Genomic DNA, 288,358 nt, shown 5'->3' with positions numbered 1-288,358 from the left:
CTGTTTTTGTTCCAATACCATGCTGCTTTGATTACTGTAGCTTAGTAGTGTAATCTTAAATCTGAAAGGGTTATGCCTCCAGCTTTGTACTTTGTTCTCAGGATTGCTTTGGAAATTCTGGTTCCTTTGTGGTTCTATATAAACTCTAGGATTATTTGTTTTACTTCTGTGAAAAATGTCATTGGTATTTTGATAGCAATTGGATCAAATCTGTAGATTGCTTTGGGTTTTATGTACATTTTAACAATATCAATACTTCCAGTCCAAGAGTACCAAATATTTTTCCAATTACCTTTATAAATGTTTTATAGTTTTCAGTATATAGGTCTTTCATCTCCTTGGTTAAGTTTATTCCTAGGTATTTTATTTTTTAATGTAATTTTAAAGGGATTTTTAAAAATGACATTTAATTGTTATTGTAAACAAATGCAACACATTTCTGTATATTAATCTTATATCTTGCTATCTTGCTAAATTCATTTATTGGTTCTAATAGTTTTTATGTGGGGAATTTAGAGTTCTATATATCAAGAATTATGTTATCTGCAAATAGTGATAGTTTTACCTCTCCCCTTACAATTTGGATACATTTTATTTCTTTTCCTTCTCTGATTGCTGTGACTAGGACTTCTAATATTATATTGAATAGAAGTGATAAGAGTGGACATCCTTGTCTTATTCCTGAATTTAGAAGGAAGGTTTTCAACTTTTCACTGGTGAGAATTTTGTTATTTGATCTCTATTTTGTTTATTTCCTCCTTGATCTTCTTTATTTCCTTCCTTTTGTTGACTTTTGGTTCTGCTTGTTCTTCTTGTAATTCTTTTAGGTGATTGGCTAGGTTGCTTATTTGAGATTTTTCTTGTTTCTTGAGGAAGGCCTATATTACTATAAAATTCCCTCTTAGAACTAATTTTACTGCTGTTTTGATTTTTTGTTTGTTTTTTGTTTTTGTTTTTACAGAGAGAGGTAATTATATTTACTTATTTCTTTATTTTTGATGGAGGTACTGGGGATCGAACCCAGGACCTCATGCATGCTAGGTATACACTCTACCACTAAGCTATACCATCCCCACTTACTGCTGTTTTTATACTGTTTTCAGTAATATATTTTTAACCTCTATGTGTTTATTCTTTTCAAGTTTCTCTCTCTGTAGTTGATTTCTAGTTTCATACCATTGTAGTCATATGAGATGCTTGAAATAATTTCTATCCCCTTAAATTGGTTGAGGCTTGTATTATGACCTAGTATGTGGTTTATATTAATGAATGTAACATGCACACTTGAAAATAATGTGAGTTCTGTTTTTTTGTTTTTTAGTTTTTTTGGATGTGGTGAAATGTACATATCCATTAAGTCCACCTGGTCTGTTGTGTCATTTAGGACCTCTGTTGCTTTATTGATTTTGTATCTTCATATTCTGTCCACTGATGTCAGTGGGGTTTTAAAGTATCCTACTATTATTGTGTCATTTTCCATTTCTCTCTTTATGTCTGTAATATTACCTTTATATATTTAGGTAGTGCTCTATTAGACATATATATGCTAATGAGTATAAGAGTCTTTTCTTGTAATGACTGCTTTATCATTTTATAATGCTTTTCTTTGTCTTTATTTATAACCTTTGTCTGAAAGTTCATTTTGTCTGATGTAAGTATTGCTACCACTAATTTCTTGTCACTTTCATTTGCATAAAATATATTTTTCATTCTCTCACTGTTAGTTTGTGCATGCCTTTTATCCTGAAGTGAGTCTCTTTTAGGAAGCTTACTGTAGATTCTTGTTTTTGTCTTAATCCAATCTGCCACTGTATGACTTTTGATCAGAGTATTTAGTCTATTGACAGTTAAAGTAATTATTGATAGGTATACATGTACTTATTTCCATGTTAAACCTTGTTTTCCAGTTGTTTTTGTTTTTCTACTTTGCTCATTTTTCCTTTTAGTTTTTTCCTTTTTTCGGTTTGATGATTTTTTGTTGTATGCTTCAGTTATTTTCTTTCTTATTTTTGTGTATTTATTGTTTGTTTTTGATTTGTGGTTAGCATGGAATTCAAATATGTTGACCCATAATTATATCTACTTACTTTATTTAAAAAATTTTTTCTCCAATTTCATTATGTAGAATTATTAAAGTTTGACTGCACATACAAACTCTATTGCTTGTAAATACATATATACTGTATACTGCACATCTTTTTAGTTTTCATATGTGTACTAATTATTGTTTCTAAAAGCAGAATAGATATTTAGCTTTTTAAACTTACATGGTTATCAAAGGAATAAAGCCAACTACAAAATAAAAAACAACAGAATGTGGTAATCTGATCATAAAGGACAGTCAAATATGCTTACATATATTCAAGAAATCAAAATAATAATTGGTTCATTTGTGTCCATATTATTATTGTTATTATTTTTTAGATTCCTCATATAAATGATGTCATGTGGCATTTTTCTTTATATTTCCATCCCATTTCACTTTGAATGACAGTCTTCAGATCCAACAATATTTCTGCAAGTGGCATTAGTTTATTCTTTTTTATGTCTGAGTAGTGTTCCAATGTATATATGTACCACATCTTCTTTATCCAGTCATCTGTTGAGGGACATTTGGGTTGTTTCCATGTCATGGCGATTGTAAATAGTGCTTCTATGAATATTGAGGTGCATGTGTCTTTTTGAATTTTATTTTTTTTCTGAATGTATACCCAGGAATGGGATTGCTGGATCATATAGTAAGTCTATTTTCAGTTTTTTAAGGAATCTCCACACTGTCCTCCATAGTGGCTGCACCAATCTACATTCCCACCAACAGTGAAGGAGAGTTCCCTTTTCTCCACACCTTCTCCAGCATCTATCATTTGTAGACTTTTCAATGATGGCCATTCTGGTTGGTGTGAAGAGATATCTCATTTTATTTTTGATCTGCATTTCTCTGACTATTAGCGATGCTGAGCACTTTTTTCATGTGCCTATTAATCCTTTAGATGTCTTAATTGGAGAATTGCTTGTTTAGATCTTCTGCCCATTTTTGGATTGGGTTGCTGGTTTCTTTGACATTAAGGTGTATGAGCTGTTTGTATATTTTGGAAATTAGTCCCTTGTCAGTCACATCATTAGCAAATATTTTCTCGCATTCAGTAAGTTGTCTTTTCATTTTGTTGATAGCATCATTAGCTGTGCAGAAGCCTTCTTTTTTCACTTTTTTTATTGAGTTATTGTCATTTTACAATGTTGTGTCAAATTCCAGTGTAGAGCACAATTTTTCAGTTGTATATGAACATACATATATTCATTGTCATATTTATTTTAGCTGTGAGGTTTTAAGTTTAATTAGATCCCATTTGTTTATTTTTGCTTTTAATTCCAATATTCCAGGAACTGGTTCAAAAATATATTGCTGTAATATATGTCTGTGAGTGTTCTGTCTATGTTTCCCTCTAGGAGTTTTATATTATCTGGTCTTACATTAAGGTCTTTAATATATTTTGAGTTTATTTTTGTTTATTTTTGCACATGGTGTTAGAGAATATTCTAATTTCAGTCTTTTACAGGTAGCTGTCTGGTTTTCCCAGCACCACTTATTGAAGAGACTGTCTTTTCTCCATTGCATATTCTTGCCTCCTTTGTCATAGATTGACTATAAATGCGTGGGTTTATTTCTGGACTTTCTATCCAGTTCCATTGATGTATGTGTCTCTTTTTGTAACAGTACCATACTGTTTTGATTACTGTAGTTTTGTAGTATAGTCTGAAGTCAGGAAGCATGAATCCCGCAGCTCCATTCTTCTTTTTCAAGATTGTTTTGGCTATTCAAGGTCTTTTGTGTTTCCATACAAATTTTGAAATATTTTGTTCCAGCTCTGTGAAGAATGTTGCCGGTAACTTGATAGAGATTGCACTGAATCTATAAATTGCCTTTAGCAGTATGGCCATTTTAACAATATTGATTCTTCCAATCCAAGAACACAGTATACCTTTCCATTTGTTTATGTGGTCTTAAATTTCTTTCATCAGTGTCATAGTTTTTGGCATACAGAACTTTTGCCTCCTTGGGTAGGTTTATTCCAGGGTATTTTATTCTTTTTGGCATAATGGTAAATGGTATCATTTCCTTAATTTCCCTTTCTGCTATTTCATTGTTAATGTATAGAAATGCAACCGTTTTCTGAATATAAATTCTGTATCCTGCAAATTAACCATATTCATTTATGAGTTCTAGTAGTTTTCTGGTTGCTTCTTTAGGGTTTTCTATGTATAGTATCATGTCATCTGCAAACAGTGACAGTTTGACTTCTTCATTTCCAATTTGGATTCCTTTTATTTCTCTTTCTTCTCTGATTGCTATGGCTAAGACTTCCAAAACTATATGGAATAGAAGTGGTGAGAGTAGCATCCTTGTCTTGTTCCTTATCTTAGAGGGAATGCTCTCAGGTTTTCCCTTTAAGTATGATGTTAGCTCATGGTTTGTCATATATGGCCTTTATTATGTTGAGATATGTTCCATCTATGCCCACTTTCTGGAGAGTTTTGATCATAAATGGAAGTTGAATTTTATCACAAGCTTTTTCTATGTCTATTTAGAGTATCATATGGTTTTTATTCTTCAGTTTATTAAAGTGGTATATCACGTTGATTGATTTGCATACATTGAAAAATCTCTGTATCCCTGGGATAAATCCAACTTGAGCATGGTGTATGATCCTTTTAATGCATTGTTGGAGTCAATTTGCTGGTATTTTGTTGAGGATTTTTGCATGTATATTCATAAGTGATATTGACCTATAATTTTCTTTTTTTGTGATATCCTTGCCTGGTTTTGGTATGAGGGTGATTATGGCCTCATAGAATGAGTTTGGGAGTGTTCCTTCTTCTGCAAGTTTTTGGGATAGTTTTAGAAGGATAGGTGTTAACTCTTCTGTAAATATTTGGTCCTGGACTTTTGTTTGTTGGGAAGTTTTTATTTACTGATTCAATTTCAGTACTGGTAATTGGTCTATTCATATTGTCTATTTCTTCCTGGTTTAGTCTTGGCAGATTGTACCTTTATAAGAAATTGTCCATTTCTTCTATGTTGTCATTTTTTTTGGTGTATAGTTGCTCATAATAATTCTTATGATCCACTGTATTTCTGTGGTGTCAGCTGTACCTTCTCCTTTTTCATTTCTGATTTTGTTAATTTGTGCCCTCTTCCTATTTTTCTTGATGAATCTGACTAAAGGCTTATCAATTTTGTTTATCTTTTCAAAGAACCAGTGATATTTTCTATTTTTTTAATCTCTATTTCATTTATTTCTGCTCTAATCTTTATGATTTATTTTCTTCTAGTAACTTTGGGGTGTCTTTGTTCTTCTTTCTCCAGGTACTTAAAGGTGTAAGGTTAGGTTGTTTACTTGTGATTTTTCTTGCTTCCTGAGGTATGCTTATGTTGCTATAAACTTCTCTCTGAGAACTGCTTTTGCTGCATCCCAGAGGTTTTGGATTGTTGTGTTTGTTTTCATTTGTCTCAAAGTATTTTTTGATTTCCTCTTTGGTTTCTTCCATGATCCACTTGTTTAATGGATAGTAGCATATTGTTTAGTCTCCATGTGTTTGCAGTTTTTTCCTTGTTGTTGATTTTAACCTAATAGCATCGTGGTCTGAAATGGTGCTTGGTATGATTTCAATTTTCTTAAATTTGCTGAGGCTAGCTTTGTTGGCCAGCATGTTGTCGATTCTGGAGTATGTTCTATGTACACCTTAGAAGAATGTTTATTTTGTTGGTTTTGGGTGGAATTCTCTATAGATATCAATTAGGTCCATCTGGTCTAATGTGTTTTTTAGGGCTTATATTCCCTTATTAATTTTCTGTCTGGATGATTTGACCATTGGTGTAAGTGGGGTGTTAAGGTCTTTCACTATTATTGTGTTATTGTCAATTTCTCCCTTTATGTCTGTTAAATGTTGCCATATATATTGAGGTTCTCCTACCTTGGGTGCATATATATTTACAGTTGTATCCTCTTCTTGGAATGATTCCTTAAGCATTATGTAGTGCCCTTCTTTGTCTCTTGTAACAGTCCTTATTTTAAAATCTATTTTGTCTAATATAATTATTGCTACTCCAGCTTTCTTCTGGTTTCCATTTGCATGGAATATCTTTTTCCATCCCCTTACTTTCAACTTGCCTGTGTCTCTAGCTCTGAAGTGGGTCTCTTTTAGGTGGCATATATATGGATCTTGTTTTGTATCCATTCAGCCAGTCTATGTCTTTTGGTTGGAGATTTATGAATTTAATCCATTTACATTTAAGTTAATTATTGATAGGTGTGTTCTTACTGCTATTTTGTTAATTGTTTTGAGGTTTTTTTGTAAGTCTTTTTTTCTTTCTCTCTTTTTTCTTTTTGTTCTCTTTTCTTGTGTTTTGATGACTAGAGAAAGTCCTTTAATATTTCTTGTAAAGCTGGTTGGGAGGTGCTGAGTTATTTTAGGTTTTGTTTATATGTGAAACTTTTTATTTCTCCATCAAGTCTGAATGACAGCCTTGGTGGATAAAGTATTCATGGCTGTAGGTTTTCCCCTTTTAGCACTTTACATATGTTGTGTCACTCCATTCTGGCCTGAAAGGTTTCTGCTGAAAAACCAGCTGATATCTTTATGTGAGTTCCCTTGTAAGTTATTTGTTGCTTTTGTCTTGCTGATTTTAATATTCTGTCTTTATCCTTAAGGTTTCTGAAAATGATCAATATGCACCTTTGGGTTGATCCTGTGTGGGACTGCCTGAGCTTCCTGGACTTGGGTGACTGTTTTCTTTCCCAAGTTAGGGAAGTTTTCAGTTAGTAAGTCTTCAAAAATTTTCTCAGGTCCTTTCTTCCTTTCTTCATTTTCTGGGACCCCTATAATGCAAATATTGGTGCACTTCATATTGTCCCAGAGTTCTCTTAAATTATCCTCATTTGTTTTCATTCTTTTTTTTTTCTGTTCCACAAGTGTGATTTCCACTATTCTGTCTTCTAGCTCACTAATCCATTCTTCTGCCTCATTTAGCCTATACTTGTTTGCTTCTAATGTGTTATTCATTTCAATAATTTTGTTCAACTATGTTTGTGTATTCTTCATATTTTCCAGCTCTTTGCAAAAAACTTCACTCTGTGCATCTATAATTCTCTTGAGTTCTCTGAACATCTTCACCATCATCATTCTAATCTCTTTCTCAAATAAATTGCTTATTTCTTATCACTTATTTCTTCTTCTGTGATTTTATCTCTGTCTTGTCCTGAAGCATAGTATTCTACTGCTTCATTTTGTCTGTCTTTCTCTTTGTGTTTTTAGATGGGCTAGTTACGATTCTCGACCTTGGAGAAGTGGCCCTCTGTGGGAGATGTCCTATGAGCCCCAGCAGTACACTCCTCTCTTGTCACTTAAGTGTCAGGGTCAAGCTGGTCCAAGTGTAGAGTCTGGCCTTTGTTGGTGGATTCCTTCCACAGGCTTGGGGCTGTTGTTTTCTTGTTTCTGGTATCTGCCCCTGGTGGATGAGGCTGGGCTACAGGTTTTTGTAAGTTTCCTGGCAGGAGAGGGTGGTGTCTGCCCACTGATGGGTGAAACTTCCACCTCTGGTTGATAGGGCCCTGCCTAGAGGCATTTGTGGCTCAAAAAGTGTGCTGATTGGTGAGGCTGTATTTTTACCCAGTATGTTTTTTGGCCTGAGGGTTACCAGCTCTTAAGGCTACAGGGTGTTGCATGGGACTGTGTCTTGGTGTCATTAATCCAATCAACATGTCAGCTTCCAGAGAAGCTCATGTAGAGGAACACTCCCAGAATGTCAATCACCAGGTTATTTTTCCCCTGGGTGAGCAGCAGCAGCCCCTTAACTCCCCAGGAGAACTTCAAAAACCAGTAGGCTGGTCTGGCCTATGTTCCTATGCAATCACTCTCCCTGCCCCTGGACCTGGTAAACTCAAGATCTCATGTGCACCTCTCAAGAGAGTTAAGTCTCTGTCTCTCCCAGTCCTGTGAGGCTCCTGAAGTTAAGTCAGCCTTCAAAACCAGGTGTCCTGGGTTCTCCTCCCACTGACAGAACCCTTGTCTGGGGAACTTGACATGGGGCTCAGAACTCTCTCCTGTGGGAGTGTCTCTGTGACTTAATTGTTCTTCAGCTTGTGGGTTGCCCACCCAGAGGGTATGGGGCCCGACTATATCTTGAGTGCACCCCTTCTACCTTCTTGTTGTGGTTCTTTCTCAATGTTTCCAGTTGAAGCAGATCTTTTTGCTAGACTCCAGTCTTTTTTATTGATGGCTGTTCAGATGTCAGTTGTGGTTTTGTTGTAGTTACAAGGAGGGCCCAGATAGACAGCTTGGACACAGAGATGTAGAAGGGCACAGTCATCTTGCAGCCACAAGGTCACAAACATGAGAGCTTCAGAGAATCAAGATGGTGGTCTATATCTACTTACTTTAAACTGATAGTCACTCAAGTCCAGATATATTCTAAAAGGTTTACATTTTTGTACTCCCCTCCCCAACAATTTGTGGCTTTGATGTCCTATTTTACATCTTGATCCTTATCTTTTTACTTTTTATTATAGTTAATTGCTTTCACAATGTTTCATTGTTTTTAAATCTGCTTACTGGCCTATTTAAGTGATCTTCAATTCTTATTACATATTTACCTTTCTTATGATTTTTCTTTCCTATAGATTCTTCCATTTTTTCTATTCAGAGAAGACCTTTAAATATTTATTTTAGGGTACGTTTAACATTGCTGAATTCTTTTAAGTTTTGCCTGTCTAAGGAATTCATTTTCTCTCCTTCAATTCTAAATGATAATCTTGCTGGGTAGAGTATTCTAGGTTGCAGGTTCTTAATTTCAGGAACTTGAATATATCATGGCACTCCCTTCTGACCTACAAAATTCTGCAGAGAAATCAGCTTCTGGTGTTTCCCTTGTAAATGACTCTTTTTCTTTTGATGACTTTAAAATCTTCTTTTTATCTTTAACTTTTGCCATTTTAATTATGATATGTGTGGGTCTCTTTAGGCTTATCTTGCTTGGGACCCTCTGTGCTTCCTATACCTGGTATCTATTTTCTTTTTTAAGTTTGAGAATGTTTTAACCATAATTTCTTCAAATATATTATCTATTCCTTTTTCTCTCTCTTTTCTTTCTCGAGCTCTTATTTTGCATAGATTGGCATGTTTTATATTTACCCACAAATCTCCTATGGTGCTTTCATTTTTTTAAATTTGTTTTTCTGTCCACTATTCAGATTGGGAGATTTCCTTATTCTATCTTTCAGATCACTTATTTGCTCTTCTGTGTCATTTAGTCTGCTATTCATTGCTTTCAGATTGGTTTTTATCTTAGCAAGCAATTGTGTAAATTTGGTTGGTTCATCTTTATAGTTTCTAGTTCCCTGCAACACTGAGCTGCATTTCTATTGACAATCTTTATTAATTCCTTTAGCATTTTCATTACCTCCTTTTTGAACTTGAAATCTGGGAGACTGGTGAAATATCTTTATTATTTGTTCTTTCAAGAGATTTATCTTGTTCTTTTAATTAGGAATAATTTCTCTGTTTTTTAACATTTTACTTAATTTTCTCTGTCTTTGAATTTAAGTGAAACAGTTATCTACTGTGCTCGTGAAGGGGTGTTTTCATGTTCAAATCTCCCTCTGTAGACTGTGTGTGTCCAATATTTTTGATGCAGGGGTTTCAGTATGGACGCTAGCCACATCTTTCTTCAGAGAGTGTTGGTTGTTATTCCCTTGATAAGGGGTGTGACTGGTGCTAAGGGATATAAGGTCTGTGCAGGATGTTAGGAAACACTTTCCCTCCGCTCAGTGGCTGTCATTACCCTGTCAAAAGTGAGGTCTGCTCCATATTTATTGGAGCAGATATAGAAGCCCTGAGTGTCAGGTTCAATCAGGCTCTGTTGCCCTTGGGTGTATGCCCCACCCCAAAGGAGGAAATTGTTGAATCCAATGAAGCCCATACAGTCAGAGCAAAGTTATGCACCACCTGTGTAGGCATCTGAGGTTATGTTCAGAAGCAGATCAAGGTTGCATACCTATCTCTGTTGTGTTTGTCCCAAATCTAGTGCAAGGCTATTGTGTGGAATAGGCTGAGGCTGGAGGTCAGGATGTTGTGGCTGCAGGAATTGAGGTGGCTGTAATTTTGCCTGAGATCTAGCCTATCGCTGAAGCAGACGTCTCCAAGGACCTGTCTGCCCCAGATCTGTTGCTAATCTGTGGTGTGGAGTGGGTAGATCTGGGGTGCTCTTTCTGGGAAAGGAATCACTGCCAACTCCTGCCCAGGGCCTGTTTGCCCAATATTTAGCACTTAACTACTGCATGTTCTTGTAGTGTCACCCAGTGTGTTTGTTGACCATGACTGCTATGGCTGGACCCACCACTGCCATGTATATGCCCACAATGGGCTCTGTGGCTAGAGCCGCCCCATTACCATGCACATGCTGACAGTGGGGTTTGTGGCACCACCACCCACACCCCCAAATCACACCCCAGGCCCTCTGGACTATTTCTACATAGTAGATTAAGTCCTTTCTCAGGGCCTATCTGCCTAAGATTCAGTGCTTAGTTGCTCCATATCCTTGCAGCACCACCCAGTGCAAGCACTGGCAATGTCTGCCTGGTCCCACCCAGTGCTCCTTGTGCATGTACTGCCAATAGTCTTCTTGGTTCCATCTGGATCACACCCCAAGTACACCAGTCAGTCTTTACATAGCTAGACTGAATATTTCTTCTCGTCTCACACCAGGCTGGGATGTGAAGTGAGAAGGCCAGGGCATTTGCCCCTTTGTATTGTGAAGTGTGGCAAGGCAGCAACCATTAATGCAATTCTCACTCATCTATGATTGTTATCAAACCAGCAAGTACTCACTCCTCACAAGTAGAGTCTAGGCTTCTTCAGCCCTTCTGTCTAAAGGTTTCCCAGTGGGCAAGTAGGCTGCTCAGGGCAAATGTCTATCTGAGTGGACCTCCTCTGCCTTACAGATCCCTCCCAGGAATGCTGAGCCTATGTTGACACCTTTTTCCTTTTTATGTCCTACCTGGTTTCATGGAGATCTTTCTTGAGGATTTGGTTGTCTAGATCTTCTGCCAGTTTACAGTTAGTTTTCTGTGTGAATTGTCCCTCTTGCAGATATATTTTTGATGTGTTTGTCAGGAGGAGGTGAGTTCCATATCCTCCTACTCCATCATCTTGCCTTTTCTCTGCTTGTTAACTTGCTATCTGGATAATCTATCCACTGATATAAGTGGGGTGTTAAATTAACCTAATAAAACATTGTTGCTAATTTCTCCCTTTAATTTTATGTTGATATGTTAATAATTGCTTTGTGTATTTTGGTGCTCCTATGTTAGGTGCATATAAATAACTGTTATATCTTCTTGACGAGTTGTCTCCTTTCTCATTATATAATGTCCATCTTTGCCTCTTTTCCTTTTTTTGGATTGAAGTCTGTTTTGTCTGATATGAGTATTCCTACACCTGCTTTATTTGGCTGCCATTTGCTTGGATTATCATCTTTTATCCTGTCATTTTGAGAATGTTTGTCTTTATTGCTGAAGTGAATCTCCTAGTGGCAGAATATAGTTGGGTCTTGTGTCTTTTGATTGGTGAATTCAATTCATTTACATTTAGGGTGATAATTGATAAATTAGGACTTAGTATTGCTGTTTTATATTTTGTTTTCTGATTGCTCTATATCTCCATTGTTTCTTTTTCCTTGTGTTTCTGTCTGACATTTTAGTTTGGTAAATTTCTATGGTGTTTTTCTCAGTTTCCTTTTTTTTTTTTTAATGTTTTGTTTCTTTCCTCTAGATTTATGTTTTGTTGTTGGTATAAGACATCTCATATATAAAATTTTTCATTTTCTGCTGATATCATCTCACCTTCATTTGCCTATGTGATTTCCATCCTTTCCTCTTCCCCTTTTATGGTTTTCTTATCTTAGGTAATCCTTATTTATATTGTGAGTTTGTTACCAAATGAAGTAGCTATAGTGATATTTCCTGCTTTATTCCCTTTGACCTTTATGCTATCATAAAGTGTTTAAAAATCTATTCTTATACAGAGTCGTAATTGTCTGAGTCTGTCTGTCTGCCACCCTATTCAGTGTTTTGTTTCTGTTAAAAGAGCTAATTTCAATATTTCTTGTAAGGAAAATCTAGTGTTGAACTCTTTCATCTTTTGTTTGAGAAAGCTTTTATTTCTCCTAATCTGAAGAATAGCTTTGCTGACTAGAGTAACTTTAGCTAACAGTTTTTAGCTTTTATTACTTTGAGTATGTCATTCCACTCTCTCTTGGCCTGTAGAGTTCTGCTGAGAAATCTACCGATAACCTAACGGGGGTTCCCTTGAAGGTTGCCATCATTTATTCCTTGGCTGCCTTTAAAACTAATTTTTTTGTCATTGACTTTTGTCACTTTTAATATAGTATGTCAAGGAGAAAGTCTTTTTGCATTGAGGTATTTAGGTGTTCTTTTAGCTTACTGGATTTGTATATCCAATTCATTCCCCAAGCTGAAGTTTTCAGCTATTATTTATTTTTAAAAAATTCTTTCATTTTTTCACCTTCTCTTCTTCTTCTAAGATACCCATTATCCTAATGTTGCCCTTCCTAATACAGTTTGATAATTCTCATATAATTTCTTCATTGTTTCTAGATCTTAATTCTCTCTCACCTGTATAATTGCTAGATTTTTATATTTGAGCTTGATAATTCTCTCTTCTGTACAGTCTTCTCTATTTCCAATGATTTCTAATGCATTCTTTATCTCACTTATTGATTTCTTCAGCTACAGAATAGCTGTTTTGCTCTTTTTTTAGAGTTTCAATCTTTTTGGTAAAGTATTCCTTCTGTTCATTAATTTTATTCCTAAGTTCATTGAATTCCCCTTCTGAGTTTTCCTCTTGCTAATTGAGTTTCTTCATGATAGATATTTTGAATTCCCTATCAGTTACATAACAATATTCCATAACTTTAAGTTTGGTGTCTAGAGAACTGTCATTTTCTTTTTGTGATACAGTGTTGATGTAGTTCTTTATGGAACCTGGGAGTTGTTCTTCTGTCAGTAGATTTGAAACAGCAAACACTTTTCTTTAACAGAATTTTTTTTTTCTTTACATGATTATTATTCAATAGGTTCAAAATTAGAAGCCTTTCATTTGTTTTCCAGTAGGTGGCATGATAGCACAATTTTTTGGTTTATTTAACCTGCAGCATAGTCTGGTTATAGTTGAGAATCACGCTTTCCACCCTCTACCACCCCATTCAGAGGTGTTGTCCTGTGCCATGGCTGTCATTGCTTGTGGCTCGGGACTTTAGTACCTTGTTGCTTCCAGTGTCACTGGTGTCACTACATGGGATTCTGGGATGGTGGGTGCTTCTGCCACTTCTGGGATCTCCTGCCAATAAAGGAGGTGGAATGTTGGTGGGAAACAGGGTCATAGGTGCCACTGCCATGTCCAGGGTTGCCAGGCTTGCAAGCACCTTCTCTGGAAGTGGGGAATGGGGAATCATGAATGCCTCCTCAACTGGAAGGATGGGGTTACAGGAGGCCCTGCTCCAACTGATGCCCAGATTCCTGTGGCCATGAGTGCTGCTGCAGCTAGGAGGCTGAAATCATATGTGCTATTTCCCTTGATACTATCAGATTCTCTAGGGCTGCAGGCTCAGCCACTATAGCTGGAGGTCAGGGATCACAGTCACCATTTTTGCCATTCCCCCAGTTCTGCCTCCTCTACATATTCTGGTCCACTCACCTTTAGATGTGCAGATGTGTGGACTTCTCTGGCATACTGGTGTATTGGACAGAGGCACTTTTGTTGTTATGGGTATTTTACTGGTTAAAGATTAAAGAGGAGAGACAGAGTTTCTCACTCTGCCAAGATGCTGACATCACTCTGAGCAATAAAGTATCTTTTAATTAAGGTATGTACATTGTTTTCTTAGACATAATATTATTGCACACTTAATATGCTATAGTGTAATGTAAACACAACTTTTATATGCACCAAGAAGCCAAAAAAAATTTATATGACTTGCTTTATTGAAATATTTGCTGTATTGTGGCAGTCTGGAATTAAACCCACAATATCTCTGAGGTATGCCTGTACTAATGATTGTTCCTCTATTAACTTTTCACATCCCTGCATAGTCTGTTTCTTTGAATGGTTTTTTCTGTGTATTTGTTTTACCCTCTGTCTTCCATTATAGGATGTCCTTAAATGTCTTATAATCTTTGGTTGTGTGCTTATTTTAGGAATGGGGGACTAAAAAGCTCACTGGAAGTTCTAAGCTATGGGCTGCTCTTTTTAACTTTGAACTTCACTTAGGATGATCTGTGAGATTTTTTTTGGTGGGACCCCTCCTTATGTCAGTATTAAGGTATTTCCTTTGAGGTTTGTAGATTTCCCTGAAAGAGTATTCCAATTGACTGCCTTCAGGTAAATATCTGGTTAACAGTATTGTAAGAATCCACAGGGAGAAGAAAATGGATGTCCCTTCATTTAGCATTCAGTTTCACATTTGGTCCCTTAATCCTTGTTTTCAGTATAGTATCTTTGGCCTTGAATAGCCTTATGCCTCCAAGCCCAAACAATCTGTTTTATCATTTCCAGAAAACAGGACTCAGACTTTTGTTGCAGTAGGGAAGGGTCAATGTGGAGTAGGGTAGAGGACCTTGGGGCCTAAATTCTTAAATATCTTTTACCTAGTCCTTCTTAGTTTACACAGTTCCACCCCCAGGTATTGAGGTAACTGGTGCTATCAGTTTCCATGCCTTTTCATGACCCTATGGCATAAATCAGATTGGTTTTAGCTCTCCCCACTGCTGTCTTGGGATTTAATTTTCTCAGTTCTATCAACCTTCAGGACTACTTTCTAGCTTCCAAAGTTTTGTGACTTTTTTTTCCATCTCTTATTTCAGTGGAATTAGGGAATGAGAAAGTTGAATATCCATGTCAGCTCATTATTGCAAACCCTGTAACTCAAATCTAATATTACAAATAAAAGCCAAATTGCTGCATTTTTCTAATCAAAAGTGGAGGTAGGTGGGTTTAATTAAAATAAAATTTGAATAAAAATAAGGTTATGTTAATAAAATGTCTATAAAATTACATTCTTCCTTGTTTCTGTTAGATCTTCTTTGTTAGAAATAGAAAAAAAATGAATTATTCTTATAGTAATGTGTACTGTACTGTACTACATCCCAAAAAAGTTTAACTGATTTTGTCTGAATGGCATCTCTGTCTTCAAGGCCTTACCTTAAATAATTCAATTTTGTAAATTTCTATTTTTTATCTCACTTAGTGCATAGTACTAATATATGCACACTCTGTGTCATTGATCTACAAGTTCAGCAGTGTAAGGAAGAGTAAAAATTTATATAATTTTCATTGTTCTTCTCTACCAGCTACTTTCCCCATGCTGAAATCTTTAAACACTTTCCATTTTCATCAAAAGAAAAAAAATTGTGTAACTATGTATGGAAATGGATGACTAGTCTTGTTGTGATTATTTTGCAATATATACAAATATTGAATCATTATATTGAATACAGGAAACTACTATAATGTAATATGTCAATTATATCTTAATTTTAAAATACTCACTCTTAAAAATTCTATCCTCAGAAAAAGCAACTTTTTAGCCAGCTTCCCTCAAACCATCAATGTATCAACAAATCCAATAACCTATATTATTTTCCTAGAAAATTTCATCCATTTTCATGGTGTTCTCCTATCACATATGTATAGTATTCAACATTACCTTCCACTTTTGCTTGTAATGCTTTATTCTCTTCATCTCAATGGAATGTTGCCCTCCTGTTTTTTTTTCTTCAACATCTCCTTTTCATTACCCTTAGTGCTAATTTATTTCACTGCTCATATTGAGAATGTTTAGACCTACAGAGGACTCTGTTACTGCTCCTCTTTTTTTTTCTCATTCAGTTCTTTCCAGATGGGTAACCTTATTCAACACTGTGGAAGTATAATACAGATGTTGAGATAATATCTAGGCTTTGAGATTTATGCTTTTGATAATAATATACATATAGAGGCTAGATTTAATCACCATTGTTTAAAATGACCGAAAAGTCAAACACTATGTAAAACAATAATTTTTAAGACATTAGACATGAGGCAAAGGACAGTGATACTAAGAGACAGGTAACAAAGAAGAGACCTACTATTGTTCCCACTTATTATCTTATGAGTTTCCATGACAAATTAGTGGAAAGGAGAAATTAAAGTGGAGTCAGGCAGATTGATTCCCTGTGCTGAGAATATAGAACTCAGAATCTGAGAAACAAAGGGAGCTAGAGTTTGAAGAACAGAGTAATGGAAAGGAGAGCATTACACAGAGAGAGAATCACTGAGATCTGCAGAGATTCTTCTTTAAGTTTTCAGTAGAGTCCTGATCAGCTCATGTGTTTCAGATAAACTGCCTAAAGCTGCAGAAAGAACCACCAAAAAAGGATTAGAGGAAATAGAACTTACACTAATAGCCAGAAATAGTAACAATATATCTCCTGTAGCCAGAGTAACAAGAATTATTAATTAAAAGACACTGGGGAGAGTACTCAGGGAGGACTTACCTCAGCAGTGGAAAATAATTATTCTTGGGAATGGTTTCAGATTGGCCTAAAAGTGATTTTTTAAAAACATTTGAAAGTATAAAACTATCTCCAAGTTAACTGAATGCTAGAATAAAGGTAAAAAATATTGTTAGAAATACAAAATATACAGCACCAAAAAATTAAAATTGATAGTGCCTGTCTACAGATTCAACACAGTCCCTATCAAAATACCAATGGCATTTTTCACAGAACTAGAACACATAATTTTAAAATTTGCATGGAAAACAAAAGATCCTGAATAGCCAAAACAATCTGGAGAAAGAGATGAGCTGGAGGAATCACTCTCCTTGACTTTAGACTAAACTACAAAACCTGAGAAATTAAAACAGTATAATACTGGCATAAAAAACAGACACAGATGAATGCAACAGAATAGAGAGGCCAGAAATAAACCCACACACTTTTGGTTAATTAATTTCCAACAAAGCAGGCAGGAATATACAATGGGGAGAAGATAGTCTCTTCAGTGAGTAGTACTAGGAAAATTGGACAACTACATACATAAGAATGAAATTAGAACGTTTTCTCACACTATCCACAAAAATAAACTCAAAATGGATTAAAAATCTAAATTTAAGACTGAAAATCTTAAAACTCCTAGAAGAAAACATAGTCAGAGGAAGGAAGGTATAGCTCAGTGGTAGAGTACATGCCTAGCATGCACAAGGTCCTGGGTTCAATCTCCAGTACTTCTATTATAAATAAATAAATAAATAAATAAATAAATAAATAAACCTAATTACCTTCCCCCCAAAAGAAGAAAAATAAAAAAAATCACAAACAGAACACCCTTTGACATAAATCACAACAATAATCTTGAGTACACATCTCCTAAGGCAAAGGAAACAAAAGCAAAAATAAACAAACATGAGCTAATTAAACTTAAAAGATTTTGCATAGCAAAGGAAACCATTGAAAAAAGAGACAACCTACTGAATGAGAGAAAATATTTGCAAATGATATGACAGATAAGGGGCTAATATCGATAATATATAAACAACTCATACAAAGCAATATAAAAGAAAGACTTGATTAAATAAATGAGCAGAAGATCTGAATAAGCATTTTTTCAAAGATGACATACTGATGGCCAAGAGGAAAATGAAATATCACCTCACACCTGTCATAATGACTATTATCAACACACTGCAAATAACAAATGTTGGCCAGTATATGGAGAAAATGGAACTCTTGTACACTGTTGGTAGGAATGTAAATTAGTGTAGCCATTATCAAAATCAATATGGTGGTTCCTCATAAAAATAAGATTACAACCATATAATCCATAAATTCCACTCTGGGTATATATCTGAAGAAAAATAAAACATTAATGTGAAAAAATACATATACTCTAATATACATAGCAGCATTATTTACAATACCCAAGATATGAATGGAACCTAAGTATTCATCAACAGACAAGTGGATAAAGAAGATGTGGTATGCATAGATAGATAGATAGATAGATAGATAGATAGATAGACAGATACAAATCATATATAATGGAGTACTACTAAGTCATTTACAAAAATGAAATTTTGACATTTACAAAATGGATAGAACTAGAGGGTATTATGTTTAGTGAAACAAGTCTGACAGAGAAAGACAAATACTGTATGTTATCACTTATATGTGAACTATAAAAATAAAACAAACAGGGGAGGTAGGGTATAGCTCTAATGGTAGAGTGCACACCTAACATGCAGGAGGTCCTGGATTCAATCCCCAATATCTTCATTAAATAAATAAATTAATTAAATAAACCTAATTACCACCCTCCCAAAAAGAATTTTAAAATTTTTAACTAAAAAATAACTAAATAAACCAAATTAATTAATATAACAAAACAGACACAAACATGTAGAAAATAAACTAGTGGTAACCAATGGGGAGAAGGAAGTGAGTAGAAGCAAGTTAGATGTAGAGATTAAGAGGTACAAATTACTGTGTATAAAATAAATAAGCTATAAGTATATATTGCACACCAGATAATATAGCCAGTATTTTATAAATGGAGTATAACCTTTAAAAATTGTGAATGACTATGTTGTACACCTGAAGCTTATATAATTTTGTAAAACAACTATACCTCCATAAAATAATTTTTAAACGTACCTAGAAGAATTTAGCAAATCCACAATTATAGTCAGACGGATGAAGAGAGAAATAGAGATGACAAAATGTCAATATCAGAAAAAGGAGAAATGACATCATTTCAGAGATTAAAAGGATAATAAGGGTGTATTATGAATAAATTTAACAATTGAGGTAAAACTGAATTTTTTTTGAAAAAACAAATAATGAAAGCTCATTCAAGATAAAAGTACATAAGGGGGACCAAGATGGCAGAGTACAAGGACACTAGAAGCTCACCCTCTTTCACAAATACACCAAAATTCACATCCATGGACCTACTCAGCCAACCAGAGCACCTGCAGAACTCTGACAGAACATCACCCACTTCAAAAGACAAACACACCAAAAATCTGGTAGAAGAAAAGGAATAAAGAAAGAAGAAAAGGCAAAACAGTGCAGGACCCATCCCACGGGGAGGGAGCTGCCAAGGAGGAATAGCGCTCGTTTGCTGGGTCTCCCCGACTCCAACAGAGAGGTCAGCAGGATGGAGGGGGAGCCTCCGAGGCTCAGTTCTGTATGGAGCACCCCTTAACCAACAGAACTAAGTTAAACAGACACAGAGGGTCCCTGTGACACCCAGCCCGAGACGCAAGCAGGCAGCTGGGGGATGGGACTGTCCCGAGCCAAGTGGAGGACTGGGGCAGCTACACTGAGGCAGCCCTGGGGGAATACAGGGGGCTGCATGCCATGGATAAGTGGGTGCACAGGGCAAAACAACCTTGGTCCCCCATAAAACAACATGACTAATGTACCCTGGAGGGAAGGGTTACATACGCCATCTCCAAAAACCCGCAACGTTTTTGGGAGAAGAGAGGCAGGGCTCAGCCACAGCCGCCACATTCTCCAGTGCTCAGCACCCAGACTGGGGAGGAGTTGAAACCTGAATACTTACCTAAGGGCTTAGACTCCTCAAAGACAAGACATAGACTTGTTTACAACCCAAGGCAGATAGGATCTTTCTTCCCTGGTACTTCAGAGAACTCGCATGGCCAAGACAAACAAGGAGATGAGTTTTGGCATGGAGCATGAGTGGGGCTGGTCCGCAGTCTTCCCCAAGCCCCACTACAGAGCATCTACCCGAGGCGGATCGGGCAGCTGCACAGAGCAGGGGAGCGACTGGCGCTGGGAGAGGGCAGGTGGCCACCAGCCTTCCTGGCAGGAATGCAGCACCTGACTAAGTTTCTGGGATGGAGCACGATCTGCCCACTTAACTAGGCAGACTGGAACATCTGACTGCGGCACTGAGAGGGGAAGTAACCTGCCCACCCAACATGAGGGAGAGCAGCACCTGACCATAGTGTTGGAAGGGGATTTGATCTGCTTGCTGACAGGCACTGGGAGCAGCACAGAGGAGGGCGCCAACTGAAGGCCTCTGGAAACAGCAAGCTGAGTTCGTGAAACATGGCAAAGAAAGAAAGATTTCTCAGTAAGAGCCCACAGTCTCCAGGATAACACCTCCCCTTTACTTTTTTATTTTGATCTTTTTTTATCTGTTCTATTTTCTATTATCTTTTTAATTTTTACTTTTAAAACAATTATATATGCTTCCAGTTTTAATTCCTTTTAAATTTTTCTTCTAAAATATATTTATTATTATCATTTTTAAAAATCCATGTCATTTCATTTTATTTATCTTGGTTTTGATCTCCTGTAATTGATTATACACAGATTTCAAATTTTTTTCTTCTTTTCTCCTTTTTCAAAGGATTTTAAAAGACGTCTAAACCTGGTTGCTATTCTGCTTCAATTTGCTCTTCTATTACTGACTGTACAGTTTTCAAAGCTTTTTTTCCTCCTTTCTTTTAAAATTCTCTCTTTATTTTATCTTTTTTGATCTGTTTTATTTTCTATTACCTTTTTAACTTTTACTTTCTAAACAATTGTATATGCTTCTAGATTCAATCCCTTTAAAATTTTTCTTTTAAAATATTTTTATTATTATTATTTTTGAAAATCCACCTGATTTCATTTTCATTTCTTTTGGTCTTGATCTCCTGGTATTGATTATACATGGGTTACAAATACTGTTATTTGATCTTTTATCCTTTTTTAAAGTGTTCTTAAAAATATGTCCCAACTCAATTGCTAGGGTGATACAAATTAGTCTTCTATTATTGATTATACACTGTTCTCAAATCGTTTTCCTCCCTTCTTTTAAAATTCTCTTTCTCTCCCTTTTTTTTAAGTATTATTCCTGCATAGTCATTAGATAGATAAATAAATAAACTCCTTAAGGACCACAATAGATAACTGATATTCCATAAGCCACAATGCCAGAGAGATATGAGCAAGATGAAAAAGCAGAGGAACCATTCCCAATGAAAAGATCAAGAGAAATCCCCTGAAAGAACAATCAATGAAATAGACATTGATGGCCTACTAGATCAAGATTTCAAAAAAGGACTGATCAAAGTACTAAAGGAACTAAAGAGATAGTGTTTAGAGATATAAAATATGTCAAAAACAAAATGGAAGCTACAAAGAAAAATCAAGTAGAATTGGTAAACACATTTGTTGAGATGGGAACTGATCTAAAGGCTGCACAAAGCAGACTAGATGATGCAGAGGAACAAATAAGTGACCTAAAAAACAGGACAACAGAAAGCATCCAATCAGAACAGCTGAGAGAAAAACAAATAAAAACAATGAAAACAATATAAGGGACAAATGCGATAATATAAATCATGCCAATCTACACATAATAGGGGTTCCAGAAGGGGAAGAAAGATCAAAGGGGATTGAAAAGTATTTGAAGAAATCATGACTGAGAATTTCCCAAACTTAAAGAAAGAATCAGATATCCAAGTACAGGAAGTTCAGAGGGTCCCAAACAGGAAGAACCCAAATAGATTCACATCAAGACATATTATAATCAAGATGGCCAGAGGCAAGGATAAAGAAATGATCCTAAAGGCAGTGATAAAAGCAAGCAGTGAGTTACAAGGGAATCCCTATAAGTCTTTCAGCTGATTTCTCTACACAAACACTACAGGACAGAAGGGAGTGGCAAGATACACTCAAAGTCCTGAATGAAAAAAAGATGCAGCCTAGGATACTTTCTCCAGCAAAGCTATTGTTTAGGATAGAAGGAGACATAAAGAATTTCACAGACAAGCAAAAACTAAAAGAGTTTAGCAACACTAAACCCATGCTAAAAGAAATATTGAAAGATCTACTCTAAATAGAAAAGAAGCATAATGCTACAGAAATGAGAAACTCATAACTGGAAAGGTGTTAACTCATGAATTACAAATAGAAAAAACACGAAATTGTAAAAGAAGACATCTAAGTCATTAAGAGTGGGAGAGGGAAGCAAGAAAATAGAAAGTATTTTTTCTTTCTTTTTAAAATATTTGTTCTTGATAGGACAGTTTAATATAAAAAGTTCTACTAATGGGCTAATAGACTTATAATAAAGGGAAACCACAAGCCAAAAACTTACAAGGGAGTCACAAAAACTAAATAAAATCCATGATTAAGCAAAGGAAAATTACAAAACCACAAAAGGAAGAAGAAAGGAACAAAGAGGAAATATCAAAGCAACTGCAAAAATAAGTTCAAAATGGCAATAAACACACATCTATCATTAATTACTTAAACGTTAATGGACTGAATGCTCCAATCAAAAGATACAGAGTGGCAGACTGGATAATTAAGCAAGAACCTTCAATATGCTGCATACAAGAGACCCACTTTAGGGAGAAGGACACATACAGACTGAGAGTGAAAGGATGGAAAATGATATTCCATGCAAATGAAAAAGCCAAAAAGCAAGTGTAGCAGTACTAATTTTAGACAAAATAGAATTTAAAACAAAGGCCATAAAGAAAGGTAAAGAAGGACATTTTATAATGAATAAAGGAGTAATACAAAATTAGGATAGTATACACATTAGTATATATGTACCCAATACAGGAGCACCTGAGTACATAAAACAATTACTAACATATAAAGGGGGATATTGATGGGAATACAATCATAGTTGGAGATTTTAACACCACATTAAATCACTAGACAGATCTTCCAGACAGAAAATAAACAAGGCAAAAGAGAAATTAAATAATACAATAGAAATAGGAGATTTGGTGGATATTTTCAGAGCATTACACTGCCCCCCCCAAATAGGATATAGTTTCTTTTCAAGTCCATATGGAACATTTTCCAGGACTGATCATGTACTTGGGCACAAAATAAGTCTCAAAAAATTTCAGAACATAGAAGTTATCTCAAGCATCTTTACTGACCACAATGCCATGAAATTAGAAATCAAGTACAGAGAAACAAAGGAGAAAAAAGGAAAGCATGGAGATTAAACAACAAGTTATTAAAAAAAAAAAAAAACAATGGGTCAATGATGAAATCAAAGTTGAAATTAAAAAATACCTTGAGACAAATGATAATGAAATCACAACCACATAAAATTTATGGGATATAGCAAAGGTAGTGCTAAGAGAACTTATAGCAATACGGGCTTTCCTCAAAAAAGAAGAACAATCTCAAATAAACAACTTAACCCACTTGCCAAAAGAAATAGAAAAAGAAGACAGAAAAAAAATCAAAAACAAAAGTAAGCAGAAGGAAGGAAACAATAAAGATCAGGGAGAAAATAAATAAAATAGAGATTACAAAAACAATAGAAAATATCAATCGAACAAAAAGTGTCTTCTTGAATAAATAAATAAAATTGACAAGCCTCTGGCCAAACTCACAAAGAAGAAAAAAGAGACAGCAAAAATAAGCAAAATAAGAAAGGAAAATGGAGAAATTACAACAAATAACATAGAAATACACACTATCATTTGAGAATATTATGAAAAACTATATGGAACCAGAATGAATAACCTAGAGGAGATGGCCAAGTTTCTGGAAATAACAGTCCACAAAGAATGAATCAAGAAGAAACTGACCACTCGAACAAACCAATCACTAGAAATGAAATCAAATTAGCAATAGAAAACTTCCCTACAAATAAAAGTCCAGGACTGGACGGCTTCACCAGGGAATTTTACCAAACATACAAAGAAGAACTCAAACCAGTCTTTCTCAAACTCTTTCAGAAGATTGAAAAGGAGGGAATAATTCCATACTCATTCTGTGAAGCCACCATCACCCTGAAACCAAAACCAGGCAAAGACACTGCTATAAAAGAGAATTACAGTCCATAACACTAATGAACATAGATGGAAAAATCCTCACCAAAATATTAGCAAATAAATTCCAACAGCACATAAAAAGATTATACATCATGACCAAGTGGGGTTCATCCCAGTGATGAGGAAAATTAAGAAGACTTTAAAAAATGGAAAGATATCCCATACTCTTGGATTGGAAGAATCAATATTGTTAAAATGGTCACACTGCCCAAGGCAATCTACAGATTTAATGCAATCCTTATCAAATCACCCAGGACATATTTCACAGAACTAGAACAAATCATAATAAAATTTATATGGAACCACAAAAGACCTAGAATTGCCAAAGCATTACTGAAGAGAAAGAAAGAGGCTGGAGGAATAACTCTCCCAGGCTTCAGACAATACTATAGAGCTACAGTCATCAAGACAGCATGGTATTGGTTAAAAAAAAACAAACAAACAGACATATAGACCAATGGAACAGAATAGAGAGCCCAGAAATGAACCTACAAACTTTTGGTCAACTAATCTTCGACAAAGGAGGCAAGAATATACAATGGAATAAAGACAGTCTCTTCAGCAAATGGTGTTGAGAAAACTGGACAACAGCATGTAAATCAATGAAGCTAGAACACTCGCTTACACCATACACAAAAATAAACTCAAAATGGATCAAACACTTAAACATAAGACAAAATATAATAAACATCCTAGAGAAAATAGACGCAAAACATTATCTGACATACATCTTACAAATGTTCTCCTAGAACAGTCTACCCAAGCAACAGAACTAAAAGCAAGAATAAACAAATGGGACCTAATGAAACTTACAAGCTTCTACACAGCAAAGGAAACCATAAGTAAAACAAAAAGACAACCTATGGAATGGGAGAAAATTTTTTGCAAATGAAACCAGCAAAGGCTTGATCTCCAGAATATATAAGCAACTCATATGACTTAATAAGTATAAAAGAAAGAACCCAATTGAAAAATGAGCAGAAGACCTAAACAAACAATTATCCAAGGAAGGCATACAAATGATCAACAGGCATATGAAAAAATGCTCATTATCACTAATTATCAGAGAAATGCAAATCAAAACTACAATGAGGTATCACCTCACACCAGTCAGAATGACCATCATTCAAAAATCCACAAATGACAAATGCTGGAGAGGTTGTAGAGAAAAGGAAACCCTCCTACACTGCTGGTGGGAATACAGTTTGGTGCAGCCACTGTGGAAAACAGTATGGACACTCCTCAAAAGACTAGGAATAGACTTACCATATGACCCAGGAATCCCGCTCCTGGGCATTTATCCAGAAGAAACCCTACTTCAAAAAGACACCTACACCTCAATGTTCATAGCAGCCCTATTTACAATAGCCAAGACATGGAAACAGCCTAAATGTCCATCAACAGATGACTGGATGAAAAAGAGGTGGTATATTTATACAATGGAAAACTATTCAGCCATAAATACTGAGAACATAACGCCATTTGCAGCAACATGAATGCTCCTGGAGAATGTCATTGTAAGTGAAGTAAGCCAGAAAGAGAAAGAAATATACCATATGAGATCGCTCATATGTGGAATCTAAAAAACAAAACCAAAAAAACAAAGCATAAATACAAAACAGAAATAGACTCATAGACATAGAATACAAACTTGTGGTTGCCAAGGGGTGGAGGGTGGGAAGGGATAGATGGGATTTTAAAATTGTAGAATAGATAAACAAGATTATACTGTATAGCACAGGGAAATATACACAAGATCTTATTTTAGCTCACAGAGAAAAAAATGTGACAATGAATATATATATGTTCATGTATAACTGAAAAATTGTGCTCTACACTGGAATTTGACACAACATTGTAAAATGATTATAAATAAATAAAAAATGTTAAAAATTAAAAAAATTAAAAAGAATATATATATGTTCATGTGTAATTCAAAAATTGTGCTCTACACTGGAACTTGACAACATTGTAAAATGATTATAACTCAATAAAAAATGTTAAAAAGTACATATCCTAACAAGCCCTACATCTATAAAGAAAATTAATTTATAGTTTTAAAAGCTTCCAACATATAAAACTTAATGTTCACAGGTAAATTATAACAAACTTTTATGAAAAAAATAGTTTTAATACTACACAAATTCTTACACAGATTTAATAAGAAAGTAATATTTCTCAACTCATTCTATGAGGTCAGAAAATTGAATCCAATAACATATTAAGAGGATAATACATTACAGCCAGTTTGAATTCATCCTAGAAATGCAGAGTTTAACATTTTGAAAATCAAGCAATATAATTTACCACATTAAGAAGTGAAAAGGGAAAGGTACAATATCACTTCAGCAGACAAAAACTCATCATAAACTAAGAGTTATGGGATAACTCCTTTAATATGATAAAGATTTTAACCTATACCTAACAACATACTTAATGGTGAAACACGGAAAGCTTTTTCCCTAAGATCAGAAAGGAGACAATGATATTCTCTCTCACTATTGCTATTCAACTTTGTACTAAAGGCTATGGTCCATGCAAATAGGTGAAAGAAAGGAAAAGAAATGAGGAAAAAAGGAGAAGAAGAAAAAAATAAGTGAAGGAAGAGGGAAAAGAAATAAGAGAAATAAAAGACAGCCAGATTGAAAAAGAAAAAACTATGTAATTATGGTAGCTACAGTTGCTAGATCTTGCTATTTAATGTGCTAAGATGTATTATTCTATCTCAAATTGGAAAAAAAAAACATTTTGATGTATCTGTGTATCAATATAATTATGTTTTTTTGCAAAAAAAGAAAAGGTAAAAGTAGAATTATCTTTTTTGCAAATGACATGATTGTCTATGTAGATAATCTGATGAAATTTACCAGAAAAAAGATACTAGAACTAACAAGTGAGATTAGTAAAGTTTCAGGATTAAAGATCAATATACAAAGTCAATTGTTTTTGTATATCTTATATTAATCATATACACTGTCAATAAAAATTGAAGAATAAAATTTTACATTTTAATTTGCATTTATAATAATATAAAATATTAAATACTTAGATTAAAATTGAGAAAACAGTAAGGAAAAAAGCAACAAATAATATACAAGGGAACTCCCATAAGGTTATCAGCTGACTTCAGAAGAAACTCTGTAAACCAGAAGGGAATGGCATAATATATTTAAAATAATGAAAGGGAAATACCTCCAACCAGGAATACTCCAGTCAGCAAGGCTCTTATTCAAATTTGATGGAGAGATAAAAATCTTTACAGGTAAACAAAAAGGAAAAAAGAATTGAGCACCACCAAACCAGCTTTACAAGAAATATAAAAGGAACATCTCTAACTGAAAAAGAAAAAGGCACAACTAGAAACATAAAAATTACAAAATGAAAAACTCATTGGTAAAGGCAAACATACAGTAAAGTTAGGAAATCATCCAAATAGAATCCTAGTAGGAAGGCTAAAAGTCTTAAGTAGTAAAGCCATCTATATACAGAATGAGTAGTTAAGTGATATACAAAACAATTAGATGTAAAATATGATATCAAAAACAGTAATTGTGAGGGAAGGAAAATATAAACAGAGGGCTGTTAAAATCTATTTTTGAAATTAAGAGATCAGCAGCTTAAAACAATCACATGTATATAAAGACTGTTATATAAAAACTTCATAGGAACCACAAACTAAAAATCTATAATAGATATACTGACAAAAATGAAAAATGAATCTAAACATAACATTAAAGACAATCATCAAGTCACAAGAGAAGAGACCAAAAGAAGAAAGTAACACAATAAAAAAAAGTTTAAAAAAATAAAAAAAAAAGAAGAAAGGAACAAAAAATACATACAAAAACAACCTCAAAACAATTAAAAAAATTAACAAAAACATACCTATAAATAATTACCATAAGTGTAAAAGGACTAAATGGTCCATTCAAAAGACACTGAGTGGTTGAATGGATACAAAAACAAGACCTGTTTATATGCTGCCTACAAGAGACTCACTTCAGATCTAAAGACACATGTATACTGAAAGTGAAGGAATGGAATAAAAGTATTCCATGGGAATGGAAATCAAAAGAAACTCAAAGTAGAGGGGAGAGTATAGCTCAGTGGTTGAGTATGTGCTTAGCATGCATGAGGTCCTGGGTTCGATTGCCAGTACTTTCATTTAAAAAATATATAAGTAAATAAACCTAATTACCTCCTCCACATAAATACAATGAAAGTAAGACTAGCACTACTCATATCAGACAAAATAGGCTTTACTGACAGTTACAAGAGACAAGGGAGAATGTTATATCATGATCAAGTGATCAATCCAAGAAGAAGGTATAACAATTGTAAGTATATATATGCACCCAATATAGGAAAACTCAAATATGTAGAGCAGATATTAACATACATAAAGGGAGAGATTGACAGTAATACAGTAATGGTAAAGGACTTTAATATCCCACTTACATCAATGGACAGATCATTTAGACAGAAAATCAATAAGGAATCACTGGCTTTAAATGCTTCTGAACCCCACAGGACATTTCTTACAGAAGGCCATTTTTCTCAAGACTGGAAGAGGTCGCCAATTTGATCAATGTATAGAAATAAAGAGTCAGGTAAACTGAGGAAACAAGGGAATACATTCCAAATGAAAAAACAGGACAAAACCTCAGAAAAAGCCTTAATGAAGTGAAGACATAAAATCAAACTGATAAAAAGTTCAAATAATGATCATAAAGATGGCCACTGAACTTCATAGAACAGATGAACACAAAGACAACTTCAACCAAGGGATAGAAAATATAAGAACATACAGAACAGAAATTTTATTGCTGAAGAATACAATAACTGAACTAAAAAATACACTAGAGGGATAAAACAGCACATTGGCTGAAGTAGAATGTATCAGTGAGCTGGAAAACAAAGCAATAATACTCACCCAGATACAGCAGGAAAAAGAAAAAAGTGAAAACAAATTAAGTGATTTTTGGGTCGACAGCAAACAGAATAATGTTTGCATTATAGGAGACCTAGAGGGGAAGAGAGGCAGAAAGGGTCAGAAATTTTATTTAAATTAACAGTGGCTGTAAACTTCCCCAACCTAGGAAGCCCAAGTAGTTCTCAATTAGAGAAATGCAAAGAGTTCAGGAAGCCCAGTGAGTTCTGAATAAGCAAACCCAAAGAGATTCACACCAACACACACTGTAATTAAAATGATAAAAGTTAAAACATCTTAAAAGCAGCAGAGAAAAATAACTTGTTATATACAAAGGAAATGCCACAAGGCCATGAACAGATTTTTAGCAGAAACTTTCTAGGTCAGAAAGGAGTGGCATAACATATTCAAAGGGCTGAAAGGAAAACTCTTCCAACTAAGATTCTCTACTTGGGAAGCTTATCATTCAGAATTGAAAGAGAGATCAAGAGCTTTCTAGATAAGCAACAGCTAAAGAAGTTCATCACCACTAAATTGTGGCCTCAAAAGAAATGTTAAAGGGGTTTCTTTAGAATGAAAATAGATAGGACTAATTAAAAACAAGAAAACATACTACAGTAAAAATTTCCATGAAAAAAGGAAATACATAGAAAAGGTAATGAATCAATCACTAATAAAGTAATTACAAAGGTTAAAAGATAAAAGTGGTAAAATTGAGTAAAACAACAATAATTAGGGGCATAAAATAAAGATATAAAGTGGGACATTAAAACTATAAAAGTAAGAGGAAAATAAAAAAGTGAAGTTCTGAAATGTGTTCAAATTTGAATTGTTGCCACATTAAAAACAGATTATTTTATTAAAAGAAGTTATATGTGAACCTCACAGAACCACAAATCAAAAATTTATAGTAAATACACAAAAGAAAATGAAAAAGTAACCTAATCGTAACACTAAAGAAAGCCATCAACCCACAAGGAAGAGAAAAAAGGAAGAAAGAGAACTACAAACACAAGCAAAAGCAATTAACAAAATGGCAGTAATTACATACCTATCAATAATTACTTTAAATGTAAATGGATTAGATTATCCAATCAAATCAATACAGTGGGTGAGTGGATTAAAAAATAAGATATATATGCTATCCAGAAGAGTCTCATTTCAGAAGGACACACACAGGCTGAAAGTGAAGGGATGGAGAAATATATCCTAAGAAATTCACGTCAGGAAAAAAAAACAAATAAAAGGCTTTAAAATAAAGACCATGGTGGGAGAGAATAGCTCAAGTGGTAGAGCACATAATTAGAATGCACAGGGTCCTGGGTTCAATTCCAAGTGCCTCCTGTAAAAATTAGTAAATAAATAAACCTAATTTCCTACCCAGTACCAAACAAACAAACAAAAACCCAGAAACAAAACACAAAGAAGGGCATTACATAAGGGTTAAGGGATCAACCGAGAAAGAAGATTTAACATTTATAAATATATATAAACCCAACAGGGGAGAGAACCAAAGTATATAAAGTAAATAGTAATGGAAATTAACAGCAGTACAATAACAGTGAGGGATTTTAACACCCCATTTACATTAAGGGATAGATTACCTAGACAGAAAATTAATGAGGGAACAGCAGACTTAAATGACACATTAGAAGAGATGGCCTAGTTAGATACATAAAGAATATTTCATCCAAAACAGCAAATTACACATTCTTCTCAACTGCACATGAAACATTTTTCAGGATAGGTCATATATTAGACCAAAAACCAAGTCTTAATAAACTCAAGAAGATTTAAATTGTATCAAACATCTTCTCTGAACATAATGGTATAATACTAGAAATTGATCACAAGAAAAAAATGGGGAAAACCACAGTAATGTGGAAATCAAAAAACATTGTACTAAACAAGTCATCAAAGAAATCAAAAAAATAAATTAAAATACCTAGAGAGAAATGAAAATGGAAGTACAATATGCAAAGCCTATGGGATGCAGCAAAGGAAGTTCTAAGAGGGAAGTTCATAGAAATACAAGACTACCTCAAGAAACAAAAAGAAAAATTAAACTAAAAATATTATCTTCACACCTTAAATTCTAAAAATAGAAGCAAAATCAAATCCCAAAGTTAGTAAAAAGAAGGCAATAATGAAGATGATAGAAGAAATAAATGAAATAGAGACTAAAAAGTCAATAGAAAAGATCAAACCTTGAGCTAGATTAACTAAGAAAAAAAGAGGAAAGGCTCAAATGAATAAAACCAGGAAATAAAGAGGATAAATTGCAACTGATTCACAGAAATACAAAAGATAATGAGAGACTAGTACAAAAAAATTGTACATCAACAAATTGTACTACTAGAAAAAGATGGGTAAATTTCTAGAAACAAATAATCTTCCAAGACTGAACAATGAAGAAATAGAAAATATGCTTAGACTGGTTACTAGTAAGGAGATTGAATGAGCAATTAAATACCTCCCTCCAAAAAAAAATCTCCAAAATCAGACAGCTTCACAGATGAGTTCTACCAAAAAATTTCAAGACTTATATCATTCTAAACTTCAAAAAATTGAAGAGGAGGGGACACTTTCAAAGTCACATTATGAGGCCAAAATTACCCTGATACAAAAAGCAAAAATGATATCACAAAAAAAGAAAGTTACAGGCTAATGTACTTAATGAACATATATGGAAAAATCTTTAACAAAATATTATGACACCAAATTCAGCTAAATTAAAAGGATCACACACCATGATCAAGTGGTATTTATTCTGGGAATGCAAGAATGGTGTAATGTATGCAATCAATTGGCAAGACACAATATATTAATAAAATTAAAGACAAAAATCATGATAATCACAATGGATGAAGAAAAATAATTTTTTTAAATAGACTTTATTCTTTTAGAGGAATTTCAGGTTCACAACAGAATTGAGCAGAAAATACAGAGTTCCCACATAGACCTCCCCATCCACACATATATACTTCCCTACCCTCAACATACCTCATCAGTGTGCCATATTTGGTACAATCGATGAACCAACATAGGCACAGTATTATCAACCAAAGTCCATAGTTTACATTAGGGTTCACTCTTGATGTTGTACATTGTATAGGTATTGACAAATGCATAATGACATATAACCACCATTATAGTATCATACAGAATAATTTCATTGCTTTAAAAATCCCTTGTGTTCCATCTATTCATGCCTCCCTCCCTCCCTCTCCCCAATCCCCTGGAAACCACGATCTTTTTATCATTTCTGTAGCTGTGACTTTTCCAGAATGTCATTTCTTTGGAATCATATAGTTTGTAGCCTTTTCAAGACTTGCATCTTTCATTTAGTAATATGTCTTTTAAGTTTCTTCTATTTCTTTCATGGCTTGATAGATCATTTTTTACTGTACATATATTTTCTAATTTACATATATGTATTGTTCATTGTTTCTAAGAACTTTTAGAGCTTTAGCCTTTTAAACTTATATAGTTATCAAATGAATAAAGCCAGCCACAAAATAAGAATTAACTCAAAAGGATACATACACCCCACTATGAACAGCAACATTATTTGTAATAGCCAAGATATGGAAGCATCCTAAGTGCACATGAATAGTTGAATAGATAATGCAGATGCATTATATATATATAATGTTGTATTCCTATATATATATATATACATATATATATATAGGAATACAACTCACCCATATAAAAGAAGGCTATTTGCCATTTGTGGCCCATCAACCCCCCCCTTTTTTTTTTCACTTAAAGCACCAGAAAATTATAATTGGCAGAGACATTTCCATTACATCAAAACCAGCAAAATACCTAGAAATAAACTTACCAAGGAGGTTACCTATACTCTGAAAACAGAAATGACACAAAGAAATGAAAAGATTTCTTGTGTTCTTGTATTGGAAGAATCAACACTATCAAAATGACCACATTACCCAAAGCAATCCACAGATCCAACACAACCCCCATCAAAATGCTCATGGCATTCCTTACAACTAGAATAAACAATTCCAAAATTTATAAGGAACCACAAGAGACCCCAAACAACCTAAGAAATTTTTTGTAGGTCTCTTTTTTTTTTTCTCTCTCTCTTTCTTCTTTTTGTTCTCTTTTCTTACTGTGTGATGACTACAGAAGGTCCTTTAACGTTTCTTGAAAAGCTGGTTTGGTGGTGCTGAAATCTTTTAGCTTTTGTTTATCTGTGAAGCTTTTGATTTCTCTGACAAGTCTCAATGAGAGCCTTTCTGGATAGAGTGTTCTTGATTGTAAGTTTTCCCCTTGCATCACTTTAAATTTATCATGTCAATCCCTTCTGGCCTGGAGAGTTTCTGCTGAAAAATCAGCTGAGAAGCTTATGGAGTTTCCTTGGATGTTATTTATTGCTTTTCTCTTGCTAATTTCTCTTGCTAATATTTTCTACTTATCCTTAATAGTTGTCAATTTGATGAGTATATGCCTTGGTGTGTTCCTCTTTGGGTTGATTCTGTGTGGTACTCTCTGTGCTTCCAGGACTTGGGTGACTGTTTCTCTTCCCAAGTTGGGGAAGTTTTTGGTTATTATCTCTCCAAAAATTTTCTCTGGTCCTTTCTCTCTCTCTCCTCTCTCTGAGACCCCTATAATGTGAATATTAGAGTGCTTCATGTTGTCCCAGAGTTCTCTTAAACTATCCTCACCCCTTTTTATTCTTTTTTTTTTCTTTTTTCTGTTCTACAGTAGTGATTTCCACTAATCTGTCTTCTAGCTCACTAATCCATTCTTCTGCTTCATTTAGTCTATTCCTGGTTTCTTCTAGTGTATTTTTCATTTCAGTGATTTTATTCTTCTACTCTGTTTGGGTATTCTTTATATATTCTAACTCTGCAAAAAACTTCACTCTGTGCATCTATACTCCCCCTGAGTTTTCTGAACATCTTGGTCACCGTTACTTTAGACTCTTTCTCAGATAAATTAACCATCTCCTTATCATTTATTTCTTCTTCTGGGATTTTATCTTGTGCCTTGGCCTGGGAGATATTCCTTTTTCATCTCATATCGTCTGTCTTTCTATGTGACTGTGGATTCCTTCCACAGGCTTTGGGACTATTGTTTATTATTATTATTTCTAGTATGTGCCCCTGGTGGATGAGGCTGGACTAGAGGTTTATGCAGGTTTCCTGGCAGGAGGAGTCAGTGCCTTCCCACTGCTTGGGTGAAGCTTAGTCCTGGACCTCTGGTGGGTAGGGCTGTGTCTAGACGCTTTTGTGGCTTAGGAAGTCTGCTGATGGGTGTGGCTGTGTTCCCACCCAGTATGTTGTTTTGACAAGGTTTCCCTACAGGGTTTTGGGTGGGGTTAGGTCTTGGTGCTAGTGATCCAATCAAGATGTCACCTCCCAGGAAAGCTCATGTAGATGAACATTCCTGGAATGTCCACCACCGGCATTGATGTCTCCTGGGTGAACCACAGCCATCCTCCACATCTCCATGAGACCCTCCAAGTCCAGAAGGCAGGTCTGGCCCAGGTTCCTAAGAAGTCAATTCCTCTGTCCTTTGATGTGGTGCACGTGAGTTTCCATGTACATTTCTGAAGCAAATGGAGCCTCCGATTCCCCTAGTCCAATCAGGCTCCCAGAGCCAAGACCCTCTGGCCTTCAAAACCAGACGTTCTGGGGTCTCTTTCTCTTCCCAATGCTGGGACCTGAGCTGGTGACACCTAAATGGGGCTTAGAGCTCTCACTTCTGTGGGAGGACCTCTGCAACTTAACAAATCTTCAGCTTGTGGGTCACCCACTCAAGGCTTATGGAGCCCAATTATATCATGAGCACGGCCCTCCTAACATCCTGCTGTGGTTCCCTCTTTATGTTTCCAGTTGCAGAAGATCTTTTTTGCTAGGTTCCAGCTGTTTTTTTGATGGTTGTTTAGCATTCAGTTGTGGTTTTCTTGTAGTCGTAAGGAAAGGCAAGCTTGTGGTCCTGCCACTCTACCATCTTGACCAGAACTCCCTGAAGAGAAATCATTTGACATAACTCAAGATCTACTTAAGATAAAAACTCTCAACAAATTGGGTGTAGATACAACATATTTTAACATATTAAAGGCCACATAAAGCAAAATGGCAGCTAACATCATACTAAATTGTGAAATTTGAAAGCTTTTCCTTTAAGATCAGTAATAAGACAAGGAAGCCCACTCTCACCACTTTCATCAATGTAGTATTATAAATACTATTCACAACAAATAGGCAAGAAAGAGAAATAAAATGCAGCCAAATCAAAAAGAAAGATATAAAACTGTCATTACTTGCAGATAACACAATACTATAGATAGAAAACCCTAAAAACTACAAAAAATTGTTAGAAATTATAAACAAATTGAGAAATTCACAGGACACAATCTCAATACACAGCATTCTGTGCCATTGCTATACGCTAATAATGAACTATCAGAAAGAGTAGTTAAGAAAATAATCCCATTTTCAATTGCATTAAAAAGAATTAAATATCTCAGAATAAATTTAACCATAGAGATAAAAAAAAACCCTCTACACTGCAAACTATAAGGCACTGAATAAATAAATTGAAGAAGACACAAATAAGCTGGAGATATCACATTCCCTATTTTCAAACTATATGACAAAATTGTAGTAACCAAGACAGTATGGTATTGGTATACAAAACAGAAACACAGATTGAGGGAACAGAATTGAGAATCTGTAAATAAAACCACACATATGTACAATTAATTTATGACACAGGAGCCAAGACCATACAATGGAGAATAAACAATCTCTTCAATAAATAGCGTTGGAAAAACTGAACAGCCACATGTAAAGGAAAGAAACTATACCAGTATCTTACACCACACACAAAAATTAATTCAAAATGGATTAAAGACTTGAATGTAAGACCTGAAACCCTAAAAACCTTTGACAAAAACATAGACAGGAACATCCCTGACATTGATATTAGAAATGTTTTTGTGAATCTGACTTCTAAGGCATGGGGACCAAAAGGAAAAATAAATAAATGGGACTATATCATACAGGAAAGCTTATACACAGCAAAGAAAACTATAATTAAAGTGAAAAGGCAATCTACTGAATGAGAAGATATTTGTAAAATGTGTATCCTATAAGGAATTAATATCAAAAATATACAAAATAATGTGTTGGAGAGATTGTAAAGAAGTAAGTACCCTTGTGCATTTTTGGTGGGAATGTAAACTTGATGATCAAACAAGTGTAATATTGACAAAAGATAGATAAGTAGATTGTTGAAGCAGAATAAAAGCCTAGAAATGAATTTCCAAGTATATGAACAACTGCTTTTTGACAAGGTGCAAAAGTACTGCAGTGGAGAAAGGGTAGGCTTTTCAACAAATTGGGTTGAAATAACAAACCATTCATATACAAAATAAAAAAAAAAAATCCAGCCTTTAAATCAATTAAAGAAACTCAAAATGAAACATAAACCTAAATGTAAGACTGAGATCTATCAAATTTTTAGAAGAAAACAGGAGAAAATTTTTGTCACATTGTTTAAGCAAAAACTTCCTAAACATGACATCATAGATACTACACATAATTAATCAAGATGATAAACTAGACTTCATCAATATTGAAAACTTCTAATCTTCAGCAAAGTTAAGATAATGAAATAACTAGTCACAAACCAGAAGAAAATCCTTGCAAATCATGTACTTGATGATAGATTGTATCCAGAACATATACAGAATTCTCCAAAATGATTGATAAGGAAACAACTTAAAATCAGCATAATATTTAAACAAATACTTCACAAGTGAAACTATATGAATGGCAAATAAGCATATAAAAATGTTCAACATTATTAGGCATTAGGAAAATATAAATTAAAATCACAATAAGATACCACTACACATAAATTCAAATGTCTAAAATTTAAAATACTAGCCATACCAAGTGTTGGCAAAGATGTGGAGGACCTGGAACCCTCACACACTGATGATGAGAATGTAAAATATTAAAATCAGTTTTAATATTGTTTGACAGTTTCTTAAAAAGTGAAATATATTTCTACCACATAATCCAACCTTTCCACTCCTAGGTATTTACTCAAGGGCTGTGAAAGCATACGTTTCTACAAAGACTTGTACAAGAATGTTTTTAAAAGTTTTAATTGTAAAAGGTAGACATTGGGAACAATCCAAATGTTCACCAATATGTGAATGGATTTTAAAAATTGTGGTATATCTAGCAGTAAAAAGAAATAAGCTATGGATATACACTACCACAAGGATGGGTCTCAAAATAATTATGTTTAAATAAGCTATAAAATTCCATATTATTTATTTTATATAAAACTCTATAAAATACAAACTAAATTATGGAGAACAAAACAGAACATTGGTTGACTAGGAATGGGGAGGCAGAGAAGGGCAAGAAAAAAAAAGAATTACAAAGGGTATAAGGAATCTCTGAGGGTAAATGATATGTTCACTACCATAATTGTGGTGATGGCTTCAAGGATGTATACACGTATTGAAAATTAGCAAAATGTGCATTTAGCATATGTGTAATTTACTGTATGTTACCTTTTTAAAAAATCAGAGTTTGGGGCATCAATATAACCTAAGGTTTATCACCAACTCTATCACTTATTGGCTATGACTTTGAGCATAACCTTTTGGGGCCTACTTCAAAGGAATATAGTATGCCAATAGTATAGTATAGTATTCAGTAAATTCTTAATAAAGCTCAAAAATGTATCATCCTCCCAATCTAACCCATGAGCACCTGTGCCATATTTTTACTTGACTCCTAGACATCTTGATGGGATCCTTAAATGCAAGATGTGTTAATCCAAAACTTTCTTCTGTCCACCTAAATCTGACCCACAAACTTTTTCTAACTTTAAGAGCCAGATAATGATATCAAATCTTAATGAGTCATTCTGGATATAACCACCACCACATTTTAATAAGTAACTAAGCCTGGAAGTATATACCCAAAATCAGATTAAGGTATTGGCAAGCTGGCTTGTGACACTTAAAAATAATTGGGAGACATCAGCAAGAAGAACTACCAGAAAGCTACAAGCCCTCCTTCCCTACAGAGACACTGAGTTAACATCTAACAAACCATAATATCTCTGTGCAAACTCCAGAGGCCAGTTGAGAAACTACACCACCCAGACCATTGTAAAACCAAGAAGGCATTCCAGCAAAAGAGGTAGAAAAATTCACAGCATGTGACATGCCCAATTGTTTCCATCCACCTATGCAATAGAGCACAGAACAAAGAAATCTCTCATACTGGGGATCATTCCTTCAGAAGAAATAAAAAAGAGTAGACCATGTGTACAACACTCAGTCTTGTCTGGAGGTTGTCTAAGGGTTTGGTTTCTGTCTCATCTGATTCAGAGTACTGAAGGGACAGTGCCAGAGTTTGGAAGCCATTAATAACAAGCACATTAGAACTGCATTTCTATAGGCAGATGCCAGGAGAAGCAAGACATTAGAAAAGGTTTAAGAGGTCCTACAAGTGCCACCCAACCTGATTGGCAAATATCTTTTCCCAAACAAAGCCAGTACTCAAAGGCTAGGAGAAGTGGTTGTTTTACAAATACCTACATCCCTACAAAAATATTACAGGGTGAAAAAAATTACAGGATATATAAAGAAATGCAGAAACACAGCCCAAAGGAATGATGTAAAATTCCAGAAATTGGCCTGAAGAAATATAGATCTATTAGCTGCCTGGCAAAGTATTTAAGATAACTATCCCAAAAATGATAAATTAACTAAAAGATAACACAGCTAGACAACTAAATTAATTTAGGGAAATGACTCATAAATAAAATGAAAATATAAATTTAAAAAACTATAAAAAAGAGTGAAACAGGAGGATTTCTGGGCAAGATGGTGGAGTAGTAGGACCACAAGCTCATCTCTCTTCATGACTACAACAAAACCACAACTGACTGCTAAACAACCATTGAAAAAAAGACTGGAACATAGCAAAAAATATTTTCAGCTGGAAGCATAGAGAACCACAGTCGAAAAATAGGAGGGGCAAGCTCACAATATAATTGGGCCCCATACTCCCCAGATGGGCGACTCACAAGCTGAAGAATAATTAAGTCACAGATGCCCTCCCATAGGAGTGAGAGCTCTAAGCCCCATATCAAACTCCTCAGCCTGAGGTTCTGGCATTGGGAGAAGGAAGAGACCCAAGGACATCTGGTTTTGAAAACCAGTAGGGCTTAGCTCCAGGAGCCCCATGGGACTAGGGGAAACACAGACTTCACTTTCTTGGGAAGTATACACAGAATCGCATGTGTTCTAGGTCCAAGGGCAGAGGCAGTGATTTCCTAGGAACTTGGGCCAGACCTGCCCCCTGGTTTTGGAGAGTCTCCTGGGGATGTGGGGGATGACAGTAGCTTACTCAGGGGACATAATAGCTGGTGCCAGACATTCCAAAAGTGCTCATCTGCATGAGCTTTCCTGGTGGCTGGCATCTTCATTGGATCTTGATTAGCCTCAGGCTAAACAACATACAGGGTGGGAACACAGCCCCATACATCAGCAGACTTCCTAAGACACAAAGGCCTCTAGACACAGCCCTACCCATGAGAGGCCCAGGACCAAGTTTCATCCAGCAGTGGGCAGGCACCACCTCCTCCTGCCAGGAAACCTGCATAAGCCTCTAGTCCAGCCTCATCCACCAGAGGGCAGATACCAGAAATAAGTAAACAGCAATCCCAAAACCTGTGGAAGGAATCCACAAACATAGGCCAGACTCTATACTGGGACCAGATGGACCCTGGCCCTTGGATGACAAGAGTGTACTGCTGGGATGCATAGGACATCTTCCACAGAGGGCTGCTTCTCCAAGGTCCAGAAAGTAATAACCTATCAAAAAATACAAATAGAAAGATAGACAATATAAGGCAGCAGAGGAATATCTCCCAGGCCAAGGAATGAGATAAAAATCCCAGAAGAAATAAGTGATGAAGACATAGGAAATTTATCTGAGAAAAAATTTAAAGTAATTATGGCAAAGATGTTCAGAGACCTCAAGTGGAGTATAGATGCACAAAGCAAAGTTTTTAGCAAAGAGTTGGGAAATATAAAGAATACCCAAACAGAGTTGAAGAATAAAATCAGTGAAATGAATAACACACTAGTAGGAACCAGCAATAGACTAAATGAGGCAGAAGAATGGGTTAGTGAGCTGGAAGACAGATTAGTGGAAATCACTACTGTAGAAGAGAAAAAAGAAAAAAGAATGGAAAGAAATGAGGATAAGAGAACTCTGGGGCAACATGAAGCACAATAATATTTGCATTATAGAGGTCCCAGAAAGGGAAGAGAGAGAAGGGACCTGAGAAAATTTTTGGAGAGATAATAACCAAAAACTTCCCCAACTTGGAAAAGGAAACAATCACCCAAGTCCAGGAAGTGTAGAGAGTTCCACACAGGATCAACCCAAAGAGGACCATACCAAGGCACGTAGTCATCAAATTGACAACAGTTAAGGATAAGGTGAAAATATTAAAATTAGCAAGAGAAAAGCAACAAATAACATACAAGGGAACTCCCATAAGGTTATCAGCGGATTTTTAAGCAGAAACTCTACCGGTCAGAAGGGAGAGGCATGATATATTTAAAGTGACGAAAAGGAAAAAACTTACATCCAAGAATAATCTATTGAGCAAGGCTCTCATTAAGATTTGATGGAGAAATCAAAAGCTTCATAGGTAAACAAAAGCTAAAAGAATTCAGCACCACCAAACTACCTTTACGACAAATGTTAAAGGACCTTCTCTAGTCATCAAACCACAACAAAAGAGAACAAAAAGAAAGCAAGAAAAGATCTACAGAAGATTGCTTTGGCAGTTTGGGGTCTTTTATGGCTCCATAAATTTTGGTATTGTTTGTTCTAGTTCTGTGAGAAATGTTGTATTTTGACAGGGATTGCATTGGATCTATAGATTGCTTTGGCTAGTATGGCCATTTTGATAATGTGGATTCTTCCAATTCAGTAGCACAAGATATCTTTCCAATCCTTTGTATCATCTTCAATTTCCTTCATCAATGTTTTAGTTTTCAGAGTATAGGTAACTTGCTTTGTTAAGTTTATTTCTAGGTATTTTGTTGTTTTTGATGCAATGGAAATTTTTATGCCAGTTATAAAATTCTGATTTTTGAAGTGAAAAAGAAAAGTACATGAAGAGCCACAAATGGCAAAATATCCTTCTTTCTTATGGATGAGTTGTATTCTATTGCACATATATAATGTATCTTCTTTACCCATTCATCTATTGATGTGTACTTAGGATACTTCCATAACTTGGCAATTATAAATAATGTTGCTGTTAATAGCAGATAGTATGTATCTTTTTAAATTAACTCTTATTTTGTGATTGACTTTATTCCCTTGATAACTATGTAAGTTTAAAAAGCTAAAGCTCTAAATGTTCTTAGAAACAATGAACCGTATATATATATATATATATATATATATATGTAAATTTGTTAAAATGTGCATTATATTATATACATAAATGTATTTACATGCAATATATTGTATATGTGCAATCAAATTATAACAATCCTGCCTAATAAAACTGAAAAATAAAAAAAAAAGAATGAAGCAGAATTTCTGGAGCTGAAAAAAACAAAAACTGAGGTTAAAATTACATTAGAATTGCTCAACAGTAGACTTGATCAGGCAGAAGGAAGACTGAGCAAACATGAATACAAGCTGTGAAATTTTCAAATCAGAGAAGCAAAAAAAAAAAAAAGTCAAAAACCAAGAGAAAGAAAATAATAGATAAAATCAAAGCAACCCTATGGATATTAAGTATATTATGAAACACAACAATATATACATTATTGGTATCCCAGAAAAAGAAAGGATACAGGGGAAGAGAATTTATTTGAAGGAATAATGGTGGAAAGCTTCTGAAATCTGAGGAAATAAATAAACATATAGTTTCAAGAAGCTTAAAAAACACCAACTAGAATAAATCCAAAAAGAAATGCACTGATACAAATGATAAACAAGTTATAAAAATTCAAAGACAAATAGAATCTTGAAAGCAGCAAAAGAAAAACTATTCATCATATACAAAGATGCTTCTGTAAGATAATTGGCATGTTTCTATGCATAAAATTCCAGGACAAAATGTAATAAAATAATATATTTGAAATAATGAAAGAAAAAACTGCCAATGGAGAATTCAGCAAAACTGTTCTTCAGAAATGAAGAAATAAGACTTTACCTGGCAAGTAAAATCTAAAGGAGTTCATTACCACTATACTCACTCTATAAGAAATGTTTTAGGGCATCCTCAAGTTAACAAAAATACAGTCACAGCAATTCAAAGGCATACAAAATGTAAGTTTCTTCAGAAAAGGTAAATACATGAACAAATATACTAACTTTTACCATTAAAATTTTGGTAGACATAATTTAAATGACAAAGAACATTTAGAAACTATAAATCTTTGTTAATGTGTGTTCAATATGTAAAGATATAATTTGGGAATTAATAACAAAATGTTGGGGGTAGAACCATAAAGGAATAAAGATTCTTATGAGATTTAAGTTATTACCAGTTTAAAAGACAATGTTGATACAAGATATTTTCTTCAATCTCAATAGTAACCACAAAGAAAACACCTGTAGAATACACACAAAAGGAAATGAGAAGGAAATTAAAGCATACAACTACAAGAAAATTAAAAAAATAAATAAAGGAAAGCAGTAAGAGAGAAAAAAAGGGACAGAATAGGTTAAGGTATAAAAAAGTAAAAAAATGGTAATTACTGTAATGGTTAATGGACTAAATGCACCAGTCAAAAGACATAGAGTGGCAGACTAGATAATAAACCAAGAACCTTCAATATGCTGCATACAAGAGACCCACTTTAGGGAGAAGGACACATAGATTGAGAGTGAAAGGATACAAAAGGATATTCAATGCAAATGGAAAAGTCAAAAAAGCAGGTGTTCCAGTACTGATTTCAGACAAAATAGACTTTAAAACAAAGGCCATAGAGAAAGATAAAGAAGGACATTTTATAATGACTAAAGAAGTGATACAAGATGAGGATATTACACACGTTAATACATATGCACCCAATATAGGAGCATCGAAGTACATAAAACAGTTACTAACAGAGATAAAGGGGGATATTGATGGGAATATAATCATACTTGGAGATTTTGACACCTCATTAACATCACTAGACAGATCTTCCAGACAGAAAATAAATAAAGCAACAGAGAAATTCAATAATACAATAGAAAAATTAGATTTGGTGGATATTATCAGAGCAGTACACACCACAAAAATAGGGTATACATTTTTTTCAACTGCACATTGATTATTTTCTAGGCTTGATCGTGAACTTGGGCACAAAAGATAGCTCAATAATTTTAAGAAGATAGAAATTATCTCAAATGTCTTACTGACCACAATGCCATGAAACTAGAAATCAACAACATAGAAACAAAGGAGAAAAAAAGGAAAGCATGGAGATTAAAAAATATGCTATTTAAGAAAAATGGCTCAATGAGGAAATCAAAGCTGAAATTAAAAAGTACCTTGAGACAAATGAAAATGAAAGCACAACCACACAAAATTTATGGGACACAGCAAAGGCAGTGCTAAGAGGGAAGTTTAGAGTGATACACGCCTTCCTCAAAAAAGAAGAACAATCTCAAAGAAACAATTTAACCCACCAACTAAAAGAACTAGAAAAAGAAGCACAAGAAATCAAAAAAAGGCAGCAGAAGGAAGGAAATTATAAAGATTTGGGAGGAAATAAATAAAATAGAGATTTAAAAAGACCATAGAAAAATTCAACTCAAACCAAAAGCTGGCATTTTGAAAAAGTAAATAAAATCCACAAACCTCTGGCCAAACTCAAAAAGAAGTAAAAAGAGAGAGCACAAATTAGCAAAATAAGAAAGGAAAATGGAGAAATTACAACAAATAAAATAGAAATACAGATCATATGAGAATATTATGAAAAACTATGTGGAAACAAACTGGTTAACCTAGAGGATATGGACAAGTTTCTGGAAACATACTGTCCACCAAGACTGAATCAAGAAGAAACTGGCCACTTGAACAAACCAATCAATAGAAATGAAATCGAAATAGCAATAAAAAACCTCCCTACAAATAAAAGTCCAGGACCAGACGGCTCCACGGGGCAATTCTAGCAAACATACAAAGAAGAACTCATACCAGTCCTTCTCAAACTCTTCCAGAAGATTGAAAAGGAGGGAATACTCCCAAACGCAATCTATGAAGCCACCATCACCCTGATACCAAAACCAGTCAAAGACAATACCAAAAAACACAATTACAGATCAATATCACTGATGAACATAGATGCCAAAATCCTCACCAAAATATTAGCAAATAGAATCCAATAACACATAAAAAAGATTATACATCATGATCAAGTGGGGTTCATTGCAGGGATACAAGGGTGGTTCAACATATGCAAATCAATCAATGTAATATATCACATCAACAAGAGAAAGGACAAAAACCACATGATCATCTCAATTGATGCAGAAAAAGCATTTGATAAAATTCAACACCCATTTAAGATAAAAACTCTTACCAAAGTGCAAATAGAGGTAACATATCTCAACATAATAAAAGCTATATAGGACAACCTTAGAGCCAGCATAGTACTCAATGGTGAAAAACTCAAAAGATTCTTACTAAAATCTGGGACAAGACGAGGCTGCCCACTGTCACCACTCCTATTCAACATAGTCTTGGAAGTCCTAGCCACAGCAATCAGGCAACAGAGAGAAATAAAAGGGATCCAAATTGGAAAAGAAGAGGTGAAAGTGTCACTATATGCCAATGACATGATACTATATGTAGAAAACCCTAAAAGGTCCACACAAAAACTACTAGAGCTGATTGAAGAATTCAGCAAGGTAGCAGGTTACAAGATTGACTTTCAAAAATCAGTTGCATTTCCTTACACTAATGATGAATCAACATAAAATGAAAGTAAAGAAACAATCCCCTTTAAAATAGCACCCAAAGTAATAAAATACCTAGGAATAAATCTAACCAAGGAGGTGAAAAAATTATACACAGAAAACTATAAACCATTGATGAGGTAAATTAAAGAAGACTTTAAAAAATGGAAAGATATCCCATGCTCTTGGATTGGAATAATCAAGATTGTTAAAAACAGTCACTCTGCCCAAGGCAATCTACAGATTTAATACAATCCCTATCAAATTACCCAGGACATATTTCACAGAACTAGAACAAATCATAATAAAATTTATATGGAACCATCAAAGACCTAGAATTGCCAAAGCATTTCTGAAGAGAAAGAAAAAGGCTGGAGGAAAAACTCTCCCAAACTTCAGACAATAATATAGAGCTACAGTCATCAAGACAGCATGGTATTGGTACAGAAACAGACATATAGAACAATGGAACAGAATAGAGAGCACAGAAATGAACCTACAAACTTTTGGTCAACTAATCTTCCATAAAGGAGGCAAGAATATACAATGGAATAAAGACAGTCTCTTCAGAAAATGGTGCTGGAAAAACTGACAGCAGCATGTAAATTAGTGAAGCTTGAACACTCCCTTACACTATACACAAAAATTAACTCAAAATGGATCAAAGACTTAAATATAAGACAAGATACAATAAATCTCCTAGAAGAAAATATAGGCAAAACATTATCTTACATACATCTCAAAAATGTTCTCCTAGAACACTCTGCTCAAGCAATAGAAATAAAAGCTAGAATAAAGAAATGGGACCTAATGAAACTTACAAGCTTCTGCACAGCAAAGGAAACCATAAATAAAACAAAAAGAAAACCTATGGAATGGGAGAAAATTTTTGCAAATGAAACCGACAAAGGCTTGATCTCCAGAATATATAAGCAGCTCATACGACTTAATAAGTAACAACCAAACAACCCAATCCAAAAATGGGCAAAAGACCTAAACAAGCAATTCTCCAAGGAAGAAATACAAATGATCAATAGGCACACATGAAAAAATGCTCAGTATCACTAATTATCAGAGAAATGCAAATCAAAACTGCAATCAGGTATCACGTCACACCAGCCAGAATGCCCATCATTCAAAAATCCACAAATGACAAATGCTGGAGAGGCTGTGGAGAAAGGGGAACCCTCCTACACTGCTGGTGGGAATGCAGTTTGGTGCAGCCACTGCGGAAAACAGTATGGATATTCCTCAAATGACTAGGAATAGACTTACCTTATGACTCAGGAATCCCGCTTCTGGGCATATATCCAGAAGAACCCTACTTTAGGATGACACCTGCATCCCAATGTTCATAGCAGCACTATTTACAATAGCTAAGACATGGAGACAGCCTAAATATCCATGAATGGATGACGGGATAAAGAAGAACTGGTATATTTACACAATGGAATACTACTCAGCCATAAAAACCGACAACATAACACTATTTGCAGCAACATGGATGCTCCTGGAGAATGTCATTCTAAGTGAAGTAAGCCAGAAAGAGAAAGAAAAATACCATATGAGATCACTCATATGTGGAATATATATATAAAAAAAAGCATAAATACAAAACAGAAATTGACTCATAGACATAGAATAGAGACTTGTGGTTACCAAGGAGGCTGGGGGTGGGAAGAGATAGACTTGGATTTCAAAATTGTAGTATAGATAAACAAGATTATACTGTATAGCACGGGGAATAATATCCAAGTACTTATGGTAGCTCACAGAGAAAGGAATGTGACAATGAATATATATATGTTCATGTACAATTGAAAAACTGTGCTCTACACTGGAATTTGATGCAACATTGTAAAATGATTATAAATCAATAAAAAAAATTAAAAAATTATATCACTAATGCTTAACACTTTGCCTGTTATATATATTGCCCTTGAAATTGAGGAAGCAATAAATAAATGAGTCAATGATCAGAGATGAAGAAGACATGGTCCTTGTCTTTAAAGATGTCATGATTTAGTGGGGGAGAAAGATAATTTAATCATTAAAATGCAATGTGAAAAGCCTCATAATAGATATTTGAACAAAACTTCATGGCACAATAAACAGCCACTAAATCTGTCTAGAAATTCTGGGAAAATCTTAGAGGGGAGAGAAATTTTGTGTAATTCCTAAATGATGAATGAGTGTTTTCCAGGCAGAGAAGTGAGAAGACGGAAGATAGTCCAGAGAAGAGATAAAGAAATGAAAAAGCATTTGCCTTAACCTGTGTCCCCCAACCTCAAACAGAGTAGGAAGTTTTTATTTGGTTAGTTTATTTGGGAAATGATCTCAGGGTGTAAGAATGAGGGACAGGGGATGTGACATAGAAAAGAAGGAAGAGTTAATAAAGGATTTACTGGCTATCACTATTGGTAACCAAATGCTTGATCCCATAGTACATCTGAGGATCCTTATGAAATGAGTCTTGTAAAAATTTCCATTCTGGATTCAAAAGTAAGAAGCATTTATCCATTGTTCTGCCTCTCATTTGTCAAGGGTGACTTTATAAGTTAACTCATCCTCATTTCTAGATTACACATCTATGATTACCAAGCAGTTTCCCAAAGCCATCTTGCACTATGTCAAAGAAGCCTTTCAAATGAGAAGTACATGGTATGGGCCAAGGTGTGCACTATCAGGATACACCTGAAAAAAGCTTGTTGAAGCCTGAGTGGAAATGATCACTGCAGCAGAGGCTGAAGGAAGAAATTTGAGAGGATTTGAAGTGGCACACAAGAGGTAACTTAAACAATATGTAAGTGTGGTAATACATGTAATTTGAAGAATTATGAATAATTCCACTTATGTAGAGTTAGCAGTCCCAGGTAATAGCAGGAAATGAAGCTAAAAAGATTGGTTAGAACCAAATTATAAAGAATTTTATATGACATGCTAAGGTGTTTAAAATGTATTCTTGTGGTAAGATCATAAAGAGCTAGATTTTGTGGTTTCAGACTTGGTTTGATCTGTTGACACACAGTAGATAAGAGTTAGAGCATGTCATGTACACTAACTAACAAGAGATTGCATTATAAATCAGGAAACTAACTTTTTCATTTATAATGAGAAAATACCTTCCAAGAAGGCCTAGATAATTTAATTTCATTTTGAAAAGGCTTCATTAGAAACTATATTACCTTCAAAAGTTTGCTTGCTAACACAGAGTCTGTAAGGGATAAAGGATCCTAAAATGGCTTTATAATCCTATAATAGCCTGATTCACTTATGTTTATTTTTGACACACTTTGTCAGCTGCTCAGGGTACCCTCTTTCTACAAAGATAAACAATTAACTTCAAGATAAAGTTCTCCATTTTTTCTAGAATCTGTGCAGACCACTACTCTTCTTTTAAAAATAACCTTTCTTTAAACAGTTTGGTTACAATCTAACTTAAAAATTACATCACAGTCTTAAGAATTGAGACACAATCAGAAACCATAAAACTCATTCTTAGAGGAAAATATAGGCAGAACATTCTATGATATAAATAATAGAAATATTTTTTGATCTGTCTCCTAAAATGAAATAAAAGCAAAGGTAAACAAGCAGGGCCTAATTAAAGTTAACAGATTTTGCACAACAAAGTAAACCATTCACAAGATGAAAAGACAACCTACTGAGTGGGAGAAAATATTTGCAAATGATATTACTGGTAAGGAGTTAGTATCCAAAATATATAAACAGCTCATACAACTCGACATAAAAAAAAAACAAATATATTTAAAAATGGGAAGAAGACTTGAATAGACATTTTTCCATAGAAGGCTTGCAGATGGCCAACAGGCACATGAAAAGATGCTCATCATCACTAATCATCAGGGGAATGTAAGTCAAAACCACAATGAGATACCACCTCATATCTGTCAGAATGGGTATCATCAAAAACAACACAAATAACAAATGTTGAAGAGGATGGAACTCTTGCATATTGTGGATGGGAATGTAAATTGGTGCAGCCACTGTGGAAATCAGTATGAGGGTTTCTCAAAAAACAAAATAGAACTACCATATGACCCAGAAATTCCCCTCCTGGGTATATCTGAAGAAAATAAAAACACTAATTTGAAAAGATACATGAACCCCAATGTTCATAGCAATTACTTTTTACAATTGCCAAGATATGAAAGCAATGTAAGTGTCCATCAATAGATGAACGGATAAAGAATTTGTGGATTTTAGTGATTTGCAAGAGTGAAAATTGGAAGGCTTTCTATTTAGGAGATAAACATCTGTCCTGATTTAAAGGTGAGATGTGACTGAATTTTGGGAGAATGTAAGGAGACTGACTTCTTATCAGTCAAAAGGCCGATTTAGGGAAGGACTAATTTTGAGGATGCAGTAGTTTTCAGATGTTTCAAGTGTTGTGGACAGAGACTTGTTTGGATTATGTGTTTCTCAGCTAGACTAAATAAATACTAACAATGGATAAGTGCAAACACATTGAGCAGTTGAGGCTTGCTCCAGACCGTTCCATCTTCAACCCTCAGAAATGGCATTGTGTGGACTGTAATACAACTGAATCAATTTGGGCTTGCCTTAGCTGTTCTCATGTGGAAGATATATTGATGAACAAGCACTCAAGCATTTTCAAGAATATTCATCCTGTTGCATTGGAGGTGAATGAGATGTATGTTTTTTGTTACCATTGTGATGATTATTTTCTAATGATAATGTATCTGCAGTAAGTGTAATCAAAAGTCAAAATTATCACTGCACCACTCATAGTTGAAGGGTTTTATGGTCTATGGGTACATGTGATGATTCATATTTCTTACATGATGGCACTCTATCTCTGCTCCAAAATAAGAGGCAAATGTATACTGCTCTGTCACAGGAGAAGGATACTGATGGGTAAAAATCTTTTGAACTTGGTTTGAACAGTCACCTGTTGGAAGAAAAGAGCAAGAAGAACAATTTCAGGAAGGAAAAAAAAAGCAGCAAAAAGAGAAGTGAAGAAAAAATGGCAAGTATTAGAGCATTAAGTTAAAGCAGAATTGAAAAATATGCCTCCTAGAAAGAGTTTACGTTTGCAAGGTGTAGCTCAGTCCACCACAATAGAAATAGTTCCTATTCAAGTACCAGTATAAATCTCAGCACCATCAGCAAAAGATAAAGTAGTATCTACCTCAGAATATGTAAGATTTTAAAAAAAACCAGTGACTTCTCCATTAAACAAAGGCCAATAGTAACTTCCGGTGTAACAGGATTGAGAAATTTGGGAAATACTATATGAATTCTGTTCTTCAAGTGTTGAGTCATTTACTTATTTTTGACAACTTTTTAAAAAACATGATCTGAGCCAATGGCTGGCTGTGATAGCTAACGATAAAACAAGCTCAACTTATAAGCATCCTCCAGTCACAGATACAGTATATCAAATGAATGAATACCAAGAAAAAGAAACAGGCTCTGTTCACTCCAGACATCCAAGTTTACCATCAGTATGAAGCGGTGGAGCATCAAAGAGTATAAAGATGGAACTTATTTAGCCAAGGGAGCCAAGTTCACAATACATTTCTCTGTCATGAACTGCATACTTTGTTCCAAGTCATGTGGTCTGCAAAGTGGACCTTGGTCTCACCATTTGCTATGCTACACTCAGTATGGAGACTAATTCCTGCTTTTTGTGGTTATGCCCAACAAGATGCTCAGAAATTTCTTTGTGAACTTTTGGATAAAATATAACATGAACTAGAGACAAATGGTAACAGATTACTAGCTCTTATCCCACTTCTCAAAGGAAACTTATCAAATAGGTTCTGAATGTTGTGAACAACATTTTTATGGACAACTTCTTAGTCAAGTTACATGTCTTGCATGTGACAACAAATCAAATACCATAGAACCTTTCTGGGACTTGCCACTAGAATTTCCAGAAAGATACAAATGCAGTGGAAAATGAGTCCCCCTCCTCCCACTTAGAGATATGAATCATCCACAACTTCTGCCCTGGTTGTATAAATTTGTATGTACTCAAGCAATAAAATCATTGTTTAACTAGAAAAAACATTAAGAATTTCCAGAAAGACACCAATGCAGTGGAAAAGATACTGATTCCCAGCCATGTCTGGTTACTGAAATGTTGGCCAAATTCACAGAAACTGAATCTTAGGAGGGAAAAAAATCTATGAATGTAACCAGTATAATTCAAAATGTGGAACATTTTCCAGAAAACCAGTTGTACTCACAGAAGCCCCCAATCAGCTTACCGTTTGCTACCTACCTCAGGTTCTCAGACTACATCTCAAACAATTATGGTGGTCAGGATGTAATAACTGAGAAAAGATTAGTTTTCATATTGGCTTTGAAGAAATCTTAAGCATGGAGCCCTATTGCTGCAGGGAGTCCCTGGGAATTCCTCAGACCAGAATGCTTTACCTATGACTTTTCTGCAGTAGTAATGCACCATGGGAAAGAATTTGTCTCAGGACACTACACTGCTTGCTGTTATAATTCTAAAGGAGGGTTCTGGGTATAATGCAATGATTCCAAGCTAAACATGTACGCTGGGGATGAAGTATGCAAGGCCCAAGCTTATATCTTGTCTTATACTCAGCAAGTTACTGGGGATGGACGTTCTAAACTCTTGCCTCCATTACTCCTATGTGTAGCTAGCATTCCAATGAAGAAGCTGATCCCACTTTTAATGAAATCCCTAGTTGATCCAAAGACAATGGGGCTTTCTTCTTATAATTTGTGTGTGTGTGTGTGTGTGTGTGTGTGTGTATATATATATATATATATATTTTTTAAAAATGTTTGACAACATTTATGAGCTTCATTGTTTTTATTTTTACTTATTAATCAGTGCATATTTTGTTTACACATTTTGTATCTAACTACAACAAATCGCTTTTTTACAGAGACAAAGTTCTTATATATATATATATATATATATATATACACACCAGTGACAGCAAGTAACTAAACTTTTTTCAAGTAGTAGACAGTTTTAAACTTTTAGCATTTACCTCAAACTAGTGTTACCTCTTTTATATTTTGATGTCTTAATTAATTTAGATTATGAATTTGTGCAATCTTCTACTGAAGAAGTTCAGATGGCATCATTTTATACATTCATATTTATCTTTTGTAGCTGCTTTCTATATAAATTCTTATCAGATGGAAAATTAGAATTTATTCAATAATAGTCGTACCAAAAAAATTAATAAATAAATAAAAAGCATTTCTTTCAGGAATTTTGTATGTTGAAATCATGTTTACCCCCTGAAGGGAGTTAAACTACTACAAAGTAAAATAGCAATGTATCACCTAAATACTCATCAATCACACTCATTAATATTCCTGAGGTTTTCTGTGTTACAGGGCTCAGAATAGACATTACTTTGGTTAATGGAACTTCATTTTTTTCAGAAATGTATTAAGTTTTAGTAATTGTTCTTTATTTGGCATAGTCAAACTGTATACAAATGAAAATGACAGCTTTATAAACAGCATGTTTAAATGACTTCAGTACTATAAACATGAAAATGATGGTTGAGACTTGTAATGATGATTTGTCTGGCAACAAACAGGTTTATCAAGATTCTAATAAAGCAGTCATATATTAAAAAAATTGAATTTAGCAAATAGTATATTATGATGTAATACAAGTGCAGCTCAACTTGGATATGCATTTATTTTATATATTTAACATTAGATCTCTTAAAGCCTTGTACCATATCTTATTTTGAGGTTTTTAGTTTAAAGGTATAAAAACTAGTCTTGAAAGAAAAAATTGCATAAGACTGAGAACATACTTTTTCAAAATTGGCAACTGAGCAAAATGTTCAGCATCACATTTTTCTAAATAACTAAAGCCTGGATTAATTATTCTTGCTAGGATTATGCAAATAGTAAGCACCCCTCAGATACTCAAACACTGGGCCCTGAATTTTTAAATTAAAAATTAAATTTGCATATTATTAAAAATATAGTTTGAAGGGGGAGGGTATAGCTAAGTGTTAGAGTGCATGCTTAGCATGCACGAGGTCCAGGGTTCAATACCTAGTACCTCTGTTTAAATAAATACATAAATAAACCTAATTACCACTCCCCCTCCAAAAATATATAGTTTGAAATATTCTTTGTTCTTCCCTAATAATCTTATTAGATCTATTTAAATTCCTGCTGCACTAACTTAATTTTATTCAGAAAGAGAATCCACTAACCTTTGTAAATGAGCTATATAAGATCTTAGCTCCGTGTTAACTACTGGGAGATCACTTATCTCTTTTTTCTCAAGTGACTTTGCTTGCATATTGAAATCTTAATGAAAGATAATATCCTGTAGAATGCTGTCTTCTGCTAGTGATCACTTATAAGTATAATCTTGAAAAGGACATCTATTAGCAAAATTTCCTTAAATTATAGAGAACAAGTTATCTTGGACAGCAGATCATGAAGTGCAATGAGAATTTATCCTGAACAGACAAATCATTCATACCAAAAATACAACATGAATAATAAATGACTAAATTTTAAAGTTATTCACTTATTAAATACTTATGCAAGTTGCTACATCAACTGTTAACATAATCATATTTCATTAAAGATTTATGTGGTCAAGAAAAAAAAGTTGTGGTAACTATACAACAGAATGCTACTCAGCCATAAAAAAGAATGAAATTTTGCCATTTGTAACATCATGAAGAAAATTTAGAGATTATGCTAAGTGAAACAAGTCAAATAGTAAAAGAGAAATACTGTATAATATCACTTATATGTTGAATCTAAAAAATACAACAAATTAGAGAATAAAAAAAAAAAAAACAGGTAGCCAAGATGGTGGAGTAGAAGGACACTCATAGTTCACCCTCTCCCACAAATACACCAAAACTCACATCCTCGGACCCACCCAGCCAACAAGAGCAACTGCTGAACTCTGACAGAATATTGTCCTTTTCAAAAGACAAAGACACCTCGAATCTGCTAGGAGAAAAGGAAAAAAGAAAGCTGAAAAAGCAAAACAGTGCAGACCGGTCCAGTGGGGAGGGAGCAGCAAAGGAGGAATAGTACTCATTCACTGAATCTCCCCTTCTCCAGCAGAGATCAGTGGGAAGGAGGGGGAACCTCCAAGGCTCAGATCTGTAGAGAAGCCCTAAACCGACAGAACTAAGTTCAATGGGCACAGACGGTCTCTGCAACTCCCAGCCCTGGAGGCAAAGTGGCAGGTAGGGGATGGGACAGGTAGAGCCGGGCAGAGTACTGGGGTAGCTGCACTGAGGCAACCCCAGGAGACTGCAGGGTGCTGCATGCTGTGGATGAGTGGGTACATAGGGCAAAACAACCTGGGTCCTCCATAAAACAACACGGCTGATGTACCCTGGGGGGAAGGATGCCATACACCCATCTCTGAAAACCCACCGAAGGCTTTTGGGAGAAGAGAGGCGGGGCTCAGTCAAAGCTGCCATAAACTCCAGCGCTTAGCTACCAGGTGGGGGCAGGATCAAAACCTGAATTCATACCTAAGGGCTTAGCAGCCTCAAAGGCCAGACGGAGACTTGTTTACAGCCCAAGGCAGATAGAATCTCTCTGCCCTGGTACCTCAGAGAACTGGGGCTGCCAAGACAAACAAGGAGCTGTTTTAGCATAGAGAAGTTGCAGGGCTGCTCCGCTGTCTTGTCCGAGCCCCCCTATGGAGCACAGACGCAAGGTGGAGCAGACAGCTGCAGAGAGCAGGGGAGCGACCAGCACTGGGAAAGGGCAGGTGGCCACCTTCCTTCCTGACAGGAGTGCAGCACTGCCCACCTAACTTGTGCAAACATAGCAACTGACCATGGCATCAAGAGGGGGAGTGACCTGCCTGACAACGTGTAAGAGCACAGCACCTGACGGCAGTGTTGGGAGGGGGCGCTATTGGCTTGCCAACAGGCACTGGGAGCAGCACAGACAAGGGGAGCCAATGGAGGTCCACTGGAAGCAGCAAGCTGAGTTCACGAAACACGGTGAAGACAGATCCACTTGATAAAATCATTAAGCGAGCACAGTCTCCATGAGAACACATCCCCCACTTTTTTTTAATCTATTCTATTTTTAAATTACCTTTTATTTTTTAATTTTTAAACAATTGTATATGGTTCCAGTTTTAATCCCTTTAAAATTTTTCTTTTAAAATATTTTGATTGTTAATATTTATAAAAACCCACCTCATTTCAATTTTATTTTTTCTTTTGGTTTTGATCTCCTGTTATTCATTATGCACAGGTTTCAAATTTTTTTTTTTTTCTGTTAGATTCTCCTTTTTCAAGGTTTTTAAAAGACATCTAAATCCAATTGCTATTCTGCTTCAACTTGCTCTTCTATTATTGATTATATATTGCTTTCAAAAATTTTTTCTCTATTCTTTTAAAATTCTCACTCTCTTTTTCTTTTGGTTTGATTCCTGCATAAGCTTTAGATAGATAAATACATAAAATCATTAAGGACCACATTAGATAACTGATACTCCATAAGCCACAGTGCCAGAGAGATATAAGCAAGATGAAGGAGCAGAGGAACCAATCTCAATTAAAAAAGCAAGAGAAATCACCTGAAAGAAAGATCAATGAAGCAGACATTGATGGCTTACTAGATCAAGATTTCAAAAAAGGAGTGATCAAAGTACTGAAGGAACAAAAAGACATAGTGTTTAGAGATATAAAATATGTCAAAAATGAAATTGAAGCTTTAAAGAAGAGCCAAGTAGAAATGGTAAACTCATTTGTTGAGATGACAGCTGATCTAAAGACTGTACAAAGCAGACAAGATGATGCAGAGGAAAGAATAAGTGTCCTCGAAGACAGGACAACAGAAAGCACCCAATCAGAACACCTGGGAGAAAAACAAACAAAAAACCAATGAAAACAACATAAAGGACCTACGGAATAATATAAAGCATGCCAGTTTATGTATAAAAGAGGTTCCAGAAGGGGAAGAAAGATCAAAGGGAATTGAAAAAGTATTTGAAGAAATCATGACTGAAAATTTCCCAAATTTAAAGAAGGAATCAGGTATCTAAGTACAGGAAGCTCAGAGGTTCCCAAACAGGAAGAACCCAAATAGACCCACACCAAGACATATCATAATCAAGATGGCCAGAGTCAAGGATAAAGAAATGATCCTAAAGGCAGCAAGAGAAAAGCAAAGAGTGAGTTATAAGGGAACGCCCATAAGGATCTCAGCTGATTTCTCTACACAAACACTACAGAACAGAAGGAAGGGGCAAGATATATTCAAAGTCTTAGATGAAAAAAAGATGCAGACTAGAGTACTTTACGCAACAAGGTTATCCTTTAGGATAGAAGGAGACATAAAGAATTTCACAGGCAAGCAAAAATGAAGAGTTTAGCAACAATAAACCCATGCTAAAAGAAATATTGAGAGGTCTACTCTAAATAGAAAAGAAGCAAGATGATACATATATAAGAAACTCATAATTGGAAAGGTGATAACTACCATGAATTACAAATAAAATTAACACAATATTGTAAAAGATAATATTTAAATCATTAAGCGTGGGAGAGGGAAGCAAGAAAATATAGAGTATCTTTTTTCTTTTTTTTTTTTTAATATTTGTTCTCAGGAAGGGTTTGAGGTTACATTGCTATCAGTTTAATATAAACAGTTATAGTAATGGGTTAAAAGACTTACAAAAAAGGGTAATCACAAGCCAAAAACTTACAAGGGGTTCACAAAAACTAAATAAAATCCATGATAATACAAAGGAAAATTACCAAAATACAAAAGGAAGAAGAAAGGAACAAAGAGGAAATACCAAATCAACTGCAAAAATAATTACAAAATGGCAATAAATACACATCAATCATTATTTACTGTAAGTGATAATGGACTAAATGCTCCAATCAAGACATAGAGTGGCAGACTAGATAATGAAACAAGAACCATCAATATGCTGCTTACAAGAGACCCACTTTAGGGAGAAGGACATATATAAGTTGATACTGAAATGATGCAAAAGAATATTCTATGCAAATGGAAAAGCCAAAAAAGTAGGTGTTACAGTACTGATTTCAGACAAAATAGACTTTAAAACAAAGGCCATAAAGAAAGACAAAAAAGGAAATTTTATAATGATTAAGGAGTAATACAATATGAAGATATTACACACATTAATATATATGCACAAAATATAGGAGCACCTAAGTACATAAAACATTACTAACAGAGATAAATGGGGAAGTTTGTGGGAATACAATCATTGTCGGGGATTTTAACACTGCATTTACATCACTAGACAGATCTTCCAGACAGAAAATAAATAAGGCAACAGAGAAATTAAATGATACAATATAAAAATGAGATTTGGTGGATATTTTCAGAGCATTACAACCCCCAAATAGCATATACATTCTTTTCAAGTGCACATGGAACATTTTCTATGATTGATCATATACTTTGGCACAAAAGAAGCCTCAAGAAATTTAAGAAGATAGAAATTACCTCCAGCATCTTTACTGACCACAATGCCATGACTAGAAACCAAGTACAGAGAAACAAAGGACAAAAATAGGAAAGCATGGAGATTAAACCACATACTTTATAAAAAGCAATGGGTCAATGTTGAAATCAATATAAAAATTAAAATTATACAAATGCTTAGAAAGTAGAAATTAAAAAGGTAATAGAAAATAGAACAAATAAAAAAGATATAATGAAGAGAGAAACTTTAAAACAAGGAGGAAAAAATGGTTTGAAAACAGTGTATAATGAATAATGAATAATGAATGAAAGCAAGAGATTAAACAACATGCTTTTAAAAACCAGTGGGTTAATGATGAAAACAAATTTGAAAATAAAAAATACCTTGAGACAAATGAAAATGAAAACACAACCACACAAAATTTATGGGACACAGCAGAGGCAGCGCTAAGAGGGAAGTTTATAGCGATAAACGCCTTCCTCAAAACAGAAGAACATTCTCAAATAAACAATTTACCACACCAGCTAAAAAAATTAGAAAAAGAAGAATAAGAAACCCCAAAAGGCAGCAGAATGCAGGAAATAATAAAGATTAAGGAGGAAATAAATAAAATACAGATTAAAAAACCATAGAAAAATATCAATCAAACCAAAAGCTGGTTTTTTGAAAAAGTAAAAAAAATCGACAAACCTCTGGCCAAACTCACAAAGAAGCAGAGAGCACAAATAAGCAAAATAAAAAAGGAAAATGGAGAAATTACAACAAATAATATAGAAATACAGAATATCATTTGAGAATATTACAAAAAAAAATTATGGAACCAAAATGGATAACCTGGAGGAGATGGCCAAGTTTCTGGAAACATACAGTCCAACAAGACTGAATCAGGAAGAAACTGACCACTTCAACAAACCAATCACTAGAAATGAAATTGAATTAGCAATAAAATACTTCCCTCCAAATAAAAGTCCAGGACCAGAGGGCTTCAACAACAAATTCTACCAAACATACAAAGAAAAACTCATACCAGTCCTTCTCAAATCTTCCAGAAGATTAAAAAGGAGGGAATACTCCCAAACTCATTCTATGAAGCCACCATCACCCTGATACCAAAACCAGTCAAAGACAATACCAAAAAAAGAGAATTATAGTCCAATACCATTGATAAACATAGATGCAAAAATCCTTACCAAAATATTAGTAAATAGAATCCAACAGCACATAAAATAGATTATACATCATGACCAAGTGGGGTTAATCCTAGGGACACAAGGGCGGTTCAACATACACGAATCAATCAATGTGATATATCACATCAACAAGAGAAAAGACACAAACCACATGATCATCTCAATAGATGCAGAAGAAGCATTTGATAAAATTCAACACCCATTTATGATCAAAACTCTCATCAAAGTGAGTATGGAGGGAATAAATCTCAACATAATAAAAGCTATATATGACAAACCTACAGCCAGCATAGTACTCAAGGTGAATAACTCAAAAGCTTCCCACTAAAATCTGGGACAAGACAAAGCTCCCCACTATCACCACTCCTATTCAACATAGTCTTTGAAGTCCTAGCCACAGCAATCAGGCAAGAGAGAGAAATAAAAGGGATCCAAATTGGAAAAAAAGAGGTAAAAGTGTCACTAAATTCTGATGACATGTTACAATATACAGAAACCCCTAAAAGGTCCACACATAAACTACTAGATCTGATCGAAGAATTCAGTAAGGTAGCACTTTACAAGATTAACATTCAAAAATCAGTTGCATTTCCTTACAGTAATGATGAATCAACAGATAAAGAAAGCAAAGAAACAATACCCTTTAAAATAGCACCCAAATTAATAAAATATCTAGGAATAAATCTAACCAAGGAGGTGAAAGAATTATACACAGAAAACTATAAACCATTGATGAAGGAAATGAAAGAAGACTTTAAAAAATGGAAAGATATTCCTTGGTCCTTGATTGGAAGAATCAATATTGTTAAAATGGTCACGCTGCCCAAGGCAATCTACAGATTTAATGCAATCCCTATCAAATTATCCAGGACATATTTCACAGAACTAGAACAAATCATAATGCAATTTATATGGAACCATGAAAGACCTAGAATTGCCAAAGCATTACTGAAGAGAAAGAAAGAGGCTGGAGGAATAACTCTCCCAGACTTCAGACAATACTATAGAGCTACAGTCATCAAGACACCAAGAATATACAATGGAATAAAGACAGTCTCTTCAGCAAATGGCATTAGGAAAACTGGACAGCAGCATGTAAATGAGTGAAGCTACAACACTTCCTTACACCATACACAAAAATATACTCAAAATGGATCAAACACTTAAACATAAGACAAGATACAATAAAACTCCTAGAAGAAAATATAAGCAAAACGTTATCTGACATACATCACAAAAATGTTCTCCTAGGGTAGTCTACACAAGCAATAGAAATAAAAGCAAGAATAAACAAATGGGACCTAATGAAACTTGCAAGCTTCTGCACAGCAAAGGAAACCATAAGCAAAACAAAACGACAACCTATGGAATGGGAGAAAATTTTTGCAGAAGATGAAACCGACAAAGGCTTGATCTCCGGAATATGGAAGCAGCTCATATAACTTAATAAGAAAAAAACAAAGAACCCAATCCAAAAATGGGCAGAAGAGCTAAACAAGCAATCCTCCAAGGAAGAAATAGAAATGATCACTAGGCACATGAAAAAATGCTCAATATCACTAATTATCAGATAAATGCAATTCAAAACTACAATGAGGTATCACCTCACACCAGTCAGAATGGCCATCATTCAAAAATCCACAAATGACAAATGCTGGAGAGGCTGTGGAGAAAAGGAAACCCTCCTACGCTGCTGGTGGGAATGCAGTTTGGTACAGCCACTGTGGAAAACAACATGGGTATTCCTCAAAAGAGTAGGAATTGACTTCCCATATATCCCAAGAATCCCACTCCTGGGCATATATCCAGAAGGAACCCTACTTCAAAATGACACCTGCACCCCAATGTTCATAGCAGCACTATTTACAATAGCCAAGACATGGAAACAGCCTAAATGTCCATCAACAGGTGACTGGATAAAGAAGAGGTGGTATATGTATACAATGGTATACTATCCAGCCATATAAAATGACAACATAACACCATTTGCAGCAACATGGGTTCATTTCTGGACTCTATTCTGTTCCATTGGTCTATATGTCTGTTTTTTGTACCAATACCATGCTGTTCCTGGAGAATGTCATTCTAAGTGAAGTAAGCCAGAAAGAGAAAGAAAAATGTCATATTGGATCACTCATATGAGGAATCTAAAAAAAAAAAAAAGGTAGAAAACAGAAACAGGCTCAGACATGGAATATAAACTTGTGGTTTCCAAGGGCACAGGGGGTGGTAAGGGACAGACTGGGAGTAAAATATTTATAGATGCTGACAGCCTATGTAGAATAATAAACAATATTATGCTGTATAGCACAGGGAAATATATACAAGATCTTGTTGCTCACAGTGAAAAAAAATGTGACAATGAATATATGTAAGTTTATGTGTAACTGAAAAATGTGCCTTACACTGGAAATTGATGCAACATTGTAAACTGACTATAATTCAATTTAAAAAAAGTAAAGAAACAACCCAAGTCAAATTGGACTACTCTACAACATAGAAAGTCATTTATATTATGTGAAAATCAGTATTATATGATGGTTAAGAACAGGCATTTTGGAATCACGATGACCTTCCAAAGGCTCAGCCTTCTTTATTAACTTCAATGTCTTCAGCAGTAAATGGTGATCAAAATTGGTCTACACTCATAAGGCAACATGAAGACCTAATGAGATAATGCATTTAAAATCTTATTAGTGTTTGATGCATGATAAGCACTTGATATATGGTAGTTTTAAAAAGTGACAAGTTTTAAATAAAATTTTAATTCAAAAACAGCTAGTATGCCTATTTTTACACATGGATTATTCTACACATTCTTTCACAATAAACTTATGGATCTATAAATGAGTCATAGGGCAATGGATAAATATATTTTTGATAAATCACAGACATCATTTTTGTTCCAAAAAAAGCTTTTGCAACAACAGCAGTAAATATATATACACCTACTAAAATAGTAAGAATTGACTGTATCCTTTAAAAATTTGTATATAAGATACCATTTTCCACTCATTCTTGAAAGAACATTTATCTGAAAGAAAATATTTATGAAGATAGCATCTCCCTGTGTTGGGTAATGGAGACTCAAAACAGCATGAAATTTCATGTCTCAAATTATGATAAGTTGGCTTTTCAATATCACCAATTAAATGTTTACTGTATAGGGGAAAGAATAAAAGAGATGTTACCCTGATAGAATAAATTCTTATTTACTCAAATCAAATAACTGATAGACTGAATTAAATAGAAAATGCTTCATTTACTATTTACATAAGAGAAAGATAACTATTATTTAATATCATATCAAAATTATACTTTTCAAACTAAAATTCATTTTCTAAGGAATGCCATTTGGGTCCATGGAGAGAAAACTTCTAAATTTCTATACTCTATAACGAGCTTTGATGTTCACATATTCATCCTAAAACAATAGAATAGCTTCAGTCATGTTTATTAATGTTTTAGCACTGTGTGTTTTATTGTATTTAATTCTTGAAAATTTGTATTAAATTTCACTCCAAAATTTTTAGCAACCAAAGCAAGGGAAAAGGAAAAACAGACTGCTGGTTTAATATTTATTTTTAATTTTGCTTAACTTTATTGACTGTTTTCCCTGATTGTGGTTCTCTGAAAGCATTTCATTGAATTATATTATATAATCCCCATAATAACTACTAAATAGATACTATTGCACCATTGTCATTTTATAAAAATGCTAAGATGTGGAGATGTTGAGTTTCAGCATCATGCTCAATGTCATACACATAGTGTGTGGCAAAAACATCCTCTATGATACATGGACACAAAGAATTAAAGAATGAAGAAAAATCAAAACAGGAATTTAAGAACCAAGTTTATAATAAAGTCATAAATTATTAGTTGTTCAGGCTCACACATTTTGTTGTGATAAAGTCTTGTGTGGGTTTCCTCCCCCCAAAAAAATTTCTCTATAATTTTGTGGTTTATCTTTTTACTGTTCTAATCACAAGTTGGTCCTCATATATGAAGTGAACTGTTCTTAACTTTTAAACTTCTAAATAATTCTAGATTCACAGGAAGTTCCAAAATTAATAGAGAGACATCCAATACACCTTTCAACCAGTTTCCCCCAGGGTAACTATACTACATTCAAAACCAGGACATTGACATTGGTGGAATCCACAAATCTTATCTAGATTTAGCCAATTTTATATGTACTTATTTGTGTGTGTGTGTACGTGTAGAATTTTACCATGTATAGATGTGTATAGCCAACACCACAATCAAGATACAGAACTATTCTATCACTACTAAGATATTTCTTGCTGTCCTTTTATAATCACACCAACATCACTTTCTTCTTCCCATCATCCCTAATCCCTGAATCACTGACAACCACTAATATGTTTTTTGTTTCTATAATTCCTCTAGTAATTTTCTTCTTTGCAGTTGTTTTTTCCCTTTTTTTAATTTATTTGTTTTTTACTGAAGTACAATCAATTACATTGTGCCAATCTCTGGTGTACAGCACAATGTCCCAGTCATTCATATACATATATTTCAATTGCATTCTCTTTGCTTCTCTTTTTGGGACTCCAATGATACTAATGTATTTTGTGTGTTTGTCCCACATGTCCTTAAGGCTATGTTCATTGATTTTTTTTTTGTCTATTTTCCCTCTGTTGTTCAGATTAGGTAAATTATATTGCTCTACCTACAAGTTGAGTGATACCTTCCTCTGTCATATTTATTCTGTTATTGAAGCCATTCAGTTTTTTAGTTCACTGAATGAATTTTTCATTTCAAACTTTCCATTTGGTTCTTATTTATAGCTTCTTTTTCTTTGGTGAGGCTTTCAATTTTTTATTTGTTTCAAGTGTGTTTGTAATTTCCCATTGAAGTAATTTTCAGTAGCTTTAAAATTCTTGTCAGATAATTCCACGTGTGACCTTGGTATTGGTGTCTGTTGATTTTTTTTCTTATTCAGGTTATAGTTGTCCTGACTGTTCATTTGGGATTATGTTGTAAGACTCTGGATTCTGTTCATCTTCTGTTTTCCAGGCAGTCACTCTGAATGTGATGTGCAGGTCCAGCTGGGGGTGTAAATTCAGTTTCCCATTTAGCTATGCTGATTCCTATCTGACAAAAACAGAGCAATGATTTGTACCACCTTGTAGCTGTTGGGTGGGAGTTGGAAATTCAGCTTCACACAGTCCTGGTTACACAGGAGGTAGGGGAACAGGGTACCCACTAGCACTGCCTTGTACCAACTAATTAATTCAACATCTATTTTTCCCAAAGTGCCAAGGTCCCTAGCCAGTCTGATCTCTTTCACCTTACATATTTTTTATGTTATGTCCAGAGTTAATTTTTATTGTAAAAAGGAGATCTTGTTAGAAGTTGATCTATGCCATCTTGGCTAGAACTGGACTTAATGTCCATAGTCATATAGACTATATGAGAATAGCAAACATATGGATATTCAGTTAATTAATTAGGATATGCTTACTTCCAATCCAACCGTTCAGGATATACTGGAATTTACTATATTGAATTAGTTATAGTAAAACATTTCAAAATGTCTTTCTCCTTTAAAAATGATACAATTAAAAAAGCTACTATGATAGGTAGGCTTCAAAAAGACCCTCAGTGATCTCCATTTTCTGATAGGGATAGCTTTATGTGTAATCTCCTCCACTTAGGTGTGGGCTGGAATTAATGACTAGCTTCAAACAAACAGGATACAGAAAAAGTGACGGGATACCACTTCCAAAACTAGGTTAAGAAGAAATTGTGGTTTCTATCTTGTGTACTCTCTCTCCAATCTAGCTTAATTGCTCTTGAGAGAAGTATCACAAAATTGTGAGCAGCCCTATGAAGAGACTCACATGACAAAAAACTGATATCTCTAGCCAACAGCCAGTGAGAACCCGAGGCCTGCCAAGAATCATGTGAGTGAGACTGGAAGCAAATCCTCCTCTAACTGAGTCTTAAGATAACAGCCTCCACTGCCAAGATTTTGAATGCAGTTCTGTAAAAATCCCTGAGCCAGAAGTACCCAGCTAAACTGTGCCCAGAATCCATAACCACAAAAACTGTGAGACAAGTGTTTGTTGTTTAAGCCTCTAAATTTCAGGGTGTTTATTACAAAGCTATAGATAATAATATAGCTACTAAAGTCAAGAATACAGTAACTGAAGTGATTCCTTGGGGTGCAAAGTTTATTTCATTTTCCTCATCAACTTCTATATTTACCCTTTTGTTTCATGAACTATAATGCCATTTATATTTTAAACTTCTAGCTTTAATTTATGATATGACTATACATCTTAGGAAGCCCATACATAGTATTTTTTGCACTGATAACTAAACATACATAGGCTTTCTTTTGTGTTTACATGCAATTTATAAAATGTGAGGGGAAGTCTCCTTAGGTCCAGAAGAACTAGTGTAAAATAAAGAAAAATAATGAGTGATTACACAAGATGACTTTTATTAAAATATTTTTTATTGATTTATAATCATTTTACAATGTTGTGTCAAATTCCAGTGAAGAGCACACTTTTTCAATTATACATGAACATCTGTATATTCATTGTCACATTTTCTTCTCCATGAGCTACCATAAAATCTTGTATATATTTCCCTGTGCTATACAGTACAATCTTGTTTATCTATACTACATTTTGAAATCCCAGTGTGTCGTTTCCCACCTGCTGCCCGATTGGCAACCACAAATTTGTATTCTTTATCTATGAGTCTGTTTCTGATTTGTATTTATGTTTTGTTGGTTTTCTTTTCTTTTTTTTTTTTTTTTTTAGATTCCACATATGAGCGATCTCATATGGTATTTTTCTTTCTCTTTCTGGCTTACTTCACTTAGAATGACATTCTCCAGGAACATCCATGTTGCTGCAAATGCCATTATGTTGTTGGTTTTTATGGCTGAATACTATTCCATTGTATAAATATATCACCTCTTCTTTATCCAATCATCTATTGATGGACATTTATGCTATTTCCATGTCTTGACTATTGTAAATAGTGCTGCTATAAAGATTAGGTTGCAGGTGTCATTTTGAAGTAGGGTTCCTTCTGGATATATGCCCAGGAGCAGGATTCCTGGTTCATATGGTAAGCCTATTCCTAGTCTTTTGAGGAATATTCATACTGTTTTCCACAGTGGCTGTACCAGACTACATTCCCACCAACAGTGTAGGAGAGATCCCTTTTTTCCACAGCCTCTCCAGCATTTGTCATTTGTGGATTTTTGAATGATGGCCATTCTGACTGGTGTGAGGTGATACCTCATTGTAGTTTTGAACTGCATTTCTCTGATAATTAGTGATATTGAGCATTTTTTCATGTGCCTAGTGATCATTTATATGTCTTCCTTGGAGAATTGCGTGTTTAGGTCTTCTGCCCATTTTGGATTGGGTATGTTTTTTTCTTATTAAGTCATATGTGCTGCTTATATATTCTGGAGCTCAAGCCTTTGTCAGTTTCATTTGCAAAATTTTTTTTCCCATTCCGTAGGTTGTCGTTTTGTTTTGCTTATGATTTCTTTTGCTGTGCAGAAGCTTGTAAGTTTCATTAGGTCCTATTTGTTTATTCTTGCTTTTATTTCTATTGATTGAGTGGACTGTTCTAAGAGAACATTTTTGAGATGCATGTCAGATAATGTTTTGCCTATATTTTCTTCTAGGAGTTTTATTGTATCTTGTCTTATGTTTAAGTTTTTGATCCATTTTGAGTTTATTTTTGTGTATGGTGTAAGGATATACAATGCTTTTTTTTTTGCTCTTCTAATGTTCTTTACATTTAAACATTTGCTGAATGAGTAATTATTCTTAAGTGGCAGCCAAATAAAAACTCTTATTTAATAAGACCCATAATGTTTCAGGATACAAGATTGATATACATAAATCTGTTGCTTTTCTATACTCTAATAATGAAATATCAGAAAGAGAAAGCAAGAGTACAGTCCTGAATAAAATCACATCAAAAAGTATAAAATACCTAGGAATAAACTTAACAAGAGAGGTGAAATTTCTATAGCCTGAAAGCTATAAAACAGTGATGAAAGAATTTTAAAATGTTCAAAGAAATGGAAAGATATCCTGTGTTCTCAGATTGGAAGTACTTATATTGTGAAAATATCCATACTATCCAAAAGAATCTACAATTTTAGTGCAATTCCTATCAAAATAGCCATTACATTTTTCACAGAAGTAGAAAAAACAATCCTAAAATGTATATGGAACCACAAAAGACCCCAAAATGACAAAGTAATCTTGAGAAAAAATAACAAATCTGAAAGTATCACACTCTCTGACATTAAACTATACTACAAAGCTATAGTAATCAAAACAGCATGGTGCTGCCACAAAAATGGACACATAGATCAATGGAATAAAATACAGAGCCCAGAAATAAACTGACATACTTATGGTCAATTAATCTATGACAAAGAATGCAAGAATATACAATGGAGAAAAGACAATCTCTTCAATAAGTGATGTTGTGAAAACTGAACAGCTCCATGTAAAAGAATGGGATTAGAACATTTTCTCATACCACACAGAAAAATAAACTCAAAATGAACTCAAGACCTAAATATAAGACCTGAAACCATACAATTCCTAAAAGAGAACAAAAGCAGAACAGTCTTTGACATAAATCATAGCAATATTTGTTTGGATCTGTTTCCTAAAATCAAAGGAAATGAAAGTGAAAGTGAACAAATGGGTCTTAATTAACCTTAAAAGTTTTTGCATAGGAAAGTAAACCATCAACAAAATGAAAGGACAACCTACTGAATGGGAGAAAATACTTGCAAATGATATGATGGATTAGTGTTTAATATTCAAAATATGAACAACCCATACAACTCAAAACCAAAAACAAAAAAGAAACAAAGCAAACAAACTACAACAACAACAAAAACTAGGTTAAAAAATTGGGAAGAATACCTGAATAGACATTTTCCCAAAGAATACATACTGAAGACCACCAGGCAAATGAGATAAATGCTCAACATCACTAATCATCAGAGAAATGCAAATCAATGAAATATCACATCACACTTTTCAGAATAGCTAGCATCAAAAAGAAACCAAATAATCAATGTTGGTGAGGATGTGGAGAAAAGGGAAGACTTGTGCACTGTTGGTGGGAATGTAAATTGGTGCAGCCAGTATGAAAAACAATATGGAGGTCCCTCAAAAATATAAAAATAGACCTACCATTCGATCCTTCAATCCACCTTTTGGGTATATATCCAAAGAAAATGAAAACACTAGTCCAGAAAGATACATGTAGCCCGGAAGAGTCCAAGATGGCAGAGTAGAAAGACGCTTGTAGCTCACCCTCTCCCACAAATACACCAGGACTCACATCCACAGACCCACTCAGCCAACCAGAGCACCTGCAGAACTCGAAAGAACATCATCCTCTTCAAAAGATAGAGACGCAGAAAATCTGGTAGGAGAAAAGGAAAAAAGAAAGAAGAAAAAGCAAAACAGTGTGGGACCGGTCCTGCAGGGAGGGAGAGGCAAAGGAGGACAAGGGCTCATTCTCTGGGTCTCCCCTCTCCCACTGAGAGGCCAGCGGGACGAAGGGGGAGCCTCCGAGACTTGGATATTTACGGAGCAGCCCTTGACAGACAGAACTAAGTTAAATGGGCACAGAGGGTCCCTGCGACACACAGCCCGAGATGCAGGCTGGCAGCTGGGGCCTGGGCCAGGCTGCCCAAGCCAGGCAGAGGATGGGGACGGCTGAACTGAGGCAGCCCCAGGAGACTGCAGGGGGCTGCGTGCCACGGCTGTGGGTGCACAGGGGAGAACAACTTGGGCCCTCCATAAAACAAAATGGGTGATGTGCCCTGGGGGGAAGGGTACATACCCTAATCTTTGAAAACCCTCGGAAAGTTTTCAGGTGAAGAGATGCGGGGCTCAGGCACAGCTGCCATATCCTCCTGTGCTTAGCACCCAGGCAGGGGTGGGGGCAAAACTTGAATCCATACCTAAGGGCTTAGCAGCCTCAAAGGCCAGACAGAGACTTGCCTACAGCCCAAGACAGATAGGATCCTTCCATTCTGGTCCCTCAGAAAACTTGCTCCACCAAGACAAACAAGGAACTGGGTTTTGGCCCAGGGCAGGGACGGGGCTGTTTCTCTGTCTTCTCTGATCCCGCCTGCGGAGCACCGACCCGAGGTGGAGTGCACAGCAGCACAGAGTAGCGGAGAGACTGGCGCAGTGAGAGGGCAGGCGGCCCCCCGCCTTTGAGGCAGGAATGCAGCACCAGACCGCGGTACTGGGAGGGGGCGTGACCTGCCTTCCTACCTGGCCATTCTGCAACATCTGACTGCGGCATCGGGAGGGTCAGTGACCCGCCCGCTCACAGCAAAGGAGAGCTGCACCTGAACCAGTGTTGGGAGGGGGCGCGATCTGCTTGCCAAGAGGCAATGGGAGCAGCACAGACGAGGGCTCCAGTGGAGGGCCTCTGGAAACAACAAGCTGAGCTTCCAAAACAGGATGAAGACAGAAAGACTTTGCATTAAAAGCGCAAAATCTCCAGAAGAACACCGACACCCCACATTTTTTAATCTGATTTTACCTGTTCTATTTTCTACTACACATTTAATTTTTACTTCTTAAATAATTATATATACCCCCTGTTTTAATCCCTTTTAAATTTTTTAAAAATGTTTTCATTATTATAATTTTTAAAAATCCATACCGTTTCATTTTTATTTCTCTTTTTTTGCTGTCCTGTTATTGATTATACAAAGGTTACAAGTACATGTTTTCCTCTTTTCTCCTCTTTTAAAGACTTTTATAGGACGTCTCAACCTGATTGCTATTCTGCTTCAACTTGCTCTTCTATTATACATTATACACTGTTTTCAAATCTTTTTTCTCCCTTCTCTTAAAATTCTTTCTCTTTCTCTCTCTCTTTTTTTCTAAGCTACACCCCCAAAAATGGGATATACATTCTTTCCAAGTGCACATGGAACATTTTCTGGGATTGATCATGTACTTGGGCACAAAAGGAGCCTCAACAATTTTAAGAAGATAGAATTTATCTCAAGCATCTCTACTGACCACAATGCCATGAAACTAGAAATCAACAACAGAGAAACAAAGGAGAAAAATAAGGAAAGTATGGAGATTAAATAATATGCTATTAAAAAACCAATGGGTCAATAAGGATATCAAAGCTGAAATTAAAAAATACCTTCAGACAAATGAAAATGAAAACATAACCACACAAAATTTATGGGACACAGCAGAGGCAGTGCTAAGAGCGAAGTTTATAGCGATACAGGCCTTCCTCAAAAAAGAAGAACAAACTCAAATAGATAATTTAACCCACCAGCTGAGAGAACTAGAAAAAGAAGAACAAAAAACCTCAAAAGGCAGCAGAAGGAAGGAAATTATAAAGATTTGGGAGGAAATAAATAAAATACAGATTAAAGAAACCATAGAAAAATTCAATCAAACCAAAAGTTGGTTTTTTGAAAAAGTAAATAAAGTTGACAAACCGCTGGCCAAACTCACAAAGAAGTAAAAGGAGAGCGCACACATTAGCAAAATAAGAAAGGAAAATGGAAAAATTACAACAAATAACACAGAAATACAGAATATCATACGAGAATATTATGAAAAACTATATGGAACCAGACTTGATAACCTAGAGGATATGGACAAGTTTCTGGAAACATACTGTACATCAAGACTGAATCAAGAAGAAGCTGACCACTTGAACAAACTGATCACTAGGAATGAAATCGAAATAACAATAAAAAACCTCCCTACAAATAAAAGTCCAGGACCAGAGGGCTTCACCGGGGAATTCTACCAAACGTACAAAGAACTCATACCAGTCCTTCTAAAACTCTTCCAGAAGTTTGAGAAAGAGGGAGTACTCCCAAATTCATTCTATGAAGCCACCATCACCCTGATACCAAAACCAGGCAAAGACGCTACCAAAAAAGAGAATTATAGGCCAATATCACTGATGAACATAGACGCCAAAATCCTCAGCAAAATATTAGCAAATAGAATCCACAACACATAAAAAAGATTATACATCATGACCAAGTGGGAATCATCCCAGGGACACAAGAGTGGTTCAACATATGCAAATCAATCAATGTAATACATCACATCAACAAGAGAAAGGACAAAAACCACATGATCATCTCAATCAATGCAGAAAAAGCATTTGATAAAATTCAACACCCATTTATGATAAAAACTCTCGCCAGAGCGGGTATGGAGGGAACATATCTCAACATAATCTAAGCAATATATGATAAACATACAGCCAGCATGGTACTCAATGGTGAAAAACTCAAAATCTTCCCACTAAAATCTGGGACAAGACAAGGATGCCCACTATCACCACTTCTATTCAACATAGTCCTGGAAGTTCTAGCCACAGCAATCAGGCAAGAGAGAGAAATAAAAGGGATCCAAATTGGAAAAGAAGAGGTTAAAGAGTCACTATATGCCAACGACATGATACTATACATAGAAGACCCTAAAAGGTCCTCACAAAAACTACTAGATCTAATTGAAGAATTCAGCAAGGTAGCAGGTTACAAGATTAACGTTCAAAAAATCAGTTGCATTTTTTTACACTAATGATGAATCAACAGAAAAAGAAAGTAAAGAAACAATCCCCTTTAAAATAGCACCCAAAGTAATAAAATACCTTGGAATAAATCTAACCAAGGAGGTGAAAGAATTATACACAGAAAACTATAAATCATTGATGAAGGAAATTAAAAAATACTTTGAAAAATGGAAAGATATCCCATGCTCTTGGATTGGAAGAATCAATATTGTTAAAATGATCATACTGCCCAAAGCAAGCTACAGATTTAATGCAATCCCTATCAAATTACCTAGGACATATTTCAATGTACTAGAACAATTCATAATAAAATTTATATGGAACCATCAAAGACCTAGAATTGCCAAAGCATTACTGAAGAGAAAGAAAGAGGCTGGAGGAATAACTCTCCCAAACTTCAGACAATACTATAGAGCTATAGTCATCAAGACAGCATGGTATTGGTACAAAAACAGACATATAGACCAGGGGAAAAGAATAGAGAGTCCAGAAATGAACCCACAAACTTTTGGTTAACTAATCTTCGACAAAGGAAGCAAGAATATACAATGGAATAAAGAGAGTCTCTTTCAGAAAACGGGATTGGGAAAACTGGACAGCAGCATGTAAAGCAATGAAGCTAGAATACTCCCTTACACCATACACAAATATCAACTCAAAATGGTTCAAACACTTAAACATAAGACAAGATACAATAAACCTCCTTGAAGAAAATATATGCAAAACATTATCTGACATGCATCTCAAAAATGTTCTCCTAGAACTTTCTACTCAAGCAATAGAAATAAAAGCAAGAATAAACCAATGGGACCTAATGAAACTTACAAGCTTCTGCACAGCAAAGGAAACAATAAGTAAAACAAAAAGTCTATGGAATGGGAAAAAATTTTTGCAAATGAAACCGACAAATCTTGATCTCCAAAATATATAACCAGCTCATACGACTTAATATGAAAAAAATAAACAACCCAATCCAAAAATGGGCAGAAAACCTAAACAAGCAATTCTCCAAGGAAGACATACAAATGATCACTAGGCACATGAAAAAATGCTCAATATCACTAATTATCAGAGAAATGCAATTCAAAACTACAATGAGGTATCACCTCACACCAGTCAGAATGGCCATCATTCAAAAATCCACAAATGACAATTGCTGGAGAGGCTGTGGGAAAAAGTGAACCCTCCTTCACTGCTGGTGGGAATGCAGTTTGGTAAAGCCACTGTGGAAAATGGTATGGATATTCCTCAAAAGAGTAGGAATAGACTTACCATATGACCCAGGAATCTCACTCCTGGGCATATATCCAGAAGTAACCCTACTTCAATATGACACCTGGACCCCAATTTTCATAGCAGCATTATATACAATAGGCAAGACATGGAAACAGCATAAACATCTATCAACAGATGACTGGATAAAGAAGAGGTGGTATATTTATACAATGGAATACTACTCAGGCATAAAAACCAAACATAACGCCATTTGCAGCAACATGGTTGTTCCTGAGGAATGTCATTCTAAGTGAAGTAAGCCAGAAAGAGAAAGTAAAATACCATATGAGATCGCTCATATGTGAAATGTAAAAAAAACAAAAAACAAAAAACAAAGCATAAATACAAAACAGAAATAAACTCATAGACATAGAATACAATCTTGTGGTTGCCAAGGGGGCGGGGGGTGGGAAGTAATAGACTGGGGTTTCAAAATTTTAGTATAGATAAACAAGATTATACTTTATAGCACAGGGAAATATATACAAGTTCTTATGGTAGCTCACAGATAAAAAAATGTGACAATGAATATATATATGTTCATGTATAACTGAAAAATTGTGCTCTACACTGGAATTTGACACAACATTGTAAAATGATTATAAATCAATAAAAAATGTTAAAAAATACATGGACCCCAATGTTTATAGGAGCATTACTTACGATTGCTAAGATATGTAAGCTAGCTAAGTATCCATCAACAGATGAATAGATAAAGAAGTTGTGATATTTCTATATACAGCATAATATTATTGAGCCATTAAAAATAATGAAATTCTGCCATTTCCAACAAGATGGATAGATCTAAAAAGTATTATGCTAAGTGAAATAAGTGAGACAGAGAAATGCAAATACTCTGTTATCAGTTATATGTGGAACCTAAATATTAAAATAAACAAATTTGTCTAACATAACAGAAACAGACTTACAGATATAAGAACAAACTAGTGGTTACCAGAAAAAGAGGGAAGGGTGCAGTGGCAAGATAGAGGTATGGGATTAAGAAATACAAACTACTATGTGTAAAATATATAAATAACAAGGATATATTGTACAGAACAGGGAAATATACCCATTATTTTGCAATAACTTTAAATGGAGTATTGTATAAAATATAAAAATATTGAATTACTAAGTTGTACACTTGATCTACTATACTTTAATTAAAAAATAAAAATTAAAAAATTAAAATGCTTTAGAATAGATATTATATGGTTTACTTTTAAGAAAGTAAATAATATTTAAAATTCTCAGTCCTAGCAATCAGTACACACAAAAAATAAAATATTAAATGTTGGTTACTTTCAAACTGAGTGAATAATTCTTTTAAAATGGCAAGTAATACAAAATCCTATCTCCGAAAAATCACACACAAAATTTTCAGAGACAGCTCATCTTTCCTTTCAAGTTGGAACTCTCAATATGCCAAGGAACTGGCATCACTGACAGGGTTAAAGTGAGAAGCAAAGTGATAGTAAGGGATTAGAGTTACAGAGATAATTAGTTCCTTAAAAAGACTAGTGAACTAAAGAACAGTAGAATACTTAGGAATAAAGAAAGTAAATGTGACAGTAAATTTTTAAAAATTTAAAGACTTTTATGACATTTTTAAAAATACAAGCCATAAATGTTTGGCCTCAGATCTTTCCTATGTATAAAGTTTTAATAGTTTTGTGAAATTATAAATTTTATAATAAGAAAATGTATAACATATAAGTAAAACATTGTCTTTAAAATGTTTTTATGTATCTGTAGAATATGTTTAAGGAAAATTTACCTCAAGGTGTCCTGTTTTTAAACGTTCATTTTACAAATGATATATATATTGCCTAGCAGATCAACAGAATACTGAACATCTAACACCAATTAATGGCTGGCTGCTATGACACAGATATGAGAAATGAGAACAGTACACCGTGTAACAGATGGTATTATTCCATACAGATGGTGCTTTGTGCTATATTAAATACATTTGTAAAACTTAGAAAAATATACTTATACTTTATAGGGCTAGTATCCTATAAATTGTGACATTGATAAAAATATAGCAGAGAATTTGGAGACAAAGGGGAGTGTCTTCTTGACTAAGAATATTTCTTAATAACTTCAGCTAAAAAGAGTGATTTTTGGCTATGGAGCACCATCTAGAGGAAACGTGAGAAAAAAAGTCCTTAATCAAGAATTGAGTTCAATGACAATCAAATCTAAAGCAATCCAATTAAAAAAAAAAAAACAAAAAAAAACAAAAACCCTAAGGAACTGACAACTTTAGGATTGTATATAATTTTGAAGTTCTGTTATCATCCAAATACCAATTACTTTTTACTTAAACAGTGAAGCCTTAATAGTGTTATATATGATATTTATGATTTCTATTTCTTTCAGAGGAATTTTCTACAACACACGTATTTTTAGAATGTCAGAGTGGAAAAGAACCTTAGAAACCCTTTGGACTACTCCCCCTCCTTTTACAAGTGAGGAACTTGAGGTCCAGAGTAGAAAAATAACTTACACAAGTTCTTAAATACATTAATAATAGGACCAGGACTAAAATCTCTGAAATCTACTGATTCCCAGAATAGTACTTTCTCATTCTAGCACAATATCCTTTAAATTATAAGTAAACCTATGCTACTTTTAAGTAGACAAAAAAAGATCAACAAAACCACTGAAACCTCTGTAGTCCTACTGAATTGTTTACCATGAGTGACTATATCTTTTTTTTATGTTTTTGCTTGTTTTCTTTTATTTTTTATTGAAGTATATTTGATTTACAAAATTGTATTAGTTTCTGGTGTACACAGAGTGACTATATCTTTATCCTTCTAACACCATTGACTTATTTACATGTAATGCAGATCAATCTCTTTCCCTTCTAGTTTAGAAACCTATTTGTTATGAGAAACTGATGAGGTTTTGGTAGGTTATATCATTAAATATTATGAAAACTGAGATGGTGGGGCATAAACTAAGAAAGTTAATAACTGCTTCCCCAAAGTAAGAGTGGGAACATTTTGATCCACCACCCTCTGCTGATAGTAAAATTTACTCTATAATTCCTTCTTACTGGTGAATTACTCAGATGAAAGAAAGGTCACAGTCAGTGTGAAAGTAAACTGGTTTTGTTGTCAGAGTTCTGGATTTGAAACCCATTTACACCATGAGCTGCATAAATGTAGACAAATTATTTCAGTGTCCTGAACCTCAGTTATCTCATCTGCAGATATAATACCAACTTCTCAGAGTTGTTACAGAAATTAAAGTGAGATAATGCATGTAGAGCACTTACACAATGCATAGCTAATAGTTTTTAAATGAAAGATAAGTAATGCCAAAGAAAGAGTAAATTCCACCTTTATTTATAAAAATATAAAGATTTCTTGAGCATAATATACTCTGTATAAAAAGCAACTTTGACTTTTGCGTGGGAAATCCTTAGGCCTCTTTTAAAATACAAATGTAAGGGTCTTATTTCGAATATTGTAGTAAAGGTCATCATACAATTGTTTACCATGAATCTCAGAATAAGGTTGCAATGTCTCTGAATCAGGATGATTTTGCTCCCCAGGGGACATTTGACAATATTGGGAGACAGTTTTGATTGTCACAACTGAAGTAGGGAGGACGGTACATACATCTAGTGGGAAGAGGCCAGAGATGCTGTCAAACACTCTACAACACACAGGCAGTCCCCACCCAACATCATACACAAAACAAAGTTTTATCTGGTGCAAAATGTCAATAGTAATAAGGTTGTTTGTAGAAACCCTGGATTAATGTAATGAAATTATGGTTTGTCAGAAATTAATAGGTGAATATGTGTTTACATGATAAATGTTTAAAGTATTTGCTGTGAGAAGCACTTGAAAAAATGAGTGTTCCTTTGTAAAGTATTAAAAAATCAGAATATATTATGTCCTATACAAATGTCCCATTTTCTAGAAAATGTGTCCACACCACCTATGGATATTTTTAAGAATGCTATTAGATTTAAGCTTTTCTTCTGTTCATCTTGATTATTTTTTCAATTTCTATTATTCTGTGCTCACATTTATCACAAAGTTTAGATCATAACCCCTGACTTCAAGGAACTGACAGTATAGCCAAAGAGGTAAGACATGTATTCAGAAAGCTCCATTATATTATAAGCTCCATGGGGGCAAGAGTCCTGTCTACCTTGTTTACTCCTGGGTCTCTAGTGCCCAGCACAGCACTTGGTAATATGTAAATATATCAGTGAACAAGGCACAACAGTTCATGGTCACATGGAACAAATAATTAATGATACAGGACTGAGAGAAAGGAAAAATCAGTATATCAGTATAATTTAGTACTGAAAATAGATCAGGAGGATTTCCTTTAAAGAGATAGATATTAAATAAAGATAAAATTGAGTTGCTAGAGAGGATGAAAGTGAATGTTTCAGAGTGGAGGCAATATAGTCAAAGGCAAAGGAATAGTAATGATCATGATAGTAGAAAAATCGGCATAAAGTGTATGATATCTGTAGAAAAATAGAAAAATTAGAGGTTAGAAGTTAAGAAGATGAACTTCTAAGGAAAAATAAGATGTTGAAATGTGGCTTTTTTTTTTTTTACCACTTGTACATAGCAAGTTTTTTGTTCCCTTTTTTTTTTTTTAGGAGTGGGGAGGTAATTAGGTTTATTTATTTATTTATTTATTTTTAGAGGAGGTGTTAGGGATTGAACCTAGGACCTTATGCATGCTAAGCATGCACTCTACCACTTGAGCTATACCCTCCACCCTGTACATAGCAAGTTTGATGTTGGCAAAATATCACAGAAGACTGTCTAAGAAGTAGAAAATTTGAATATCTGACTTCTGCTTAATTTTAGCCACTCATCCCTTAAACTCTAATTGATCTTGTTGCAGGAAAAATGTGTTACAGCTCAGTGTTATAGCTCAGTGTTACAGCTCGGTGTTACAGCTCAGTTGTGACAGCAACCTGGATCCAGGCGAGAGAACAAGCAGCACTCAGAGAGTTGGAGAACTCAGGTTTATTATGCCAGCGGGCCCAGAGGAGTTAACACTCCAAGCTCTGGACCCCGTCTGTTGGTTTACACAGGCTTTTATAGGCTGCCAGTTTACACTTTGCAACATCATATGTAAATAAGGTATAACAAAAGTTGACTAATTAGGAACAAGCTTTGTAGAAATGGACCAATCAGGAGGGAGGGAAATAACCAATCAGGAGTGAGCTCAGAGAACCAATAGAATTTTAGGGGTAAGTAAGCCATTTCAGAGGCAAAAAGTGAGATAGAGCCTCTGGGCCAGGGAAACGGATGGTGCTGGCAGGAGAGAAGTTGCCCTGCCTGGGGGTCCTGCTGGTCTTTTTATGGGGCTTCCCACCTCAATCTGCAATTCTATGATCTGAACTAATTGAAGACCCTCCAAAACACTACGCTCTCTATAACAGACTGTTGCATATGTTGTTTGATGTGCCTGGAACCGTCTTTCCAACCTCTTACTCCCTTTGAAGCTCCTTCACTTGGTTAACTGCTACTCATCCCTCAGGTCTCTGATTACATCTTTTCTCTGGGAAGTCTTCTCTAATGTCCTCCAATATTAGATTAGGTGTCCTTTTATGCTCCCATAGTACTCTGTACTTCAACTGCAGCACATATCACACTGTATAGTAATATTCTATTTACTGTTAGTGTTCACCATCAGTCAATAAACCTGTTGCATGCAAGAAATGTGCCTTGTTCACTTTTGTATGTCCAGTTCTACCACTGTCTAGCACACAGTAAGCACATAGTAAATACTTGTTGAATAAAAGAATGAATGATATAGAATTGAAGTTAGGAGAATTAAGAGGACTACAAACATAGATTGGAAGTAATTAGATCAGAGACGGTAGCTGAAACCATGATAATATGAGTTATCTAAAAAAGAAAAATAAACAGAAAGTAACCAAAGGCTAAATTGTCAGATTTTGGTAGTGATGGTTAAGAAGTGGGAGGAGAAATTAGAGTTAACAAAGAAAACACAGAAGGAAAAATTGGAAATTTGGAAAGACAATTGTAATAATATACCATGGAAGTCTAAGTAGGAATTTCAAGAGGTTTCTGCCACAAGCAGCAAAAAGGCAGGATAGAGAAAGGTGATTGGATTTTACAATTTTTCAGTAGCACTAGGAATAGAAGCCTGATTGCAAAGAAATAGAGTGAATTAACATACAAATAAATAGAATTATCTGTATCAGTCTGGGCCAAGTGGGGAGAGAGAAAACACACAGTAATTTGAATAAGGAAAGTTTAAGGTAAAAAATTAACTATAGCATTGGATGGGAAAACAAGGGATTGGCTAGTAAGAAGAACTTTAAAGGATGAAAGAATGGCATAAATAAGGAATAACTACTACTCTTAGGGCTGATATAGACCACACAAAGTAGAGCATCTCCACCCAATCCCCTGCCAAAGGCTGAGATCCAGACCTTTCTGGAGTCAGAATTACCATGAGAGAGAAGTTATGTGGTGTCATGATGGTGGAGCTTGCTGGCAATTTTCCCTCCAAGGCTTACCAGAGACCCTCCCCCAAGCTCTAGAGTACCTAGGAAAGCTGATCATGTGGCAGTATCAGCTAGAAAAATAGCCAAGGGGGAAGGGATCAAGGGAAGCTGTGGGACCTAAGCACTGGAGAAGCCATCTTTGCCAAAGGAGGCAAGAACATACAATGTAGAAAAGACACACTCTTCAGCAAATGGTGTTGGGAAAACTGGGCAGCAGCTTGTAAATCAATGAAGCTAGAATACTCCCTCACACCATACACAAAAATAAACTCAAAATGGATCAAAGACTTAAACGTAAGATAAGACACAATAAAACCCCTAGAAGAAAACATAGGTAAAACATTTTCTCATTTATACCTCAGCAATGTTCTCCTAGGGCAGTCTACACAAGAAATAGAAATAAAGGCAAAAATTAAAAATTAGGACCTAGTTAAACTTGCAAGCTTTTTCACAGCAAAGGGAACCATAAGCCAAACAAAATGAAAACCTACGGAATGGGAGAAAATATTTGCAAAAGATGAAACTGTCAGAAGCTTGATCTCCAGAATATATAAACAGCTCATATGACTTAATACAAAAAAAAAAAAAAAAAAACCACAACCCAATCCAAAAATGGGCAGAAGACCTAAACAAGCAATTCTCCAGTGAAGACATACATATCACCAATAGGTACATGAAAAATGCTCAATATTACTAATTATCAGAGAAATGTAAATCAAAACTACAATGAGGTATCACCTCACATCAGTCAAAATGGCCATCATTCAAAGTCCACAAATGATAAATGCTGGAGAGGCTGTGGAGAAAAGGGAACCCTCCTACACTGCTGGTGGGAATGCAGTTTGGTGCAGCCACTGTGGAAAACGGTATGGATATTCCTCAAATAGACTTACCATATGACCCAGCAATCTCACTCTTGGGCATATATCCAAAAGGAACCCTACTTCAAAAAGACACTTGCACCCCAATGTTCATAGCAGCATTGTTTACAATAGCCAAGTCATGGAAAAATCTTAAATGTCCATCAACAGATGATTGGATAAAGAAGAATGGTATATTTATACCATGGAATATTATTCAGCCATAAAAATGACAACATAATGCCATTTGTAGCCACATGGATGTCCCTGAAAATGTCATTCTAAGTGAAGGAAGCCAGAAAGAGAAAGAAAAATACCATATGATATCACTCTTTTATGGAATCTTAAAAATAAAAAAGAAGAAGACAAATGTACTTAAGTATAAAACAGAAACTGACTCACAAACATAGAATACAAACTTGTGGTTGCCAGGGGGGACAGGGATGGATAGGGACAGACTGGGAGTTTTAGACTTATAGATACTGACAGGTATATATAGAATAGATAAACAAGTTTACACTGTATAGCACAGGAAAATATATTCAAGATCTTGTAGTAGCTCATGGTAAAAAAAGTACATGAAGATGAATATATGTATATTCATGTATGACTGAAAAATTGTGCTTTACACCAGAAATTGACAGAACATTGTGAACTAACTATAATTCAAAGAGAGAAAAAAAAAAGAAAAAATTTACATAGCCAGAAGACTTGTTTTGTCTAGGTTCTGTTACTATTAATAATTATATGTGTGATTTGGAGCACTTAAGAATTTGGAGCCAGTTTTCTATAAAACTGTAAGAGGTTTCAGTTATATGATTTCTACTGTTACTTCTAGCTTTATATTTCCTTGACTTAATGAATCACAAGTTAGCAATAGTTTGTCTGTTTTCCTTGAACATGGAGATTCAGTACATTAATCTTTAAAAATAATCCAATTGTGGTTAACTTTGCATTGCTTATCCACACTGTGTTTTTCTTCTTGCCTTGTATCTTTCATTATACATTTGCTGCACAAAGCAACATTAGTAGGACAGGGCAAATGTGAGAGAGAATAAAGGTCACAGAGAAAATATATGTCGCTGTGAGCATATACATACATTAGCTAACTGTCTATGACTGAATCACAAAACCCAAAATAAATAATTTCTGTATTACATTCAATTTTGAAACTTAGATTCTCCCTAGTATTTTAGACTTCTGAGTGATACCTATTAATGACAATGTATGGGAGCATAAAGAGTACAATAGGTTTTTTCACTTTGTTAGTTTTAAAGGGCATTTTCGTTAAGCTAGGCCTGGCTTAATATACAGTAATTTACTCCTAAATTTGGGTCTTCCTTTTAAGATTGATTCACAAATTGCCCTCTTATCACAAAATTTACAATTACTTCCCATGTTTAAATTTGCATTTTTATAATCACTATCATTCAAGTCTGAAATATCAGTAATCTACTTTCAAACTGAATGTAAATTTAATATTACCTTTTAATATCATCTAATTCTAAAACTTGCATTACACATTTATTCATTTATAAATTCATTCTCCAACTTGTTCCAGAAAATATGGTTTATGGCACTAGTTTACTAATATTCTATTTTTTAGAAATATAAATGGGCAATGTTCCTATCTCCACATTAGCTAGAGGGTTTTGAACCGAAGTACCTATTCAATTAACTGAGAATTTAAATACCTTCTTCCTTTACATGCCTACTAGTTTAGTTTGACTACTCTTCTACATTGTGGAAAATTATGTAGAAACAGAGTACATCATAGATTGAATGTATATACCATATCAAAAGAAGAGAAACAATATGGCAAACAAAAATATCAAAAAAGTATCTTTAAAAATTCTTCCAATTTCTGATATAAACAAAGGTTGTATGTTAGAGCAAAAGTATAAAGATGGAATACAGTAACTAATAAAGTTTGCAAAATGTAGTTTGTATTAAAAAAAATTGTCCTTTTACAAGAAAGTAAATGAAAAAGCAAAGCCAAATACCATTAAAAGTAAACTGATTTAAAGATTAAGCTATTAAAAAGGCAATTTATTTTGGAAATGATTCCCTTGAAGTTAATTTGTGCTGTATTATGAATTATAGTAATTACAGACAATCAGATGTAATGTGAAATGTGCTTTTTTTTTTAAGTTGTTGATAGAGAACATTAGATTAACTATGTGCTACACTGATAAGAAAAAGCTGGAATTTAAAATTTTCCCATATAACTTGCATGCTTTCTATTGTGTACATGAATTTGGAGACTGCTGTAGACACCCTGAAATGCAACCAGTAAAACAGATCAAAATTGGAAACATTCAACATATGATAAAAATAAGATTAGTTTATGACTTTGGGAATAATTTTGTCTTTAGACTCTGTACAATAGCTTACCTATTTTTGAAGATCAACAAACATACCTCCTGCTTGCCCATTAAAATAAATTTACTGGCAGTATATATTAGGTGAATTTAATCTATTCAGTACATCAGCTAACAAATATAATATATTTAATTTATATTATTTCTCTTTATATAATTCCCTACCCAACAGTCAGTTACTTTTTTCTTGTTTTTATTGCATTGAATTCATATAATTAACTGTATCCCCTTCAATTTATTCTAAGTCCACAGAAATTCTTGGCAAATCTTCATAGGTTTGTGGAGAAACCAGCACCCATGAACAAACACCAATTACCATACAAACTGATAAATCTTGTGCTTTTACTTTTTTAAATTTTTGTCATATTTCCTTTTTTAAGTTTTTTTCTTTTTTCTTTTTTTTCTTTTTTTTTTAATTGAAGTATAGTCAGTTTATGATGTTGTGTCAATTTCTGGTGTAGAGCACAATGCTTCAGTAATATGTGAATATACACATTTATTTTCATATTCTTTTTCATCTTAAGCTACTACAAGATATTGAATATAGGTCCCTGTGCTATACAGTATAAACTTGTTTATCTATTTTATATATGCCAGTCAGTATCTGCAAATCTTGAACTCCCAATTTATCCCTTTGCATCCCCTTCTCCACTGGTAAGCCTAAGTTTGTTTTCTATGTCTGTGAGTCTGTTTCTGTTTTATAAATAAATTCATGTCTTTTTTTTTTTGATTCGACATATGAGTGATATCATATGGTATTTTTCTTTCTCTTTCTGGCTTACTCTGGCATTCTCTAGGGCCATCTGTGTTGCTGCAAATGGCATGTTGTCATTTCTATGGCTGAATAGTATTCCATGGTAGAAATATACCACATCTTCTTTATCCAGTCATCTGTTGATGGACATTTAGGTTGTTTCCATGTCTTGGCTATTGTAAATAGTGCTGCTATGAACATTGGGGTGCAAGGGTCTTTTGGAAGTAGGGTTCCTTTTGGATATATGCCCAAGAATAGGATTGCTGGATCATATGGTAAGTCTATTTTTAGTCTTTTGAGGAATCTCTATACTATTTTTCACAATGGTTGCACCAAACTGCATTCCCAACAGTGTAAGAGGGTTCCCTTTTCTCCACAGCCTCTCCAGCATTTATCATTCATGGACTTTTGAATGATGGCCATTTTGACTGATGTGAGGTGATACCTCATTGTAGTTTTGATTTGCATTTCTCTGATAATTAGCACTATTGAGCAATTTTCATGTGTCTATTGGTGATTCATGTCTTCACTGGAGAAATGCTTGTTTAGGTCTTCTGCCCATTTTTGATTGGGTTGTTTGTTTTTTTTTCTTATTAAGTCACATGAGCTGTTTAGAAATTAAAAAATACTTTGAGACAAATGACAATGAAAACACAACCACACAAAATCTATGGGATGCAGCAAAAGCAGTCCTAAGTGAGAAGTTCACAGTGATATATGCCTTATTGAAAAAAGAATAATCTCAAACAATCTAACCTACCATCTAAAAGAATTAGAAAAAGAAGGAGAAACAAAAATCAAAAGTCAGCAGAAGGAAGGAAATAATAAAGATCAGGGAGGAAATAAATAAAATAGAGATTAAAAAACAATTAAAAAATCCATCAAGCCAAGAGCTGGTTTTTTGAAATAGTAAACAAAATTGACAACCCTCGGGCCAGGCTCAGCAAGAAGAGAAAGGAGAAAGAACAAATAAACAAAGTAAGAAAGGAAAATGGAGAAATTACAACCAATATCACAGAAATACAAAATATCATGCGAGAATACTATGAACAACTATATGGAAACAAACCAGATAACCTAGAAGAAATGGGCAAGTTTCTAGAAACATACAGTCCACTAATACTGAATCGAGAAGAAATTGACCACTTGAATAAACCGATCACTAGAAATGAAATCAAATTAACAATAAAACACCTCCCTGCAAACGAAAGTCCAGGGCCAGATGGCTTCACTGGGGAATTCTACAAAACGTACAAGGAAGAACACATACCATTCCTCTCAAACTCTTCCAGAAGATTTAAAAGGAGGGAGTACTTCTATGAATCCACCATCACCCTGATACCAAAACCAGACAGAGACGTTACTAAAAGAGAAATTTACAGGCCAAAAAACTACATGATCATCTCAATAGATGCAGAAAAGACATTTGATAAAATTCAACACCGATTTATGATAAAAACCCTTACCAAAGTGGGTATAGAGGGAACATATCTGAACATAATAAAAGGTATTTCTAACAAACCTATAGCTAGCATAGTATTCAACAGTGAAAAACTGAAATCCTTCCCACTAAAATCTGGGACAAGACAAGGTTGTCCACTTTCACCACTTCTATTCAACATAGTCTTGAAAGTCCTAGCCACAGAAATAAGGCAAGAAAAAGAAATAAAAGGGATCCAAATTGGAAAAGAAGAAGTAAAATTGTCACTATATGCAGACAACATGATAATATATGTAGAAAACCCTAAAAGCCCCATACAAAAACTACTAGAGCTAATAAAAGAATTTGGCATGGTAGCAGGATACAAGATTAATGTACAAAAATCAGTTGCATTTATTCATGCTAACTATGAGTCAATAGGAAAAGAAAGTAAAAAAAAACAAACTTTTTTAAAATTGCACCCAAAGCAATAAAATACCTAGGAATAATCTGACCAAGGAGGTGAAAGTCTTCTGCTTTTAAATTAGAGATTTAGTTTTCTCCCTACAATTGATCAGCTGGATTATCTATAAAAGGTGTCAGTAACTGTTTCACACAAATAATTTTTGAGGAGATAACTATAATAATTTACCGTTTGAGCAACTCCTGGTACAAGATTGGGATTATGAAATACTGCTGTGGCTACTTTATTTAAGACTTGCTTATGATTTTACAGGGTTAAGATAATTGATGCTACAATACAAAAAGCAATATCCAAGTTAACCAATTTTTAAATGCTATTATCTCCTTACTTAAAACACTTGTATCTAGTTCCCTTCTTGCATTATATAATCTACAATTATGAATGATCTGATCAAATATGCTTGTACTGTTGGAACAAACTAGAAAAGAATTACAAGAAAATGGGCTCTAGAGAACAGGGAATAACAGGGTGATATCAATATCTCTTTAAACATAATTTTGCTATTTCTGTAAAGAGGGTATTATTAGTTCCCAAGTTAGTCATTATTTTGTATGTTAAAGCTAGTAAAAATATCTTTCCCTTTCCAAGGGTTTGTCATAGCCTATTTACTTTATTAGCCACTTTCCCTCAATATACTGCAGCAAATATATTCCTTATATAAATATTTATCCAAATATATATTTTTAATTTTTATTAAGATATAATTCAATACCATACATTTCACCTATTTAAAATATACAAGTCAGTGTTTTTCAGTATATTCACAGAGTTATGCAATCATAACCACAATCAATTTTAAAGCATTTCATAATTCCTCCAAAACTCTGCACTCATTATTGGTCACTCATTAGTTTCTCTCAAGTCCCCTAGTCCTAGGCAACCACTAATCTACTTTCTGTCTCATATCAATGGAATCATACATGTGGTATTTTGTGAATGGATTCTTCCACTTAGCATAGTGTTTTCAAGTTTTACCCATGTTGTAGTATCAGTACTTCTCTTTTTAATTGTGGAATAATATTTCACTGTGTGAATATACCACATTTTTATCCATTCATCAGGTGATGGACATTTGGGTTGTTTCCACTTTGAGGCTATTATGATTAATGCTGATATAAACATTGAAATACAATTTTTTGAGTAGATATACATTTTCAATTCTCTGGAGTACATATCTAGGAATGGAATTGTTGGGTAACTCTATGTTTAGATTATTGAGGAACTGTTAAATCAGTTCCAAAACAGATGCAACATTTTACATTCTCATCAGCAGTGTATGAGGGTTCCGATTTCTCCACATCCTTATCAATACTGTAAATTCCAGTCCAAGGGCAGGAGAAGAAGAGATAAGATGTCCCAGCTTAAATGCAAAAAGATTGGATTAAGAAGGACAAATTCCTCTTTCCTCTGTCTTTTGTTCTCTTTAGGCCCTCAAGGGATTAGATAATTCCCATTCATATCTGGGAGAGCAATCTACTTTACTGAGTTCACTCAGATGTGAAACTCATCCAGAAATATCCTCATAGACACACTCAGATATAGTGTTTAATCTGGGTTCCCTTTGACCCACTCAAGTTGACACATAAAATTAACTATCAGAAGTCCACCCCTTGTCAATCTGGCACTCATACCCACCTCTTTAAATCATATTTATTCACCAAATAAAAACAATAACAAGGTCATGAGTTTATAGTGTGACAAAACTATGCTGCATGTAACCAAAAACACACTGACCTCTCCCTGAAGAAGAGGTAAAATCCTTGAGTGATTCACTCTTCTTGATAACCCCATAATTTAAATACTATAATGTAAAATTAACAATACTTAAATACTGCGATAGAAAATCAATACACACACACACACACATACACACGCACACACACACATACACACGCACACACACACACACACACACACACACACACTCACACTCCTGCATTCATAGCAAAGTAAGGAGAAAATCATGACAATTACAATCCTTGTTCCTGTCACTGGTCAGTGGTCATAGCTGATATTTATAACTACCTTCTGCTACTATCCATTTTATACTCCATTTGTCTTTAGTAAGTACCTCAGCTGATCATGGTTCTTTACCTGATAGGGTGAGTCAGACCTTCATTCCTGAAAGGTCTAGGCCATTAACTAATCTTGCCTGGAATGAGCTGTTGTAGTTTTCCATTGATCTCAGTCACAGAGCATGGTAAACCAGAGAGGCCCTAAGGGATTTCCTGTGTTCCAGACAAACTCCTTTTTACCTGCATTGTGGAGTTGCAGTCTAATTTCCCTTTGGTATTCTGGATCAGATGCCCAAGTCAATTCCCTTTTTTGCTTGTTGATTTAGAGGCAAAAGGAGTCCAAGGTGGCTCAATGACAGTCTTAACTTTCTGTTCAATGCTATCATTGTGTTTACTGGTGGAAGCATTCTTCCATCTGGAACTAAGACCTCTAGGCCAACAGAGCATAAATATCATGGTAACAAGAATAAAAAATCTTGCTAATGGATCACTAGGGGTAATAGTGAGTAGCGTCACTCCCATTTTTACCCCTTGATTCCTGGATCCATGAATCCTGCCTATGGGAGGAATAGCACCACATATTAGATGTTGATTCAGATCACATACAGGCTTCTGGAGAATATTACTCTAACTCTGAAAGATATTGCCATCTAACTGGCATGGTAACTGAGTCTTAAGCCATTCCACAGTTCTAGCAAGCCAACTGCTTCAGGATATCAGGGAACACAATAAGATCAGTGAATTCCATGAACATGGGCTTACTGCCACACTTATTTTGCTGTGAAGTGAGTTTCTTTAACAGAAGCAATGCTGTGCAGTATACTATGATGTGGATAAAGCCTTCTTTAAGTTTAGGGATGGTAGTATTGACAGAAACATTGCATGCAGGAGTGTCAAGTCCATATCCAGAGTAAGCTATTCCAGTAAGAACAAAATGCTTTCCTTCCCATGATAGAAGTGTTTTAATGTAATCGCCCTACTACCCAGTAGCTGGCTGATCACCCTAGGGGTGGGAATAGTTTCATATCAGGGGCTTAATATTGGGCTCTGTTGCTGGCAGATTGGACAACTCAGTGGTGCCCATAGTCAGATTGGCTTTGGTGAATAGAAATCTAGGCTACTGAACACACGTTTACCTTCCATCCCTGCAGCCATGGCCATTTTGTTCATGAGCAATGAAAGGGCTGACTTGTACCCAGGGAATACACTACCCTGTCCACTAGATTACTAAAATCCCGCTGTGCCGAGGTTACCCTTTAATGAGCATTCACATGAGACACAAATATCTTCATGTTTTTTTTGCTCATTCAGAGAGATCTATCCACATACCTTCTTCCCTAAATGCCTTCATCACCAATTTCCCAATCATGTTCCTTTCAAGTTTCAGACCATCCAGAAAAATCACTGGCTCATCAATTGGTTCATAATAACACATTTGACCATTACTCCTTCCAAGTCAAGTGAATAACCAGGTGTACTGCTCAAAATTCTGCACACTGGGAGAGTTTCACTCCCTGTCTTTCAGATATCTCAGAAAGGGCCTATAGTGCTGCATTTGTCCACTTTGGGTGGTGCCTTTATGTTGTGCAGAACCATCTGTAAACCAGGTTGGAGTCTTCTCTTTTTCTGTCAGCTGATCCTATAGAACTCCCCAAGAGGCCATAAGCACCAGGCTTAAGGAGAGAAGGTAGTGTAAGAGGAGTGGAGGCCATGGGCATTTTGGCCATTTCTTCATGTCACTTATGTGTGCCTTCAAAGACTGCTTTGGCCCAATCTTATGCATACCACTTTGTCTTGATAATGGTGTGTTGTTGTGCATGCCTAACTTTATGGCTTAGTGGATCAGATAACACCCAGTTCATGATGGCCAGCTCAGGGCACATGATAACTTGGTGGCCCATGGTGAAGCATTTAGTCTCTGCTAAGGCCCAGTAGCAGACCAAGAACTATTTCTCAAAAGGAGAGTAGATATCTGCAGATGATGGCAGGGTCTTATTCCCAAATCTTAAAGCTGCAATTCACCTAGACAGGCCTCCAAAAGGGCTTTAAAAGGTATCCCTACATACAAAAGAAAAATTAAAAAAACAAACAAAGAAAAAAAAACAAAAAGAAAAAGGAATAAAGGATAAGAAGAAAAAAGTATCCCTACCTGCTTTAAGTACCACAGAAAATGCAGGATCATATGGTCCAAGTGGCGGAGCAGTTTTGACAGCAACCAGGACCTGTTGCGGAGTCTTCTCTTGATCTTGGCCCCACTGAAAGTAGCAGCTTTTTAGGTTACTTGGTAAATGGGCCAGAGAAACACACCCAAATAGGAATATATTGCCTCCATAATCCAAAGAGGCCCACTAGGTGCTGCATCTCTTTCTTGATTGTAGGAGGGGCCAGATTCTACAATTTACCCTTCACTTTAGAAAGGATTTCTTAATATGCCCCACATCACAGGACCCCTAGAAATTTCACTGAGGTAGAATCACTTGAACTTTTTGCCCATCCTCTGACACATAAATGTCTTACCAACAAGTCTAGAGTAGTTGTTTCCTCTTACTCACTAGGCTCAATCAATATAATGTCACCAATGTAATGGAATAGTGTGATATCTTGAGATATCTTTGAGAAGTTAATTATGACATAGGGCCAGAGAGTCCATATACCTCTGAGGTAGGACAATGAAAGTGTATTGCTGGCCTTGTCGGCTAAAAGCAAACTGCTTTTGGTAGATTTTATGGATGAGATGTAGAAAATGACATTTGCCAGATCAATAGCTGCATATCAGGGACCAGGGGATGTTCTAACTTACTCAAGCAATAAAACTGCATTTGGTATAGCAGCTGGAATTAGAGTCACCACCTAATTAAGCTTACAATAATGCATTGCCATTCTCCAAAGTCCATTTGTCATCTGCATAAGCCAAATAGAAGAGTTGAATGGGGATATGGTGAGAATTACCACCCCTACAGCTTTCAATTCCTTGATGGTAGCACAAATCTCTGCCATACTTCCAGGAATGCAGTACTGCTTTAGATTTACTATTTTCCTAGGTAGAAGCAGTTATAATGGCTCCCATTTGGACTTTCACATCATAATATTCCTCACTCCACAGATCAGAGGACCACTGTAGGGATTCTTACAGCTGCTAAATATATCCATTCCAATTATGCATTCTGTAACTGGGGAAATAACCACAGGATGGCTTTGGGGACCCTCTGTGAGATGGATATGAGCTAAAACTCCATTGATCACCTGACCTCCATAAGCCCCTACCTTGACTAGAGGGCCAGAGTGACATTTTGGATTTCTTGGAATCAATGCCAGTTCAAAGCCAGAGTTCAGCCATCCCCAAAATTTCTGATTACTTCCTTTTCCTCAATATACAGTTACCTTGGTAAAAGGCCCCAGGTCCCTTTGAGGAAGGCTGAAAGAAATATTAATAGTAAAGTTTTCAATAGTGTACCAGGCCCTTCCTTGAAGGAATGTGCCCTCCCCTTTATTCAAGAGCTTAAGGGTCTGTAAACTGGCTCCAGTTTGGGAATTGATTGAGTGACTGTGACTCTCTGTTGTTTTGTATGTTTTGTTTTCTTTTGTGATTCTCTGTTTTTATGATTTAGGTTAGACTTTGGTTTACTTAGAACTTTTCAGCTCATATAGATCAAATAAGGTTTTAGTAGGCTTCCTATCTCTTTCACTTCTAAGAACACCATGATCAGTTAGCCAATACCATAGGTCTGGGCAAGTCATACTTTTGTAATTACAGCTTTAACTCTGCTGTTCATTATAGTAACCATGCTCACATTGTCTTTATGGTTGAGTGCAGCCACTTGGCTTCTGTCACCTGGGGATCCAATTATTCCCATTGCATTTAGGTTTCAGTGACCATAGTTCCCACTGTGAGGTATGGCCTACAGAGTGATCACAGAGCTCTTCAAGGATGCTGTGGCTCTCATCACAAATTTATGCTTCTCGGGGGAGGGTATAGCTCAGTGGTAGATCATGCATGAAGTCCTGGGTTAGCATGCATGAGCTCCTGGGTTCAACCCCCAGTACCTCTATTAAAATAAACAAACCAACAAACCCAATTACCTCAACCTAAACAAACAAACAAACAAACAAACAAACAAAACAAAAACAAACAAAAAACCCCCAAAATTTATGCTTTACACTATTGGTGAAAAGTGTCTTTGGACCCTCCCAGTTTGGGTGAGTTGGTCTTAAATGACAAATCCACTCCACCAATCCAATCTCCCTGAACCCTAAACCTTTGTAGACTTTCCTTTATGTTAAACCAAGGCTTGTCCAGCATTTCCAATTTGCTCATGATGGCTATGTTTTAGTCTTACCAGACAACAAATCAGAGCCCTTTCTAACTCTCTGAGCTGCAACATTAACACAGGATTTCTGTTTAGTGAACCCATATAAATAAGTTTGACCTGACATATTATGTTCCTTCCACCATTATCCACATTCTTCATATCCGTTCCCACTCATGTTCCCAGGATTTTTGTTTGTATAAATTAGAAAACTCAAGTCGTTCTATGGAATACATACACCTCCTCATGGGTCACACATTGTACCTCTTCTTTAGGGGTCTGCAAGGACTTGAGTCTAGTTATAGGTTTAGAAGCAGACCACTGGTGGGGGTGGGTCTTGAGGACAATCACCACTGTTTTGCATGGTAACTACCTTGGATTGAGGTCTTTACAGTTTTCTTGGGAAATGCATGGTTAATCCCCTGAGGTGGAGGTGGAAAGTCTGATACAGCTGTGAGTGGACAAGCTGATACCCATCAGGGTGGAGATGCTGCTGCCACTGGAGGTGAAAGGTGGCTTTTCTGGGGGTTGGAAAGTCAGTACTGCTGGGGTTGAGAAGGACACTTTCCACTGGTGGTGGAGGGAATCTCTTCAGATGGTAAAGAAGATTAATCAGAATTTAGGGGACCAGTGTCCTCAGATTTATCAGGTCTTTCCACATATCACCATCCCAGTTTATAGGATTTCATTCTTTCACAATCCATGCCCTCGTTTTAACAGTAGATACCCTGCAAGGCTGGGAGTTCAACTTGCACTGTAATTCAGTCAGTCACAGGATGAGGTTTTGCATTTCACTTTCAGCAATTTCAGCTCTGCAGCTATAAGAGATAAGGACTCCTTGCTGGCACACATAGATGTTCTTAGGTAATTTTTGTGCCTCTTGAATTTGTGAACTTGTTGAATCCCTGAACTCATCCTTTTGTTTCACCATGTTGTCAAGAGACTTTAGGAGCAATCAACCAACATCATTATACTTACTAATTTTCAAAAAATAGTAGAAAGTATCTTATACAGTGTTACCTAACTTCTTGTTCATTAGCACCTTTAACTCTAATCTATTAAAGAGTTAATTCCCCAAACTCCAGAACCACTTCAGAACAGACATCCATATAATTCTGTTCCTCTAGGAATTGGCTCACATGATTACAAAGGCTCAATAAGTCTCATCATCTGTTGTGTCCAGCTTGGAGACAGTGGTGTAATTCACTCTAAGTCTGAAGACCTGAGAACCAGGGGAGCCAAAGGTGTAAATTGCAGTCTGAAAGCAGGAGATGAGATGAGATGAGATGTCCCCCCAAATCAAGGAGTAAAGTGGAAAACAATGGGCAATTTCCTCTTCCCTCTGTCTTTTTTCTTTTCAGGCCCTGAATGGATTAGATGATGCCTACTCACATTGGGAAGAGCAATCTACTTTACTGAATCCATCAATTCAAATGTTAATCTCATCCAGAAACACTATAAAACACATCTATAAACAGTGTTTTTTTTTTAACCTTAATTACATTTACACTAGCATTTTATAGTCTCATGCTTTCTTGCCAGATGCCTTTGGAGAGGTGCTTTCTGGACTGGAGCTTTCAGACCCTTCTGAGATTTTGGATGAGGTGCTGCCTTCTGACCTGCAGCTTTCTGGGCAGAAACCTTCTGGGCTGGAGCCTTCTTGCCTGTAGCAGTTGTCTTTTTCGCTGGAAATTTTGTGTCAGCTGCTGCAGCTGCACCCGTAGCAGCAAGTGCTTTCTTGGGAGAAATTTTCAGAAGGGCTGCCTTTTGAAGTTAGAAATAGTGTTTAATCTGGACACACGTAACAGTCAAGTTGACACATTAAATTAACTGTCATGATATTCATAAAAGATATTGCCTACAGTTTTCTTATGATGTGTTTACTTGCTTTTGCTATCAGAGTAATACTCATAGAATGAGTTAAAAAAGCATTGTTTCCTTTTCTATTTTTTGGAGGAGTCTGTGAAAAATTGCCATTAATTCTTCTTTAAGTGTTTGCTAGAATACATGAGTGAAGTTACCTGGATCTGGGCTTTATTTGTTGAAAGTATTTTGACTACTTTTTCTTTCTGTGAATGTGGTAATAATATCTCATCTTTCATTTCTGATTTTAGTAATGTGAGTCCTAATTTTTTTTCTTGGTCAGCCCATCTAGTTTGTCAGTTTTGTTGACTGTTTCGTATCACCAACTTTTGTTTTCCCTGATTTTTTTCTACCATCATTCCATTCTCTATTTCATTATTTTTTCTTTAATTATCATTATTTATTTCCTTATGTGTGTTTTGCATTTCATTTGCTTTTCTTTTTCCAGTGTATTAAGGTGGAAGTTTAGGTTATTAATTTCGGATCTTTTTTCTTTTTTAATAGAGGCATTTATAACTTTAAATTTCCCTCTAAGCACTGTTTTAGATACATTTCATACATTTTGTCTTCATTGTTATTCGTCTAAAATCATTTTTCAATTCAAGAGTGTGCTGTTCAGTGGGGAGAAGCAAGATAGCAGAGTAGAAGGACAATTGTAGCTCACCCACTCCCACAGATACACCAAAACTCAAATCTACGGACCCACTCAGCTAACCAGAGCACCTGCCAAACTCCGACAGAACATCGCCCTCTTCGAAAGACAAAGACGCCAAAAATCTGGCAGAAGAAAAGGAAAAAAGAAAGAAGAAAAAGCAAAACATTGCGGCACATGTCCCACAGGGAGGGAGCGGCATAGGAGGACTGGCACTCGTTCGCTAGGTCTCCTCTCTCCAACAGAGAGGCCAGCAGCACGGAGGGGGAGCCTCTGAGGCTCAGATCTGCCCCAAGAACCCCTTGACCAACAGAACTGAGTTAAAGGGGCACAAAGGGTCCCCACGACACCCAGCCTGAGACGTGAGCCGGCAGCTGGGGCCAGGAAAGGCCACCCGAGCCGAGTGGAGGATGGGGACGGCTGCACTGAGGTGGCCCTGGGGGACTACAGGGGGCTGCGCACCGTGGCTGGGAGGGGATACGGAGCAGAACAACCTCGGTCCCCCATAAATTGCGAAAAAAGCAAAGCAACATGGCTGGTGTGCCCTGGGTGGAGGGGCGATGTAGCCTTTGTCTCCTCAGACCTGTGCCACCATTACTGGCGCTTCTCACAAGAAGAGAGGTGGGGCACAGCCACAGCTGCCATCTCCTCCTGTGTGCAGCACCCGGGCGGGGGTAGGGCCGAGACTTGAATCCGCACCTGGGGGCTCCAAAACTTCCTAGGCAGGGCTGAGACTTGTTAACAGCTGGAGGCAGGTAGTATCTTTCTGCCCTGGCACCTCGCAGAGCTTGCACCGCCAAGACAAATAAGGAGCTGAGATTTGGCATGGAGCAGGGGTGGGGCCGTTCCACGGTATTCCCCAAGCCCGCCTTTGGATCCTCGACCCGAGGTGGAGAGGGCAGCTGCACAGAGCAGTGGAGCAACTGGAGCCAGGAGAGGGCGGGCGGCCACCCCCATTCCTGGCAGGAACGCAGTACCTGACCACGGTGCTGGGAGGGGGCGCCATCCGCCCACCTGCCTCCCCCCCCGGTACAGCATCTGACTGCGGCATCGGGAGGGGGAGTGACCCGCCTGCTCACTGGGTAAGAGCTCAGCTCCTGACGCAGTGTTAGGAGGGAGCCTGATCTGCTAGCCAACAGCCACTGGGAGCAGCACAGACGAGGGCACAACAAGGGCCTCTGGAAACAGCAAGCTGAGTTCACGAAACAGGGCAAAGACACAAAGACCTCTTGATAAAATCATGAAGAGCACACCATCTCCGGAAGAATTAGATAACTGATACTCCTTAAGCCACAGTGCCAGAGAGATGTGAGCAATATGAAGAAGCAGAGGAACCACTCCCAATTAAAAGAGCAAGAGAAATTCCCTGAAAGCACGATAAAGGAAATAGACATTGATGACCTACTAGATCAAGATTTCAAAAAAGTAGTGATCCAAGTACTGAAGGAACTAAAGGAAACAGTGTTTATAGATATAAAATAGGTCAAAAATGAAATAGAAGCTATAAAGAAGAACCAAGTAGAATTAGTAAATCCATTTGCTGAGATGAGAGCTGACCTAAAGGCTGTACAAAGCAGGCTAGATAATGCAGAGGAACAAATAAGCAACCTAGAAGACAGGACAACAGAAAGCACCCAATCAGAACAGCTGAGAGAAAAACAAATAAAAAACAATGAAAACAACATAAGGGACCTATGGGATAATATAAAGCGTGCCAATCTACGCATAATAGGGGTTCCAGAAGGGAAAGAAAGAACAAAGGGGTTTGGAAAGGTATTTGAAGAAATCATGACTGAAAACTTCCCAAACCTAAAGAAGGAATCAGATATCCAAGTACGGGAGGCTCAGAGGGTCCCAACCAGGAAGAACCCAAACAGACACACACCAAGACATATCATAATCAAGATGGCCATAGTCAAGGATAAAGAAATGATCCTAAAGGCAGCAAGAGAAAAACAAAGAGTGAGTTACAAGGGAACCCCCATAAGGCTCTCAGCTGATTTCTCTACACAAACACTTACAGGCCAGAAGGGAGTGGCAAGATATATTCAAAGTCATACATGAAAAAAATATGCAGCCTAGGATACTCTATCCAGCAAGGCTATCCTTCAGAAAAGAAGGAGAGATTAAAGAACTTCACAGGTAAGCCAAAACTAAAAGAGTTTAGCAACACTAAACCCATGATAAAAGAAATATTGGCAGGTCTACTCTAAATAGAAAAGAAGCAGGATGCTACAAAAATGAGAAACTCATAACTGGAAAGAACATTTAAGATTTACTCTCAGCAACTTTCAAGTCTATAAGACAGTATTGCTAACTACAATCACCATGTTGTACATTAGTGTTTAGAGTTTAGCTAAACTGCTCCACCATATTGCTGCCTTGGTACTCATTTTGTATGGCCAAGTGGCCTGTGGGGCCCTTGAACTGAAGCTAGCTCCTCCTGAGACGTGCACTGAAAACAACTTGCAAATTCACAAATAAATACATGTTCCTGATATGACTCCCCAAAAGGTCCTTGTGATAAAGTCCCAACCACCTCTCAGAGCCTTCCCTTTGTGTGCCCCTTAGATAAACCCCTGCAAAGTTTACTAGACACCCATTCTTTCTGGTTTGAATTGATTAATATGGCTCTAGCCTGGGAATTTCAAAGTATTCCACCCTCAGACCTTAATAAATGCATGTATATTAGGTCTTGTTGTTGTCTCTCAGCCTGAATCCTGCCTTGAGACATGCTGCGTACCTCTTCCAGGATCTGTGAGTAATAAACTTCTCTATTTCAATTTCCTTGTGGTCTTTTGTTGAACTGAGGCTCACCATCCAACACTCTGGGGCTCTACTTAAAAATGATAACTTAAAAAAAAAGATAAATTAAGGAAGTAACAACAACTCAATTCCCAGCACTTCTTTATCTTATAACTAGAAGTTTGTACCCTTTAACCAATATCTTCTTATATCCCCCACTCCCCCGCTCCTGGCAACCACCATTCTACTCTCTGTTTTTATGAGTTTGGCTTTTTAGATCACACATATAAATGAGATTATACAGTATTTTTTGTTTCTCTGTCTTACATATTTCATTTAGCAAAATGCCCTCCTTTCATCCATGTGGTTGCAAATGGCAGGATTTCCTTTTGTATGGACGAATAATATTCCATTGTGTATATATATACACAACATTTTCTTTATCCATTCATCTGTTGATGAACTCTTAAGATGTTTCCATGTCTTGGCTATTGGGGATAATGCTGCTATAAAATGGGAGTGCAGGTATCTGTACAATATAGTAATTTCTTTTTTTTTTTTAACATTTTTTATTGAGTTATAGTCATTTTACAATGTTGTGTCAAATTCCAGTGTAGAGCACAATTTTTCAGTTATACATGAACATTCATTGTCACGTTTTTTTCGTTGTGAGCAACCACAAGATCTTGTATATATTTCCCTGTGCTATAAAGTATAATCTTGTTTATCTATTCTGCATATTTCATTTCTTTCAGATATATACCCAGAAGTTGGATTGCTGGATCATATGGTAGTTCTAATTTTTAATTTTTTGAGGAACCTCGATACTGTTTTCCATGATGATTGCACAATTTACATTCCCACCAACAGTTGTATCATTTTACTTTTTGTTTCCTAGATGTATGTTGCCCTTTTTGTTCCTCTATTCCTTCTTTACTGCTTTTGCATTAAAGTGAATATTTTCTAATGCAGCATTTACATTTCTTTAATGATATTTTCACTATATTTTAAAAGTTATTTCCATAGTGATTGTTCTGGAGCTTACTATGTACATCATAACTCATCAGAATCAGCTTTAGATTTATACTAAATTAATTCTTCTGAGATATAGAATGTTACTCCTATATAACTCTACTCCACTCTGCCCTCCCCCCTTTGTGGTGTTAATGTTAAATAGAGTAAATTTATAAATGTTTCAATCTAAACTATATATTGTTATAATCATTACTTTATCTAATTTAATATATTTTAAATAAGCTAAGAGAAGAGAGAAGAACTAGCATATATTTATAGCTCTTACAATATTAACCTGACTATTTGTCATTTCTTTCTCTGCATTTGTTCCTACAGATTTGAGTTACTATATGGTATCATATCCTTGGCCCAATACAGCTTTGTTTCCACTCATCTTCTTTTTGCAGTTATTGGCAAATATATCATATTTCTATATGTTGTACACCAAACAATAGATTTTATACACATTATTTTATTTTATATAATTAAAAATAATTTAAGAATATAGGAGAACTATGTATTTTTACTGTCTTTTATAATTACATAGTTATCTTTACCATTGCATTTTGTTTTTCATGTGGACTTGAATAATTTGAGTTTTTGTCTGGATCCAATTGCTTTCCACCTGAATAACTTTCTTTGACATTTCTTGTAATGTGGGTTTGCTAGCAACAAATTCTCTCACTTTTTGTTTATCTGGAAATGTCCTTATTTCACCTTCATTTTAAAAGAGATTTCTTGGATACAGTATCCTCCTTTGATTTTTTTTTCCCTTTGAGCACATTGAATATTTTGTCCTAGTGCTTTCTGGCTTCCATTGTTCCTAATGATAAATCAGCTTTTAATCTTCCTTTGTAAGGTAGCAATTATTTTTCTTTTGCTGCTTTCAAGACTTTGTCTTTCAAATAGATAAGCAACAAGTTCATGCCTATAGCGTGGGGAACTATATTCAGTATCTTGTAATAACTTATGGTGAAAAAAATATGAAAACAAATATATGCATGTTCATGTATGACTGAAGTATTATGCTGTACACCAGAATTTGACACAACATTGTAAACTGACTATACTTCAATTACATATATATATACACACAGAAAAAAAAAGGGGAAAAAACTATCCTTCAGAATTTTTACTGTAATATTACTTGGATCTCTTTGAATTTTTTTCATACTTGCACTTCACTGAGATTCCTGCATGTTTAATGTGTTTTAATAAATTTGGAAAGGTTTCAGCCATCATTTCTTCTAATATTTTTTCTACTCTCTTTCTCACTCTTCTTTCTAATACTCCCATTCCACATGTTAGTACCTTTAATATTGACCCATATATCTTTAAAGATTTCTTGATTTTCTTCATTCTTTTTCTCTCTATTCTTCAGAGTTTATAATTTCTATCAATTTTTCATCATTTGTTCAATTTTGATTGAGGTATAATTGACATACAACATTATATTAGTTTCAGGTATACAATGTAGTTATTTGATATTTGTATATATTGTGAAATGAACACCACAGTAAGTCTCGTTAACATCTGTCATTATACATAGTTACACATTTTTTTCCTGCCATGAGAATGTTTAAGATCTACTCTCTTAGCAATTTTCGAATATGCAATACAGTATTATTAAATATAGTCATCATGCTGTATATTGCATTCCTGTGCTTATTTATTTATTGTGTAACTGGAAATTTGTACCTTTTGACCCTATAAACCCATTTCACCTACCTCTCCACTCACCCCGCCTGTGGCAATCCCACCAATCTGTTCTCTGTATCTATGAGGTCTTTTTTTTATTGATTCCACATGTGAGATCATACAGCATTTACTTTTCTCTGTCTCATTTTACTTAGCATAATGACCTCAAAGTTCAGACATATGGTCACAAATGGCAAGATTTAATTCTTCTCTACGGCTAAATATCCCATTTTACATATATATATATATATATATATATATATATATATATATATATATATATATATATATATATATATATATATATACACACACCGAATTTTCTTTATCCATTCATCTGTCTGTGGAGACTTAGGTTGTTTCCATGTGTCAGCTATTGTACATAATGCTGCAATGAACATGGAGGTACATATTTCTTCTCAGATTAGTGTTTTTATTTTCTTCAGATAACTACCCAGAAGTGGAATTTCTGCGTCATATAGTAGTTCTATTTTCAACATTTTTAGGAACCCCCATATTATTTTCCAAAGTATCTGCACCAACTCACATTCCCACCAAAAATGCACAAGGGCTCCCTCTGCTCTACATCCTTGCCAACACTTATTTCTTATCTTTTTGATAATAGCCATTCTAACAGGTGTGAAGTGATATCTCATTCTGATTTTGATTTGCAGCTCCCTGATGATTAGTAATGTTGAGCACATTTTCAGGTACCAGTTAGCAATCTGTGTGTCTTTTTTGGAAAAATGTCTATTCAGATTCTCTGCACAGTTTCAAATCAAATTGTTTGGGTTTTTGTTGTTGTTGTTGTTTTTGAATTATATGAGTTCTTTATATATTTTGGATATTAACCCCTTATCAGATATATGATTTGCAAATATTTTCTCCCATTTAGTATGTTGACTTTTCATTTTGTCGATGGTTTCCTTTGCTGTGCAGAGGCTTTTTAGTTTAACGTAGTCATATTTGTTTATTTTTACTTTGTTAATTTTTTATTCTGCCAGTTTAAGTCTACTCTTATTCCCTCTAATGACTTTTAAATTTTAGTTATGCTTCTTTTGAACCCCAAAATCTCCATTTTGTTCTTTTTTAAACATAATTTATTTCTATTTGATGTGACATTGATGCCATACTTTCCTTTACTTCTTTAATCACAGTTTTCTTTAGTTCTTTGAACATCTTTATAACGGTTACTTTGAAGGCTTTGTCTATTAAATCTAACATCTGGTCATTTTCACAAGCAGTTTCTGTTGCCCACTTTTTTTCTAGCGTATGGTTCATACTTTCCTATTTCTTTGCCCATCTCCTATTTTTTTTTGTTGGAAACTGGACATTTGAGAGAATATATTGTAGCAACCCTGGCTACAGGTTTCTCCCCCACCTCTAGGTCTTGTTATTGTTATGTGCTTGTTTACTTCACTGTGTGAAGCTCCAAATGTTGCCCCTCAGAGGAGGTTTCAGCCTTGAGCATGCACACAATTACCCTGGGATGACACTTATTTTGGCAGGGCTCTCTTTGTCTCTTTCCTTGACCACTCCCAGTTCTTAAATTGCCTGCTGTTTGTTCTACTGTTTTTAACAATTCCCTGAGATATTAATGCTTTATAGTCTGATCCAGTCAAATTTGGGCTCCTTGAAGAGATATTTCCCTAAGCCAATGCTTGAGATTTGCTCTGATCTCAGGAGAGCTCTTATCTGTTGTCTATTTCATTTGATTCTCTTCCGTAAATCAACCAGCCTACAGTTTAGCCTATAATTCCAATAAATCTACCAATTTACTTCCAATTTCCTTTTATCACACCTTCACTGTTTTTTACAGTGCCCTTAGTCTTGAATTTATCTACATTCTGTTGCACATAAAGTCAGTTCCTCTTGGGGAAGATTCAGAGCTCGGTCTCTCCTAAACCCTGCTTCTCACCTAGGGCAAAATTTCTAAGCTACAGCTCTGGTACTGAGGGCCAGGATAGTGGCACACTTCCGACATCTCTGCTTTTGGAGATGAGTGCTCAGTGTAGGAGGAGGTAGCAGGGCTAGGACTCTTTGTCTTGTCTCTCTTAACATGTATCTCCTGTGCTTCAGTCTGGTTGCTAGGGTGATCAAGGCCCCAGTATTCTCAGTGCCACCATGTCCCAGATCTAGTCTTGACCCATGAGTGGGGGCTGGGTGAAAGAAGGAAGCCCCCACCTCATGGCTGCTCAGAGATTAGCCTAAGCAAAAGGTAGTGGGGGGAAGTATGAGAAACATTTATGTCCTGTCCCACCCAAGAATATAACCCTTCAACAGATAAGTAGGGGGAGAGGGAGCCCTGTATTCTTGGCTGTTCTACTCTGCAGTAGAGTTTCTGTCTTGATAAGCTTGGGTAAGGGGAGGAAGGGTGTGGGTCTTGGTTCAAATACCATAGACTTTCACTGTTTTTAAAGTTTTGATAGATTTTCTTGAATTTTTGAATTTGTTTTATGCCATTAGGACCATTTCCAGAGACTTTAAATGACTGTTCATATTTTATCATTTTTACTAGTTTAACTGGGGAGCTGGTCTACAAAGCTTTTCATGCTGCCATGTCAGAAGTGAAACTTATCCATTTACATGTAATGTTATTATTGATATCATTGGATTTATGTACATAATTTTAATTTTGTTTTCTATATGTCTCATGTCTTTTTTATCATATTCTTCCTATTTTGTTTTTTCTTTTTTACATTAAGTAAATAGTTCCTAGTGGAACTTAAACTTTTTTTTTTCATTTGTTTGATCTTTTTAATTTTAAAATTTTTTCTCTTTTTAAAACTTATTTTCTTAGTGGTTCGTCTAGCACTGACTATATATGCCAATAGAATATAGTTCACCTTTATACTAATTTAGTTCTTTTGAGATATGCAAATGTTACTCCTATAGAGTTCTATTCCCACTTCCTTCTTTTTTCCCATTTTTGTTATGCATATTATACCTATACAATGTGTTAAAATATATTAACATATTATGGCAATTTCCTATCAAGATGGCAGAGTAGTAGGACCACAAGCTCGCCTCTCCTCAAGACTACAACAAAACCACAACTGAATGCTAAATAGCCATTGAGAAAAGAAAATAGAGCCTAGAAGAAGAGATATGCTTCAACTGAAAACAGGGAACTACAGCAGGAAAGTAGGAGGGCCATGCTTGGGATATAATCGGACCCCATACCCCTGGGGGAAGTCACCCATAAGCTGAAGAACAACTCAGTCACCGAGGGTCTCCAACAGGAGTGAGAGTTCTGAGCCCCACATCAGCCTCCCCAGTGCAGGCTCCTGCCATTGGGAGGAGGATACTCCAGGACACCTGGTTTTGAAGGCCAGTGGGGCTTAAATTTGGGAGTGCCACAGGACTGGGGGAGACAGAGACTTAATTCTCTAGGGAAGCATGCATGGACTCTCATGTGCACTGGGTCCAGGGGCAGACAGTGATTGCATAGGAACCTAGGCCAGACCTGCCTGCTGGATTTGGAAGTTCTGCTGGGGAGATAGGGGACAGTTGCAGCTCACCCAGGGGACATAAAAGATGGTGGTGGACATTTTAGGAGTGCTCATCTACATGAGCTTTCCTGGAGGCTGACATCTTGATTGGATCATTAGCACCAAGACCCAGCACCACCCAATAGCCTGTAGGCTTAAGGGCTGAGAAACCTCAGGTCTGTGGGAATACAGCCCTTCCCATCACAAAGTTCCTGAGCTGTAAACATCTCTAGACAGGGCCCTACCCACCAGAGGGCAACATCAACTCCTCCTGCCAGGAAACCTGCATAAGCCTCTAGTAAAGCCTCATCCACCAAGGGCAGATACCAGAAATAAGAAAACAACAGTCCCAAAGCCCATGGAAGGAATCCACAAACACAAGCCATACTCTACACTGGGACCAGCTCAACACTGGACCTTGGGTGACAAGAGATGAGTGTGCTACTGGGATGCATAGGATGTCTCCCACAGAGGGCCACCTCTCACAGGTTGAGAAAAAAATAACTAACCTACATAAAAAATACAGAGAAAGACAGTCAAGATGAGGCAACAGAGGAATATCTCCCAGGCCAAGGCACAAGATAAAATCCCAGATGAAGAAATAAGTGATGAGGAGATAGGCAATTTATCCAAGAAAGAGGTTAGAATGATGATGATGAAGACGTTCAGAGAACTCAAGAGGAATATAGATGCACAGAGTGAAGTTTTTAGCAAAAAGCTGGAAAATATAAAGAATACCCAAACTGAGTTGAAGAACAAAATTATTGAAATGAATAACACAGTAGAAGGAACCAAGAATAGACTAAATGAGGCAGGAAAAGGGATCAGTCAGCTAGAAGACAGGTTAGTGGAAATCAGTACTGCAGAACAGAAAAAAGAAAAAAAGAATGAAAAGAAATGAGCATAATTTAAGAGAACTGTGGGACAACGTGAAGCACACTAATATTTGCATTATAGTGGTCACAGAAAGTGAAGAAAGAGAGAAAGGACCTGAGAAAATTTTTGAAGAGATAGTAACTGAAAACTTCCCTAACTTGGGAAAGGAAACAGTCACCCAAGTCCAGGAAGCTCAGAGAGTCCCACACAGGATCAACCCAAAGAGGAATTCACCAAGGCACATAGTAATCAAATTGAAAATAAATTAAGGATAAGGAGAGAATATTAAAATCAGCAAGAGAAAAGCAACAAATAAAATACAAGGGAACTCCCATAAGGTTATCCATTGATGGTTCAGCAGAAATACTTCAGGTCAGAAGGGAGTGGCATGATATATTTAAAGTGATGAAAGGGTAAAACTTACAGCCATGAATACTCTATCCAGCAAGGCTCCCTTTCTGATTTGATAAAGAAATCAAAAGTTTCACAGATAAACAAAAGCTAAAAGATTTCAGCACCACCAAACCAGCTTTACAACAAATGTTAAAAGAACTTCTCTAGTCATCAAAGCACAAGAAAAGAGAACAAGAAGAAAGAGGGGGGAAAAAGACCCATAAAAACAAACTCAAAGCAATTAACAAAATGGCAGTAAGAACATACCTAACAATAATTACCTTAAATGTAAATAGATTAAACACTCCAACCAAAAGACTGGCTGAATGGATACAAAAATAAGACCCATATATATGCTATCTACAAGAGACCCACTTCAGAGCTAGAGACACATGCAGATTGAAGGATATTCCATGCAAATGGAAACCAAAATAAAGCTGGAGTACTAACAGTTATATCCGACAAACTAGATTTTAAAATAAAGACTGTTAGAAGAGACAAAGAAAGGCACTACATAATGCTTAAGGAATCAATCCAAGAAGAGGATATAACAATTGTAAATATATATGCACCCAAGGTAGGAGCACCTCGATATATATGGCAACTTCTAACAGACCTCATGAAAGGAGAAATTGACAATAACACAATAATAGTGGGGGACCTTAACACTCCACTTACACCAAGGGACAGATCATCCAGACAGAAAATCAATAAGGAAATATAAGCCCTAAATAACACATTAGATCAGATGGACCTAATTTATATCTATAAAGCATTTTATCCAAAACAATAGAACAAGCATTCTTCTCAGGTGCACATGGAACATTCTCCAGAATTGACCACATGCTGATCCACAAAGCTGGATTCAGCAAATTTAAGAAAACTGAAATCGTACCAAGCATCTTTTCTGACCATAATGCTGTAAGGTTAGAAATCAAATACAATAAAAAAAAAAAAAACCCTGCAAAAACTGCAAACAGGTGGAGGCTAAACAATACGCTACTAAGCAACCAATACATCACTGAAGAAATCAAAGAGTAAATTAAAAAAAAATACTTTGGGAAAAATGAAAATGAAAACAAAACAATCCAAAACCTCTGGGACACAGCAAAAGCAGTTCTCAGAGGGAAGTTTATAGTGATAATAGTCTACCTAAGGAAACAAGAAAAATTTCAAGTAAACAACCTAACCTTACAACTAAAGCAGCTGGAGAAAGAAGAACAAACACACCCCAAAGTTACTAGAAGAAAATAAATCATAAAGATTAGAACAGAAATAAATGAAATAGAGACTAAAAAAAATAGAAAAGATCAATGAAACTAAAAGCTGGTTCTTTGAAAAGATAAACAAAATTGATAAACCTTTAGTCGGGCTCATTGAGAAAAAAAGGGAAAGTGCCCAAATTAATAAAATCAGAAATGAAAAAGGAGAAGTTACAACAGACACCACAGAAATGCAAGGGATCATAAGAGCTACTATGAGCAACTATACACCAACAAAAATGACAACACAGAAGAAATGGACAATTTCTTAGAAAGGTACAATCTGCCAAGACTAAACCAGGAAGAAATTGACAATATGAATAGACCAATTACCAGTAGTGAAATTGAATCAGTAATTAAAAACCTCCCAAAAAGCAAAAGTCAAGGACCAGATGGCTTCATGGGTGAATTCTACCAAACATTTATAGAATAGTTAACACCTGTCCTGAAACTATTAAAAAAAAAAAAGCAGAGGAAGGAACACTTCCAAACTCATTCTATGAGGCCATAATCACCCTGATATCAAAACCAAACAAGGATATTACAAAAAAAAAAAAAGAGAAAATTATAGGCCAATATCACTTATGAATATAGATGCAAAATTCCTCATCAAAATACTAGCAAATCAACTCCAACAATGCATTGAAAGGATTATACACTATAATCAACTAGTTACCCTTTGGATGCAGGGATTTTTCAATATGCACAAATCAATCAACGTGATACACCACATTAACAAACTGAATAATAAAAATCATATGATACTCTCAATAGATGCAGAAAAAGCTTTTGATAAAATTCAACATCCATTTATGATAAAAACTCTCCAGAAAGGGGGCATAGGTGGAACACACCTCAACATAATAAAAGCCATATATGAAAAGCCCATAGCTAACATCACACTTAATGGGGAAAAGCTGAAAGTATTTTCTCTAAGATCAGGAACAAGACAAGGATGCTCACTATCACCACTTTAGTCAACATAGTTTTGGAAGTTTAGCCATAGCAACCAGAGAAGAAAAAGAAATAAAAGGAATCCAAATTGGAATTGAAGAATTGTAAAACTGTCAATGTTTGTAGATGACATGATATAATTCATAGAAAACCCTAAGAAGTGACCAGAAAACTACAAGAACTCATCAATAAATTTGGCAAGGTTGTAGGATACAAAATTAAAATACAGAAATCAGTTGCATTTCTATACACTAACAATGAAATAGCAGAAAGGGAAATTAAGGAAACAACACCATTTACCATCACATCAAAAAGAATAAAATACTTTGGGATAAACCTACCCATGGAGGCAAAACTATGCCGAAAACTGTAAGATACTGATGAAGGAAATTGAAGACAACATAAACAAATGGAGGGATATACCGTGTTCATGGATTGGAAGAATCAATATTGTTAAAGTGGCCATACTGCCCAAGGCAATTTACAGTTTCAATGCAGTCCCTATCAGATTACCAATGACATCCTTCGTAGAGCTGGAACAAAAAAATGTTAAAGTTTGTATGGAAACAGAAAGGACCCTGAATAGCTAAAACAACCTTGAAAAAGAAGAATGGAACTCGAGGAATTATGCGACCTGACTTCAGACTATATTACAAAGCTACAGTAATCAAAACAGTATGGTACTGGCACAAAAACAGACACACAGATCAATGGAGCAGGATAGAAAGTCCAGAAATACACCCATGCACTTATGGTCAATTAATCTATGACAAAGGAGGTAATACTATAAAATGGAGAAAAGACAGTCTCTTCAATAAGTGGTGGTGGGAAAACTGGACAGCTACCTGTAAAAAACTGAAATTAGAACATTCCCTAATACCACGTACAAAAATAAACTCAAAATGAATTAAAGATCTAAATGTAAGACCAGATACTATAAAACTTCTAGAAGAAAACATAGGCAGAACACTCGTAGACATATATCATGGCAATATATTTTTTGAACCAGATCCTGGAGTGTTGGAAATGAAAGCAAAAATAAACAAATGGGATCTAATTAAACTTAAAAGCTTTTGCACAGCTAAGGATACCATCAACAAAACGAAAAGACAACCTACAGAATGAGAGAAAATATTTGCAAATGATCAACTGACAAGGGACTAATTTTCAAAATATACAAACAGCTCATATACCTTAATATCAAAGAAACAAGCAACCCAATCCAAAAATGGGCAGAAGACCTAAACAAGCAATTCTCCAATGAAGACATACAAATGACCACTTGGCACATGAGAAAATGCTCAGCATTGCTAATTGTCAGAGAAATGCAGATAAAAACTATAATGAGATATCACCTCACACCAGTCAGATTGGCCATCATTCAAAAGTCTACAAATTATAGATGCTGGAGAGGGTGTGGGGAAAAGGGAACTCTTCTATACTGTTGTTGGGAGCATGGATTTGTTAAGCCACTATGAAGGATGGTATGGAGGTTCCTCAAAAAGCCAAAAATAGACTTACCATGTGATTTGGCAGTTCCACTCCTGGTCACATACCCAGAGAAAAATAAAAATCAAAAAGACATATGCACCCCAATGTTCATGGCAGCACTGTTTACAATAGCCAATACATGGAAACAGCCCAAATGTCCATCAAAAGATGACTGGATAGACAACATGTGGTACACGTATCTGATGGAACACTACTCAGCTCTAAAAAAGAATAAAATAGTTCCATTTGAAGTACCATGGATGGACCTGAAGATCGTCATTCTATGTGAAGTGGGCCAGAAAGAGAAAGAAAAACACCATATGATATCACTTATATGTGGAATCTAAAAAAAAAATTTAAATAAGGATACAAATGAACTACTTATTATTTATAACCTAGATGATTGATTTCTTGAATATGTGTAAGCACATTTGACTACCCTTTATGATTGGATTACTGCATTCTGTGGATTCTTATTTTGTAGTTGGCTTTATTCCTTTGATAACTATAAATTTAAAAAGCTAAAGCTCTAATCTTTTCTTAGAAATAATGATCAGTACACATATGTAAACTAAAAGAAATATGCAGTATATTGTATGTATGTATTTACATGAAATATAATGTATATGTGCAATCAAACTGCAATAATTCTACCTAATAAAACTGAAAAATGGGGGAAAAAAAGAAGGGCATTTGATGAGGTGAGGATGAAAAAAGTTCTTTAATTGAATTAAAAATGAATTTCTCCTCAAAAAATACATTAACATATTATAATGAATGTGATATATTTTGAATCCAGGAATACATTATTTTAGTTATTATATAATTTTTAAAAATTTTAAGAACCTAGACAGAAAAAGACAAACTATTTACACAATTTGTTATATTAATCTTACTTACCATTTTTGTCTCTTTATCTCAGAATTTCCTACTTTTTTTCTTTTTTTGGCCGTACTACAGAGAACTGTTAAATTTTCAACCTTGATTCTCCACTGAAATATGACTTTAAATGAGTCAAAATAAAACAATGATTTAGTGGGTTTAAGTATGCTTCTTCCAAAAAAATATATCCATGCCTTATCCCCCAGTACCTGTGAATATGACCCTATTTAAAAATAGAGTCTTTGTAGATGTAACTAAGTTAAGGTTCTCAAGAGGAGATCATTCTGGATTTGGGGTAAGGCCAAAATCCAATGACTGGTGTCCTTGTAAGAAAAAGGAGAGGGAGATTTAACACAGGGACATAAGGAAGAAGGCCATGTGAAGATGGAGATAGAGATTTGAGTTAGGCTACCACAATTTCTAGTAATTTCCAGGCATGCCAGGAGTCATCAAAAGCTGGAATAAGGATTCTCCACCAGAGATTTTGGAGGGATTCTGGCCTGGTGATATTCTGACTTCAGACTTCTGACTTCCAGAACTGTAACAAAACAAATTTCTGTTAAAAAATTTTAAGTCACCAAGTTTGTGGTAATTTGTTATACACCTATCAGGTAAACATCCCTGCTTTTTTTCTATGTAAATTCATATTTGCTTTAGTTTATAAAAATTTATTTCCCCTCCCAATTAAGCCCTTGGCCTCAGGGTTAAAACTGGAGATTTTAAATGCAACAAAATAATTCAGATTAGGCTTATCCTGAGAAACAAATGAACACTTTTTTTTTATGTTTACATACACATTTTAATAAGTTTCTTTTTATCATCATAGTCATTACAGTCAAGAAAACAGGAGGGAAGTTGTGCTAGTTTATTGATTTGTTGCTTATCATCTTTAAATTCTCCCTTATTGACTGCTCTGTGAAAATGGATCTGGGCCATTTAAATATTTTTCTTTGGTCAGGAAGAAGTGAAGCTTTGTCAGTAGAGGGAACTTGAAATACAGTATAGGAAGAAAGGGTTTTGCTTCCTGCTTCTGGTGTGCTTACTGAGTAGGCTGCTCCTGCTGCTTGTGTGGCTTTCTCTACTGCCTGGCTCCTGTGGTGCATGGTTTGCATAGCACCCAGCAGCTTCCCCTGGTACCCTCTCTCTGGCAGTTCCGTAGTAAAGTGCCTCTGGTGAGACACTTCCCTGTGAACTATTTCCCAGGTACCCGAGAGGGTTGATTCCAGAGGATAGGCTTCTAGAAAGTTCCAAAGGGCAAAATTCCAGCAACTTCCAGAGGTTGGAGTTTCAGCAAGTTCTGCCTGCAAGGTACCACAGCACCTTTCCTGTCACTGAATGAGCCTCGGCTGGCTGTTTCCTCTCCAACAAGATATGGATCTTAGCCCTGAGTGGGCAGTAGGGATTGGGATTACTCTGTCTCAGCTCAGGGGGTAGTGGCTGTTATATCTGCTATTCTATTATATATTGTCTTTTATTCCTATATTCTTTTGAATTCTTTTTATGCCTTACTAGGTAGTTCCTCATTACGCCAATCTCCTGCTATTGTTAATAACTCTATAACTTAAACTTTATTTCAATTACTGTATACCTTTTCTCTCCTGATTGCACCAGACTGATACTGCAGCAATCACTGGAATAACAATGCCCTATAAAGTTTTTGAAATATGACACAAATATATTCACATGACTTTTATAGCAATTCCTGTGAAGTGGGCATGGCAAGTACTATTACTCATATTTTATAGATAAGGAATAAGGTTTACAGAGTTTAAGTGAGTTGTCCAAAGTCATATAGTCATTTTTAACATTTGTAAAATGCAGATAACAATACAAACTACCTCTTAGGGTCTTATGAAGATTAAATGAGGTAACGGTTGCAAAGTGCTTATTAGTGCATGGTAATTGTTTAATGTTAACTGCTGTACATATTATACTCGATCTGTAAAATATATTCAGTGTGGTGTTTTGCTAAGCTACTTGCAATGAGTTATCTAGGGCTTATAGATCTTTTCAATATTTAATATTTTTCAGTTAATGTCATTTGTTTTATCAAGTACTACAGCCTAATGACCAAAGATAGACTTATCAAGTCACATAACTTGTGTAGTTATTTCTTTCTGAGGGGAAAATAATGCCTACAGTGAGAGCTAACCAACCTAGGCCAAACTTATGACAGCATAATGCAATTCTAGGCCCACTGTGGTCAATGGCTGAGCTCTGAGTGAAGAAATCAAATCTCTAAGAATCCAGCCCTAACCTTAAAAGGTGAACCTTCAAATTTTAATATTTCAACATACAGCTTAAACAGCATTTCTGGTCTCATCAGGTTCAGCTTCTATTAATTGCTTCTTTTGATCAAGGCTGGAGGTGGGAACAGGCTACTAAGCAAGGGAAAGTAGGAAAGGAGACCCAATTTACAATACGTCTGTTAACTACTCTAAAAATCCTTTGAGCACTTAAGATTTCAGTTACCAAATATTAAAAGTCCGTACTGTACTGAGTATGGGGTTATACATTAAACAACAAATGGTGCCCCAACCTGTAGAAAACTACCTTGCATACAGATATGCAGTAATACATAAAAATTCATGGCTAACATAAAACACTTTGGCAGTATTTGAAGACACAATTGAAAATTATCCTACAGGAATGGGACAGCTATGGCATGTGTTAAACTTTCAGAAGGGGGAAAAACAAAATGCTTCATGTCTGACAGCAAATTCCGCCTGAGATATTTATCAGAATCAGGGGACGTTTTTAGAACTGGTTTTTCTCTATAATAACGTGAGCCCTGCACCCTGGACTGCTAAGTACACAGTATTTTCATCTGGTACAAAATCATTTTAAAGAGAAGCTAGTGACAACGAAGTAAAGGCTTCTTTTTCTTCCTGAGTCACAAGATCCTCTAGCGGCTAGCCTCCTTTCGGTGGAAGAGATCGAAGAAACAAACCCCCTTCGGTGTCGGTAGGAAATCGAAGAAAGCAGCAGAATCAGGTCGGCTCCTCAAATGTTCCTCACTATAACTCCAGAAAAGGAAGGTCCCCAACAGGAAAGGTCCCGACTACCCTCACAGGAAGGGCAACCGACTCTGGTGCTCGCAGTAGGGAACTTCACCACCGAGTTCAACGGCGGCTGCCAGAGCGTCGGCCGTCAGTTAGCACCTCCCCCTCCTTCCGGGAGCGGTAGCTAGGCAACCGTCGGCCGTCTAGGAGAGCTGCGAACTGGCAGCTGCGTTAGTGCCTCTGGCGGCAAACGACGAGCGGTGCAGGCTTCTCTTACAGTTTTTACCCTCCCCTCTCTCCACCTCCTTTGCCCCCGCCCACCCCTCCGCCACTTCGGCTCCTCCCTCCTCTTCTCTCTCTCCCTCTCCTTCCTCCTCCGCCTCCTCAGCTCTTGGGCTAGAATATCTATGGGTCGAAACGTGATGCGATGAATCCGAGAGAGACCGAAACTGGGACGAGAAGTGCGGCGGAAGCGGCGGGACTCCTGGGCATGGGGGCTTCACCACAATAGAGGCAGCGCCCCCACCCGCGCCCGCCAGCCCCTCCGGAGCGAAGCCCCCAAACCCCCTCGGGAAAAGGATGGCGGCGGCACCTACCCAGATCGAAGCCGGTGGGTAGCTGTGTCCGGGGGCTAAGGGGATGGGGGCTTAGCGCGACGGCTGTCAGTTTCTTTTGAAAAAGCTTCTATTTCTCTTCTTTGCCTCCATCTCAACCTCCTTTTCCCCTTCTTCCTTAGAGCTGTATTACCTGATCGCTAGATTCTTGCAGTCCGGACCCTGCAACAAATCCGCTCAGGTGAGAGGGAGAAGGAGATCTGGAAATCTTGGGGAATGGTCCCAATGGGGAAATCGAGGCAGCGGGGTGTGTGGTTCCGCTGAGGGTGAGGGAAAGGCCCGCCTTGACTAGACCTACCGTCAGCGGCTGGGTTCGAATTGTGGAGGGAGGAATGGGTTGATGGCCTGAGCAGCTCCTCATATCCGTGTTTCCCTTTTGCTCAGGTGCTAGTGCAGGAGCTGGAGGAGCATCAGGTACGGAGTCCCTTCGGGAAGAGGTGGGGAGGGTTGGGGTGAGTCTGGAGGAAGGGGAGGGTAAGTCAGGGGCGGAGGGCAGGGGCCAGGAGAGAGGCTTGGATCTGGGCACTCATAACTGTTGTCACAGGGGTGAACCGGCTTCTTTCCTCAAAAGGGGCGGATATCGCTGGGGTCTTAACTCGCCCCCTCTTTATGCCTGTGGGAGGTGGTTTTTCAGGATTTCCTCCTCCTCGGCCTCCTTCCCCCCATACTCGTCTAGCTCTGAGACAACAGCTATCAGGCCAAGAGAAATAAAGACGCCAAAGGGTCGAGGACAGGGACACAAGCTGGGTCGGGTTGATGGGGAGCAGAGGCTTGGCCTTTATCGTTTGCTTCCCCCCCTTTCTTTTCTCCGGCCCCCAGCTTATTCCGCGCCGCTTAGACTGGGAGGGGAGAGAGCACCGAAGAAGCTTCGAGGATCTGGTGAGTAAAGTTTTCATTTCAACTTGACCCAACTCTTTCTCCACTCCCTCCCCACCTTGTTCCCCCAACCCGCCCCCTACCCCTCAACCTACCCGGCTCAAGAGCTCGATGCTGAGGCAAAGAACTGCCCCTTCCCCCCTCCCAGCGAGTCGGTGAAAGGGTACCTTGCCCTCCCCTCGTCCTTGTTTGTTTCCACCCGAAAACTTTGAAGAATGTGAGTTGGTTATCAGAGATGCCGTACTGTGGATTATGAATTTGTTACAAACATCGGGAAAGGCCCATTGTAGGGGGAAAAGGGAGAGAAACCAGGGGGTTATCTTGGGGCACGTACCAAGGACTGACGCTGGCCAATGACAGCGTTGGTAACAGCCCGGAGTTCCGGATTAGTGGAAGAAAACTGGTTTCTGGTTGGTCCTGGCTTGAAATACGGGAACTGAGGCCAGGCTTAGTCTTTTTTTTTTTTTCGGGGGGTGGGGGGTGCGGCACGGAGGAGGGGGTTCGGGAAGGGAGTTGACGGATCCAGGACTGGGAAAAACGACACAATTAAAAATAGTAGGGAGCATCAAGCTAATTCCAAAATTTGCCGGGTTTAGGTAATCGCCACGGAATAAAGGCATAATCGTTGTGTATCTCAGATTCTAGGAAATAGCTCATCAAATTATTATCAAATCACATTTGTGCAGGTACAATTTCACTAAAAAATAACTATGGATTATGACCTTTTTGAGAATTGATGAAACACGATTTTGGGTTTACAAGGAGACAATGATGGTCATATTAAAATAGGATCTACTTTAGTAGAGGACCAAAAAGCATTGGATTGACTGTGTTGTTCCTCCTACAAATATAATTTATAGTGTAAACGCACTTTTGGCTCAGCATTAACACACACAAAAAGGTGATCCTTTTTATTTTTGGGAGGATGTTCCCTTATGTTAGCCATTGGCACAGCGAACTGGAAGGAAATAAAAGGAGAAAGGATTGATGTTACTAAAATCTAAATTCAGCTATCCTTCCTTCAAATAAGCTCCAAATGGAGAAAAATCAGACGAAGTTAAAGAAAGTTGGAGGGGAATGGTAGACTCTAAATATAAATAAAGTGATTTAAATTTTGCTTTCAACAAAACAGTATTTAAATTGCTTTGGTGTTCACTTGATATTTCTCTTTGTATTAAATTCCAATAATGAGGCCAGGCTAATTATTACCAAATCTGAGTAAATTTTATATCTGTAAATCACAGAAAATGCTATAATAATTGTGATAAGGATGAACTCCACCATCTATACTATTAATGGTAAAAAGTTCTCAGATAAAAATTATTTTTGAAAAACTGCATGTATTACCAGTTTATTTAATTTTTAGTCAGACTTTTTGTTGCACTGAAGTTCTGCCAAAAGGCAAAAACAACAGTGCCTACCAATGTTTTAACACTATGAGTAATGTGGTTTTGAAGATAGAGTTTTATACAGAGGTGTACTGAAAATGTTTTTGTTTACATTTCTTTGTCTCTGAGTGGACCATTTTAAGCAAGTAGCGAAAGGAAACTTAAAAGGAAAAAGCTTTTTAAAAATTAACTTGACAATGATAAAAAGTAAATCAACATGAAAATAATTAAAAATAGTCTCCTAACCACACACACACAAACAAAAACAAGAAACAAAACAAAACCCAGTTTAATTAGACTTCCTTTCCTTATATTGTAAAGGCATATTTTCATGTAATTATAATCAATATCCACTTTAGCTTTATATTTTCGTATTAACAGTTTTACATATACTTACCTGTATTTAAATAGTCATTGTTATTTTAATGGTAAGGAAAGATTTAAGTTGCTGTGTGTTGAACTCTATTACCAGTTGAGTATTTGAGTTACTTCCAGTTTTTCACTACTATCTTTGCGTAGTTAAGTCTTTCTGCTTTCTCTCTGTCTTTTTTTTTTTTTTTTTTTTTTTTCGAGTTGTTTTCCTGGACTATATTTCTAAAGTGGAGTTATCAGGTCAAGGGTCCCATCCATTTTATAGCTTTTGTTTTATATTGTAAGATTGCTCTCCAGAAGATTGTACTAATTTATAATGTCACCGTCTGGGTACTTAGAGTTAATTTTTAAAATATTTTAAAATTTTTTGGTGGCTTTAGTAGTGAAAGTAGTCCTTAGTTGATTTAATTAGCTCTTAGTTGATTTTAGTTATCTCTTGATTGTGGTAGTGGTTTCATAGGTGTAGATATCTATCAAAATTCGTCAAATTGTACATCTGAAATATGTGTAGTTTACTGTGCAGGAATTATACCACAATAAAGTTGTTTAAAAATATTTTGGTGGCTTTAATAGCTGAAAATAGTTCTTAGTTGATTTAATTAGCTCTTTTCCCCATTATTAGTGAGGCTTAAACTTTTACTAGTTATTTTTTAATTGTTCTTAATCCATTTGTGTATCTCTACATATATGTTTTTTTTTTTTTTGCAGGAGGGAGGTATTTAGGTTTTATTATTTATTTTTAGAGGAAGTACTGGGGATTGAACCCAGGACCCCATGCATGCTAAGCATACGCTCTACCACTTGAACTATACCCTTCCCCATCCCTACATATACTTGATTTTCATCTTTATCTACTGAATTTATTGTTTCTGTAATTCCTTATATATTTTTAATTTTTATATACACAGAATTTCTTCTATTGTTTGAACGTTAATCTATAGATAGTGTATCTTTTTGTTTTTAGTTTAATTTTTATATTGTACACTTAGGTTTTTATTTTTCCACACTGGGATCCAGTTTTTCTAGGGATATTACATTTTGATAATATGGTATTATTTTAAGTCATATACCTAGTCTCTACATATAGATTTCTTTGTAAGGGATGATGAGACAGGACTGAGTGAGAATTTGAATAGAAGGCAAAGAAGTGTAGTGGCTGAGAACTGAGTGTGGGTGTTTGATTGATTGCTAGATTCATCAGTTGTATTGTTGATAAAAATCATTTGAAATCTGACTTCCGATTTTGAGTGGCTTCCCTGTGGGAGAGGTGTTATTTTTTTCTTGAAGTAAGTATTTTTTAAAGTGCTGTTATAAAAATGGCTTTATGCAGTGTGATCTTGGCTTTAGCTACACATTTAGGATTGAAACTTAAGTAGTATAATCTTATATGTTAAATTATATAGCAACGCTTCAAACTTAATATGTCTTGAGGTATAAAAAGGAAAGAATACAAATGCATAATGAAGAGGTGAAGGAGTATAAACAAGGATATCAAAATACTGAAGTTTCATAATCATGTGTACCACATATTTGAAACAAAAATCCTGCTTTTCTGTCCATATATATGTAACTTTCACTTGAATCATCTATACTGCTTAACTTGATTTATTAAGAAGCCTATTAAAGGTAGTAAGTTGGATTTCTTCAGTACTTCATTACTACTGTTACTTAGTCTAGGAATCCCTCTTTTTCCTTATTTAATTCTGATGTAATGTTTTACTTATAATTTGGAACATAGGGGTAGGTGCTTTTTTGTTAAAGCTACTGGCAACCAAGTATTGACATATCCAGATCTGAAGTGCCTTTTAAAAAAACATGAGTCTGTACAAGAAATATTTGTCAGTTTATGTTGAACTGTAATATTTTTGATTATGCCATTCAGAAAAAAATTTAAATTTTCAGAATTTTAAGTAATGATACAGGGAGAGACTTGAAGTCAGGGTGATTTTTTTTGAAGTTTGATCTTTTGAACATTTTTCTTTATTTCTGCTTGACTATTATTTACAACATAATAATTAGATTTGCTTCTTACAATACATCTTTAAGGTAGATAACTTAAATAATTACAGGTATCCTTTCATTTAGTGGTGACCCTGTTGAATTTTTGGCTTTTTGCTTCCTCCTTGGAGCTTTATTGGGGATAACAGAGCAATGAGTGTGTGTGTGTGTGTGTGTGTGTGTGTGTTTGTGTTTGTGTTTAAATGAACAGTTTTTGTTAATGTACACATTTTATATATTGAAATGGTGTCTTGGAAAAAATTAAGATGTTTTAAGATTTTAGAATCATTTTATGGAGAATCCTAACTTAAAATGCAATCAAAGACATAATTATCTTTAGGTATGGTATATATTTTTACATTTATTCAGCAGTTTTCATCTAGAGAATTGAAAGTACCAATTAGTGCTTACATTTGGAGTGACAGATTGTATTAATTTCATTTCATATACAAAAGACTTGATGCAATTTTATGCTATTCAAAAAAATTTTATCAAAATTGTACGTTTACTACTATCCTTAAAAGTAATACATCTATGATGATATATGTCATTATAAGAATTTACATTTACATATAACATATTTGAGTTTAAAAGTGTTGTCACATTATCTTATTTGATCCTTACCAACTACTTTATTTTTTTTTCTCATCAGCTACTTTAAAATACTGAATTCCAGACATACCTGTATTTTTTCTTACCTTACCCAGCTCTTGTTCTCTAATTACTAGTAATAGCTTTAAATTGTCTATTAAAACTGTAGAATGATCTTTGAGTACTGGTAGCATGGTTATTGCATCTCTAAGTGTGGAAGCAATTTAAGCATGTGTGATTTATTAACTGTTACATGGACACACAGCCATAGTTAGGAAGAACACAGTGCATCATGGGAAACCAAAAAGCATATGCTGCTTGACCCAGTGTGGATATAATGCTGATAGGTATCATGGCAGACAGCAATCAATGTCTAAAAACTCATATTTCTCACTGTGGATTGCTTGAGCCACATGTACACTCTTGCTTTCTGTAATATGTTAGTTTTAGCTATTCATCTGGATTGATCCTTGGCTTTTTTTTTTTTTTCACACATTGGGTCTAGGAAAATACTTTCAATGATTAAAATCCTTTTGGAGATTTATCATTAGTCTTAGGAAAATTGGTATCTCAGAAAGAGCTGTTAAAGAGTACGACTTTGGATTAGGTGAATGTTTCTCAACCCTTCTGATTGATCTCTTGTCCTAAACTTAATTTCTATACATTATTGATAATTTATTTATGGTATTTTAAATTACCCTATTGAAGATGTTTTCTTATACCATTTAGTGTCTACCATGGTGCTTTATAATTAACTGGCTCTTAGTTATTATTTGTTCAATTTTCTTAACTTTTGTTAGAATCATTTCATGATATATATATATTTTTAGGTTTACTAATCTGCTAGCTGGTATGGAGTTCTTTTTTTGGACCTTTCTCTACTGGGAAACTTCTAGAATGTGGGTGGGTCCCTTGTTCTTGCCTTGATATCATCTAACCTCAAGGATAGTATTTGTAGTGCTTTCTTGTGGCAATGTAACCCAGAGAATACTTGAGCCCTGGGTGGATTGCTCTGGCTGTCTAATTCCTGAAGAAGTCTTAAAACTAAGAAAAAGAGAAAGAAATGCTATGAACAATGATTTATATTTTCAAAAGAAGTGATAGGAAGTCTTAATACTTTGTAGTCTACCCTGTTAATCAGTGGTATTACTGCAGTAGAAAGGCCCCTTTTTTCCTTTGCTGCCAGTTCTTTTTTCCTTTCTCCTTCAAATTTAGAATATTAAAAAAACTCAACACAAATTGTAAAGATATACTATTGGATTATTGCAGATATTTATATTTTATGGCAAAGTGTCAAAAAGAAAATAAACTATTTTTTGTTTTCTTTTTTGTACAAGTATATGCATTTTTCTTCAAAATCATGAAACTCTGGATAAAGTTTTTTTTTATTTTTTTAAACTTTTATTATTTTTTTCATGTTGTAGAGGAGCATCTTAAACACTGAGGAGATACTATGTGCTAGTCACTGTGCAAAATATGTTTACTGGGTGGGGGTGCCTTTCTCTCTGCCTGGAATGCCTTCCCTTCCTTTTCTCTGTTTTGTTAACTTTCACTTAGCCTTCAGGTGTGAAACTGGACATGAACCTCTACCCCCAGGATAAATTAGGCCCTGTACTACTTTGCTTCCTTAGCTCTCTGTACTAAACCTCTGGGCACTGGTAGCTTTTGTTTGTTTGTTTGTTTAAATATGTCCAACTTTTATTGTTATACTCCCAGGCATGTGAAATGACTTCTAATTATTGTGGCATTAAAAAAATTACTGTGGTATAGTCAGTTTACAATGTTGTCTCAATTTCTGGTGTACAGCATAATATTTCAGTCATACATACACATACATACATTCGTTTTCATATTCTTTTTCATTATAGGTTACTATGAGATACTGAATATAGTTCCCTGTGCTATACAGAAGAAACTTGTTTATCTATGGTCACTTGTAGCTTTGATTTGTTTCTATCTACAAGTTTGTTTAACCCACTGGGATTATGGGTTTTCCAGACAGCAGTTTAATCTTTCCATTGTATCCCTGTATTTTAAATGTCTGAATGCATCAGTGAATGACTTGTGTTTCTGTTTTATAAATAATATGAGGTGGTTATCATTACTCCCCATTTTATAGATGAGGAAGCACAGGCTCAGAGACTAACTTTGCAGGTCACATAAGTAGGAACTGGGGATGCTGGAAAAATTCAAATCTAAGACCTTTCTACTGTATCACATTGCCAGAAGGAGTAACAGCTAGTAAATTTTAGAGCCTGAGTAATCCAGGCTTTTAGACTTCAAAATACCAAGCTTATTTTTCTACTATACTTATTTTGATGTATTTAAAGCCTTGCTTTATTTTTCAAAATCTGTTTTGTTTTCTGTCCCTAAATCAAAATGTCATGTGACTAACTTTTTGTATATGCTGCTTCTATTCCACCCCACTCCCTGCAAAAATTTTAAATTTCGGATAAAATGTTGCATTTTACTTCTTCAGCATATGGTCTCAGTTTGATTCTTCATTTTACCTGTGTAGTTATGATTTTAATTAGAAAGCAAAACACGCAAACATTTCTGTTTTCTTTGTTTTTCAGTTACTTGTCTGATACTATTATTTCAGAAGGCCTAGGTAAAAATGCTGTCATTGCTATCTGAAAATTAGTATTTCAAATGTATCTCTTGGTAGAGGCCTCCTGGCCCCCTGAGATTAGGTACTTTTTGCATTTTATTCAGTGCCCAGCTGGATTCCTTTTAACTAATTATTATGAGTAGGATCATCTCTCAGCTCTCTGGTCTTCTCAGTTGTCATAATGATTCTGAAGTGTGATAATTTCAGTTGTTAGATTTGCTCTTTAGGTCAGCCAGTCTTCCTATTAAGAAGGTTTATAATCTATGTTTCATTTAATTTCTATCTGTTTATTCAAATTTATAGTTTTTTTTTTTGCAGTCTTTGTGTTAATTACCTTCATGATTTTTCAACTGCCCTAATAGAAGTAGCGGTGGACAGGGAGACCCAGAAGACCATTGGACTTCACTTCTCTGCATCTGTTTTTCCTACTGTAAGATGTGGAATTAAATTGATTATATGTAAAGGATACTTCTGGTTCAAAGATTCTATAATTTAACTCCTTAGAGCTGTTTTACAGAATACAGAAGTTTATATTAAACCTGAACTTTGTTTTCAGAGAATGCTTTTTTGCAGCTCTCAAAGAACTTATGTTACTTGTTGGCCATCATATTCCAGAAAGAGAAATTTGGTTAAATAACTGAAATTAGAATATTTTGAGTTTTAATAAGAACAGCTTATATAAGAGTAGCTTATAATGAGCCATGAATTTTGTAGAATATTTTTAATACATTGAATATTACATTTTATTATATATTACATTATATTCATATGTAATTCTAACACAGAATTTAAAAAAAAACTTAGAAATATAACTACTGAGGGTACATTAGAGTTCTTATGCCTAAAAATATCACCTGTAAAAAATTCCAGCTTAAATCAAAACAAATGGATTGAAGTAAATATTAACTACCACTATGAGTCCTGAAGTTTGATTTAGAAGAAACTGTTACTGCAAGAACCATGCTAATATAGTCTGGAAACTTGTTAATGTTGTTTAAAAGAGAATGGCATGTTCAAATTCACAAGTATTGTTATTGCCATTGTGGTGTTAGAATCTATTTCTCTAGTACTATTTTGTAGTCAAATTTTAATAGACCTTCAAGGGGGGAGAATTTGAGAGTAGATAAGCCTTGTTTTAATTGCTTAATTAATGATTCTATGTTTTTAAATTATTACTGAGGCATTGATAAAAAAATTTATATAATTAGGTGAAAATCAAACATCCTTGTTTTTATAAAATGAAGTAGCCGGAGTGGGGGGTAGCTTAAGTTGTCAGTTTAAGATATAATTCTGACAGGTTTTCTATAAGAGGGTAATTCTAAAAATTCATTAGATAACTCCCATTTTCTAGATTATACATTGGTGGGTATATTGCAATGTCTAGGGTAGTTAGAGTTTTGTAACAAGTGAATAACTCTTGAGATGGTAATGAGACAAAGAAAAGAAACTTGATAAAAAAGAAAACGCCACTAAAGACATCAACTATCATTGTGCGTTGAAGCCTTCATATTAACATTTACTTGATGAAAAGTAATGCCTGATATTAGAAGCCCAGTTCATACAAGACAGTGTTGGGGGAAAAAATGGCACAAGCTATTATAGATGTTAATATGCAGTATTTTAAGGCTTTTTTCTTTGAGGTAACATATTTTTAGGAGTACTAACTATATTTGCATGTAGGTATATTTAGGAAATGCCCTAATGTGGAGAGAATGAGTTACACACTAGGATTTTAGGATATCAATGTCTGTAGACAGCAAAAATTCATTTTTAGATTGACTCATCAGCTACTTTGACTTTAATATTACCTGTATATTTTACTTAAAGATAGTCTATGTAGTTAATTGCTTGGAAAACACACCTAGATATGTGTGAAATAACTGAAAGAATTTGCTTGATCCTTTATACCAATCCAGAAGCTAAACCTTGTAGATGCAAATATAAAATAATCAGATTAAGTTGCCATTCTTTCTGAGCATCACAACAGTTGCTCAGGCCCCAATTATTTTGGTAGATTAAAGTTGTTTTTTGCAGAGACTTGTAAAGTTAATTGGCAGGAAATAACTTTTAAAAATCAGAATAGAATCATTTATTCCCATAATGCTAAATACATGTTGGATTGTAGTTCTTCATGTTTCCCAAGAAAACAAAAAAGGCACCCTGATAGAAAAATCTAAAATTTTTCCTGTATGAATTCATATAATATTATTTATAGATAGACTTTACTTTGGCTTTTATTTATTCATTGATTCAATGAACAAATATTTATTGAGAACACAGAAAAGTCTCTTCTCATGGTGATCATTGAGGATGATTTACAAAATTATTTTGTGTTATCTTGTTCTTGACTTGATGGTAATATGTTGATGCTTGTCCTATGTGATGGTAGATATATATCTATATATATATACACACACACATATATGTATTTCTCTCTCTGTATATATATTTACTGTAGTACTTATAAAAATTGGAAATGTAGCTGTGAGTAATTTCAGGACCTTATGTCAAGATGATTGTGGATGCTCTTTTTATCTAAGGATTTTTAATATTCTCGTTTACTCTGTTTACTGTTTTAATAATTAGGTTTTATGAAACACATTAGTAACTTGAACTCTTAGATAAAAAATGAAAAACAGATTTGTTTTATAATTGTCTCATCCATTTCTGTATTTGTTAACCATCTTCTGAAATTTACTTGTGTGCTTTAAAAATGAGTTAATGTTGAAGTGAATTTGAGTACATAGTTTAGTTGTTTAAAACATGGTGTTTTAAAATAATCATTAATCTGATACCGTTTTTGTAGCCCGTTAACTTTTTTAGGAAAAACAGTTCTGCTTTATTAAGAAAATGTGTCCTGTTAATCAGGGACCTAGGTGCAAGTAATACCTTTTGTTTGCATTCTTATCATTTATATAGAATCTAGATTCTCTGATTATTGATCAGTTCATCACTATGGATCAAGTACGAGTAGAATTTACCCATCATCTTTGTACTTTGTTTTTAGACATGCTCATTTTTGCTGTTTTATAATGCTTATTGCGTAAGATTAACAGCAAAATAAATGATTTAATCAAGACATGTAGAAGTAAGTTAAACTGTCATATCATTTAAATGTTATCATTTGTTTAAGTGTGCTTAATTTTTGTAGTTGTTTCTTAAATGTGATTGAAGTAGTAAATATTTAAAATGTTATTTTTCTTATAGCATTTTTAAAATTGTACTTTGTTATATCATGGAACAGTTGGGTAATGGACTAGATTGATGGTTTTAAACCAAATTTGTTTTCTTGTATTTTATTTATGCTTTTTAGGTGGCAGCCAATGCACACATTCCTCCAGACTACCTCCTTAAAATTTGTGAGCGGATTGGTCCTTTACTAGATAAGGAGATCCCTCAGAGTGTTCCTGGGGTACAGACATTACTAGGTGTTGGTCGGCAATCTCTGTTACGAGACGCCAAAGGTAAGATTTTTACAGTTTTTAGAGGAAGGAGTAGAAAGCATTATATTTTTATGTCAGATAAATGTTCCCATGCTTTTCTAATAATTTTCTTCTGGTTTTTCTCACCTTGCCAATCTTGTTTTTATTTTCCTAGTGTACAAGTAAATATTTTAGAGTCCTAAATGGAGCCCTTTTCTGTAAAACAATGAATACTGTAGAGGTAAAGAATATAAAATCTCTTTGTAATCCTGTGGAACAGAGATCTCAACAGATCGCTGCTCTGATTAGTTCAGTATAAATGCCTAAAATATTCTTTCATTACATTTTAATGTCCCTAATCTTTGAGTCTTGATATCATCCTAGTTATATTGCATATTTCATAACAGGTAAATGAAAATTGTGATATGTAAAGATATTTATAATTGAAAATATTTAAACAAAAGTATCAATCCAGTGTTGAATAACACTTGCTCTACTCCACTATATTTCAGTCTTTTACAGATTTTCCCCAAAGTTTTAGATGGAACTCCAATATGTAAATTACATAGAAAGAGTTTTATGAACATAAAAATGTGAAATTAGACACTAAGGATGTCCCTTAGTGAATTTAATACTTCAGGTTTAACAACCAGTTTATTTCCATGTTTTATTAGCATAATGTTTTTTAACTCCTAATTCACAAAGATAAATAGGTGCTTAAATAATATCAGTTTTTAAATATCTCATTTTAAAATTTAAGGACATTCTTCAGTTCAGTTAATTTGGAACCTTTCAAGGGAGTAGTAGAGTATTTTTATTTCAAAATTGAATTATTAGGAATATTTCATATTTGCTTGAATTTTTTGACATAAATGCAAAAGACAAAAATACAACTATTTATACTCAGTTATCATCTGATATGCAGTGTTGTTACCTGTTATGGCACAGCTGGCAGGTGCTCCAGAACATGAGCATGCACCAAACATAAATGTTTCTGAATTTTACCTGACATATTTGTGCTGAAGTTGTTTCCTTGCTTACATACTTTTATATGAGCAGACATGTATAAATCTAAAGCTCAAATGGGGAACTAATGTAAACTTAAAGCCTTATTAATTCGTGACATAGTTACATAAGATTCAAGTATATGCATAATAAAAGTTTTAGTTTTGGTCAGCACAGAAATAAAATATCTTGATGATAATATTAAGGCTTTGATGTTTACCAATCATAATATAGATTATAACATGTTTAAACATATGCATGTTATGTTTATTGTGGTTTTAATAGGTAAAATATATTTTAACAAATGAAATTGAAAACAGACATTTGCCTCTGAGGTACAGTTAAAAAAGAAAAAGCATTGTTCTATGCCTTGATTAACTTTTGAATCTTTTTGTATAGACTGTAAGAGTACACTATGGAATGGGTCTGCTTTTGCAGCTCTACATAGAGGGAGACCTCCAGAACTACCTGTAAATTATGTGAAACCTCCCAATGTGGGTGAGTAATGTCCATGTGAGTTATAAACATGTTCTTGATTTGTTTCATCCTGAACTCATTATAAAGCCAAAAATAGGTACCAGAATTAAATTTGAAGTATAAACGAACTGCTTAGATTCTTGAGGTGTTTCATGGTTGGTCCAGATTTTTTAAAGCATTTTTATTTAAAGCAAATATAATCATGATTTTTTAAAAGGTGATCTTGTTTTTTTAAAAAATCATTTTCTTCCTTTCCCTTTCCTTCCTCTCCCTTCCCTTTTTCCTCTCTCCCCCTCCCTCCTTCCTTCCTTACTCTTTCTTTATTTCTTTCTTTTTAGCAAGAGCATTTACTTTTTTATATACTTTAGGTGTTTCTAACCATATGGATGTCTATTTACATATTTCTGTTCTGAGCTCAAAGATTTTACAGGGAACCATGTAAAGATAGATTTCAGAAGGAAACAAAAGTACACTCTGCTTATATCTGCTTGTCAAATTTATAATAATGTAATAAATGTTTAATAAATTTCTTAAAACAAAAAAAAATCACCCTTCCACTTGTAGTTTACTGAAATTCACATGTCCTATTTGTATTATACCTGGGGTATTTCTAGCCAGACCATTATGAAGAAATACTATTAGTGGTTCCCAAGGAGATCTAACTAACAAAACCATTTATACCAACGTTAACTCCCATGAACAATGCATAAAACCAAGCAGCTAGATGAGTAACTGCCACTCTGTTTACCTAATTTTTCATTTTTCTAAAAAAATTATATTATAAATGCCTACTGTCTAGAGAATATGCCTTAAATTCAAATTGAAAAATAAGAATACATTTTTAAAGGGCTACTATTTAACATAATTAGTTTATAGAACTTATTTATCCAAGGGGTTAAATAAATTTAGACAAGAAATAATTTAAAATGATATTTAGATAAAATCTTTGATATTCATAAGTGTTATTAAGAAAAATTGGCTACTTTGATACATATTACTAATAATACTCTTCCATAGCATAGATATTACTGGAAAATGTAGACTACTAGGTTAATTCTAATTGGACATGGTGTTTTTAACTTTTATTTTCATTTACAAGGTAGTATGTTTACCATCCAGGATTTCCTGGCGTTCACTTTCCCTTAAGCTTTATTCATAATTTATTGAATTGAATTCAGATAGTTTTTATAATTCATTCATTAATTTACATTCAAAAGATACAATAGTTTTAGCTACACTATCAACATTACATTTTTTTTTGAGTTGTAGTCATTTTACAATGTTGTGTCAAATTCCAGTAGAGCACAATTTTCAGTTATACATGAACATGTATATATTCATTGTCACATTTTTTTTTGCTGTGAGCTACCATAAAATCTTGTATATATTTCCCTGTGCTGTACAGTATAATCTTGTTTATCTATTCTACATTGTGAAATCACTGTCTGTCCCTTCCCACCCCCCACCCCCTTGGCAACCACAAGTTTGTATTCTATGTCTATGAGTCTGTTTCTGTTTTGTAATTATGTTTTGTTTGTTTTGGATTTCACATAAGAATGATCTCATATGGTATTTTTCTTTTTCTTTCTGGCATACTTCACTTAGAATGACATTCTCCAGGAACATCCATGTTGCTGCAAATGGCATTATGTTGACAGTTTTTATGGCTGAGTAGTATTCCATTGTATAAATATACCACTTCTTCTTTATCCAGTCATCTGTTAATAGACATTTAGGCTGTTTCCATGTCTTGGCTATTGTAAATAGCGCTGCTAGGAACATTGGGGTGCAGATGTCATTTTGAAGTAGGGTTCCTTCTGGATATATGCCCAGAAGCGGGATTCCTGGGTCATATGGTAAAGCTCTTCCTAGTCTTAGGGAATCGCCATACTGTTTTCCACAGTGGCTACACCAAACTGCATTCCCAGGAGCAGTGTAGGAGGATTCCCAATTCTCCACAGTGTCTCCCGCATTTGTCATTTCTGGACTTTTGAATGATAGCCATTCTGGCTGGTTTTGATTTGATTTTTCTCTGATAATTAGTGATATTGAACATTTTTTCATGTGCCAAGTGATCATTTCTATTTCTTCCTTGGAGAATTGCTTGTTTAGGTCTTCTGCCCATTTTTGGATTGGGTTGTTTGCTTTATTCTTACTAAGTCCTATGTGCTGCTTATCCATTCTAGAGATCAAACCTTTGTTGGTATCATTTGCAAAAATGTTCTCCCATTCAGTAGGTTGTTGTTTTCTTTTACTTATGGTTTCCTTTGCTGTGCAGAAGCTTGTAAGTTTCACTAGGTCCCATTGGTTTATTCTTGCTTTTATTTCTATTGCTTGAGTAGACTGTTCTAGGAGAACATTTGTAAGTAGTATGTCACATAATGTTTTGCCTATATTTTCTTCTAGGAGGTTTATTGTATCTTGTCTTATATTTAAGTCTTTGATCCATTTTGAGTTTATTTTTGTGTATGGTGTAAGGGAGTGTTCTAGTTTCATTGATGTACATGCTGCTGTCCAGTTTTCCCAGCACCATTTCCTGAAGGGACTGTCTTTATTCCATTGTATATTCTTGCCTCCTTTGTCGAAGATTAATTGACCAAAAGTTTGTGGGTTCATTTCTGGACTCTCTATTCTGTTCCATTGGTCTATATGTCTATTTTTGTACCAATACCACGTTGTCTTGATGACTGTAGCTCTATAGTATTGTCTGAAGTCTGGGAGAGTTATTCCTCCAGCCTCTATCTTTTTCTTCAGTAATGCTTTGGCAATTCTAGGTCTTTGATGGTTGCATATAAATTTTACTATGATTTGTTCTAGTTCTGTGAAATATGTCCTGGGTAAGTTGATAGCAATTGCATTAAATCTGTAGATTGCCTTGGGCAGTGTGACTATTTTAACAATATTGATTCTTCCAATCCAAGAGCATGGGGTATCTTTCCATGTTTTGAAGTCTTCTTTAATTTCCTTCATCAGTGGTTTATAGTTTTCTGTGTATAATTCTTTCACCTCCTTGGTTAGATTTATTCTTAGGTATTTTATTACTTTGGGTGCTATTTTAAAGGGGATTGTTTCTTTACTTTCTTTTTCTGTTGATTCATCATTAGTGTAAAGAAATGCAACTGATTTTGAACATTAATCTTGTAACCTGCTACCTTGCTGAATTCAATCAGCTGTAGCTGTTTTTGTGTGGACCTTTTAGGGTCTTGTATATATAGTAACATGTCGTCAACATATAGTGACACTTTTACCTCTTCTTTTCCAATTTGGATCCCTTTTATTTCTCTCTCTTGCCTGATTCCTGTGGCTAGGACTTCCAAGACTATGTTGAATAGCAGTGGTGATAGTGGGCATCCTTATCTTGTCCCAGATTTTAGTGGGAAGCTTTTGAGTTTTTCACCGTTGAGTACTATGATGGCTGTAGGTTTGTCATAATATAGCTTTTATTATGTTGAGATATATTTCCTCTATACCCACTTTGGCGAGAGTTTTTATCATAAATGGGTGTTGAATTTTATCAAATGCTTTTTCTGCATCGATTGAGATGATCATGTGGTTTTTGTCCTTTCTCTTGTTGATGTGATGTATTCCATTGATTGATTTGCATATGTTGAACCACCCTTGTGTCCCTGCGATGAACCCCACTTGATCATGATGTATAATCTTTTTTATGTGCTGTTGGATTCTATTTGCTAATATTTTGGTGAGGATTTTGGCATCTATGTTCATCAGTTATATTGGTCTGTAATTCTCTTTTTTGGTAGTGTCTTTGCCTGGTTTTGATATCAGGGTGATGGTGGCTTCATAGAATGAATTTGGGAGGATTCCCTCCTTTTCAATCTTCTGAAAGAGTTTGAGAACGACTGGTATGAGTTCTTCTTCATATGTTTGGTAGAATTCCCCGGTGAAGCCATCTGGTCCTGGACTTTTATATGTAGGGAGGTTTTTTTAATTGGTAATTGAATTTCATTTCTAGTGATCGGTTTGTTCGAGTGGTCAGCTTCTTCTTGATTCAGTCTTGGTGGACTGTATGTTTCCAGAAACTTGTCTGTCTCCTCTAGGTTATCCAGTTTGTTCCCATATAGTTTTTCATAATATTATCATATGATATTCTGTATTTCTATGTTATTTGTTGTAATTTCTCCATTTTCCTTTCTTGTTTTGCTTATTTGCACACTCTGTTTTTCTTCTTTGTAAGTTTGTACAGAGGTTTGTCGATTTTATTTACTTTTTCAAAAAACCAGCTTTTGGTTTGATTGTTTTTTTTCTATTTTTTTTTAATCTCTATTTTATTTATTTCCTCTCTGATCTTATTATTTCCTTCCTTCTGCTGTCATTTGGGATGTTTTCCTTTTCTTTTTCTAGTTCTTTTAGCTGGTGGGTTACATTGTTTCTTTGAGATTGTTCTTCTGTTCTGTGGAAGGCCTGTATCGCTATAAACTTCCCTGTTAGCACTGCCTCTGCTGTGTCCCATAAATTTTGTGTGGTTGTGTTTTCATTTTCATTTGTCTCAAGGTATTTTTTAATTTCAAATTTGATTTAATCACTGACCCATTGGTTTTTAATACCATGTTGTTTAATCTCCATGCTTTCCTTTTTTCCTCCTTTTTTTCTCTGTAGTTGTTTTCTAGTTTCATGGCATTGTGGTTAGTAAACATTTTTGAGATTATTTGTGTCTTCTTAAAATTTTTGAGGCTTCTTTTGTGCCCAAGTACATGATCAATCCTAGAAAATGTTCCATGTGCAGTTGAAAAGAATGTATAAACTGTTTTTGGGGGGTGTAATGCTCTGAAAATATCCACCAAATCTAAGTTTTCTATTGTATCATTTAATTTTTCCATTGCCTTATTTATTTTCTGTATGGAAGATCTGCCTGGTGATGTTAATGCGGTGTTAAGATCTCTAGCATTGATTGTATTCCCGTCAATATCCCCCTTTATCTCTGTTAGTAATTGTTTTATGTACTTAGGTGCTCCTATATTGGGTGCATATATTTTAACAAGTGTAATATCCTCATCTTGTATCACGCCTTTAATCATTATTAAATGCCCTTCTTTATCTTTCCTCATGGCCTTTGTTTTAAAGTCTATTTTGTCTGAAATCAGTACTGGAACACCTGCTTTTTTGGCATTTCCATTTGTATGGAATATCCTTTTCTATCCTTTCACTCTCAATCTCTATGTGTCCTCCTCCCTAAAGTGGGTCTCTTGTATGCAGCATATTGGATATCCTTGCTTTATTATCCAGTCTGCCACTCTGTCTTTTGATTGGAGCATTTAGTCCATTAATATTTACAGTAATTAATGATAGATGTGTGTTTATTGCCATTTTGAACTTACTTTTGCAGTTTGTTTGGTATTTCTTCTTTATTCTTTCTTCCTTTTTGTGGTTTGGTCATTTTCCTTAGTATTATCATTAATTTTTTTTTAGTATTTGTGAGTGACTTTAAGTTTTTGCTTGTGGTTACCCTTTTTTGTAAATCTATTGGCCCATTACTAGAAGTTTTTTATTAGATAGTAGTATAATCTCAGACCCATCCTATTGAGAACAAAAAAATTTTAAAAAGAAGGAAAAAAAGTTACTGTATTTTTTCTTGCTTCCCCTCCCGCCCTTAATGATTTAGATATCTTTGTTTACAATATCATGTTTATTCTATTTGTAATTCATTGTAGTTATCACCTTTCCAGTTATAAGTTTTTCCGATGTATAGCATCCTGCTTCTTTTCTATTTAGAGTAGATCTTTCAATATTTCTTTTAGCATGGGTTTGGTGTTGCTAAACTCTTTTAGTTTTTACTTGTTTGTGAAATTCTTTATCTCTCCTTCTATTCTAAAAGATAGCCTTGCTGGATAAAGTATCCTAGGCTGCATCTTCTTTTCATTCAGGAGTTTGAATATATCTTGCCACTCCCTTCTGGCCTGTAGTGTTTGTGTAGAGTAATCAGCTGAGAGCCTTATGGGGGTTCCCTTGTAACTCACTCTTTGTTTGTCTCTTGCTGCCTTTAGGATCATTTCTTTATTCTTGACTATGGCCATCTTGATTATGATATGTCTTGGTGTGGGTCTGTTTGGATTCCTTCTGTTTGGGACCCTCTGAGCTTCCTGTACTTGGATATCTGATTCCTTCTTTAAGTTTGGCAGGTTTTCAGTTGTGATTTCTTCAAATACCTTTTCAATCCCCTTTGAGTTTTCTTCCCTTTCTGGAACCCCTATTATGCGTAAATTGGCATGCTTTATATTATCCCATAGGTCCTTTATACTGTTTTCATTGGTTTATATTTGTTTTTCTCTCAGCTGTTCTGATTGAGTGCTTTATGTTGTCCTTTCTTCTGTGTCACTTATTCATTCCTCTGCATTTCTAGTCTGCTTTGTACAGCCTTTAGATCAGCTCTAACTCAGCCAATGAGTTTACCAATTCTACTTGGGTCTTCTTTATATCTTCAATTTCATTTTTGACATATTTTATATCTCTAAATACTATCTGTTTTAGTTCCATCTGTACTTTGATCAGTCCTTTTTTGAAATCTTGATCTAGTAGGCCATCAGTGTCTATTTCTTTGATTGTTCTTTCTGGGGATTTCTCTTGCTCTTCTAATTGGGAGTGGTTCCTCTGCTTCTTCATATTGCTCATATCTCTCTGGCACTTTGGCTTTTGGAGTATCAGTTATCTATTTTGGTCCTTAAGGAGTTTATTTATTTATGTATCTATCGCTTATGCGGGAATAAAACTTAAAAAAAAGAGAAAGAGAATTTTAATAGAAGGGAGTAAAAAGGTTTGAAAACAGTTTATAATCAATAATAGAGGAGCAATTTGAATCAAACTAGCAATCGAGTTGAGATGTCTTTGTAAAAACTTTTAAAAAAGGAAAAAGCCAAAAACAGTATTTGAATCCTGTGTATAATCAATAACAGGAGATCAAAACCAAAAGAAATGAAAATGAAATCAGGTGGATTTTTAAGAATAATAATAATAATACTTTAAAAGAAAAATATTAAAGTGATTAAAACTAGGAGTATATACAATTGTTCAAAAAGTAACAAAGAGGTACTAGAAAGTAGAAAAGATAAAATGAAAAGATAATTTTAAAAGAAGAGAGGGGAAAAAAGGTTTGAAAACAGTATATAATCAAAAATAGAAGAGTAAGTTGAAGCAGAATAGCATTCGAGTTGAGATGTCTTTTAAACCATTTAGAAAAGGAGAAAAGAGCCAAAAAAATTTTGAATCCTGTATATAATCAATAAGAGGACATCAAAACCAAGAGTAATAAAAATGTAATGAGGTGGTTTTTAAAAAACAACAATAATAAAAATATTTGAAAAGAAAAATTTTAAAGGGATTAAAACTGGAAGCATATATAAGTGTTTAAAAAGTAAAAATTAAAAAGGTAATAGAAAATAGAACAGATAAAAAAAGATTAAAAAAAATGGTGAGATGTTTCATGGAGACTGTGTGCTCTTAATGATTTTATCGAGAAGTCTTTCTGTTTTCGCCCTGTTTTGCTAACTCAGCTTGCTGTTTCCAGAGGTCCTCTGTTGGTATCCCTCATCTGTACTGCTCCCAGTGCCTGTCGGGAAGCAGATCACAACCCCTCCCAACACTGTGGTCAGGTGCTGCTTTCCTTCATGGTGGGCAGGCAGGTCATTCCCCCTCTCAATGTTGCAGGCAGATAATGAGCTCGGGGAAGGTGCCCGCCTCCTAGCACCGAGGTCAGGTGCTGCATTCCTGCCAGGAAGGCGGGTGTCCACCTACCCTCTCCCGGCTCAGGTTGCTCCCCTGCTCTGTGCAGCTGCCCACTCTGCCAATGATCAGTGTTCCGTAGGTGGGCTCAGGGAAGACCACGGAACAGCCCCACCTCTGCTCTGTGCCAAAACTCAGCTCCTTGTTTGTCTTGGTTGCGTGAGTTCTCTGAGGTACCATGGCAGAAAGATCCTATCTGCCTCTTGCTGTAAACAAGTCTTCATTTGGCCTTTGAGACTGCTAAGCCCTAAGGGATGGATTCAGGTTTCGACCCCGACCCTGCTTGGGTTCTAAGTGCTGAAGGATATGGCAGCTGTGCCTGAGCCCTGCCTCTCTTCTCCCGAAAATTTTCAGTGTGTTTCTAGTGATGGGGGTATGTCACCCTTTCCCCCAGGGCACATCAGCCGTGTTGTTTTATGGAAGGCCCAGATTGTTTTGCCCTGTGTACTCACTCATCCACAGCACGCAGCACCCTGCAGTACCCTGGGGCTGCAACAGTGCAGCAGCCCCAGTCCTCTGCCCGGCTCGGGCAGCCTGTCCCATTTCCCCAGCTGCTGGCTTGCGTCTCGGGCTGGGTGTTGCAGGGAACCTCTGTGCCCATTTAACTTAGTTCTGTTGGTCAGGGGGTGCTCTGTATAGATCCGAGCCTCAGAGGCTCCCCCTCTGTCTCACTGGCCTCTCCGTTCGACAGGGAGAGACCCAGTGAATGAGCGCTATTCCTCCTTTGCCGCTCCCTTCCCGTGGGACCTGTCCCACACTGTTTTGCCTTTTCTTCTTTCTTTTTTCCTTTTCTTTTACCAGATTTTTGGCGTGTTTATCTTTTTAAGAGGGTGATGTTCTATTGGAGTTAGGCAGGTGCTCTGGTTGGCTGAGTGAGTCTGTGGATGTGAGTTTTGGTGTATTTTTGGGAGAGGGTAAGCTATGAGCATCCTTCTACTCCACCGTCTTGGCATCCTTCAACATTACTTGTAATGCTTTATACTCCTTCAGGGGTCACATGTGAAGTGCTAAAGAGCAGCCTTTACAGTATTAGGTTTTCAATCTTTCTTTACTCTTTCCTTTTCTTTTCAAAAATTCTTTCTACTATGCATATACATTCAAACTCTACTGGTTTTGTACAGTAAATGCTTTACATTCTGACTTAATCAATTTTTTTTATTAATAGGCTATTTTTTAGAGCAGTTTCAGATTCAGCAGAATAGAGCAGAAAATACAGAGTTTGTACATAGCCCTCCTCATCCACATATATATACTCCCCTACCCTCAACATCCCTCATCAGTGTGCCATATTTGGTACAGTCGATGAACCAACATGGAAACATTATTATCAACCGAACTCATAGTTTGCATTGGGGTTCACTCTTGATGTTGTACATTCTCTGGGTTTTGACAAATGCATAATGACATGTAGCTACAACTATAGTATCATACAGAGTAATTTCATTGCCCTGAAAATCCCTTATGCTCCACCGATTTATTTCTCCCTCCCTCCCTCTCCCCAAACTCCTGGAAACCACAATCTTTTTATGGTTTTTATAGCTTTGCCTTTTCCAGAATGTCATTTGTTTGGGATCATACAGTTTGTAGCCTTTTCAGACTGCCTTCTTTCATTTAGTAATATGTCTTTTAAATTTCTTCCATGTCTTTCATGGCTTGATAGCTCATTTTTTTTTTTTGCTGCACATATATATTTTAATTTACATATATGTACTGTTCATTGTTTTGAAGAATGTTTAGAACTTTAGCTTTGTAAACTTACATTGTTATCAAAGGAATAAAGCCAACCAGAAAATAACATTTATTTCAAAAACATACATACACCCTATTATTAATAGCAGCATTATTTATAATTGATAAAATATGGAAGCATCCTAAGTGTACATCAATAGTTGAATAGATAATGAAGATGCAGTGTGTGTGTATGTGTGTGTGTGTGTGTGTATATATATATATATATATATATATATATATATATATATATATATATATATATATAAAATGTAGTACAACTCACCCATAAGAAAGAAGGATATTTTGCCATTTGTGGCCCTTCACTTTTTTTTGTCACTTTAAAAACCAGAATATTATAACCGGCAGAAACATTTCCATTATATCAAAAGCATTAAAATACCTAGAAATAAACTTAACCAAGGAGGTTACGTATACTCTGAAAACCAAAATGACACAAAGAAATAGAAAGATTTCTTGTGCTCTTGGATTGGAAGAATCAACACTATCAAAATGGCCACACTACCCAAAGCAATCCACAGATCCAGTGCAACCTCTGTCAAAATATGAGATTCCTCACAGAACTAGAACAAATTGTATTCCAAAATTTATAAGGAACCACATAAGATGTTGAACAGCCAAAGCAATCTTTTGTAGGTCTGTTTTTTCCCTCTTTCTTCTTTTTGTTCTCTTTTGTTACGGCTTGATGACTAGAGAAGGTCTTTTAACATTTGTTGTAAAGCTGGTTTGACAGTGCTGAAATCTTTTAGCTTTTGTTTATCTGTGAAGCTTTTGGTTTCTACATCAGGTCTGAACAAGAGCCTTGCTGGATAGAGTATTCTTGGTTTTAAGTTTTCCCCTTTCATCACTATACATATATCGTGCCACTCCCTTCTTGCTTCTAGAGTTTCTGCTGAAAAATCAGCTGGTAACTTTATGGGAGTTCCCTTGTATGTGATTTGTTACTTTTCTCTTGCTAATTTTAATATTTTCTCCTTATCCTTAATTGTTGTCAATTTTATGACTATGTGCCTTGCTGTGTTCCTCTTTGGGTTGATCCTGTGTGGTACTGTCTGCACTTCTTGGACTTGGGTGACTGTTTTCTTTCCCAAGTTGGGGACGTTTTCATTGATGATCTCTCCAAAAATTTTCTCAGGTCCTTTCTCTCTCTCATCCCTTCTGGGACCCCTATAATGCAAATGTAAGTGTTTCATGTTGTCCCAGAGTTCACTTAAACTATCCTCATTTCTTTTTATTCTTTTTTCTTTTTTCTGTTCTGCAGTAGTGATTTCCACTAATCTGTCTTCTAGCTCACTGATCCATTCTTCTGCCTCATTTAGTCTATTCCTGTTTCCTTCTAGTGTGTTATTCATTTCAGTGATTTTACTTTTCAACTCTGGGTATTCTTTATATTTTCCAACTCTTTGCTAAAAACTTCACTTTGTGCATCTATACTCCTCCTGAGTTCTCTGAACATCTTGGCCATCATTACTTTAAACTCTTTCTCAGTTAAAGTACCTATCTCCTTATCACTTATTTCTTATTCTGGGATTTTTTCTTGTGCCTTGGCTTAAGAGATATTCCTTTGCTGCCTCATATTGTCTATATTTTTATGTGTTTGTGGATTTCTTCCACAGGCTTTGGGATTGTTGTTTTCTTATTTCTAGTATCTCCCCCTGGTGGGTGAGGCTGGACTAGAGGCTTATGCAGATTTCCTGGTAGGAGGAGTTGGTGCCTGCCTACTGCTGGGTGAAGCTTGATCCTGGACCTCTGGTGGGTAGGGCCTTGTCTAGAGGCCTTTGTGGCTTAGGCAGTCTGCTGATGGGTGTGGCTGTGTTCCCACCCTGTATGTTGTTTGGCCTGAGGCTTCCCTATAGGCTGTTGGGTGGGGCTGGGTCTTGGTGCTAATGATCCAATCAAGATGTCAGCCTCCAGGGAAGCTCATGTAGATGAATACTCCCAGCATGTCCAACACCATCATTTGTGTCCCCTGGGTGAGCCACTGCTGTCCCCCACATCCCCAGGAGACCCTCCAAATCCAGCAGTCAGTTCTGGCCCAGGTTCCTATGAAATCACTGCCTCTGCCTTTGGACCCGGTGCCCTTGAGATTCTGTGTATGCTTCCTAAGAGAATGAAGTCTCTGTTTCTCCCAGTCCCATGGGGCTCCTGGAGCTAGGCCCCACTGGCCTTCAAAACCAAATGTCCTCGGGTCTCCTCCTCCTCCAAGTACTGGAATTCCAGGCTGGGGATCCTGATGTGGGGCTTAGAGCTCTCACTCCTGTGGGAGGGCCTCTGAGGCTTAACTGTTCTTCAGCTTGTGGGCCGCCCACCTATTGGGTATGGAGCCCAATTATATCATGAGCACGTTCCTCCTACGGTCCTACTGTGGTTCCCTGTTTATGTTTCCAATTGCAGAAGATCTTTTTTGTTAAGTTCCAGTCTTTTTCTTGATGGTTGTTTAGCCATGAGTTGTGATTTTGTTGTAGTCGAGAGGAGAGGCGAGCTCGTAGTCCTACCACTCTGCCATCTTGACCAGAAAATCAATCACTTTGTTATACATGATAGTAATTGTTTAGGAATTTCAGTGTCCCTGGCATTGATGCTTTCGCATTCTTAAATCTTACATGTTATTTGGGGAGGAGCTATTAGAATAGAGATAGTTCAGTCATGATATATTTTCATGTAGTATGTACTAGTCAAGATTTACTTAAATATTTAGAATTCAGAAGCTGATAAAAACTCAGAGGAATTGACTAGGAGAGTAAATATGATGCATAGGAAATCTTTTTAAAATTATTTACTTGTTTTTAAGCTTTTTTTGGGGGGGAATTAGGTTCATTTATATTTTATTATTATTTTTAATGGAGGTACTGGGGATTGAACCCAGGACCTTATTCATGCAAAGCACACACTCTACCACTGAACTATACCCTTCCCCCAGGAAGTCTTTTAAAATTTGTTATATGAGGCAGTTTTTTCATTGTGGGGTACAGCTCTCTGTAGCTACTTTAAAATCCATCAGTTTTATAGTTTCCCAGTATAAATAAAACTTAATCGTGAAGGTAACTCTTTAAAGTTTTGTCAAAGATTTTTAGCACTTGAAAGAACTTCAGCAACATTATTTCTTGATAAAAATGTTCTTTTGTCAAGTAAATGTGGGAAACACTGAGTTCAAAAAATATAGAAAGAAATAAATGCATGTAGGACTGCTCAGATGCTTTCATATGCTAAAATGCACTGTGAATCACCTTATGGGGAGTATTTTTTAAGTAATTTGACAGTGGAAACCCTTTTCCCAGAATACCTGTAACATTCTGAAAGTTTCCTAGGAACAAATTTGGGAAACTGGGTTGTAAACTCGTTTACAGCAGAAAATCCCAAAGCCCAGAGAAGTATGTGACTGGAGTACTTTGTACTGCTTGCCTTCCAAACAGTCTGTTTCTAAACCATTTCATCATCAGGTGTTACCAATAGTTCTTTGGTATAATTGATCTATACTTACAGAACTCCAAAGATAAAGGATTAGCCACATTACTTTTATTTTTTAAATCAAGTTTATTATGGTGTGTGATTCATACAAAATAAAGTTCTTCCATTTATAAAGTGTGCAGTTCAATGAGTTTTGACAAATGTATCCATTTGTATAACCACTAGCACAATAAAAGTATGGGACATTTTTATCAACGTCTAAATTTCATGCCTCATTGCAGTCAATCCCCTATTCCTCTATCCCTGGAAACTACTGTCTCTCTGTCACTGTACTTCAGACTTACTTAGAAATGTCATCTAAATGAAATCATATAGTATGTAGCCTTTTGTGTGTGTCTGATTCCACTTAGACCTAATTCTTTTTTGATTCATGTGTGTCATTTCACATATCAGGAGTTTATGCCTTTTTATTACCAAGTAGTAATCTGTTGTATGGATATACTATAGTCTGTTTGTCCATTCATCAGTTGATGGACCTTTGGGTTGTTTCAGATTTGGGCTATTATAAATAAAGGCCTATAAGTATTCTTGTACAGATTGTTGCATGAACATCTGTTTTCCTTTCTCTTGGGTAAATACCTAGGTAGTGGATTATTGAATCATATGATAAGTGCAAGTTTAACTTTTTAAGATAGTGCCAAATTATTTCAAAAGTGGCTATCCCATTGTGTATTCCCACCAGCAATGTATAATTTTAGAATTAGGTTCTCAATTTTGATAATAAAAAAAGCGACTGGGATTTTGCTTGGGATTACATTGACTCTATAGATCAATTTGGGGAAAATGTATATCTTAACATTAGGCCTTCCAATCCAGGAACATAGTATAATCCTTCATTTATTTATGTCTTTTTAAATTTCTTATAGGAGTGTTTTTTTAGTTTTCAGTGTACAAGTCTTGAACATCTATTGTGAAATTTTTCCCAAAGAATTTTACAGATTCTTGATTCTATTTTAAATTGTGTATTTTAAAATTTCAGTTTCCAGTTGCTGTTAATAGTAAATAGAAACCGGATTTTTCTTTTTTTGCATATTGACATTGCTAAATTCACTAGATATAATAGCTTTTTTTTTTTTTTGAGATTCTTTGGGATTCTCTATGTAGATGATCATGTTATCTGCAAATAAAGACAGGTTCACTTTTTCCTTTCTGTTCTTGTCTGCCTTATGGTGCTTTTTCTTGCATTGTCCTGCTAATACCTCAAGTACAGTGATGAATTGATGTGGTCAGACTGGACATCCTTGCATTGTTTCTGGTGTTAGAGGGAAAGCAGGCAATCTTTCATGATTAAGTATGATTGTAGGTGCCCTTTATCAGGTTGAAGATGTTCCCTTTTGTTCATACTTTGTGTAGAGCTTTTATCATAAATAGATATATCCCACATATGAAATTTTATTCAGTATGATGAAATTGTACCAGTTATTTCTTGGGGCTCATTTAACTGGTATTTTATGTAGAATAGTGCTACTCAGTAGACCTTTCAGCGATAATGGATTTATCCAAAACAGTAGCTACTAGTCACGTGTGGCTGTTGTATCTGAGGAATAAAATTTTTAACTTTATAGAATTTTAAGTATTTTGACATTCAGTAACCACATATGGCTAATATACAGTGCAGATTTAGACCAATGTGGGAACCAGTAAGCAGCCCTCTGGATAGGTGCATAATTTGGTAGTAATATATTGACTAATGATTCACTTTATATACTTAACCTGGAATGTTTCTTGTTTTTGTACTTAGAAACTACCTTTAGCTTTTCCTATTGTGATCTTAGTAACTCATTTTAAAGATCATATTGTACCACTTCTTTCCATTGAAAATTTTACAGTTGTTTTTGGCCAAAACCAATAAAATTCTGGCCTTATTTCGACTCTCCACTATATTGGATTATTTATTCAAATGTTCCCATCTTTTGTGCAGTTAATCAACAATGATATTTAGTAATTTAATGAAATGGAGGGAAGGGAGCATGGGGATGGAATTTGGGAGTTAATTCCCCTATTCCATTCTCCAGACCAACAACTGTAATACTTCAAATATATGTTTACTTAAGTTTACCAAGAGTGAATTTCCAAATTCCTGTAGGGCAGGTGCAAAGATGCCTATATTTACATTATTACAGGTCTAAGCTCCAGTCATGTCACTTCATTAGCTGTATACGTGACTGATCAAGTTGGTTTTATGTTGTGCTAAAATTAATTCAGAGGAATAAAATTGAACTAAATTAAAAACAATATTAATACCTAATGCCACTCAAAGAAATCCTGGGGTCTATGTAATTAATATTTGTAATATTGTTTGAGATCTTGCATTATAATCACTACATATTAATTCTTTATCCTTTTAAAAATTAGTAGTTGTTTTGGAAACTTTGTAGTAGTTACAGTAAAATTTGAAACTAAAATTTCACACAAACACAACTCTGCTATGAGCTAGTTTGTCAGTACAGAAGTAATTTTTAAAATTTGTGTCATGTCTGTTTGAAATGAATATTTGGAAGAACTAGTATTATAGTTATTACCTATCATGGTAGAAGTTTCAGAAATTGTCCTAATTATCACATTTTAAACAGTTTTCATAAAATTATCTGTAGAAATGGCAGCATGATGGCTTGTTCTTTTTAGCTTGAGACTAACTTATACGCAAGGAACAAATGTACATGCTTGTATTTCTAAACTGAGTTAAGTATATGCTGCGATAAGACTTTCTAAACCTTTTTTCCCCTTTTATCTTTAGTACAATTGACATATAGCAATGTCCTATAACCAGTGTCCTATAATTTACATAGTAGGCCTGTAATTTATACCTTATAAAGCTCAGGAGGCTTTCATTAACACTACAGCCAAATTAATATGTATATGTTGCCATAAGCTTCCATTTAGCATTGACTGGCTCTTGACTTACTGGCCATTGTATTGTTATATGTCACACTTAAAGCCAGGATTCACTGGGAGGTGGAAAATCTGCCTCTTGTTAATCTGTAAATGTAAATTGAAAGAAAGTACTCTAATTTTAAAACTTTTTATTTGGCTGAAGTGACTGGGTTTCCGCCAGAACTATTTGTCATCATCTCTCTAATTTTATGTAATACTCATCCCTTGCCCATGGATCACACTTTTGCCAGGCAGGCCTTGCTTTTTGTTCTCTACATCCCTCTACTTTCCTCCTTTTTGTACTTGATAATTGTGCATGAAGCAAGTTACTTCTAAAGTTGTTACTTTTTTTTGTATCTGGAGAGGAGCAAAGGATTCTTGTCACACCTGCAAGTAATTAGAACTGAAATATAAACTCAGCGTCTTTCGTATGTGCTAAATTGTGAGTGCTCACTAAATATTAAATGAATGGAAGTGCTATAATTACTGCCACATGGAAACGGAAGCATCCCTTTTAAAGTCATTTATATGGTTTTATATAGTTCATATGAGTTTCTAGCCCCTTGTATCCATTTTTGGAATCATTATTGTATTCATATTAGGATTAATAATTTTAGTTTCTTTATTTGAAAGAAAACAGATTGTATTATATGTCTTAGTATCATGATGTAAAATGTAATGAGAAAAAAATTTTCTGTTTAATTATGAACATTATTATATGAACATAACTATTATGAACATTTTTTCTTCCCTCATTACTCTTTGTTATTTCTTTAGTTTTTTCTTTAAATATGCAGCAACGTATTTTAAAAGGAACTTTTAGTATTTGTTCTATACATTTTACTCAATACCTTATAGAAAGAGAACTTTATATTTATAGTTTCCAAAAGGAAGCTGTAAAACAGTTCCAGATTTGTTTAGTTGGAGGAAAAAGCAGTCTAAAATGTCTGTGTGTAATAACCAAATTGAGTTAAATGGTTTAGAAGAAGATAGTAAAATAAAAATTTAGAATCTTTATTCCTAAATTATATTAAGTGAGCTTTAGACAGGCTGAATGGAATTAGAAATACTGTTTTTTTGCCATATCTTACTTGATATTATCCTAGCAATAGGACATTCAGTGACCATGAATATCAATAGCCTGTAGGACTTACTAGTTTTGTTTAAATTATACTGTGGATGGGTGTTATGGGGTGGGAATGGCATCAGCCTTAAACACTGTAAAGTTGTTACTCTGTGTGGTTAAGTTTTCAGAGACATAATTTGATTCATAGTAGCATGAAATCTATGAAAGAAATAATTCTGTTGTGCTTTTACTACAGTTTTCAGGTTTTACTAAAATTAATTTTGCTCTTTTCCTGGCTTCTTTCAAGACTTTATATTAATTTGTTGCTAGAGCCTTTTGGGGAAATTCCAAACCAAGCTTCACACAGAAGGCACTACTAGTCATTATAAATCTAGAATTGACACTGAATTTCATGGGTGAATTTCCAGTGTTCTTGGTACAGTATTTTCTTGGTCTGCTATTGTCCTCTCTACTCATAGAGCTGATTGATATGTTCAACTGCATTTTAACCAATTAGAAAATTGTACATATGCTACTACTCTGCTTTCTGATTAAAATAAAAAAAAAAATAAAACTACAGGTGTTGATCAATTGACTTTTTGTAAAAGAGAAAAGACTAGTCCAAGAATATTTTAGCCCTCTTTAAATACAGCTTATTTCCTGAAAAAACATTTGTTTTTAAAGATGATATTGATGGTAATGAGTATGGTGTAAGAAGCCTGATCTGTGAACAATAGTCTTTTCTGCTTTGTGTGTATACAGCCTGAAGACTTTTATTTGGTTAGCAGTTATTGGTTGAGCCTGGTACTGTTTTTGATTGTCTTAAGCTTTTTCTGAAACACTCCTCTCCCTGTTTCATACTCTACCTCAACCCCACATTCCTGAGGTTTGTCTTTGCAGTACCTGTGTAGCTACTATTTCTTAGTCAAAACTTTGCTTTATTGTTATGAATTTGTTTTAGTGGATTTTAAAACATTTCTTCTAGATGTTATAGACATCATATTAGAACATACTTTTGGTAATAATGTCCTTTGTCCCTCATTCCAATTGTAAGGCTGGCCTAGCAAAGTTGGGTTGAGATTATTCTTTAAAATAGCTAGAACTGCTATTTCCAAAGTGTTATTGGGAAAGAGGCACCTTTAAACTCTGGGTTGTTTATGGCTTCTATAGATAGGAAGTTACCTTGATCTATATTTAAAACAATTAATTCAATTTGTCTTTCAATGCCATTCACAGAAGAATTAGAAGTATTCTATTTTTAATATAATCTGTATTAAAGTTTAAAAACTAGAAGTTAGCAAATTATACATGGGTTTCATGAACACTTTATATAGCATATTATTAGATTATAGGTGACAGATAAAATTCCTCAAGAGTTGTATGACTCATTTGTACTAAAAATCAAATAATATCACCAACTAGTACACTTCTGGTTTTTATCTGGAGCTTGATGCCAAGTTGATGGTATACTCTTTTTCCCAGCAGATGTGGTAGTTACCTGGCTTTCGTTAAGTACTATTATCTCATAGCATCATTGATCAGATATTTATTGTGACATAAGCAGTAGAATTCAGTGAGTTATTCATCTTTATTGACAGTTAAAGTTTCTTGTGGTTAGTGATTTTCTGGTTTAGGTTCAAGGTTTTTTTTTTGTTTTTTTTTTTGGAGGGAGGAGGACAATTGTCTGTACTAAACTGCAGAATATGTAGGGTTATTGAAAATAATTTACCTTGTTAAAGCCTCATCAAGTAGAGACCACCAGGAACAAGCCTATAGTGTGACAAAATAAGATTTATTGACTCATATTGAGGGACTGTACTCCTAAGGACCATGGAAGGCCTCTGGATAACAGGGAGGAGGAAAGTGTCTTTTTTAAGTTTTGGCTTACCACCGAAGAATTCTGAGAATGGTCTGATGGAAGCCAGAATTAGTTCTGGATTGTTGGCTGCTTCTGAGGCAGATTGAGAGAAGTGGGAATTACCTTGGGATTGGGTGCTGTCATGAAGCAGCTGATTTAGGAATTGGGCATCTCTCTCCAGTAATAAATGAAAATAGCAAAGTGAGGATGGGGGCATCATTGGTAAGAAAGCAGTAATCACCCAAAGAAGGGGATGTTAATGATATTTTACAACTGCTTCATGACCTTGGGAAAAACAGTGTTTCCTGTTAACTTAGCTGCTGGCTTTATCTGTGTCTGTCCTCCCAGCCTGATTAATTGCAGGGCTTCTTTTTTCTTTTTCAATCCTAGCTGATATTTACTCTTTCAGTCCAGGATAGGTTTTGATTCTTTCAGCATGTGTTCTTATAAATCTTTTAAAAGCACATGGTCAACATAGAACAATTTGTTATTGTGTTTAAGGGTTTTTCTGGATGTTCTTAGTCTGTTAAATTGAAAATCCATTGTTTTAGTCTAGAAACATTTTCTGACACCAGTTCAAAATTCCATGCCTGTGTAAAATAATTTTAAAACAAACAGATTTTTCTTCACTGTAAATAGACAATGAATAGAATAGAAGAGTGGTCTAACAACTCTGATGTGACCATCTCAGAATACTCTTTAGATCCTGATAAACGTTCCAATAAAACCTAGTTTATTAGACACCAGAGTCCTTGCTGACTTTGTTCAGTGTCTTTTGTGGTCAGAGGGAAGATTGAGGAATATATTGTAGAATTTTTGATGTTAACGTTATTTCTTATTTCAGGCTCATAGTAGATTGTATTTTCTATAATGGCATTAAATAGACAGCATTGAAAAGTAGGAAGACTACTGAACTAGAGTCAAGAGACCTGGATGGAACCAAGGCTCTGCCATTTATTGGCTCTGTGATGTTAGGCAAGACACTTGGTTTCTTTGGTCTTTAATTTCCTTATTTACAAATAGAAGAAAATGCTTGCCTTCAAATCTTATAGGATTACTGTGAACTCAAATGAGATGTCTATGAAATTACTTTATAAGCTTAAGATGTTGTGCAAATGTAACTTGTAAGTATGATAGTGGGTCACATATGCTGATAATAATGTTGATAGTGATAATGATGACTCGAAGATGAAAGATCTATTATTCAAGTTATCATAATGAAAAGATTATCTAGCTCACATGAAACTGTAGTGGGATGCTATTTTAGTATCTAAACTTAAGTCTCAGGACCTGTTCTTTGTCTTCAAATCCAGTCCCCTTTCCACAAAATTCTCAGCAAATAAGTAATATATATTTCCTAGTTGCCATAATGGAACCTCTTGTAAACAAAGGTAGGTGCTCTATGTATACTACTCATATTTGTTATCACTTTCCCAGATAGTTTCCAGCCTCTGATTTATGTTTAGAATCATAGTTTTCACATTGTTATGTGTGTTTTAAATAAGACATAAGAGAATACGGTGGGAATTGGTAAATGATATCATTTTATTCAATATACTTGGAGGTCCAACTATTATCAAGTACAGTCCCTTAAAAAATGAGTAGTGGTTTTGTTAAGAAGATAATTGCTTGTTTGCTATAACAAGAGCCTAGAGTTTGTGATGAGATGAGACTAGAAAGGGAAGTTGGGGCCCAATTATTCTGAGCTGTCCGTGCCAGGAGTCAGCACAACTTTTGGATAAAGGGTGAGATAGTAAAATTTTTTGGCTTTCTGGATCATTTGCTCTCTGTTGCAATTACTCAACTCTGTGGTAGTGTAAAAACAGCCCTAGATAATATATAAATGAATGAGCATGGTTGTTTTCTAATAAAACTGTATTTGCAAAAAACAGGTGATAGGCTGAATTTGGTCCATGGAACCTAGTTTGCCAACTCCTGTTCTACACTAATGAATTTAGAGTTTATCCTATAGTTACTGAAGAATCATTGGGTACTTTTGAATAGGAAAATTTTGTTATTGGATTTTTACTTTAGAAAAATATCTCAGGTGGCAGAGTATAGGGTAAATTGGAGAAGATAAGAGACTGGAGGAGGCAGGCAGGAAAACCAGAGGGAAGGCTGTTACTGCAGATCTAGACAGGAGATGATGAGTGTGGGGGCACTAGCAATAGAAACGGAGATAACTAGATTGATTAAAGTAAAATTTTGGAGGTGAGATTACTAGTACAGTTTGGTTAGATATGGGACATACAAGATTTATATAACCACAACTACCCAATTCCTGCCTGACTCCAGTCCCAGTCTTGTCAACTAAGTTGTTGAATATGTCAATATTCATTCCTTTTTATTGCTGGGTGGTATTCTGTGGTATGGTTATACCACAGTTTGACCATTCACCAATTGAAGGACATCTGAGTTGTTTTCAGCTTTTGAATATTACAAATTAAGCTGCTATGAGCATTCATGGAGAAGTTTTTGTTTTTTGTTTTTTAGTTTTTGTTTTGGGGTGTGTGTGTGTGTGTGTGAACATAAGCTTTCATTTATCTGGGATAAAAGCCCAAGAAAACAATTGTGGATCAATGATAACTGCCTGTTTAGTTTTTTTGGAAAATGCTAAATAAACTGTTTTCCAGAGTGCCTGTAGAACCTTATGTTTCCACCAGCAATATATGAGTTATCCAGTTTTTCTATATCTTTAGCATCTAGTATTGTCATGATATTTTAACTGTTTTCATCGGTATGTAGTGTGATGTATCATTGTAGTTTTAATTTGCATTTCCCTGATAGCTACTGATAATTCAACATCTTTCCCTTGTGCTTATTTACTGTATATATATCCTCTTTGATGAAATGTCTGTTCGTTTCTTTCACTCACTTTCTGATTGGATTCTTCTTTATTGTTGAGCTTTAAGAGTTCTTTATATATTCTAGATACTAGTCCTTTTTTGGCTATGTCTGTCATTTGCAAATATTTTCTCATTCTCTGTTTCTTGCCTTTTCATCTTCTTCACATAGGCTTTCACAGACCAAAAGTTTTCAATTTTGATGACATCTACTATATCTTTTCTACCTTTTAAATATCAGAATTTGTTGTTAAGCCTAAAAATTCTTTGCCTAGCCTCAGATCCTGAAGATTTTCTTTTGTGTCTTTTTTCTGCCTGTCTTGATAGTATTACATTTTTACATTTAATTTTTGATCCATTTTGAGTTAAATTATAAAATTTGAAGTTTAGGGGGAGGTTCATTATTTTTTATGTATGGGTGTCTAGTTGCTCCAGTACCATTTGTTTCAAAGGATATCCTTCCTCCATTGAATTTAAGTTGCACTTTTTCTAAACATTAGTTAAGAATATTTGTGTGGATCTACTTCTTGGTCCTCTGTTCTGTTCTGTTGATCTCTGTGTTTTTCTCTTCTACAGTACTGCATTGTTTGGATTACTTTAGTTACATAGTAAGCCTTAACATTGGAAAGCGTAATCGCTCCCACTTTATTCTTTGTCAAGATTGTTTTGAACATTCTAGGGTCAGTGCCATTCCATGTAAATTTTTGAATAACCTTGTCAATGTCTGTAAAACCTTTTCAAAGGAATTGCATTAAGCCCATAAATCAGTTTGGGAGAATTTACATGTTTACTGTGTTGAGATTTCCAGTCCATGAACCTGGTATGTCTCCATATATTGAGGTCTCCTTTGATTTCTTTCATCAGCATTTTATAATTACAGCATACAGATGTTGTACATGTTTTGTTAAAAATATATACAAGTATTTAATTTTTGGAGTGATTGTAAATGGTATTCTGTGTGGTTTTTTTCATGCTTTATTTATTTTTATCAAGGTGTAGTTGATTTACAATATTATATATTTCAGGTGTACAACATAGTGATTCACAATTTTTAAAGATTATACTCCATTTATAGTTACTATAAAATATTGGCTGTATTTCCTGTACTGTACAATATATCCTTGTAGCTTATTTGTTTTATACATACATACTAGTTTATACCTCTTAATGCCCTACCCCATCAGTGGTATTGTGTTTTTAATTTTGGTTTCTGCATATTTGTTAGTGTATAGAAATACAGTTGATTTGTGTGCATTGATCTTATTTCCCTTTACCTTACTGAACTCTATTATTTCTAAGAGTTTTCAATCTTTTTAAACATCCTCCGTCTTGGTTTTTTATATTGTAGTTTTGGGATTGGATGATTTGGCAGATCTAATTATGTTCTGGGATGGTTTGAGCTAGAAGTTAAGGTTTGGGGTGAAACCTATTGTCGTCAGTAGAGCATAGTTTACCTATTGGGGCAAATGATAATTAAAATTTGTTTTTCTCTCATTTTCAGAAAAGCTGTTATATAATATTGGTTAAGAGATCATCCTCTGAAGCCAGATTACCTAGGTTTGATCCTGGCTCTGCTGCTTACTAAATAAGCTTGGGGTCTTGGATAAATTATTTAACCCCTTTATGCCTCAGTTTCCATGTATTTAAAAAGTAGATATTAATAGTACTCACTTCATAGGGTTAAATAAGTTAAACACATAAAGTACTTCACATAGTACCTGGCACATAAAAAGTATTAAAAAGTGTTTAGTTTTATTATATAATAAGGGATTTATTTGTCAACTCTGATCAGCAAAGTATGATTTTTTTAATATATTTTATTATTTTCTTTAGCATAGAGATCACTATCATTAGATTAACTGATCTAATACCAACCAAACCTTTTCCCCTTCCCTCCACCCCATCCATTTTGGAATGTGAGAGCACTGAGATTGCAGAGAGGAAAGGAAAGGGAAGAGAAATAGGAACCAAACCTCATAGAATCTAAACCTACTGTGCTGGACATTTTTCAAAATTCATCTCACTTAATTTTCAAGATAGGTAGTATTATGCCTGTTTTATAGATTTCATAGATAAGGAAGAAGCTAAACCACTTGTTCTTTTCTTGATACTATGTTGCCTTTTTACTACATCACTCTGCCAAAATAGAAGGAATTGGTAAAGAAAGAACCAACTCTCCCAGCACCTGTTGAGCTACTTTCCCACAGGATTACTATTGTATATGTCCTTTGCCCTGCCCTCCTTGCCCCTCAAACACATGTCCTCATGATTTACCTCTTTGTATTGATTAGTGACTTGATACCCAAAAAAACAAGGAGTTGAGCTCAGTATCTTTTATTTGGTGGGAAGTAAACATTGCTGATATATTTAAACATAAAGCACTAACTGAGAGGCAGCTGTGGTGTAAGAAAAAGGACACTGTACCCAAGTTCAAGCACCTTCCTTCTCTATTAGTTATCACCTGTATGACTTTAGAAAACTTGCTTCACCAACCTGGATTGTAGTTTATTTATATGTATAATGAGTGGTTGAACTAAAAATTAATCTTTAAAGTCCCTTCAGGCTCTAGCATGATTCTGTAACAGACACTAGTTCAAAGAGAAAGGCAAAACATTGTTTCTTGTAGACTACTTTCTAGGGCCTCAGAAATGGTGATTAGCCTCTCAGAATCTTCACTGGTGTTGGTTTGCATTTTTTCCTTTTTATTTATTTATTTTTGACAAATACAAATTATGTACATTTAAGTTGTACAATGTGATGTTTTGATATATGTCTACGATGTAAAAGATTACCACAATAAAATATTAACATGTCCATTACCTATCATGTTACCATTTTTTTGTGTGTATGTACAATAAGAACACGTAAGATCTACTTTCTTAACAAATTTCAAGTATATAATAGATTATTATTAACTATAGTAGCTAAGCTGTATATTAAGTCTACAGAATGTTTTCATCTTAAAACTGAATGTACTTTTTGACAGTATCTTCTCCCACCCCCTACACCCCAGTCTCTCGCAATCGCCATTCTACTTATTGTTACTATGAATTCAACTAATATTTTTTTTTAAGATTCTGCATATAAGTGAAATCATGCGGTATTTGTCCTGCTCTGTCTGGTTTATTTCCCTTAGCATACTGTCCGCCAAGTTCAGCCATATTGTCACAGATGGCAGGTTTGCATTTTCTTACACCCAAAGGTAGCTTTTCTGCATTTCCTATGTCTAGGATTAAAGAGCACAAAGATCAGTTACCTTTTAAATGTAAATTTCAATGAAAAATTTCACATGACAGAAAATTAGTAGAAATATTAAATTTCTAATTGTACCTGTAGACAAATGTCTCTTCATGTGGTTGAATCAAATGCTTGTTTGAGCCTATGCTTTTTACAAAAAAAGAGCCTTTTTAGTGTACATTTTAATTGAAATATATTTTACATATAATATTGTATAAATTTAAGGCTATACAACTTGTTAATTTGATAACATTTACATATTGTAATACGATTTCCATTGTAGTGATAATTAGCACCTGTATCACATTACATAATTATAATTTCATTTTAGTGGTTGGAATAATTAAGTTCTAGTCTCTTAGCAAGTTTGATGATTATAAAACAATATTGTTGTCTATTTTCACTATACTGTGCATTAGATATCTGGAACTTATTGGCTGGACCAATTTACATTTCCACCAACAGTGTACAGGGGTACTTTTTTTTTTCCACATCCTTGCCAACATTTTTTATTTGTGTTCTTTTTGATGATAGCCATTCTGACAGATGTGAAGTGGTATTTCATTGTGGTTTTGATTTGCATTTCCCCTGATGATTAGCAGTATTGAGCATCTTTTAATGTACCTGTTGGCCATCTGTATGTCTTCGAAGAAATGTCTCTTTAGGTCTTCTGCCCATTTTTCAGTTGGGTGGTTTATTTTATTGATGTGGGTTGTATGAGCTGTTTATATATGTTGGATATTAATCCCGTGTTGGTAATATCATTTGCAACTATTTTCTCCCATTGAGTCGGTTGTCATTTCATTTTGTTGATGGTTTCCTTTGCTGTGCAAACCTTTTTAGTTTGTTTAGGTTCCACATTTGTTTATTTTTGCTTTTATTCCTTTACTCTAGGAGATGGATCCAAAAAAATATTGGCTGCAATTTATTTTCAAGTGCTCTGCTCATGTTTTCCTCTAGGAGTTTTATAGTGTCTGGCCTTACATTTAGGTCTTCAACCATTTGAATTTATTTTTGTATATGGTGTTAGATAATGTTCTAATTTTATTTTACAAGTAGTTGTCCAGTTTTCCCAACACCACTTATTGAAGGACTGTCTTTTCTCCATTGTATACTCTTGCCTCCTTTGTCATAGAGTAATTGACCATGTGTGTGGGTTTATTTCTTGGCTTGTTTTCTTGTTCTGTTGATCTATTTGCCAGTACCATACTGTTTTGATGACTGTAGCTTTGTAGAATAGTCTGAATTTAGGGAGTGTGATTCCTTGAGTTCTGTTCTTCTTTCTTAAGATTGTTTTGGCTATTCAGGGTCCAAGTTCCAGAGGCCAGTAGTTCCAAGGTTGAGAAATTCTTCTTTAAACACCTTTTCCTCTATTTACTTACAAAGTATGAACATAAGAAAGCAAAGTAGAAGTAATGGTGGATTGTTTTAAGGAACTCAGTGCAGTAAGAAATGTTTGACTGGAGAAGGAAGATTACTAAAGTATGAAAGTTATGGCGCCTACTTTTCCCATCTTAGAGTTGTGGACATTTTTAGAGGTTGGAATGGGAAGCAACTGCCAGAAAGAATTCCTCTTACCTAGTACTGATGCTTATGGATTTTCCACCATTATTTACTCAACATCTCAACATACTCAGATCTCTAATACGTTCTTATGACTTGCATTCAAAATTGGATTTTGCTATTGATCATTCATTTTTGTCACTTTGTAAGTTAAAAATGGCCAGTGTATTGACCTTTGCTTGAAAAAGACTTCATTGCTCTTAAGATTGAGGTGTTAATAGGTTTCATTTTTTTTATTGTGACATGGTTCTAATTGTACTAATCTAGCTACAACTGAATTCTTGCCTTAAGTTTGCCTTGCTTCAACATAAAGCTGTTACTGTTTATGCTATATTATTTAGGCAATATGATAAAATTTTGCCTTGCTTTAAGGTCACTTTGAATTTATAAGTCTCCTATATTTTGATTAAAATGTAGTAGATGGGATTTTAAATATTTTCAGTGTATAACGGAAGACTAGAGTAATTTCACAGAGCAGGTGGGTACTTGTTTATCTTTACATAGGTCACAGCATCTTCATTTTAGGGAGGTGAGTAGAATCCAGGTGGTATTTGGATAAGAATTGTACAGATATGTGCTTTATTCTTCCTTTTTTTTTTTTTTTTTAGAAAATTAAGAATACAAAACAAACAAGAAGGCAGAATCTAAGCCAACTTCATAGAAGATAAAGCCTCAAAAGTTCATTGATAGCTAGAGTGCAAGTCTAGTTTTTGAAATCAAAACGAGGGAGAACCTATAGACAAGCCTAGAAAGGGTTGTTTATTACTGAAAACCTGTGTGGTATCATGGGCTGCTTTCTCTTTTTCTGTATAAAGCACTTGTATTACTCTTGAAATTTTAAGGGCAGTTATATATGGGGTTGATGGGTGTGAGGAGGTAGGATAGGAGTTCATAAAATTCCCTATATAAGTATATAAGTTTTAAGATGTATTGTACTTAACCAAATGTAGTCTTTATTATAAAATTCCTTCATGTTATAGTAAGATTTACCTGTGTGTTTAAAGTGACAGTGTCTTTGACTATAATGTACCAAGAAATGGGAATGTACTTGAGAAACCCTAGTAAGGCAAACAGAAAATTAGACTTCTGGGATTTAAAAGATGAGTATTCTTAGTGCTTTGTGGTAGTGAACTTGAGTTCATAAACTAGTGAAATGTATAATGGAATTTAGACTTATCACAGCGTAGAACTGCTGTGGTCTGTGTACCCTGTTTTGTTTCATCTTAGTATTCATGATTTAACTTTATGAAGTAGGTTTCATTTTTAGATTTTAAGAAGTGAATCTCCTGTTTTATGTTTTCCAGTGAATATCACCTCTGCCAGGCAACTAACCGGATGTAGTCGCTTCAGCCATATTTTCCCTTCATCTGCTTACCAGCACATTAAGATGCATAAGAGAATTCTAGGCCACTTGTCATCTGTCTACTGTGTAGCATTTGACCGAAGTGGGAGAAGAATTTTTACAGTGAGTTTAAAATTTATGATACTGTAGCATATTAGAGATTTACAACAATTGAAGTGAGGCTTTATGGCATTGAATTATGCTTTGTGAGCAGTTTATCCTTTTTAGACACATGAATGTAAAAAAAGATGAGTGGGAATTGAAAATCTTTTCTCTTTCTGTATAACTAAACAGATTAACTATAATAAGCTCTATCATTTGGGAAATCTAATTTTTAAAGAGTAAATCTGGAGAAGGCCTTATATTCTCGAGGTGATTAATTTATGTGAAACAAGTTTATCTACTCAATTTCATTTCATTCTATTTCAGTGAACATTTATTCAAATGCATTTTCATTTGTCACAGCATAATTGGTGTCAGTTCTGCTTAATTAATAATTACATCATCTTTATGGTTAAATAGTTGAACTACACACAGTTAGTAATGAAGATTATAGTTATTGTATATAGTTTTCTTTGAATTCAATACTAATTATTTTTAAAATTGGAGTTTTATTAATTGGATATTATGTGCTTTTGAGTACAAAATTATAATACATTAATATTACCAAGTAAAGGCTTAATCTTATTGCTTCAGTACTAAGTTAACATAGAAGTATAGGTAATGGCATAATTTTCTTTTGGAGTTCATTGTAGACTCTTCCATTGACATTTTCATGACTCCAAATGCATCACGTAAGTATTTGGATGTTGATGATGATGATGATTTTCTTTTTTTCAATAAACAGATAATTATTAAATAGTTCATCTACCACATATTGAATTGATTTTTTACTATTTTAAAGCTCTCTTTTGAAATTCTCAATAGGAAATTCAACATATTCTCACCAAAGATTATTAACAAAGCCTCATTTACTAGAGAAATGCATGTGGACTTTAGGTTAAAGTTTTAAGTATTTGTAGAGAAAAAATATTAAAGCAATTAAGAAAAAAATGCTATCAGGTGTAAGGATCAAAATAATGGCAGAGACACTTAATGCCAAATCACTTAGAAGTAAGTTAAAATATTTTGAGTTGTCAGAATTGCTAGTAGTTTTGAGGAGTTCTTCACATATACCATTATCAGTTTGGACAGTGCTTTGTGAGTGCTATCTTTTGGACATTTTTGTATTTGCTACTAGATCCATATTATATGAAGAAAAGAGACTAAAATGTAAAGGCTTAGAAGTAACTTAATCAAATTCCCCCTTTGTCTTTTTGGGGTTTTTTTTCCGAGTGAGGGGGAAAGGGGGCAAATTTCTACTTCATTAAATTCTTCTGTCCTTCTGTTGTTATTATAGGGTTCAGATGACTGTTTGGTGAAAATTTGGGCAACAGACGATGGACGCCTCCTTGCTACACTTAGAGGGCACTCTGCTGAAATTTCTGACATGGCTGTTAACTACGAAAACACTCTCATTGCCGCAGGCAGCTGTGATAAGGTTGTAAGAGTGTGGTGTCTTCGAACTTGTGCACCAGTTGCAGTCCTTCAGGGACATTCAGCTTCTATTACTTCCATACAGGTAAGAAAAATAAAAAGATACCTCTAATATAAGTAATAAGGATGAGAATTCTCTTGTTTTTAGTTACACTGTGTGGATAATATAAAGAATGGCAACAGAAAAATGTTGATCTTTTAAGGGCTTTGTTCCTACCTTATAGACAGGTTTTTTTGTGTTTTTTTTTTTTTTGAAGTAGGAAGTAATTAGGTTTATTTATTTACTTATTTCTTTATTTTAACGGAGGCACTGGGGATTGAACCCAGGACCTTGTGCATGCAAAGCACACACTCTACCACTGAGCTATACTCTCCCATCCAGACAGGTATTTTTTTAAAGCTCCTTTTTCATATAAATATATTCCCTTTAGATATAAGCAAAAAGTTCGTTGAAAAATTTTTTCAAGTACAACGTGACACATCTTTTTATCTCATTCATATTTGTGAAGAAGGGAGACTTATAATTGTCTTAAGGAATAATACTAATACTTTTAAGGCAGGATATAGACAGATTCTAACTTGAATATTGGCATACTTGTGTTAATATTTACTGCAAAACATTTTCCAGTCAGATTTATTGTATTTGTCTGTGTGTGTAATTTAATGTTATGGAAATTTTTATTCTTAGTTTCATTGACTTCCTATTTCAACTTGATGTTTGATATACACTACGTTGACTTCTTTTAAATACTTGTCCATGTAGTGTTTTTACCAGATGTTGGTAGTGAAAGTCCTGGACTTCCTAAAGAACTTTGTCCTCTTTTTTGTGTTGATAGCAAAACTGAGAAACCCTACTGAAACTGTCTTTTATTTTGGTCAAAGAGACCGCTTTTGTGGATGAGATAATCACTCCTATTTGTCTCTAATAAGTATGCTGGTCAATTTTTTGTTATTTAAATAATAAGTCATCGGTTTATGAGGTGCTGACAAGAATTGGGTTCAACATATATTGGATTTGAAAAATTTTATGTCAAATTTTTGATTAGTTGAAGTTATTTTTTGGATTTTGTTTTGGGACATTACCAGTTACTTGTGTTCCTGCCATCCTATCTGACACATTATTTCTAGATTTTAGAGATACTCCCATACAACATAAAAAAGTATGACCATTTATTTAGACTGAAAATGTTTATGATACTTTTGACTCCTTCATAGTTTCATTTGCTAGTTTCTGTCTCATTTCATTTACATGTGTAAGTGCCCTTGATATCCATGGACTTCTTTTCTATAACATTCTTTCCCTAAGTGATTCCATCAAGTCTCATGGCTTTAAATTTCATCTGTAGGGTAATGAATCCAAATTTCCATCTCAGGGCCTATCTTTTAGCTCCATCCTTCTATATTCAGCAACCCACTTGGCATCATCACATGAATGTCTGTGAGGTATCTCAAACTCAACTTCAAAATTGAACCCTTGTCTTCCTTCCTGAGATCTGCTCTCTCAAAGCTTTCCCCATCTAAACAAATTTCATCCTTCCAATTGATCAGAGTAGTCATCCCTGACTTCATTTTCTCATATCCCATATCTAAGTTGTTAGCAATTCATGTTGACTCTACCCTCAGAATATATCCAGAATCTGACAAATTCTTGTGGCCTTCATAATTACTACCCTATTGCAAACCACTATCATCTGTAACCTAGATTACTGAAACAGACTTCTAACTGATCTTCCTGCTTCTTACCTCCCCTCTTTCTTATCTCAGTCTAGCCTGTCTGAATGATTTTTAAATTATTTTTATTTGTTATTTTTTTAATTCTTTTTTTTAAGTTTTTTTGGGGGGTACATAATTAAGTTTATTTATTTATTTACTTTTTTAAATGAAGTACTAGGAATTGAACCCAGGACTTTGTGCATGTTAAGCATGTGCTCTACTGCTTTGAGCTACCCTCCCCCCTTGCCTGAATGTTTTTTTTTTTTTTTTGCAAAGATTTTTGAGGACTTACTGTGCCAAGCACTGTTATATTTGTTGGAATAAAACTATTAAACCAGACAGACAGAACCCCGTGACTTGGTTCTTGACTTCTAATTATTGTTAAATTAAACAATTCTGTGTCTTCTTAAAAACAGACTACTATATTCATGTATTCATACAGAAGTTAAGATAAAAAACACAAAAAATTCATGTGATAATACTAAGCATAGTGGTTTAAGTAACCATTTCTTAGAACCCATTGAATATTGCCTATGTATGTTTCAATATATTCTTTTTTTAACATTTTTTATTGAGTTGTAGTCATTTTACAATGCTGTGTCAAATTCCAGTGTAGAGCACAATTTTTCAGTTATAAATGAACATGCATATATTCATCATCACATTTTTTTTCACTGTGAGCTACCACAAAATCTTGTATATATTTCCCTGTGCTACACAATACAATCTTGTTTATCTATTCTACATTTTGAAATCCCAGTCTATCCCTTCCCACCCCCCACCCTCTTGTCAACCACAAGTTTATATTCTATGTCTATGAGTCTGTTTCAGTTTTGTATTTATGTTATTTCTTTTTTTTAATTCCACATATGAGCGATCTCATATGGTATTTTTCTTTCTCTTTCTGGCTTACTTCACTTAAAATGACATTCCCCAGGAATATGCATATTGCTGCAAATGGCATTATGTTGACAGTTTTTATGGCTGAATAGTATTCCATGGTATAAATATACCACCTCTTCTTTATCCAGTCATCTGTGGATGGACATTTAGGCTGTTTCCATGTCTTAACTATTGTAAATCATGCTGCTATGAACATTGGAGTGCAGGTGTCACTTTGAAGTAGGGTTCCTTCTGTATACATGCCCAGGAGTGGGATTCCTGGGTCATATGGTAAGTCTATTCCTAGTCTTTTGAGGAATCTCCATACTGTTTTCCACAGTGGCTGCACCAAACTGCATTCCCAACAGCAGTGTAGGAGGGTTCCCTTTTCTCCACAGCCTCTCCAGCATTTATCATTTGTGGACTTTTGAATGATGGCCATTCTGGCTGGTGTGAGGTGATACCTCATTGTAGTTTTGATTTGCATTTCTCTGATAATTAGTGATATTGACCATTTTTTCATGTGCCTAGTGATCATTTGTATTTCTTCCTGGGAGAATTGCTTGTTTAGGTCTTTTGCCCATTTTTGGATTGGGTTGTTTGTTTGTTTCTTATTACTCATGTGAGCTGCTTATATATTCTGGAGGTCAAGCTTTTGTTGGTTTCGTCATTTGCAAAAATTTTTTCCCAATCCGTAGGTTGTCTTTTTGTTTCACTTATGGTTTCCTTTGCTGTGCAGAAGCTTGTAAATTTAATTATGTCACATTTGTTTATTCTTGCTTTTATTTCTATTGCTTGGGTGTAGACTGCCCTAGGAGAACTTTTTGAGATGTATGTCAAATCATGTTTTGGCTCTATTTTCTTCTAGGTTTATTTTACCTTGTCTTATGTTTAAGTCTTTGATCCATTTTGAGTTTATTTTTGTGTATGGTGTAAGGGAGTGTTCAAGCTTCATTAATTTACATGCTGCTGTCAGTTTTCCGAAACCCATTTGCTGAAGAGATTGTCTTTATTCCATTGTATATTCTTGCCTCCTTTGTCGAAGATGAGTTTACCAAAAGTTTGTGGGTTGATTTCTGGGCTCTCTATTCTGTTCCATTGGTCCATATGTCTGTTTTTGTACCAATACCATGCTGTCTTGATGGCTGTAGCTCTATAGTATTGTCTGAAGTCTGGGAGAGTTATTCCTCCAGTCTCTTTCTTTTTCTTCAGTAATGCTTTGGCAATGCTAGGTCTTTTGTAGTTCCATATGAATGTTATTATGATTTGTTCTAGTTCTGTGAAATATGTCCTGTGTAATTTGATAGTGATTGCATTAAATCTGTAGATTGCCTTGGGCAGTGTGACCATTTTAACAATATTGTTTCTTCCAATCTAGGAGCATGGGATATCTTTCCATTTTTTAAATTCTTCTTTAATTTCCTTCATCAATGGTTTATACTTTTCTGTGTATAAGTCTTTAACCTCCTTGTTTAGATTTATTCCTAGGTATTTTATTACTTTGGGTGCTATTTTAAAGTAGATCATTTCTTTACTTTCTTTTTCTGTTGATTCATCGTTAGTGTACAGAAATGCAACTGATTTTTGATCGTTGATCTTGTAACCTGCTACCTTACTGAATTCTTCAATCAGCTCTAGCTGTTTTTGTGTGGACCTTCTAGGGTCTTGTATATATAGTAACATGTCATCAACATATAGTGACACTTTCACCTCTTCTTTTCCAATTTGGATCCCTTTTATTTCTCTCTCTTGCCTGATTGCTATGGCTAGGACTTCCAAGACTATGTTGAATAGGAGTGGTGATAGTGGGCATCCTTGTCTTGTCCCAGATTTTAGTGGGAAGCTTTTGAGTTTTTCACTGTTGAGTACTATGCTGGCTGTAGGTTTGTCCTATGTAGCTTTTATTATGTTGAGATATGTTCCCTCTATACACATTTTGGTGAGAGCCTTTATGATAAATGGGTGTTAAATTTTATCAAATGCTTTTTCTGCATCTATTGAGATGATCATGCGGTTTTTGTCCTTTCTCTTGTTGATGTGATGTACTGGATTGGTTGATTTGTGTATGTTTAACCACCCTTGTGTTCCTGGGATGAACCCCACTTGGTCATGATGTATAATCTTTTTAATGTGCTGTTGGATTCTATTTGCTAATATTTTGGTGAGGATTTTGGCATCTATTTTCATCAGTTATATTGGTCTGTAATTCTCTTTTTTGGTAGCATCTTTGCCTGGTTTTGGTATCAGGGTGATGGTGGCTTCACAGAATGGGTTTCAGAGTACTCCCTCCTTTTCAGTCTTCTGGAAGAGTTTGAGAAGGACTGGTATTAGTTCTCCTTTGTATGTTTGGTAGAATTCCCCGGTGAAGCCGTCCAGTCCTGGACTTTTATCTGTAGGGAGGTTTTTTTAATTGGTAATTGAATTTCATTTCTAGTGATCGGTTTGTTCGAGTGGTCAGCTTCTTCTTGATTCAGTCTTGGTGGACTGTATGTTTTCAGAAACTTGTCTGTCTCCTCTAGGTTATCCATTTTGTTCCCATATCGTTTTTCATATTTTCGTATGATAGTCTGTATTTCTATGTTATTTGTTGTAATTTCTCCATTTTCCTTTCTTATTTTGCTAATTTGTGCTGTCTCTTTTTTCTTCTTTGTGAGTTTTGCCAGAAGTTTGTCGATATAATTTAGTTTTTCAAAAAACCAGCTTTTGGTTTGATTGATTTTTTTCTGTTTTTTTTTTCAATCTCTATTTTATTTATGTCCTCCCTGATCTTTATTATTTCCTTCCTTCTGCTGCCTTTTGGGGGGTTTTGCTCTTCCTTTTCTATTCTTTTAGCTGGTGTGTAAGATTGTTTATTTGAGAGTGTTTTCTTTTTTGAGGAAGGCCTGTATCGCTATAAACTTCCCTCTTAGTACTGCCTTTGCTGTGTCCCATAAATTTTGTGTGGTTGTGTTTTCATTTTCATTTGTCTGAAGGTATTTTTTTAATTTCAACTTTGATTTCCTCATTGACCCATTGTTTTTTTAATAGCATATTGTTTAATCTCCATACTTTCCTTTTTTTCCCCTTGGTTTCTCTGTTGTTGACTTCTAGTTTCATGGCATTGTGGTCAGTAAAGATGCTTGAGATAATTTCTATCTTCTTAAAATTTTTGAGGTTTATTTTGTGCCCAAGTACATGATCAATCCTAGAAAATGTTCCATGTGCACTTGAAAAGAATGTATCCTATTTTTGGGGGGTGTAATGCTCTGAAAATATTCACCAAATCTAGCTTTTCTAGTGTATTATTTAATTTCTCTGTTGCCTTATTTATTTTCTGTGTGGAAGAGCTGTCTAATGATGTTAATGCAGTGTTGAAATCTCTGACAATGATTGTATTCCCATCAATATTCCCATTATCTCTGTTAGTAATTGCTTTTTGTATTTAGGTGTTCCCATGTTGGGTCAGTATATTTTAACGAGCGTAATATCCTCATCTTGTATTACTCCTTTAATCATTATAAAATGTCCTTCTTTATCTTTCTTTATGGCCTTTGTTTTAAAGTCTAATTTGTCTGAAATTAGTACTGCTACATGTGTTTTTTGTCTTTTCCATTTGCATGGAATATCCTTTTCCATTCTTTCACTCTCCAACTCTGTGTGTCCTTCTCCCTAAAGTGGGTCTCTTGTATGCAGCATATTCAAGGTACTTGGTTTATTATCCAGTCTGCCACTCTATGTCTTTTGATTGGAGCATTTAGCCCTTTAGTTTTTACAGTAATTAATGATAGATTTGTGTTTATTTCCATTTTGAACTTACTTTTGCTGTTGATTTGGTATTTCCTCTTTGTTCGTTTCTTTGTCTTTTGTTGTTTGGTAATTTTCCTTTGTATTATTATGGATTTTATTTAGTTTTTATGACTCACTTGTAAGTTTTTGGCTTGTGGTTACCCTTTTTTGTAAGTCTATTAACCCATGACTATACTGTTTGTATTAAACAGATAGTAATATAAGCTCAAGCCCATCCTACCAAGAACAAAAAAAAATTTTTAAAAGTAAGGAAAAAAGATACTCTGTATTTTCTTGTTTCTCTCTCCCACTCTTAATGCTTTAGATGTCTTCTTTGACAATTTTTTGTTTATTTGTAATTTGGTAGTTATCATCTTCTAGTTATGAGTTTCTCATTTCTATAGCATCCTGCTTCTTTTGTATTTAGAGTAGACCTTTCAATACTTCTTTTAGTATGGGTTTACTGTTGCTAAACTGTTCTAGTTTTTGCTTGTCTGTGAAATTCTTTATTTTTATTTCTAGTCTTAAGGATAGACTTGCTGGATAAAGTATCTTAAGCTGCATCTTTTTTTTCATTCAGGACTTTGAATGTATCTTGCAACTCCCTTCTGGTCTGTAGTGTTTTGTAGAGAAATTAGCTGAGAACCTTATGGGGGTTCCCTTGTAACTCACTCCTTGTTTTTCTCTTGCTGCTTTTAGGATCATTTCTTTATCCTTGACTCTGGCCATCTTGATTATGATAGATCTTGGTGTGGGTCTATTTGGGTTCTTCCCGTTTGAGATCCTCTGAGCCTCCTGTACTTGGATATCTGATTCCTTCCTTAGGTTTGGGAAGTTTTCAGTCATGATTTCTACAAATATTTTTTAATCCCCTTTGTTCTTTCTTCCCTTCTGTAACCCCTATTTATGTGTAGATTGGCATGATTTGTATTATCCCATAGGTCCCTTATGTTGTTTTCATTGTTTTTTATTTGTTTTTCTCTCAGCTGTTCTGATTGGGTGCTTTCTGATGTCCTGTCATCTAGGTCACTTATTAGTTCCTCTCCAGTATCTAGTCTGCTTTGTACATCCTTTAGATCAGCTCTTATCTCATCAAATGTGTTTACCAATTCTATTTGGCTCATCTTTATAGCTTCAGGTTCATTTTTGACATATTTTATATCTCCAAACACTATCTCTTTTAGTTCCTTCAGTACTTTGATCACTCCTTTTTTGAAATCTTGGTTTAGTAGGCCATCAGTGTCTATTTCATTGATCATCCTTTCAGGGGATTTCTCTTGATCTTTTAATTGGAAGTGGTTCCTCTACTTCTTCATCTTGCTCATATCTCAGTGTCATTGTGGCTTTTGGAGTATCAGTTATCTATTGTGGTCCTTAACGAGATTATTTACCTATCTATTGCCTATCCAGGAATAAATCTTAAAAAAAAAAAGAGAGAGAGAGAGAGAATTTGAAAAGAAGGGAGAAAAAAAAGATTTGAAAACCATGTATAATCAGTAATAGAAGAGCAAGTTGAATCAGAATAGCAATCGTGTTGAGATGTCTTTTAAATGTTTAAAAAGAGGAAGAATATACTAAAAACAATATTTCAAATCTGTGTATAATCAATAACAGTTGATCAAAACCATGAGAAATGAAAATGAAATCAGGTATATTTAAAAAAAAATAAAAATATTTTAAATAAAAATTTAAAAGGGATTAAAACTGGAAGCATATACAATTTTTTAAAAAGTAAAAATTAAAAAGGTAATAGAAAATAGAACAGATAAAAAAGCTAAAATAAAAAGAATTTTAAGTGAATGGAGGAAAAAAGATTTCAAAACAGTTCATAATCAATAATAGAAGGCAAGTTGATGCAGAAGAGCATTGGGGTTGAGACATCTTTTAAAAACCTTTAAAAAGGAGAAAAGTGAAAAATAAATATTTGTAATCTGTGTATAATCATTAACAGGAGATCAAAACCAAGTGAAATATAAATGAAGTGAAGTGGATTTTTAAAAATAATAATGATAAAAATGTTTTAAAAGAAAAATTTTAGAGGGATTAAAAGTAGGAGCATATACATCTGTTTAAAAAATAAAAATTAAAAAGGTAATATAAAATTGAACAGATATAAAAAAGATTAAAAAAAAAGTGGTGTGTTCTTGTGGAGAGTTTGCAGTCTTAATGATTTTATTGAAAAGTCTTTCTGTCTTCCCCCTGTTTCACGAACTCAGCTTGCTGCTTCCAGAGGCCCTCTGTTGGTTCCCCTTGTCTGTGCTGCTCCCAGTGCCTATAGGCACGCAGATCGCTCCCCTCCCAACACTGGTCAGGTGCAGCGCTCCTTCAAGATGGGCAGGCAGGTCACTCCCCCTCTGGATGCCGCAGTCTGATGCTATGCTTGGGTGAGGTAGGTGGGTGGATTGCGCCTCCTCCCAGCACTGTAGTCAAGTGCTTTGCTCCTGCCAGGAAGGCGAGTGGCCGCCCTCTCTCTTCTGGCGCTGGTCACTCCCCTGCTCTGTGCAGCTTCCCGCTCCACCCCAGGTCCGCACTCCATAGGTGGGCTTGAGGAAGACGCCGGAACAGCTCTGCCTCTGCTCCTTGTTTGTCTTGGCTGTGTGAGTTGTCTGAAGTACCAGGACAGAAGGATCCTATGTGCCTCAGGCTGTGAACAAGTCTCCATCTGGCCTTTGAGGCTGCTAAGCTCTTTGGTACAGATGCAGGTTTCAACCCCACCCCCGCCTGGGTGCTAAGCGCAGGAGGATATGGGGGCTGTGGCTGAGCCCCACCTGTCTTCTCCTGAAAACCTTCGGCGAGTTTTCGTAGATGGGAGTATGGCACCCTTCACCCCAGGGTACATCAGCTGTGTTGTTTTATGGAAGGCCCAGGTTGTTTTGCCCTGTGTACCCACTCATCCACGGCACTCAGCCCCCTGCAGTCCCTCAGGGTTGCCTCTGTGCAGGTGCCCCAGTCCTCTCCCTGGCTCGGGCAGCCTGCCCCGTTCCCCACCTGCTGCTTTGCCTGTAGGGCTGGGAGTTGCGGAGACCTTCTATGCCCGTTTAACTTAGTTTTGTCGGTCAAGGACTGCTCCATATGTAACCGAGCCTCGGAGGCTCCCCCTCCATCCCACTATCTCTCCGTTGGAGAGGAGGAAATTCAGTGAATGAGTGCTATTCCTCCTTTGCCACTCCTTCCCCGTGGGACCAGTCCCACACTGTTTTGCTTTTTCTTCTTTCTTTTTTCCTTTTCTCCTACCAGATTCTTGGCATCTTTGTCTTTTGAAGAGGGCGATGTTCTTTTGGAGTTCGGCAGGTGCTGTGGTTGGCAGAGTGGGTCCCTGGATTTGAGTTTTGGTGTATTTGTGGGAGAGGGTGAGCTACCAGCGTCTTTCTACTCTGCCATCTTGGCCCCCACTTGCCTGAATAGTTTTAAAATGGAAATTAACTCATGTCACTGGTGCTCAGAACCTTCAGTAGCCTCCAAACTCAGTTAAGGCTGAAGTTTTTTTATTTTTAATTTTTCAATTTTATTGAGGCATAATTGATAAAAAATAGTATATATTTAAAGTGTACAATATGATTTGATATATATAGATCTTGTGACATATTTACCTCATTCAAGCAAATTAACATGTACACTACCTCATAGTTCCCATTTTTGTGTATGTGATTAGAATTCTTAGAATCTACTCTTTTAGCAAATTTCAAGTATACAATACCATATCATTAACTATAATCACCATGCAGTACATCAGATCCTCAGAACTCATTCATATTCTAGCTTCAAGGTTGTTACCATTTGATCAACACCTCCCAAGTTCCACCAGCCCTCAGCCCCCGGCAACCACCATTCACCACTGTACTCTTTGTTTCTCATAGAAAAAGATGAGATTTTTGATTATCAAATGTGGGGGGTTCTTAGAGAGGGAAGGGAGAAGGTGGTTAAAAATTACAAACTGCCAGTTATAAGATAAATAAGTACTAGGGATGTAATGTACACCATGATGACCACAGTTAACACTGCTATGTGATATATATGAAAGTTGTTCAAAGAATAGATCCCAAGAGCTCGCATGACAAAGAAATTTTTTTTCTTTTTATTTTATCTATAGGAGATGATGGATGTTAAGTAAACCTATTGTGATAATCCTTTCACAATATATGTAAATCAAACCATCATATAAAGCTGAAGATTTTACAGTGATCCACAATGCCTTACTTTCTCAGCCCCTTGCTCTCTTTGACCTTATCTCCTACTACTTGTTTCCTTTTCTTGTTCTGCTTTAGCTGCTACCCTCTTTTTTAGACTACTGTAGCTACACTCCAGCCTTTGCTCTTGCTGTTTCATGTCTCTGAAATGGTCCTCCTTGGATATTTATGTGGATGTTCCCTTACTTTTTGTTGTTGTTGTTACCGTTCCCTTAACTTTCTAAGTGATGGAAATGTCTGTCACTTTCTCAGGGAGACCTTCTCTAACAAACTTACCACTTTAAAATTGTAAATTGTTACCCCCACCAGCATACTTTCATTTTTGTCCATAGTAATGGTCACCATTTAGCATGCATTGTATATGCTTTATTCTTTGCTAAATGACTGTCTCTGTTAACATTTTGTTGTATTATTATTTTTTCAGTTTATTTTTTTAAATAAGATTGATGTAAAATGGTATGATGTTAATAGTGGTTGCCTCTGGGTGGTGGGATTATAAATAGCTTTTATTCTGTTTTTCTGTATTTCCTAAATTTTCTTCATTAACTATGTATTAATTTGTATTCAGAAATGCACATGTAAAGTGTCTTCATTTTTATAATCTTTAACACAATTTCTCACTTAAAAACAGTCCAATTAAAGTATATTAATGGACTGGATTCCTCTTGTGATTGAAACAGTTTAATACAATGAAAATAAAAAAGGTTTTAGTGTTTCTTCAAACTTAATGAAATCATACTACTTCATATTTGTCTCATTCCTATAAGATCTGAGATCAGCAAATTTGCAGACCAGATAGTAAATATTTTAGGCTTTGCAAGCCATATGATCTCTGTTACAACTACTTAACTTTGCTGTTGCAATGCAAAAGCAAGTATAGACAGTGTAAGGTGACTGTATTCCAATAAAACTTTATTTACAGAAACAGGCAGGAAGCTGGATTTGGTGTGTAGGCCATAATTTGCATGTTCCTGTTATCAATTATGGATTAAGCTTTCTAATACAAGCTTCTCTACCTCAGAAAAGAAAATACAAGTATGTTACCTGAGTAATGGTTTCTTTACTGTACATCAACTATTAATGGATAGTATTAATTGATACTTTTTGTTTGATTTAAACTCTGTAGTCTTTAGAAGTTCTGTGCTTCTAAGTACGAAAACTAAATACATGATTTCTAATATCTATAATGATATTTTTTTTTTATTTGAGTTTAAAGTTTATTCACATCCTATTCATCTTAATCCTTAATCTTCATCTCAGTGGAAAGTGTTCATTGTGTTTATTTGGTATTTTAAAAATTCATGGGCATTCTAGAGACCCTGGTTTTATTTTCAACCTTTCCCTGTGTCTCAGGCATCAGGAGCCCAGTGTCTTTTTCTTTCTATGTGATCCTCTTCTATGAACGTGTAAAATACTAAGTGTTAGAGGCTGAGATTCCTACATGATAAAGACCATCCATGATCCACCTAGGATAATAGCCATATTTTAAATGGGCAATTTAAGTATATTTTTAATCTCCTTTCCCCACAATGATATATATAGAGATTTGATCTATTTTGTGTTATCTTTTGAAATATGAAAATGATTTAAATTTTAAAATGACAGAATTTATATCATATTTCATTGAAGTTGGAATTAAAGTATTAAAACCCAAATACTTAGACATTAACTTCCTAATCACTGATTTTAGATTTACTTCTGATGCCTTATTCATATGAACTTAGAAAATTTTATATTGTTGTTATATAAGCATGTATTCAGCAGATTTATAATGGTTTAACTAGTAATGACTGAGTTTTTTCTCCATTAAAAGTAGTGAAATAATAATCTTAGAGTGTAATGTTGAAAGATTTTAAAATTATTATTATTTAGGACTAAAATATTTTATCCTAAATTCAATGAGGGACTAATTTTTTGGTATTTAAAATTTTTGTAAGGTAGTCAGTAATCCAGGGAATTTAAATAACTAATTTCTTGAAACTGAAATTAGTTTGAACATCAAAGATTTCTATTTTAATTAGAATTTTTTTTCAGTTCTGTCCATCAACTAAAGGCACAACCAGATACCTCACTTCTACTGGTGCTGATGGAACAATCTGTTTCTGGCAATGGCATGTAAAAACAATGAAGTTCAGGTAAGTTTAGAAATTTTGTGAAAAGTCAAGCATGCTCATTTTTATTTATCACCTTGAGAGATTCTTAATAGTCCATGTATTTAAGTATATAAATATATGTACACATGGATATATATGTACACATCTGTATCTACTTCAATTGGATGTTAGAAATTTTAGAATAAATTTTTTATGAAACCAGTATTGAAGTGAATATTTTATATATATAAGATTTTGATAAGGAGTATTTTATTTGTTTCATTTCTTACTGTGGTAAGAACACTTTGAACTTCTCTTAATGATATTAGCAAGTAATTTGTTTGTAAAGCAAAAATAATAATACTGATATCATAAAGTACATTTATAAGTTTAAATGCATTTTTAACTTCCATAATGGGAATAGTACTTATTGACTACTTCAGTTTTGTAGTTTCTATAATTGATGATAAATCTATCAGTATGTAACAGTGTTCCAAAATTCTTGCACATTAAATAAACATGATGAAAAATAAAAACATCTTATTTTTTCTTAGAGATCGCCCAGTAAAATTTACTGAGAGATCCAGACCTGGAGTTCAGATATCTTGTTCATCTTTCAGTTCTGGTATGTGTAAAAATGGGAAGTTTTGAGTAAATAAATACTAAGTGATCCAGTTGTGAAAGATTTTTCAATTGTAAAATATTTTTCACTTTTGTGGAAAAAATGTATATGTTTGATTATCAATGGAAGCATGCTAAAAATGTGAACCATATGTTGTAGTAGACAGGCTCTAACATGTAATAGATTTTGAGTTTTCCATCCTTATTTACAATTAATATGTTTTTATATAATGCAGAATTTCGTTGGTAAAATGTACAGCCTCCATGCTACACTCACACATACACAATTCAACACTAAAATTGTGCCCTGACTTTTCAGAAAACATGTACTGTGGTTCCATATAGAAGACACGTTCACAGTATGTAAACAGTGTTTTTCTATTGCTAAGAATTTTATGCTAGTTAACTTTTTATTTTTTATTGTAGTAAAATATGGCATAAAATTTACCATTTTAAGAACCATTTTAAGTGTACAGTTCTGTGGCATTAAGTATATTCACATTATTCTGCATATATTACCACCATATATCAGTAGAATTTTTTCATCATCCTAAAAACTGTTGAGTTTTCACACTCAACCACTATAGCTACTATAAAAAGAATTGTAGATATAGGTCATTTTATAAATAATTTTGGAACATTATTTTTTCACATAAATTATAAAGAAATGAATTCCTCAAACCTCTAACCATTAATGTTTATGATCCAAAACCCTATATTTACTGCATAGTTGGTGGATTTTTGTTGGGTGAACTGTATATTTGTCTTTTAAATATTTCTCTTGCTTTTCTCAAGTTTTACTTGTTTTTCTCTGAAATGTTAAAATGTCTTTATTGATTAGAAGATAACCTTGTGTTTCTTGATGCCTTTTTATTAATATAAGGTAGCCTATAACTAAGGAAGCAATCAGAGTTTTTGAAGTTCCTTGGTACAATGTTTGTTTTTTAATCCTCTAGGTGGTATGTTCATTACAACAGGCAGCACTGACCATGTGATTAGAATATATTATTTAGGGTCTGAGATCCCTGAGAAAATTGCTGAATTAGAGTCACATACGGTAAGAACAAAATGAGAAACTTAAACATGTTACTTTCTTTTTTTAACACGTCTGTAAAGTTGGTTTTATTTCTACTTTTCTGATCTCTAACCTTAATTGAATATAGATTGGTATGGAAACCTATATGGTAAGATGTCTCTTTAGTAATGAAGACAAGTGTGAAATTTAAGACAAGTTCTATCTGACTATGGAAAAAGAAAATATATATATTACAGTAATAGTTAATTAAAAGCCTCTTTTAGCCTGCTTTATTTTAATAATTATATAAGCTGTTTGTTACTTTAAAATGTACATACTTATTAGAAGACACATTAAGGTATATCTTAGGAAAAAATTTCTTTTTACTGAATTTAGCTTGTTGATCTTTGTTTGTTTTCAGTGTGTCATCAGACTCCTGAAATCTAATGCCACTTAGTTATCAATAACAGCCTTCCATACAGGGAACAGTTTAATGCCTAGGGTGACAGCCATTGATAACTGGCACTTTTCCTCTCAAGCTATCTTCACTCTCCTGTGACTTTTTCAGGAATCTTGGAGCTATTATTGTTTATTCATATCCCTGTGTACCTTTCATTTCTTCCTCCTCTTTGTTTCCGAAAATTCTTCTCCAGATAATTGTTTACTGTAGAATATGGGAGTATTTCTGTTTCAGCTCACTGTATATCTCATGTGCCTCATTGTCAAAGCTGTATAGTCAGCATTTGAAAATACTTAGCATTGCAAGTCTTACTGTTAACTATTCCTACTACTGTTGACATCTTATTTGAAATCACATTAGTACATATCAATAAAACACACAATTTCTCTGAAAGATGACTCTTTAAAAAAGATACTTTGTGAGTTGCAGAATCAATCATGTTCCTGAAATTTGTAGTAAAAGAGATCCCTGGTAGAATCCTTCTCCTTAAGCTTTTAGGAACAGTGTCCTGATTTTTGTCTTATCGTATAAAGATAATTGGACATTCTCTTTATGAAGAATTACTGAACCAAGCTGAGCTCTCACCTTGCTAGTACTTATTATTACATACTAAAATCCTGGAATATTACTTAAATTGTGAAAGAAAAAAACTTAGGAAATATATAAAGATCTCAACCTGAGACTATCCAGTGGAAAAAATTGACTTGTGGTAGAGCACATAATGGTGGTATCTTTACTGTTACCACCCAAGCAAGATGTGTATACAGTGCAGTCAAATTTATTGAGAGCAGAGAGAGAAGGAGGTAGTAAATGAATGGGAAAGAATTGATGAGGTGAAAGATAAATTGATTAATAGAGTTTTTTTGTCAGGGGCCCAGCTAAGAAAAAAAGTCAGAAAACTTAAACATTCCCTGTTGAAATCAGTGGTGGCTATTAGTCATTGAAAGTAAGGTGTTCTTCCAGAACAACTAAAACCAATTATTGCAACTGGCAGTGAGAATCCCGAATCTGTCAGATAAATACTCAGTGATCATAGAACAGTATGAATCACAGATACCACTGAATATAGGATGACAGTTTAATACTTTTTTAAAATGTAAAAATAATTAAATATAGACATTTAATATCTGAGCTTTTTATTAAAAATTAAGTTCAATTATTGTTTTATGAAAATTTTGACAACATTTGAGGGTACATTTTAGCTTTATTATCCAGGAATAAAGAAGGAAAATGTACTTTAATTTTATCATCACTACAATACAGATTATATTTGTAAAAGTATGATTTAATCATTATAAGGGAAGATTCAAACAGCAGTATCTAAACTATAGTACCTATAGACTGTCAAATGAATCCATTGTAAAATAGTTAAATAGACCATGTGAGAAACAGGAAATGATTGATGTGTTTTCTGAAATTTAAAAAAAAAAGTTAAGTGGGAAATTTATTTCAGCTACTATTTGATGAATTATTTTAAGGTTGCTTTAGAGTAGTCTGCTGTCTTATTATGGAGGATATAATAAACTAATACCTATTCAGAACTGTTTTTTGATTATGGTTTAGAAACACGTTTGCTTATGTCTGGTTTGTCTCAGATTACTTCTGATAAGTATTCCACCTTAGTTAATGTATTGTTTCAATTTTCATTAATTTTTTTAAGAAAATTAGAGTTTTTTTAAAAAAGAAAATTATAGCATTAAAAAATCTACTGCATGATGCTTTTGCATGTGAATTTGAGGAGAAGAGTACTTTATTCATTTTAAAAATTAATTCTAACCAAAAATCTCTTGTTTTGTCTTAGGACAAAGTTGTTGCTGTTCAGTTCTGTAACAATGGAGACAGGTAACTATGTAGTACATATCGGTATAAACAGATGTTTGACATATTTTACCTCTATTCCCTCAGAAAACACTACTTCTATTGATATTTTATTTCTGTCTAGTCACTTAGGCTAAAAGCCCTTGTCTATCTTTGATGACATCTTACTCCAGCTCTTCTAAGGTCCCATCCAAATAGTAGCCATTCCTTTCTGAGTGATTTCTTTTTTTGTTTACTTTGCTTATCTACTATTCCCCATATAAATACTTAGATCCAGCTCAATTGATTTAGTAATTATTACTGTTTTATCTCATATACATTCTCTCATCCACTCTTTTGCTTATACTTTTCCTCACACAATTCTTACCCAGAAATACCATATCCTACCTCCCTTTCACTCCTTCTCTATACCTTTTATGTCCTCCTCCTCCCTTATGCTCTCCTTCCCTTTATTTTCCTTCTCCCTTCTCTTTTTCATCTTCTCTAAGTTCTGTCTTTCTTCTAAGATTATGCCCTACTTGAAGCCTTTCCTGACTGCTCAAGAGTTTAGCTTTCTTGGCTTCCTCTGAACACGTGTATCACTTACTGTCTCTACTACTCGTATGGTACACATTTTCTATGTCTGCAAACTCAGAAATTATATACAGGTATTCATGTGCCCTATCAAATGTTGGGTCCCCAAAAGGTGATAATCTTCTGCCCTGGCCTACAAATTCACCTACAATAGATTTAAAAATTTAACTGCTTAGTGTAAATTTGTACCCTTATATGTCTATAAAGATTTTATGTGGGTGACCTGTTTTATTATTAAATACTTTTTGGACAGTGGGTGATTACTATGATGAATATGTTTATCTTTATTAAATGAGAGAGTAAATAATGATGATCCACAAAGAATGATGTTTCTATTAGGAGTGAAAAAACCTTCAAATAACTTTTCAGATTGGTTTATTGCACTATACTGAGTTATACATTTGAAGATTTGTATCGCTACTATTCTTTCATGCTAAAAATATCTGAATTTTTAAAATCCTTGCCTTTTTCCTTAAATGAGAAACATTATTTTATCTTAATTAATTATGTGGCCAATAAACACGTCAAAAGATGTCCAGTTTTACTAAATGCAATTTAGAATAACAATAACCATTTTTTCTTTCACAATTAACATCTTTTTCTTTCAGAATGACAAGATAATAAAGAATTATGATACCCAATATTCCAAAAGGTTTAGGGAAAATAGGCACTCTCCCACAACTTTGATGAGATTGTAAACTTTTTTTTTTTAATCTTTTCAGGGAAATAATTTGTCAGTATGTTAAAAGCTTTAAAAATGTGCCTACCCTTTGACTCAGGAAACATATGTATAAAGTTGTGCAAAGACGTTTATAGAGATATTCTCGTAATAGTAAAGACTGGAAATAGTATAAATATTCATCATTAGGGGCTTGATTAAATTTTGATACAGCCATATTATTGAACATTTATTAAAAGTGATGGTAGTTTTTATATTTGTAAACATAGAAATACATCTGCAAAATACAGTTGACCCTTGAAAAACGTAGATTTGAAACAGCATACCATACCATTTAGCTCTCGATCCCCAGTCTTTTTATTCCCCTACCCTCAGCTCTGAACAATTACATGCAGATTTTTTTAAATAAATACATTGGAAAATTTTTGAAGATTTGTGACAATTTGAAAAAACTCACAAACTGCATAGCTTAGAAATATCAAAAAAATTAAGACAAAGTTATGTCATGAATATATAAAATATATGTAGCTATACATATACAAAATATATGTTAGTCAACTGTTTATGTTATTGGTAATTCTGGTTAACAGTAGGCTATTAGTTAACTTTTGGGGAGTAAAAACTTATATGCAAATTTTCAATTGTTTGGCACTGGGCAGGTTGGTGCCTCTAATCCCTGCATTGTTTAGGGTTCAAAGTGTGCATTCAAGTTATGGGAAAACATTGTAAAACATTGTATGTAGTGTAATTTTATTTCCTGTAGAAGGAAACATATAATTATATATGTATGTCTGTAATAAAGTCTGAAAAAATAGAAACTAAATTATTAACAGTGACAGAATGATAGGTGAATTAATGTTTTTATACCAATTTTATTCAGATACAGTCCACATAAAATTCAGTGTTTTTAGTATATTCATAGGGTTGTGCAGCCTTGACTATGATCAATTTTATTTTATTTTTATTTTTAATCGATGCATAGTTGATTTACAATATTATATTAATTTCAAATATAGAGCATAGTGATTCAATATTTTTATAGATTATACTCTATTTAAAGTTATTACAAAATAATAGCTATATTTCTCTGTGCTGTATAGTATATCCTTGTTGCTTATCTATTTCATACATAATAGTTTTTATCTCTTAATCCCATATCCCTAGAATATTGTCATTACCCCAAAAAGAAACAGCATAACATACCAGTAAGCTCTCAATCCCCAGTCTTTTTATACCCCAGCCCTCAGCTCCAAATGATCATTAATCTGCTTTTTGTTTTTATAGATTTGCCTGTTCTGGACAGTTCATATAAATGGAACCATACAATATGTGGTCTTTTGTGACTGACTTCTTTTTACTTAGCATATTATTCATGTTGGAACATGTATAAGAATTTGATTCCTTTTTTGAACCATCAAGCATTCAGTTATATGGATATACCACAATTTGCCTATCCATTTATCAGTTGGTTGACATTTGGGTTGTTACCACCTTTGGGCATGTAATGAATAATGCCATGAATATTCATATACAAGTGTTTGTGTGAACTTATGTTTTCATTTATCTTGTGTATTTACCGGGTAGTAGAATTGCTGAGTCATATGGTACTGTTTATCATTTTGAAGAACTGCCAAACTGTTTTCCAAAATGCACCATTTTTATTCTCCCCAGTAATGTTTGCAGATGAACATACTACTTTTATAGTTAGAAAAATAATTATTTCCATTTTAGAGGAAGGTAATAAGGATATTTTAACTGTTTCTTTACAGTTTAAGATTTGTTAGTGGAAGTAGAGATGGAACAGCAAGAATTTGGCAATATCAGCAACAAGAATGGAAGAGTATAGTGCTAGATATGGCTACTAAAATGACTGGGTAAGATTGGATGTTAGATATTTTAGTGGTTCTTATATGATATAGTCTCTTTTACATTATTGAATTATATTTAATAATGAAAATAAGTATCTTTTTAGATTAGTAAATAGTTTGGAGTTAATTGGTAGATATGAAGTTTGCATCTGTATTTAGTCTTTTAAACACAATTTTGCCATTGATTGACAGATTGGATGATAGGAACATAGCTGACTCATTCAAAATTCCGGTCACTTGTGATGCAAGGATCTCTGTGCTTTACTAATAGCCACAGAGCCATTCCCTGCCTTAATTTTCTATAGGTCATTTTTAATATCTATCTATACTACTTTGTACTTTCAGGGTTATCTTTATTAAATGTCATCATATGTTTAAATATTTCTCTAACTTACTGAGGGTACCTTTATAATATTTCATATTGTTAGCATTACTACTCAACATTATAAGTACACTTAATCAGAATTCTGTTTCATCATCTTCACTGTTGATTGGAAGATACTTAAATTCCTCTTTAGGATACTACATTTTGTTTAGAGTAGGATCCTGAAATTAATTATCTTCCCACTAATAACAATATGGAACTGCCTTTGTAGTCATAGCTACTGATAATGTCATATTCAATTAAATAAAAAGTTACTGAGTTTGTTACTGCATTTTTTTACAAGACCTATTAGTTTAAAAGAATTAGTATTTAAAGAAATAGATGGTCCATTGTATTTTTTCTTCATATTTTCTGGTAGCCAACATAACCTTGTACTTTATTTTTTTAAGATATTTGTAGATTTCTTTCTAGTTTCACTTTATTGTTGTTGTTCTCATATAACTACAAAATTTTTGCCATTTCATCTATTTTTCCTCTTTAAAATAATCTTATGTATTACTCTATATAATTACTTTTATTATTTTATTTTACAAGTACATAAAAGTATCATTTAGGATTTTTTTAATCTGAAAAATTGCATGCTCCTAGAGAGATTTTTGTCGTAATTTGTTATGTTAGATGCACCTTTGTTCAAAATTTACAATGTATGAGTCCTGAATTATTTTGTTTAGGAATAATTTGCCATCTGGAGAAGACAAGGTCACTAAACTTAAGGTGACTATGGTGGCCTGGGATCGCTATGACACCACAGTTATTACTGCAGTGAACAATTTCCTTTTGAAAGTGTGGAATTCTATCACAGGCCAACTTCTTCATACTTTATCTGTAAGTATCTTATTTTTAGAATAATTAAAATAGTCAAAAAGGGCATTATTCTAGAAGACAGGATATTTAAGTACTCTAGTTTACTTTATATGACTTACTATCCCTTCGTGAAATAGTTATTCAGGGTACCTCTTTGGACATATCTACAAAATAGGCATGGCGCATGGTGTAGCTGCTAAAAGTAAGTATGAAAACTTTTTAAGATCCTTTCAAGGTCTGATATTTATTTATCTATTCTGTTAGCATATGCAGTCAAAGGTGCATAAGTTATTTTGCTTTTAGCATGAGTTGGGATTTTTTTTCTGTTAATGTTTTAAGGATAGAGCTGACTTTATTTTGACAAGTGTATCCTATATATTGTATCTTCAGATATTAGTTTATGCAAGAAGTAGAGGAAAGAGGAAGTAGGAGAAAATGGTGCCTTTTCCTCTTTTATTTTTATTTTTTAGAAAAAAATTTCCTTCCAGCTTTTTTATATATAATTGACATACAGCACAGTATACTTTTTTGGGGGGTGGGGGAGGTAAGTAGGTTGCATTTATTTATTTATTTAAATGGAGGTACTGGGGGTTGAACCCCAAACCTTGAACCTCGTGATTGCTAGGTAAGCACTCTACCACTGAGCTATACCCTCCCCTACCTCTTTCTTTTAAAAGAAGGAATTTGTTATAGTAAAAGGCTGCAATACTTGTGGTGTGAAAAATTGATAGGATTATAGCAGAGCTCACATGGGTGGGATTAATGTTTGTGTTTATCATGGTTAAAGGCTGACTTCAAGTTAAATTCCACTTAAAAGCCTTATTTCCTGTCTGCTTCGATATTGATTCATAAGTGCTTTAAGGACCAAGTGACTGCCATATGGTGTACACGGTAGTAATAGGGACCAGAAACCAATTCTTATGGCTCAGTTCTCTTTATTGTATACCATAGTATCATGCTTACTTGACTCCCGTGTGAAATAATCATTTCTAAGACCTCTGAGGTTTCTAAAGTTTGGTTTAATTTCAGGAGGATTTGCAGTTGAATTTTATATACTTACTAAGTCCGCCTTCCTAAGTAAAACCCTAACACTGTGTTAGTGGAGTTTTAGATTCTTCCTTTTATCTGTTAAACCAATGCTTATCTTATTTCTGGCTTTCCTTATTCCCTGATATAAGTTTCTATTAATATGAGTGGAAAAACCTATACTGTTTGCTTGATTACTTATTAGGAAATATTTGTCTATGTTGGCACTTGCCAATAAAAATATACTACAAGCCATATATATGAAATACTGATATTCCTAGTAGCCACAATAAAAAAGTAAAAAGTAGCAGGTGAAATTAATTTTAATAATATATTTTATTTAACTTGATATATCTAAAATAGTAGCATTTCAACATGTAGTTTTTTTTAATCATTTTACAACATGTAGTTAATATAAGAAATATTAATGAAATATTTGACATTATTTTTTCATACTAAATCTTTGAAATCAGTATGTATTTTATTCTTATAGAACATCTCAGTTTGTACTAGCTGTGTATTTTTATTTCAGACGCTTACTAGCCACATATTTGTAGCTTATTCAGCCACACATATGGCCAGTGGCTACAAGTCTTTATCTCTAAAAATCACAATTTCAAAGGCCATGTTGTAGACATTGGTTTTATAAATTCAGGTAAAATTCTGCCTTAGTAAGTACCTAAATTTAGAGTTCTGTTTAGTGGTACACTTCCTATGGACTGACTCATGGGTCTTCTGTTTTCAGTGAATTTTACTGAAGAAATTTTAGAACAGACTATTTTTAGTCCTTGTAACTGTCAAATCTACTTAGTTTTGGTATAGAATTTATATTTTATTTGTTAACAATTTGTGTGTCAGGATCTTAGAAGGGTGTAAAGTTCTTCCATTCAGCAAATACTTACTGACTGTGCACTATGCCAGCCACTGAGTTAGGTATAAATGGTAAATTAAAGAGTCCCTGTCCTCCTGGAGTTTATAGCCTATTAAGTAAAACAAAGAAACAAACATTTAATCAAAGCACAATGCAAATTACTAACAAGATGGCTAAACCTGATCTGGAAGGGTCAGACAAAGTTTCTGAGGAAGTGAAGTTTACGTTAAGATTTATAAGATAGGTAAAAATTACCCATCTCTCAGCCTAAATATCACCTCCTTGACAAGGCCTTCCCTGACCAAATAATCTAGAGTAGCCTCCCAGTTTTTGTCTTTATTTATTTTCTTCACAGTGTTTATTACTGCTTGATGCTTTCTTATTAAATTTCTTTGTTTATTTTCTGTCTCAACATGGTAAGGGATCAATAAATATTTGGTAAATTACATATGTAAAGAGGTTGAAGGATCTCTCCAGGAAGAAGGAAAAACTTGTGCAAAGATCTTGACTTAGAGAGGAGTTGAAAGAAAGCCAATTTTTGGCTAGAGCACAGATAGTAGAAAGAGTGTCACCAGATAGGACTGGATAAATGGACAGGGGCCAGACCATTCAAGGTCTTGTAGAATCTGTCCTAAGACTAAAAGAACAACCTTAAAATGTTTAAAAGCAAAGGGATAATATGTAAATTTTCTTTTAAAAAATACCTTGCACTTCTAGCAACAGAGTAAAGAATAGTTTGGAATGGATATAAGAATGACTCTGGGTGTGCTGTAGGATTCTCGCTAGGATCGGGCATGGTGATAATTTGGATTTTTGTGGCAGTGGTAGAAATAGAGGTGTGTTTGTTTAATAAATAAAAATTGAGCAGACGATAAATCTTAAGACATTACTGAATTTGACTAGGTTTTGTTTCCTGTAACCCAGTGACTGTGTCCTTGTAACCAAAAATAAACCCCCCTATTTAATAAGTTTCTGTTTCTTAATGTACACTGATATAGTTGTATCATTATCATTTGAGTTTAGTAGGGTAATTTTATTGTTTACTGCTTAGGAAACTGAGAAAGTATTTACTATATCAAACTGATTATTCAACAAGAGATTTTGTTATGACAAAGAAATATTTTTTGTTAGTCATTGGGAAAAGAGTTTTGTGACGGTATTTATTGTAATGGGATTTTACCTCCTCATCTTATGCTTTATGTTTTGAGCCAGCCTGCAGTTATTTTTCAGTAAACTATATTTTTGTCCATAATGGTAATATGGTAGAATATTATTCTATTTTTGTATGATTTGAGATAAAATACACTTTTTTAGGTTCACAATATATGATCATTTTTTTTCCTTTTTCAGTTTCATTAGGTAGAATTATTACAGTTTGACTGCACACATACATTACATTGCATGTAAATACAATATGTACAATATGCTGCACATATTTTTTAGTTTACATATATGTACTGATCATTGTTTCTAAGAACAGATTAGAGCTTTAGCTTTTTAAATTTACATAATTATCAAAGGAATAAAGCCAAAAACAAAATAAGAATCAACAGAATGCGATAATCTAATCATAAAGGACAGTCAAATGTGCTTAGACATATTCAAGAAATCAATCATCTAAGTTATAAATAATAAGTAATTCATTTGTGCCATTATTATTATTATTACTACTACTACTACTATTATTATTACTTAGATACCACATCTAAGAGCTGTCATATGGCATTTTTCTTTCTCTTTCTGGCCCAGTTCACTTAGAAAGATAATCTTCAGGTCCATCCATATTGCTACAAAAGGCATTATTTTATTCTTTTTTATGGCTGAGTAGGGTTCCATTGTATGTATGTTACTACATCTTCTTTATCCAGTCATCTGTTGATGGATATTTGGGTTGTTTTCATGTCTTGGGTATTGTAAATAGTGCTGCTATGAACATTGGGGCGCATGTATCTTTTTGAATTTTATTTTTCTCTGGATATATGCCCAGGAATGGGATTGCTGTATCACATGGTAAGTCTATTTTCAGTTTTTTAAGGAACCTCCATACTGTCCTCCATAGTGGCTGCACCAATCTACACTGCCACCAACAGTGCAGGAGGGTTCCCTTTTCTCCACACCCTCTCCAGCATCTGTCCTTTGTAGACTTTTCAATGATGGCCATTCTGGCTGGTGTGAGGTGATATCTCATTGTAGCTTTGATCTGCATTTCTCTGATGATTAGTGATATTGAGCATTTTTTCATGTGCCTATTGCCCATTTGTATGACTTCATTGAGAATTGCTTGTTTAGGTCTTCTGCCCATTTTTGGGTTGGGTTGCTTGTTTCTTTGACATTAAGGTGTATGAGCTGTTTGTATATTTTGGAAATTAGTCCCTTGTCAATCCCATCATTTGGAAATATTTTCTCCCATTCTGTAGGTTGTCTTTTCATTTGTTGATGGTATCCTTAGCTGTGTAAAAGCTTTTAAGTTTAATTAAATCCCATTTGTTTATTTTTGCTTTCATTTCCATTATTGCAGGAGCTGGTTCAGAAAATAGATTGTCGTGATGTATGTCTGTGAGTGTTCTGCCTATGTTTTCTTCTAGGAGTTTTATAGTATCTGGTCTTACATTTAGGTCTTTAACTCATTTTGAGTTTATTTCTGTACATGGTATTAGAGAATGTTCTAATTTCAGTCTTTTACAGGTAGCTGTCCAGTTTTCCCAGCACCACTTATTGAAGAGACTGTCTTGGCTCCATTGTATATTCTTGGCTCCTTTGTCATACATGCGTGGGTTTATTTCTGGACTTTCTATCCTGTTCCATTGATCTATGTGTCTGTTTTTGTGCCAGTACCATACTCTATTGATTACTGTAGCTTTGTAATATAGTCTGAAGTCAGGAAGCATGATTCCCCCAGCTCTGTTCTTCTTTTTCAAGATTGTTTTGGTTATTTGGGGTCTTTTGTGTTTCCATACAAATTTTAACATTTTTTTGTTCCAGATCTGTGAAGGATGTCATTGGTAATTTGATAGGGAATGCTTTGAATCTGTAAATTGCCTTGGGCAATATGGCCACTTTAACAATATTGATTCTTCCAATCCAAGAACATGGTATATCTTTCCATTTGTTTATGTCATCTGCAGTTTCCTTCATCTGTGTCCTATAGTTTTCAGCATACAGGTCTTTTGCCTCCTTGGGTAGGTTTATTCCAGTGTATTTTATTCTTTCTGTCGTGGTGGTAAATGGTATCATTTCCTTAATTTCCCTTTCTGCTATTTCATTGTTAGTGTATAGAAATACAACTGATTTCTGTATATTAATTTTGTGTCCTGCAACTTTACCAAATTCATTGATGAGTTCTCATAGTTTTCTGGTCACTTCTTTAGGGTTTTCTATGTATAGTATCATGTCATCTGCAAACATTGACAGTTTTATTTCTTCATTTCCAATTTGGACTCCTTTTATTTCTTTTTCTTCTCTGAGTGCTATGGCTAAGACTTCCAAAACTGTGTTGAATACAAGTGGTGATATTGGGCATCCTTGTCTTGTTCCTGATCTTAGAGGGAACCCATTAAGTATGATGTTAGCTCTAGGCTTGTCATATATGGCCTTTATTATGTTGAGGTGTGTTCCATCTGTGTCCACGTTCTGGAGAGTTTTGATCATAAATGGGTGTTGAATTTTATCAAAAGCTTTTTCTGTGTCTACTGAGATTATCATATGGTTTTTATTCTTCAGTTTGTTAAAGTGGTGTTATCACGTTGATTGATTTGCATATATTGAAAGATCCCTGCATCCCTAGGATAAATCTGACTTGATTATGGTGTATGATCCTTTTTATGCATTGTTGGAGTAGATTTGCTAGTATTTTGTTGAGAATTTTTGCATCTATATTCATAAGTGATATTGGCCTATAATTTTCTTTTTTTGTGATATCCTTGTCTGGTTTTGGTATGAGGCTGATTAGGCCTCATAGAATGAGTTTGGAAGTGTTCCTTCCTCTGCAATTTTTGGAATAGTTTCAGGACAGGTGTTAACTCTTCTCTAAATGTTTGGTAGAATTCACCTGTGAAGCCATCTGGTCGTCAACTTTTGTTTTCTTCGGAGGTTTTTAATTACTGATTCAATTTCAGTACTGGTAATTGGTCTATTCATATTGTCTATTTCTTCCTGGTTAAATCTTGGCAAATTGTACCTTTCTAAGAAATTGTCTATCTCTTCTGTGTTGCCATTTTTGTTGGCATATAGCTTCTCATAGTAGCTCTTATGATTCCTTATATTTCTGTGGTGTCAGTTGTAACTTCTCCTTTTTCATTTCTGATTTTATTAATTTGGGCCCTCTTCCTGTTTTGCTTGATGAATCTGACTAAAGGCTTATCAATTTTGTTTATCTTTTCAAAGAAACAGCTTTTAGTTTCGTTAATCTTTTCTACTGTTTTTTTAAGTCTCTATTTCATTTATTTCTGCTGTAACCTTTATGATTTATTTTCTTCTAGTAACTTTGGGATGTGTTCTTCTTTCTCCAGCTGCTTGAGGTGTAAGGTTAGGTTGTTTACTTGAGATTTTTCTTGCTTCCTGAGGTATGCTTGTGTCGCTATAAACCTCCCTTTGAGAACTGCTTTTGCTGCATCCCAGAGGTTTTGGATTGTTGTGTTTTCGTTTTCTTTGGTCTCAAAGTACTTTTTGATTTCCTCATCGATTTCTTCCATGATCCACTGGTGTGTAGTAGCATATTGTTTACCCTCCATATGTTTGCAGTTTTTGCAGTTTTTTTCTTGTAGTTGATTACTATCCCAATAGCATTGTGGTCTGAAAAGGTGCTTGGTATGATTTCAATTTTTTTAAATTTGCTGAGGCTAGCTTTGTTGGCCAGCATGTGATCAATTCTGGAGAATGTTACATGTGCACCTTAGAAGAATGTGTATTCTGTTGGTTTGGGGTGGAATTCTCCATAGATATCAATTAGGTCCATCTGGTCTAATGTGTTATTTAAGGCCTGTATTTCCTTATTGATTTTCTCTCTGGATGATCTGTCTCTTGGTGTAAGTGGGGTGTTAAGATCCCCTACTATTATTGTGTTATTGTCAATTTCTTCTTTTATGTCTGTTAAAAGTTGCTGTATATATCCTACCTTGGGTGCATATATATTTATAATTGTTATATTCTCTGCTTGGATTGATTCCTTAAGCATTATGTAGTGCCCTTCTTTGTCTCTTGTAACAGTCTTTATTTTAAAATCTATTTTGTCTGATAGAAGTATTGCTACTCCAGCTTTCTTCTGGTTTCCATTTGCATGGAATATCTTTTTCCATCCCCTTACTTTCGACCTGCATGTGTCTCTAGCTCTGAAGTGGGTTTCTTGTAGACAGCATATATATGGGTCTTGCTTTGTATCCATTCAGCCAGTCTATGTATTTTGGTTGGAGCATTTAATCCATTTACATTTAAGGTAATTATTGTTAGGTGTGTTCTTACTGCCATTTTTGTTAATTGTTTTGAGTTTGTTTTTGTAGGTTTTTTTTTCCCTCTTCTTTTTATTCTCTTTTCTTGTGCTTTGTTGACTAGAGAAGTTCCTTTAACATTTGTTATAAAGCTGGTTTTGTGGTCCTGAATTCTTTTAGCCTTCGTTTATCTCTGAAGCTTTTGATATCTCCATCAAGTCTGAATGAGAGCCTTGCTGGATAGAGTATTCTTGGATGTAAGTTTTTCCCTTTCAGCACTTTAAATATATTGTGCCACTCCCTTCTGGCCTGAGAATTAGCAGATAACCTTATGGGAGTTCCCTTGTATGTTATTTGTTGCTTTTGTCTTGCTGATTTTAATATTCTCTCCTTATCCTTAATTTGTGTGAATTTAATTACTATGTGCCTTAGTATATTCCTCTTTGGGTTGACCCTGTGTGGGACTCACTGAGCTTCCTGGACTTGGGTGACTGTTTCCTTTCCCAAGTTAGGGGAGTTTTCTGTTAGTATATATGATTATTTGTAGAAGCTTCTTATGTGTAATATGCTGATGTGTTCCTGAGGGAAATGTAACTTCAGGATGTTCTGCATGCTTTTCCAAGACTTGGAGCCTGTTGTTAATCATGTATTCTCTAGCCAGGAGTTAAGAAAAATCAACAATGATCAAAATCAGGTGTTGGCAAACTTTTTTTTTGAGAGGCCAGAGAGTAAATATTTTAGGCCTTGTAGGCCACATATGGTCTCTGTTGTATATTCTTTTTTTTTTACAACCTTTTAAAAATGTAAAAAACATTCTTAGCTCAAATACTGTGAGTCCATAAGCAATGGGGAGCCGAATTTGGCCTGAAGACTATAGTTTGCAGACTCCTGATCTAAGGTCTATAAAGATAGTGATATTCCTTGTTTTATTGAAAGGGAAACATATACATAGGACATTGGTTTTCAAATTTAGTTTTTTTAAGAGCAGACCCATTTTTCAGATAGCATATTAGATGAAACCTTTAGCTATGAAGTAGATTAGGGGCAGAGCCACTATACTTTGTTGTTTGAATGTATGATAGGGCCTCCCAAAGTACACTATGAATACCAGTGATAGAGTGTTCAGGATAAAGAACAATGAAGGTTTGTCTCTTATCACTGACAGAATTGGTGTTAATAAAAATTTTGTTTGTTACATATTCTATGTCCTTTTAAATAGCAGAGTCCTAGAAATACAAATTCTACATCAGGGACCTGGTTAAAATGTAACTGTTTCAGACTATCTTGATTTTAAACACCTTTTTGAGTCTCTTCTTTACTGAATACTCTATGAAATCAGCATTTAAACATATAAGGAACTCTAACTGAACTATTTCTTATAGTGTCCATTTAGTAAATGCTATTAAATTTGTGTGCATGAATTCATCTTAACCAGGTTGATAACATACTCCTGAGATCTTTTAACCAAATAACCAGATATTTGGTATTGCTTTTCATTTTTATTATTGATTTTATCACAGGGACATGATGATGAAGTATTTGTTTTGGAAGCACATCCATTTGATCAAAGGATCATACTTTCGGCAGGTCATGATGGGAACGTTTTTATTTGGGACCTTGACCGGGGGACCAAAATTCGAAATTATTTTAACATGGTAAGAAAAATCTATGCTTAGTGCATATTAAAACAGACTTTTCTATGACAAATTGGTAATTAAAGTATACTTAGTGCCAAACAACCTCTTGTCACCTCTGTTTAAATCCATATAATAACTTAGAATTTGACTGAAGAACTGAGAGTAAGGCCAGTCGAGAATTATGCCTTTAGGGTGACTCATTGTGGTTATAGCATTTTCCAAATTCTGGTTCCCAGCTCTAAATTGTAGAAACCTAAATTTAATAAGCTTTTGGAGCTAACACTAACCAAAATTACAAAAAAATTAATGTTTAAACTATATTCCTAATTATTGAATCACAACAGTGATTGTATTATAGCTGCCTCTGGTAAACCCCATATAGCTTAGTTAGCAATCAGGAAGTTGTTTGGCACACATGGAATTGGATATATGGATACTCCTAAGATATATTTCATACAAACTATGGAAATCTGGTGAGCTATCTGGTCTCCCAGTAGAACACCCTCCTATAGTGATGGGAATATTCATTTTCCCCATATTTAGTGTTCCTTTCTGAAGAATAGTTCTAACAATTTCTAAATCGTTGGCCTTTGAGCTCCTTTTTACTGTCTCTATATAGATCCAGAGCATTAATAAAGCTCTGTCTTTTGCTAGTGAAATTGATTTGTGTGCTTTAATTTTAAAATGGTTATTTTAAAGCTTGCTTTCATTACAATTTAAATATGAAGATAATATCTTGACTTTGCTGAAATAGCACTTTTGTCAGTTTGGTTGTGTTTAGGTCTTTTTTAAAATTCTCCTCAGTTATGTATTTAGTACTTCTTGAGATTTGACATTGCTAGCAATATTTGATACCATCCATTGCATTTTGATTCTCCCTAATGTCTTTCAGAGCTTTACTGTTACAGTAGGGTTCTGACTACAGAAGTCAGAGAGTACATTGGGATGTTGGTGCAACACAGAATCCAAGCAAGCAGAAGCTATTGCCTACTTACTATTTGAAAATTATCTCTTAGGATGTCTTAAAGTGATTCCTCTAAATTTCAGATTGAAGGCCAAGGCCATGGTGCAGTGTTTGACTGTAAATTTTCACCAGATGGAAACCATTTTGCCTGCACTGATTCTCATGGGCATTTGCTGCTTTTTGGTTTTGGATGCAGTAAATACTATGAAAAGGTTGGTACATTTAATTTTTCTTGTAAATTGTAATTTTGGATTGTTTTATTCATAAATCTTATTGGAAATATTCCAGTTAATAAGATTCCCTATATGTCAATAGGTAACGAAGTCATCTTTTTTGGTAAAATTTTCATCACTGCCAGAACATAAGGCTTGGCAGTTCAAATTACTATTAAGATATAAGGTGATGTAGATATAAAAAATTCATTAGGAAATCTTTTTCCTTAGAACATATCCTCTGTACTGCCTTTCAGGTATACTAAGAGAAAAACTTCACCAGATTACATCTTCTACTTATCACAAACTGGGAATAAACAGCTGGTGACTGAATGTTTATTTTCTTGCTTGGCTACTTTACCTATTACTGATCTTATTAAAATACTTTGGAACCTAACTTAACTGGTTCCTTATATTTTATTAGCTGTGAATTTGGGGATAGATTATGGAATCTTGGAGTTGGAAAAGAACTCAGATCTTTTAGTTCAACTCAATACTTCATCACCTTTGAGTGTCTTTCACACAGTTGATATTTACTTGCCTCACCATTTATATTATACTCCATCTATTCTTATTTGAATACAAATAAGCAAGAAAAATAGTTGTAGAAGTTTGTGTGTTTTTTGCAACTTAAAAATAACTAACTTTACTGTGTTATTGCTTTGCTTCTTACTATCCTAATTGGAGAAACATGATATAGGACCAGAAAGTAATACAGATTGTAGGGTTTTGTGGAGAAAAGATAGGATTATAATAATCTAGGTGATTCACTTCTACCTTGAGTGAACATTTGGCAATAGAAGACTAAAAAGTGACACAAAAATTGTCTGATTTGAAAAACCCATGTGCTCTAGGAATGAAAATAAATGCTTATCTGTAAATTTTCTGTGCACGTTAAATACTAAAAATCTGTCATAAAGATTCCAGATCAGATGTTCTTCCATACGGATTATCGACCTCTTATCCGTGATGCCAACAACTATGTACTGGATGAACAAACCCAACAAGCTCCTCATCTCATGCCTCCCCCATTCTTGGTGGATGTTGATGGAAATCCTCATCCCACAAAATTCCAAAGGCTAGTACCAGGACGGGAAAATTGTAAAGATGAACAACTTATACCACAGCTGGGATATGTGGCAAATGGTATGTTATTTACAAAATTAAATTGAAAACATTTTGTAAAATGTTTATCTTGATGCTGCTGTTCTTTCTATAATATATCCCCCTGCCAAACTCTGTAGTAGGTTATAATATATTTTTCCTAATACTTCTATTAATTTTCAATTACATAGAACATTTTACCACACCAGTGTACTTTTACATCTCACCTGGATACAGATAAATGGGTTAGGAAAAACAAGAGTACACTGATGCAGAGAATGTGTTGACTTGTTTCCTTAGAACCCTGAACATACGTATGATCTTGTTGTTTACAGTATCGACCGCTAGGATGATTAAATATACTAACTTTAATGTGTCAAGCTTTTATAATTGATGAAATTCCACTCTTCATAGTACTGGTATTTTAATTTGAGAGTCTGTAGTTAATGGACTGAAGAAGAGGAAATTTCAAAAGCTATGAACTGAAAAGTGCTGTTTACCCATCCTCATGTTTGAAATGTTGAAGAATTATTGAGTGTTGGGGAGGGAGACTGTGAGTATTTATTTAACCAACACTCAATCTTAGAGGATGTTGAAGAAGCAGTGATGAGTGTGATGCTGTATGGGAGGGTGGTAGAATAAGACATTGAAATAAGCTATTCTCTATCAAAAGAACTCCTCTGGTTGGCATATTTCCCTTAGGTATACTGCCTCCACCACCCCTCCCCAACCACCCAACACACCAAAATATCTTCATATCTTAGTTTGTTACTTGTAGGTTTTCTTTCAGGTATGAAGTAGTGACTTGTTTATTTGCAAATGGAATTTATATCCTGACTAAGGAATTAAGTCTTGAATTGACCTTTATAGAAAGAAATGTTGCACATACTTTTATGTTCTCTCTCCTAAAGATTTGTAGAGCAATGAAATGGTATTACACATATGCTAATAGTTACTTTGTTGATGTCATATTTATTAAACAAGGGAGGAACCATTAATATTAAATAGGAGATAAAACTGAAAACATCGAGTTAAAAATCTGTAATTCATTATATTTTATTTTTTTCAGTATATATATATTTATTGAAGTATAGGCAGTTTACTATGTTGTGTCAATTTCTGGTGTACAGCATAATGCTTCAATCATACATGAACATACATATATTCATTTTCATATTCTTTTTTTATCATACTTTACTTCCTGTAAGCCTTGATCACTTAACTACTCTATTAGATACCATTTAATCTGACTAGAGGACAAGATGAAAAGCAGATCTAAAATGTATTTAAGAAAGAAAAAGATCATAGAAGTAAATAAAGTTTTTTTTTTAATTTTTTTATTCTTATATATGTATTTTTTAACTTAATAGACTTTATATTCTTTTAGAGCAGTTTCAGGTTCACAACAGAATTGAGCAGAAAATACAGGGTTCCCACATAGCCCTCCCCACCCACACATATATACTCCCCTACCCTCAACATCCCTCATCAGTGTGCCATATTTGGTATAATTGATGAACCAACATGGGCACATTATTATCAACCAAAGTCCATAGTTTACATCCGGGTTCACTCTTGATGTTGTACATTCTATGGGCTTTGACAAATAGCATAATGACATGTAGCCACCACTATAGTATCATACAGAGTAATTTCATTGCCCTAAAAATCCTCTGTGCTCCATCTATTCATTCCTCCCTCCCTCCCTCTCACCAAACCCCTGGAAACCACAATCTTTTTATTGTTTCTGTAGCTGTGCCTTTTCCAGAAAGTCATCTGGTTGGAATCGTACAGTTTGTAACCTTTTCAGACTGGCTTCTTTCATTTAGTAATATGTGTTTTAAGTTTCTTCTGTTTCTTTCATGGCTTGATAGATCTTTTTTTTTTTTTTACTGCACATATTTTTTTAATTTACATATATGTACTGTTCATTGTTTCTAAGAATGTTTAGAGCTTTAGCTTTTTTAACTTACATAGTTATCAAAGGAATAAAGCCAACCGCAAGATAAGAATTAACTAAAAAAGATACATATACCCTGCTATTAAAAGCAACATTACTTATAATTGCCAAGATATGGAAGCATCCTAAGTGCACATAAGCAGTTGAATAGAAAATGGAGATGCAACATATATATTTTATAGATAGATAGATAGATAGATAGATACAACTCACCTACAAAAAAGAAGGATATTTTGCCATTTGCAGCCCTTCATTCACTTTTGTTTTTCTCTTCAAAAACCAGAATTTTGTAACAGGCAAAGACATTTCCATTACATCAAAAACAACAAAATACCTAGAAATAAACTGAACCAAGGAGGTTACCTAAACTCTGAAAAACGAAATGACACAAAGAAATTGAAAGATTTCTTGTGCTCTTGGATTAGAAGAATCAACACTATCAAAATGGCCACACTACCCAAAGCAATCCACAGATCCAACACAACCCCCATCAAATTACTGGCAACATTCCTCACAGAACTAGAACAAACAATCCCAAAATTTATAAGTAACCACAAAAGACCTCAAACAGCCAAAGCAATCTTTTGTAGGTCTCTCTCTTTTTTTCTCTTTCTTCTTCTTCTCTTTTCTTACGGTTTGATGACTAGAGAAGGTCCTTTAACATTTGTTGTTAAAGCTAATTTGGTGGTGCTGAAATCTTTTAGCTATTGTTTATCTGTGAAGCTTTTGATTTCTCCCTCAAGTCTGAATGAGAGCCTTGCTGGATAGAGTATTCTTGGTTGTAAGTTTCCCCCTTGTGTCACTTTAAATATATCATGTCACTCCCTTCTGGCCTCTAGAGTTTCTGCTGAAAAATCAGCTGATAACCTTATGGGAATTCCCTTGTATGTTATTTGTTGCTTTTCTCTTGCTAATTTTAATATTTTCTCTTTATCTTTAATTTTTGTCAATTTGATGTCTATGTTCCTTTGTGTGTTCCTCTTTGGATTGATCCTGTGTGGTACTCTCTGTGCATCCAACACTTGAGTGATTGTTTCCTTTCCCAAGTTGGGGAAGTTTTTGGTTATTATCGCTCCAAATTTTTTCTCAGGTCCTTTCTCTCTCTCTTCTCTTTCTGGGACCCCTATAATGTGAACATTAGAGTACTTCATGTTGTCCCAGAGTTCTCTTAAACTATCCTCATTATTTTTTATTCTTTTTCTCTTTTCTGTTCTGCAGTAGTGATTTCTACTAATCTGTCTTCCGGCTCACTGATCTGTTCTTCTACCTCATTTAGTCTATTCTTGGTTCCTTCTAGTGTATTGTTCATTTCAGTGATTTTATCCTTCAACTCTGTTTAGGTTTTCTTTGTATTTTCCAACTCTGCTAAAAACTTCACTCTGTGCATGTATACTCCTCTTGAGTTCTCTGAACATCCTGGCCATCATTACTTTAAACTCTTTCTCAGATAAATTGCCTATCCCCTCATCACTTATTTCTTCTTCTGGGATTTTATCTTATGCCTTGGCCTGGGAGATATTTCTTTGCCGCCTCATATCATCTATCTTTCTATGTGTTTGTGGATTCCTTCCACAGGCTTTGGGATTATTGTTTTCTTATTTCTAGTATGTGCCCCTGGTGGATGAGGCTGGACTAGAGGCTTATGCAGGTTTCCTGGCAGGAGGAGCCAGTGCCTGCCCACTGCTGGGTGAAGCTTGGTCCTGGACCTTTGGTGGGTAGGGCCATGTCTAGAGGCCTTTGTGGCTTAGGAAGGCTGTTGCTGGGTAGGGCTGTGCTCCCACCCTGTACGTTGTTTGGCCTGAGGCTTCCCTACAGCCCGTTGGGTGGGGCTGGGTCTTGGTGCTGATGATCCAATCAAGATGTCAGCCTCCAGGGAAGCTCATGGAGATGAATACTCCCAGAATGCCCACCACCAGCTTTTATATCCCCTGAGTGAGCCGCAGCCATCCTGCACCTCCCCAGGAGACCCTCCAAATCCAGCAGGCAGGTCTGGCCCAGGTTCCTATGAAATCACTGCCTCAGCCCTTGTGTCTGGTTCATGCAAGTTTCCATGTACGCTTCTCAAGTGAATGGAGTCTCCATTTCCCCCAGTCACGTGAGGCTCCCAGAGCCAAGCCCCCCCTGGCCTTCAAAACCAGATGTCTTGGGGTCTGCTTCTCTTCCCAATGCCAGTACCCGAGCTGGGGAGCCTGACATGGGGCTTTGAGCTCTCACTCCTGTGGTAGGGCCTCTGTGACTTAACAAATCTTTAGCTTATGGGTCAACCACCCAGCAGGTATTGGGCCTAATTATATCTTGAGCACGCCCCTCCTACCATCCTGCTGTGGTTCCCTCTTTATGTTTCCAGTTGCAGAAAATCTTTTTTGCTAGGCTCCAGTCTTTTTTCGGTGGTTGTTTTACACTAAGTTGTGGTTTCATTGTAGTTGTGAGGAGAGGCAAGCTTGTGGTCCTACCACTCTGCCATCTTGACCGGAACTTATGTGAAAAGTTTTTTTTTAATTGAAATATAGTTGATTTACAATGTTGTGTTAGTTTCTGGTATACAGGATAGTGATATATATATATATGTATATGTGTGTATATATAGTGTGTATTTCATATTTTATTCAAATGTAATCATTGAATTTCAGTATAAGAAATAATTTTTATACTCATCAATATACTGAAGTATTATCAAAAGAGAGTATTTGAAAGACCGTAATTTTTATTTCTTTCAGAAAGGAAATTCTCATGAAAGAAAGATGCAAAGCATTTTAGGTATCTGGTTGAATTTGTTAAAATTTAATAAGATCTCTACTCCCAACTTAGCTTGGAATATTCCATAGAGAAAATTCATTTTAAAATTAATAATTGAATAATTTTTATTTAAGATGGGAAGACCCTCAATAGTAATATATAATTTGAGGACATTGATTAAGTCAAATACAAAGTCTGACATGTCAAAAAATTTAACAGTTCTGTAAAAAACATTTTGTTTGATATATGCTTTATTTTCACTTGAATTCTTTTTAAAGTATTTGTCTAGAAATTTATAGATTAGGCTTGATTTACTACATTTTTGTTATACTGAAATGTAAATAATTTTGTGGCTTTGTACCTTTGATCTCATTAAGGTGATGGTGAAGTGGTAGAGCAGGTAATTGGGCAGCAAACCAATGACCAAGATGAGAGCATTCTTGATGGAATAATCAGGGAGTTACAAAGAGAACAAGATCTGAGGCTAATTAATGAAGGAGATGTTCCACATTTTCCAATTAATAGATCATATTCTGCTAATGGTGGTAAGTATGTATATATTTGTAAAAGGTACGATGAGTGTACTTTAATTCTACCAAGTAATTGCATATGAGTAACATTTTAGGTTTTTAAATAAAAACAATGTTTCTGGTAATTTACATTTTGTGATAACAGATACACCAAAGTGCCATAATCTCATTATCATTTGTGCCTAAAGTGACTTGGCATCACCTAGAAATATAGATGGTGTATTTTCATATACTATTTTCTTTTAACTCAGTAATGTATTTGCAGTCTTTACCTTTGTTCTAATAAGTAAAGTGCTATAATATGTCCAACCCCTTTGTAGGGAAACCAACCTATAAAGTTATCAAAATTAAAACCACTCTAAGTTTAAAGATTACTACCAAAAAAAATGTATCTCCCTTTGTTGAAAAGGGAGCAACGTATCATCTTTCTCTCTTGAATTTACAAAAATACACTGGAAGATAAGAAGCCCTCTTAGGGAATATAGATGTAACTTCTTAGTTGACTCTCACAAGTTGAATCTTAATTACAAGTATTATTCTAATCTATTTTATCTCTTCCTTCACTTTACATGAAATGTGCCAATGCTTCTGAGTTTTATATAAATCTTGGCTTGTTTTACTTTTTTCAAGAACTCTTAGTTTTACTTTAAAATGAAGTCCTCTTATGGTATTTTGGTAAATGTCTTTCTTGTCACATATTATTGGGGTCATTTATTTGAGTATTGTGACATTTTGGAGTCTACAGAAATGAATAAGGTGATTTAAATTTGAGGTGATGCACAGGGAATTTTACTCATTTCCTGATGTCTTTAGTATTCCATAAAATTAAAATAAAAACATTCTTTGTTCAGGTCATTTAGAGTACCTGACTCAGCTAAGCTTTCCTTAACCTGGAACAAGATAAAAAGTGGATTGATGATCATATGTCCAGACCTTCTGTTCCTAAGACATAAAACTTTCTTAGAACCCTGATTTAGAGATCACTACCTTTAATACTATGTACCTGTGCATAGATTTGAAATGCTGTTAGTCAAAGGGACCCCACTGACTTCTCTTTGCAATGTTCATTTGTTTTGAGTTTTTTTTTTTATGGTGCTTATTTTAACAGCTATTGTTTCCATTTCCATCTTTGTTTTATTTGCAAATATAACAAAAATAAACAGGGACCTTACTATAGGATTAAAACAGAAAAGTAAAATTTCTATTGCTTATTTTCCCTTATTAATTTTGAAAATGAAATTTTGATACATAAAAAAATTTTTTTTACAAATTTTCTCTTACTATTTTGAAAGCCTAATTGGAGTTTTATTCGGAAATCTTTTAATGGGCTAAATAAAGATAGAATTTAAGTACTAATAAATATTTATAATCTACCAAATATGTTAAATACACTTTGTATTTACATTTAGGAGGTGACAGAAAGTGTCTTGAAAAAAATTAAAAGTTATAGAGACATTAAATATTTGTTGAGTGCCTGCTTTATTTATAGCACTATAAAAAGCATAAAGAGGGTACAGAAAATGTGTAACAAAGGGATAGCAAGCAGTATTGTCCAGCAGTACTACCTTTAAATCTCCTATTTTATTTAGAGCTCTCATCTGAAAAAGTTTGATGCCTTTGCTCAGAAACTGGTACCTTTCTTTGTTTTTGTTTTAGCTCTGAGAAATCCAAATATGGATATATCCTCTTCCCCAAATATTGGGCTCCGACGTAGTGGTCAAATTGAAGGTGTCCGACAAATGCATTACAATGCTCCCCGGAGCCAGATGGCCACTGAACGAGATCTCATGGCATGGAGCAGAAGAGTGGTGGTCAATGAACTAAATAATGGGGTTAGTCGGTGAGTCAATATAGTAACAGCCATAAGAAAAGTAAGAACTTAGAAAGTACATTAAAATGTAGTATGTTAGTCTAATAACTAAGGCTTTTTTTATTTAGCTGAGTCATGTATTAGTTTTTCCACATTATTCCATTAATTCATTTGATAACTAAAGATTATCTTAAAATTGCTTGACTTTGTGCTGAATGGTTTGAAGAATACTAAAAAATGAAAAGCATGATCTTTGTCTTCCACAAATTTATAGTCTAGGTTAAAAGATAAGAAGATAAGAATACAAATGCTATTAAGTAATAACATGAAGCCATATGTGATTAAATATGTCAGTGGTAAATGGACCCAAAATTCAACAGTGGCTCTGAGGAGAAGGCCATCAACTCAATATTGGAGCAGTTTGGGGGTGCACCATAGATATCTAGTAGACCCCAGTGCTTAGGGTGTATTTAGAAATGTCATTTAAGTAGACTTCTTTGGATGGAAGGATTTCATTAGGATGAATTTCAAACTTAGAATCCCTATCCTTATTTGTAAACCTTAACATTTGCTGTAATACTAACTCCAGATAATGCATAGCAACTAGAAATAGATTTTAAAAAAGAGAAAGGACATTGACAGAGAACGTATAAAATCCATTTCAACCATAATATCTCCCTAACAAAACTTGTTACCAGCTCAGCCAACAAGTAGAAAAATTGATTTGGTTTCTCCCTCTCCTTCTTTAGCAGCAATAAGAAAAAAGGAGACATAGCTAATTTGTAAAGTGAATGCTACCCCCTGGCAGTAGGGCAATTTGAAATAATTCTCTGCTCAAAATGTTAAAAGTAGAATTGAAGGCAGAGACTGAGATACTTGTATGCCAATGTTCATTGCAGCATTATTCATAATAGCCGAATGGTAGAAACAACTCAAGTATCTGTCAGCATATGAATGGATGAACCAAATGTGATATATACATACAGTAGAATATTATTCAGCTATTAAAAGCTCTGATACTTGCTACAGACAGCATGGATAAACATTGAAAACATTATGCTAAGTGAGTTAAGCCAGACACAAAAGGACAAATAGTGTATGATTCCACTTTTATGAAATATCTAGTACGGGAAAATTCAGAGACATAGAGTACATTAGGAAGTTAACAGGGGCTAGTGGAAGGAGAAATAAAGAGTTACTGCTTAATGATTTCAAAATTTATGTTTGAGTGATGAAAAAGTTTTGAAAATAGTGATGATGGTTACACAACTAATATGTCATTAACAAATGGGACCTAATTAAACTTACAAGCTTTTGCACCACAAAGGAAACCATAAGCAAAACAACAACCTACAGAATGGGAGAAAATATTTGCAAATGATGTGACTGACAAAGGTTTAATTTCCAGAATATATAAACTACTAATACAACTTAATAAGAAAAAAACAAACAACCCAATCCAAAAATGGACAAAAGTCCTAAACAAGCAATTCTCCAATGAAGACATACAAATGGGCAATAGGCACATGAAAAAATGCTCAATATTGCTAATTATCAGAGAAATGCAAATAAAAACTACAATGAGGTATCACCTCACACCCGTCAGAATGGCCATCATTCAAAAGTCCACAAATGATAAATGCTGAAGAGGGTGTGGAGGAAGGAACCCTCCTACACTGCTGGTGGGAGTGTAGTTTGGTGCAGCCATTATGGAAAACAGTATGGAGATTCCTAAAAAAACTAGAAACAGACTTACCATGTGATCCAGCAATCCCACTCCTGGACATATATCCAAAGGAAACTCTAATTTGAAAAGGTACATGCATTATTGAATTACACACCTAAAAATGGTTACATTGATCAATTTTACATTTAAAAGGGTTTTAATTATCTGACTCTTAAACCATTGGTTTGCTTATTATTATTTTCTGTTACTTTGACCTTTAATTTGTTATTAGGGTTCAGGAAGAATGTCGAACTGCAAAAGGTGACATAGAAATCAGTCTTTATACAGTTGAAAAGAAGAAAAAGCCATCTTATACTACCCAAAGGGTAAGTTTAGCTTTATGGTACTTTGGGATACACTATTTGCAAATATTTGCAGATACCAGATTTTTTAAAGGTGGTAGTTAACATATTAAGGGATTATTTTGATAGGTGTCTGTATATAGGGAACCTATTTTTTTAAAACCCCAAATTGAGATATATGGTTATTATTAAGGATAACATTAAATAATGTTAGGACTGTCCCCCAAAATCTAGGATATATGATCATTGTAGATATAGGATATTTGTATTAGAATACCATTTTCATATAGTTTAAGTAGAACCTTAAAATTATTGCCTGATCACTAATCACAATATAAAACAAATGCTCAGATAGCCGAGGCCAGAGGTTGGCAAACTACTGCTCGTGGGCTAAATCTGGTCTACTGCCTATTCCTGTTAATAAAGTTTTATTGGAACACAGCCACACCAATTCATTTATATATTTATCTATAGCAATTTTCATGCTATATGGAGTTGAATAGATACAACAGAGATCATATGGCCTGCAAAGCTGATATGTTTATACTTTGACCCTTTACAGAAAAAGTTTGCTAACCCCTGCCCTCGGCTTACTCCTGGCCTGCTTAGACAGGAACAAAACCTGATCTGTATATTAGGAAGATGCATATTCCCAGTAGAAACTGCTAAGCAGGGAGTAAGTTTCCTATACTCCAGTAGGTGTGTGGTAAGCCCCTTACTAGTACTCTGAGGTTGAACAAACTAGTAGCATAAGAATGTATAATTTTGTTTCCAGATCCTGAATGTATAGTTCTGTTCCTGAAGAGTATGGTACATTGGAAAGTCTAAGTTGATTTTAATTTTATGAAGGAAATCTAGGCAATGAATACTGAATTTTAAATGTTTTTTCAATATTAATAAACACAATTTTAGTTAATTATCACATAACTATCTCTAAATATACTTAGATTATTTTGATACCCACTTTCTTAATTTCTATTCAGGTTTTATTAGCTTATTTAATGTTCACTGGTAAAATTATTTTCTTCAAGATTTTGAATGACTAAGATCCATGATTTATATTCCTTTTTCCTGCTAAGCTAATTTATAAAATATCAAACTTGTATGAGACTAATAAATAGGATGGTTAGATCTGTACACATTTTTATTTATATTGAAAATGAGAAACATTTATGTATAGGAAACTTGCCCTTGATACTGATTTATAAGACCTTTAAACTTGTTTACTCCCTATGACATATTAGGATTGTAGTTTTGACATGGTATATCAGTAATAATATTTTATACTAGTAAAGGTTAGAATAAAACAGTTTTTACTTTACATTTTAGTTGTTAAAAAATAAATCTTTATTTTGACCTGTTTACTAAATGCAGTTTTTGTAGTGCTAAAGAAACACGTGTTATATTAATAATTATATGTAGATAGATATGATATAGATATTTTGCTTCATCCTGTAATAAATTATAGATAATGTGGTAAATGTAAATTCCCAGTGGGCAAATTGTTGGCAACTTAGACTTTCAGCACTGTCTTTAATTTGATCACAAAGTTCTCAAAATAGGAAAGTAATCAATACTAATGAAAGTGGGTTAAATATATAAAATGTAGTATCTTTTTAATATAAAAATGTATAAAAATGTATTTTGGGTTTTCTTTTTGGGGATCTATTTCTATCCCTTACCTCTGCCCTCATCCCACCCCTGCCAAATTGATTTGCTTATATATGTGCTTTTGTGTATATTCATTGAGCCTTTCATTTTTTTAAGTCCATTTTCCTTCTGTTTTACAGAATGATTATCAGCCAAGCTGTGGGCGGTCTTTACGAAGGACACAGCGCAAGCGTCAGCATACTTACCAAACACGGTCCAATATAGAGCATACTTCCCAAGCATCATGTCAAAATTCAGGTGTACAGGAAGACTCAGATAGCTCCTCAGAGGTTAGATATCTGCTATTATTTAATCAATGTAATTTTTGTTTCTAGTTAGTATCATCACTTTGGATTTACTTTTTTTCTTTTGATTACTCAGTTAGATTTTAGTAAAATGAGGCTGTCAGTGAATCAGTATCCAAGACCTTGTAAAATCAAAAAGAAGTTAAGGCATATTTGGTATCTAGATTCCTTTTCAAATTTCTTTTTTTCTATGAAAGGCTGAAAGTTTGCACATTGCAAAAAGAAATAGCAATTTGATAAACTTTAGTTTTACTTCTTTTTAAATTGACAAAATTTTGGGTTTACTTTTAAGGGTTACTTTAATAGAAAATTATTTTAATAACTTTCTTATGAGATGATTATTCATTAATAAGACATTTAATCAGCAAATCTGAGCACTATATTGAATTCCTTTGTATATCTTTTCTTATTTATACCTAAGATATTATCTTGGTTGAGAGTATCAAATATGCCAGGAAAAGTTTGGCTTTGGGATACTGAGAGTGTGAGAGCAAATCACAAAGACAGTGAGAGCAAATCTGCCTAGAAATGGAAAGAAGTAGAATATAAACAGTGGTAACTAGCTATGCAGTCCAGAACTTGTTGACTATGTAATTATCAAAATATACATGTTTTCTGTAATTGTTGATTTTACCAGTCTTGGAGATTTTACTGAGTAATTATTTTTTCTCAGACCTACTTCTTTCATGGTAATGGAATAAAGACTATAGCAGTTATTTTCTTAATGTTCCTCTCTTCTCCAGTCCTTTACTTTTGTTCTCTTAACAGCTGTAGTTGTTAAGTGAATAATGAAGGTTTAATTATGTATTGACAATGTATGGTACACCTATTCTCCAATCATTCACAATTCTTTAACTCTTATCAATGATATCGCTTCTTCTCTCCCCCACCCATGATAATCTTGATCTGAAAAGAATGATCACATCATCAAGAATTGATGTTACCGTTTTAATGTAATAATAGTGTTGTGGTTATAATTTTAAAAAGAATCCTAATCTTAAATATTTATAGTGAAAAATTTTTCCCTCAGGATTTACTTCAGAATAATCCCTGGAGCATGAGGCAGTTGTGAGGGGACATATAAAACAAGATAGTCACTGAGTCATTGTCTAAACTGGAGGTTGTGTACGCAAGGGTTATCTATTTCCTCTACTTTGGTATATTTGACAACTTACAGAATAAAAAGATTATTAACTTTTATGGAGAGTAATTATATTAACTTATTTAAAGGCATATAGATATTTTTAAAACAATGATTTTAAAAAAATTTAAGATGGTTATATTTGTGAGTCTTAAGGAGTCTATTGAGTCTTTGAAATAATAAAAGATGCCTGATCAATAAGATAGTAGATGCTAGAAATTTTTAAATACTTGATAGACTTAGCTGTGAGTTACAAGTATGTGTAGAAAAATGATTCTATACATTTTAACTAGAACTTTTTTAGAGGGACGAATATAAAAAGTTTTATAAAACAGGTAATATATGCTAGTTAATAATAACCATATATCTCAATTGTTGACTCTGTTGCAGGAAGATGAAACAGTTGGCACGAGTGATGCTTCTGTAGAGGATCCTGTTATTGAATGGCAAAGTGAAAGTTCCTCCAGGTAGTTTTAATGGTTTTGATTTGGTCAAAATTATTTGTCAGTTTTAATGTGAAATTATGTTCTTGTAGGAATTTGGTAAAGCTGTAATATTTTATAGTAGAAAGAATATTGGGTTGGAAGCCCAGAGACCTGTTGTTTTATCCTGGCTCTACCAGTATCTTTTTGGGCATGTCACCATGGGCTTTTAGTTCCCCTCATCTGTAAAATAAGATTCTTTGTAAATCCAAGATTCTACATCTTGGCAGGCTATCTGTATTTATTTCAGGTTTAAAACAACTATATTTAACCATTTCCAGGGATAAGGAACATCTTTATTTAAAGAAGCTTTTGTGATTTGGACAGGAATTTTGAATTTTAAATCCTGCTATGGGAAACTAAGCATTATACTTTATCCAAGAAGTGTTTCACTGAAATCACTTAGGTAACGATAAAAATTCTATATTGATATTTTTATCAATATTTTTAGAGCAAAATCAAACCATGTCATTTATAATGCTGGCTGATTACAAAAGATCATCTTTCAATTATGAGGCAAAACTCTTCCTCTTCTAAATGTACATATTCATAATTTTGCTTTATTTACAGTGATTCATCAAGTGAATATTCTGATTGGACAGCAGATGCTGGAATAAATTTGCAGCCTCCAAAAAGACAAACCAGACAGGCAACACGGAAAATATGCAGCAGCTCTGAGGAGGAGAATTTGAAGTCACTAGACGAGAGGCAAAAGAAACCTAAACAGACTAGAAAGAAGGTTTGTAAGTTTACAGGATGTTTTTGTTGTTTTTTTGTTTTTGCCTTTGATACTTAACTATTTAGTAGCAGTACTTAACTTTTTTTTAAAAATAATATTCCATATGAGAAACTAAGTAAAATTGTATAAAATGATTTTAAAATGTTAAGAGTCTTTGAAATTTTTCTTTCATCAAAAGTAGACGCTGGATATTTTCATTATTATATTAATTGTTATTAAATTAAAACATATTAACAGTTATTTGTTAAAATGAAGTAGAGTTTTAAATAAGCCACTATAGGATAAAGTGTTATTCTTGTCACCAGTCATAAATTTCTATACATTTTTGACTTAAAAAAATGGAAGGATATGAAAAATTGAATAGGGGTCTTCTATTTATGTTTTTATTTCACCCAAATGATGTATGTTTTCCCCACTATAATTTCATTTGAACGATGTCAAGATTTAATCCACATAGTTCTTTGAATAGTAATTTAAATATGTATTATGTATATATTCTGTAGCTTCTTGTGTTAGTAGACTGAATTATCTTCTTGATTGTCATCATTTTATTGGCAAGAAGTTATTGTGTTACTTTTTTTGAATTTATGTGATATTCTAGGGACATGAAGAGTAAAATTTGTGGCTTTTAGATAGTATAAAGTGTCATATTATAAGCCAAAATTGAGCAACATGTTAAAGAATTCACTTGATTGTTCTATTGGTACAAAAATTGTACGTGATTAATTGGTAAAAGCAAATGTCTAAAATTTGTATATTTTAAGTCTTATTATAACCTGATGTTTTAAATATTCTCTGCCTGCTATGTTTCATACTACTGTTCATATATTTATAGTTTATATATTTGTGAACTATATTTTAGAAAGGAGGACTGGTTTCTATGGCAGGTGAGCCCAATGAAGAATGGTTTGCCCCTCAGTGGATCTTGGATACCATACCACGACGTTCCCCATTTGTCCCACAGATGGGAGATGAGGTAATTGTTACCTGTTATAATGTTTTTCTGTTGGAACCTCAAAAGCTCTCACTTTAACCAGTTTTAGGGCATTTATATTCTCAATTCTTGTATAGTTATATGTATACTATTTTAACTATGCTGCTCAATTATATATTTCTTATAGACAGTGACTGAATCTTATTAATTTTGTGTCATTTGTAGGGCCTGACATAGTCTTCAGTATAGTAGATGATCAATAAACACTGAGATTATTGGCTTGTAAAGTCATGAAATAATTATCTTTATTTTTATCTTAATTGCCACTTAGTAGAACTGAGTACTAGTTTGAGTCCTAATTCAAGTCCTAATACTGTTTAAGAAAAAAAAAAAAGAAAAAAGAAGCAGCCTACGCTCAACCTGATAGAAAATATTCTAGAGAATGATTACCTCTTTCAGTGCTTAAGGGAATGTCATTTCACAAACAAGGCCTATCTACTGAATGTATGATTGAGTAACATAGCCATATTTATGATTGGTCAGTCAAAAATTGATTTAAATTCTATACAGTGAAAAATTTTTATTTTATTTCCTTATGAAAATTATGGCAGTATTGTAGTATTTGAGCCCTAGTTGGCTTGTATAGTCTCTGATACATTGATTAATCATTCATTTTTGAGTGATTAAATGCTTATGCACAATTTTCAACTTAAGACTGATAATAGAAATATAATATTATCATTATAATAAAAGAAGGAACAAAACCTTGGAAATGGTTCTAAAAGTCTTGGGATCAATAAAGTTTTCACCAAACTTTTCTATAATTTCCTTTTATATATGCTTTGTACCAGAGATAGCTACCAAGTAACCTTATGAATAAGCTACTATTTGCTGATTATCTTTTTTTTAATTGAAGTACAGTCAATTACAATGTGTCAATCTTTGGTGAACAGCACAATGTCCCAGTGATTATCTTTTAATATTAAAATGTTTCCTTCCCTAAATGTGTTGTATAAGTATTGGACTTTTGAGCAATGCTTGTTTGTGTGGTTATTTTAATAAAACATGTTCTGAATGAATGCAGTATAAAGAAACTTTTTTAAAAGAGCTTTTTTGGGGACACATCCAAAATCACTATTTCTTATATTTATTGCCTGTTTTAATGGAGGCTTAGGAGAAATAATTTTGAATTAATCTTAGAACAGAATAAGGATCTGTATACTCTATGATCTGATGAGACTCTTCTATTCTATAGGACCATATTTACCTTTTCCTCTATTTTGTTAAACACAGTGCATGCTTATATGCTTTAAGACTAATGTGTGTTAGGTAATGACAGTTGTTCAGATAATGGAAAAGGTATATTAAGTGAATCAGACAGTGAAATACATGAATTAAAGAATGTTTTTAAAGAACTCAAAGTCAGAAATATACTTTTTGTATAATCAATATCTTAATGACTATATTACTTTTTACTCAAAGTGTTAAGTCCCTGTTATTTTGCTTGGAATACCCCTGCGCATAGGTCATTGCCTCTTGCAGTGTTCATTCTTCAAGGTTCAACTTCAATGCCAACTTTACCTGCATGTTATCTCTATTTCCCATTTGCCTGCCATTCCTTCATGAGCTTCCCCATCTAAATCATTTTTCTCTTATGATACATATTACATTCTGCCTTGTATTATGCTCATATATCTACATTTCTGTCCATATCCTTGAGGGAAAGGATTTTATTTTGACGTGTTAGCACAGCATCCAATACCTTATACATACATACTTGATCAACATTTGTTGATTATAGGAATAAATATATAATAAAGATATCTGAATAGCATACTTATTTTTTATCCCTATAGTTATATTTATATACTAATATTTAAAGCTTATTATTTTTTCTTATTTTTTAGCTATTAGAAATTCTGCCTTAGACAGTGTTGATAGGTAGAATATGTCAGTGTATTTTTAAAATCTCATAGTATGGTATTTTTATGTTACACTCTTCCATTTATTTATCTCTGCTACCACTTTAAAATTATTGTGGAGAACATAAGATTTTGACAAATTACTTAACTTCTCTGTGCCCTAGTTTCCTCAACTGTAAAGTGAGGATAGAGGTATTGACCTCTATAGTGTTCTGGAAAGGGTTAAATCAATGGATATTTGTAGGGCACTTAGATGCATGCTAGTTTCTCTGTCCCTCCTTACTGTTGTTAATCTTTAAAACACCTCTGCCAGCAGAGTTTCCTCTTCATTTTACAGGTGAGCATGTGGAAAACCAGAGTCACATGGCCTATAAGGGTAGCACCAACAGCAGTCAGGTCTCCTGACTTCCTCCTTGTCCCCAAAGTTTTCTTTGTGTACTGTCTGTGGGGCATTTGGATTAATAATAAATCAAGGAAGCAGAGAGAAAGAACTCCTACAAAGTAGGCCTGCTGTTTGGAAGTACCTACATGTACAAGAAGGGCAGAATTACTTAACATATTCTACTGGCAAGCTTATCTTTAGCTTCCCAGGCACAGAGTGCCCCCAGGGATATTTAGGGAACATTACTGCAAGGACATTCACACTGGCATTGTTCCACCCTAGTGGGTACATGTTTGGGACAATCAGCCATATCCAGGGTTGGCACTAACCTGGAAATGTATTTTGAGCTTTAGGGGAAACTAAGATTTTTGTGGTTGGTAGGTGATTTAAACCTATCAGTATGGTGTGAAGATGAAAAAAAAATATTGTGGGAGAGAAACTTTTTTTTAATGAATCAGAATATAGTGGTGAATGTTGTCTTAAGGAGGTAAAGGATTTTACCAAGCACTAGGATTCATTTTCCATCCACACCATGCCAGTTCTGATGTTAATTGTCGCAAAAAAATTTTAATTTGACTGGAAGTTACTGTATTTTGTAGCCTGTGGTTAGAAATATATATACATATACATATATATACATTGTATATAATGCATAGGCTATTAAAATGTTGATATTTCAGAATGTCAATTACAGTTTGAAATATATTACTTTAAAATATGACCATTTTGTGTACATTTGTAATTAGTCTGGGTCTTGAGAAATTTGTGAAGGTGCTAGGGACAAAACGGACTGTGTGTGCTTTTATTATACAGTGCTTAGTGCAGGACTACATAGGCATGAGTACTGAATGAACATTATCTGATGATGACAAGTACCTTTGTTGTATACATTTTTTCATAATTATAACTGTTTTTTATAAACAGAAGAAGACATTTGTAGGAATATTTTGGGATGTAGAGAGTTGTCAAATAGAATGCTGCTGTTTAATACCTCATGTGTTTTTTTTTAGCTTATTTATTTTAGGCAAGGACATGAAGCTTATGTACGGGCTGTAAGAAAATCAAAAATATACAGTGTTAATTTACAAAAACAGCCATGGAATAAAATGGATCTCAGGGTAAGTTTGCCAAATTAACAAGCCATGCAAGTGAAGTATCATGGGAATTAACTTATTTGCCTATAGGCTTGTTCTCAGTTTCGTCCATATTTCATTGTTGATTGTCCGAGATAAGGTGATGTACCATACTCTTGTATAGCTGAGTGTTATGGATCACACTTTATGTTTCCTGAAATTTGTATGGCTATTGTCTTGATTATTTGACCTAATTTCCTTCAAGTTTCAAGTCCTCTAGTGTATATCACTATAATTGAAACAAAGAAATAGTTCCATGGTGTGGATATTTTCTTCAGCAGCTTTATACATTTTGCAAGCTCCATAAACTGTGACTACGTGTGTGGACCACACACACCCACAAGATTCTGGCAGCTTTAGGATGTAGTAAATACAAATCCTAAGAAACTCATGACTTTGTGGTGCTTTATGTCTCATCTTTTTGATATAGTACCTATGTAGCTACATGTTTTGAGTAAAATAGAAGTGTATATTTTTAGAGAAGGATTTCCTTACTATAAACACATATTCATTCATTCATATATACATATATGAATACAAGGAAACAGGGTTACATTTTATTTAGGTTTACATGTGTTTTGTTCTTTTGGGTTTTTTTTTTTTTTTTGACTTGGAGAATAAGAGACTAAAGGACAATTTTATGATGGTTTTCCAGGTAAATGAATGGTCTTGTATAATGATGCTTAGCAGGAAGTATATAAGAGAGAATGTGTATATTTACTGAAATAAAGATTTAGACACATAAAATGATATTAAGGTTGTAAGATGTTAAAATAATCTTATCAAGTGAGCTTTACATAGTCATTTCTTGGGAAATAAAGGATGCAACCATCTATTCTGAATCAGCTGAAAATTGCTTTTATTGTTGTTGTTTTTAAGAATCAGAGGAATGAATAAACCATATGATTTTGTATTTTAAATTCTAACCCTGTGGTTCTAGGAAATTGTAGGAGGCAGCAAATGTGTGGTATAAGAGCCTGGACTTTGGAATAAAACCTGAATTTCAATCCCATCTCTGCTATATACTAGTGTATAACTTTAAGCAGATCACTGTACCCATGAGGCTCAGTTTTGTCATCTATTAAGTGTAACTAATAACAGTGTATAGAAAAAAAAAGAAAAAAAATTAACAGTACATAAGGATGGTATTATAAAATATTATTGTAGGCATTCAAATATATGTCCTTTCCCCAGGCATATACATACATGTCCATCTGCTTACTTACAAACTGTATTTCTTCTAAAGGAGTGATTCTTAACCAGCAGAGTGATTCTTAACTCCCCAGATAAAAAGCTGTGGAGTTTTTTCAAAAAATATATGACTGAGCTTTACTGAAGACATAGTGAACTTAATTCTATGGTAATAGGGTTTAGGAACGTGACTTTAAAAAAGGTTCCAAAGGTGATCTGCTGCTTATGCTTGGTTTGGAGCCTTGCACTAAATTACAAACTGCTATTAAGTGGTCAAGAGCCATGTCTTACTACCTTTAACACTTAGTGGAGTGCCTTGAATTTGGTGGGTATTCAGATAATTTTTAAATTGTTTAAATAATAATGAAATAATATGCAAATGTTAAGCAGTTATTTATATTGAAATTAATAATTTATTGGTATCCCCATGATTAGGAACAAGAGTTTGTTAAGATTGTAGGAATCAAATATGAGGTTGGACCACCTACACTATGCTGCTTGAAGCTTGCATTTCTGGACCCCATTTCAGGCAAAATGACTGGAGAATCTTTTTCCATTAAGTGAGTATCTATCTCTGGTTGTGTGTGTGTGTGTATGTGTTTGTGTGTGTGTGTGTATGGGAAGATGCAAGAATCTGGGGTCATTGAAATTCTTCCTTAGGTATGCATCTTAACTATCTAAGGGCCCATATATCCAAAACACAGAATGCTTCACCCTGAATTCTTTTCAGGGTGTGCTATAGGTCAGCAACTACAGTGGCTAATGACTTGATCCTTATAGAACTGGAATAGCAGACAACATTTTTTTTTGTTTGCATTTATATATAGCTGTTAGTGTGTATGGTTTTATGTGTGTATATATCTCTATGAGCTTTACTTAACCTCTTTCAGTTTATACCTTCATCTGTAAAACAGAAGTGTTTATATGTTCTTCAGGGTTGTTGTGAGTTATAAAAGAAAAACCTTTATAAGTGTATTTGAAATGTGTAAGTTGCATTTATTTCTGTTAATATAGTCAATGCCACATTTCTTAAAGTTGAGCTTGAAGTCTAAGAAGGTGAAAGAACCTCAATTCCTAATTTTCTTTGAAAATCCTTAGTATAAAATACCTTATCTTTAGCTTTAAGTACCTCCATTGGCATCTTTATATTATAAAGTGATACAGCAGTAGGCAGGTCACTGCCAAAGACATCAAAACAGGTGGAGTTTAATTAAGTAAAGGCATTTGTTGGGACCTTGAGATTTGCAACATTTTGCTTAGTGGCTTCCCATTTAAACATATATTCCTGGATATTTAGAAAGTAATACATACTTTTATGTCTCTATACTGATTCACGTGTGCTTTGTTTTGTCTACAGGTATCATGACATGCCAGATGTCATTGACTTCCTTGTGCTACATCAGTTTTATAATGAAGCCAAAGAAAGGAACTGGCAGATTGGTAAGTATAGAATTCCCACTTAATAATTACTATTGAAGTAGAGTAAGTAACTTTTTAACTCTGATTTAACAGAAAGAAACCAGTTTAACATGTAGCCTGAATAAACTAGCCAAAATTAGAAAAATTAAAATTTTCTTTTCAGTTATGTTTAGGTGGTTTTATGCACATTGTGTGTGACATAAAACCTTTTCTGTCAATGCCTACTCTATTAGAATACAAAACTGAATTTAAAAGAAAATCTTCAATTGTCAATTGCCCTAAAATTGAGTACTTGGGCTCTTAATCGACCTTTACTGTTTGTGGTTTTCTCTCTCTTTTCTCTCTCTCTCTTTCTCTCTCTCTGTCTCTCTCTCTCTCTCTCCCTCCTCCTCCCTCCCTCCCTCTCTTTCTCTGTCTCCTTCTGCTTCTTTTTACCTACCCATCTACCCTCTTCTCTCCCTCTCTCCTCATTTCTTCCTTTTGTTCTCTACCCCTCTCTTTCTCTCCCTTTCTATTACTTCCCCTTTTACTACCTGTATAATCTTGAGCAAGAGTTTAACGTCTCTGCCCCTCAATTTGATTATCTGTAAAATGGGAATCACATCAGAACATACCTATAAGGTTGATGTGAGCAATAAATGAGTTAATCTATAGAAAGCACTTAAAGTGGTACCTAACATAGAGTAAATCCTGTTATTGTCTACTATAATTACTTTTAAATTCTTCTTTCTTACATGGAAGAATCATTATTGTCCACAATAGTTAGTTTTGTATTTCTTAGCCATCAGAGGCAGAAAACTAGTATGAAGAGATTTTTAACAACAAAAAGGTGAAACAAAATATAAGAAACAACTATAGTATCATATGTGCAGTACAAAAAGCAGTACGCCTAATGGTGATCCCAAGTACTTGATAAAATTTATATGTGGTAACATTTATTTAAGAAGATATATCTATACATATGTGATTTATTTCAAAATGATTGCTAGCACTTGGGAATCAAAATCTTTAAAGAGGGTGAAATGTAAAGTTCACTTATTTGGAAAACTCAGATTGAAACTTCTAATAATGCTAGATACAATGCTACTTCTGTATTCAACAAAGGGTAGTTTAGAGTGGGAACAGAGCTATTACTCTCAAGAGCTCTCTTTTAAAAAGGTTTCTAAAAACATTGTAGGTGATAGATTCCGCAGTATAATAGATGACGCCTGGTGGTTTGGGACTGTGGAGAGTCAGCAGCCTTTTCAACCAGAGTATCCTGATAGTTCTTTCCAATGTTACAGTGTTCAGTAAGTACTATTATGGTCTTTTATACCTGATATAATACTTTGGAACTATACAGACTGTATAAACTCTACCAGAAGTAATACTTTTTTACTAACTTACTTAGTCTTACAAGACCTATACCTGTAAGGAAGTAATCATAGTTTCTCTAAGGTAGGAATTTGGTGATAAAACTTTTGATCCAATATGCATTCTAAAACAAAGCAGCAACTGAAGACTTAATTTCTGCCTACTTTATTCCTGTATTTTCTCTTAAATGTTTCTATTTTAGACAAGATTGGCAGCTATTACTCATAGACATAGAAAACAAACTTATGGTTACCAAAGGGGAAAGGTGGGGGAGGGATAAATTAGGAATTTCGGATTACCAGATATACACTACTATATATAAAATAGATAAATGACAAGAACCTACTGTATAGCACAGGGAACTATATTCAGTATCTTGTAATAACCTATAATGGAAAAGAATGTAAAAAAGAATATGTATGTCTATGTATATATAGACATATATATATATAAAACTAAATCATTTTGCTGTATACCCAAGATATTGTCAACCACTATACTTCAATTTAAAAAAAAGAATTACAACTGTTATTTCATGAAGAATGCAAATTAATTCAATGTTTAAAGTAATTGTTATAATAGTCTTTTATTTAATGGTATGAATTCTAGGCAGAGGTGACTGCATTATGTTTGGACATACTATTTGTCTACATTGACTTTCTTCTTCATGAAATATCAGAGTTGTAAGATCCCTAGTAAACGAAGCTTTCTACTCAAGAATGATAGAAGATCTCATATGGTATTTTTCTTTCTCTTTCTCGCTTACTTCACTTAGAATGACATTCTCCAGGAACATCCATGTTGCTGCAAATGGCGTTATGTTATCGGTTTTTATGGCTGAATAGTATTCCATTGTATAAATATACCACATCTTCATATGTGGAAAACAAAACATAAATACAAAACAGAAACAGACTCATAGAATACAAACTTGTGGTTGCCAAGGGGGTGAAGGGTGGGAAGGGATAGACTGGGATTTCAAAATGTAGAAGATAAACAAGACTACACTGTATAGCACAGGGAAATATATACAAGACTTATGGTAGCTCACAGAGAAAAAAATGTGACAATGAATATATATATGTTCATGTATAACTGAAAAATTGTGCTCTATGCTGGAATTTGATACAACATTGTAAAATGATTATAAATCAATAAAAAATGTTTAAAAATTAAAAAAAAAGAATGATAGAAGAAATGTTTATTCTGTGTAGATTGACTTAGTCTCCATATTGCAGATCAACATGGAATAATAAAATTTTGGAGATGCTATAATACTTAACCAGTTAGAATGAAGTAGATTATCTAACAGAAAGTGATCTATTAATTTGACCTTTTTCCAAAGAGATCTTTTTATTCTGTACCTTGGCTTAACATTGAATGTAAGCTTGTTTGGAATTTTTTTTTAAAGCCAAACAGAGCTAAGAGTCAACTTACAGCTAAGTTTCATATTGGTGAACCATGTTTTCTCTATTAGAGATTTATTAATATCTTTATATAAGCAAAGTTGTACTTCAAGGAAACTGTGTTGCCCCTTTCCAGATTTCACCCCCAAGAAGTCATGCAAATTATGCTAGTATGTAAAAGTGTTACGTGAATTTCATTTGTATCATTATTTTTAATAGCTGGGACAATAACGAGAGAGAAAAGATGAGCCCCTGGGATATGGAGCCAATTCCAGAAGGAAGTAAATATGCTTTTTTTTTTTAATGCTTTTAAAAATTAACTATTTCTCTAAAAGAAAAATGGCAGTAGCTTGATATTGGAAACTAATCATTTATGATTTTTCATCTTATGCATAGCTGCATTTCCAGATGAAGTTGGTGCAGGTGTTCCTGTGTCCCAGGAGGAACTGACTGCTTTGCTCTACAAACCCCAAGAAGGAGAATGGGGGGCTCATTCCAGAGATGAGGAGTGTGAACGGGTTATTCAGGGCATCAACCACCTTCTTTCCCTGGGTATGGTGAATGTGAAAGAAGATGGAAAGGAATAATGAAAACCAGCAGAATTTTAAGTTCTATAAAAGGAAATGCATTTTTTTACTGTATATTTTTAACTAAAGAGACACATTGATTCTAGTTTTAATACTAACATTTTTTTATGCTTGGCCAAAGTAATGCCTGGCAAACCTTTTCAGTTCTGGGCTATAGATGTCTTTTACTTTCTTGGGTCATTTTGGCTCTCTAGCTATTCCTTGAGCCTGACTTTGGATGGGTTGTTTGACAAAGACAGTGGGTAGAGTAATATATTTTACTCTGTGACAAGTTATATTTTCTGAAACATATCACTTGAGACATTTGGCATTTATCCAGAAAAGACAAAAATTTGAAGTTAAACACAATTTTCCTTTAATTTTGCCTCATTTTATCTGATTAGGGCCAGTGTATAATGCATGATTCATAGATATTATGTCCAAATAAAAATATTATAATAGTATTGGTCTCATATTTGCATAATTGAATATTATAATTTTAGAAATGTAGTATTATATTGCCTACCCTGCTTGTTTATATGTGTTTTTATCTGTTAACATGAAATATTACTGTTCTTTATAACTACTTTTTTTTATAACTACCTTTTTTGATTTTGGAAATATTATAGATTTTGCCAGTCCTTTTGCTGTTCCAGTGGATCTCAGTGCCTATCCCTTGTACTGTACTGTAGTTGCTTATCCAACTGACCTCAACACCATCAGGCGGAGACTTGAAAATCGCTTTTACAGGTCTGTTTAGTTTTATCATTTACTATAAAGCTTACAGCTTTGTGTCTTTTGCTTTCCTTTTTGCATAATGATACACTGAGATCTGTGTTTCCATTTAAAATAACCATTCAAACGACCCACTCCAAAATTTCTTCTGAAAATTTGGAACACTAATTCCTCTTAATTCAATAAATTCTCAATCTTCTAGGGTAAGAAAGAGTATGGACAGAGAGGAAATTATGAGTAGCCCAATCACATATGAAACAAAACCGACAGTTAATTTTGTTTTATTAAATGCAGATTAAGTGGTTTGTGGATTCATCATGATTACAGTGCTCCAGAGACTTGGAGCATGTTTAAATCCCCTGTTGGGGAATTAGGCAGCAGTTACTTACATTTAATTACTAGCCCTGAAAGAAATTTGTGTAGAAAAAGCCAAGTTATTTTTTCTTTGGTGTTGGTCATGAGTGGGGTGATTATGGGAGGGTAGTGGAGGGCAAATTTTGATACCTTTCTCACCCCAGAGTCTACTGTGTCTAATTACAGTTATTCCATGAATTGGTTGTAAATATAACTGTTTGGGTGTATGTTATAACATTACTTTTAATGTAATTCAGTAATATATGTCATAAAAGTAACTAGATAAAAATCTTTCCTTTTCTAAGTCTGGTTCTCTTTTTCCTCTTCTCTGAAACTAAACATTCTTTTGACTTTATCAAAGCACTGAATGCTTTTGTTTCTTTGTACTTGGTCAAATCATTGTTTACCCATAATGTTGTGGGTCAGTTCTTTTCCAAGTTTTAATACCCAAGTTTATAGCCGAGTGGTTTTAAACTCTTGCCTGTGCTTCAGATACTGTAACTATATACCTTTATTAGTAGATATTAGTCACACACATATATTGAGTCACATACATATATTCGAACACCTTTGACATATCATGATTAAATATCTACTTGTTCTACGTTGTCTAATCATAGAATAGACTGTAAATATATCAATCAAGAATAACAGGGCATTTTTTTTGTTCATAGGAGAATATCAGCATTAATGTGGGAAGTACGCTACATTGAGCATAATGCTAGGACTTTCAATGAGCCAGACAGTCCTATAGTTAAAGCAGCCAAAACTGTAACTGATGTCTTACTTCGATTTATTGGGTAAGAAGCAGTTTTGTCTTCCGAAAAGGCTGACTTCTGATTTTTTTTAAATGTATTGAAATGTATTTCAACTTATCTTGTTTCTTAGGGATCAGAGCTGTACTGATATACTGGATACTTACAATAAAATTAAAGCAGAAGAACTAAATAGTACTGATGCAGAGGAGGTAAGAATTACAGCATGAGTAGTAAGAATGAATTCCTTTTCTGTTATTTAAAATAAAGTAAGTATGTAAGTGTTATAACTGGTTATGAACAGTGAAACTGCTTTCTAAAAGCTGGCTGGGGGGGCGGGTAATAGTTCAGTAGTAGAGTACGTTCTTAGCATGCATGAGTTCCTGGATTCAATCCCTGGAACCTCCATTTAATAAATAAACAAACAAACAACCTAATTAATTACCAAATTACCTCCCTCCCAAAAAATACTGTTTAATTGTAAACTGACTATACTTCAATTTTAAAAAAAGCTGGCTGAATACCTGCATCTTTTTGTATTAAACTCCTTAACCTGTAATTAGATAGTATATACCAAAAATGTAGTAGTGCTGTAGTGTTTAGTCAGAGAGAGGTGACCAGTCATTCTTTTTACACAGTGGATTTCAGTGATGAGAAATCAACACTTAATTTTCTAGCCCTTGAAAACAGGACAAAGCACTAAATAGTATTTTAAAAGAATGGTTCATTGAAGGAAATTTTAGTAGGGATTTATTTTCTACACAGTATATATAAAATATAAAAGTGTTTTCAAATTTCAGGTTTTAAAGTCTTCAGTTTTAGTAGTTTCATGGAATTGCTATTTGATTTCCTTTATGGAAATTTGCAAACATTAACCAGTTTTTCTTTTTTGTGTGTGTGTGCGGGAAGTAGGTAATTAGGTTTATTTATTTACTTTTAGCAGAGGTACTGTGGACTGAACCCTGGACCTCATATGTGCTAAGCACACACTCTACCACTGAGTTATACCCTCCCCCTAAACCAATTTTTCTTGATTAAAATGGAATTAGTATTGTCAGCTTACCCTCTGACATACCTGATTTCCCCACCCAGTCATGTCCCTAATTTACATTAAGCTATTTTTAACTAGAGGCTATGATAGAAGCAGAAACCAAGAGGCTGAAACAATAATGGAAAATAATAATTCAAAAATCTTTAATGGGAAAAAATTCATCCCATGGATGAGTGATTCAGCTATGCTAGATTTTATTGCAGTGGCTATTGTACAGTGGTATTTTGCATGTTTGTATTTTCTGCACTGTTAATTCACAATGATAAATCTCCAGTGTTGCTTTTTACTTTCATGAAAATGTTTTTGACTATAAAATGTTACATTATTGAAGTTAAATGTTATTTATATATTAAGGAAAACTCTTATATGCCAATTAGATATTCTCCTCCTGATATTAATGAAAAAATTATCGTTCTTATTTCTGATATTTTCTCTGACATTTCATATAAATGCCTTTTGACTCAGGATTTTATATAGTAAGAATTTCTCCTCAGAGTACTACTACATGAATTAGAATAGAAAATTAAAATAAAATGTAATTTGACAACTTTATTTTCTTTTTCTCTTTCTCTCTGTCTCTCTCTCTGTCTCTGAGAACATTTAAGTTCTACTCTTTTAGCAAAGTTCAGTTATATAATACAGTGTTATCAACTATAGTCACCATGTTTTACATTAGATCCTTAAATCCTCAGACCTTATTCATCTTATAGCTGAAAGTTTGTACCCTTTTGCCATCCTTTCTGTGTTTTCTCCCACCATCCAGTTCACCACCCAACCACTTTTCTGTCTTGTTTCTATGAGTTTGACTTTTTTTTTTTTTTAAGATTCTACATATAAGTGATACCATACAATTTTTCTATTTCTTTGTCTGGCTTATTTAACTTAGCATAATGCCCTCAGGGTCCATCTGTGTTGTCACAAATGACAGAATTACCTTCTTTCTCAAGGCTGAATAATACTCCATTGTGTATATGTATACCACATCATCTTTATCCATTCATCTACTGACAGACACTTAGATTGTTTCCATGTCTTGGCTGTTGTGAATTATGCTGCAGTGAACTTGGAAGTGTAACTTTATATCTTTGATCTCTTGTTTTTATTTCCTTTGAATGTATACCTAGATGTGGGATTGCTGGAACATATGGTAGTTCTATTTTTAATTTTTTGAGAAATGTCCATACTGTTTAACATAGTGATTGTACCAATTTTTCCATCAAGAGTATACAATAATTTTTATTTCTTTGTCTTTTTGATAATAACCATTCTAACAGATGTGAAGTGATACCTCATTGTGGTTTTCATTTGCTTTCCACTGATAATTGATGATGTTGAGCATATTTTCATTTAGATGTCTCCTTTGGAAAAAAATGTCTATTCAGTTTCTCTGCCCATTTTTTAATCAGATTATTTGTTCTTTTGCTATCAAGTTGTTTATATATTTTGGATATCAACCCCTTATCAAATATATGATTTGCAAATATTTTCTCCCATTCACTATGTTGCCTTTTCATTTTGTTGATGGTTTCCTTTGTTGTGCAAAAGCTTTTTAGTTTGATATAGCCCCACTTGTTTATTTTTGCAATTGTTACTTTTTGTTGCCTTTGGATTTTCTCAAATCTAAAAACATCATTGCCAAGATAGATGTTAAGGAGCTTAACCCCTGTGTTTTCTTTTAGGAGTTTTATGGTTTCATGTCTTACATCCAAGTCTTTAATCCATTTTGAGTTGAGTTTTATGTATAATGTAAGATAGGGGTCCAGTTTCATTCTTTTGCAGGTGGATATCCAGTTTTCCCAGCACAATTTATTGAAGACACTATTGTTTCCCTACTGTAGATTCTTGGCTCTTTAGTTGTAAATTAATTGACCAATATTTATGGGTTTATTTCTGTGTTCTATTCTGTTCCACTGATCTATGTGTTTTATGTTAATACCATACTCTTTTGATTACTATAATTTTGTAATATAGTTTGAGATTAGGAAGTGATGCCTTTAGCTTTTTTCTTCTTTCTCAAGATTGCTATTAGGATTCTTTCTTGTGGTTTCATATAAATTTTAGGATTTTTTTCCATTCCTGCAAAATAAATACTCTTAGAATTTTGATAGGGATTGCATTGAATCTGTATATTGCTTTAGGTAGTATGGACATTTTAATAATGTTATTTTTTCTAATCTATGAGCATGGACTATCTTTCCATTTATTTGTATATTCTTCAATCTCTGTCATCAATGCCTTATGGTTTTCAGTGTGCAGATCTTTCACCTCTTTGGTTAAAATTTTTCCAATATAGTTTACTCTTTCTGATGTAATTATAAATGGTATCGTTTTCTGAATTTCACTTTCTGATATTCCTTTGTTGGTATATAGAAACACAATTTATTTCTGTATATTGATTATGTACACTGCAACTTTACTGAATTTGTTTATTAGTCCTAACAGGTTTTTGGTAGAGTATTTAGGATTTCCTATATGTATGTCATGTCATCTACTAACAGAGACTGTATTACTTCCTCCTTTTTCAATTTGAATGCGTTTTGTTTCTCTTGCCAGCCTAATTGTTCTAACTAGGAATTCTAATACTATGTTAAATAAAATTAACTAGAGTGGGCATACTTGTCTTATTCCTGATCTTAGAGGAAAAGCTTTTAGCTTTTTACCATTGATCTTGAAGTTAGCTGTGGGCTTGTCATATATGGTCTTTATTACGTTGAGATACAGTCCCTCTATACCTATCTTGTTGAGAGTTCTTATCATGGATAAATGTTACTCTACTCAGAGTAGCACTCTTTGGGTCAGAATGGAAAATTAGAGTAAAACATAATTCAGCAACTTTATTTTATTAGAAAGGGACACCAATGGCTCATAAGCTACTTTTCTTTTCTCCTGGGCATTACCTCTATGCTTCACCATCACCAGGTTAAATAGTGGTGTGTGGGCCTTGCCTGTTTGTATTAAAAAAAAGAAAACTATCCTTCGTAGGGATATTAATTAAATCTCACATTTTAATACACATAGAAAACAGATGTATTTCTTGAAATAGCAAAAGATAAATCATGAGTAATTCATGATTATCATACTAAATTAGCAGTTCATATAAAATAAGTTTTTTTTAAAAGAAATACTAGCATTTAGGTGCAACTTTAGGTACCAATCACTAAATACTTTCCGCCACATTCCCTGTTCTTATTTAAAGAGAAACTTTGTTTACTCTTCTTGCAGTACACTTTCCAACTTGTGCACAGCATGTAGGTAAAGTTTGGAATGAGTTTCCCCTCTCAACTTGGTTCTGCTGCCTGCTCCAATGAGGGAGTTAATTGCCATTTCTTTGTAAATGTTTATCTAACTTGTAAGACTTTGATTGTAACTTAATATCTTCTTTGGCTCTTCCCTTTCAATTTTAGGATACAGAAATGGTTGATTTAGATTCAGATGGTCCTGGTACTTCATCTGGAAGAAGGGTGAGTGAATAAATGAACTGCTGATAAGAAACAATTTCAGACTTCCTATGTCAGGGATCCCTAAGTACAGCTCCGAATATTTGGAGAGTTGCTAGAAAGACTTACAGAACTCAGTATATATAGTTGTTAACTCATTGCTAAGTGACATAGTAAAGATATATAGCTGGATCACAGGGAAAAAGATACAGGCAGCGTTTGGAGAAATCCATATGCACATTTCTTTATACTCTGTCTCCTCTGAGGGACCACACAGAGTACACACTTCCTCCACAATGAAAATGTAGCTACATGTATGTGATTAGACTCAGTTTCCAAGAAATGTATTGAATTTATTGGGAGTTTGTTATGTAGACAACCATCTGACTAGCAGCACATGCCAGGATTACAGACTCTCAGAATGCAGGAAAGCACAGGAAATATATAGGAAAGTGGGTGTTCAGCACAAATCACATTGTTTGTATAAACAATGTGGGCACAGTAAACCACTTTTCTTATTTAGGAAGGAGTTCAAGTGCCACGTTCCCAGATGCCAGTTAAGGGTCAACCTTACAAGCAAGCCCTGCTAAAGATAGCCTCAGGTCTGTTATGTTAACTCTGTTCTGCACACTTCCCCTCTATGATAATAGACAAACATTTGTTGTATATAAGGAAAAGTTTCCTTTCAAATACTGAAAGAGATCATATAACAAAGGAATCAAATTGTAAAGGCCAGAATGTATTTTGACCACAAAGGATTTGCTTAAATAAATAAATATATACACACACACACACACACATATATATTTATACACATATAGGTCAAGTGTTATTTTGAGAAAATTATGGTGCCATTGTCAAATATTCTTAACTACAAGCAAAAATTAAGGCATTAAAATTATTAGCCTTGTATAGAAAATAAAAGTTTGTTCATCTGTGTTTTATTTGAGGTTTAGGGGGAAGGTATAGCTCAAGTGGTAGAGTGCATACTTAGCATGCATGAGGTTGTGGGTTCAATCCCCAGTATCTCTATTGGAAAACCAAGTAAATAAATAAACCTAATTTCTTCCCCCCTGCAAAAAAATTTCATATTTGAGGTTTAGATTTTCTTAAAATGAGAATTCAGAATACTAGATATCTTGCTATTTCATGAATATAATATCTAGTTTTTAATTTGTTTATTTTGTGTGAGGGGAAATGATGTCTAAATTAAACTAAGAAACTTTTAAATAGCAGCTACTCCATCTTATATAGATATGTTAACATCAAGAGGATAAGAGAAAATCAATGAATATTTAAGGAAAGAGCTTTTAGGTATAATTCTGTTAAATCTGCAGGTCAAATGCCGAGGCAGAAGACAGTCGTTAAAGTGTAATCCTGATGCTTGGAGAAAACAGTGCAAAGAGCTGTTGGGCCTCATTTATGAACGTGAAGACTCAGAGCCATTTCGACAGCCATCCGATCATCTTTCCTACCCAGTAAGCATACAGTTATTTCAGTAATTGCCAATATGTAATTTCCCATCACTGTCCATGGTAAGATCTAGTTAAGATCCTCTTTTCCTCTTTCATCCTTCCTTCCTTGTTCCTTCCTTCCTCTTCCTTCCTTGTTGGTGTATCTTTGAATTGTGAAAATGGGTAGTTTGATTACTTATGACTTTGAAAAATGCCTGACGTGTACTTTGTGTGTAAATTATGCAGTTGTAAACCAAATTTCAATCTACATATCCTTGTAATTCCTTCCTGCTTTTACTTTAGATATTTGTTAATGCATTTTACTAAGTTCTAATACACTTCTACACACTGGAGACTCTTGGTAACATATGTCAGACCTGTTTAATTTATACTAAATATGTTATCCAATATGAACACTTAGAGTAAATAATACACTATATTACTTTTCATCAAAGATAAAAGCATGAGAACTTAGATTATAGGATTCCTTTTCTAGGAGTATATATATTTATATGTTGACTAGCAAATCTGTTTTAACTTTTTCAGAGAAATGGTACAGCAATATTTCAGAAATACATCAGACCATCCTCAGAAATTAGTAAGCATCAGTATTCTCTGCATACACAAGTTTCAGTTGGGAAAAATTGTCATTCAAATAAGGAATAAAATTATGTTCAACAAAGCTTGTCTTTGTTTTGTTTTGTTTTGTTTTGTTTGTTTTATTTGTAGAGAGTTTGGGTAGAATAAACTAGTCTTATTTTTTCATAGCAGAGGAGAATGGTGAATGTAGAATTCCTTCATCTTAAATTACAGTCAGTGAAAGCATAATTCCTATTTATGGATCTTTGAGCATTAAATCATAATTGCATTGCAAGTCTTGAGAATTTGTTTTGGCAGTCTGGAAACACAATATATTTTCTTTACCCTAATAGGGCCATCAAGAACAAGAGGGTGAATCCTCTGAGTCAGTTATTCTAGAACAACAAGACCCATCTTTTTGTGAGGTAGGCCTAGTAGTCTCTAAAAAGCTATATATATTCTGGTTGTTTTGTATTGTTTTACTTTTTAAAATCTCCATAATGAAATGAACCTTTTATATTTTATAAAGCTATTTTCCAACTCTGCTCACTCTCTTTTTACCTTTGTTTGATTTTTTGGTTGTTTTTTTGTTTTTTAAATCAACATGAGCTGATTTAAATCAACATGTGCTCAAGAGTGTTCTTTATAATATTTGCGTAGATGTTTGTTTCTATAGATATAAACCCACTGTAGCAGAGTTAAAAACATCAATTACACAACATAATTATATCTGTAATTGCAATTGATTATTCCCACTGGGACTTCATTCAGCAGAGTGACTAGGTCTTCTGAGTTTTGGTCATCATAATACACAAAGTTCCAATATTTTTCCTCTGTGAAAATCTTTGGTTCATAAGCCATACTATGTGAGAATACACTTTTGTTTTTTTATGATTTAAGCAAAAAAAATTTTAAAAGATACATTAAAATCAATTATGGTTTCTCATAATTGCAAAAATATTTTCTCTCTTTTTATAATACCTCTCTTCTGCCCCTTTGGCTCCTCCTTTGAGAGAAATGTTGTGCTTTTACTTCTTAATGATTCTAAATATGATAAAGGCTCTAATACTGACTGTGGTTTTCACTCTAAAATACATTTATTACAGCTTTAGACACTGTAAAATATCATGCAGATGTTAGGTGGTATTGTAGTCAAGCCAGTGACAGATGAGGAAACCTTGTCATATACTTTTGAAGGAATTGGAATATTTAACTCAAAGAAGAGAAGAATAAAGATATGGTAACATTCCTCACATTTTTGAAGGGCTGCCATGAAAGTATGTATTTTTTTCTATTTAGTTGAAAAGGGACAGATGAGAAGAAATAGGTGAACAATTTTTAGCTCAGTACAATATAAAGTCATCAGATGACAGGTTAACTAGCAAAAAGTGCATCATTTTTATCCAGAACTGTTAAGAATGGACTGGGTAGGAGATTGAAGAATGTATGTATTGAGAATATAATTTCTACTGTCATTTTTTTTTTTTTTTTGCATTAAGGATCTCTTTCTATTCCTCTGTCATTATAGGTACATGGTAATTACCAACTCCACAGACTTATACCTAGTTACTTACATCCCCAAAATCTACTATTCTTTTAATTTAATTGTTGAAAGTTCTCTTTCAGAAATAATTCCTGTAAACTCTCTTTAAAATGTATTCAAAAAAATTTACATTGCCACTTTTTAAACATACAACATTAGTTGAGTTAGCTGTTTTAAACCTCAGGGTATACCTGCCTCTCAAAATGGTTCTGAGGATTAAATAAAAATGCACCTTGATTTTGTTAACTTAAAACACAAAATATCATTGCTTTTTAAATGTTTAATACTTTTTATAACTCTGCTGTGTCTTTCACACAAATCTCTGTTAGGTCATGAAATCTTATTGCCCAATCTTAAGTATTATTGTCCAATCTTAAGCCAAGATTTAAGAAGTTGTGCAGTGCCTAGCATGTACAAAATTCCCATGAATGAGGAACTGTGGTTAAGAATGAAATAAAGGTATTTTTTTCAAAATTGGTATTGTTATTGGTAGTTGTGGTATATATAAGTATAAATTTCAGATGTAATTTCATATGATAACCTCACAAATATCTTATGAAATTCCATATGCTAACCCTACGACTATCTTAAGTAGACTTGAAAGATCTGGGTTAAAAGAGTCTTTTCCCTCTCCTAATTAATCAAAATGAAACTAATGTGAATCTATGAGATGGAGCAAGCAAAAGTATCACATTTATTAAAAAACAAAAAGGAGAAAGGCACAGACATGGCCACTTTGACTTTGACCTTCAACTAATGACAGTTTGGGTAGAATCCCCGCATGCCAAGTCTCTGGCAAATTGCTCAACAAAGGCTGAAGATGGGATTATTGACATAGAATTAAATGGTTCCATGTCACAAATTAGCTACATATTTACAAGATACTCCTAGCTTTGTAGAGATGAAGCCAGTGGCTGTGCATTTTGTATTCTGTTCCTTGAAAGAGTCATCTCGTTATCCATTGCAGGGTGAGAGCCAAGGCCCTCACACAGACCCCTGCTATTTTCCTGAGCCACCAGAAGAGCTCTATTAAATGGATGGTTTGAAGCTAGGGGGAGGTAGTTGGCAGATTGAAGAGCGGTGTGTTTATTTCATGGTGGATTGGTGGTGCAAATCTCAGTACCATTGTATTATGTAGTGTTGTTACTCAGACTGCATGTTTAATAACACATTCTTCTTTGTAGGATAATCAAGATGTTATAGATACTCCTATGGACTTCAGCACTGTGAAAGAAACTTTGGAAGCAGGAAACTATGGTAGTCCTCTGGAATTTTATAAGGATGTTCGCCAAATATTCAGCAACTCCAAAGCTTATACCTCTAATAAAAAGTCAAGGGTATGAAAAACAAATATTAGGTGGATTAATTACCTAAGCATTTAGTTATATATGTCAGGCAGTTTTCTTTCACTAGTTTTAAAATTGCAAAACAAATATGTACTACTATTTTGACATAGTTATTGAAGTTTGATTCTCAGTACTTTCTCTGAAACTGTTTATTAGGCATGCATTAATGATACATTTAGCAAGATCATTCTGAAATTAAGCCCCTCTTCCTTTCTTCTACCTGCTTTTTCTTTATTCTTAAGCAATACTTATATTTACCAAAAAGAAATCAAAGAAAGGAGTGGTAGAAATTTGAGTACTCTTTACTATGTCCAGTAAATAATTTGATAAGTAAAAGTGATTGACAGTATTTATTTAACTTATGTATTATGAACATTTTCCCATTTTATTATTACTCTTTAAAAACAGAAGTTTTAATGTTTCCATTGTATTCTACTGTATAGGCGGGTTTGTTATTTAACCAGTATCCTGATGCTAGAGATTTAGGTTGTTTTTTGTTTCTCACTTTAAATGAATAATGCTGTGGCTAACATCTTTGACCCTTGAACATAATTATTTTGTATGTGTAATTCTCTGATATTTCCTTAGGATAAATTTCTAGAAGTAAAATTGTTTGCCAAAGGATATGTATATTTTTAAAGTTTTGGCATGTACTGCAAATTGTCTTTAGAATATTGTTCCAGTTAAAATACCCATTGGCCGTGTATGAGAATGTTTTTTCCTATCCTTCCCAACAATGGATATTATCTTATAGAAATCTTGATTAATATATAGGTGAAAATGGTACCTTGTTTTACTTCTTCAGGAAGAATTTTTCTAGTGTATGATATAGCACATATATTTTGTCTGAAAGGATGATGCTGATATTGGTCCAGGCAGGTTTATACTTTTTATTTTGATATAATTAGAGTAGTTGATAAAATGACTAATTTCTACCTTTTCAGATCTATAGCATGACACTGCGATTATCTGCCTTATTTGAAAGTCATATTAAAAATATCATCTCTGAATATAAGTCAGCAATCCAGAGTCAGAAGAGGAGAAGGCCACGGTACAGAAAACGTCTAAGAAGCAGCAGCAGTTCATTATCTAGTAGCAGAGCTCCTAGGTACATTACATTGATGTCACAGTTTGTGTTTTCAAAGCATTTTATGTGTATTACTCATTTTTTGAAGTTTATTGGCTACTTTGAAGGGATCCCAAGACTCAAGAGATTTTTTTTTAAGAACTCTTACATCTGTGTAAAGATGGAGCTGGTAACTCAAAGCTTTGTTTATGTGGATTTTACTATACCAAAACTTTTTTTCTAAAAAATTAATGATTGAAATTTAACTTTGTCCTATTACCAGTTTGAAGCATTTCACTTAAATTATATTTTATTTCTCCTTTGGTCAACTTAAGCATTTTGTATCGTATTGTCTCTAGCATATTATGTTGCTAATAGAAAATGTTCATTATTTTATTTATTTTCACTTGTAGTCCAAAAGGGAAACAGAAACAAATGAAGTTGCAGCCTAAAAATGACCAGAATACCTCAGTGTCTTATGCCAGGACTAGCTCTCCTTTCTCATCTCCTGGTAAGTATGTCTTTTGTTTATGATGTTCTGTATTTTAGTTTAATAATGGTACTAAGGATATCGAAGAGGCAGTGTGGTTTATAGTACAAAGAACAATGGATTTAGATGTAGAAAAGTTGCATTTTATCTCCAGTTCTTCTATCTGTGTGGCCCTAGGTATGACATTAAGTCATAGGATTTAGTTTCTTCATTTTTAAAATGACGGTGTTAAGACTAGGTGAATTTTAAAGTCACGTAATTTTTAAATTCTGTAATTTTTTAACATCTATAGTGTCTCAGACCACTCATCTACAATTGAATTGAAGATTCATTATGTGGGGAGATGGTTTCCTTGGACAAGTTTTTCTCATATTCTATGCTTGAAAGTTTAATGATGTGATAAAACATTTCTTCTCAAAATATTCATATTTCCTCCTTCAGACAACTTGTAATTTTGATGTTAGAGTTAAATAACTGAGTGAGATATAGTTTTAAAAACAACCTGTTTAACTTTTCTGAAAACATAATTATGTTAACCTTACAGTCTTTTTAAATGTAAGTTTCAGATGCTGCTGAAGGGCTTTCACTGTATTTACTAGATGATGAACCGGATGGGCCATTTTCTTCATCGAGCTTCAGTGGATATAGCCGAAGTGGAAATAGCCATGACCCAGGAAAAGCCAAATCATTTCGAAATAGAGTTTTGCCTGTTAAACAAGGTAAGAAATAAATATGGCCAGAGCATTTATTCTTTGTTCCTTTTTGATGGCAGACAGCTCATTTAAAAGCTGATGTGTTTAGGTCATAAAGTTAGCATGTCCTTATAGTTTATGAGGATTTTAATATTGTCAAATTTGAGTCAGATAGGATTTCATACCCACAAATAGGAATGGGTGGATTTCCAAACATATCTTAGTCTTTTAAACATATCTTAGTCTTTTAAAAATAAAATGTAAAATGAATAGGGAGGAAAAAATAAAGAGATCTTTCCCCCAACACATAAAAACCAGACAGTTAGACACAGGATTCTTTGTATTATTAAATTGTATTAATAAGAAAGGAAAAACATTTTTCCAAAATCATCTTTAAATAGGATTCATATTTTTAAGGGCTGCCCCATTACAAGAGGATTTGTGTTGAAAATGAGCCTTCTTTCAGTCAACACCCACCTACCATCTTCCTTTGGTTTTCCAGTTATATAACTCAGATATTCTCTTCCTTTGGAGCCTACTGTCTCAGTCATTTAGGGGTTTTCAGACTGCCCTACGTGTTTCTGGGTAATCCACTAAGTACTTCAGGAATTCTCAGAAGAGCTTTCCCATTCAACCTGTACAACTCTGTTTTTTATTTCATTTGATGAGCTTCCATATAACTTATTTGGAGGACAGTTTTCACTGCTTAAAAAGAAATAACTGATCTAATCATTCATTATCAGGTACATCCGTTTTGAATCATGTCTAGGGGAATCAGTTATAAATATTTTAAGGTTATTATTGTTATATAAACTTTCTTCTTATACCTAGTCCTATATTTTGGGCCCTGAACATGTTCAAAGAAAGTTCTAATTTGTTCATCTATTTGAAGTTTGTGAAGAATAGTAGTTAATATGCTTTTACAAGTATCTTTATTGAAATACATTTTTATTTTATATAAATGTTTAGTGAAAGATTAAGTAACTTATCCATTATTATTGAAGTTTCAAATAACTTAAAAATAGACACTATAAAGATATATTTTACTGATTATTTGTGAAATATTGAAACATGTGATTACTTTAAAAGAATTAGTGCCTTTATTCTTCCCAATCTATATCTTTACCCTCTCGTCTGATCCTGCTGCACTTCCATCTCTTTTTGCCCTTCCCTTCACTGTCAAGCTTTTAGAAAGAGTAGCTTATACTTCCTACCTCTGTTTTCTTTCCATCTAAACATTTCTTCACCCTTTGTAGTCTGGCCTCTGCCCTCAACACTCTCCAGAAGCTATTTTACCCAGAATCACTGGTAATCTTCAGTGACCAGCAAGTGTTCTTTTGTTAGTCCCCATCTCCTCAATCCCTCCATATCATTCCATGCTATTGACTACCCCCCTAGGAACTCTACTCCCTGCCTGGCTTCTATACTCTACTGATTCTCCTATATCTCTGTTTCTCTTATATTTCTATATTTTTTTCTTTTCTTCTGCCTTTTGTGCCTCTTATTTGCAGTTTCCCACTTTTTTTTTTTAAAGGCTTTGTCTCCAAATACAGTCATATTGGGGGTTAGGACTTCAACATATGTATTTCTGGGTGGGGGGCACAATTCAGTCCATAACACCTAGACTATTAGACTAATCTTGTAATTGCAGTTACCACAAAACGCTCCTCTTTGCTCTCTCCAATCTTTGCAGTTCTCTCTCCTGTTTTCCTCCTACCTCACTTATCTTTGCCAGTTTTTCTTTACCTTTAAATGTTGGAATATCCCAAGTCTCAGTCCTTGGCTACCTTCTTTTTCTTTACTTACTCTCTCAATGAACTCTCTCAGTTTTTTTTTTTTTTTGCCCTAAATATTATCTGTTTACTGAACATTTCCAAAATTATATCTCCAGCTCTATATAGAGGCTCCTTTGGTTTCTAGACTGGTATATCTCCCTGCTTTTTTTTTTTTTTAATGTCTTTACTTGGATTTCTAATAGCATTTAAAACTGCAATGTTGATTTTTTTTTTTTCTACCAGCTTGACAAACCTATTCCTTCTTTATTGTTCTCTAACCTAGCAAAATGTCTCTACCATTCACCCAGTTGCTCAGGCCATAAAATGTAGGAGTTGACCTTCATTTTGTGCTTTGTACTTGACATCCAATCTGTCAGCAGTTCTTGTCAGTTTGAACTTTAAAGGTTGGTTCTGGTGGATCCTCTAGAAGGAAATATTCTAAATCTAATCACTTCTTATCACCTCTTTTAGTACATCCCTCATCATATCTTACCTAAGCTATTGCATTGTACTCCCAACTGATCATTGCTTCCTATCTTTCCCTGTCTGTATTCTGTTCTCTATACAGCAACCATACCACTCTTGTATAAATTTAAATTAGATCCTGTTATTCATTCTCCAGCTTTAAAACCCTCCACTGACAGTCATCTACTACTACTCCTGAAAAAGTATGGTTTTTCTCTTCCACTCTAGTTACACTGATTTTCTGTTTTCTCCAGTGAAATGTCCTTTCCCCAGATCTCATTTCATTCAGTTCTTTACTCAAATACTAGCTCAGCAGAAGTCTTCCCTATCTAAATAGCACCCCCAAACATACATACATTTGCGCTCTTTTTTAATCACTTTTCTTTTTCTTTATAGCCCATATTATTACTTCAAATTATATTGTTTATTTGTTCATTTCATTGTCTATCAAGCTTTTCCTACTGAAATATAAATTCAGAGAGGAATGACTTTGTCTCATTGCCATTTTCCAAGCTTCAAACTATGCCTGGCCCATAGTAGGCAATCTGTTCATTGAATGAATGAATAAAATTATTCTAATACATGTTCCCAGATAATTACTTCTAGAGCTCTAGCCCTTAAAATTTCTGTATAGCTACCTCACCACCCATCATCCCTCCATACTGCCCCCCATCCCCTGCAAAAAGCAGACAAAAATTAAAACTTTAATATTTTCCGTTTCCAACTTATTTAAATTCATACTCCAGCACTCTCCATGATTTTATCACATCTATCTTTGGGCACCGAATACTTTTTGACAGACTGTTTATTTTACTTTTGAACTTAAATAACTATCTTAATCAGTGTCAAAGCTTTAAAAAATCATTCGTCTTGATTTAGATCACTCCCTTGATGGACCCCTTACAAATGGTGATGGCAGAGAGCCCCGGACAGGCATCAAGAGAAAGCTACTTAGTGCATCAGAAGAAGATGAAAGCATGGGAAGAGAAGAGAAAGAGAAAAAAGAAACAAAAGAGAAATCACATTTATCTTCCTCAGAGAGTGGAGAGTTAGGATCCAGTTTAAGTTCTGAAAGTACCTGTGGTTCTGATTCTGACTCTGAATCAACTTCCAGAACTGATCAAGATTACGTAGATGGAGACCATGACTATAGCAAATTTATACAAACTAGGCCTAAAAGAAAACTCAGAAAGCAATATGCCAATGGAAAAAGAAACTGGAAGACAAGAGGCACAGGAGGAAGAGGCAGATGGGGCAGATGGGGTAGATGGAGTAGAGGAGGCAGAGGAAGAGGAGGCAGGGGACGAGGCAGTCGAGGAAGAGGTGGAGGTGGCACGAGAGGGAGAGGGAGAGGGAGAGGAGGAAGAGGTGCTTCTAGAGGAGCCTCCAGAGCCAAACGTGCACGTATTGCAGATGATGAATTTGATACCATGTTTTCAGGACGTTTTAGTAGACTGCCTCGAATTAAAACAAGAAACCAAGGCAGGAGGACTGTTTTATATAATGATGATTCTGATAATGACAATTTTGTGTCCACTGAAGATCCTCTGAATCTTGGTACATCCAGATCAGGCAGAGTGCGTAAAATGACAGAAAAAGCCAGGGTTAGCCATCTCATGGGATGGAATTATTAACAGTTAATAAATTTAGAATAATTTAAAAAATTCAATGGCCTTCTACTGCAGGGAATTTACCAGGAAATCTACAAAGCAAGTTGTGTGGGGACTTCTGCTTCCTTTCACATTGGTGCTTTTCCATTATGCCAGTATACATTTGTTTCAAGACTTTTGATCTCCACACTTCATTTGTTGAAACAAGCCTTACTCATTAGGCCTTAAAGTTAAAAAAATTCTGTAGACACACACACACACACACACACACACACACACACACACACACACACACACACCATAGACACACTACAGATTTACTACATTAAAGAAGCATTCAGCTTCTTAAGAGTAGCATAACATTTTTATCTCAATGGAATATCCCTCTTTTGCTTTTGTATCACAGAAGTATAGCACCTTCTTACAGAGTTTTATATAGTTTGTTTTTGCCATTTTGATTCCTGTACCAGTAATAATGACTTTTGCACAATACACCAATCCTAAAGGCAGCTATTAAATGTTTACAGTTTCTATATTGTAAGAACGATCTGGATTATTTTACTTTTCCCAGGCCAAACTTTCATGAATTGTACTGAACTGAAGTATATATTTATACTACAGTTTTGTGGGGGGTGGGGGGTTCTTAATATGCTTTTCATTGATCTGCTTAATTCATGTTAAAGGTGAGAAAGGGTTGGTGCCTTGTAAATATGTAGCAAATCTTTGTGGTGTGTCCTGATGTGTGCATTAACTTTATTAAAAAAGAATACTTGAGGTATCAATCTAGACAAGGTGCCAAATGCAAAAGTTGCTTGCATCCATTTTCTTTTTCCTATTATATTTTATTGCATTAATAGAACTTGTGTAGCTTAAAGAATAACTTAAACATTTGAAAAATCCTCATCCACAAAGAATAACTGAATAGTAGCTCAGCTACCTCTATTAACTACAACTACTGGAAACATTAAGAAAAAATAGATGCTGTTATTCATTACTGACTAAGGAGAAATAGAACAAGCTTGGTAGGAATGAATTCTCATAAGTTATAAGCTGAGAAGTTGTTAATAATTGTATTGGCTCTCAAATTAATAGTTGTAATTAAACTTCTTAAGTATAGTATAGTCTACCTTATTAGGCTTTTCTTAGAACATATTTGTGTAAGTAGACTTGATCTACTGCTTATGTATCTCTGCTACCACTTATTTAACAGCTGTGAGTGACTGATTTTGAATTTTAAAATGTAACACAGCACCTAATCTGAGTTGGAATGTTTTGGCTAGCTAATATTTTGAATCAACTTTAATAGGTTCTGCTCATTACCATTCCAAAGGGTTCTTCTGTTATAATCTTTCAGAAAAGAACCTCATTGCACTGCACACTATTTTCAGTCATTATTTTATAGATGAAAAAAATCCACCCTATGGTCTTGTTTACAGCAGTAGAGTGCACATGGTTCCATAAGCAAGTTTGAGTTTCAAGATCAATTTTACTCCTCAAATTTGAGAGATTGCAAATTTGCTAATTTGTTAGATACTTAGTTTTTTGAGGTGAGAAGGATGATACCGATCTCTGTTTTTGTAACAACATATTTGTTGCACATAGATCAGACTTGTGGGATAAAAGAAACTTCTTAGTGTATGCTTTAGTAATCCCAGGATATTTCTTAAGCTAATATGTTTGTCTCATGCTTTCAGTCATTTCATGCATCTGAAAATCTGTAAGTGCAGAGGAAGGAGTACACACATAACTTTGCTTTTTTGGTTGGGTTGGGTAAGGGTTATTCTTGGACTAACATCTTTAAGCAATTTTCACTTGCAGTAGAAATGATGTTCAGGCTTTAAGAAAGTTTTGTGAATTGTTAATGAACTAATTTCTGTTACTGGACAGATCAAGCTGATATTTTTGTTGTTGTTGTAGTCTTCTTTTCAGTAAACCAAAACTACTTCTGGTTGTAATTCAGCTGCCACTTTTGACCATAATACAGATTCAAAAATCTTCATGTTGAAACTCTGCTTTTGATTTTTGCTAAAATGTACTATTTTAGTTATTCATCTCTTGGACATTTAGACTAAGTTTGTGCCTGTGTTTTCCTGGAATCAGTAACACTTTGGCCTACCGTATTCAAAGTAACATATTCCTCACCTTCATGGATTTACCCAAATGTGTATTACGTGTATCATTTTAGTGTGGAAATTTGTTTGACATTCTTCTATGAAGAGCTGACCTCTTGAAATGTAGAAGAATTGCCATTTGTGTGATTTAGCTATCTCAAGCTTTATTTATAATTTATTTTGAAAAATAAAAATGGCACATTTATTTCCCAAATGTCAAGATTTTCTAGGGTTAGATAATTAGAATAATAAGGCTGAAGACATTTTTAAGCATATTTTATATGTAGTGAAATACTGTGAAAATACTAGTGAACAGCATTTTGCTGTAATGTTGATTTCAGTTATTAGGATTTAAAGAGTTAGTCATCAGGGTAGGTTAGATGGGCATAGTTATCATTTATTACAAAACAAACAGATCATTTTCTGTTTGCATGCAAATTATTTTAATAAGTGTGAAAATAAAAGTTTGGAAGACAGTATTTTTACTTTTATATCTGGACTTCCCCCCCCCCCAATTTATACTTTGCCTTTTTTGTAGCACCACCTCCTGTGAATGTGTTGTAATTTGTATCACATTGAATATTTTATCACTTTAATTTTTTAGAGGTCCTTTAAACCTAAATAAGATCTGGGTTTAGCCATAGAAAAGCAAGTAGAAAATGAGCTAAGAATTGTGACGTCTAAATCTTAAATGAATTGCTAAGAAAAAACACTTAAATTTAGGTCCTTGAGAGCATATACATGTACAAGCCTATTCCTATGCTAGATGTTGATAGTCAATAACTTGTAATATTTCTCATGAATACTAATAATGTTTTAATTCCCAGCTTTAAGATCTTAGCATGTGTATCTATTTATGAAAACAGAATTGTGTGTTTCTTCTATGGCTTGCTGTGTGTATCTCTTCCAGCAATAGGATGCTCTCCAAAACATTCACTAGCCTATTAGTGTAATGACTAAATTTGTGTGTGTGTGTGTTCGTGCACACATATGTGTGCCTGTATGTAGATTTTTTCCAACTTGACACACTTTATCTCAGATATTTAAAAAAAAAAAGAAATTTGTATGGAAGGCAGCCGTATTCACTGTCTACCAGTTCATTGCTTCTGTTGTAAAGCGCTTAGCCTGTATATATACTGCTTGATCTTCCATATCATTATGCCTTCTAGATAAACAATCTAGGTTTTGTTGTGTACATGTGTTGCTCTATTTTTTAAATTCAGTTTTCCCTTCTTTTGTGTGTTTTTCTGTTTCCCTTCCCAGAGCCCAGACTTTTGCTAGAATTCTTTCATATAGCACTTTGTTTCACCAGAGGCTAAGAAACTGAGTAAAGTTCATAAATCTTATTCTGCACAATTATGTGCTCAGATATCTAACTCAACCTTCCAATACTTTGAAGAAAATTTGAGTGATTTATCTTTGCTGTTGTTTTTGTTGTAATCCTAGATTATCATCAGACAATAACAGAATGATTAAAAGAGAAAGATGTGACTGCCACTTCTTACTTTTTGATCAAAACTTTTTTGAGCATTTTTCAAAATTTGTATGTTGTGGTAGTGATACAATTAAACATCTTATTACTTGCTTATATATCTTGGGAATTATTTTATGCACATTTATCAACTGGTACTTATCTTTAAAGTTGGAATTTTTACATCCACGGAAAGGAGACCTCCATCCAGTATAATTTTCAGTATACTTTGACATCCAACCTTTTAAACAATTACCAACATTTTGAGGTCTGAAATAAATGATTTACTTCTGGGGGAAGGAGTGGAATTTTTGACTATTTTGACAAATCATAGTTTTAAATGTTAACTTCATCCCCAACATTTTTGTGTTACATGAGGCTTTATGAAAGTTTTTGAAAATAGAATATTCTAAGATCATTTTGAAGGCTTGTTTTAAAAATTAGTGTGAAAATATTTTCATGTTTTTTGGTTTTTACCTCTCAGTAAAGTTTCTTTACCAAATTTTGATTAAATTCTAATTATGAAGTTAAATTTTTTCATGGTGCTGTATTTTGTGGAATATGGATTACTCTCAAGTTTCTTAACATTTGTTTATTACATTGTCTTATCCTTGCTTATTTCCTCTTCCATCATTCCTCTCTTGCTTGCATTTATTATCTTCATTTCTCTTTCTGCAATGAAGACTGCACCTAATTTAGCACATTTCAACAAGACTGGCAATTTATGATTCATTGACGGGAGAAGTACAGTAGAAAGGCCCTGCAGTTTAGAGTTAAGGTGTGTTTATTTATATGTATGCCCATTTGTTATTCTTATACCTATCTTAATTAAATCTAGAATATGAGACTTTGACATAAATGCATTGTAAGTATTTTCTAAAAAATAAAACTATTGATACTATTAAAATCGCCATTGGTAATTGACTTTTAAAATCACATACAAAACTATTTAGAAACCCAGTTGGGAAATGTGTTTTTACATATGTCACCAGATACACATTAGGCAGTACTACAAATGTTAATTCTTTAAACAATACTGTGGTGATGGCAATCAGTAATTTATTTCTTTGTCCTGTAACTTATCATCCTTGTCTTTTGTAATCCCTTACAAAGTAATAACAAAACTGTACCTTATGTTTGTTCTGAGTATCCACAAATTTTAAGATGGAAAATCATTCAGTTAATAGTTGATATGATGTTGTATATGGACAAAATGTCCATTAAACTAAAATTCAGTAAAGAAAGGTAAACTAAACTGGCTTGGTTTATAAAAGATGTTTTATTTGGCAGTTTATTAGTCATTATAAGCAATTATCTTCAAAGACAAAAAATAACTGGACTAATTTGTTGCCATTCTTTATGGGATGTTTACAATAAAATTCCAAGTTGTTTGGAATCAGTTGCACTCTTGCTGCTTTATGCCTCAACTCAGGTACTGGAGATAAATTAACAAGAAGGAAGAAATGTGGAGTTACTTTCCATTATCCAGCTTCAGAGATTGTTACCTGTAACTCTTGGGCCTTTCTTTTCTTGTTTTCCTGTCATATAATATTTTATTATTGTTATTATTTTAATCTGAGAAACTAGAATGCTTTCTATCAAAGAAAATTGTTTTGTGCGTGTGTGTGTGTGTGTGTGTTTGCCTTAGTTGTTGCATATATTCCTTTGAGTCATTTTTAGGTAATAAATATATTAACGTTTTAAATGTGGGCTGCTTGGTGTGTTAAATAACAGCCTGCAAAGTTTTATTCAACATTTTGTTTTGTTGAGAAATCTGTTTGAAATGAATAGGTTTCTAATGTCTTCATGGCTTATACATTTTAGCAGCTGAACTATGAATCTCTGACATTTTTATTTATAGTAAAATTGCTCACAGAAGCCTAACTATATTATAAATGGTACTTTAATTCAATGTAAGTGAAGGAGGGAGTGAAGTAAGGTGAGAGGTAACTTTTGATCCAGGAACTGAAAGCCCCAGCAAAAGCAATTCATCCCATTTATGCAACTAAATGGTTACTCAGAATTTTCTTCCCAATGGTAAGAACTCCATTAGGTTCAAGGTAAGTAAGACCAAAGACTGGACTGTCTTGTTTTGTGTATTTAAAATTAAGAAATAAGTTATTTAGAAAAAAACACAACACCTTTGCCTTCTGGTATTGTATTCTATGACTATGAAAGTAGTCCAAATTTTTGCAATATTTGGAGGTTGAAATACAGATGTTTGGTATTTGTGTGTAGTTGCTTGATTGGTTAAAGATAGTCCTCTTTAAAGATATAAAAGTGTATATTAAAAATTATTTATTAGCAGGCTTTGATGTTTTCTGACTTCACCTGCAGGTTTTTTAGGAAAAGTAAAGAATCTTTATAACAAAATATTACAGAAGTACTCAGAAGAGCCATTGTTTTTCCTAGTTTAGAAGGTCAAGGGTAGAGTGCTCTCTACCCTCTTTCTCAGTTATATGCCCCTGACAATTTAAAGCTACTTTCCAAAAATGCACAAAATAAATGGAAACCAATACACTGAGCCTGTGAGTTAGTTTTCTGTGTATATTTAAGCCCATACACTGACAGTTGCTTCCTTTCTTTCCCTTATATAAATACTTTAAGATTTTTTATGCTACATATTGCTGGTAAACCAAATACAACATTAAATAAAATGAGCTATTTATGGTGTCAGTGTTTTCCCAAAGATTTTTTTTTAACATCTTTATTGTGGTGTGATTCCTTGTACAGTAAACTACACACACTTCAGAGTTACAATTTGATGGATTTTGATAGATGTATTCACCAATGAAACCACCACCACAATCAAGATACCTAACATTTCCATCACTCATCAAGAGGTGCAAATTTTGAATTCTCAATTTATCCCTTCCCATCCTCTTCCCCCGGTAGCCATAAGTTTGTTCTATGTCTGTGAGTCTGTTTCTGTTTTGTAGATAAGTTCATTTGTGTCATTTTTTTAGATTACACATATAAGCGATATACAGTATTTTTCTCTTTCTGACTTCACTTAAAATGACAATCTCCAGGTCCATTCATGTTTCTGAAAATGGCATTATTTTATCCTTATGACTGAGTAGTATTCCTGTGTGTGTGTGTGTGTGTGTGTGTGTGTGTGTGTGTGTACATACATACACACACACCACATCTTCTTTATCCAGTCATCTGTTGATGGATATTTGGGTTGTTTCCATGTCTCGGCTATCATAAGTAGTGCTGCTATGAACATTGGGGTGCAGGTGTCTTTTCAAACTATATTTTCCTCTGGATATATGCCCAGGAGTTGGATTGCTGGATCATATGTTAAGTCTATTTTTAGTTTTTTGAAGAATCTCCATACTGTCCTCCAATTTACATTCCCACCAACAGTGTAGGAGGGTTACTTTTTCTCCATACCCTCTCCAGCATTTATCATTTGTGGACTTTTTAATGATGGCCATTCTGACTGGTGTAAGGTGATATCTCATTGTAGTTTTGATTTGCATTTCTCTAACAATTAGTGATGTTGAGCATCTTTTCATTGGCTTGTTGGCCATCTGAATATCTTTGTAGAGATGTCTATTTAGGTCTTCTGCCTATTTTTTGATTGAGTTTTTTTTTTAATATTAAGCTGTATGAACTGTTTGTATATTTTGGAAACAAGTCCCTTGTTTGTCACATCATTTGCAGATATTTTCTCCCATTTTTAGGTTGTCTTTTCGTTTTGTTGATGGTACCCTTAGCTGTGCAAAAGCTTTTAAGTTTAATTAGATCCCATTTGTGTATTTTTGCTTTTATTTCCATTACTCTAGGAGCTGTTTCAAAAAAAAATATTGCTGTGATTTATGTCAAAAAGTGTTCTGCCTATGTTTTCCTCTAGGATTTTTATACTATTTGGTCTTACATTTAGATCTTTAATCCATTTTGAGTTTATTTTTGTATATGGTGTTATAGAATATTCTAATTTCAGTCTTTTACAGGTAGCTGTCCACTTTTCCTAGCACCACTTGTTGATTTCCAAAGTTTTGAGGAAACATTTTTTCTTTTCCTTTCCTTTCTTTGTAACTTTAGTATGTTTTTCCTTTGCCAGCTGTGGCAGTTGCCTTAATAAAGTTACCTCTCATCTGGAGATTATAAACATCTAATAGATAATTCTAACTTATTATTAACAAATTAAAGTTTAATTTGACATTGGAGAACTTTTAAAGACAACTTTCTTAGCTAGTATCTTTTCATTAACTTGGAAATTGTGTATTGTCAACTTGCCTGCTCAGCATCTTTATGATTCTCTTCAGAGAATAAGTTTTGTAGTAGATAGATGAAGAAATAAGAACTTTTTAAATTGCTTGATTTAGGTTATTACTGTTATTTGGTAAAATTTGTTTATTTTTAGGAATGTTTTTGTGGTTGATTTTTGTCATGTTACAATTCTAAGTAGTATTTGTATAGTAACATGTTCATTTATAGTAGAAATTTTATGTATTCTTTCAAATAATTTAAGGCAGTAAAACTTTTAAGGTGTGTGAAGGTTTTTTTTTATTATTTTAAAAAGTTTAGAATACTATGTTAAAGTGAGATTTATATTCCAAATTATATAATAGCTTCATTTTTAGGTTTTTTTTTTTGTTAACCTTGGGTATTGTTAATCCAAAATATTAATAATGAAGTGCCAGTGGTCCTGAACTGTTTCTATTTGTGAAATTGTAATTTATAAATTAGCACAATCCTTGTATATAAGAATTTAAGTGTTAAGTACTCCTTTCAGTTTTGGAAGTTGCTGTTCATTTTTATTAAAATTGTTTTGAGTAGTTATGTTGTAGAAAAATGGTTATTAAGGCAAAATAATTGTTCAAGTTTATGGTAGATATATTTTTACTCTCCAGTTTCTTCAAAAATATGACTGGCGAATACAATGACAAGTTTCTAGCACTATCAAAATACTAATCTTTTATTGCTTTTCTTATAAGTATTCAAGCAGAAATTATCAGAGAACAACATAAGATAATGAGTTATATTCTTTTTTCCAAATACATATGGGGATATCCTTCTTAGAAGATTTACCAGCATGAATTTGTGGCCTATATTCTTTATATCAGTGATAAAAGGTGGCTAAAGGAAAACTAGTCTGTTCTTTCCCAGGCTTATTTATTTGTTAATTTTGTTAATTCATTCGACATTTATTAATTCAACATTTACTGCATACCTACTATGTGCAAAGCACTGTAACTTTTTAAAGAGGTTTCCTGTTTATAAATTCCGTCTTCAAATACATTCTCGAGCACTAGAATAACACTATCAGTAAATTCCATTTTTCTGATCAGAAAAATTAGTTTCATTGAAATCTAGTAATTTGCCGAAGGTCACATGGCTAGTAAATAGAAAAGCCTTGATTCATCCAGAATATCTACTTCCAGGTTTCTAGTCTTAGCTTTTATATCTTATTATTAATGGAATGGTGTTTCATTTTCCTTTTTTTACATTGTCCATGAAATGAAGACTCCAAAGTCATATAATGTATAAATGTGAACATCACATTTCCTTTTGCTTCTGACAAAGATAATTTAATAAAGAGGACATTGATATGTGGATCTTTATGCTTCTTAGCACTTTGGGGAGGTGTAGTTAGAAGCTAAAATTTTTAAACATCAGATTTGGAAGTGGAAAAATGAATGGAGCTCTTAAAGTACATATCTTATGCATACTTACACAAAGGTAAATATCCAAGGAAAATATACAGAATTTACTTATATATTATTTTGACAATTAATTTTGCTAATAATTTATGCAAGTGTGCTTTACAGTGTGTGATACAAAATTTATCAGTTATTGTTACCTTACATACTCTATGCTCTCTTGCTGGCTGCAAAACATAGAACACTTTTTCCTTCTGAGTTTAAATGGGTTTTAAGTCAGTTCACAGAGAATGTAGCAAAGCTCCTGACTTAAGCCACGAGTTTAATTTAGCTTAGGGGTTTTGTTTTGGAGTGTGTTTTGTGTGTTGTTTTTTTTTTAACATTCTTTGAATTACCTCTGACTTTGACTCATTTGTCACTCTTCCTTTGCACCCTCATTTAATTTTTTTTCCCCTAAATCCAAAATGTCCAAGGAAAATAAGACCATTTCAAAAAGAAAGCATTTACTAACCCAATTTACATATACCAATCCTTCTTTGGTATCATTTTAATGAGTTGGACTTTTTTTCCCAATTAAGACTTTGGGGCTGAGGCAGTGATCATATTTGGTGGGGCTCGAGTAGGCCTATAAATATAGTAAAACTGAATTTGAACCCCTGGTAATTTGAACTTTATAACAATAATGTTATAGTATACGTGGTTATTAGGGAAAAAAACTTCAAGTAATTTAACCCAGGACTTGCATGAACCCATGATCACACTGCTAATAAGTGGTAGATCTCCCCTCTTTATTCTTAAGTAATGGGGTTTGCAGTGGATTTTGAAAAGCCATTAGGACTACCCAAGTTGCATTTGGTTTATGGAATTTACATTGGTCTCATTCATATTTCACAATGCCACCTTTTCTTTTTAACCACTTTCCATTCATTGTCATCCAAGGAACAGAACTACTGGTTTCTAACAGATAAACTGTAGAGTTCTTCTGTCAATAAAGATTTCTGTAAAAATCAAACAGAAAGAGAATGGAAAATAGAGTATATTAATTTTCTCTGGGCTTGCTGCTTAATTTCTAGTAAGTCAATTCTGCTTTATTTGGGGCTTAAAAGAAGGAAACTTGACTTTTCTGGCTAAATAAGAGCAAGTCAGATTTGGCTAACTGATTATACCTACACTAATCTTTGCCTGTATTAGGAGAATGCAACCTAGAAATCTGGGTTAGAGCCTTGTGCTCTGGTTGGACACCATTCTGTGGCCTGTCCTGTATGCTTGACAGTGTGTGTTTAGATGGAAGTAGTTTGACCTGGAGTCAGGTACTATGGTTATGGTGGAGGGTAAGAGGAGAAAGGAAAGCTAAAGGGAAACGGTGATACCTTACTAAGATCTATCTTAACTAGAGAGAGAGGAATGGGGTTTGGAAGGTTAATGAGGAATGAAATCCTCTAGTGTTCAGGATTTGGGTGTCTACGCCTTCAAGCACAGCAGCCTCAGAAACAGATTAGGGGAAGCCCCACATGAGTTTTGTTTGTTTGTTTGTTTTGAGGGGAGGGGATTGCAGAGGGATTGTTGGTGGTGATGATGGGATTCTGATGTCAGAATTGATGTATTAGAAATAATAGTTTTATTTCTTGAGAGCTCAACACTGTTAGGAAGGCATTATTAGCCCCATTTTGCAGATGAGGAAACTGATGTATAGAAAAACAAAGAAACTAGCCTTAGATCACACTGCTAATAAGTGGCAGGATTTATACTCCGATCTGTTCCAAAGCCTGTATGCCAAGCCATTATTATGTATGCCACTTCCTGTTGGGCTGGTTTTAGTCCTAGATGTGTCAAACTTACTGAGTGGCTTTTGACCAATTCCGTTTTCTTCCTTGGTTTCAGTTGCCTTTAGATATAAGGCTGAATTGATCACTAAACGATTTCTAAGGTCCTTATGATTTTATTCTCAAATTTCTAATGTGTCCTTTCTTTATACATCTTCCTAATCTCCAAAACTTAACTTTCATCAGAGGCTTGATTTTCTTAGAATCTTGATAAGCTCTATATCCTATGGATTAGTTATTCATTTGAAGACAAATATCTGAACTGCTTTAGGATGTTTCAGTTTTCATAAAGGAAGGCTTACAAAATGCAATTTAGTGTAAAAAATTAATTAGACTAAGTTCTAGCATGACAGTGGGAGGAGCACCACTGACTCACTTCTCAGTGGAACTGGTGAAAACCTCTGGAAATAGTCATAAGGGCAAACAGCAAATAGAAAATCAAGAAAATCTATGAAACTTCTGTAAGAAAGATGAAAATCTGGTATCTGAACCAAGACCAAGGTGGTTCTGTTCCTACCCCATCCCAGGTCAGTGAAGCAGAGACTACTCTAGACTACTACAGCCAAGAACACAGGCTCGCTCCCTCTTCCTCCAGATTCCAGGGTAAGGGCTCTATTTCAGGTAGGAGCAGGACAACAGCATATCTCATCCTTCCCCCAGCTATGTGTTACTGAGGCTTAAGTCTCAGTGAGGTTGACAGGTGGGGGCTCCCTTCTTTTGCCTAGTCCCCCCTCATGGTATGGAAGCTCTACTTTGGTAGTGTGGGCTGAGAAGACTGAGTCACTTATCACCCTTGCCCCAGCTCATGACGTGTCTCTATGCCAGAAAAAGACCTCAAGCTGCTATCCCTGCCCCTGCTGAATGCTCAGTTCCTAGAGTGGGGATGTCACTCTGACAGAAGCTTCCCTTTGTTCTCACTACCAGCTCCAGAGCCCTGACTCAAGAGTTTTGCCTTAGAGGGAGAAGCAGGCCATAAAACTAATCTCTTTCTGAGCTCTTCCCAAAGGAACTGAATTTATTACAGCAGACTTAAAATTGCCCTCAAGAAGAGTGGAGAATGTGGTGAAAAGTAAGTGAGAGGAGATTCAAGAAACAGGCCAAACTGTAGGCAGGCTAGTTTACAGGAGAGAACCAGGGAATGAGATAATTTCTTCTAAGGCCAGAACAAATGTCAAACACTGAGCTCAGAAACTTGAGTTTGTAAAGCAAACTTGTATGCCCCAAGGCATTGTTGAAAACAATTGAAGAATCAGCCTGTAATTAGTGGGGTTTAACAGCTGGGTGCAATCAGAGAAAGAGGAAGAGACCCCTTCCCAACCACTGTCATCCTAGGGTGATTATGGGTATACCAGAAGCTGAACCTCCCTGAGGAGCAGCATTAGACTCAACACTGTGGGAGCATAAGTAGACCTCACTAAAATAAGCTAGTAATAAGCAAATAACAGTAATAAGCCCAGAGTTGCTATAGTATATTATTTTAACTGTCCAGTTTCCAACAAAATAGTCATGAGACATAGAAAGTGAAAACAAAATGACAAAAGTAGGCCCAACCATATAAATAACATTAAATGTGAATGGATTAAACAATACGGTCAAAAGGTATACTGGATAAAGAAAAAATACTATACACTATTTATAGGAGACAAATTTAAAGATACAAATAGATGGAGAGTAAAAGGATGGCAAAAGGTGGAGAGGTGGTGCTTATATAGCAAATATAAGCAAAAGTAGAATTTAAGACGAAAACATTAGAGATAAAAAGGTTTATTTTATAATAATAAAAGGTCCAGTCCCTCAGGAAGATAATTATAAATCTATATGCATCTAACAACAGCCCCAAACATATGCAGCAAAAAGTGACAGAATTGAAGGATAAATAGTTAAAACAACGCTTGGGGACTCAATACCCCACTTTCAATAGAATAACTAGGAACAAAATTAAAGATATAAAAGGCTCAAAGAACACTATAACCCAGCTAGACCTAACAGACATATATAGAACACTCTATCCAGTAACAGCAGAATACAACTTATTCTCAAGAACACGTGGGATATTCTCCAGAATATACTATATGCAAAGCCATAAAACAAGCTTTGGTAGATTTAAAAGGGTTAAGTTTTGCAAAATATGTTCTCCCACTATAATGGAATGAAATTGGAAACCAACAAGAGGAAGAAATTGGAAAATTTTAAATTATGTGGAAGTTAAACAATGCTCTCTTAAATAACCAATAGATCAAAGAAGAAATCATAAGGGAAATTAGAAAATATATTGAGATGGATAAAAATGAAACACAGCATACCAAATCATATGAGGTCTGCCAAAGCAGTATTCAAATGAAAATTTATATTTGTAAGTACCTAATACAAAAAGGAAGAAAGCTCTCAAATCAATAACCTAACCTTTCACCTTAGGTAATCAGAAAAAGAATATCAAACTAAACCCAAAGCAAGCAGAAGGTAGGACATGATAAATAGTGGAAATCAATGAAATAGAGAATAGAAAAACAATAGAGAATATTAAACAAAAAATTGACTCTATGAAGAGATCAACAAAGTTGACAAACCTTTAGCTACACTAAGAAAAAAATGAAGATAGACTCAAATTACTAAAATCAGGAATGTAAGGCAAGACATCACTACCTACCTTAAAAGAATCAAAAGGATTATTAGGGAATACTATGAACACTAGTGTATCAGTCTTCTAGGTCTGTCAACAAAATACCACAGACTGGGTGGTTTAAACAACAGAAATTTGTTTATTTGTTTTGTTTTTTTTCACAGCTCTAGAGACTACAAGATCAAAGTGCTGAAAGAGATGGTTTCTTCTGAGGCTTCTCTCTTAGACTTACAGACAGAAGCCTTCTTTCTGTTTCCTTCCATGGAGAGTCATGCATCCCTGATGTCTCTTCTTCTTCTTATGAGGACACCAATCATATTGGACTAGGGCCCCCACCCTTATGGCCTCATTTATCATTAATCGCTTTCTTCAAATACAGTCATATTAAGGGTTGGAACCTCAACATATGAGGAAGGGGTAAATAATTCAGTCCATAATAAACTGCATGCCAACAAATTAGATAACATATGAGATATGGATAAATTCCTAGAAAGACACAAACTATCAAAACTAAGAATAAATAGAAAATCCAGATAGACCTATAACAAGTGTTATGGACTTCATGTTTCTGTCTCCCAGAAATTCATATGTTGAAACCACAACCCCCAGTGGGATAGTATTTGGAGGTAGGGCCTTCAGGAGGTACTTAGGTTTAGGTGAGGTGATGAGAGTGGGGCCCCTATGATGAGATTAGTGTCCTTATAAAAAGAGAGACTAGAACTCTACTCTATTCATCACATAAGGATACAATGAGAAGATGGCTGTTGCAAGACAGGAAGAGGGCCCTCACCAAATATTCAATCTCCCAGCACATTAATCTTACTTTCCAGCCCACAGAACTGTGAGGAATGTTTGCTGTTTAAGCTACCCTCTCTATGATATTTTTGTTATAGCAACTTGAACTAAGACAAGTAAATTGAATTCATAATTTTGAAACACCCCACAAAGAAAACCTCAGTCCTAGACGAGTTCACTGGTGAATTCTACCAAATATAATTGACACTTATCCTTCAAAACCTGTTACAGAAAATAGAAGAGAAAGGAATACTTTCCAACTTATTCTATGAGCCTAGTGTTACACAGATACCAAAATCTGACAAAGACAATACAAGAAAACTACAGAGTGATATTCCTTATAAGTTATCATAGGTATAAAAATACTAGCAATCCAAATCCAGTAACATAAAAAAAGTTTATACATCATGATCAAGTGGGATTTATCCCAGGAAAGCAGTTTGGTTTAAAATCTGAAAATTAATTAATGTTATGCACCATACTAATAGAATAAAACAAAACAAAACAAAACAAAAATACATGATCTTGTCATTAGGATAATCATTTGACAAAATTCAACACCAATTCTTGATAAAAATGTGCAGCTAGGACTAGAAGGGAACTTCCTCAACTTTATAAAGGGTATCTATTAAAAAAAAACACAGTTAATATCTTACGTTATAGAGAAATACTGAATATATTCACCTTAAGATAAGGAACAAGACAGGATTTCTGCTCCCTCCACATCTATTCAACATTGTCCTTGAGGCCCTAAAACGATGTTTAGGTAATAAAAATAAATAAAAGCCACCCAGAGTTGAAAAGAAGAAGGAAAACTATCTATATTTGCAAATTATATTACTCTGTGTATTGAAAATCTTAGAAGAGAAGGCCAAGATGGAGGAGTAGAAGGACGCTCATAGCTCACCCTCTCCCACAAATACACCAAGACCCACATCTACAGACCCACTCAGCCAACAAGAGCACCTGTGGAACTCCGACAGAACATCGCCCTCTTCAAAAGACAAACACGCCAAAAATCTGGTAGGAGAAAAGGAAGAAGAAAAGGCAAAACAGTGCAGGACTGGTCCCGTGGTGAGGGAGTGGCAAAGGACGACAAGCGCTCATTTGCTGGGTCTCCCCCTCTCCAACGGAGAGGCCAGCGGGACAGAGGGGGAGCCTCCAAGGCTCAGATCTGTACAGACCACCCCTTGACCAACAGAACTAAGTTAAATGGGCACAGAGGATCCCTGCAACACCCAGCATGAGACATGAGCTGGCAGCTGGGGGACAGGACAGGCTGCCTGAGCTCAGCAAAGGACGGGGACAGCTGCACTGAGGCAGCCCTAGGGGACTGCAGGGTGCTGTGTGCTGTGGTTGAGTGGGTACACAGAGCAGAACAACATGGGCCCTCCATAGAACAGCATGGATGATGTTCCCTGGGGGAAGAGTGCCAAACCCTCATCTCTGAAAACCAACGGAAGGTTTTCGGTTGAAGAGAGATGGGGTTCAGGCGCAGCCGCCATACATTCCAGTGCTTGGCACCCAGGTGGGGGTGGGGGCCAAATCTGAATCCATATCTAAGGGCTTAGCAGCATCAAAGGCCAGACGGAGACTTGTTTACAGCCCAAGGAAGATAGAATCCTTCTGCCCTAGTACCTCAGAGATCTCACACCGCCAAGACAAACAAGGAGCTGAGTTCTGACATGGAGCACGGGCGGGCTGTTCTGCGGTCTTCCTCGAGCCCACCTACGGAGCGCAGACCCGAGGCAGAGAGGGCAGCGGCACAGAGCAGCGGAGCGACCAGCCCTGGAAGAGGGCAGTCGGCCACACCTTCCTGGCAGGTGCTAGGAGCGGGTGTGATCTGCCGCCTTCCAGGCCAGTCTGCAAAATCTGACTGCGGCATCTGGAAGGGGAGTAACCCATCCATCCACAGCAAAGGAGAGCAGCACCTGACCCAGTGTTGGGAGAGGGCACGATCTGCTTGCCAACAGGCACTGGGAGCAGCACAGAAGAGGGTGCCAATGGAAGGGCCTCTGGAAACAGCATGCTGAGTTTGAGAAACAGGGCAAAGACAGACTTCTCATTAAGAGTGAACAGTCTCCATGAGAACACAGCCCACCTTTTTTTTTTTTTAATCTGTTTTAACCTGTTCTATTTTCTATTACCTTTTTTTTTTTTTTACTTTTTAAACAGTTATATATGCTTCCAGTTTTAATCCCTTTTAATTTAAAAAATATATTTTTATTATTATTATTTAAAAGATCCACCTCACTTTATTTTTATTTGTCTTGGATTTCATCTCCTGTTATTGATTACACACAGATTTCAATTTTTTTTCCTCTTTTCTCCTTTTTGAAAGGTTTTTAAAAGACGTGTCAACCCAATTGCTTTAAGTTGCTCTTCTATTATTGCCTATACACTGTTTTCAAACCTTTTTTCTCCCTTCTTTTAAAATTCTCTCTTTATTTTCTCTTATTTTATCTGCTCTATTTTCTATTACCTTTTTAATTTCTACTTTCTAAACAATTGTATATGCTTCTAGTTTTAATCCCTTTTAAATTTTTTCTTTAAAATATTTTAATTATAATTGATTTAAAAAATTCACCTGATTTCATGTTTATTTCTCTTGATTTTGTTCTTCTGTTATTGATTATACAGAGTTTTCAAATATATATATTTTTGCACTTTTTTCCTTTTTTTAAAGTTTTTAAAAAGACATCACAACTCAATTGCTATTTTCATACAAATTGCTTTTCCATTATTTACTATATACTGTTTTCAAACATTTTTTACTCCCTTCTTTTAAAATTCTCTTTCTCTATTTATTAAAGTTTTATTCCTGCATAGGTGTTAGGTAGATATATAAATAAACTCTTTAAGTAGCACAACATAACTAATGCTCCATAAGCCACAGTGCCAGGGAGATATGAGCAATATGAAGAAGCAGAAGAACCACTCCCAATTAAAAGAGCAAGAGAAATCCCCTGAAAGAATGATCAATGAAATAGACATGGATGTCCTGCTAGATCAAGATTTCAAAAAAGGAGCAATCAAAGTACTGAAGGAACTAAAAGAGATAGTATTTAGAGATATAAAATATGTCAAAAATGAAATTGAAGCTATAAAGAAGAGCCAAATAGAACTGGTAAACTCATTGGCTGAGATAAGAGCTGATCTAAAGGCTGTACAATGCAGACTAGATAATGCAGAGGAACGAATAAGTGACACAGAAGAAAGGACAACAGAAAGAACCCAATCAGAATAGCTGAGAGAAAAACAAATATATACCAATGAAAACAGTATAAGGGACCTATGGGATAGTATAATGCATACCAATTTATGCATAATAGGGGTCCCAGAAGGGGAAGAAAGAACAAAGGGGATTGAAAAGGTATTTGTAAAAATTATGACTGAAAACTTCCCAAACTTAAAGAAGGAATCAGATATCAAAGTACAGGAAGCTCAGGGGGTCCCAAACAGGAAGAACCCAAACTGACCCACACCAAGACATATCATAATCAAGATGGCCAGAGTCAAGGATAAAGAAATGATCCTAAAGGCAGCAAGTGAAAAACAAAGAGTAAGTTACAAGGGAACCCCCATAAGGCTCTCAGCTGATTTCTCTACACAAACACTACAGGCCAGAAGGGAGTGGCAAGATATATTCAAAGCTCTGAATGAAAAAAAAGATGCAGACCAGGATATTTTATCCACCAAGGCTATCTTTTAGAATAGAAAGAGAGATAAAGAATTTCACAGAGAAGCAAAAAATAAGAGTTTAGCAACACTAAACCCATACTAAAAGAAATATTGGCAGGTCTACTCTAAATAGAAAAGAAGCAGGATGTTATAGAAATGAGAAACTTACAACTGGAAGGTGATAATTACAATGAATTGCAAATAGAATAAACATGAAATTGCAAGAGAAGACATTTAAATCATTGAGTGGGAGAGTGAAGCAAGAAAATATAGAGTATCTTTTTTCTTTCATTTTTAACATTTTTGTTCTCCATAGGATGGTACTCAGATTATATTGCTATCTGTTTAATACAAACAGTTCTAGTAATGGACCTACAAACTTGCAAAAAAGGGTAACCACAAGCCAAAAACTTACAAGTGAGTCACAAAAACTAAAAAATCAATGATAATACTAATGAAAATGACCAAACTACAAAAGGAAGAAAAAAGGAACAAAGAGGAAATACCAAATCAACTGCAAAGAAAAATCCAAAATGGTAATAAATACACATCTATCATTAATTATTGTAAATGTTAATGGATTAAATGCTCCAATCAAAAGACATAGAGTGGCAGACTGGATAATAAAGCAAGACCTTCCATATGCCACATACAAGAGACCCACTTTAGGGAGAAGGACACATATAGATTCAGAGTGAAAGGATGGAAAAGGACATGCCATGCAAACAGAAAAGCCAAAAAAGCAGGTGTAGCAGTAATGATCTCAGACAAACTAGACTTTAAAACAAAGGTCATAAAGAAATATAAAGAAGGACATTTTATAATGGTTAAAAGAGTAACACAAGATGAGGATATTACACTCGTTCATATATATGCACCCAATATAGGAGCACCTAAGTACATAAAACAATTACTAGCAGAGGTAAAGGGGGATACTGATGAAAATACAATAATTCTCAGAGATTTTAATACCACAGTAACATAACTAGACAGCTCTTCCACACAGAAAATAATAAGGCAACAGAGAAATTAAATAATACATTAGAAAAATTAGATTTGGTGGATATTTTCAGAGCATTATACCCCTCCCAAAAATAGGATATACATTCTTTTCAAGTGCACATGGAACATTTTCTAGGATTGAGCATGGACTTGGACACGAAAGAAGCCCCAACAATTTTAAGAAAATATAAATTATCTCAACCATCTTTACTGACCACAAAACCATGAAACTAGAAACCAACTACAGAGAAACAAAGGAGAAAAAAGGAAAGCATGGAGATTAAACAACATGCTATTAAAACACCAATGGGTCAATGAGGAAATCAAAGTTGAAATTAAAATACCTTCAGACAAATGAAAATGAAAACACAACCACACAAAATTTATGGGACACAGCAAAGGCAGTGCTAAGATGTAACTTTATAGTGATACAGGCCTTCCTCAAAAAAGAAGAACAATCTCAAACAATTTAACCCACCACCTGAATGAATTAGAAAAAGAAGACCAAAACCCCCCAAAAGGCAGGAGAAGGAAGGCAATAATAAACATCAGGGAGGAAATAAACAAAATAGAAATTTAAAAAACCATAGAAAAAATAAATCAAACAAAAAGCCGGTTTTTTGAAAAAAGTAAATGAAATCGACAAACCTCTGGCCAAACTCAAACAGAAGAAAAAAAAAAAGAGAGCACAAATAAGCAAAATAAGAAAGGAAAATGGATAAATTACAACAAATAACATACAAATACCTAATACCATACGAGATTATGAAAAGCTATGTGGAACCAAAATGGATAACCTAGAGGAGATGGACAAATTTCTGGAAACATAGAGTCCATGAAGAATTAAACAACACAAAACTGACCACTTGAACAAACCAATCACTAATATGAAATGGAATTACCAATTAAAAAAACCTCCCTACAAATAAAAGTCCAGGACTGGACGGCTTCACTGGGGAATTCTACCAAACATACAAAGAAGAACACATACCAGTAATTCTCACTCTTCCAGACGATTGAAAAGGAGGGAATACTCCCAAACTCATTCTATGAAGCCACCATCACCCTGATACCAAAACCAGACAAAGACACTACAAAAAAAAGAGAATTATAGGTCAATGACACTGATGAACATAAATGCCAAAATCCTCACCAAAATAAGAGCAAATAGAATCCAACAGCACATAAAAAAGATTATACATCATGACCAAGTGGGGTTCATCCCAGGGACACAAGGGTGGTTCAACATATGCAAATCAGTCATTGGAATAAATCACATCAACAAGAGAAAGGACAAAAACCACATGATCATCTCAACAGATGCAGAAAACATTTGATAAAATTCAACACCCATTTATGATAAAAACTCTCACCAAAGTGTGTATACAGGGAATATATCTCAACATAATAAAAGCTATATATGACAAACGTACAGCCAGCATAGTACTCAACAGTGAAAAACTCAAAAGCTTCCCACTAAAATCTGGGACAAGACAAGGCTGCTCACTATCACCACTCCTGTTCAACATAGCCTTGGAAGTCCTAGCCACAGGAATCAGGCAAGAGAGAGAATTAAAAGGGATCCAAATAGGAAAAGAAGAGGTAAAAGTGTCACTATATGCTGACGACATGTTACTATATGTAGAAAACCCTAAAAGGTCCACACAAAAACTACTAGAGCTGATTGAAGAATTCAGCAAGGTAGCAGGTTACAAAATTAACGTTCAAAAATCAGTTGCATTTCTTTACACTAATGATGAATCAACAGAAAAAGAAAGTAAAGAAACAATGTCCTTTAAAATAGCACCCAAAGTAATAAAATACCTAGGAATAAATCTAACCAAGGAGGTGAAACAATTATACACAGAAAACTATAAACCATTGATGAAGGAAATTATAGTTGACTTTAGAAAATGGAAAGATATCCCATGCTCTTGGATTGGAAGAATCAATATTGTTAAATGGTCACACTGCCCAAAGCAATCTGCACACTTATTGCAATTGCTATCAAATTACCCAGGACATGTTTCACAGAACTAGAACAAATCATAATAAAATTTATATGGAACCATCAAAGACCTAGAATAGCCAAAGCATTACTGAAGAGAAAGAAAGAGGCAGGAGGAATAACTCTCCCAGACTTTGGACAATACTATAAAGCTACAGTCACCAAGACAGCATGGTATTGGTACCAAAACAGACATATAGACCTATGGAACAGAATAGAGAGCCCAGAAATGAACCCACAAACATTTGGTCAACTAATCTTTGATGAAGGAGGCAAGAATATACAATGGAATAAAGAAAGTCTCTTCAGCAAATGATGTTTAGAAAACTGGACAGCAGCATGTAAATCAATGAAGCTAGAACACACCCTTACACCATACACAAAAATAAACTCAAAATGGATCAAAGACTTAAACATAAGACACTATACAATAAACCTAGTAGAAAAAACAGAGAAAAAGTTACCTGACATATGTCTCAAAAATGTTCTCATAAAACAGTCTACTCAAGCAATAGAAAAAAAAGCAAGTATAAACAAATGGGACCTAATGAAACTTAGAAGCTTCTGCACAGCAAAGGAAACCATAAGCAAAAAAAAAAGACAACCTACACAATGGGAGAAAATTTTTCCAAATGAAACCAACAAAGGCTTGACCTCCAGAATTTATAAGCAGATCATACAACTTAATAAGGAAAAAAAAAACAACAACCCAATCCAAAAATGGGAAGAAGACTTAAACAAGCAATTTTCCAATGAAGACATAAAAATGTTCACTAGGCACATGAAAAAATGGTCAATATCACTAATTATCAGAGAAATGCAAATCAAAACTACAACGAGTTATCATCTCACACAAGTCAGAATGACCATCATTCATAAATCCACAAATGGCAATTGCTGGATAGGCTGTGGAGAAAGGAAAACCCTCCTACACTACTGGTGGGAATGCAGTTTGGTACAGCCACTGTGGAAAACAACATGGAGTTTCCTCAGAAGATTAGGAATAGACTTACCATATGACCCAGGAATCCCACTCCTGGGCATATATCCAGAAGGAACCCTACTTCAAAATGACACCTACACTCCAATGTTCATAGCAGCACTATTTACAATAGCCAAGACATGGAAACAGCCTAAATGTCCATGAACAGATGACTGGATAAAGAAGAGGTGGTATATTTATACAATGGAATACTATCCAGTCATAAAAACCGACAACATAATGCCATTTGCAGCAACATGGATGTCCCTGGAGAATGTCCTTCTAAGTGAAGTAAGCCAGAAAAAGAAAAAATACCATATGAGATCACTCATATGTGGAATAAATAAATAAATAAATAAATAAATAAATAAATACATACATACATACATACATACATACATACATACATACATACATATCAGGAACAGACTCATAGACATAGAATACAAACTTGTGGTTACCAAGGGCACTGCGAGTGTGAAGGGACAGACTGGGATTTCAAAATGTAGAATAGATAAACAAGGTTATATTTTATAGCACAGGGAAATATATAGTGTCTCATGGTAGCTCACAGAGAAAAAATGTGATAATTAATATATATATGTTCATGTATAACTGAAAAATTGTGCTCTACAGTGGAAATTGACATAACATTATAAAATGATTATAACTCAATAAAAAATGTTAAAAAAAGAAAAAACAGAAAATCTTAAAGAATGCATGTAAAAGGTATGTAACAAATGAATGAGTACAGAATATTTGTATGACATGATCAATATGCAAAAATCCAGTTATATTTCTATACACTGTCAGTGAAGAATCCAAAAATAAAATTGAGAAAGCAGTCCCATTTACAATAGCATCAAAATAATAAAATACTTAAGAATAGCTTCACAAAGGTACAGAACCTATACATTGAAAACTACAAAATATTATTGAATGAGATTATACAAGACCTAAGTCAATGGAAATATATCCTGTGTTTATGGTTTCAAAGACTTAATATTAAAGTGGCAATACTCCCAAATTGATCTACAGATTCAACACAATCTCTACCAAATCCCAACTGGCTTTTGTGCAGAAACTTCAGAAATTCATATGGAAATGCAAGGGGCCCAGAATAGCCAAAATGATCCTGAAAAGAACAAAGTTGGAGGATTCACACACCCCAATTTCAAACCTTTCTAAAAAATACTGTAATTAAGACTTGAATTGATATAAAGATATACATATAAATCAATGGAATAGAATTCAGTGTCCAGAAATAAACCATACATCTAAGATCAACTAATTTTTACAATGGTGCCAAGACAGTTCAATGAGAGTAAGTGTAGTCCTTTCAACAAATAGTGCTGAGTCAGTTTGATATGTACGTGCAAAAGACTGAAGTTAGACCACTGTATCACACTACATACAAAAATTAACTCAAAATGAATAAAAGGCCTAAAGGTAAAAACTAAAATTATAAAACTTGTTAAAGAAAACCTAGATGTAAATATCTGTTACCTTAGATTAGGCAATAGTTTTATAGATATGACAACTAAAGTACAAACAAGAAAGGAAGAACAATAAACTGGACTTAATCAAAATTAACCATTTTTGTGCTTCAAAGAATATTATCAAGAAAGAAAAGATAACCCATAGAAAGAGAGAAAATAGTTGCAAGTCATACATATGATAAGGGTCTAGTACCCAGAATATATATAGAACTCTCATCTCAGCAACAAAAAGATAAGCAACCCAATTTAAAAATGGACAAAGGATTTGAATAAATATTTCTCTAAAGAACATAAACAAATGGCCAATAAGCACAGAAGTCAATTAACATCATTAGTCTTTAGGGAAATTCAAATCAAAACCACAAGGAGACACCTGTTGCCATCTACCATCTACTAGGAAGGCTATAATAATAATAGTGCTATTACTAATAATAAAAGGACAGACAATAATAAATATTGGTCAGGATATGGAGTAATTAAAACCCTCATACATTGCTGGTGAGAATGTAAAATTGCACAGCTGTTTTGTAAAACACTTTGGCAGTTCCTCAAAAACTAAAACATTGAGTTAGCATATTCTATCAACTCCACTCTGAGGTACATATACCTGAGAGAATTGAAAACGTATGTCCACTCAAAAAGTTTTACACGAAAGTTCACAGAAGGATTATTCATAACAGCCAAACAATAAAAATAACCCAAATGTCCATCAACTGGGTAATGGATAAACAAGTCTTTATTCATGTTTATTTGTGTGACAGAATATTATTGAGCCATAAAAAGGAATGAAATATTGATACATGCTACAACATGGATGAACTTAGAAATATTATGCTATGTGAAAGAAGCCAGTCACAAAAGGCCATATATTTTATTATTCCATTTTGTAACTTTTTCAGTTGATTCATAGCTGATATCATTTTTGGTTCATTTATAGTTTTGAAAAACACAGAAATGAGAGACTGAATATGCAAACAGACAAGGCCAACTCACACATGAAAATATAACTCAGACCTACAACCTTCAATAATCAGCCCAGGAAACCAACATATTATATACTGTAGCCAACCCAACTATAAATCAGACTTGAAGTGTCCAGAATAGGCAAATATATAGAGACAAATGTAGATTAGTGGTTACCTATAGTTTGGGTGGAGAGGGTGGTATCTGCTCATGGGTATGGTGTTTCTTTTGGGGGTCATGAAACGTTCTAAAACAGATTATGATAATGGTTCTACAACTCTGTACACACACTAAAAAAACATTGAATTGTGAACTTAAAACAGTGAAGTTTATGTTACATAAATTATATCTCAAAAAAGCTGTTAAGAAATGTACAGTGACCTGAATAAGAATAAATCAGTAAAATCATATTTTCTTTAAAAATAAAATTTAAATGTATTTTGTTTAATAGGTTTAAATCACAGTGATAAAATCTTTTTTTTTTACATTTTTTATTGATTTATAATCATTTTACAATGTGTCAAATTCCAGTGTTCAGCACATTTCAGTCATTCATGGACATATACACACTCATTGTCACAATTTCTTCTCTGTGAGTTATCATAATATTTTGTGTATATTTCCCTGTGCTATACAGTGTAATCTTGTTTATCTATTCTACAACTTTAAAATCCCAGTCTATCCCTTACCACCCTCCAGCACCCTGGCAACCACAAGTCTGTATTCTCTGTATATGAGTCTATTTCTCTCCTGTATTTACACTTTGTTTTTGTTTGTTTCTTTGTTTTTGTTTTTGTTTTCTAGATTCCACATATGAGCGATCTCATATGGTATTTTACTTTCTCTTTCTGGCTTACTTCACTTAGAATGACATTCTCCAGGAGTATCCATGTTGCTGCAAATGGCATTATGTTGTTGGTTTTTATGGCTGAGTAGTATTCCATTGTATAAATATACCACTTCTTCTTTATCCAGTCATCTGTGGATGGACATTTAGGCTGTTTCCATGTTTTGGCTATTGTCAATAGTGCTGCTATAAACATTGGGGTGTAGGTGTCATTCTGAAGTAGGGTTCCTTCTGAATACAAGCTCAGGAGTGGGATTCCTGGGTCATATGATAAGTCTAATCCTAGTTTTTGAGGAATCTCCACACTGTTTTCCATAGTGGCTGCACCAAACTGCATTCCCACCAGCAGTGCAGGAGGGTTCCCCTTTCTCCACAGCCTCTCCAGCATTTGTCATTTGTGGATTTCTGAATGACAGCCATTCGGACTGGTGTGAGGTGATACCTCGTTGTAGTTTTGATTTGCATTTCTCTGATAATTAGTGATATTGAGTGTTTTTCCATGTGCCTTTTGATCACTTGTATGTCTGCCTTGGAAAATTGCCTGTTTAGGTCTTCTTCCCATTTTTGGATTGGGTTGTTTATTTTTTTCTTATTGAGTCGTATGAGCTGCTTATATATTCTGGAGATCAAGACTTTGTCGGTTTCACTTGCAAAAATATTCTCCCATTCCGTAGGTTGCCTTCTTGTTTTACTTCTGGTTTCCTTTGTTGTGCAGAAGCTTGTAAGTTTCATTAAGTCCCATTTGTTTATTCTTGCTTTTATTTCTTCTAGGAGAAAATTTTTGAAATGTATGTCAGATAATGTTTTCCCTATGTTTTCCTATAGGAGATTTATTGTACCTTTTCTTATGTTTAACTCTTTGATCCATTTTGAGTTGATTTTTGTATATGGTGTAAGAGAGTGTTCTAGCTTCATTGTTTTACATGCTGCTGTCCTGTTTTCCCAACACCATTTGCTGAAGAGACTTTCTTTATTCCATTGTATATTCTTGCCTCCTTCATCAAAGATTAGTTGACTAAATGTTTGTGGGTTCATTTCTGGGCTCTCTATTCTGTTCCATAGGTCTATATGTCTGTTTTGGTACCAATACCATGCTGTCTTGGTGACTGTACCTCTAAAGTATTGTCTGAAGTCTGGGAGAGTTATTCCTCCTGCCTCTTTCTTTCTCTTCAGTAATGCTTTGGCATTTCTAGGTCTTTGATGGTTCCATATAAATTTTATTATGATTTGTTCTAGTTCTGTGAAATATATCCTGGGTAATTTGATAGCAATTGCAATAAGTGTGCAGATTGCTTTGGGCAGTGTGACCATTTAACAATATTAATTCTTCCAATCCAAGAGCATGGGATATCTTTCCATTTTCTAAAGTCAACTATAATTTCCTTCATCAATGGTTTATAGTTTTCTGTGTATAATTGTTTCACCTCCTTGGTTAGATTTATTCCTAGGTATTTTATTACTTTGGGTGCTATTTTAAAGGAGATTGTTTCTTTACTTTCTTTTTCTGTTGATTCATCGTTAGTATAAAGAAATGCAACTGATTTTTGAACGATAATTTTGTAACCTGCTACCTTGCTGAATTCTTCAATCAACTCTAGTAGTTTTTGTGTAGACCTTTTAGGGTTTTCTACATATAGTAACATGTCGTCAGCATATAGTGACACTTTTACCTCTTCTTTTCCAACTTGCATCCCTTTTAATTCTCTCTCTTGCCTGATTGCTGTGGCTAGGACTCCAGGACTCTGTTGAATAGGAGTGGTGATAGTGGGCATACTTGTCTTGTTCCAGATTTTAGTGGGAAGCTTTTGAGATTTTCATCATTGAGTACTATGCTGGCTGTAGGTTTCTCATATATAGGTTTTATTAGGTTGAGATTTGTTCCCTCTGTACCCACTTTGGCAAGAGTTTTTATCATAAATGGGTGTTGAATTTTATCAAATGCTTTTTCTGCATCGATTGAGATGATCATGTGGTTTTTGTCCTTTCTCTTGTTGATGTGATGTATTACATTGATTGATTTGCTTATGTCGAACCAGTCTTGTGTCCCTGGGATGAACCCCACTTGGTCATGATGTATAATCTTTTTTATGTGCTGTTGGATTCTATTTGCTAATATTTTGGTGAGGATTTTGGCATCTATGTTCATCAGTGTTATTGACCTATAATTCTCTTTTTTTGTAGTGTCTTTGCCTGGTTTTGGTATCAGGGTGATGGTGACTTCATAGAATGAGTTTGGGAGTATTCCCTCCTTTTCAATCGTCTGGAAGGGTTTGAGAAAGACTGGTATGAGTTCTTCTTTGTGTGCTTGTTAGAATTCCCCGGTGAAGCCGTGTGGTCCTGGACTTTAATTTGTAGGGAGGTTTTTAATTGCTATTTCTATTTCCTTTCCAGTGATCGGATTGTTCAAGTGTTCAGATTCTTCTTGATTCAGTCTTGGTGGACAGTATGTTTCCAGAAACTTGTCCATCTCCTCTAGGTTATCCAGTTTGGTTCCATATAGTTTTTCATAATATACTCGTATGATAGTCTGTATTTCTATGATATTTGTTGTAATTTCTCCATTTTCCTTTCTTATTTTGCTAGTTTGTGCTCTCTCTTTTTTCTTCTTTGTGAGTTTGGTCAGAGATTTGTCGACTTTATTTACTGTTTCAAAAAACCAGCTTTTGTTTGGTTAAGTTTTTCTATGGTCTTGTTAATCTTTAATGTATTTAATTCCTTTCTGATCTTTATTATTTCCTTCCTTCTGCTGCTTTTTGGGGCCGTTTGTTCTTCTTTTTCTAATTCATTCAGGTGGTGGGTTAAATTGTTTATTTGAGATTGTTCTTCTTTTTTGAGGAAGGCCTGTATCACTATCAACTTCCCTCTTAGCACTGCCTTTGCTGTGTCCCATAGGTTTTGAGTGGTTGTGCTTTCATTATCATTTGTCTCAAGGTATTTTTTAATTTCAGCTTTGATTTCCTCATTGACCCATTGGTTTTTCAATAACATATTGTTTAATCTCCATGCTTTCCTTTTTCTATCCTTTGTTTCTCTGTTGTTGATTTCCAGTTTCATGGCATTGTGGTCAGTAAAGATGCTTGAGATAATTTCTATCTTCTTAAAATTGTTGAGGTTTCTTTTGTGCCCAAGTACATGATCAATCCTGGAAAATGTTCCATGTGCACTTCAAAAGAATATATATCCTACTTTTGAGAGGGGTGTAATGCTCTGAAATTATCCACCAAGTCTAGTTTTTCAATTGTACTATTTAATTTCTCTGTTGCCTTGTTTATTTTCTGTCTGGAAGATCTGTCTAGTGATGTTAATGCAGTGTTAAACTCTCCAACTATGATTATATTCCCATCGATATCCCCCTTTATCTCTGTTAACAATTCTTCAATATACTTAGGTGCTCCTATATTGGGTGCATATATATTAACGAGTGTAATATCCTCATCTTGTATCACTCCTTTAATCATTATAAACTGTCCTTCTTTATCTTTCTTTATGGCCTTTGTTTTAAAGTCTATTTTGTCTGAAATCAGTACTTCAACACCTGCTATATTGGCTTTTCCATTTGTATGAAATATCTTTTTCTACCCTTTCACTCTCAATCTATATGTGTCCTTCTCCCTAAAGTGGGTCTCTTGTACACAGCACATTGAAGGTTCTTGGTTTATTATCCAGTCTGCCACTCTATGTCTTTTGACTGGAGCATTTAGTCCATTAACATTTACAGTAATGAATGATAGATATGTGTTTATTGCCATTTTGGACTTATCTTTTCAGTTGAATTAGTATATCCTCTTTGTTTCTTTCTTCTTCCTTTTGTGGTTTGGTAATTTTCCCTTGTATTATCATTGATTTTATTTAATTTTTTGGCTCCCTTGTAAGTTTTTGGCTTGTGGTTACCCTTTTTTGGTAAATCTATTAGCCCATTACTATAACTGTTTTTATTAAACTGATAGTAACGTGATCTCAAACCCATCCTACTGTTAAAAAAAATTTTAAAAAGAAAGAAAAAAATATATCCTGTATTTCCCTGCCTCCCACTCCCACCCTCAGTAATTTGTATGTCTTCTTTTATAATTTTGTATTTACTTTATTTGTAATTCATGTGTTATCACCTTTCCAGTTTTGAGCTTCTCATTTCTGTACCATATTGCTGCTTTTCTGTTTAGAATAGAACTTTCAATATTTCTTTTAGCATGGGTTTAGTTTTGATAAACTCCTGCAGCTTTTTTTTTTTTTTTTTTTGTCTGTGAAACTCTTTATTTCTCCTTCTATCCTAAAGGATAGCCTTGCTGGATGAAGTATGCTAGGCTGCATCTTTTTTTCATTCAGGTCTTTGAATATATCTTGCCACTCCCTTCTGGCCTGTAGTGTTTGTGTAGAGAAATCATCTGACAGCCTTATGGGGGTTCCCTTGTAACTTACTCTTTGCTTTTCTCTTGCTGCCTTTAGAATTATTTCTTAATCCTTGACTCTGGCCATCTTGATTATGATATGTTTTCTTGTGGGTCTATTTGGGTTCTTCCTGTTTGGGACCCTCTGAGCTTCCTGTACTTGGATATCTGATTCCTTCTTTAAGTTTGGGAAGTTTTCAGTCATGATTTCTTCAAAAACCTTTTCAATCCCCTTTGATCTTTCTTCCCCTTCTGGGACCCCTATTATGCGAAGATTGGGACGCTTTATATTATCCATAGGTCCCTTATGCTATTTTCATTATTTTTTATTCGTTTATCTTGTAGTTCTTCTGAATGGGTTCTTTCTATTGTCCTGTCTTCTAGGTCACTAATTCGTTCCTCTGCATTATCTAGTCAGCTTTGCGCAGCTATTAGATCATTCCTCATCTCTGTCAATGAGTTTACCCATTCTACTTGGCTCTTCTTTATAGCTTCAATTTCATTGACATATTTTATATCTCTAAACACTATCTCTTTTAATTCCTTCAGCACTTTGATCACTCCTTTTTTGAAATCTTGATCTACTAGGCTATTGATATCTATTTCATTGATCTTTCTTTCAGGGGATTTCTCTTGTTCTTTTAATTGGGAATGGTTTCTCTGCTTCTTCATCTTACTCATGCCTCTCTGGCACTGTGGTTTATGGAGTATCAGTTGTCTATTTTGGTCCTTAAGGAGTTTATCTATCTAATGCCCATTTAGGAATAGAATTTAGGAAATAAAAGAAAAAAATAAGAGAGAGAGAGAAAGAATTTTAAAAGAAGAGAGAAAGAGGGTTTGAAAACAGTGTATAATGAATAATAGAAGAGTGAGTTGAAGCAGAGTATTAATCGGGTTGAGAGATCCTTCTAAAACCTTAAAAAAAAGGGGGGGGGGTGAAGATGAATAGATGTATTTGAAACCTGTGTCTAATCAATAACAGGACATCAAAACCCAAGAGAAATAGAAATGAATTAAGAAGTAAAAATTAAGAGGGTAATAGAAAATAGAACAGGTAAAAACAGATTTGAAAAAAAGGTGGGGGGTGTCGGTGTTCTCCTGGAGTCTGTGTGCTTTTAATGTGAAGTCTTTCTGTCTTCGTCCTCTTTTGGAAGCTCAGCTTGCTCTTTCCAGAGGCTGTCCGTTGGCGCCCTCTTCTATGCTGCTCCCAGTACCTGTTGGCCAGCAGATCGCGCCTCCTCCTAACACTGGGTCAGGTGCAGCTCTCCTCTGCTGTGGGCGGGCTGGTCACTGTCCCTCCCGATGCCACAGTCAGATGTTGCAGACTCGCCAGGTAGGAGGGCGGGTCGTGCCCCCTCCCAGCACCACGGTCAGGGGCTGTGTTACTGCCCAAAAGGCGGGGGGCCGCTCTCCCTCTACCTGCGCCGCCGGTAGCTCCGCTGCTGTGTGGGGCTGTGCGCTCCGCCCTGTTCGGCGCTCCGCAGGTGGGCTGGGGGAAGACCGAGGGACAGCCTTGTCCCTGCTCTGAGCCAGAACCCAGCTCCTTGTTTGTCTTTGTGGAGCAAGTTCCCTGAGGGACCAGGATGGAAGGATCCTATCTGCCTTGGGCTTTAGGCTAGTCTCAGTCTGGCCTTCGAGGATGCTAAGCCCTTAGGTGCCGATGCAGGTTTCTCCCCCACCCCCGCCTGGATGCTAAGCGCTGGAGGATATGGCGGCTGTGCCTGAGTCCCGCCTCTCTTCCCCCGAAAAGTTTCTGCGGGTTTTCAGAGATGGGGGTATGCACCCTTCCCCCAAGAGCACATCAACCTTGCTGTTTTATGGAGGGCCCAGATTGTTCTGCCCTGTACACCCACAACCACGGTGCGCAGCCCCCTACAGTCCCCCAGGGCTGCCTCCGTGCAGCCGCCCCCGTCCTCCGCCCCGCTTGTGCAGCCTGGCCCTGCCCGCCGCTGCCGGCCCGCGTCTCAGGCTGGTTGTCGGTGGACGCTCTGTGCCCGTTTAACTTAGTTCTGTTAGTCAAGGGTGCTCTGTATCGATCCGAGCCTCGGAGGCTCCCCCTCCGTCCCGCTGGCCTCTCAGTTGGAGAGGGGAGACCCAGCGAGCGAGCGCCAGTCCTCCTTTGCCGCTCCCACCCCTGGGGACCCATCCCATGCTGCTTTGCCTTTTGTTCTTTCTTTTTTCCTTTTCTCCTACCAGATTTTTGGCATCTTTATCTTTTGAAGAGGGTGATGTTCTGTCGGAGTTCCGCAGGTGCTCTGGTTGGCTGAGTGGGTCTGTGGATGTGGGTCTTGGTGCATTTGTGTGAGAGGGTGAGCTGCGAGTGCCCTTCTACTCTGCCATCTTCTCCAAGTCCCCCCACAGTGATAAAATCTTCATATTTTTTTTCTCCCACTCACAATTGAAAAACTCAAAACAGAAACAAAAAGCAAAAGTGTTAACTTAGAGAAATGTCCTTTCCTGCTGATAATTTATCACCATCACCCCAATCAATCTCACATCTTCCATTAGATCTGAGTCAACTAAGTAATAGTATGAAAAAATATGAGTGGTATCTAGAGATAGGTGAGTGGGAAATAGTAATTGGTTCCTGGGTACTGCAACTTGCTGAAGGATACTTATCCCTGCATATTCAAATCCACGTCAAAATGACTTGAGTGAGATATTAGCCCAAGGGTATCGTTATCATTTAGTTGCAAGATTGAGACCTCCTCCCATGACTAGGAGGCTACTCTGGGCTGTGTGAGCTATTTCCATCTTTAACTTCCTGGGGTAGACAGCAGTGTCATCACCTGCAGCAACACTGAAGTCTTCTTAGATTGGTCACTCCTGTATCCTACCCTTTGGAAATATTGGGGGAGGAGTCTTCATTCATCATGTAACATAGCAATGAAAAGCTAATGAGCGTCAACAAACAGATAAAATGGCATTTCTTCAAGGCCTACACACTTCCATCATCCCTCTGGTTACTAGGAATTTGGCCTTTTTCTAAGTTCACATTTCGACCCACCAACACTTATTATTCCATCTTTTCTCCTGAAGTATAGGAAGCCAACTTGGGTGAAAAGGTAGGGAAGTGGCCATAAAAATGGCAAGACCTCAATTACTGTCTAGATTTCATTTCACTGGGTCCAAACCTCATTTTTTCCAAAGATTAAGGATTAGCTGGAAATGGTGGGGGTTTTAGGTTCATACTGCAATTAATAAGTGTTTTACTACCTTCTTCCTGGCCCAGTGTCTCAGGCTTGCACCCTAAAATCATAAAACTGTGTAGTTTTTAAAATTCTTTGAAATCAAATTCCTTGTTTTCTCCTATTGCAACATACTTCACTTGAAAGCATCACAAAAAATGCAGCAATACCACTTACCCATTTTCCTCTCTTTTCATCAGTAGTGTCCAACCATAAATTTGTATTAAAAAAGGTGCACAGATATGATCACTTATTGGACTTACAATAAGATTTACTTTCAATGGCTTGTTCTCCACCACAGGAGTGAGGTAATTGCCATTTAATTCTCCTGTAAAATTCTGAATCAAGATTTAGATTCTTACATAGTAGATTATACATGGTGCTCTAACTACATAGGAGAATATGCATTTCATAGTAAATTATACACTGACATAAATTGATCTGAGGATAAAATCTAACTTCCTTATCATGGCTTTCAAGACCCTACATGATCTGGAATATGCATACCTTCCCTCTTCTACCTCATAACCTTTGCACTTTCTATTTCCTCTGCCAGGATCATATTTTGCATGTCTGCCTCCTACTTGTCATTTAGATGTCAGCTCAAATATCATCTCTTCAAGAAAGTCTTCCCTAGCCACCTTATCTAAAAGAATAACACTGTCTATCTACCACTTGTCACTATTTGAAATTATATTTTGCTTATTTGTGCTGTTTTGTTTATCTTGTGGCACTAGACTGGAAGTTCCATGAAAACAAGAATATTCTCTCTCATAATCTTAACTCAGAAGATTATTCGGCATATAATAAGTTTGTGGGTAAACATTTGGATAACTAAATGCTTGAACCTGTCAATATGTTGGTAGAATTGTCTTTTAGAAACCAGTGAATGTAGGAATACTTCCTTCAAGCAAATTTATTTTTGTCATATTAGCAATAATGACTGAACAATCCTGGTCAACTTTATTTCATATTATGCATCTGCTGGATCCTTTTTCACAGTCTGTGCTTGTGGTAAAAATAAAAAGAACATTTTATCTGTACCACAGGGTTACTTCAGGTAGAAGAGACATTGTGACATGATACTATAAGTTGACTATTCAGTTCCTTTATTATTTGATCAAGTGACAGATTTTAAATTTTGAAAGTTATGCCTTGGGAAACATGAAGACTTAACACAGAGAAGAGAGCATTTAATTGATCAGAAGTAACTTTTTAAAAATAGAATGATAAATTAGTCTTATTCTTCCATCTTTTACAGGCAAATGTGTTTAAATAAATGTCAGAATTGCTATTGTATTAGGGCCTTGTCAAAATAAGTTAGGGCAGGTAGACAAAAAGGAAGAGATTCCAAAGAAACATGCCTTCATAGACAACACAGGACTTATAAAACTTAGCATTAACCATCAGCAAAAACTTCAACTCAATGTAATCTTCAGTATATGCTGTGATATAAGGTGTTCTTGTTTATGGACAACAGTGTTCTATGAAAAAACATTTTAACATAAAGAAAAACCTTTATTGGTAGTGGTAAATAAATTATTTGGAAAACATATTGTCTGAATTTATAATCCAATGCTTTTAAAAATACTTCAGTGTGGAAAGCAACTTGGTGGTTCCTCAAAAAGTTAAATATAGAAATACCATGTGGTTTAGCAATTTTATTCTGAAGTATATACCCAAAATAAATAAAACTGTGGACTCACAGATATTTGTATGCTAATATTCATAGCAGCATTATTGACAATCATCAATAGTTAAGGACAACCCAACGTCCATTGATGGATGAATGGATAAACACAAATGTAGTATATGCATACAGTATAATATTATTCAGCCATAAAAAGGAAGGGAATTCTGACACATGCTACAACATGGATGAACCTTGAAGACATTATGCTAAATGAAATAAGCCAGTCACAAAAGAACAAATATTGTATGATTCCACTTTTATGAAGTACCCAGAGCGGTTAAATTCATAGACACAGAGACTAAATGTTGGTTTCCAGAGGCTGAATAGGGGGAGAATGGAGTTACTGTTTAATGGATATGGAGTTTCTGTTTGTGATGACAAAAGAGTTCTGTAAAGAGATAGTGATGGATACAATGTGGATACACATTGTAAATGTATTTAATGACACTGAATTGTACACTTAAAATGGTTAAAATGGTAAATTTTGTGTATATATTGCCACAATTTTTAAAAAGCTGTATGTTTTCTTGTCTGAACTTTCATTTGTTTTATGTTTGTTTTATTGTTTTATTTATGTGGATTTAATCTGTTTCATTAGAAGCAACTCCCATAGTTTGAGAAGCCAACTTGGGCCTTGTAATAAGGCAGACCTTGCTCTGCTACTTACTAGCTGTATGATATTTGTCTTGTGATTGCCTCTCTGAGCTTCAGTTTTCTCATCTGTAATGGATTCTCAGTTTTTACTTTTAAGTAGTAGAATCATGGCTGTGGACAAAATACAAAAAAAGAAGTCTTATATCGAATCCAAATAGATAAAACATAAAAAATCAGTGGACAAGTACAATATATAAAGAAGGTGTGTTTTTTGGTCATATGGTGTGGGGAAGAAGTCCTCTTACATCTACCCCTACCCCAAAGTCACTTTCCTGGAACCCTAGGACAGAGAAAAACATGGTTTGAAAACCACTGATCTAGCTGTGCTCTAATACCCTTTTCAGTTCTGCATTCTGTGATTATTTGCCTTTGAGAATTTGTAGTCTCTAGATCATTGAAATGCTGCTATTGGGAGCAATCTGGGATGACAAGTGTGTGAAAGCACTTTGTAAACTGCAGAGACCATCACAAATGAGAGCTACAGTTATTATGATTATATCTTAATGTATCCCAGCTGTGGTGAAGTGGAAAGAGCATTGGACAGGGAAGTCAGAATAGCCAGATTCCTTCTTGCAGTGACATTTAGGGATACAGAGGGATATCAGTTAATGCTAGAAAACAAATGCAAAGTGTAGACAGAACACTAGATGGCAGCAGCAGAAAGTTTGAAAAGCAGAAAAAGGAAGTCTACATGCTCTTGCTCACCTTTTCCCTCCCTCATAATATTTGCTTTCATAACAAAACAATATTCATTAGGCTGTTTTAGTTTTTAAAATTTCATATCTAAGCAAATCTAATCTAATAACCTCTTTCCGTTTTATAATCATAAGAAACTAAGTTAGAAACTAAAAGATAGGAACAGAGCCCCTTAAGTAAATCTTTGCCAAGATTCTGCTACTTTTTAGTTGTGATAAAAGCTGGTAAGTTCTATAGCACCGTAACTTTAGTATACTTGGCACTCAAGGATGATGTTACTTGAAATTTGTAGTTAATTGGAAAGGAGCAATGGACTTATATAATAGCTACCACACTGATACATGCATTTAGATTGGAAGTAGAATTGATAATTGCCAGAAGGCTTTGAACTGCTTGCACGTCCCATTTTTCCTATTTCTCTATACTACAATAGTATGTTACAAATAAAGCTAAGGTTTCAGGTTAGCTTTGTTTTGCTTTCTTCTTGTAAACATTTGTTGAATGCTTATGTTTAGTATGTTTAGGTGCTGTGATAACTAAAACCTAGACTGTATTTAAGGAGCTCACACCCTAATGAAGAAGACAGAAGATATGTACAGAGAAATAAGATATACACTACTAAAGGTAAATGAAAGATTTTATGGGAGCAACCTTCCGAGAAATGGGAGACAGCAAGTAAAAGGACTATAGACAGGAAGAATAAGTACAAAGGCATTTCTGTTAAGAGAGCATGTTTGAGAAAATGCATGTAAGTCAAGATTTCTCGGGAATGTAGTGTGAGAGAGAGATGAGGCTGGGCAATAAGCAGAGGCCAGATGTTGAAAGACTTCAGAAGATCTTGAACTTTATTCTGTAGCCAATGGCTAATCATTGCTTAAGCAAAATAATTACATACTAAGATTTTGGAAAGATTGCTCACAATAGTATGGAAGCTAGATTGGGTGGTGGAGAGGAGAGGATTCAAGAGGACAGGCAGAGGAAACAGTTAAGATGCTGTCACCATACTCCAAGCATTAGATGAAAGTGACTTGTCTGTACTAGAGCAGTGTCATCAAAAACAGAGAAAATAGATAGGTCCAAAGATGTAGAAATTGTCAGGTTTGGTGATTTATTGAATGGGGAAGTTTTGAGAGAAGAAGGCATTGTGAATGATTGGTTTCTGACTTGTGCAGGTTGAATAGAGAATACAGGGGAAACAGTTGAAGTATAAAAGCAAGATGTTAAATTCAGTTTTTAACACACTGAATATATGGAACTCTGGAACATTTAAGTAGAGCAGGTAGCTGGATATATAGCTTTTGTCTGGGATGAATATACCGTGTTGAGGATCATCAATATATATAGGTGGTAACTGGAATTACAGGAATGGATCAGATTGGTCATAGAAAGTGTGTGGATTTAAAAGGAAAGAATTAAGGTTAGAACCTCAAGGAATCTCAACATTTAAGGGTTGGATGATATAAGAACTTGCAAAGGAAACTAAGGTAGAGTCAAGGGTGGATTAAAGGTAAAGTGTTGACAAGGATAGAAACATCTATTAGATCTAGCTTTATAAAACACTTAGGTGATCTTGTTGATGACAATTTCAGATAAAATATGAGAGCAGGAAGCCAGATTCCAGTGAAATAAAGAGTGGGAAGAGTTCTTCCATAATATTATGGACTACATACATTGAAAAGATTTCTCAAATGCATCAATTAGATTCTGAACAAAATAGATATTCAATGTATTGCTGGACTTAGAAAATGAGAGAAAATTTTAAGACACCCTCCCTGCTAGCTAAGATGAGGGTAAGCTGAAACCAGAGGCTACAGCAGCAAGCAAGCAGAAAGATGGTTTAAATATGAAGGCAAATATTCTTATCAGCACTAAAATGGATCAAGAGACTAACTTTGGGTCAGCATCAAGCAAGGGAATTGAATTTCAGGCTATGGGCATTAAGCCAAGACACCTAGTCCAAAAGAAACTAAAGTGGCCTCAATTAGTAGTGTACTTTGGCACACAAACACACAAACACATACACACTGACAAAAGCATGTCTTCTCTGGATGAAAGTTTCTTCAATTTAAACTCCTTGGAGTCCCACAAAGACCAATAAGACATGAGCTCAAAATAGAAGGTCAAAACACACAAGGACAAAACCATTGAGTGGCTTTCAATGGATAAAAAGTAAACAATAAATTTAGACTTCCAGGGGTTTTTCCTTCAGTTATTAGAATAGACATATACAGATTATGAAATACCTACAAGATGAAAATGAAATCCAAATATATATATGAATAAATATATATATGAAAATATATATTCAGGTAAATTTGAAAAAGAATCAAGTCGAATTTAAAACATTGAAATAAAGTAAATGTTAAAAAAAATCAATGTAATAAAGATCAGGGAGAAAATAAATAAAATAAAGCTAAAAAAAATAGAAAAAAATCAATCAAACCAAGGGCTGGTTATTTTAAAGAATAAACAAAATTGATAAACCCCTGTCAAGGCTCACCAAGAAGAAAAGAGACAGAATATAAATAAGCAAAATAAGAAATGAATGGAGAGATTACAACCAACACCACAGAAATGCAAAAAAACATAAGAGAATACTATGAACAACTATATGGCAATAAATTGGACAACTTAGAAAAAAATGGACAAGTTTCTAGAAACATACATTCTACCAAAACTAAACCAAGAAGAAATAGATCACTTGAAAAGACAAATCATTAGAAGTGAAATAGAATCAGCAAAACAAACAAACAAACAAACAAACACCAAAATCTCCCTGCAAACAAAAGTTCAGGACCAGATGGCTTCACTGGTGAATTCTATCAAACATACAAAGAAGAACTCATACCAATCTTTCTCAAACTCTTCCAAAAGACTGAAGAAGAGGGAGCACTCCCAACTCATTCTATGAAGCCATCATCACCCTGATACCAAAACCAGACAAATACATTATCAAAAAAGAAAACCATAGGCCAATTTCCTTGATGAACATAGATGCAAAAATCCTCAACAAAATATTAGCAAAAAGAATCCAACAACACATAAAAAAGATCATACACCATGATGAAGTTGGATTAATCCCAGGGACACAAGGATGGTTCAATATATGCAAATCAATCAACATGATACACCACATCAACAAGAGAAAGGACAAAAATCACATGATCACCTCAATAAATGCAAAAAAGCATTTGATAAAATTCAACACACATTTATGATTAAAAACTCTTACGAAAGTTGGTATAGAGGGAACATATCTCAACCTAATAAAAGGTATTTATGACAAACCTATAGCCAGCATAACACTCAACAGTGAAAAGCTGAAAGCCTTCCAACTAAAATCTGGAACATGACAAGGATGCCCACTCTCACCGCTTCTATTCAGTATAGTATTGTAAGTCCTAGGCATAGCAATTAGACAAGAAACAGAAATAAAAGGGATCCAAATTGGATGAGAAGAGGTAAAATTGTCATTATATGTGGATAACATAATACTATATGCAGAAAACCCTAAAGGTTCCACACAAAAACTACATAGCTAGTAAAAGAATTTGGCAAGGTATCAGGATACAAGATTAACATTCAGAAATCAGTGACTTTTTTACACTAGCAACAAATTATCAGAAAAGGAAAGTAAAGAAATAATCCCTTTTAAAATTGCATCCAAAAAAATAAAATACTTAGGAATAAAACTGATGAAGGAAGTGAAAGAATTGTATGTGGAGAACTGGAAAACACTGAATAAGGAAATTAAAAATGACTTAAAGAAATAGAGAGATATTCTTGGATTGGAAGAATTAATATTGTTAGAATGGCCACACAACCCAAAACATCCTACAGATTTAATGCAATTCCTATCAAATTATCCAGGACATTTTTCACAGAATTAGAGCAAATAATCTTAAAATTTATATGGAATCACAAAAGACCTAGAATTACCAAAGCATTACTGAAGAAAAAGAATGAAGATGGAGGAATAACCCTCCCAGACTTCAAACAATACTACAGAGCTACAGTAATCAAAACATCAGGGTATTAGTACAAAAACAGACATATGGATCAATGGAACAAAATAGAGACCCCAGAAATAAATCCACAAAATTTTGGTAAATTAATCTTTGACAAAGGAGACAAGAACATACATTGGAGTAAAGACAGTATCTTCAGCAAGTGATGTTGGGAAAATTGCACAGCTGCATGTAAATCAATGAAGTTAGAATATTCCCTAACACCATACACACACACACAAAAAAAAACCTCAAAATGGCTTAAGGACTTTAACATAAGACATTAATATTATAAACCTCCTAGAAGAAAACATAGGCAAAACATTATCTGACATGTATCACAGCAATGTTCTCCTAGGGAAGTCTACACAAGCAATAGAAATAAAAGCAACAATAAAGAAATGGGACCTAATTAAATTCATAAGCTTTTACACAGCAAATGAAACCATAAGAAAAACAAAAAGACAACCTATGGAATGGGAGAAAATTTTTGCAAAAGGTGAGACTGACCAGGGTTTAATTTCCAGAATATATAAACCACTCATACAACTTAATAAGAAAAAAAAAAAAATCCAAAAGTAGGCAGAAGACCTAAACAAGCAATTCTCCAATGAAGACATACAAATGGCCAATAGGCACATGAAAAAAATGCTCAGTATTGCTAATTATCAGAGAAATGCAAATCAAAACTACAGTGAGATATCACTTCACACCAGTCAGAATAGCTATCATTCAAAAGTCCACGGACTGGAGCATGCAGTGGCCTTCAGCCACGGAGCAACCAGAGCCAGGAGATGGCGGGTGGCCCTTAGACTTTCCGGTAGGAATGCTGTGCTGGGAGGGGGCGCGATCTGCTTGCTGACAGGCCCTGGGAGCAGCACAGACTAGGGCACCAACAGAGGGCCTTGGGAAACAAGCCAAGCTCGCGAAACAGGGCGGAGACAGAAAGACTTCCCATTAACAGCACACAGTCTCCAGGAGAACAGCCCTTCACCTTTATTTATCTATTTTTTTTGATCTGTTTTTGCCTGTTGTATTTTCTGTTACCTTTTTGATTTTTGCTTTTTAAACAGTTGTATATCCTCCCAGTTTTGATCCCTTTTGAATTTTGCTTTTAAAATGGTATGGTTGTTATTTTGAAAGATCCACGTGGTATCATTATTCTCGCTCTTGGTTTTGATCAACTGTTGTTGATTGTACACAGGTTTCAAATGAGTTTTTTTTTCCTCTTTTCTCCTATTTTGGAGCTTTTGGGGAGATGTCTCAAAACGATTGCTGTTCTGCTTCAACTTAATCTTCAGTTGTTCATTGTACACTGTTTTCAGGACTTTTTTTTCCCTCCCCTTCTTCAAAATTCTCTCTTTATCATATCTTTTTTTTGGTCTGTTCTATTTTTTATTTCCTTTTTGATTTCTACTTTCTAGACGGTTGTGTATGCTTCTAGTTTTGGTTCCTTTTTGAATTTTTCTTTCTAGACAATTGTGTGCTTCTAGTTTTGATTCCTTTTGAGTTTTCTCTTCAAGTAGTTATATTGTCGTTTTTTAAAGAGAATCCACTTGATTGCATTTTCACTTCTTTTGGTTTTAAGCTCTTGTTATTGATTGTAAATGGGTTTCAGGTGTCACTTTTTGATTTTCTTCTTTTTTTTTTTTTGAAGGTTTTTAAAAAGATGTCAACTCGAATGCTAGTCTAATTCAAATTGCTCTTCTATAATTGACTATGCACTATTTTCAGGCCTTTTTTTCCTCCCTTCTTTTAAAATTATCTCTTTATTTTATCTTTTTTTATCTGTTCTAATTTCTATTACCTTTTTAATTTCTACTTTCTAAACAATTGTATATGCTTCTAATTTAAATTCCTTTATAAATTTTTCTTTTAAAGTAGTTATATGTATTTTTTTTTAAAACTCCACCTGATTTCATTTTCATTTCTTTTGGTTTTGATCTACAGTTATTCATTATAAGTAAGTTTCAAATATCATTTTTGGATCTTTTTTCCCCTTTTTTTTTAAGGGCTTTAGAAAAAAAAAAGATGTCTCAACTCGAAAGCTAGTCCGATTAAAATTGCACTTAATGATTGCTTATACACTGTTTTCAAACATTTTTTCTCCCTTCTTTTAAAATTCTCCTTCTCTCTCTCTCCTTTTTTATTATTTAAGTTTTATTCCTACATAGGCATTAGATAGATAAATAGATAAACTCTTTTGAGGACCACAATAGATAATTCATACTCCATAAGCCACAGTACCAGAGACTTATGAGCAAGATGAAGAAGCAGAGAAACCATTCCCAATTAAAAGAACAAGAGAAATACCCTGAAAGAATGATCAATGAAACAGACATTGATAGACTACTAGATCAAGATTTCAAAAAAGGAGTGATCAAAGTACTGAACGAACTCAAAGAGATAGTGTTTAGAAATATAAAATAAGTCAAAAATGAAATTTAAGCTATAAAGAAGAGCTAAGTAGAATTGGTAAACTCATTGGCTGAGATGAGAACAGATCTAAAGGTTGTGCAAAGCAGACTAGATAATGCAGAGGAATGAATTAGTGACCTAGAAGACAGGAAAACAGAAAGCACACAATCAGAAAAAGTGCAAGATAAACAAATAAAAAAAATGAAAGCAACATAAGGGACCTATGGGATAATATAAAGCGTGCCAATCTTCACATAATAGGGGTCCCAGAAGGGGAAGAAAGATCAAAGGGGATTGAAAAGGTATTTGAAGAAATCATGACTGAAAATTTCCCAAACTTAAAGAAGGAATCAGATATCCAAATACAGTAAGTTCAAAGGGTCCAAAAAAGAAAAACCCAAACAAACCCACACCAAGACACATCATAATCAAGATGGACAGAGTCAAGGATAAAGAAATGATCCTAAAGGCAGCAAGAGAAAAGCAAAGAGTGAGTTACAAGGGAACACCCATAAGGCTCTCAGCTGATTTCTCTACACAGACACTACAGGCCAGAAGGGAGTGGTAAGATATATTCAAAATAGTGAATGAAAAAAAGATACAACCTAGGATACTTTATCCAGCAAGGCTATCCTTTAGGATAGAAGGAGAAATAAAGAATTTCACAGACAAGCAAAAACTAAAAGAGTTTAGCAACACTAAACCCATGTTAAAAGAAATATTGAAAGGTCTATTCTAAATAGAAAAGTAGCAGGATGCTACAGAAATGAGAAACACATAACAGGAAAGGTGATAACTCATGAATTACAAATAAAATAAACACAAAATTGTAAAAGAAGACATTTAAATCTTTAAGAGTGTGAGAGAGAAGCAAGAAAATATAGAGTATTTTTTTTCGTTCTTATTCTTTTAAACTTTTGTTTTCGATAGGATGGATTCAAGACACACTAATGGGCTAATAGATTTACGGAAAAGGGTAACCACAAGCCAAGAACTTACAAGGGAGTCACAAAAACTAAATAAAATCCATGATAATACAAAGGAAAATTACCAAACCACAAAAGGAAGAAGAAAAGAACAAAGAGGAAATACCAAATCAACTGCAAAGGTAAGTTCAAAATGGCAATAAGCACACATCTATCATTAATTACTGTAAATGTTAATGGACTAAATAATCCAGTCAAAAGACATAGAGAGGCAGACTGGATAATAAAGGAAGAACCTTCAATATTCTGCATACAAGAGACCCACTTTAGGGAGAAGGACACATATTGGTTGGGAGTGAACGGATGAAAAAGGATATTCCATGCAAATGGAAAAGCCAAAACAGCAGGTGTTGCAGTACTTATTTCAGACAAAATAGACTTTAAAACAAAGGCCATAAAGATAAAGAAGGACATTTTATAATGATTAAAGGAGTGATAAAAGATGAGGATATTACAATCATCAATATATACGCACCCAATATAGGAGCATCTAAGTACATACAACAATTACTAAAAGAGATAAAGGGGGATACTGATGGGAAGACAATCATAGCTGGAGATTTTAACACCACATTGATGTCACTAGATAAATCTTCCAGACAGAAAATAAAAAAGGCAACAGAGAAATTAAATAATACAATAGAAAAATTAGATTCATTGGATAATTTCAGAGCATTACACACCCCCAAAATAGGAAATAAATTCTTTCCATGTGCACATGGAACATTTTCCAAGATTGATTATGTACTTGGGCACAAAAGAAACTTCAGAAATTTCAAGAAGATAGAAGTTATCTCAAGCATCTTTACTGACCACAATGCCATGAAACTAGAAATCCACAACAGACAAACAAAAGAGAAAAAAAAGGGAAGCATGGAGGTTAAATAATATGCTATTAAAAACCCAATCGATCAATGAAGAAATCAAGGCTGAAATTAAAAAATACCTTGAGACAAATGTACATGAAAGCATAACAACACAAAATTTATGGGACACAGCAAAGACAGTGCTAAGAGGGAACTTTATAGCAATACAGGCCTTCCTCAAAAAAGAACAATCACAAATAAACAATTTAAACCACCAGCGGAATGAAATAGAAAAAGAAGAACAAAAAAACCCCAAAAGGCAGCAGAAGGAAGGAAATGATAAAGATCAGGGAGGAAATAAATAAAACAGAGATTTAAAAACACCATAGAAAAAATCAATATACACAAAACTGGTTTTTGAAAATTAAATAAAATCGACAAACGTCTGGCCAAACTCACAAAGAAGAAAAAAGAGAGAGCACTAAATTATCAAAATAAGAAAGGAAAATGGAGAAATTACAACAAATAAAATAGAAAAACAGACTATCATATGAGAATATTATGAAAAATTATATGGAACCAAACTGGATAACCTAGAGGAGATGGACAAGTTTCTGAAAACATACTGTCCACCAAGACTGAATCAAGGAGAAACTGACCACTTGAACAATCCGATCGCTAGAAATGAAATGGAATTAGAAATTAAAAAATCTCCTACAAATAAAAGTCCATGACCAGACTGCTTCACTGGGGTATTCTACCAAAAATAAGAGGAAGAACACATACCAGTCCTTCTCAAACTCTTCCAGGAGATTGAAAAGGAGGGAATACTCCCAAACACATTCTATGAAGCCACCATCACCCTGATACCAAAACCAGGTAAAGACACTACGAAAAAAGAGAATTTCAGATCAATATCACTGATGAACATACATGCCAAAATCCTCACCAAAATATTAGCAAATAGAATCCAACAACACTTAAAAAAGATTACACATCATGACCAAGAGGGGTTCATCCCAGAGACACAAGGGTGGTTCAACAGACGCAAATCAATCAATGTAATACATCACATCAACAAGAGAAAGGACAAAAACCACATGATCATCTCAATCGATGCAGAAAAAGCATTTGATAAAATTCAACACCCATTTATGATAAAAACTCTCACCAAAGTGGGTATAGAGGAAATATATCTTAACATAATAAAAGCTATATGTGACAAACCTACAGCCAGCATAGTACTCAACAGTGAAAAACTCAAAAGCTTCCCACTAAAATCTGGGATGACAAGGCTGCCCACTATCACCACTCCTAGTCAACATAAACCTGGAAGTCCTAGCCACAGCAATCAGACAAGAGAGAGAAATAAAAGGGATACAAATTGGAAAAGAAGAGGTAGAAGTGTCACTATATGCCGATGACATGTTACTATATGTAGAAAACCCTAAAAGGTCCACACAAAAACTAATAGAGCTGATCAAAGAATTCAGCAAAGTTTCAAGTTACAAAATTAACGTTGAAATATCAGTTGCATTTTTTACACTAACGATGAATCAACAGAAAAAGAAAATAAAGAAACAATCCCCTTTAAAATAGCACCCAAAGTAATAAAATATCTGGGAATAAATCTAACAAAGGAGTGAATTATACACAGAAAACTATAAACCATTGATGAAGGAAATTAAAGAAGATTTTAAAAATTGGAAAGATATTCCATGCTCTTGGATTGGAAGAATCAATATTGTTAAAATGGTCACACTGCCCAAGGCAAGCTACAGATTGAATGCAATCCCTATCAAATTACACAGGACATATTTCACAGAACTAGAACAAATCATAATAAAATTTATATGGAATCACAAAAGACCAAGAATTGCCAAAGTATTACTGAAGAGAAAGAGGCTGGAGGAATAACTCTCCCAGACTTCAGACAATACTATAGCGCTACAGCCATCAAGACAGCATGGTATTGGTACAAAAACAGACATATAGACCAATGGAACAGAATAGAGAGCCCAGAAATGAACCCACAAACTTTTGGTCAACTCATCTTCGACAAAGGAGGCAAGAATATATACAATGGAATAAAGACAGACTCTTCGGCAAATGGTGTTGGGAAAACTGGACAGCAGCATGTAAAACAATGAAGCTAGAACACTCCCTTACACCATATACAAAAATCAACTCAAAATGGATCAAAGACTTAAACATAAGACAAGATACAATAAACTTCCTAGAGGAAAACATAGGCAAAACTTCTGACATACATTTCAAAATTTTCTCTTAGAATAAATAAAAGGAAGAATAAACAAATGGGACCTAATGAAACTTACAAGCTTCTACACAGCAAAGGTAACCAGAAGTAAAACAAGAAGACAACCTACAGAATGGGAGAAAATTTTTGCTAATGAAACTGACAAAGGCTTGATCTCCAGAATATATAAGCAGCTCATATGACTCAATAAGAAAAAAATAAACAACCCAATCCAAAAATGGAAATAAAACCTAAACAAGCAATTCTCCAAGGAAGACATACAAATGATCAAAAGGCAAATGAAAAAATGCTCAATATCACTAATTATCAGAGAAATGCTAATCAAAACTACAATGAGGTATCACCTCACATCGGTCAGAATGGCTGACATTCAAAAATCCACAAATGACAAATGCTGGAGAGGCTGTGGAGAAAGGGGAACCCTCCTACACTGCTAGTAGGAATGCAGTTTGTTGCAGCCACTATGGAAAACAGTATGGAAATTCCTCAAAAGACTAGGAAAAGACTTACCATATGACCCAGGAATCCCTCTCCTGGGCTTGTATCCAGAAGGAACCCTACTTCAGTATGACACCTGCACCCCAATGTTCATAGCAGCACTATTTACAATAGCCAAAACATGGAAACAGCCTAAATGTCCATCAACAGATGACTGGTTAAAGAAGAGTTGGTATATTTATACAATGGAATACTACTCAGCCATAAAAACCGACAATATAACGCCATTTGCAGCAACATGGATGCTCCTGGAGAATGTCATTCTAAGTGAAATAAGTGAGAAAGAGAAAGGAAAATACCATATGAGATTGCTCATATATGGAATGTAAACAAACAAACTGAGAAAGCATAATTACAAAACAGAAACAGATTCATAGACATAGAATACATACTTGTGGTTGCCAGGGGATGGAGGGTGGGAAGGGATAGATGGGACTTCAAAATTGTAGAATAGATAAACAAGATTGTACTGTATAGCACACAGAAATATACACAAGTTCTTATGGTAGTTCAGAGAGAAAAAAATGTGACAATGAATATATATATGTTCATGTATAACTGAAAAATTGTGCTCTACACTGGAATTTGACACAATATTGTAAAATGATTATAAATCAATAAAAAATGTTAAAAAAATTTAATGGGAAACTATTCTGTACCTATGACAGATATTATTACTGACTATATCTTATTTTCATAGATTTTTAATTAAAAGTAGTTCCACAGAATCTTAAGTTTCATGTAACTTTCCTCAAATCAGCAAATAAAGATCCATAAAGAAACAAACAAAAAAAGTCCACAAACAATAAATGCTAGAGAGGATGTGGAGAAAAGGGAACTCTCCTACACCGCTGGTGGGAATATAATTTGTTGCAGCCATTATGGAAAACAGTATGGTGATTCCTCAAAAACCTAAAAATAGATTTACCATATGATCCAGCAATCCCACTCCTGGGCATATATTTAGTGGAATCTTAATTCAAAAAGAGACATGCACCCTAGTGTTCAGGGCAACACTATTTACAATAGCCAAGACATGGAAACAACCTAAATGTCCATTAACAGATGACTGGTATATTTATACAATGGAGTACTACTCAGCTATAAAAAAAGAATAAAATAATGCAATTTGCAGCAACATGGATGGACCTGGAGAACGTCATTCTAAGTGAAATAAGCCAGAACGGGAAAGAAAAATATCACGTTATCACTTTCTTGTGGAATCTTAAAAAAAAAGGCAAACTTATTTACAAAACAGAACAGACTTACAGAGACAGAAAACAAACATATTTAACATTGAGTAAGTGGGTGGAAAGGGATAAATTGGGAGTTCCAGATGTTCAGATACTAACTAATATATATATATAATAGATAAACAACAAGTTTATTCTGTATAGCACATGGAACCATATTCAATATCTTGTAGTAACCTGTGGTGAAGAATAATATGAAAACATATATATGTATGTTCCTATGTGACTGAAGTATTTTGCTATACACCAGAAATTGACATAACACTGTAAACTGACTGTACTTCAATAAAAGTATATTAAAACTGAAAAAAAAAGAGAATAGCAGAGAGGTAGTATTTGAAAAGATAATGACTAAAAGTTTTCCAGATCATGAAAGACATATATCTATAAGGTATTAGAAGCAAAAAATACAAATAACAGTATAAATAAAAAGAAATGTGGTTTTGGTTCAAGATGGTGAAGTAAGAGGAGGCTCAACTCACCTCTTCCCATGGACACACCAGATCTACAGCTACATATGAAGCAACTTCTTTTGAAAAAACAACCCTAAAACTTGCTGAGAGACTCCTACACATCAGGTGAACAAGAGAAAGCTCACATCGAAGTGGATAGGGGAGTCTGGACACAATCTCACCATAAACCCTCCCCCAGCATCACAACCCACAGTTGAGGGAACTCGATCTGGAACTTATCCCTGAGGAGTAAAGGGTTTGAACCCCACATCTGATACGCCCAGCTTTTAAGACCTGCAACTAAGATATGAGTCCCCAAAATGTTGTCTGACCCCACCTTGTGTGCCTGACATATAGTGAGACCAAACAAACCAAAATGTCAGTGTTTGGGGGAGAGAAAGTATTAGACAAGGAGGCACCAAACAAGAAGAAGGGAGACGTAGGCTTGTCTCAAATCCATCTTCCTGGCTGCCTAAGGTGCAAAGTTTTTAAAGCCAAACAACAACAACAACAACAACAACAACAACAACAACAACACCCAAAAAACAAACAGGTAAAGGAGAGGGAGTCAATGATTTCAGCTTCCTGATAAGATCTCAGCTGCAGACTTCCCTGCACTGTCTTGTGACTCGATGTGTCGTTGGTGATTGTGATTGATCTATGTACTCCTGCAAAGCGAACCAGTAAATCATGGTCTTGTGATCCCTTAACTTCTTTCTAGGATTGAGAAAAAGCAATGGTTTAGACTTTTTATTATTTACTTAGAGCCTTCCTAATGGTTCAGGAGTTTCAGTTCTTAATTGATCCTGCCAGTGTCATTAATTTTAAGTCCACTTGGGGCCAGCTGGTTGAAACCACAGGAAATTATCTTGATAGTTTGGGGCCATAAATCAAGGCATTAGTTTAAGCTAACAATCATAGAAGAGATTATATTAGGCTTGCTTTTCTTTTGTTTCTGCATTCCTTCACTTCCGTAGTTACTAACTGTTTGACTCTTCTTTTTGGAACTCAGGGATGGTTTAGGAGATGGAAAGCTTTTTACAAACAAGAGACAGATAAAGGACATGGGGGAGGGGTCTGTCCCAGGAAGGCCCCATAGAGTCCTGCTTGACTACAAATGCATCTAGTTAGCCTTGAAAACCAAGGTGTTGCTGTCCATGAGAACCATGATGTTATAGGAATCTAAGAGATGGCACTTAAGTGTTCACATACACAGACTCACCTGCCGCAAGGCCCAGCAAAGAAGTGGCCAATGAAGGCATGCCCAGGTGTTATATGGGAGAGGCTCATTTTCCTATTTTTGAAACTAGGCCTGGAAGGTAGCTAATCTGACACACTTTTGGGGAAATGCTCAGCTGCTCTCCAGGACAGAAACTTGTGGGCGTTACATTTGCATTTTCCTTTTGCCTTGCTCCAGCCACAGGCACCATCTTTTTTTAAACTCTAGGCTTTTTCCTCTCTCTCTTTCATTCACAATCTTTCTTTCTTTCCTTTCTTCTTTCCTTCCTTTCTTTGTTTTCCTTCTGCCTTGCTCCAGGCAGTGAATGCAACCTTAATTTTTTTTAACTCTAGGTTTTATTTTTTTTCTTTCCTTTTCTTCTTTCCTGACAGGTGCCATCTTGACAATTTTCCTCTACCTTTTTCCAGCTAATGGGTGTCATCTTTGAATTCTCCTGCTGTGCTCCTGAGTGTGAGTCACTCTCAGAGGGGAAATTTACATGCATCTGGTTCCTAGGTTTTACACCTAGTATCCTAGTTTTTGTCGTTGCTGGCAGGGGACACCTCTGTATCACTTGGATCTAGTGGTCAGTGGGGCTTTCATTCATGGGCCCTACAGGTCTATAATCAACAGGGAAAGTTTGTAAATGACTATCACCTCTAGTACACAACAAAAAAAGCCACAGCACCAGGGGCTCAGTCTTTCTATAAGATGAAGCCTGTTAACTTATCATCATGTAGCCTGAGGGGCAGACGTCTAATTAAGCATGCATCTAAGGGCTGACTGTAATCCTTTCCAGAGGCCTTGGAGAATGGGCACTATCTTTGCTCTTTACCTCTGCCTTATTCCAAAGCACCAGTATCTCCTGAGGGGCACTTATACATGCATTTGGTGCCCCAGCTTTTATTTCTGGTTCTCTGGTCTTTGAAACTGCAGCCTAGGGGATGCCCCTTGATTAGCTGGCTTTGGTGGCCAAGGAGACTTGCATTCTTGGGTCCCATGGGACTGTAACAATCAGAGATATAGTTCTTGGCAGGATACAAACCACAGGGCTCTGAATAGACAGCAAACTGAAACATACTCCAGGCCTTTTTGTGACAGAGGCCTATTTGCTCATCTTTGAGTTTTGACCTGACTGCAGGCTTCAGGTTTGGCATACCTTTAAGGATATATGGACATGTTCGCAGGAAGACAGAGGCCAGTGAACACCAGCTTTTTGTTCTCCATCAACCACACTACATCTTTTTAGTGTATCCCAGATAGAAGCTGATACATTTGTTTGGAGATCTGACTTTTACAGCTGTTTCCCATGGGACACCTCTAGACCATGTGGCACTGATGGCCAGTGGGGGTGAATCCTAACAGTCCAATAGGACTGTATACACTTTCCTACTTTATTTTTTAACACATTTTATTGAGTTATAATCATTTTACAATAATGTGTCAAATTATAGTGTAGAGCACAATTTTTCAGTTATACATGAACATATATATATTCATTGTCATATTTTATTCTCTGTGAGCTACCATAAGATGTTGTATATATTTCCCTGTGCTATAGAGTATAATCTTGTTTATCTATTCTACAATTTTGAAATCCCAGTCTATCTCTTCCCACACCCTGCCCCCTTGGCAACCACGAATTTGTATTCTATGTCTCTGAGTCTATTTCTGTTTTGAATTTATGCTTTGTTTGTTTTTTTGTTTGTTTGTTTGTTTGTTTACATTCCAATTATGAGTGAACTCATATGGTATTTTTCTTTCTCTTTCTGGCTTATTACACTTAGAATGACATCCTCCAGGATCATCCATGTTGCTGCAAATGGCGTTATGTTGCCGGTTTTTATGGCTGAGTAGTATTCCATTGTATAAATATACCACCTCTTCTTTAACCAGTCATCTGTTGATGGACATTTAGACTGTTTCCAGGTCTTGGATAATGTAAATAGTGCTGCTATGAACATTGGGGTGCACGTGTCATCCTGAAGTAGGGTTCCTTCTGGATATATGCCCAGGAGCGGGATTCCTGGATGATATGCTAATTCTATACTAGTCTTTGAGGAATCTCCATACTGTTTTCCATAGTGGCTGCATCAAACTGCATTCCCACCAGCAGTGAAGGAGGGTTCCCTTTTCTCCACAGCCTCTCCAGCATTTCTTATCTGTGGATTTTTGAATGATGGGCATTCTGACTGATGTGAGGTGATACCTCATTGTAGTTTTGATTAGCATTTCTCTGATAATTAGTGATATTGAGCATTTTTTTCATGTGCCTTTTGATCATTTGTATGTCTTCCTTGGAGAATTGCTTGTTTGGGTCATTTGCCCATTTTTGGATTGGGTTGTTTATTTTTTTCTTACTGAGTCGTATGAGCTGCTTATGTGTTCTGGAGATCAGGCCTTTGTTGGTTTCATTTGCAAAATTTTTTTCCCATTCCGTAGGTTGTCTTTTTGTTTTATTTCTTGTTTCCCTTGCTCTGCATAGATTGTAAGTTTCATTAGGTCCCATTTGTTTATTCTTCCTTTTATTTATTCTAGGAGAAAGTTTTTCAAATGTATGTCAGATAATGTTTTGCCTATGTTTTCCTCTAGGAAGTTTATTGTATCTTGTCTTATGTTTAAGTCTTTGATTCATTTTGAGTTGATTTTTGTATATGCTGTAAGGGAGTGTCCTAGCTTCATTGTTTTACATGCTGCTGTCCACTTTTCCCAACAACATTTGTGGAAGAGATTGCATTTATTCCACTGTATATATTCTTGCCTCCTTTGTCGAAGATGAGTTGACCAAAAGTTTGTGGGTTCATTTCTGGGCTCTCTATTCTGTTCCATTGGTCTATATGTCTGTTTTTGTACCAATACCATGCTGTCTTGATGGCTGTAGCTCTATAGTATTGTCTGAAGTCTGGGAGAGTTATTCCACCAGCTTCTTTCTCTTCAGTAATTTTTTGGCAATTCTAGGAATTTGATGGTTCCATATAAATTTTTTATGATTTGTTCTAGTTCTGTGAAATATGTCCTGGGAAATTGGATAGGGATTGCATTAAATCTGTGCATTGCTTTGGGCAGTGTGACCATTTTAACAGTATTGATTCTTCCAATCAAAGAGCATGGGATATCTTTCCATTTTCTAAAGTCTTCTTTAATTTCCTTCATCAATGGTTTTTAGTTTTCTGTGTATAATTCTTTCACCTACTTGGTTAGATATATTCCCAGACATTTTATTATTTTGGATGCTGTTTCAAAGAGGATTGTTTCTTTACTTTCTTTTTCTGTTGTTTCATCGTTAGTGTAAAGAAATGCAACTGATTTTTGAACGTTAATTTTGTAACCTGCTACCTTGCTGAATTCTTCAATCAGCTCTAGTAGTTTTTGTGTGGACCTTTTAGGGTTTTCTACACATAGTAACATGTCGTCAGCATATAGTGACACTTTTACCTCTTCTTTTCCAATTTGGATCCCTTTTATTTCTCTCTCTTGCCTGATTCCTGTGGCTAGGACTTCCAAGACTATGTTGAATAGGAGTGGTGATAGTCGGCATCCTTGTCTTGTCCCAGATTTTAGTGGGAATCTTTTGAGTTTTTCACCATTGAGGACTATGCTGGCTGTAGGTTTGTCATATATAGCTTTTATTATGTTGAGATATGTTCCCTCTATACCCACTTTGGTGGGAGTTTTTATCATAAATGGGTGTTGAATTTTATCAAATGCTTTTTCTGCATCGATTGAGATGATCATGTGGTTTTTGTCCTTTCTCTTGTTGATGTGATGTATTACATTGATTGATTTATGTATGTTGAACCAGCCTTGTGTCCCTGGGATGAACCCCACTTGGTCATGATGTATAATCTTTTTTATGTGTTATTGGATTCTATTTGCTAATATTTTGGTGAGGATTTTGGCATCTATTTTCATCAGTGATATTGGCCTATAATTCTCTTTTTTTGTAGTGTCTTTGCCTGGTTTTGGTATCAGGGTGATGGTGGCTTCATATAATGTGTTTGGGAGTATTCCCTCCTTTTCAATCGTCTGGAAGAGTTTGAGAAGGACTGGTATGAGTTCTTTTTTGTATGTTTGGTAGAATTCTCCAGTGAAGCCGTCCGGTCCTGGACTTTTATTTGTAGGGAGGTTTTTAATTGCTATTTCTATTTCCTTTCTAGTGATCAGATTGTTCAAGTGTTCTGATTCTTCTTGATTAAGTCTTGGTGGACAGTATGTTTCCAGAAACTTGCCCATCTCCTCTAGGTCATCCAGTTTGGTTCCATATAGTTTTTCATAATATTCTCATATGATAGTCTGTATTTCTATTTTGTTTGTTGTAATTTCTCCATTTTCCTTTCTTATTTGATAATTTGTGCTCTCTCTTTTTTCTTCTTTGTGAATTTGGACAGAGGCTATTCGATTTTATTTACTTTTTCAAAAAAGCAGATTTTGGTTTGGTTGATGTTTTTATGGTCTTTTAAATCTCTATTTTATTTATTTCCTCCCTGATCTTTATAATTTCCTTCCTTCTGCTGCCTTTTGGGGCTTTTTGTTCTTCTTTCTCTAATTCATTCAGGTGTTGGGTTATATTGTTTATTTGTGATTGTTCTTCTTTTTTGAGGAAGGCCTGTATCAGTATAAACTTCCCTCTTAGCACTGCCTTTGCTGTGTCCCATAGATTTTGTGTGTTTGTGCTTTCATTGTCATTTGTCTCAAGGTGTTTTTTAATTTCAGCTTTAATTTCCTCATTGACCCATTGTTTTCCCAATAACATATTGCTTAATCCCCATGCTTTCCTTTTTTTCTCCTTTGTTTCTCTGTTGTTGATTTCCAGTTTCATGGCATTGTGGTTAGTAAAGATGTTTGAGATAATTTCTATCTTCTTAACATTCTTTAGGATCTTTTCTGCCCAAGTCCATGATCGATCCTAGAAAATGTTCCATCTGCACTTGAAAAGAATGTATATCCTATTTTTGGGGGGTGTAATGCTATGAAACTATCCACTAAGTCTGTTATTTCTATTGAATGTTTAAATTTGTCTGTTGCCTTATTTATTTTCTGTGTGGAAGATCTGTCTAGTGATGTTAATGCAGTGTTAAAATCTCTGACAATGCTTGTATTCCCATCAATATCCCTCCTACTCTTTGTTAGTATTTGTTTTATGTACTTAAGTGCTCCTATATTGGGTACATATATACTAACACCTATATTTTCCTGATGTTGTACTATTCCTTTACTCATTATAAAATGTCCTTCTTTATCTTTCTTTATGACCTTTGTTTTAAAGTCTATTTTGTCTGAAATCAGTACTACAACACCTGATATATTGGCTTTTCCATTTGCATGGAATATCATTTCCATCCTTTCACTCTCAATGTATATGTGTCCTTCTCCCTAAAGTGGGTCTCTTGTATGCAGCATATTGAATGTTCCTGCTTTATTATGAAGTCTGCCACTCTATATGTTTTGTTTGAAGCATTTTGTCCATTGACATTTATACTAATTAATGATAGATGTGTGTTTATTGCCATTTTGAATTTATTTTTGCAGTTGATTTTGTATTTCCTTTGTTCCTTTCTTCTTCCTTTTGTGTTTTGGTAATTTTCCTTTGTATTATCTTGGATTTTATTTAGTCTTTGTGACTCTCTTGTAAGTTTTTGACTTGTTGCTACCCTTTTTTTAAGTCTATTAACCCTTTACTATAAGTGTTTGTTTTAAACAGATAGTAACATAATCTCAAACCCATCCTACTGAGAACAAAAAATGTAAAAAGAAAGAAAAAAATACTGTATTTTTTAGCTTCTCTCTTCCACTCTAAATGATTTAGATGTCTTCTTTTACAATTTCGTGTTTATTTTATTTGTAACTCAAGAGTTATCACCTTTCCAGTTATGAGTTTCTCATTTCTGTAGCGTCCTTCTTCTTTTGCATTTAGAGTAGATCTTTCTGTATTTCTTTTAGGATGGGTTTAGTGTTGCTAAACCCTTTATTTTTCACTTGTCTATGAAATTCTTTATCTCTCCTTCTATTCTAAATTATAGCCTTGATGGATAAGGTATCCTAGGCTGAATCTCTTCTTCATTCAGGACTTTGAATATATCTTGCCACTCCCTTCTGGCCTGTAGTGTTTCTGTAGAGTAATCAGCTGAGTGCCTTATGGGGGTTCCTTTGTAACTCACTGTTTGCTTTTCTGTTGCTGCCTTTAGGATCATTTCTTTATAATTGACTCTGGATATCTTGATTATGATGACTTGATGTGGATCTGTTTAGGTTCTTCCTGTTTGGGACCCTCTGAGCTTTCTGTGCTTTGATATCTGATTTCTTCTTAACTTTTTGAATATTTCAGTCATGATTTCTTCTGATACCTTTTCAAACCCTTTGATCTTTCTTCCCCTTCTGGAACCCGTAATTATGTGAAGATTGGCATGCTTTATATTATCCCATATGTCTCTTATATTGATTTCACTAGTTTTTACTTGTTTTTCTCTCAGCTATTCTGATGGTGTGCTTTCTATTGTCCTGTCTTCTAGGTCACTTATTCGTTCCTCTGTATTTTCTAGTCTGCTTTGTACAGCCTTTAGATCATTTCTCATCTCAGCCAATTGGTTTACCAATTGTAGTTGGCTCTTATTTATAGCTTCAATTTCACTTTTGACATATTTTATATCTCTAACAATATCTTCTTTCATTCCTTCAATGCTTTGATCACTCCTTTTTTGAAATCTTGATGTAGGAGGCCATACATGTCTATTTTATTGATCATTCTTTCAGGGGATTTCTCCTGCTCTTTTAATTGAGAGTGTTTCTTCTGCTTCTTCATCTTGCTCATATCTCTTTGGCACTGTGGCTTTTGGTGTATCAGTTATCTATTTTGGTACTTAAGGAGTTTTTATTTATCTATGTAATGCCTATGCAGAAATAAAACTTTAAAAAAAGAGAAAGAGAATTTTAAAAGAAGGGAAAAAATGGTTTGAAAACAGTGTATAATCAATAATAGAAGAGCAAGTTGAATCACACTAGCAATCGAGTTGAGACTCCTTTTTAAAAACCCTTAAAAAAGGAAAAAAAAAGAACCAAAACCAATATTTGAAACCTGAGTATAATCAATAACAGGAGATCAAAACCAAAAGAAATGAAAATGAAATCTGGTGGATTTTTCAAAGTAATAATAATAGTAATAATGCTTTAAAGGAAAAATTTAGAAGAAATTAAAACTAGAAGTATATACAATTGTTTAGAAAGTAGAAGTTAAAAAGGTAATAGAAACTAGAATAGATAGAAAAGATAAAATAAAGAGAGAATTTTAAAAGAAGGGAGGAAAAACATGTTTCAAAACAGTGTATAAGCAATAATAGAAGAGCAAGTTGAACAAAATAGCAATCGGGATGACATGTCTTTTAAAAACCTGGTAAGAGGAAAAAAATTGATACATGTGTATAATCAACAAAAGGAGATCAAAACTAAGAAAAATAACAATGAAGTGAGGTGGATTTTTTAAAATAATCATTACATTTTTGAAAAGAAAATATTTAAAGGGATTAAAACTGGAAGCATATATAACTTTTAAAAAGTCAAAATTAAAAAGGTAATACAAAATAGAACATTTAAAATCAGATTAAAAAAAAGAATAGGGGGTTGTTCTCCTGGAGACTGTGCTCTTATTGTGAAGTCTTTCTGTCTTTGCCCTGTTTTGCAAGCTCAGCATGCTGTTTCCAGAGGTCCTCCACTGGTGCCCTCATCTGTGCTGCTCCCAGTGCCTGTCAGCAAGCAGATCGCGCCCCCTCCCAGCACTGGGTCAGGCGCAGCTCTCCTTTGCTGTGGGTGGTCGGGTCCCTCACGCTCCCGATGCCGCAGTCAGATGTTGCAGACTGGCCAAGTATGCAGGTGGATCGTGGCCCCTCCCAACGCTGTGGTCTGGTGCTGAATTCCTACCAGGAAGGTGGGTGGCTGCCTGACATTTCTCTGTGCTGGTCGCTCCGCTGCTCTGTGCTGCTGCCCGCTCAAACTTGAGTCCGCACTCTGTACGTGGGCCTGGGGAAGACCACGGAATAGCCCCGCCCCTGCTCTATGCCAAAACTCAGCTCCTTGTTTGTCTCAGTAGGGTGAGTTCTCTGAGGTACTGGGGCGGAAACATCCTATCTGACTCGGGCTATAAACAAGTCTCTGTCTAGCCTTTGAGGCTGCTAAGCCCTTAGGTAAGAATTCAGGTCTGAGCCTCGCCACCAACAGAGGGTATGGTGGCTGTGCCTGAGGCCCACCTGTCTTTTCCTGAAAACTTTCTGCAGGTTTTCAGAGATCAAGGTGTGGCACTCTTCCCCCCAGGGCACATCAGCCATGTTGTTTCATGGAAGGCCCATGTTGTTCTGCTCTGTGTACCCAGTCAACCACAGCACGAAGCACCCTGCAGTCCCCTGGGGCTCCCTCAGTGCAGCCACCACACTCCTCTGCCTGGCTCAGGCAGCCTGTCCCATCCCCCAGCTGCCAGCTTGCATCTCGTGCTGGGTGTCACAGGGACCCTCTGTGCCCATTTAACTTAGTTCTGTCAGTCAAGGGATTCTACATACAGATCCGAGCCTGGGAGGCTCCCCCTGTGTCCCGCTGTCCTCTCTGTTGAAGAGGCGAAGACCCGGTGAAGGAGGTCTAGTCTTCCTTTTCTGCTACCTCTCAGTGGGACCAGTCCCACACTGTTTTGCCTTTCCTTCTTTCTTTTTTTTTCCTTTTATCCTACCAGATTTTTGGCATCTTTGTCTTTTGAAGAGGGTGATGTTCTGTCGGAGTACCACAGGTGCTCTGGCTGGCTGAGTGGGTCCGCGGATGTGAATTTTGTTGTATTTATGGGAGAGGGTGAGCTACAAGCGTCCTTCTACTCCACCATCTTGGCCTTTCCATATATTTTCATACTTTAAAAACTGCTAGTGGAAGATCTGGCTTCCAGGCAGCCTAAGTCTAGCTTCTGACTGAGATCCTTTCCTTTGGGTTATTGAAAAAGTCCCATCATACCATCAACTACTGGAAGTCATTAAAAAATAAAATAGGCTGCTTGGGCAATCACAATTATTTGAGAGACAGCTAAACCGCTACGGCAGGGTTGAACAATAAGATTTATCTCCTACATGAGGCACTCACTCAAGATTGGGAGAGGTCTTTGTTTTATCTGATGTGTGTAGTCCAACACAGGAAATCAAGCAAAATGTGTAACAGAACAGGAAACACTTCCAAACGCATTTTTTACAGGCCAGAATTACCCTGATACCAAAACTAGACAAGGAATCTACAAAAAAAATTATATGCCAATATCCCTCGTGTACATTGATGCAAACATTATCAACAAAATGTTAGCAAACTGAGTTCAAAAATTTATTAAAAGGAGGATACACCATGATCAAGTGGGATTTATTCTAGAGATGGAAGGATGTTTCCATATACATAAATCAATCAATGTGATACACCACATTAACAAAATGAAGGCTAAAAATCATTTAATCATCTCAAAAGATATAGTAAAATCATTTGACATAATAAAGCATCCATTTATGATAAAACTCGGCAAAGTTTGTATAGAGGGAAAGTACCCCTACATAATAAATTACCAGAGCTATCATACTAAATTTTGAAAAGCTGAAAGCTTTTCCTTGAAGATCAGGAACAAGAAAAGTATCCCCATTCTGTCCAGTTTATTCAATATAGAATTGAAAGTCCTGAGAGAGAGAAGATGGCGGAGTAGAAGGATGCTAGCTGCTCACCCTCTCCCACAAATGCACCAAGACCCACATCCACAGACCCACTCAGCCAACCAGAGCACCTGCAGAATTCTGACAGAACATTGCCCTCTTCAAAAGATAAAGACGCCATAAATCTGGTAGGAGAAAAGGAAAAAAGAAAGGACAAAAGGCAAAGCAGAGTGGGAAGGGCCCCGCGGGGAGGGAGCAGCAAAGGAGGACTGGCGCTTGTTTGCTGGATCTCCCCTCTCCAACTGAGAGGCCAGCAGATGGAGGGGGAGCCTCTGAGGCTCTGATCTATATGGAGCAGCCCTTGACTGACAGAAATAAGTTAAACGGGCACAGAGGGTCCCCCCTGACACCCAGCCTGAGACGCGGGCCGGCAGCGGAGGGCAGGGCCAGGCTGCCCAAGCCGGGCGGAGGACGGGGGCGGCTGCACTGAGGCAGCCCCGGGGGAACGCAAAGGGCTGCGTGCCGTGGCTGTGGGTGCACAGGGCAGAACAACCTGGGCCCTCCATAAAACAGCAAGGTTGATGTGCTCTGGGGAGAAGGGTGCATACCCCCATCTCTGAAAACCCATGGAAAGTATTCAGGGGAAGAAGGCGGGGCTCAGGCACAGCCACCATATCCTCCAGCGCTTAGCATCCAGGCGGGAGCGGGGGTGAAACTTCCATCGGCACCTAAGGGCTTAGCAGCTTCGAAGGCCAGACTGAGATTTGTCTACAGCCCGAGGCAGATAGGATCCTTCCATCCTGGTCCTTCAGAGTAGCTTTTCCACAAAGACAAACAAGGAGTTGAGATTTGGCCCGGAGCAGGGACAAGGCTGTCCCTCGGTCTTCCCCCAGCCCACCTGCGGAGCGCCGACCCGAGGCAGAGCACGCAACAACACAGAGCAGTGGAGCGACCGGCACCAGGAGAGGGAGTGCGGCCCCCCGCCTTTCAGGCAGGAGTGCAATCCTTGACCACAGTGCTGGCAGAGGGCACGACCCGCCCTCCTACCTGGCCAGTCTGCAACATCTTACTGCGGCATCAGGAGGGGCAATGACCCACCCGCCCACAGCAAAGGAGAGCTGCACCTTACCCAGTGATGGGAGGAGGCGCGATCTGCTTGCCGACAGGCACTAGGAGCAGCACAGACGAGGGCGCCAACGGAGGGCCTCTAGAAACAGCAAGCTGAGCTTCCAAAACAGGACAAAGACAGAAAGATTTCACATTCAAAACACACAGTCTCCAGGAGAACACCGACAGCACCCTTTTTTTTTTTTTAAATCTGTTTTTACATGTTATATTTTCTATTACCCTCTTAATTTTTACTTCTTAATTCATTTTTATTTCTCTTGGGTTTTGATGCCCTGTTATTGATTATACATAGGTTTCAAATACATCTTTGCATCTTCCTCCCCTTTTTTTTTTAAGGTTTTAATATGAGGTCTCAACCCGAATGAGA

General features: G+C 34.9%; 1 protein-coding gene, 1 long non-coding RNA gene, 1 other non-coding gene and 1 pseudogene across 7 annotated transcripts; 2 read left to right on the top strand and 2 right to left on the bottom strand.

Annotated features, from left to right (window-relative positions):
• Positions 1 to 49,335: 49,335 nt before the first annotated feature.
• LOC105064760 (ubiquitin carboxyl-terminal hydrolase 44-like) lies at positions 49,336 to 52,252 on the top strand (annotated as a pseudogene).
• Positions 52,253 to 108,311: 56,059 nt separating this feature from the next.
• Positions 108,312 to 113,386, bottom strand: LOC123615259 (uncharacterized). Its single transcript, XR_006722811.2, has 4 exons — positions 113,086 to 113,386; positions 112,413 to 112,539; positions 112,097 to 112,276; positions 108,312 to 109,036 (listed from the first exon to the last, which is right to left on the bottom strand). It is a non-coding gene; the product is annotated as an uncharacterized LOC123615259 (long non-coding RNA).
• Positions 111,834 to 242,472, top strand: BRWD3 (bromodomain and WD repeat domain containing 3). Of its 5 annotated transcripts, none has more exons than XM_074360032.1 (41): positions 111,834 to 112,110; positions 112,237 to 112,295; positions 112,499 to 112,528; positions 112,934 to 112,993; positions 123,264 to 123,414; positions 124,777 to 124,875; positions 152,551 to 152,711; positions 153,988 to 154,209; positions 166,706 to 166,806; positions 167,319 to 167,389; positions 168,342 to 168,442; positions 170,662 to 170,702; positions 173,700 to 173,804; positions 174,855 to 175,008; positions 183,828 to 183,962; positions 184,992 to 185,120; positions 186,041 to 186,266; positions 191,298 to 191,465; positions 193,107 to 193,290; positions 195,219 to 195,312; positions 197,079 to 197,228; positions 198,775 to 198,851; positions 199,437 to 199,605; positions 200,468 to 200,581; positions 203,854 to 203,961; positions 205,603 to 205,727; positions 206,525 to 206,607; positions 207,764 to 207,875; positions 209,565 to 209,626; positions 209,742 to 209,897; positions 210,541 to 210,661; positions 211,675 to 211,800; positions 211,889 to 211,967; positions 216,211 to 216,267; positions 217,581 to 217,721; positions 218,630 to 218,701; positions 221,004 to 221,156; positions 222,110 to 222,273; positions 222,645 to 222,742; positions 223,282 to 223,440; positions 241,068 to 242,472. In XM_074360032.1, exons 1-41 carry the CDS (start codon positions 112,080 to 112,082, stop codon positions 241,094 to 241,096), a joined length of 4,677 nt encoding a protein of 1,558 aa, XP_074216133.1. In that variant the 5' UTR covers positions 111,834 to 112,079; the 3' UTR covers positions 241,097 to 242,472. The 5 variants fall into 5 exon arrangements, with proteins under 5 accessions (XP_074216133.1, XP_045368627.1, XP_045368626.1 ...); XM_045512671.2 differs by lacking the exon at positions 241,068 to 242,472 and adding an exon at positions 226,533 to 235,635 and having other exon boundaries at positions 111,835 to 112,110; positions 223,321 to 223,440; XM_045512670.2 differs by lacking the exon at positions 241,068 to 242,472 and adding an exon at positions 226,533 to 235,635 and having other exon boundaries at positions 111,835 to 112,110; positions 223,288 to 223,440.
• Positions 154,427 to 154,499, bottom strand: TRNAA-UGC (transfer RNA alanine (anticodon UGC)). The gene has a single exon. It is a non-coding gene; the product is annotated as a tRNA-Ala (tRNA).
• Positions 242,473 to 288,358: the final 45,886 nt, after the last annotated feature.

Source organism: Camelus bactrianus, chromosome X, assembly GCF_048773025.1.
Source record: "Camelus bactrianus isolate YW-2024 breed Bactrian camel chromosome X, ASM4877302v1, whole genome shotgun sequence".
Classification (NCBI taxonomy): Eukaryota; Metazoa; Chordata; class Mammalia; order Artiodactyla; family Camelidae; genus Camelus; species Camelus bactrianus.
This window is presented reverse-complemented; position numbering and strand designations above follow the sequence as displayed.

Excerpts from the sequence above, each read along its gene's own strand:
- BRWD3 (XM_010949752.3), top strand. The coding sequence starts at position 112,080 with ATGGCGGCGGCACCTACCCAGATCGAAGCCG. Across the intron at positions 203,962-205,602 it reads GGAATAAAATGGATCTCAGG|GAACAAGAGTTTGTTAAGAT; the intron begins GTAAGTTTGCCA and ends CCCCATGATTAG. Across the intron at positions 210,662-211,674 it reads CTTGAAAATCGCTTTTACAG|GAGAATATCAGCATTAATGT; the intron begins GTCTGTTTAGTT and ends TTTTGTTCATAG.